General features: G+C 31.7%; 4 protein-coding genes across 13 annotated transcripts; 3 read left to right on the forward strand and 1 right to left on the reverse strand.

The window, feature by feature from the left end:
• Nucleotides 1-3,699: 3,699 nt before the first annotated feature.
• On the forward strand, nt 3,700-182,159 carry LOC134695031 (serine-rich adhesin for platelets-like). Of its 7 annotated transcripts, XM_063556169.1 has the most exons (16): nt 3,700-4,385; nt 4,492-4,610; nt 106,031-106,135; nt 116,768-116,905; nt 156,138-156,271; nt 162,022-162,112; nt 163,345-163,434; nt 165,274-165,444; nt 166,124-166,243; nt 166,604-166,708; nt 167,409-167,501; nt 168,445-171,432; nt 172,153-172,260; nt 172,654-173,640; nt 177,282-177,393; nt 178,126-182,159. In XM_063556169.1, the coding sequence occupies exons 2-16, from the start codon at nt 4,545-4,547 to the stop codon at nt 178,779-178,781; spliced, it is 5,964 nt and encodes a 1,987-aa protein (XP_063412239.1). In that variant the 5' UTR covers nt 3,700-4,385; nt 4,492-4,544; the 3' UTR covers nt 178,782-182,159. The 7 variants fall into 7 exon arrangements, with proteins under 7 accessions (XP_063412239.1, XP_063412241.1, XP_063412242.1 ...); XM_063556170.1 differs by lacking the exons at nt 3,700-4,385; nt 4,492-4,610 and adding an exon at nt 98,264-98,332; XM_063556171.1 differs by lacking the exons at nt 3,700-4,385; nt 106,031-106,135 and having other exon boundaries at nt 4,429-4,610.
• On the reverse strand, nt 34,304-39,185 carry LOC134695391 (uncharacterized). Its single transcript, XM_063556629.1, has 4 exons — nt 39,102-39,185; nt 38,211-38,449; nt 37,079-37,121; nt 34,304-35,170 (listed from the first exon to the last, which is right to left on the reverse strand). The coding sequence occupies exons 1-4, from the start codon at nt 39,118-39,120 to the stop codon at nt 34,416-34,418; spliced, it is 1,056 nt and encodes a 351-aa protein (XP_063412699.1). The 5' UTR covers nt 39,121-39,185; the 3' UTR covers nt 34,304-34,415.
• A 15,954-nt stretch (nt 182,160-198,113) lies between the features above and the next one.
• Nucleotides 198,114-210,543, forward strand: LOC134694839 (uncharacterized). Of its 4 annotated transcripts, none has more exons than XM_063555914.1 (9): nt 198,114-198,236; nt 200,524-200,608; nt 201,912-202,250; nt 205,339-205,473; nt 206,700-206,715; nt 208,148-208,359; nt 209,164-209,247; nt 209,591-209,854; nt 210,322-210,543. In XM_063555914.1, the coding sequence occupies exons 2-9, from the start codon at nt 200,542-200,544 to the stop codon at nt 210,369-210,371; spliced, it is 1,167 nt and encodes a 388-aa protein (XP_063411984.1). In that variant the 5' UTR covers nt 198,114-198,236; nt 200,524-200,541; the 3' UTR covers nt 210,372-210,543. The 4 variants fall into 4 exon arrangements, with proteins under 4 accessions (XP_063411984.1, XP_063411983.1, XP_063411985.1 ...); XM_063555913.1 differs by lacking the exon at nt 198,114-198,236 and adding an exon at nt 198,254-198,367; XM_063555915.1 differs by lacking the exon at nt 198,114-198,236 and adding an exon at nt 198,254-198,367 and having other exon boundaries at nt 210,325-210,543.
• Nucleotides 210,544-219,332: 8,789 nt separating this feature from the next.
• LOC134694437 (uncharacterized) lies at nt 219,333-220,103 on the forward strand. Its single transcript, XM_063555448.1, has one exon. It carries the CDS (start codon nt 219,333-219,335, stop codon nt 220,101-220,103), a length of 771 nt encoding a protein of 256 aa, XP_063411518.1.
• Nucleotides 220,104-253,480: the final 33,377 nt, after the last annotated feature.

A 253,480-nucleotide genomic window follows, 5' to 3' on the forward strand; every position in this document is an offset into this window, starting at 1 on the left:
TCCACTGAAACTACTGGGCCAATTTAAACCAAACTAAGCCACAATCATCATTGGGGTATCTAGTTTAAAAAATGTGTGGCGTGACCCGGTCAACTAACCAAGATAGCCGCCACTGCTAAAAATAGAACATAGGGGTAAAATGCAGTTTTTGGCTTATAACTCAAAAACCAAAGCATTTAGAGCAAATCTGACAAGGGGTTAAATTGTTTATAAGGTGAAGATCTATCTGTCCTGAAATTTTCAGACGAATCGAACAACCTGTTGTTGGGTTGCTGCCCCTGAATTGGTAATTTTAAGGAAATTTTGATGTTTTTGGTTATTATCTTGAATATTATTATAGATAGAGATAAACTGTAAACAGCAATAATGTTCAACAAAGTAAGATTTACAAATAAGTCGACATGACCGAAATGGTCAGTTGCCTCCTTCAGGAGTTATTGCCCTTTATAGTCAATTTTTAACAATTTTTCGTAAATCTTAGTTATCTAAATTTACAAAATCTTCTCTATTCAAAATTATTCCTTATATTTACGTTTCATGGGTGAAAAAGGTTAAATCATAAAAGATATAAAATTCAAATACATATTGGAAAATAACTTTCCATTATTTTAATACCTTTATACAATTTTGAAAAAAAAGTTGAAAATTATTTTTTACATTTATACTGAGACTACTATTAGTAGTCTCAGATTTATACTTCCTTTATAAACTGTATTACTATATTTTATCATACTCTTAATTTCCTATAAGGTTGAGAGATGGTATGTTCAAAAAAAATTTAAAATTTCATTTGAGAAAAATAAATTCTAGTATTTGTTGCAAAAGTAAAGAACATAAGACTGTGTTACACAAAATTATAAAAATCTTTAAAAGTGCAATGAAAAAAATAATTAATAAGATTTAAAATGACTTAACCAAGTGAACATGCATTGATGTTCAGGTATCTTCCATATACATTATAAGAAATTAAGTACCATTAATACTGAAATCCAGCTCGAAAAAGTTCGTACGCCTTATGACCTGAGATTTGATTCTTCAATGCAGGTCATGACCTGCATTTTCATCGTCACAGGTTGACAGGTATGGAACCATGGAAATGTGTCTCCTGATTTGATATATATATATTAAATATTAAATATTGTATATAAGTATAGGTCATTCTTTCTTAAATATTTATATAACTATAGGTACTAAATTTCAGTGAATGTTATATTAAAATGGGTACCTTTTTTGAGACAAAAATGACACACCCCTACCAAAATATATCGAAGTTAACCCCCCCCCCCCCCCCCCCCCCGTGATTGAGACTTGAGACTAAAAATAGGATAAAGTGATAAAAATGTATATAAGGGGGTTAAAAGTTGGGACAATTGAGTGTCCATAAACATGGAGCTAATGTCTGCAAGGGAACATTTAACTTCTTTATTTTTCAGAAATTTGATGAGAAAAGAAACCAATTTTCCAGTTAACTTCCATGGATTATTAGTATTAACTATATGGTGGCAGTGTGTTTTTTTTTACTTTTGAATGGAAGAAGGAGCTAAAATTTTATCAGAAGATCTAATTTTGATGGTTTATGTTTTATGGTAAACGAGGTACTATTTAGAGCCAATTTAGGCCTTGAATGAAATCAAACATAATTTAAATTTTTTTCAGTGATGCTTTTTCACATCAATGATTTTATTCAGTGATATTGTTTGCCTTAAATTATTGGAGAATAAGGGCTTTTTCCCCTGTAGAAGAATCCCAATTTGAAAAAAAAAATTGCTTAAAATTATTCCCAAAAAGACAACTTTTTTCCCAAACAGTGCAGTCTCACTAGTAATTGTGCATGAATAGAAACTGAAAAACACTCATTTAAACATTTTTCCTGCCTAAAATGACTATATTTGCACATTTCAGGGTCTATTTATGTATCATCACTGACAAAATGGGGACTTATTTTAAAGCAGGGTTTGACTCTTGAAAATGGGTCTGTAAATAGAAGTTTCAGTCAAATTCATGGTTTATTTTAATTTTCCAAATTTTATGAAAATGACACATATTTTCCCAATAAAAAAGGGTAGAGGTAGTTTAAAAAAAGGCAACAATATCACTGATTATCAAATACTTATTGCAGGGGTATTATTAGTGAAAAAGATCACAATATTATAAACTAGTTTTAATGATGTCTATCAGTCAGGGGCGTTACTTAAACAAGTTATTTTTTTTAATTACTTACATAAGTAATTTTTTATTTTAAAAATAATAAAATTACTTAATAGAGTTATTTTAATTTTCAATAGAAACATATACTAAATGTAGTTTTCATGATTTTAAACACCATTTTATATGATAAAATAAAGAATTTATCAGATTTGAGAGGAGTATAGAGATAAAGGGTTACTTTGAAAATAATGACAAAAATATTACTTGAATAAGTTATTTTTAACATTTTTGAAAAAAAATAGCAATTACACTTACCTATCAAAGGCACATAATTGAATTAGGTTACAAATTATAAATAACTTCAGGTCTTAATTAATTCACAAGTATCAATCTATTTATATCAGTCTACCTTCAAGATTTTAGAGGAAAATGATAATTTAATAGTCCCAAGAGACCAATCTTTGACCCAGAAGCGTTGGTATGAAAGATAAGTGCATCGGAAAGTTAATTAGTGTTTCTGAAGAATTAGTTTTTATATATCAAGGGAAAAATAACCAGATAACTGTGAACATTATTTAAAGCTAGTAAAATCTGTATTCTTAAACACCTATAAAAAAAATATTTAGAAAAATAACGTGTATAAGTTATATTTGGATTAGCCTCGTTTTCAACATTACTTGTATAGGTAATTTTAATTGTTACTTGTTTAAGTAATGCCCCTGACGGTCTATATGTCTAGAGCTGAACAAATCTTTTATTTCGAAACCTCGATGTAATAAAAGTAGAAATCTTCCTGTTATTAGGTAAACCTTGAATACAAATGAAATTTAAAGTATAAAATCAGATACATGCTTTAATATTACATTTTATAGATTTCATACAAACTTAACCAAAGTTTTTCTTTCACGCTCTTCAAAAGTGTTTTTTATCAATATATCTTCGCCTTTGTTTCTATAAATGGAATCATCCAAGTATTGATAAATTGATCATTGATAGGGTCACCTCCATTCAAATATAAGGGTCACTGAAGTTGAATGACGACAGACAAAGGTGTAGATAGGTACCAGTATGGGATAATTTTCGGGCGGTGAAAATTTTTATTTGATAATTTAGAAAATTTATAAACAAAAAGAAGAAGAAAAAAGCAATATAAGAATATTTTAAATTAAAAATATTGAATTTTTATTTTTCTCAGTGTTTGCAGATTTTATGGCAGTTATATAAGAATTTACTATCAATTTTCAGTCATCAATCTAAACCCTAAGCAAATAAATCAGGAGAAAACAAACAAGAAATAAGGGTGTATAATTTATGTACCTAAATCCTCGTTACATAATCAGTAAATACATTTAAGATACAGTCATTAAAAATCTGAACCCACTTTTAAAATACTTTTACAATGACATTAATATGTAAAAGATACAGATTTCAAATGGTATCTATTTTATTAATATATAGTAGTCCCCTTTATTATCTAAATTGTAACCAAAGCATTCTTTCTTTTTGGTGAATAGGATGTTGGTTTGCATTTCAAACTTTTAGTCTACAAAAGCTCAGAGGATATTTTGGACACCCTTATTGCCCTGGGCTAGTACCCCATTTAATATACCCTCACAACCCTTTGCAAGGGCCCCATTTTTCAGACCTTTTCAGTAATGATTGAAAGATTAAATTTTGACTTTCTGTTGATAGGATTAAATCTTTATTCCTCCCTAATTCGTTCATTGCATTCAGACAATTGTGCATTTCACATACAGGATTTAAAAAGCGGACCTAATTCCATGTGCAGCTTTAGGCCTGGCTGCAATTATAATACCCCAGATTTAAAAGTTATAAAGATTTAAAGAATGAGTCTCGAGACTTTAAAGTTACAAATCTGCACCTAGTTGACGAAGTGGGATTTTAATACCATATCAGCATAGTGTTGAAACATTTAAATAATACTTTAAAAAATTACAAATCAGTACAAAGTTGTCAGACTGGGGGTTTGAAGGCTATCAAATAATTTAGCCATTGGAAGATTTAGATACCGGCTTTACGTAATAAATCTGATAAAGTTTGGACTCTGTTATATCTAGGTGAAATTTAAATTTCGTTCATTTAAATTCGAGAAAAGTTGAATGAAAGAAAAGAGGATTTAACCGTTTTTAGTGAATGGATTTGAACTTTCATTGATTCGATGGGAATATGAATGAGTAGAACGATCGTGTATTAAATCACCCCAGGCCGTCAGAACTGTTAGTATAACATTATTATATAGGTAACTAATAGAAGAGTGTCGAACAGGTGAAAATGTTTGTAAATAGAAAAATTTATAATGTCAGTGGATTTATTGTCTTTCAGATGTGGAATTAAAACTTTGTGGAATTATGGATAAAGGAATTGTATAATTCAAAATGAAAAAAGTGGAAAATCGCAGACAGGAGAAAGTTTTCGTGCCGGCTGCTACAAGTGATATTAAGGTAAGGCTAATCAGCTGATTTGTATTGTATATGAGCTAGGCTCTCTCATAGTATTGCTCTTTAACTTTTGAAAGTTTATGAATTTCTATATTTTTTTTATTGTTTTCTCAATATATTGTTTAATCAAGCACATTTGTAATTTTAAAGTATGAATAATATATTTGAAAATTTTATCAGCAAAAATTTGTAATATTAGTAAAGTTCAAATGATACATGAGTGATTTAATCAGCAGATATAGGTGGCAACATGAGGTTGCAAAATTTTACTTTAATTACGACAACTTTTAATTTTACCTGACATAAATATTAATCTACATGTTACAGATTTGCAGGTTGAAAATTTCTTTGTTTCTCGATTGTTTTACAAATAATTATCATACATGAAATTTTGATAAATATAACAAAATTTTGTGAAAACAGAATTTAAAGTATTGAAGAAAAATTATGTTATCAAACCTTACTTATATTGAAGGTTATTTGAGAAAAAATAAAATAACATGTGATCAGTAAGGTAACTGACCGTTTTTCACATCTGTTTCAATCAATGTTATACAAGTTATTTGAGCAATGTTTCAGTGACATTATTGAATATCTCCATGACATAGTTTTTATCAACTGCCCTTTTCACATAAATCCTAGGATAAAAATTGATTGTTATTACACTGAAAAATTTATCTCTATCAATTATCATTTTTTCTTAAGATTGTGAGTGTTAAACAAATACCTGAATCTCAGAATTTTTATTTTTTTTGCCGATTTTGCAATTTGTACAAGATTTATTCAAAATTTCTGCACAATATTGAAATCTATTTTTAGTGTGTAACAAATACCTGAATCTCCCATTAAATATTTTTGTTGTTGATTTTGCAATTTGTACAAAATTTTGCACGATATTGAATTCTAGGTGACTTATTGATCCCCATTCATAAGTTGAGTTATTGATTTACTTTGGCCCATATTTTCATGTTGTTATGTAAGTCAATACAAAAAAACTTGTGATAAATTGTTATAAAAGTTGAATGAATAACCAAGTTGATTATTCACAAATTAAGAAAGCTGTCATTAAATTTGATAAAATGTTTTATTAGAGAGTTACGTCTTTAATAACCAACCTACTAATAGTCCCTACCAGTTTATGGTTTCATTTATATAATTGGTCCAAATTGAAGGCTATAACATATTTATAAATGGGTTAGCTTATAGATCTTTTAATTTATTGTCTCTAATATAAAATCAACCTGCTTTTAGTCCCTGACTCTACAAGTGAGCCAGGTTGAAGTATGATTAATATGTAATTGGGCTAGCTTGTAGTCTATGATATATAAATGAGCTGAGCTTATAGATCTTTTAATTTATTTATTGTCTTTAATAAAAACAAACCTGCTTTTAGTCCCGAGACTATATAAGTGGGCCAGGTTATAGTCCTATTAATATATAATAAGGCCAGCTCATATTCTCTATAATATATAAATGGGTTAGCTTCTTGATCGTTGGATTTATAGTCTTTAATATAAAATCCAACCTGCTTCAAAGTCCCAATGCTATATTAGTGGGCCAAGTTATAAGTCCCATTAATATATAATTGGGCTATATAGCTTGTATTCTAAAATATGTAAATAGGCTAGCTTATATATTTCTTTTTATTTATCATCTCTAATATAAAACCAACCTGATTTTAGTTCCTCAGCCAGACTCTACAAGTGAGCCAGGTTGAAGTATGATTAATATGTAATTGGGCTAGCTTGTAGTCCATGATATATAAATGAGCTAAGCTTATAATATATCCTTTATTTATTGTCTTTAATAAAAACAAACCTGCTTTTAGTCACGAGACTATATAAGTGGGCCAGGTTATAGTCCTATTAATATATAATAAGGCCAGCTCATATTCTCTATAATATATAAATGGGTTAGCGTCTTGATCGTAGGACTTATAGTCTTTAATATAAAATCCAACCTGCTTCAAAGTCCCAATGCTATATAAGTGGACCAGGTTATAGTTACATGAATATATAGTGGACCAGCTGTTAGTTTCTAAAATACATCAATAGGCTTGCTTATATATAGACCTTTGAATTGAGCTTTGTTATTGTCAGCATTGTAATACAATTTGTAAAAGGTAATATGGAGCTACACTATAGACATCCAGTTACCATGAGCATTATATGTACATTAATATGTCTACCCCTCAAAATCTCTAATACTTTATACTTAATTAATTTGTTCCCAAAAAGATTTTTAATGAAATTTATCAAAGTTGTATAGGTCTAAGTTCTAGGGACTCAATTATCTGTGTAACTACTAAGATAATGGGACCTTAGTCGAAACAACAGAAACTGAAAATTTCATTTTAGTGTGGCAGGACTTCTGCATGTATATTACTTATCATTTACCATATATATATTGTATTTTCTTGTCATGTAATTTGTGTAGATTCCTTCAAGTTTTAGAATTGTTTAGAAGAGAATTGATTTTAAAAATTGACGGACTTTTTAATTTCAAATTTGAAGTAAGTGAAGTGTTCTTTATGTCGACTGGTACTAAACCTACTGCAGACATTATTTTGTTAAAAAGAAATTAAATATAGCGGGTAATTGAAAAGGTCGGGAAGTTCATTTAATATCAGATTTTATCCAAGGTCGTAGTGACAGTAGGCAAAATGTTATTGTAAACAAATTTGCGCGACTTTTCTGAGTTTTTGTCTGTTTGATTTAATTTTTATTTGATCAGAAACAATTTTTTAGCCTTTAAGAAAGTCATTTAAATAATAGCGGTAAAGCTAATATTGATGGTATTTTAACGCTTGAAAATTGATAATTTAATGGTCGACAGACATTGACTTGGGACAATTATTACTTGGTCATCTGAATATCCATATTCTTTGTGTAAACTCAGCACTTTTAAAATTGACTTAAAATAATAACGCAAATCTATCCGATTATATCCGTAATAAAAATTTCTTCTTTTCAAAAGTGATGAACCGATGAAAGAATAATACTGATTATATTTAAGTTTAAATGGTCATTTTGTACATTAAAAGATGATAAGATATTTGTGGTTTCCGTGACAGAGTTAAATCTGACGTATTGTGGTGTCGCTGGTTTGAAACTACGACCTCAATAAAGTGTCATGCTGATTTATTGGGATTTAAATTCACCGCGATAAAAAGGACTCTGCTCTCAAATAGCTGTCACATACAACTATTAAAATCTTAATACCGATATTAAAGGATTTCTGGTTTTGCCTTTTGCAAGAATGACAAGTTAAGATTTTTCATCTATTTTAGAGGCCGTTTGAACTTATAACATGTATAATGAGATTATAGAGGAAAAAGTAACGTTTTTTTTAATAAGTTCCATTATTTTTTGTTAACTTTTAAAATTATATGATTGAGTATTAATAAATTGGTCATTTTCAGCATTTAGAACTTTGACTACATGTAAATCTTTCTGTTTTTAATATGTGATTGTACTGGTACATTTTCTAAATTTAAGAGCCACAAGTACGAGTAGGTTAAACACACTGTTAAAACCAACATTCTCAATGTATGAGCCTGATCTGTCGCACATGGAACCATCTCTTGTCACTGCTCTTAAGTTTTGGAAAAAATATAAAAAAAGTTAGAAAGACCATTTAGCTTTTTCATACATATGGTACGTTGACCTATAGTTGTAAATGTCTGTGTCATTCGGTCTCTTGTGAAGAGTCAATGATACCATATCGCCTTTTTTATAGTGATAAAATTTTCATTGTTGAAGGCCATATACCATTGTCTATAATTGGTATATATATCTATTTCATTTGAAATTTGGTGGATAGTTGTTTCATTGGCAATCATACCACATTTCCTTACTCTTATACAGATAAAAGTCTGATCAATTGAATTCTTTCAAAATAGTTTTGAATAAAATACAAATAATAAAATGGCTGGTCACACTCACCGTGTAGCATTCATCTATTTGTTCTTTTTATCTTTGTTTATATTTTAAATAGTTCTCTCCTTTGATCTCTTGAAAGAAATATTCATTTTGTCAGGAAATCCAAGTTTGGTATTTATATGTGAAATTTTTTGATCAATAATGAAAGTTACAGTTGTGATTCTTGTGTTGATTTTGAACAAACTATTTTATTTACTGATATTTTCTAATTTTCACAGTGTATTTACTAAAGGAAATGATTACACGATTCAACAAATTCTTTAAAGAAATTTGTCAAACCTATTTTAAATGTATTACTTATATTATTAAGTTTACTTGAAAATATCTAACTAAAAAAAAAGGGAGGACATGTCTAAGCATTGTTTGTAAAGACTAATAGGAAATATGTGATTTAAGATGAACTTATACTTTTATATGATTTTCACACTATCAGTACTGATATTTTTATTTGGTATGATTTCAAATTTAGATGCTGATGATTTTAGAAGTCATTAAGCTTCATCTGAGTATTGAAAAGTGATATTTTTAGAAAAACATCTAAAGAATCTTTTAAAAATTTGTTTTTTTCTACTGATGTGTAGAATGTACCTTGAAAATATTATAAAATCTCACGAAAAATTCAAATTATCGCCTTATCACTTTTTCGTTGCTTCAACTAGTGTATATCGATTGAATACTTTTTGCTGAGTCAGAATATGTATATAGGCTTAACTACATGCAGTAGTACTTGAACTCTTGGCCAGTTTTTTTTAATAGAATATCAATTGACAAAAAATAGTCTCTGCCGAATTGTTGGCGCCTACAAATTTATCTATCATTCTTAAAGAAATGGATTCTAATTGAACGTAATATTTGTTTTTATTTTGAGTGTATTTGCTAAAACACTTAAACATTATTAGTTAACTCTACAACTATGAATGACCTGACACTCTATAAACGATATAAATATGATTGTTTGAATCCAAAGTACCGCTTAAAGTTAATCATCGTTTGTCATGATGGACTTTCTCCTTTTATTTATTTTGGGTCATAAGTCAGATCAAACTGATATTGTATTGTCTGTTGATGAATACGTCCAATGTTGACAAAAGTTATCATGGAAAATACTTTGTACTTTTGTAAGAGTGTAATTATTTAATGTTATTTCAGTGTAGTGTCGCGGTTGAAAATAACAAATAGGATTACTGACGAGAGCTTTTATCAGCTTTATGTCATGTGATAGTAAATAAATAAACGGTACTATTGGAAGAAGAGTCTATTTTGTTATAGTCATTCAGGAAAATATTTAATTTTAACAATTTTAAAGTAGAAATCGTATTTATTGAAGTAGTTGTAAAAGAATTGTTAAGAAAGAAAAAAAAAGGCATTGTTGAAAAATCAATGAAAATTCAAATAATGGATGTGGTTTTTTTTTCAATATTGAAAATCTGATCTTAAAATATGTTGGCCATTCATGAAGTTGTTTAATATTTACAAAAGTTATTGTAGAAATACAAATTACTGTATAAGTGCTTGATCCTTGCCTATGAATTGTGACCATTCAAGCAAAGGTTTGATATTGTTGACCTCTATTTTTACTGAGGTAGCTCTTATCAAAAGAAAACCCACAAATCTGAAAATAGATGTCATAGCTTTAGCATATTTAATTGAAAAGGGATGGGAGTCATAGCTATTGTTGTTGACCATACAGAAATTCAATTTATTATCAATTGCTTATATTATTGCAAAAATTGCTATGAATAAATTTTTCTCAATGATAAAATCTTTCATATTAGATTTTTATTGCATTATTTGTATATTAAATGTACTATTTTCTTAAATTTCAATAACTCACTCTCACATTTTTGTCCATTAATATATTGATAAATGCTTGTAAAAAATTCTAAATATACAATATTTAATAGATATATGATCTGCACAAAATGAGGACAGCATATATAAGGCATGTGAACGATAAAAGAAACTTGACAGAATTTGTTAATGAATTTTAAAGAATTTCATCTTTATGATTTATCTGAACATTAAAATTTTATATACTTCTAACTTTTTTGATTCGTCGTAAATTCTTTCAACTTTTTTTTAATTTGACACAAATTAGGTAATAAAATAAAAACCATCATGTATGCTGCTATTGATATAGGAATATTTAATTCAATTTTAAATGTGCAAAAATGCATTAAGTGTCATTTATCTGAGCATTAATGTTCTTGTAACTGTTTTGTGCAAGTAAGCATTACATGACATAACTGCATGAATGTTGAATTTTTTAACGTCTAGTCCGAGTGAAAAGTATTCGTTTAATGATGTAATTCTGATCGCTTTAATTGAAAAATACAATGTTAAATACATGTATAGATTACGTAACGTTATGTATAGATTATATAACACTGTATTTAATAAGTCAGGGAATTTTTTGTAACAACGAACGGAAAAGTAAAGAAATTGTGTCAAATCCTTATACAAGCTATCTTCATGTTCATGGAAAAAACATGTAGAGGGACAGCTTACTTCTGCGTCATTTTGTGTCTGGTGGAGATTTGTGTCATTGACAGCTATACCACATCTTCTTATTTTCTATAAAACTTTATTTGCAGTTTTTATCTCCATATCACAATCTCAGCTTTTTAACTTTTCTTCAATATTGTGAACCTTTGTCTTATTACGGCAAGTTTCAGGTGTAATGTTCAAAGACAGCAGCTATTTTCATCATTGATATAGAGTATCAGACAGTCTGCTTCTAAAACTTTTTTATCTACTAGTCCAGAAACTAAATATTAAAACTTGTCCCTTTACAACTATATAATATTTTGAATGAACATTTTCACTTGTCTGAATCAATATTTACTAGCCTGGGGCATCAGAGGTAATTATAAATGGCATATGAGTGAAATTGCTGTGCAGACTCGGGGTATACGGTACTGCAAGGTTTGATATGTCATGTCCTTTCAGAGGATTATAAGTCTTTATTGGTGAGTATGACCACTACCAGGAATAATATATAAAAAAAGAAGATGTGGTATGATTGCCAATGAGATAACTATCCACAAAAGACCAAAATGACACAGACATTAACAACTATAGGTCACCTTAGGCCTTCAACAATGAACAAAGCCCCTACTGCATAGTTAGCTATAATAGGCCCCAATAAGACAATGTAAAACAATTCAAAGGAGGAAACTAACGACCTTATTTATGTAAAAAAAATGAACGAAAAACAAATATGTAACACATAAACAAACGACAACCACTAAATTACAGGCTCCTGACTTGGGACAGGCATATACATAAATAATGTGGCGGGGTTAAACATGTTAGCGGGATCCCAACACTCCCCCTAACCTGGGACAGTGGTATAACAGCACAACATAAGAACGAACTATAAAAATCAGTTAAAAAGGTATAAGGCCACTTTTTTAAAAGTGTCCCATGAATGAAGGTTTAAAAAAAAAAAATCCAAAAAATTAGGTTTGGGCTGTAAGTTAAAAAAACTTGACTAAAGTAACATCCAAGTCTAAGTAATGTTTTAAAATGGAAAATATTTTAAATGGTCAGAATTTAAATCATATTTTTAACATCATGTGAAAGTTTGAGAGATGTAGAAAACATAAAATTAATGGAGCGTCTCAATTCATATTACTTTAAAGCAATTTAATTGAAATTTAAATATTGAATTAAATAGGTACTAATAGAAAAGCAATACACAACACCATCATTTTATGGATCAGTAAATCTGAAAGTAATTTTGTCTTTATCTGATGAAATAAAATGTTCTTTATGATGGCTATAAGATAAATCGTAGACAGTCAAAAGAAATTTTAAATAGATAAAATTTGTAAAATTAAAACTAGTTATTATTTATCCTGAAATCTTGAGAAGTAGATAAAGCTGCATACCACATGCTGTGAAGTTTGTTTGATATATTGTATACACTTGGGAATAGGTTAAGGAAGCTTTTCGATTTTGGTAAACTCAGTTGATATGCACACTTCACATTCTCAAAATCTGAAATTTTAACTAGCATAACTTAAGATAATAATTAATGTAACTGTGGTTGAAACTCTAACTAAGGTCATAATATTATGTAAATAGCATAAAATGTTTACTTTTATCAATTGTAGTTCATTTAAACTAATATTATATTGAAGTGTAATATTAAAAAAAAAAAAGTAAGGCCACAAAATAATACATGTGTTTCTGCTTACCATACTTACCCGAACTTTTAGTGCCTACCTTACAACTTTTTATGTCGTTTTGGAACTAGCACTGTTACAGTCCGACTGATTCCCTAGTAGTAAGTAACCAGCTAAAAAAGTTTGTTAAATAAAATGGTATTGCATACCTACCTACCCCTTTTTCGTTTCCACACGTTAGCAGAAACACATGTATTAATTGTTTTGCCTATTACATATATCAAAGGAAAACCATGTCGAAATTTGTAAATGCAGTTTATCAATAGTGGAAGTGTGCTGTTTAAAAGTTTTCTTTGAAAATGATAAAGTTGTTGTAATTTCATCCCTTCAATGAAGGAATTACACTCGACAAATTTTGACAAAAGAGAAGATAATATCGAGTGGATGATTAAATGATAACAATGTTGTTTCCGGTTTATCAATCCATCGGAAACGTTGATTTAATCCATACTTCAATACAGGTTATTGATAGACCAATGATCCTCTTTTGTTTGGCAGTTTGTAGTATGATAGTCTTTAATCCTTAATACAGACATAGTTGTCAGACTTGTTAGGAAAGCAAATGAAAAGCCTTATAATCATGACAGTTTCCAAAGGTTAAAGTTTAAGGTTTTTGCATAATAAGTTTGAAGAAGTGGAATGAGATAATTTTCAGGGATTCAGTTATAATTTTAGGACTTGTTTGGAAAGTAAATGAAAATCATACGGTACCGGTAATCATGATTGTTTCCCAAGGTTAATTTAGTTAAAGTTTTAATAATCATATAGTTTTGAGATTGTTTGGAAAGTATAATTTTCATGGCAGCTTTCCCTCAGTTAAATATCTCACCAGCAATGAATAAACACGAAAGGAAAACTGATGAGCCAACACTAACTTACACTTTTGTCAGCTGGAAGCAACAAAGAGGCATCATTCCATCATCATGGTCAGTTTGAAAATTAGAATTCTTCAATTTTTCTAAGGGTTATTTGGTATATAAAAAACAACACAGCACAATAAACAAGTGAAAAGTATTTTGAATATTGTTATCATGTGTCCAGATTGTAGATTAAGACCAGATTTGAAACCTGGTCAAATTACTTTTATCAATAGTCCAGTTATACGTACGGTATATAGGTCATTGGTTCATACGTACATACAAAGGACTTGATTGTTAAAAAGGTAGATTTAAAAAGAAAGGTAATCTTAGGAAATGCATCATATAGCTAATACTTGGGGTGGATTCAGCCATTTTTAAAAAGAGGGAGGGGTGTTCCCAATCCAGGATAAAGGAGGGTTCCAACCTATATGTCCCCATTCAAATGCATTGATCGTCATAAAAGGGGGGGGCTGAAAAGCCCCCCTTATGGATCCTGCACTGAATACTACAGTACAGGGTATTTGATTTTTTGCTCACTGTTGAAATGCATATATGGTTAGTTGCAATTGTTCACATCTTTGTCTTTGGGTCCTATGGAGTTAGGGTAAGAAAGATAATGGTAGAGCATTTAAAATACCTAAATAGACCTATATCTGTTGACAGATGTTCCATAAAAAGACATCTCAGTCATCCTTTTAGTTCTATTAAGTAAAATGACCTCTTGACCAAAAATGATTACATAATTCAAAACAAATGTTAAATAGAAAAGGTGACATATACACCATTGGATATTCAAGGTGAAGAAAAAACAAAAGTTAAGTAGTAGAGGTGACAAAAACACTGAACATTGGATATACAGTGTGGAAGGGATTATGAATTAATAGGCTAAGTACTGTAAGTCATATTAAACTTTGTGTTGTAATTCCCAGTAAGTAGCTTACGTTAGATTATCTATGTATCTACTTAAGTTCTCCAGGTGGACAATCTGTTGAATACATGAGTAGACAAAGTTCATAAGGTGTATGGCCAGATGTGGATCAACGTACAATTGTACTCATCAATTGAACTTGAACATTGTTTATTCACATAACTTTGTGTATGTTTGGCAGCTTTAAAAGTAGACATGCTGTTCTATGTACAAGGACATCTTGGTATATTGGTAATCAAATGTAAATTTGACAGTACCCTGACAACACCAGTTTGCCAAAATCAATATTTATAGTTATGGTCACTAAATCATAAAGTTAAATTTGACAAGGGGTGGGGTATGCAGATTAAATAAATATTTAGGTACCAGTTCTTTAAAAGAACTCATCTTTAACTGATATTCTTCAATTGGAAAAGTTTTAGAATTTTTTCTAAATTGTCCATTGTACAAAAAAGGGAATAAAATAATATAAAATAATTAAACATATGTTACTATCATAAAGAATTCTAAAAATGTATGAAAAAGAACGTTTATGTGTAACAGCTTAGATACGAAGGTTCTAAAGTACAATTAAGTAAATATTTATATATGTATACATAATGTGTAATAAGAAAAAGTTGGCCAGTTTGTGAGATCATTAACCCTGTCTATACTGGTTAAAAGACATAGGTTCAAATATTGATTGTATAGAAACTCGGATTTATACTGTTTGATGTGATAAAGATTTCTTTTAACAATTAAACTGATATTAGAATTATTTATTTTTTTCGGTGAAATTATTTTTTGGAAACATCATTTCTTGAAGTTCTTTTTTTAAGCAGAAAGTAATTGGAGTTTGAATATTTGCGATGTTCCTCCTGCAGGGTCTTTTCCATGTGACAGTAATAAAAATGTATCCTCAAATTTTTAATTGACACTCCTTATGATAGTTTTGGGGTTCAAATTATGTCTTTCAAACCCATGTATGTATATTTACTATTTTTGGGTTCTGGAATAATGAAGAACTTGAAATCTTTGTTACGTTTGTGACGTTTTTTTTTACAAGAGCAGTTAAATTTGTACTGAGCCTTTCATAGTGTATATCGAATCCTTATCTGAATATGAATTTTTTGTACATACTTGTACAAACTAGTAAGATACTTATATTAAAAGTAAAATAAATATCCCATCATTTTACAATATTACTGAATTTTATTTACCTACGCTTAAATCTACTAAGATTACATGTAAAATAAATCCTGTGTTATCTTGTCCTTACAATGTAATCATTTCACTCCTCCCTTCTACTCTCTCGATAAATATGTTAATATTTGATTTCGATAAAATTCTGTCAAACAAATTTCATTTCAATATTCGTTTATTGAAAATCAAACGGGTCATCGAGATAAAAGATAAATTGTTCAGACAGTCAATAAATCTGTGTTAGATAATGTTTCTGACTTAAAGCATAAAAATACAGGTAAGAATTCACACCTGATGCTACAGGTATAGATCAAAGGTTCAATGTCCTTTGATCTCCTGTAAGAAATAGGTAAATATAAAATAGGATGTAAGAGGAGGAGAACAGGGCAGGATATGTTTACACCTAGCTACACACCTACTGAGTGGTTCATAGTTCGGTTGGATATGTTTACACCTAGCTACACACCTACTGAGTGGTTCATAGTTGGGTTGGATATGTTTACACCTAGCTACACACCTACTGAGTGGGTCATAGTTGGGTTGGATATGTTTACACCTAGCTACATACATACTGAGTGGGTCATAGATTGCAGTAGCAGATCCATTTCTGGTGGTTGGAACCCCCTATGTTTTAATAATCAGTGCATTTGAATGGGGGACATCAATATAGTTGAAACACCCTTTTTATTCTAGGTGGTAAACCCCATCTTTTAAAAAATGGCTGGATCCTCCTCTTAACTGGATGGTTTGGATGGAATTTATTTACACCTAGCTACTCACCTTCTTAATGGCTCATGGTAGGGTGGGATATGGTTACACCTAGGTACACACCTACTGACTGGGTCATGGTAGGGTGGGATATGGTTACACCTAGGTACACACCTACTGACTGGGTCATGGTAGGGTGGGATATGGTTACACCTAGGTACACACCTACTGACTGGGTCATGGTAGGGTGGGATATGGTTACACCTAGATACACACCTACTGACTGGGTCATGGTAGGGTGGGATATGGTTACACCTAGGTACACACCTACTGACTGGGTCATGGTAGGGTGGGATATGGTTACACCTAGGTACACACCTACTGACTGGGTCATGGTAGGGTGGGATATGGTTACACCTAGGTACACACCTACTGACTGGCTCATGGTAGGGTGGGATATGGTTACACCTAGGTACACACCTACTGACTGGCTCATGGTAGGGTGGGATATGGTTACACCTAGGTACACACCTACTGACTGGGTCATGGTAGGGTGGGATATGGTTACACCTAGGTACACACCTACTGACTGGGTCATGGTAGGGTGGGATATGGTTACACCTAGGTACACACCTACTGACTGGGTCATGGTAGGGTGGGATATGGTTACACCTAGCTACACACCTACTGTTAGTCACACACTGGCTTCTTTCACCAATATTAGCATTCTGCCACAATACAACCAAGAGTGCTTGCATTATTCTGGTGTTTAAACATCATTTTAAACCAATCAATGAATCTATCAGTTGTAGTCTGTACAACAAACCCCAAATCCTCAGACTCCAAGCCTGTGACTTAGTATGAATTAGTAAGGGCTTGTGTAAATTAATATAAGATTGGTCAGATGCATGTAAGTATTTTCTTAAAATGAGTGTCAAACTTCATGCATAAAATTGAGAATGGAAATGGGGAATGTGTCAAAGAGAGAATAGCCCAACCAAAGAGACAGAAAACAGCCTGAGGTCTATCATGGGTCTTCCACACAGTGAAAAAATTCTGAATCCAGATGCGGGGCAAGTAATCAAAAACTACATTAGTTCACAAAAATGAATGCCCACACATGATCGCACAAATCTCCAGATTAAAGAGGGTCCTCCCACTGAATATTGATGTTTGATCATTAATATTGACAGTATAGATAAAAGAAATGTGTAAAGTGACAGCAATGAAATGTGTAAGATATTTAACACCCTAACGTCTGAAACATCCGTGCTGAGTGGGTCATAAGGTCAATGATATGATGACAACACATTGATTTCCTTTTAATCTGTCATCATTCCTCGGTTACTGAAATCGACCTGTCTGTCCGAAAGATGAAATCTCTTTTTCTCTTTATGTTTAGTTTGATACAAGAAGAAAGAAAGGGAAAGCTTGATTTCAACCCATGTCTTAATTACAATGCTTGTTAAATTCTTTTGCTTCGTGGATGACCTGGGTTTGTCCCGTCAAGGGCTTTTATGATTCCTCAAATGGTGCAAAGAAAAAGATGGCATAAGGTTTTAATCTTCAATCTAGATTTCGTCCTGTCATTATATTGAACATATAGCTTTGGATTGTTGAAATGTTTTTGGTAAGTTATACTTAGATGAAGGGCTTGAAACTTTAAAATTAATGTAAGCATAATTTAAAAATTAATCGCATTAGAAAAAGTTATGAACATGTTAAACAATAAGATATGACTGCATAGAAAATGCTTATCAATTTTATTTAAGATATATCTATATTAGATGTTTGAATGGTTTTACACTAGCCATTTTTGGGAACCTTTATAGCTTACTGTTTGATGTGAAGCTCTGTGTTGAAGACAGTACTGTGTGACCTATAATAGTTAATTTTATAAAGTGTGACTTGGATTAAGAGTTGTCTCTGACATTGGCACTCATACTACATCTTCTTATGTGTAAAGATATATATCTTGAATAAGAAAAAAGAATAAAATGCTACAATCATGATAGTGTGTACAACAATGCAAAGAAAAACAAACACACACTTTGATACAACAGGTTATTCTATGGTAATGTAGCATAAAAATGTTGGTAAAAGCCTTGTTAATGTACTGTTATGTATCTGTATGTTATGGTCGTATGTGCTTTGTAGTTAAGTCGTGAGAGTTGTGTTCCTTTGTATGATCGATCATGATGATGCAAATTTGTCATGTGATGTTATCTGGCTCTTTGAAATAAATGTGCTATGGAAATGGATGTATTTTTATTGCTCTTGAGCAAAAATAACTTTAGCGGCATGGGGAGGCAAGTATATGTCCCCCCCCCCCCCCATGTACGTAATAGTACACACATTTAATTGTAAGGTGCTTCTGTCTTTTCACATAAAAAGTGCTTCGGTTATGGCTTTTTCACTTTTAAAATATCAAAAAATTTTAGCTTGTGTATGTTAATATTAGATGAATTATCAAATGGATACTTGTACAGACACAAATTGTCATACTGTCTTATCTTGTTACCAACATGAATATTAAAATTTTATTATTTTATTTTCTATCTTGGTATAAAATTTGATCCATTTAATTAAAGATGTTAAAGCTAATATTACACAGGGTGATATTTGATAAGTTATCGACTGGTCATCTGAAAGACAAACAGATATTACATTTAATCTTGTCCAATATCTGTTAACACAGGTGATATATTACCTTCAAAAGGGAGATAATTCAATCAATATAATATTAATATTTGATACAGATCACAATCTCTCAATTTTAATTATAAAAACTTGTTATAGAATAATTATTAATGCTATATTTGCTTGTTAGTATTTAATAATTAATTAAAACTTATGTATTGACCTATATATTTGAGATAGTATATATATGAGGTATGTTTTGATTTATTTGTAGCAGATCTAAAAATTGACCTTAAGTTGATGTTTTACCTATGCATTGCATATCGTGATAAAACCTTATACATGTCTGTAATTCTGAAAATTCCTAAGTGTGTACCCTTTACTGTCTAAATTTGATAAGCTTGATTCAGATTAAAGATCCCATTATATTTAATCTGTCATTAAGGAAAATAATTAATTGATAATCATTATAATTTATACACGTGCTAATAACTTGTTCATGAACTTTATCTGAGACAATAAAAATTTTAGGAAATTTTATCTTTTATTTAGCATGGAATTTCCTGTTTGACAAACAATGTATGACACCCTCTGAGCATGTATGTTTCCAAACAAAATGTTCGATGAACTAATACACATTTTTAGTTAGGGGCAAGCTGAGACCCACCTCCAAGTGCAGGATTTTCTGGCAGTGTTGAAGAACCATTGTTGTCTGTTCTTTAGTTGGGTTGTTGTCTCTTTGATATATTCCCCATTTTCATTCTCAATTTTGATGCCTATATAATGAATTTCAATTGATTCTACATGTAACTTAAATTATTATTAGGTCACCTTGACCAAGAAGTAGCCAGATACCAAATCAATGAATCCATTTTATGACCTCCTAAAATCTGGATATTAATTGACCAAATATTGGACAAGTTTTAACAGGACCTACCTCTGTTTTGACACCTGAGTTCAGCCTGTATCCTTTATAACCTAAATACTCAGGATTAAAGTTGTCATGTATAAATCACAGACAGACACTTCACTTTGTTTACAAATGTATCACTTTAAATGGAATTATAAAGAGCTCTATGACACTTGGCAATAGTTTTGATAAATTGGATTTCTTATGGACACTGGTCAAGGAGGTCGTTATGACAGCAAAAATGACCACTCCAGATTTTATGAATATAATGTAGTCCTTCTGAACACCTAGTAGCTTACATGTTGTTGGCACGGACATGCATGAACAAAGTATAAAATGCTGTGTTATGTCTATTTTATGGTCCATATCACTTGAATATGAGCATTAATTTAGCTTTCATTTCCTAAAAACCAGGTTGATTGTTCAGATCTGTTTTGATTATTGAAATTATTTTTTTGTCGATCTTTCAACTTTTGTCGCAGAAAGCTCGACATAGGGATAGTGCTTTATATTTTAGAAGGTGGAAGACCTGGATGCTTTATACTTTGTATATATGTATGCCTCAGGTTACCAAGTTTCCGTCAGTCATATGTCTAATGTCCTTGACCTCATTTTCATGCTTTCATTTCATTGACTACTTGAAAAAAAAGTTAAGATTTTTTGTAATTAATGTTAAATTCTCTCTTATTAAAAGTAATAGGATAACTATAATTGGTATGTGTGTACCTTGCAAGGTCCTCATGCCCATCAGACGGTTTTCACTTTACCTCAACATCATTTCATGGATCAGTGAACAAGGTTAAGTTTTGGTGGTTACGTCCATATCTCAGGTACCATAAACAATGGGTCTAGTATATTCAGTGTATGGAAGGACTGAAAGATGAACATGTTCAACTGACAGGTGTTGTCTGACCTTGACCTCATTTTCAATGGTTCATGCAGTGGTTATAGTTGTGTTTTTGTGTTCTGTTCTGTTTTTCTTATACTGTATGCAATAGGTTTACTATATTTGGTGTGTGGAATGATTGTAAGATATGTACATGTCTAGCTGGCAGGTGTCATCTGACCTTGACCTCATTTTCATGGTTCAGTGGTCAAAGTTAAGTTTTTGAGTTATGTTCTTTTTTTCTTATATTAACTATATTTGGTGTATGGAAATATTTTAAGATCTATATGTCAGTCTAGCAGGTTTTATTTGACCTTGACCTCATTTTCACAGTTCATTGCTCAGTGCTAAGTTTTTTAAGCTCACCTGGCCCGAAGGGCCAAGTGAGATTTTCTCACCACTTGGCGTGTGTCATCGTCGTCGTCGTTAACTTTTTACATTTTGAACTTCTTCTAGAGAACCACTGAATGGAATGAAACCAAACATGGCATGAATGTTCCTAATGTGGTGCCGACCAAGTGTTGTTACTTTGTAGCCGATCCATTATCCAATGTGGCCGCCAGCGGGGGACTTAGTTTAACATAGGACCGAATAGGAAATGCATACAAATGACTTCTTTTAGAGAACCACTGAATGGAATGAAACCAAACATAGCATGAATGTTCCTTATGAGGTGCTGACCAAGTGTTGTTACTTTGTAGCCGATCCATCATCCAAGATGGCCGCCAGCAGGGGACTTAGTTTAACATAGGACCCTACGGGAAATGCATACAAATGACTTCTTTTAGAGAACCACTGAATGGAATAAAACCAAACATGGCAAGAATGTTCCTTATGAGGTGCTGACCAAGTGTTGTGACTTTGTAGCCGATCCATCATCCAAGATGGCCGCCAGTGGGGGACTTTTGAATGAAATTAAACATAGCCTGAATGTTCCTTTCCTTATGAGGTTGTGTTGTCACTTTTAGCCAAATTTTATATTTTTTTATATGATTTCAAAAACCCAAGTAGAATCAGGTGAGCGATACAGGCTCTTGAGAGCCTCTAGTTATGTTTTGGGCTCTTTTTCTTAAACTATAAGCAATAGATCAACTATATGTGTTGTATGGATGAATTGTTAGCTGTACATGCCTGCTTGGCATGGTTCATCTGACCTTGACCTCATTTTCATGGTTCATTGGGTAATGTTTAGTTTTCTTGGTTGATGTTAAGTTTATGTGACAGTTGTAATAAAGCTTTATATTTAGGACTATCAACAGAATATCAATGGTTAGTAAAGAAGGCGAGACGTTTCAGCTTGTGCACTCTTGTTTTAGTCTGTCAGTTTGTTTTATGCCAATTTTTGCTTATCTGTCATTGCATTTTCTTTAGTATTACTAGAACACACCCATGATATCGTGGGTCCGTGACTGAATTAAAGTATATAACTATACATAAACATTATCTTAGTATTTGAATTGTCAACTGATAAAGTCATGCTGATTATAAGATGCACAGTTTTCTCTGCTTTTGAAATCTTTCTGTTTGAACCCGTCGACCTGGAACTTATCAATTATTAGTAATATTAGGTATTTGGAAAACAAAAGGTCCTGGAATGGAGTATTTTTTAATCAACAGTATAATAATTTGGTTATAAATAAAGTTGAATTCTTTGATTCACTGTTTTATGTCATGCCCGCTAACAAATTGAAAACTGTACCTATATAATGCCTTATTTAAAGTCCAGATTTTTAGTATTCGTATTGTCATCTTAGAAAGTCTTACTGCTTAAAATACAACAATAGGGAACAATTTGACAATGATTGAATTTAGTAGTGTCAACCCTGTGATTATGACCGGTTTATATAGCAAAATCCGAAATACACCGTTTGGTGGTACACCAGTCAGATGAGAAACGTACAGATAAGGTAATAGGTAACAGGTGAATATACTATTGGTTTTGGTATCGGATTCAACCCGGAACTTGTTAATTTTTGGCAATATTAATAATGTGGAAAACAAAAGGGTCCGGAATGGTGTAATTTCTAATCAACACCATTGTCCTATATTAGATATATATAAAATTAAATTCTTTGATTTGTCGTGTTTGCCTGATGACGTCTGACAAATTGGACATCATTATTTTAGTATTATAGATATTGTTGATTACTTTTAGCAGAATATGATTAAAAAAAAACGAAAAAAAAGTCTAATATAACTTTTAATAGAAAATGATTTACCCTGGAAGTTCTTTGAAGTTAGTATGTGTGGTTAAAAAAATGATTTTAAAGTGTACATGTCCATCTGATCTTGACCTCCCTTGCATCGCCATGTGAAAGATATTGATTAAAGGCAAAAACGCAATTCTACGACGCTATAAGAATTGAGGTAAAATATTTCTTTTTGATATAAAGACCCCTTTACCTCAATTTTAATATGATAATCTGGGATATTTTACACCCTGCTGGAAGTCTTCTTCCATATTAGGATGAGGAAGTCTATTGAATTTCTGACATCTATCATTTTTATTTTCAGTAAATAGTTTGTATGATATTTTCATCATACCTGTTACTTTGTGATCATCATTTCAAGACTGGAAAAGCAGGCAAGACATATATTATATATGTTTACAGTTTAATTAGAATATTTTGACTGTTTATAATTTATTTATATGCATTCAACATACTTACATATTTATTATTTTTAATAATCACCATTTTGATCGAGTGAAAAATTATACCACAACAATTACTTTCATTTTAATTTGATCAAGTTAATTTTTGAATCAGTATCTTTTCCAAGTAGTGTTTGTCACTTCTAAAGCTACCAATCATTCAGTATGATGGAAAATTATCAGTTGTCAGTTTGAAAAATAAATTGTTCAGTTGTTTCTTTAACTGATTAAAGCAGATTTTTTTTTCTCATCTCTTGCTCAGTTTGAAGTGGCATATTTGGATAATTCACTGAATTTTCAAGATATTGTAAGATTTCCTTGTCGTCTCTTTCTCTTCGATGCCTCCAAGGTCTTGCAGTAGCTAATCCTGCAGCATTAAAAAAATAGTCCCAGTTTTTATCGTTAAAGTTATAAAGCATTATACCACTTTTCAAGAGATTTTTCAAACCTTCTATGTTTTGCTCACCGGTAGTATATTCTTTTGAATGTTTATAGAAGTTTGAAAATGTGATTTTAAAATCATTTTTTTTTTCATATTCAATCTTTGATGCTTGGCTTAAACCAGTAACAGGCTTCAGAAGAGTGGTAGATCCTTCATTTGTTGTCTTAATTAGGTTTATTTTTTCATCCAGTTTTTGTTTTAACCCACATAACATTTTTGAACAATCTGCACATGGTGAGTAGCTTGAAATGACTTCTACACTGAGTATAGCTTTATAACTTCTTTCATAGTCATCTGGTTGAATTATTAGGTAATCCTGAATTTTCTCTAGATCTTCTATCATTATCTCTTCAGCATCTCTTCCATCTCTGCCTGGTTCATTGTCTATTCTTTTCCAAGTGTTTTCTGGAATGTCCCGATATTTATAAGTTGCATTTGAGCTGTATTTATACAGTAGAATAGTTTCATGAGACCATTTTGGACCATTTGTGCCATAGGCATAAGGAATTGCAAAGTATTTGCGAAATTCTTTTTCTGATACAAGTGGTTTTTTGTTTTCACCTGAAGTAAAAATTATGCATTACTGCATTACAATATTTCAAGTATTAAAATTTTTGTGTTGTACTTTAATGATTGAGAAATATGTCTAGAATATAAGTCTTTTTTAAAGAAAATTTATATTTAAAATTGATAATGGAAATGTGGAACATGTCAAAGAGACAACAACCAGACTGAAGAGCAGATAACAGCAGAAGGGACCCCCCAATCAATGGGTATTCAACACAGCATCCTGAGGCAGCTTCATCTGGCCCATCAATAGAAATGTGTAAACTAAACACTAAACACTAAACTTCAAAACATATAAATGAACTAAAATTCAAAAAGCACATAGAACAGGCTATTATTTGAACTTGGAATTATTTTTAATTATGGAATTTGCATCTTTCTCGTGGTTGAAAGGGATATCATCATGATTATCTTGTTGATTGTTATGGAATAACTGTGACTCAGATGAACAGACACATTCTACTAGTAATTAAATTACAGTTCTCTACTGAGGGTGGTAAAGGGTTATTTTTGTGCAACGTTTTCGGCATTTTTATTTCCCGTATTTTCGTGTTTTGATGTTTTATTTCTCGTTTTCTCGTGTTTGGTTCGATTTGCGTGCTTCATGTTTCCCCTTATTTATTTCCCGTGTTTCGTGTCTGTGTTCTTTATTTCTTGTGCATATCCCGCAAGTCCTGCATTTGATTAAAAAGTCAGTATGTTATAATACCTTTTGAAATTTGTGTTATCTAGTACTACTTGATGTATGTTGTTACCATTCTACTTTTACAATATGTATGGTATCAATGAAGTCCATCAAATTACTATGAATATTTTTTTTCTTTCAAATAAGATGCAAGTAGCGGACGATAAAAAGTGACCGCAAGGTTTCCATGTCCATTTAATATACTTCAGTTTTTTTGATATGCTGAATCTAAACATGTATTTAGATTTTGATTGTAGGCCCAGTTTTCAAGTTGGTCCAAATCGGGGTCCAAAATTAAACTTTGTTTGATTTCAACAAAAATTGAATATATTGGGTTCTTTGATATATGCTGAATCTAACTATGTATCTAGATTTTTGATATTTGGGCCCGGTTATCAAATTGGTCCACATTAAGGTCTAAAGGGTCCAAAAATGAACTTTATTTGATTTCATAAAAAATTGAATTGTTGGGTTTTTTTGATATGCTGAATCTAACCATGTATTTAGATTTTGAATATCCAGGACCATAATAGGTAAATGTCCAACTTAAAAATTTTAAGTTTTTAAGTTCTTAGACCACATTCATGTCAGAAGCCTATGTTGTGTCAACTATTTAATCACAATCCAAATTCAGAGCTGTGATTCAAGATTGAATGTTGTGTCCATACTTGCCCCAACTGTTCAGAGTTCCAACTCTGCAGTCGTATAAAGCTGAGTCCTGCGGAACATCTGGTTGCAATTCTCCAGATAGAAGTCTCTAAAACATATCAGACATGTAACAATATAAAAAAGTCATGATCTTTTTCCTTGTATTTATACTAGGGTCAAAAATAAAGGATATTGTGAAAAAATTCACATGAAAAGAAATGTTTGGTTACCATAATCAAGTAAAAAAAAAAGTATGATAAAACTTTAATCACTATCTTTCATCAATTGGACTATTGAGTGTTCCTGATTTACAGATGTGCATCAGGTGGCAAACACAACAATTTAAATCAGCTTATTTAACTTTTAATTTCACCAATGAATTATATTCACTTCCAGTCTACATTTAAATAATGGATAAAAAGGATATCAGGAATTATTAAGAATAGTTGACAATATAACAGACCACACAAGTCATTAAATTGTCTCTAAAAAAAGTACATGCACAAGCATAGACAAACAATATTGAGAAAATCAGGTTCTAGAGAGCCTGGGTTGGTACAATAACAAAATGTGTTGAATGATTTTATTAGCTCACCTGGCCCGAAGGGCCAAGTGAGCTTTTCCCATCACTTGGCGTCCGGCGTCCAGCGTCGTCGTTGTCGTCCGGCGTCCGTCGTCGTTAGCTTTTACAAAAATCTTCTCCTCTGAAACCATTGGCCCAAATTAAACCACACTTGGCCACAATCATCATTGGGGTATCTAGTTTAAAAAATGTGTGGGGTGACCCGGTCAACCAACCAAGATGGCCGCCACGGCTAAAAATAGAACATAGGGGTAAAATTCAGTTTTTGGCTTATAACTCAAAAACCAAAGCATTTAGAGCAAATCTGACAAGGGGTATTATTGTTTATCAGGTCAAGATCTATCTGCCATGAAATTTTCAGATGAATCGGACAACCCGTTGTTGGGTTGCTGCCCCTGAATTGGTAATTTTAAGGAAATTTTGCTGTTTTTGGTTATTATCTTGAATATTATTATAGATAGAGATAAACTGTAAACAGCAATAATGTTCAGCAAAGTAAGATTTACAAACAAGTCAACATGACCGAAATGGTCTGTTGACCCCTTTAGGAGTTATTGCCCTTTATAGTCAATTTTTAACCATTTTTCGTAAATTTTAGTTATCTTTTACAAAAATCTTCTCCTCTGAAACTACTGGACCAAATTAATCCAAACTAAGCAACAATCATCTTTGGGGTATCTAGTTTAAAAAATGTGTGGGGTGACCCGGTCAACCAACCAAGATGGCCACCACGGCTAAAAATAGAACATAGGGATAAAATGCAGTTTTTAGCTTATAACTCAAAAACCAAAGCATTTAGAGCAAATCTGACAAGGGGTATAAATGTTTATTAGGTTAAGATTTATCTGCCCTGAAATTTTCAGATGAATCCGACAACCTGTTGTTGGGTTGCTGCACCTGTAATTGGTAATTTTAAGGAAATTTTGCTGTTTTTGGTTATTATCTTGAATATTATTATAGATAGAGATAAACTGTAAACAGCAATAATGTTCAGCAAAGTAAGATTTACAAATAAGTCAACATGACCGAAATGGTCAATTGACCCCCTAAGGAGTTATTGTCCTTTATAGTCAATTTTTAACAATTTTCATAAATAATTAACATTTCCACTGATACTTCTGGGCCAAGTTCATTATAGATAAAGATAATTGTAAGCAGCAAGACTGTTTAGTAAAGTAAGATTTACAAACACATCACCATCACCAAAACACAATTTTGTCATGAATCCATCTGCTTCCTTTGTTAAATATTCACATATACCAAGGTGAGCGACACAGGCTCTTTAGAGCCTCTAGTTTTTGTCTTGATTGATAATTTTTACATTTACTGTGCAACCACTCCTTTATTGGCCCATTATTTGAAATTTTACAATACTCATTGTAAAAGGATTTTTTTTTTATTAACGGTTCCCTGTCTCTAATGGAAAGAAATTATCAGTTATGCTCTAGTATACATGTAACATGATTCAAAGGCAGCCCGCTAATTATAAGCTGGTCCAGATTTGATGATTACCCTTGAGACAACTCTCCACAAGACACCAAATAACAACTATAGGTCACCTTATGGCATTCAACCATAAAGGTGCATTCACATGATATGATTTTCCATTGGATTTTCCATTCGACTTGACACCGTCGCACAGGTAAATCATACAGCGTTCTGTTCACACGATACGATTTTCCATTCCATTTTCATCAGATTTGAACAAGTGCTTTTTTATATTTCTAAACGCAGCAACTTCCGAAATTATCTTTATACGCAAGTATTATTAAAGTTTAAACAAATATTATTGAGTTATTTATTGAATGGTGATTTGATAATGAGATTCCAAAGACTATTCCTAAATTCTTCAAAATATTTCTTTAGTCTAGTCTTTTTTTTTATGTATATTTACTACTTTATCAGATATTTTATATATCTTTAATATTATTATCTTTAATACATATTGCACTACCATCTTAATTGAGACTACCATAGTGATCGTACTGGCCGTAATAAATGTTTCTTCGCAAACCTGTAATTTCCTTTTAGACTAATCAGAGATAATGGACCCAAGCTTGGCGAAATATTTAGCACAATAAAGAGTGTACATGTAGTATGAGTTATAAAGTTACCTTGAATAATTTTTGTTTATATCAATTATGGTCATTTTAAATTTTTTTAAAATACTCTAAATTATATGATTTCAGTCTTGAAACATTGGTGAAAAAATGCAGAAATTTGTTCGGCATGTAATCTCTGTTTTCTAAATAAACACAGTTTTGAAAATAGATTCTACACCCAACATATTGATATCGGTGTACAATTTAATTCTAATACAACTTCTCTCTTCAAATACACGTATAATGTTTTATAATAAAAAGACGGAATACTCGAAATGTTATATCCGTGGAAAGTAATATCCGTTGAAGTTTTGGTGAAGAGTGCCAAAATGATATTTAAAAATTTATTGCGGATCATGGCGAATATATAAATTACAGAACAATAACATACATTGTAATTCAGACAACATATAGAGACACCATGTGACACTCTTAATTTTTCGATTATATTAGTGTAACAGAGTTGATTTTCTTCTGAGATCTAGAAAAAAAAGCTTGATTTTTTTAATCAACTGATAAATTTAGTCGATTTTTCGTTCACACGGTCCGATTCCAGTTAAAACTTCGAATGAAAATAGCGTATGTTTCCATTTCAAAACAACGTTTCAACTTGACATTCGACTTCAGATTTTAGTGTTCACACAATACGATTTTAGTCGAAAGCAGATGCACAGGTAAAAATCAAATGAAAATCGAAAGGAAAATCGTATCGTGTGAATGCACCTTAAGCGAGGCCCATACCTCATAGTCAACTATATCAAAAGGCCTGAAATTGCATATGTAAAACAATTCAGAGGAAAAAACTAATAACTAAAATATGTACAAAATAATGAAACAAAACCAAAACTTAATTAATCAGCAAGAAACCAACCGACAACAACCTTTTGATTTCAAACTTTCACATTTTGATGTAATTAAGGTAGATCATAAGTATATATTTTTGAGACAGAATTTTCTTATAATTTACCAAAAAGAAGATTTTTCTATGGTTTTTGTTGAGCCTGCAACTTTTGTTGCAGAAAGCTCGACATAGGGATAATGATCCAGCGGCGGCGGCGTTAGCTAACTTTTTAAAAGCTTTATATTTTAGAAGGTGGAAGACCTGGATGCTTCATATTTTGTATATAGATGCCTCATGTTACGAAGTTTCCGTCAGTCACATGTCCAATGTCCTTGACCTCATTTTCATGGTTCAGTGACCACTTGAAAAAAAGTTCAGATTTTTTGTAATGTTGAATTCTCTCTTATTATAAGTAATAGGATAATCATATTTGGTATGTGCGTACCTTGCAAGGTCATCATGTCTGTCAGACAGTTATCACTTGACCTCAACCTCATTTCATGGATCAGTGAACAAGGTTAAGTTTTGTTGGTCAAGTCCATATCTCAGATACTATAAGCAATAGGGCTAGTATATTCGGTGTATGGAAGGACTGTAAGGTGTAGATGTCCAACTGGCAGGTGTCATCTGACCCTGACCTCATTTTCATGGTTCAGTGGTTATAGTTAAGTTTTTGTGTTTTGGTCTGTTTTTCTCATACTTTATGCAATAGATCTATTATATTTGTTGTACATGTTGTATGGAATGATTGTAAGGTGTACATATCTAGCAGGCAGATATCGTCTGACATTCAATGACCTCAAAGTTCAGTTTTTTTGTTATAGTCTTTTTATCTAGTAGTATATGCCATAGGTCAACTATATTTGGTGTATGGAAATATTTTATAATCTATATGTCAGTCACGCAGGTTTTATTTGACCTCAACCTCATTTTCAGGGTTCATTGCTCAGTGTTAAGTTTTTGTTTTTTGGTCTATTTTTCTTCCTATAAGTAATAGGTCAACTATATTTGTTGTATGGAAGCATTGTTAGCTGTACATCTCTACCTGGCATGGTTCATCTGACCTTGACCTCATTTTCATGGTTCATTGGTCTTTGTTTAGTTATCTTGGTTAATGTGACAGTTTTTAATAAACATGATAAAGCTTTATACTTAGGACTATCACTTACTTTAAAAGTTTACAATTTTTATTCTTTTTGTATAAGTTAAATCATTATATTTCAGTATACTGGTCAGAGTTATCTTGTTATAGCAGTTAAGAAGTAGTTTACCTCATAGTGTTTATCTAAAATACCAGCTGCTTCATTGTACCATTTAATTTGTCCATTACCATATACATTCAAAGTGCCAGGTCGTGAATCATGAAGAGAAATGAAAACATCCTCCTCTCTGAATTTGAATTGATACTCTATTTCTCCAACTTCAAGTGAATTCAAATTAACAAATGGATGTCTGGCATAGTTGTGAGATATTATGTATTTAAAGATAGGGTATTTTTCATCCCCACGAAAATCAATCTGAATTGAACTGGGAGTTCCATCTTGATATGTGTTTTGTCTGTCCTGATAGTACTTTAGGCCTAAAAAGTATGATAACTATTGAAGTTGTAAAAAAGAATAATTAACTCAACATTTTCAGAATTAAAATAAGTTCCAATAAATCATGTTGGTATTATGTTCAAATAACATAGAAATACAGGTACATGCATATATCTGCTTGAACAGTGTCAGTTGAAGTGAAGGGTGTGCCACACTCGAATTTACTGGATCCAATTGTTTAATTATTTAATGGCTTGTCTCTATTAGCTTGTCTGGTTAAATTTGCTATATGTATTATCATCTTCATTTGGCTTCTGTTGCTGTCATAAACATTTCAAAAGCTTTCTTTTTTTACAGATAACAGACTTATAAAATTGTACCACTTTGTAACCTCTGGACCTAATTCAATTTTTCATTCTTAGTATACTGTGAAAGTACTATAATGTGGCTATCATCTTTCATGGTTTGAGCAATATTTACATGTTCGTGGTTTTTTGAATTCGTGGATTTTAGTTTAAAAAAAAATGAAAAATTAAAGCCTTTAGAAACGAAGGTTACAAGTAGTCTGGATTGAGGAAATTTCAAAGTAAACATTGACCCGTGTAACACTAATTAACCCATGATAAAGTGATCAACAGATTAAAGACCATCAAAGGTGATAATTAGGCCATAACATATCATCTAAAGAAAGCAGTAACATAAACAAATGCTATAAACATATCTAGTCAGATAATTCTCATCAAAATAAAGCCCAGCATGAAATTATAATTTCCCATATTTATGAGAACTATGAGTATATAAAATGAACACTTTATACATACAGCATATCAATACCGGAAATCTGACTTTCATTGATCAAAAACATTTTAAAGAGAATGAAAAGATCAAAAGTTGTACAGTTAAGGTTATTGAAGATTAAATGGGTATGACCTGCATGATTGCGGTTGTAGTTCTGTGACTGCCATTAAAGTATTCTCAGATTTGGCGATATTCAATATATTCTCTAGATCATATCAGTAGTCAGCCTGATCTTTCTGTGTCAATGGTTGTTTTATTTTGTTGAACACTTGAATTCGATGATAAAGTCATCCACGAAAACCATGAAAATTGGTACCCCACGAATAAAAGTTTCACAGTATTGATTGTGTTTTCTCTTGCCAATAAAGGACATGGTTAACATGCAAGGTTACAAATAACATAGAAGTGTAAAGCACATTTATTATCTAATATTTTGAAAACCTAACTTAAAAGAGAAAATCTGACAATTTAATATATATATAAGTCATGACTTTGGAATTTGATATTACTATTGATAAGAATATAAAAAATACTGTATTCAAAACTATCAGTGAATATAGGAGTCTAAACCTAAGACTATGACTGTACTCCATGATTACACTGAAAAAATTATTTGACATGAAGTGCTATGCCAAAATACTGTGGTGGTACTGCTGAAGTGTGATGGATTATATAAACTATATTATCAATCTTTTTTGGCTATTCCACTAAGTCAGGAATATGACAGTTGTTGTTTGATATGTTTCTGCCTTTGATTTTGCCATTTGATCAGGGACTTTTCTTTTTGAATTTTCCTCTGTATTCAGTATACTATTTTTGTGATTTTACCTTTTGGATCTGCCTATGTTAAATATCCAACTGAGGTCATACATAATATGAATGTATTTCAAAAGTCTCAGAAGGAGATGTACATTAAAGGTAAAGATGATACGTAACAAATTAGCATAACTACAGACTTACCTACTGACTTGTCCATCTAGTAATTGTTACAAGTAAGGAGTATAAATGAGCAATTTATATATATAGTTTATTTTCAATAACCTTGTGACAAAAACTTATGTTTTCATATGGCAAACTTTGAGCTTTCAACAGTTGATAACAAGCAGAAGGATTTTCTGGAAACAATTAGTTGTTTTGATTTAGGTGTCTATGCAATATAGATGTACTCTCATTTTCAGCACTATTATTTTTATAAATTTTGAGATTTTCTTATCCCAGGAATAGATTACCTCTTAGCTGTATTTGACACAACTATTTGGAATTTTGGGTCCTCAATGCTCTTCCACTTTTTACTTATGAGGCTTTATAACTATTTTGATCTGAGCGTCACTGATGAGTCTTATGTAGAATAATGTAACTGATAATAATCCTGGTACCTTAAGTAATAAGAACAAAAAATATGTTCATGTTAGTTCGGGGAAAAAAATGAAAATGGTGAAAAAATATTCTTTTTCGCGAAAGTGGAGGTGAAAATAATATTGACCAAGCCAGAAACCCTGAGGATGTCTAATATTTTCACTCATGATACCATAAACTATTGATATTGTCAGTAAGCTGTTGACTGGGGTACATATTAGATAAGTTGTATTGTAGTATTGCTGTCTTCAGGACTTACTACTCTACTTCTGCTTTCATTCAAATAAGGTTCACCTGATTCTGACCTCCTTTTGTGGATTAGAATCAAGGTTTTGTTTTCTAGCCAATTCTAGGTCTGATGGAGTTCTTGATTTCAGATGATTTATGAAATAGTTGGAATGAGAACATGTCTGTCTAGCATTTTTTCATCTAACCCAATGACACCAGTTTTATGGTTTATAGGTTGAAGGTTTTTGGTTGAGTTGTTCACAGATATGTATAAGCAATAGGATGACTAGATTTAGTTTATGGAATGATTGTAAGGCCTACTGGCTTATCTGACACCTGAGTTTATCTTTCCTTTATCCAATTTTGCATGGATCATTGGTGGATACACCACTAATTCATGGTCCCATTACTTTCTATGTTAAATTCCTCCATTTCAACCAGGCACACCTCTTTCATTTTAAGTACAAATAAAGTGGCAATCATTGCATTTCAAAGCAACACTTTATGGTGTCTTCTACTGAAAAAATCAATATACCCTTAATGGCATATAAGAAACAACTGGTTTCCCGAACTTCGAATGTACCAAAAAAGGTACTTCAGATCTGACAAACAGACAAAATGTACCCTCTTTTTAAAATTTGGTGCAGTTTTTTAATATTTAAAATTAAAAGTCCAAAAGTGTTCTACAATGATCACCAGTTCTTCAGCTTTCATTTGATGCCAAAAATGCCTAAATATCCTACATATTTTGAGTTATGAGTTTGACTGTCCCTTTGGTATCTTTCGTCCCTCTTTTATGGGGGACAGAGAAAATAAAATCAAAGGCAAACAGTAATAAGGTTATATATGGAGGGTAATGTCATAGATGGATTGTTTTTTTCTGTTTTCTGTTTTGTTTTAAAGCAAGCATTGAATAAGACCATGTATTTATAGTTACAGTTTTATTATAGCCACAAGTTTATTTTTGCAGTTTTTGCAGTTTTTACAGTATAATTATTTGTTTTCTTTAATTTAAATCAATATATGTATACTTTAACAGTTAATTGCCATTAAAGTGATCAAGTAAATTAATACACACTTATTACTTTCAATAATAATTCAATTCAGTGTCATTAGAACTCATTAAAGCAGTTTTTGATTTTTCATGTCTAGTTTGGTTGTGTCAAGAGCTTCTTGCATCCTATCAAAAGCCACCAAATCTTCAAGATATTGTAAAATTTTCTTGTCATCCTTTTCTCTTCTTCTTCTCCTTGGTCTCTCAGTAACTAACCCAGCAGCAGTGAAGAAATAGTCCCAGTTGTCACGGGTAAAGACATCAAGCTTTATATCACTTTTCAAGAGATCTTTTAAACCTTTCATGTGTTCATTTTGATAGAGTTCTAAATGTTTATAGAAGTTTGAAAAGGTGATTTTGAATTTATTTTTTTCTACTTCTTCAATCTCTGTGTTAGTGCCTTTATTTCTTGTCTTACTTTGCTCTCCTTTTTCATTACGTTGCTTTACTTTTTCATCCATTTTTTCCTTTAACTGACATAATGCCTGTGCACATTTGTCACATGGTGAGTAGCTTAGAATGACTTCTACGCTGAGTATAACTTTATAACCTCCTTCATAGTCATCTGGCTGAATTGTTAGGTAGTCTTGAATATTCAACAGATCTTCCTTCATTATAAGTTCAGCATGTTTATCTCCTAAATTGAATATTTTTTTCCAAGTGTGCTCAGGAATGTCCCAATACTTAGTGGTTGCATTTGAGCTGTATTTATACAGTAGAGTGGTTTCATTACGCCAACTTGAAGGATTTGTGCCATAAGCGTGAGGATGTGCAAAGCAGTCATGAAATTCTTCTTTTGATACCAGTGGTTTCTTTTTTTCACCTGAAGTAAAAACTATGCAGTTAAACTCATATTTCAAGGATTTAAATTTTTATGTTGTACTTTAGGGATTGAGAAAGCATAAGTGATTGATTAAAAAAATGTCTAGAATAAGTCTTTTTTATAGAAAATTTATATTTGTATATTATGATCAGTTTTGATAATAGATTATTTTGTAACCTGTATTAGTATTTGCATTAGGTGTAGATATGTCTTTTATTGAAGACTTTATGTTGACCTCAAGGTGCACGTGCCCCCCCCCCCAGTTCAGGTCACCAAAAAAAATTTCTAACATGATTTTATTACTACTGAAACTTCTTATCTAGTGCAGAAATTGTCACAGCTTGATTATACTTCTTAAACTGGCCGTTAATTAATACCAGCGTCCACATGCGTGATTTATGACAACTTATCGGCGGGTGTGTAAATATCGACACCCGTGTGTAATGTCTCTATGCAAAAGCTTTTATGTAAAATACATTTACATGTTGATTGGAATAGTACACATTTGAATTGGTTTATAATTAAATACAATACCGATTAAGATCGATGATAAGGTGAAACTTCTGATCTGTGTTTTGGAGAATAGGTATAAATAATAATTGTATTTTTAATGTCGATAAAGCTGGTATTCTTCATTCCAAAATACAGTATTCAAAATAACATTTCCCGTGCATATACGTTTTTTTTTCTTTCAAAACTGTCTTTTTGTGAATTTATTCAGCAACTCAATTAAACTATTTTTTTTGGGACAACTTTCAAGATATGTTTTTTAATTGGAATGTCATCATACCCCTCTTATTTTCAAGGAAAATCAACAATTTGCTCCCCTTTTCCCCGGTCCAGGAAAAATGAATTGACATTTCCTAATGAATAATTATTGATAACCTGAATGCTATTTGATTTTCGTTAAAATTTACATTGTAACAGAATTTCTCTAAAAGCCTAAGCATGCAGTTGTTTTTACTTTTCTTGTTTCAATTACCATGTATTGTACATGTATGAGGCTATGCAAAAGGTCACCATCTATAAGGATATAAAGGTGTTTTACAGATATTAGAATAATGTGCAAAAAAGTAAGTATGGAAGCGAGGCAAAAAAAATTAATAGAAATAGAGGTGATGAAATAAAAAGAAAACATTCACATTGTTTATGCAGTGTGCCTGTCCCAAGTCAGGAGCCTGTAATTCAGTGGTTGTCGTTTGTTTATGTGTTACATATCTGTTTTTTTCTTTCATTTTTTTACATAAATAAGGCCGAAAGTTTTTCTCGTTTGAATTGTTTTACATTGTCTTATCAGGGCCTTTTATAGCCGACTATGTGGTATGGACTTTGCTCATTGTTGAAGGCTGTACAGTGACCTGTAGTTGTTAATGTCTGTGTCATTTTGGTCTTTTGTGGATAGATGTCTCATTGGCAATCATACCACATCTTCTTTTTAATATTGATTGTTGCATGGTTGTTAAACGTCCAGTAACAAATATTTGATGCATGTTTAGGTTATATAATAAAGATCAATTGACAGGAATATAAAGTGAAAAATAAAATAAACATGTAGAAATATAAAAACGATGATCTGAACACCCCCCTTGAGACTTGTCTATTATATTGAAAACTGTATGTTGACCAATCTATCTACATCAATTTTATGCCTTTTTTTATACCAATTATTCTAGATTGTGTTTTGTATCATGATTTCCTTGATAGAGGGTTATTGTTTATAACTATTGCAGTCAAGAGTTACCAGTTGAGTTGAAATGTTGCAATTATCCCTTTGAAATTTTAGGATTTAATAAGCTAACATGATGGTCATCCACCTGCATCAGTGAGCTATATACAACATAGGTAAGGTAATATGGAATAGAGAACTGATGTGTCAACAAGGACATATAAAGTACATTATACACTAACCTGTCTCAGCACCCGGTAATTTCAATTTTCTAGATTGAAGTCTCTAAAATATATTAGACATGCAACAATATAAACAAGAGGCTGACATTTAGACTAAGAGCCTGAATCACCTATAGTTGTTTGTTCAAATCTTTGACCAATGACTGTTTTACATTTTCAAGATATATATATTAATACATGTATAGCAAAGTAAGATTTACAAATAAGTTTCATTTGACCAAAATTGTTAATTGACCTCTAAACGAATTATTGTCCTATATTTAAGACAGGTTTTTACAACTTTTTAAAATCTTCTCCTTAATGAAACTGCTGAATCAATCTTTAATATATTTTTGATTTTTTTGTGCCTCTGGTATCTTTCTTCCCTCTTTTTTTCAGCCAAACTTTAGCTAAATGAGTTTCAGATTATGTAGTATAAATTTTGTATTTTATTTTCTAGTTTGTCAAGAAACATAGCCACCATGGCTAAAATGGAGCATAAGGGTGATATGCATTTATTTGCTTTTGAAGAAAATATGACAGATTATAAAGAACATTTAAATGGCATTTTTAAGCCACTCATGATATGATTAACATTGAAAATACAAAAATTGTCCTTGAATTTGATGTGACTGTGATACAAGTGAGAGGTTTAGCCACTGTAAAACCAGGTGTAACCCACCTTTTATTACATTAGAAAATGTCTGTACCAAGTCAGGATCGTCAGTTGTTATCCATTCCTTTGATGCGTTGGAGCTTTTGATTTTGCCATTTGATGAGGGACTTTCTTTTTGAATTTTCCTGTGATTGTTGCTGGTGTCAAATTTTGAGAAGGAATTGTTGCAGTCGATAATTTTGCTTATATCCAAAGTGTTTTCAGCTTTTGACTAATTATTGGTTGTGAACTTATAAAATAATAATTTATTTTATTATTGTGTCACATATTGATTGACATACATATCATACAACAATATTATATATTAGTCACTTATTGTTAATTGTTAATAATTTGATTTACTATGATCCAGATTAATATGGTCATTATAGAAGGTGCTCTTTACAGATTATTATATAATTGATGTAGATGTAATGAAAGTTTTTTTTTTTAAATATTGATTGGTCAGAGTTAATTTGTTTTATAGAAATAGTTTACCTCACATTGTTTATCTAAAATACTATGAGCTTCATTCCACCATGTGTCTCCTCCCTTCCCATCAACTTGCAAACTGCCATATGGGGCGTCAGGAGACAGAGTAAGGTCAACATCTTCCCCTCTGAACTTGAAACTATAGACTATTTCATTGTCAATTTCCTTCTTCTGAACAAATTGATTTGGATCATAATTTAGAGACATTATGTCTTCAAATTTTGTATGTACTTTGAATTTCTTCCCTGTAAAATTGATAACAGTAACTGAACTTCCCATCAGTAGTTGCGATATAGTACTAAATGAAGCCTATAAAGAATTATAATGTATTATGAACTGAACATGGGCTGAATTTAGATAAATTCTAATGAATCATAATGGTACAATGTTCATTAAAATATGTATCACATAATGACCATGAGTATAGATAAAATCAATGCAGATATGAGTTAGCATCTTATTTTTATGCCCTATCTTTGATCGCCTACGATAGTAAAGAGGCATTATGTTTTCTGGTCTTTGCATCCTTTCATTCATCAGTTCATTCATTCATTCGTTTGTTTGTATAGACCTTCCAACTGTCCTGCTTCAGGTTAGTTTTTGGTCAAGATAGTTTTTGATGATTCGTTGAAGGCCAATTAAGTTGAAACTTAGTATACATGTTTCCTATGATATGATCTCTCTGCTTTTACTGCCAAAAAAAGTTTATACACTAATTTCATGGTCTACTGAACATCGAAAATGATAGTGTGAGTGTGGCATCTGTGTACTATGGACACATTCTTGTTTTATGATTGTAAAATCTAATGCAAACTGATGGCTAGTTTGAGATTAAATCAATGTATCTGGTATATTTAAAATTTCAATGAATACTCATATTTGTTAGTAACTAAATACCTTGGTGCTGTAAAGCCATTGCATGAAAGTGGTTGTATAGTACTGAGTCCTAGAAAAATATATGCCTGCTGCTGCTGTATCTCTGACAATTGTATATAAAAAAAAATGTACATGAGTTAAGCATTTTCAACTGATTTTTATGCCCCATATCTTATGTCCTATTTATGGGCATTATGTTTTCTGGTCTGCGTTCATTTATTTGTTCGTCCATCTGTCCCACTTCCAGTTAAAGTTTTTGATCATGGTAGTTTTTGATGTAGTTAAAGTTCAATCAACATGAAATTTAGTTCACATGTTCCATATGATATTATCCTTCTAATTTTAAAGAGTTTTTACCTTAATTTCACAGTCCAATGAACATAGAAAATGATTGTATGATTGGCGCATCCATAAACTATGGACACATTCTTGTTATATTTTGTTCTTATGTTGTGCTGAAACACTACTATCCTAGGTTAGGAGAGAGTTGAGTCCTCACAAACATGTTACACCCACTACATACTTTATGTGCCCGAAGCTTGTAGTTCAGTGGTTGTTGTGGGTTCATGTTTTTAATGTTTATTTTTCACATACTGTTTAATGTCATAAATCAGGCTGTTTGTTTTCTCAATTAAAATATTTATTTATTTTCATTTTTAGGCACTTTATAGACGACCATAAGGTATTGGTTTTGCTCATTGTTGAAGGGGTGGATAGTTGTCTCATTGGCAATCATATCACATCTACATGTTTTTATACATGATGACACTTTTGACTTTTCATTAATTGGCTCAGAGCATTTTTTATGATAAAATATGCAGAGATATGAATCCAACAGAAGGAAACTAGTTCACTGAGTTTGATTTCAAATATAGAACTCACTCACAGTCTTTATTCGTGTATTTTTTGGTAACTGACATGCTGCTGAGGAGTCATTGGTACTGATTGCTGTAATGGTATAGGAATAGATAGTGTCAAATGATGTCCATATGCCCCAAATTAGTTTTTGTTCTCTAATTTAAGTCTGCTGCAACTAATTTTTATGAATCTTATTCACAATGGTTGTTACCTCATTATACAGATGGAATTTGAAATTGGGTGGTTTAACTTTAACTGTTCTTGAGTTATGTCCCCTTATGAACATACAAATTGCTGATTTTTTATTTCTTTTCTGTAACTTTAGTGATTCTCAATCGTATGTTATAAAACTTTATACACAATTCTTAAAAACACATAACTAAGATCAAGTACACATTTGGGAAGTGTCACTTTTAACGTTAGTTATGTCCCTTGATAACTTTATATGATATGCAAGCAGGCGCATCCCATGGACAAAATCCTGATTTATTTAAATTGGATTTCGTTCAGAAGCTACTGATAGCTAGAAAATGTATAATGTTATAATTACTGTTTGGCACTTTAAGTGGTCTTTATAACGTCATACTGTTTATGTGTAAAGGACAGCTTTACAATGTTTAGCAGAATATTCCTTTTTGTCAGCTAAGATACTTGAACATTTCGTGAGAATTTAATTTATACATATATGTATATAATGTTTTATATATATACTAATATGTGATAACTGTTGTTTCTTATTTGTGTTTGTAACTTGTGTTGTTTATTATATTTGTAAAAGAATATTATATTACAATGATATTATATTATGCTCCTTGTGAGCCCATTTTATGGAAATAAAGCATCTTCTTCTTCTTCTTCTATATAAAACATCTAAGGAATTATTTGAATCTAGAATAATTTTGAATTCTGAAAAATTGATGGGAAATTTATGATGCATGCGTGCATGGCTAAGGGGGGTTAGTGTATAAGTTCAAACTAAAATGATAGTGAAAGTAAAATTAACCTGACCCATGCACACATGGCTATCCCTATTTAGTTAGGTTAGTTTTCATCATACATTAATTTCTAATCAATTTTTCAGAATTCAAATAATTCCATGTAGAATTTCCACAGTTAAGTATTTGATCTATTACCATGACAACAGACTTACCTTGTTTTATTCAGGACAGACTTATGATCTGTTTTGTAGTTTGTCAAAAATCTTATGACAGACTGTTTTAGTTACACTCTTGACAACACCACTGATTTCAAACAAAGGAGAATGGAAATGAAAGTTAAAACATAATTTGATTGAAAAATTTGATTGTACATGTATAAAAATGATTTGAATTTATTAAAATTAAAAGTAATTACAGGATTCTTTCTATACTGATCATGAAATAAGTAAAACTTATAAAATTATATATTCATTAATGCGTGGTTTGCAATTTGAAATATAGATCAGAACCCACAATATTTAAAATGTACAAAAGATTTCATGCTTTTAGTTTAAAAAAAAGAATTGTCATTTAAATTTACAATGACAAACTTAGGTAAAGCTTGCAAAAACATGTTTCATTCATAAATAAATAAATTTTGTGTATTTACTGTCTTCTGATTGGTTAAAATAATTAGTTTTATTTTCAATGTTGTCAATTTTTATGGCGACACGCCCACTCTGACATTGTGTATTAATACACCAACATGTGTGTACGTTGTTATTGTCAAGATAAATAATATAAAAAGTTCTTTGAGCCTTATTTTTGATTGAAATTTATTTATAATGAATGGCAATAATTTATTTTGATTTTATTGAACCAAAACTAATTTTTGACTTCACATTTTACATAATCTGCTTCATGGATTATTCAATGTGAACCCAAGAGAAAATAAATCTGGAATTCCACTGGAATCCCTGCTGGAATTTTGATGGGATTCCAAGTGGGATCCCACCTAATTCCACCGGGATAAAATTTTGTGAATCCCGCCAAAAGTCCGGGAATTCTGATGTAAATCCTGGTTGAAATATACTGGGATCCCACTGGGATATTGTGGGAATTCAATTGGGATCCCACTGGGATAAAATTTCGGGATTCCCGCTAAATAAGCGGGATCCCAATGTAAATGTACTGGGATAAAATTTCGGGATTCCCGTAAAAGAAGCGGGATCCCGATGTAAATCCCAGTGGAAATATACTGGGATTCCCAGAAAAAAAAGCGGGATCCCAAAAATAAATACCAGCAGGATATACATGCAGCAATTCAAATTGCACTGCCACTGGGATTCCTGGGTTATTTATGCAAAAGGATACATGTCATGTTTTCCTTTCTGTTAATTAATTTGCTGTCTCTGTACTTTCAACTAGAATTGCTGAGTGAATTATGGTAACTGGAATATCTGCATGCAACCTGTTTCGTTGGCAGCTCCATTTAAAAAGATCAGTATATCCCCTATAAAAAGTATCAAAAAAACCCACAAAGAATCATTTGTTCAATACGTTTTGAAGCACATTCAATAGAATTATTATTGCATGTTAATGTTTATAGAATACAGTAGATTGGAAGCTAGTCCAAATAATTATGAAGTCTTGGAAGGTTATTTTAATTTTTTGGCAAATTAATTACCTTCCCCCTTTTTTATCCCCCGACGATAAATAACTAGCGACTTATTATTTTCACCAAATAAACATACACACAACTGAATTAAATTTTGACATACCTACTATTTATGCCTGTTATGTGACAAGTTAACAAGTTTATTCATTGTATATGTTAAAAATTAATATATAATGTCTAAAAATAGCAACAATCAACATTCAATCTAATTAAGCGTGGATCAGTTTGTGAAAATAAACTGATACAGTTACTGAATTAAAATCATATAAATGTCTAAGAATATAACTTAAACACACTAATTGATACATTAAAAAGTTCTATTAGATGTTAAATAGAAATACGCAATATTTTGCTAAACAAATTAGCTTCATCAGGCATGTGCATCTTTCAAGGTGAAATCGGATGCATGACAAAAAAATATTTTTGTAGCTTAATCTATACAAGATTTGAGGGACGGGTGTAACATATTAATTCCGTCATAAAATATGTTTGTAGCTACAACTACATGAAGTTGGAATAAAAGTTTAACACATTTAGGCCAGACTTTTTTTATTATCTGTTTAACGAGAAAATTTGTAAAAAAATAGGGTCGAGGGGACGAAAAAAAAAAAAAAATAAAAGTGCAAAATTGGTCCAGTCGACACTAAAAATAAAAATAAAACCAATCTAAGTGACCTTTTTTTTTTTTTTTTTTTTTTTAAGAATTTATCAAAATACAAGAACAATGGAAGAAAACAGACCTCTAGATTGGGAGCTGGGCTACTAAAATTTTGAAAAAATTTAGTTCAAAATACAAACATCATTTAGGAATAATTTGGTCTGGGCTACGAGCTTTAGTTTCCTAAGTTTTATTCCGGTGTAGGGTGCAAACGTGTACTGTAGGACGGGGAGGACAGGGGTAAGGGAGACAGGGAGAAAGGGGGTAGGAGAAAGGAGAAAGAGGGTGAGAGAATGGAGAGGAAGGCTGGGAGAAAGGAGAAAAAATAAAATATCTCCTTTTAAAAAATGATCTATTTCAAGAAAAAATATCAAAAGGAGATGTTTTATTCTAATGGGAGAAAGGAGAACGGGGTAGGAGAAAGGAGAAATGGGGTGGGAGAAGGGAGAAGGGCACCCCCCTGTCCTCCCCCTCCTGTAGGGTGCGAAAGTGAAAGGGGGTGAACGTGAATAAAAAAAGTGGTTTTTCAAATGATTTGGTCCCATCCATACACAAAATTCAAAAAGCATTATTGATTTTAATTGATATCTTTGATAATATTTTAATATGCATACTACGATACTACTTCAAAGGAAAAATATAAACCCAAACTCTTCCAAAACGTTGACCGGCATGTCAGGTTCAACATCTGCCTCGTTGGTTATAATGCGGCTGATTCCAACATCTTCCGGTAACTCATTGGACAACATGACCCCGATTGCCTCATCTCTATTACACTTAACAAATTTGAGTGAACATGAACTTCTCTCTAGTGATCGGACTTAAAGTTTAATGTAAAAAAACCGTCCCTTCCCGGAAGTCGCCGTTTTGTTTGACCATGCGACAAGAGATAAATTAATAATCGCAGACCCGAACTCGTACTTTTTTTTTTTTTTTTGAGGATTTCGTTACAGTCGGCGGAAAAAATAAAAATAAAAGTAGGAAGCACTACTTTTATTTTTATTCTGAAATCGGACAATGTGGAGTCGGCGGATCTCGTTAAACAGATAATACAAGTTGCTTTCTTTAAAAAAAAGAAATGCAATCGTAAACCCAAATGCGTGTTTGGCATTATGTATATATTAGTGCGGTGACAGAAGTGTAAAAAGTCGTCTAGATCGCGAGTTTAATCGCCCCAAATAACACACGGCTAAAAATGGTCTTAACTTAAAGACTAATATGTCTTCTTTAGTTTTTGCCCTGTCGTCAGAATTTCGTACGGTCACATTTTTCTAAAAAGTAGTTTTAATGACTAGTAGTATATTGGAGAGTTTCGAGCCCCCTTTTTGAAAAGGAAAAATTGTGTATGTTTGCTTACATTTAACTGAAAAAGTTTTTCCTGAAGCTATGTTTATATGTCAAAATATTCTATTCAGTATTTCATTTTCTTATAATGTATAAAATTCGCAAAGTTTAGACTGTTCAAAATTGAGGTAATTTTATTTGCAAATTCAGACACAAACTTTAGTTTTTTCTTCATAGTAGTGATAACAATTATCCCATAATATTTTAAGCATATAGTATTTCATAAAATTAATCAGTTATAAAAATTTCGGAACCAAAATATGAAAAAAACCTTAAGAAATCAATGGAAAAAGAATGGAATAAAAACCTTCAATTTCAACACGGAACTTAATCACTTGCCTTCCGTCACACTTTGTGTATTAGTCAATAATTTGCTCTCAACTGATATATGATATTACTACATTTTCGCTATTATATAAACATATTTCCAATTAAAGTGCACTGATATATGATGCAAACTGTATTCGTATGTGTTTATACTTTATGTTTTTCGTATAAAACATCAAATATACTTTGTCAGAAAAGTCTTATTGTAAAATCAAAATAATTGACGGATAGTTTCAGTAAATATTCCGTGATATGTCAAGTCCGTTGCAACTGGCTCTATTTAGTCCAAAGAAAAGACAAAAGTTATTAAATTGTATTCAGTGCTTTATCTGTCAAGAAAAGAAAAGAAAAAATCGACTGAAATTTTTAGTCAGTTTATCCGTATAGGGAAGTCGATTTTTGTATCTGCATTGAATAAAAGATTAGATGAGGTGAACATTAAGATGTTTCATGCGATAGCTGTTAATTTACAGAAGTCCGTGCAGGCAGTTTAATTATCATCTTTCGTGCTACAAAAGTTATACAAGTAAACATATTTGTTTCCCCTTTTAGAACGAGGAAGCTTCCAATTTGATAATGACGACATACCGGACTTATCGGACTGTTGTCCCTCAGTTTCTGGTATGTGTACACGTTATAGAATGCAGTCGTTCAACTGGAGCGCTTGTATATTTTGTTGCAACAAAACATTTTAGAAAGATCAAAAACTATTCAAGTTTGAATCAGATGAGCGTATTAAGAATGTTTTAACCGTGTCAGATAAAGTTAAAGTTGTAATAGATTCCCGTCCATCTTTTAAACTTCAAGCTCTCTGTCATTTTGTTTGCGATACAAACTATTTGCCAAAAACGAAAACAAAAATCAAAACCCGTGGAAGCAGATATCTTAGTTCACGATACTGCTTTTACTAATTTTATTTTGGCTATTGACAACGATTTAGTGGTCATTCCTCATGACACCTTTACTAGATAAATATAGATCTTTTCTTCCAGCTGATTCTAATTTAAAATATTCTACTTGTAAAATGCAGTCTAAATTCATTGATTTCTATAGAAATTAAGTTGTCAAACAACTTCAACAAGTTCAAGGCAAATATAACAATATTTTGTAGCAAAATAACTATTTGAGATGCCATATCAGCTGCTAGTCAATTGAAAACTGGCCTCAAAATCTTAATGTTAAATGTAATAGACAAAAATAACGGACAGATATTTCATTTCGCTGCAAGTATACAATAGAAAAGACTTCTCTACAAACTCTACAGAAGTATACCCAACTTCGGAAGAGTTGTCTCTTTCTTCTCCAATTCAGTCAATGCCTTCGTCTTTATTGTAATTCATGTCCATTCTAAAGCCAGGAACATGTAGTACAGTGATTCATGTCGGTCAAGTTTTTTTCGTAAACTATTTTGTTATCAATAAGGCTGTTTAGTTTTGTTTGATTTTTGTTTTTAAATCTTAATGGTCGGGGCATTTAATAGCCGACTAAATAGTGTTTTTTTTTTCATTTTTGGAGGCCGCTCTGTGGCCTTTGAAGACTTACTACCACGTCATTGTAACTCTGGTTGGTACTTGTATCATTAGTGTTGGACCATAGTCGATCCTATGCACCTTTGAGGCAGGCGGGATATTTTTGTAGATCTTGTACAGCTCAAACTAATGGGACTCGAGTAGTTCCTGTACTTCTATGCCTATGTGCCCTTAACGTGTCTCAAACTTATCTGTAGCGTTTTCAACGCTCGTGTAGATATTGAGGGGGGAAAGGACCTTTATCGGGACTCCGGGATCGGGTGTTTTTAAGCTCGGGATTTCGGGATTGACCCTAGTCGGGATCCGGGAATTCTTTTTTTCCAATTTTGGAACTCGGGATTTCATGTTTTTAAGCCCGGGATTTCGGGATTTCGTGTTTTTAAGCCCGGGATTTTGGGATTAGAATCCCTCCAATTCCCCCTCTATATTATGTGCGTGCAGTTTACAGGTATACGCTTGACAAACGCTTGAACTGAATGAAATTTGTTATGTTCCATTAACATTTTCCTGAAATAAAAGCGTTCACCAAGCGTATACACCTTTGCATTTCGACGTACTTCAAACTTATGGAACGCGGGTTTAAACGCTTGCGTAGCGTTCCAACGCGGGTTTAAACGCTTGCGTAGCGTTCCTCTGGTGAGCAACTAAGTTACGCATATGATGATACGGACTTTGTTAATTTTCTTTTTTGACTGATTAATTTACATTGTCATTTCGGGGCCTTTTATAGCCGACTATGCGGTACGTGCTTTGCCTGTTGTTGAAGGCCGTAGGGTGACCCATAGTTTGTATTTCTGTGTTATTTTGGTTTCTTGTAGTTAGTTGTCTCATTGACACCAAACCATATCTTCTTTTTTATATTCGATATCTTATCACCGACCTGGTTAAGTCTGCTAAAAATGCATGCATGGTTCATTTTTAGGTTATCAGTCGTAATTAAAGTGGCACATTTAATTCGTTGTTTCATTGCTTGAAGTTTCATTTCTTACATCTGCATGGTCAAATGTGTATTTTTTTAAAATAAATTTTAGATTTAGATTTCAGTCACAGTTATCCCCCCCTCTTCATATTGAATATCTATACTTATCGGTCGCATTTTAATGACGAAAAGGATTCAGAGGTTATTATGTGACCTCCTTGTTTTTATAAAAAGTAAATAATGTTGCAATATTCATATTCAATATCCATTTAATTTTATTTTTAATAACTGTTTTTTTTTTTATTAAAGTTGCAATATTTAACCAAAAAAAATAACTGTAATTTAATCATATGCAAGAAAGACTTCCCTTTAATTTCAGTATAAAAAATAAATATCTTGCTTTTTACAACATGTACATCTTCACTTAACGTAAAATCTAAAATAAAATGCAACTAAAACTCTTTCAAAAGATTTTATTTTTGATTATTCTCGTTCAGAATATAAAGCGCATTGTTTACATGAAATCTTATCTCATATCTAAACATAGCTGGTTTAATACATTGTTTGACTTATTAAAATACTACGCATGTATGTTAATATTAGCAGCTTGTAATCGCGTGCAAGAAAATATTATATCATAATAAATTTCAGATCATACGTAAAATATCTCTATAGCAACTTAAGATGCTAATGCATATTCAACAGATTCAGATTCAGATTCAATATTTTATTAAAGTCTCACTACTTGCAATACATAAATATATAGTACATACCGAGTATATACACAATATAAAACTGACAATACACAAATATAAATTACAAGTACCATTCTATTAAGAATTAGGAGAGACTATAAAACCATTTCTAAAAAAAAAAAAAACTAGTTAAAATACATACGATTATTAAAATCATTTCATTTTAAGAATATAAAAAGGTATTTCTTCTACTTAAAATATCAAAGCAGGTTTTGGCAACCATATCATAACAATTAATGTTTTTAAATAAATAAACAAATTTATCATCATCAGACAAATCATTAAAATCTACATTATATTTCATAGCTTCGCTATATAAACAAAAGCGCAAATCTGCATATAAAGGACATGATAGTATTACATGTTTTTCGTAGATTAGTAAGCTATTGCGCATGCATTTGAAAGGTGGTCATAGCTATTGCGCTTGAAAGTTGGTCATAGAAAGAACAGAAGTGTTCCGAATAACATCTGGTGTTCCGAAAGACTACATCACTCGTCCAATATATACTGTGAGGGTTTACGCAAAAAAAAGTCTGGCCTTATAGATGTTCGATTAATTGTATGAATTTTTATAAATTAATTTGTATGATTTCAAGATAACTATGGTTTTGATATACTGGTTTATGCTTTCAGACTTTCTGATGTTGATTTGCTCAGATAAAAACCATACAAATCATAGTTCCTCAATAAATTATTTTTATAATCATTATATGCACATATACACATGTTAAATTAAATTATTAATGCACTTATCTGAAAACATCTTCATCTTCGTCCTGTCCATAATTCAGAGTAAACAAATTTTGATGACGTTTTTACCAGTACACAAACGTCGACGTGACAATCTCGCCCCAAATTATATCGGCCAAGTTGATCTGTCTCCGTAATGGTATTATATGAATAAATTAAGGGTATCGCATAAAAGTATTAATTACTGGCCAGTTTTTACTAAATATAAGAAAAGAATACTTTAGTAATCGACACCTGGTGCATGCGGATAAGATAGTGGCCGCATTATTTAGGACAGTATTTGCTTGGGTCGAACTGTTCAGTACAATTGAAAACAAAGCACGTGGTCATCATTTTTTTTACATTTTACATAAGTTGAGAAACCAACGTTTTACGATGTCAGTCATTATCTTATCATTGATGCCGGACGACAACTAATAGAAACGCACTTATGAGAACTTGGGGAACATTAGAAACACCCAAGCTTGTCTGGCAAAACACCCGTTGACATTTCCTCGCGAAAATCTCGGCATTTTTCTGACTTATAAATATATGTCAAACTGAATATTAAGTGACACTTAAATGTGATTGGCTTCACCTGACAGCTTTGGTGTCATACACATTGTTAATTAATACCAATAACCTATACTTGATGTTATTAGAGACATAGGTATACACAAACAAAACACTTGCATATTTTCAACAACATGAATTAATTATGGTTCATACAATTTCCTGTTTTAACTAGACTGGGATCCCAGCATCAGACAGTTTTCCCGATTGGGATCCCGGCTTTAAACAGTTCTGATTGGGATCCCAGTGTCCGATATTTATCCCGTTTCATATAGACTGGAATCCTGGCTTCAGACAGTTATCCCGAATGGGATCCCAGTTTCAGATATTTATCCTGAATGGGATCCTGCCTCCAGATGCTTATCCTGGCTTATCCCGACAATTTCACCGGGATTGCATTGGGATCCCGATCGATCCTGTTTTCGTTTTCTCTTGGGAAGAGTAAAAAAATAGTTTATGGTTCAATAAATTCAAAATAAATAATAGCCATTCATTAAATGAATTGATGTATCATATATAGACATAAGAAAATGAGTGCAAAAACTGTAAACAGCAAAAATCATCATTAATAAAATTGAGAATGGAATTCTCAAGACAATTTCTACATATAAGTAACATAGTTAAGGTAGATGGGGTGTCTAAATTATAATCCATAGAATTTTTTAATTTTTTAATTAATTTGCCAAATGTAGTTTATATCCTGCTTGTTTAAAAACATTAATAAAAAGAATGGGTCACCAGACTTATTTTCACACTACAGGTTGTGCAAAATTGTCCGATTTTGTATAGATTATGCATGGAAAACCCAATTTTGTGTCATAAAACGAAAACTACACCATAGAATTTTGAGATCAAATATGAGAAGATAGCTCCAATATCATGCTTTCAGATAAGAAAAAGAAAAAATGGGGTCACCGGACTCGTTTTCTTGCTATACATATTAAAATTGGTAAATTCCTAACACATTCTATTGTAAAAGTAACACTATCTGAATTATCTGCCCTTGCATTTGAGTTGTCTCCCCTTATTTGGCAAAGTTGGAAAAATTTTAATCAAACAAAAGTTCGGCTTTTGGAAAAATACAACCATACATATAATAAAACATGGCATTTTTTATATCATTATGAAAATTCTAACACATGAATTACCTTCTAATCTCAAAATTTGCACATTTGATTAAAGTTCTAGACCTTGTTTTCTGGTATTTCAAAATCCAAGATCTACCTTAAATAGAAAATGTTTTTTTTAATTTTTTTTCATTTAGCTGTGTCACAATGTGTAAAATGATCTACAAAACGACAAAGATTTATTACAGGGGATGTTCAGTCAAATTATGGCAAATTTATTTACACAGCAACCCACCAGTATAGAAAAAACAAAAACACATTTATAGCTGACATGAATAAATATTATTATTGCTTGAATTTAAGAAATTTCCCTTTGATCTTGCTGACTGAAGAAATTGACAACATCGTCATAGGGAAAATAGTGATAAACAGATAGTTTGTGGCTAAGTAAAAATTTCAAATTATTTTTTCAAGCAAATAAAATACATATAAACTACTTAACTATGTTATAGAGTTATAACAGCTAGATTTTTTTAAATCCAAGGGCTATAGTTGGAAGTCAATAATATATGCATGTTAGGTGGGTCAAAATAGTATCTTTTCAAACAAGTCAAATAAATACAAACTTCTTATTGTAGTATAATTTCTATGTAAAGGAGTTACAGTACCTAGAATTTTTGAAATTAAAGACCTATAGTAAGGATTGTAACATTATTTCAATTATGAGCATGATCATCTGCAGCTATTGAAAAGTTCTCACAAAATATTAATCCATGCGCCAAGACGTCTCTCTCTAGAATATTCTTACAATCACATAATTTAGTTGAACAACAATGAGAGTCTTCATTACATGGAGAGTAGCTTAGAATGACATCTATGGTATGGATATATAACTAAAAAGCTCTAACACTGTCATCATCTAACAAATTGAAAGCCAGACCCTATTCTAGACACTTATAATAAGTATTAAGTCAACTTTATTTAATATAAAGAACCTTCCATTTCAATGTGATATTCTGGGATATTTTACCCACTGCTGGAAGTCTTTTCTCATGCAATATGATCATGATTAAAGCAGGTTTTTTCTTTGCAAATCTAGTTTTGTTTTGTTTTGAAATTCTGCCATCTTTTCAACATATTCTTTGGTTGTGTTTTCAGCTTCTATCATCCTTTCAAGATCCACTGATCCTTTAAGATATTGTAAAATTTTCTTGTCATCCCTTTCTCTTCTTTGTCTCTCATGACCAGTTTCTAATTCTATCCCAGCAGCATGAAAAAAATAGTCCCAGTTGTCATCACTGAAGACATCAAGTTTTATATCACTTCGTAAGAGATTTTTCAAACCTTCTATGTTCTGTTTTCCATTAATAAATGCTTTTTCCAAATGTTTATAGAAGTTTGAAAATGTGATTTTAAACTTAACTTTTTCTTCGTCTTCAACCTCTTTTGTCAGGCTTAAAGCATTAAAATTCTGCAAAAAGGTATCATTGTCCTTAAATTTCTTTTCTTTATTTCCTTTACTTTTTTATCCATTGTTTCTTTTAAGAGACATAAACTATGTGAACATTTTTCACATGGTGAGTAGCTTAGAATGACTTCTACACTGAGAATAGCTTTATAACTTCCATCATAGTCATCTGGCTGAATTGTTAGATAGTCTTGAATTTTCTCCAGATCTTCTTTCATTATAAGTTCAGCATCTCGCCCACCTCCTTTTTCATTGTCTACTCTTTTCCAAGTGTTTTCAGGAATTTCATAATACTTATAAATGGTTGCATTTGAGCTGTACTTATACAGTAGAATGGTTTCATGAGACCATTTTGAACCATTTGTGCCATAAGCATAAGGAATTGCAAAGCATTTATGAAATTTTTTTTCTGATACAAGAGGTTTCTTGTTTTCACCTGTAGTAAAAAAAAATGCATTTCAGTTCATATTTCAAGTATAAGAATTTTTATGTTGTACTATCATTCATGTTGATAAAAAATTATATGTATTTTGATTAAAAAAAATCTGTAGAATATATGTTTCTTTTTTAAGAAAAAAATACATATTTGTATTGTTTAGGCCAAAAAAAAAATACATGTCTGTTTCCCGCTGCAAAGGCCAATAAATCAGGGTCGGTAGGTCGGGATTTTTTTTTCTTCTTTTTATTTTTTTTTATTTTTGCACTCCCTGTCAGATTTGCAGTCGGTCAAATGTCATGTTTGGTTAGGGTCTTGTACCTCAAAATGATTTAATCTCTTAAAAGAAGCTTTAATTGAATAATCCTACCAGTGCAGACATTTTTTAAAACCTTGATTGTAGCACATTTGTGCTGGGAGCAGCCATTTTATTGTTTAGGCATAGTAAGATACGGATCTGGTTCGGACCGGAAACGAATTTTTCCGGATTTAAATAAAAAGATCTAGGGTCGGGGGGTTTGAGTCAGTGTCGGTCGGGAAACAGGAAACAGACATATATTTTGTTTGGCCTTATTGGAAGCTGTGAGTGAGTTTTGATAATATGTTTTGGTAACCGAGCTGTATAATATACAAATTTAATGTAGACTTGTACATTTAAGACTGTATGTTGACCAATCTACCTACATGTTTATGCCTTTTTTATACCAATTATTCTAGATTGTGTTTTGTATCGTGATTTCGTTGATAGAGGTTATTGCACATAACTATTGCAGTGAGTTGAAAATTTGCAATTATCCCTTTGAAATTTTAGGATTTACTAAGCTAACATCCACCTGCATGGTAGCCATATACAACATAGGTAAGGTAATATGGAATAGAGAACTGATGTGTCAACAAGGACATATAAAGTACATTATACACTAACCTGTCTCAGCACCCGGTAATTTTAATTCTCCAGATTGAAGTCTCTAAAATATATTAGACATGCAACAATTTAAACAAGAGGCACTCAAGATCCTTAATCTTTTACCTGTATCATTTTCAATACATATTAAAAAAGCAAAGTAAGATCTACAAATAAGTTATATATGACCAAAATTGTTAATTGACCCTTCAAGAAGTTATTGTCCTAAAAGACTGTTTTCACAATTTGTTCATCAATTTTGCTAACATTTAAGATAAATATTTAAAATACAAAAAAAATATCATTGAATTTGATAGGACTGTGATACAAGTGAGAGGTTTGGCTAGCTTTAAAACCAGGTTTAACCCATCATTTTCTACATAAGAAAATGTCTGTACCAAGTCAGGAAATATGCCAGTTGTTATCCATATCCATTTGTTTGATGTGTTTGAGCTATTGATAATTTGCCATTTGATTGCAGGGACTTTCCTTTTTGAATTTTCCTCATGATCGTTGCTGGTGTCACCTGTGGAGAAGGAAATGTTGCAGTCAATATTTTGCTTATATTCAAAGGGTTTCCAGCTGTTGACTAATTATTGGTTGTGAACTTATATTAGTTTATATTGATAATATTAATTTGATTTACTGTGATCCAGATTATGGTCATTATAGCAGGTGCTCTTTACAGATTATAGTCTTATTGATGTAGATGTAATGAAAGTTTTGAAAATATTGATTGGTTAGAGTTATCTTGTTTTATAAAAGTTTACCTCACATTGTTTATCTAAAAAACTAGAAGCTTTATCCCACCATGTTTGTCCTCCATTCCCACCAACACACAAACTGGTATATTGAGTACCATGAATCAGAGTAATGCAAACGTCTTCCCCTCTGAACTTGAACCTATATATATAGTCTATTCTATTGTTAGGATATTCATTCTTCTGAAATAAATGATTTCTTCCATAATTTAGAAACATTATGTCTTTATAGCTTCTATCTACTTCCTTCCCTGTAAAATTGATAAGAATTTATTAACTTCCCATCAATACTTGCAATTTAGTACTTTATGACTAAAAAGAATGATATTTGTATTATGAACTCAATATGGACTGCATTTAAACCAGTTCTAATGAATCTTGTTGGTACATTATGTTCATTAACATGTCAGAGTGATGGCATAACTGGACACTTGAATTTACCTGATCAATGTTTGATTTTGAAATGCCTTACCCCTTTTGTCAAGTCTGTGACATAAATGTTGTGAAGTGTACAAAGCAGAAAGGTAGGTTACATGTTCAGTTTCATAGAAAGTAGGATGAGAGGAGAGTGAGTGGCTTTCTTTCCCACAGAGGTCCACTTCAGTTCACCTTACATGTATGTTCTTTTAAACTAATAGTCATGGGTGCAAATCTTGAGACTTTTATAAGTTTTATGCAAAATTAAAACTACAATGATTATAGATTATTGTTGGTTATCTCAACCAGATTGATTTTCTGGCTTGAGCTGGTACAGTGAAAGTGATAAAAGAAATTGAGTTTAGATGACCAATGATAGATAATCTGTTTATCACTATTTTACCTATGAAGACTTTGTTAATTTCAACAGCACATGTTCCCTTAGTTTCTAGTGATAATTTTCATATCACTCGACTCCGCTAAGAACTGAATTATTAGTGGGCAAGATCAAATGAAAAATTCGTAAAATAGTGATAACAAGATATTGGCCATGCAACAGTTAAGTGAAGTCCAGAATTTTTTTTCATGACCGTTTCATTGGCATAAGATATATCATATGATAATTTTACTCATCAATGATAAAATCTTAAATTGAAGTATTTGAAGCCATTATATATATAGTTATGTCACTTTAACTAATCTATAGTTCTTGATGAATAGAAATTAGCAGAGATGTAATCCAATAGAAAAAAAGCTGTATATCAAATCTAGAATATCGATTATTTTGTTCTATTATTTCAAAGTAACTAACCTGGTTGCTGTGGAGCCATGACACATGATTGCTGTAATGACATAGGACTGGGCCCTGGTTGATAATATGGCTGCTGCTGCATCTGTGTCTATTGTATGTGAAAAAATGTAACATGAGTTTACTTTTTTTTTAACTGATTTATAATTGTTCTTGTGTTGTACTGATACACCTTGGTCCTAGGTTAGTGGAGAGCTTAGCCCTCACAAACATTGTTTGACCCTGCCACATTCTTTATGTGCCTGTCCCAAGTCTGGAGCTTGTAGTTCAGTGGTTTTCACGGGTTCTTGTTTGTCATATTTGTTTTTTAGTTAACTGTTTTGTCATAAATTATATACTGTATTTAAAGAAGATTTTTTCTTTTCTTTGGTGGTGGACCAAATACTGGTTGAAATACTAAGGCTTTTCTACCTCAGGAATAGATAATACCCTAGCTATATTTGGCAAAACTTTTAGGAATTTTGGTCCTTAATACTCTCCCAACTTCGTACTTTATTTGGCCTTTTTAACTTTTTTTGGATTCAAGTGTCACTGATGAGTCTTTTGTAGACAAAAGGAGTACGCTGGCATAACATAAAATTTAATCCTGGTTACCTATGATAGGTTACCTGTTTCAACTATCAGAGCTTTATGTAAGCAGAGTCTAAAAGTTTGTAATATGAAAGTAGTCTTCTAAACCTCTTAATTAATTTAAAACTTTAATTATATGAAAACCATTAAGCTAACTTACAATTCATGATTCAATTATGCAGAATTTCCACAGTAAAGCTTGTTACCATGACAACAGACTTACCTTGTTTTTTTAAGGACAGACTTATGATCTGTTTTGTAGTTTGTCAAAAATCTTATGACATAGTCTGTTGTAGTTACACTCTTGACAACACAACTGAATAACAAAGAATGACAAGAATATTACTTAATTGATTAAAAAATTAGATTGCATAAAAATGATTTAAATTTGTTAAAGATAATGATAAAGGAAATTAAAGGGTTCTTACTTAAAGATCATGAAATATTAGTAAAATTTATAAAATTATTCGTTGAATATTTGATGGTAGATTTGCAATTTGAAATATAAAAAAAATCACATATTTAATTGATTATTTAAATCGACAAAAGATTTCATGCTTTTAGTTAATATAGAATTGTGTCATTTAAATTAACTATAACAAACTAAGATGAAGCTTACAAAAACGTGTTTATTCACAGTAGTAAAAAATGTATATAATACCATGGATTCATTTATTTTCGTGGGCACCAATTTTTGTGGATGAAGGAAAACTTGCATATTCGTTGACATTTAATTTTGTGGTTTTTACCAAAGTCTTTACAAAATTTGTCATTCGTTGAACATTTAATTTCGTGGTTGACCTTTACCCATGAAACCCACGAAAATTGGTATCCAACGAATAATAATGATTCCACAGTAGTGTAATAACATCAATCAATGTATTCTTGCACATTCTCCGTCTTTTTATGTCAGTTGACAATATATCAGCAGAAACAGCATCTGTAGTGTTACTTTTATCATGCTTCCTCACTACTCAGGATGGCCTTAAAAGTCTCAAGACTAGCATTTAAAGCACATGATTTAATGGATCAATAATGCATATCTTCACTATAAAAGCCGATGCAATTCATGATTTTGACCCAATTGTAATTTGTTTAATCAAATCAAACATCTTAACTTATAATTTATTTTAACTTACTCACTACAGCAGAAGAACCTCTAAGTCAAGTGCTGGTAATCAAAGTGCAATATGATAAAATAAACCACAGAAATTAACTTATAATGCTGATTAAATAATCCTGAATTCCATTTCATATATATATAAAAGAATTGCTGAAGATTTCTACACATTTTTAAAGGCAGTGCTTTAAGGCCTGACTTTTAAGTCATGAGGTTCATCTTTTCATACGCAATCTTTGCAGGGGGTCTTTTGGCCAGAAATAGATCCGGAAATGTTCGAATTTCTGCTCTTCTTTTTATGGTATAATATGGTTCTTGTTTCTTTCATTTACATTGGGGACTAAAGAAACGATCAGTGTGTATTGTTCGTTTTTTAGAACTTGTTATTAGTGTGTTTTTTGCATTATAAGCAGTCAACCTGACTACAAACTATCATTATGTGTATTCCGTGTGGAAAGAGGTCGGGTCAATTTCGAGTGTTATCTGACATCTAAAGATTCTTTAATTAGTTCAGACGTTGATATAACAATGAAAAGTCGACTGAACATGATTAATATTGCATCTTCTATAATTCAAAGCGGAATTCGGTTTATGAACGAGAAACCGTAAACGTTTTCAATTTCGGTTCTAGTTATGTATGTTGTCCACATATTATCCTGGTTCCAGGTACTATGTTCCGGGTATTAGCTATTTGATATATGTGATGTGTAACATTACGATCGGGTACCAGCCAATCTACATGTGTATGTGTACATGATTTCCCGCCAAAATGACCGATTTACAGCTATGGAAAATAGTCCATAAACGTTCCGTATAATGATATGCAAATTCATAATTAATCGTAACTTTTTTTATCTTTGTATAATAAATATAACAAAATGGATTCCACAAAATTGAAAATAGCATTATTTTACGAGGATTTCTCATATTTTTCTCACTTCCGGGCGCAGTAATACGTATGTTTTGAAGAAGCTTGAAGAATTTGACAAAGTGAATTGAGAAGGAAACGGATAGATATACATCCTTGCTATCAGGTAAAACAATTTAAATGTACAGAACGAACACATTTACTTCACACAAATAGTACAGGCTTAAGCTTTTTATTGTCTTACACGACTGTAGTCTAGTGTTTAAACGACGGTGGTGACCTACAAGGTACGGGTCATACTGGGTCAAGTCTAAATATGTAAACATATCCACGTGCTATTAGGTAGAAAGCATCGTAATGCAATATCTACAAATTTTCTTCCTTTATGCATCGTTTAACCAGATATATTTCTCCTTTATACATCATTTAACCAGATATATTTCTCTTTCAAATACACTTAAACACGGGTTGTATGTACGTATCTTTTCTAGTGTTTTCTTGTCCTTAATAAAGTTCATTTGTTGATGTTTAAATATTTTTGAACGACTGAACACAGGAGTGAATGAATGCAACCATTATATATATACTGAAGACTTGGGCTGTACAATGATAGTGTACGTATATCATACTGATAATTATTCTAGCAGTAATTATGTTAATTTAGGATGTAATGACAGGAATTCATGAGTTATGCCTCAGTCTTTTTGAAAAAATATTAATGACAATGTAAACAGGAACAAAACATTGACACGAATGATGCTCTCTTCTATGTTATAGTTATTTGGGTATGTGTGTTGCACAAGTTTCAAAAAAACTTTTTTTTCAGGGCACAAACCCACTTTAAAGAGACTTGTCTACTGCAATACCCATCCTATTTTCATGCACCATTTGCAAGCAAGAGACTGAATGGTTTGCAAAATTAAAAATCAGGACGGTGTCTAATTAAAACAAAAGAACTAAACTGGAATATTGTAGGAGAAATCTAGAGGAAAGTTTTGATTTGTGAAATTGGTTTTCCGGAAAAGTCATTCATCCTAGCCTACAGAAAGGAACTATATATTTAACTGTCCACCACCAACTGACGAGCTAATGTTGAGCTTCACATATGGAATTACTCAAATACCAATGTATGTTTTCAGCACAGATTTCACAAGTTATGACACAGCTGTGCTTTTTTTATACTTGTTAAAGAGTTGTATACTAAATTTTATTTTTTTATCAATAAATATATATTGTGTCATTTAAGAACTTGTATTTTGCCAAAAGATGCATACTAGTGAATGAAAGTGGTGCAGTTCATTTTGCTTTGGTATATAGAATTGAATTACAATTGTTCATGTTATTGGAATGCTTATAAAAATAAGGAAATGTGGTACAATATATTTGATATTTAGTGAGTTTATCAAGCAAAAGTGAATAAGAAATAGGTATAAGCAGTTACAGGTACTGCTGTACAATCTCAAACAATGAGAAAAACTCATACCGTAAAGAGAATTTCATATTTACAAGCAAGTTTTGTTTTTGCGTTAAATAATTTTCTTCTATTGTTTTAATTGCAAATATGGGAAGTGGTTAAAATGCTAATGAGACAGCTGTTATGGCCACATAGCCTTAATTGAAATTTTCTTTTTCATTCATACCGGTCGATTTTGCCTGGAGTTAGAAACATATCTGCCAACTTTTCAAAATGCACATGGGGGTTTTATGTGAAAGATGGTCCATATAGTCATACAAAACCTTCAAGGGGGCCTTCAAATGGAAGCAGGACAAGTTGCCCCACTGGCTAATCACCCCACTTTTTAAAAAACCGCCACAAACTGATTTATCAAATCGCCCCACATGTGAAATTGGTTAAATCATGTTTAATATTACTCCTGCCAACTCACCCTACTTATAAAAAAACGGTAATATTTAGATTAATATATATACAATTAAAAATCAAAACTCGCACCACTTTAATGAAAACTAATCTACACAGAATACAAACAAACCGAAAATTAATTTAATTACTATTATTGATATATACTGAGATTATAATTCTATAAAAAAACTGATTGTTGAAGAATAACTAAGTTTTGAAGCTTAGTTATTTGCATAACAATTGAAAAGAAACCAGTTAAATGTATCAAAATGCAATATAAGGAATTTAACTTATATTCAATGGAATAACATCTTTTTCCATAAGTGGGGCGAGTTGGCATTACTAAATTCATCCTGGTTAATAATATATGTATCTAGATTTCACCCATTTCCATTAGATGGGACCAGTTGGCAGGAGTAATATTAAAGGGATTTAACACAGTTCACAAGTGGGGTGATTTGGTAATCCAGGTTGGGGCAGTTTTTTTTTCGAGTCTGCGACTTTTGTCGCAGAAAGCTCGACAGGGATAGTGATACGGCTGCGGCGATGTTAGCTCAGTTCTTAAAAGCTTTATATTTTAGAAGGTGGGAGACCTGGATGCTTCATACTTTGTATATGGTTGCCTCATGTTACGAAGATTCCGTCAGTCACATGTCCAATGTCCTTGACCTCATTTTCATGGTTCAGTGACTACTTGAAAAAAAAGTTAAAATTTTTTGTAATGTTAAATTCTCTCTTATTATACATGTAAGTAATTGGATAACTATATTTGGTATGTGCGTACCTTGCAAGGTCCTCTTGCCAGTCAGACAGTTTTCACTTGACCTCGACCTCATTTCATGGATCAGCGAACAAGGTTAAGTTTTGGTGGTCAAGTCCATATCTGAGATACTATAAGCAATAGGTCTAGTATTTACGGCGTATGGAAGCACTGTAAGGTGTACATGTCCAACTGGCAGGTGTCATCTGACCTTGACCTCATTTTTATGGTTTAGTGGTTATAGTTAAGTTTTGTGTTTTGGTCTGTTTTTCTTATACTGTTTGCAATAGGTCTTCTATATTTTGTGTATGGCATGGTTGTAAGGTGTACAGGTCTACCTGGTAGGTGTCATATGACCTTGACCTCATTTTCATGGTTCAGTGGTTAAAGTTAAGTTTTTGAGTTTTGGCCTTTTTTTCTAATACTATATGCAATAGGTCAACTATATTTGGTGTATGGAAATGTTTCATGATCTACATGTCAGTCGCACAGGTTTTATTTGACCTTGATCTCATTTTTTACGGTTCATTGCTCAGTGTTAAGCTTTTGTGTTTTGGTCTGTTTTTCTTAAACTATAAGCAATAAGTCAATTTTATTTGTTGTATGGAAGAATTGTAAGCTGTACATGCCTACCTGGCATGGTTTATCTGACCTTGACCTCATTTTCATGGTTCAAAGGTCAATGTTTAGTTTTCTTGGTTTATGTTAAGATTATGTGACAGTTGTAATAACGCTTTATTATTAGGACTATCAACAGAATATCAATGATTAGTAAAGAAGGCGAGACATTTCAGTGTGTGCACTCTTGTTTTTAAAGTGAGGCGAGTTAGTGAAAAAGTGGGGCGATTTGTCATGGATTCCCTTCAAATATATTCTAATGTGGTTTTTGGCTTCTTCGTGCATTAACAAGCTCATAGCCATTGTTGATTTAATTGTTTTCCTTAAAATAGTCAACAAAATTGCTCTCACAAAATTTCCATTTGGGAGCCTTGAGCTTGATGGGGGAAATACTCTGCAAATACTGACAGTTGACAGGTATGGTCATCAAAAAAGTTGACATGTTACTATGTACATTTACCATTATGTTACTTGATGTCCTTGCTATACACACAGTACAGAGACTAGTCAATCTTTGTGAACTATTTTTATGGGAGTCATAAAATATGTGTATACAATCAATAATTAAAAATAGTCTATTTATATTGAAAAGGAAAAGTTCTTATATGTCTAAAGAAGAGGGACGAAAGACACCAAAGGGACAGTCAAACTCATAAATTTAAAGCAAACTGACAAGGCCATGGCTAAAAATGCATTTCATGGGAGGCACAGAAAATATACTGTAAACAGTAGACTAGATATAGGTGAACTAGGTACAAAAGAACTCTAAATCTTAAATTCTACAAACCACCTCTGTTCTATGGAAGATAATGATATAACTGGACTAGAAATACACACAACCTGTAATTAACTGCCTTTACAGCGCTTTCGCGCTTTGATTTTAATAAGTCGTTTAAAGGTTAACCTTTGGATTATTATAGAAATGTCAAACTCCAGTTTATGAATTAATTCTTTAAACAGTTTTTTTTGGTGAGCCTGCAACTCTTGTTGCAGAAAGCTCAACAGAGGGATAGTGATCTGGCAGTCAGGCAGCTGTGTTAAAACTTAAATTTCTTAAAAGTTTGATTTTTCAGAAGGTAGACGACCTGAATCCTTCATACTTTGTATATATATACCTTATGTTACCAAGTTTCTGTCTGTCATATGTCCATTATATTGTCCTTTACCTCATTTTCATGGTTCAGTGACTACTTAGTAAAAAAGTTAATTTTAGTATTCTTAACTTCTCTCTTGGATAACTATATTTAGTATGTGCATTATGTAACCTTGCAAGGTCCTCATGCCCTTCAGACAGCTTTTAATTACCTCCACTTCATTTCATGGATCAGTGAACAAGGTTAAGTACATATATCAGATACTATAAGTAAAAAGGTCTACTATGTTTGTTGTATGGCATGTAATGTGTACATCTGACCTTGACCTCAATTATGGTTCACTGGTTATAGTTGAGATTTTGTGTTTTTCTAATACTTTAAGCAAAAGGTCTACTTTATTTGGTGTACAGAATGTAAGGTGTACATGTTTATCTATCAGGTGTTATCTGACCTTGATCTCATTCTCATGGTTCAGTGGTTCAAGTTAAGTTTTTGTGTTTTGGTCTTATACTGGATGCAATAGGTCAACTATATTTGGTGCATGCAAATATTTATGATATTTATGTCAATCTGACATGTTATATTTTACCTTGACCTCATTTGTGTTTGTTGGTCTTTTTTGATACTTCAGGCAAAGGTTAAGATTATTGTAACCTTTATGTATTTTTTACTAACTTATAATTACATGCTTTAATCCAAACTGCTTTCTATTTCTTAAAAAGAAATTTGTTTATATTGGTAAAGAAAAATTTGCACTACCTTGTAGAATCATCTCTAAGCCACCAGTAGAAAAAGAAACAGACATTTTTTTGTTGTGCTTTTACACTTAACTGACCTAACATTCTCTCAGACCAATATCTGTTTTCTTAACATTTAAATTGTTTCACATTTCAAATTTATACACAACAAGGAAAGAAGGGTATATCGGGCATCCTACTGCCTGTATCCACTCTTTTCAGCTCTTAATAGAATTGCATATATATCACAGCTTTGTGACATCAAATATCTTGACCCAGACATTTCAGGGACATCATTGATAAGTTAAACCCAAACTTATCAATTCATCTTCTGTTTTGCTGGTGAAATAAAGAATTCACTTGTTTTTATCATGCACAATATGCCAGAACAACCCAATTATCTGGTTGTATCCATACTTATCTTGCAAAATATCAACTACTCAAATCAATTTGAAGCCATTTTGAACTCTACAAAAAGCTTTGAATTGTGACCTGAAGCTTATATTTTGCAATATTTACAACCAGGTTATTGGTACAGAATCAACCCATTTATGGTTAAAAAAATCAGTCATTTATGTTTGCCACCTAGATTAGTACTATTACCAAGTAAAAGGTTTAAACAGTAGGTTTTTGAAAACAATTTGTTTTATTTTACTTTGAAAAAGGGACAAATATATGATGTAAAGATAACGTCATTGTAAAACTAGTTTTTTAAATTTTGAAATATGGCTTCATCTTGTTTTTCTCTCTCTTCTCGTCCTTCAGGTAACTCAAATCCAAGAATGGCCATGTAAAAGTATTTCCATTTTTCGCCTGTCAGGATATCAAGTTTTATATTGTTTCTGGCAAGGTTTATTAAACCTTCCCTGTTTTTCTCATCATGGTGCAGATAAAAGTTTGAAAAAATAATTCGAAAATTTATATCTGTCACTCTTAAGCCAGCGAATTGTTTATCAAGTTGGGAAATAGCATCTCCTGTTTCATCAGTGTCTTCGTCAGGAGCCCTGATGTCTTGTTCCAGGCTGTTCTTCAAATCACATAGTTCAGTGGAACAATTACTACATGGTGAATAGCTTAGTATGACTTCCACAGTATGTATACCTTTATAAGGCCTTCCAGAGTTATCTGGCTGTTGTTTAAGATATCTCTGAATTGCCTCCAAATCACTTATCATAATAGATTCGGCATGTTTTCCTGATTTAGGTTCATTCTTAACTCTCCTCCAAATATTCTCCGGTATGTTCACATCCTTAGTGGCTGCATTTGAGCTGTATTTATACAATAGAATTGTTGTTTTTGGCCACAGTTCTCGGTTCCTATTATAAGAATATGGATGTGCAAAGATTGCTTGAAATTCATCTGGGGATACAATTAACTTGAAGTTTTTATCTGAAATAAATAATAGCATGTATTGATTTAAATAATTATAAGCTATATTTAATTACAAATTTACTTGTAACAGACTGTCCTTGCATTGGTTGTACATTGTATTTCTGTCTTTTAATTTATGCTTTTCTTTGCTAACTCAGTATGATTTGCATTATTATGTATTAAGTATTATTTTTTTTTATTTACTGAAGTCAAAACCTGTCTAATTTCCATTTTTATTGATAAATTCAACAAAACTTACTACTTTCTTGATGATCTTTTTTCCTTAACCCTTTCGTCAATGGATTTTTTTTTTTGCAAACTTGATTTGCACAGGATTTTTCAATAAAATGTTGAAAATATGCTTAAAAGTATTATATTGCATTGCGATAGACAAATATTTCATAAAATAAATTTAAGTCAGATATCCTTATGTATATCTTTTCATATTGGATACAAATTTAATTAAGTCTGATGCACACATTTCATGATATTAGTCAAAGAGTTTCAACTGAGGTACTGCAAAGGCGTCAAAAGGCATCATTATAGAGTAAAGGGGTGGCATCAAAAGGGGTCATTTATTGATGGAGGAAAGGGTTAAATATTGAAGAATTCTGCCAATATGTATTCAAGGGAACTTACTTGAAATAAATAAAATATAAACAGCAATACAAACTGTCCAAACTTTATCCCAAACATGTTCGCTATGCCCATGTCTGTAGAAACGCCTTTGATTTCATTCAACATAATCTATATGTGTTACTGGTATTACTGGTAAGTTATTAGGTCAGGTACTTAGTAAGTTTGTTACTACAATCTGCCAATACCTATACTTTGGAGTCATTAATTTTCGTGGGTACCAATTTTCATTCATTGCGAAAACCTTCCATTTTTTTTACTCTTTCCAGGATTTCTAACCACTGAAAGGGTAACCTGACGAATAATTTTATAATCTGGAGATAAAAAAGTTGTAATAATTGAAAACATTATATTTAGCCTGATTATTTTGTCTCACCTAGCTGTGATGTAACAGTACTAGTTGATGGCTGCTTTGAAATGTGTTGCCCCTGTTCCTCTTGTTGACTTGGCACACCTTTGGATGGTTGTTGTCCAGTATTTGACTGCGGCAATTTTGGTTCTACAATCTGTTCAGGGGTATTTTGGCTGTTGTGGTCTTTGACTTTGATTATACTGTGAATTTTTAATTATACAGATTTAATTTGTATCTTAAAGGTGAATTGAAAGTCATCCCTTTGAAAAGTTTACAAAATATGACTTCCGCTTCAATTTTAAGATGGCTGACCATCAGAAATGAATCTTATTCAAATATTATGGGTATCACCTTTTTGTTGTTATTCCAATTTATTGTCGCCCAGATTTAAATTCCCTCATTTTTATATGGAGATTAATTATGAAATGTGCTTTTTACAATTATTATATTACATTATTGTGTATGGGTGTTAAAATTATAATCAAAAACTAGGGGTGATCTCAGGTGCTCAGGAAGGATAAGAACATCTTGCGCCACATGTGGCACCATATATATATTCTTGCTCATGTTAGTACGAACTTGATTATAAGTATAATTTATAATTGGTACGTCACATTCACACAAAAGGGATGGGATAATGTAGTTACGCATTTTGAACATATTAACTATCATCCTTGTGAAACAGTTGTTCCAAAATGGCAACTAAACTGTGATGGCGTCTGTAAAATTAAGAAAGGGATGATGTTAACTTTAGCACTTGGAAGTCTTGGTTTAATATCTTCCTTGTGAGCAGAAACCCTCTGTTTATGAAATCATGATAGAAAATACAAGCCCTAGAAAATGTATCAACAGGGAAATATATACTCCAATATACAGTTGCTGTTATGTTGCTACATAGAAATTGGAAGTTCACAATTGGGAAGCTGAAATCAGAGAGGTCTCTTATGTCGTAAAGTTTTGTTTTCAGCTGACCCTTATTGATGTAAGTCAAGATATGAGGCAGACTTAACTGTATCTGGTGTATCCTTTATCCATGACGGGTGCCACATGTGTAGCAGGATCTGCTTACCCTTCCTGAGCACCTGAAATCACCCCCCATTTTTGATGGGATTCATGTTGCTGTTGTACCAATATTTTGTGACATTTTTAACTATCGTGTCTGTTTGTTTTGTTCACACATTGTTGTCAATATTATAGAATTTGAAGTGACTGTCGTACAAGTGAGAGGCTTAGCGCTACAAAACCATGTTTAATTCACCATTTTCTACAGAAGAAAATGCCTGTAGCAAGTCAGGAAAATTGATAGTTATTATCCATTCGTTTGATGAATTTGAGCTTTTGATTTTGCCATTGGATTAGGGACTTTCCCTTTTGAATTTTCATAGAAGTTCAGTATTTTTGTGATTTTACTTTTTATCTTAAATTCAATGGGATAGACGTGTACAATGTAGTCAGTAAATTTTAGCTTAGTAAGAGAACCTCATTTATTTATATATAACGGAAAATATAAAAATTATACTGCTAAATTCTTTTCTTTCTTCCGAAGAAGTTTCTGTATCATGAGTCATGACCTTATATGAATAAAGGAACAAGTCGGCAAGAAGAGATTAACAGTTGGTTCTCATGGGAATGCTGATTGTTTGTTCAAAAAAAAATAATTCCGCCATATGTTACAAATATGTTACCCCATTATTGGTTGTAATGACAATTCAGTTCCCCGTAGACATCTGGCCTTGTAATCATAAACATTTTGAGTTTGATTATTGTACTCAAACTCAGAAAGCAACCCACTTGATTTGGTGTTTCCTTCAAACATTTCGTATTTGGTATACTTGGTTCAGTTTTATAACCCAATGGCCCCTTACTACTTTTTTTTTGTATCATAAAGCTTGGAAATATTAGTTTACCGACTGCAGTTGTTTCCCAAGTTCACCAGATTCTTCATCCAACCATTTCTTACATCCTTTTCCTTGTATAACTAATGTTATAGTTGACTTAGAGAGAGTAATACACACTTTTTCCCCATTTTTAGCTCACCTGGCCCGAAGGGCCAAGTGAGCTTTTCTCATCACTTTGCGTCCGGCGTCTGTCGTCGTCCGTCGTCGTCGTCGTCCGTCGTCGTCCTGCGTCCGGCGTTAACTTTTACAAAAATCTTCTCCTCTGAAACTACTGGGCCAAATTTAACCAAACTTGGCCACAATCATCATTAATGTATCTAGTTTAAAATTTGTGTTTTTTTACCCGGCCAACCAACCAAGATGGCCGCCATGGCTATAAATAGAACATAGGGGTAAAATGCAGTTTTTGGCTTATAACTCAAAAACCAAAGCATTTAGAGCAAATCTGACATGGGGTAAAATTGTTTATCAGGTGAAGATCTATCTGCCGTGAAATTTTCAGATGAATCAGACAACCCGTTGTTGGGTTGCTGCCCCTGAATTGGTAATTTTAAGGAAATTTTACTGTTTTTGGTCATTATCTCGAATATTATTATAGATGGAGATAAACTGTAAACAGCAATAATGTTCAGCAAAGTAAGATTTACAAATAAGTCAACATGACCAAATTGGTCAGTTGACCCCTTTAGGAGTTATTCGGCCAACCAACCAAGATGGCCGCCATGGCTAAAAATAGAACATAGGGGTAAAATGCAGTTTTTGGCTTATAACTCAAAAACCAAAGCATTTAGAGCAAATCTGACAAGGGGCAAAATTGTTTATCTGGTCAAAATCTATCTGCCCTGAAATTTTAAGATGAATGGGTCAACTGGTTGTAAGGTTGCTGCCCCTAAATTGGTAATTTTAAGGAAATTTTGCTGTTTTGGGTTATTATCTTGAATATTATTATAGATAGAGATAAACTGTAAACAGCAATAATATACAGCAATTTAAGACTAAAAAATAGGTCAAAATGACCAAAATGGTCAATTGACCCCCTATGAAGTTATCGTCCTTTATAATCAATTTTTAACAATTTTCATAAAATTTGTGAATTTTTACTAACATTTTCCACTGAAACTACACGGACAAGTTCATTATAGATAGAGATGATTGTAAGCAGCAAGAATGTTTAGTAAAGTAAGATGTACAAACACACCAAAATCACCTAAACACAATTTTGTCATGAACTGTCTGCTTCCTTTGTTTAATTCACATATACCAAGGTGAGCGACACAGGCTCTTTAGAGCCTCTAGTTATTATAAAAGCTGTACCAAATTTGATTAAGATGGTTTTCTTTCAGCCTTTTGAAAAGCTTTCCAGGATATTGCTTGAAAATTATACATTCAAATTTTGAGTATATTTCATGAAATCTGAATGTAATGGTAATTGATGAGCACTGTGTTGATCTCTTTATAGTATATAGATTGTTGTCTTTTAAATAGTTTCCATCTGTGTTAGGTTCAGAATATCCACCTGAAATGGATAGTTCAAAAATGATAAGTTGAACTCAATATTGTCTTTAGATAAATACATTCTAAAAGAGGGACAAAAGATACCAGAGGGACAGTCAAACTCATAGACTCAATAGAAAATAAACTGACAACACATGGCTAAAAATGAAAAAGACCAACAGACAAATAATAGTACACCAGACACAACATAGAGAAATAAAGACTAAACAACAGGAACACCAACAAAAACAGGGGGTGATCTCAGGTGCTCTAGAAGGGTAAGCAGATCCTGCTAATTTTTGTATAAGAGATAGTCACATATATATATATATATAAAAAATTATAGGCCATAGGGATGAATTACCGATTCCAAATCATTACTAATTAATTTATATTGTAAATTTTCTTATTGTTGTGTCCTGATTTGAAAAGATATCCATGATTTATATATAATCACTCATTATGAAACCTATAAATATCAGCTAGAAGTCACAATATGCAGCTGAATTGTCTCTTTAATTGATGCAATTTGGTGATGGAAGAAAATATCCATCCTTTGGTCCTTTGGTGTCTGGTTGTCTCATTGTGGCAATCCTACCACATCTCCTTATCTTTATAATGATTTTAATTAATAAAATTATGTAAACTATAACACATTTACCTTCTGCCATAATGGTGAAATATTATCTGTTATTTCAGATTAATAGGATTGCTTTTGTTAGGTACAATATAACACTCTCTGGCTCCAAAACTAAATTGAAACACATGAAAATAAAAGTAAATTAATCTCAATTACTGTTAAATATGAAAAAGAAAATGTGGTATGATTGCCAATGAGACAACTCTCCACAATAGACCAACTGACACAGAAATTAACAATTATATGTTACATAGGTTACTGTACAGATTTCAACAATGAGCAAAGTTTATTTGACATCAATTTAAAAGGTTACTCGATCATTTCAGGTTTTTTTTTCTTACAGATCATAAAACATTATCTCAATTGAAAATTGAAAACAAGACCTTTGAACTCCTCTTCTATGTTGAAACAAAATTTGATTACTAATAATTCATAAATGATTGCATATCTACAAATTCTTGAATTGGATTGGTCCATTAGAAGTTTTCCCTTGGTTAAACACATTGATATATTAACCATGTTGCGGAAACTTCATTTAGGGAGCTACCATTTGATTTTTATGGGGGGGCTAGGATGAACAATTTTGTCCTGCATTTTTTTTTAGCTGTAATCTCTGTCCTGCCTTTTTATTTTTCACTCTGTTCGGTCCTGCCTTTTTTTTTTTTAGTTTATCCTGACTTTTTTTTACCTAAATTGTCGTCCCGACCTTTTTTTTTGCAAGTGTCTCATCCTGCCTTTTTTTTTACTCAAAACTCCTGTCCTGCCTATTTTTTTCAAATTTCATCCTAGCCCCCCCCATAAAAATCAAATGGTAGCTCCCTTACTTTGATCTATTCATGTGCTATACACATGCATGTGATCCAGGGGTATGACTTAGCAAATTGAGATTGAAAAACAAATTACATAATTTGTTTAAGCATAGAAAAAAGAAATAATGCATTTAAGCTTGGAAAAAGTATGAAATTTTAATACAATAAAATTGCTGTGAAAGTGAGGAAAAATTCTTAGAGATGGGATATGGCTATGTTAGAACTTTCATAGCTTGAAAGCTAGTTGGAAAAATAAGTGCTTCTGTCTTCATTAAGGATCAGAATTTCAGTTCAACAAAAAACAATTGTTTTTTACCATGACTAATTGAAGTGTTTTATCTGAAATATGCCTAAAATTTAAAACACATTTGACCTGGTTTGTTACGTTTGTTCATTGTTTTTAAGTTTTATATCTATCGAAATCTATCTAAACTTTTAAACACATGAAATTGACCTTTATCTCAAAATATCTTTTTGAACTTTTGTTAAATGCAGATGCGGTTATATGAAACATATGTAAAACAGAGTTACCATATATTACAGCTAATAATATGTGAGGTGTTTGAAACATTTGTAAAATGTTACAGAATGCATGGAATAAATGCCTTTAGGCCATGGATGGAAACATAAATGGTGTTTGCCCTAAAATGTGAACATTGTGAAGGTCAAGCAAGCAGAAAAAACATTCTATTTTATTTATTTTTTTATGAAAAATCTGCTGCAGGTACTCTACTGAGAATCTGGTAGTAATCCAAAGTAAATTCTTGTTTTCCATTCTATATTGTGGTATTAGCCATGTGAAACTTAAGGAATAATTGAGCAATGTGACACACACTTTATAATAACCCTTTTCTCCATTGAAATTTTTTTTTTGCATACTTGATTTGCATAGGATTTTTTTGATAAAATGCTGAACTTATGATTTGAAGTATTAAAGCATTGTGAAAAACAACTATTTCATCAAATAAATTTAAGTCAGATATTCCTATGATATTCCTTTTATAATATTGGATACAAACTTTATTAAGTCAACTGCAGACACTTTGTAGTCGAAGTGTTTCAACTGAGGTACTACACAGGCGTCAAAAGGCGTCATTATGGAGTAAAGGGGGTGGCGTCAAAAGGCGTCATTATGGAGGAAAGGGTTAAGAGGTTATTCAGAATAAAGTATATTTTTATATAATTAATGCAGTTTGAAAATAGACATGATTTGTTTTTATCATTATTTATTCCATTTTATGGTAAAGCAATACAATAACGTAATCAACAAAAAATTTCAGAACTAAATCTCACGATAACTTTATATAATTCATTCATAAACTTGTTAATTCAAAGTCAATTTTATGAATGAAAAACAACTTGAAAACACTTGATGTGGTTTTAAGTTTGAATGTTTATTACCACTTTGCACCTTGTTTATTCTTGTAAAGTAGGGGTGAGGTGATTAAAGTGTTTCAAACCATTTACCATGCAAAATGCAGTTGACTAAATTATACATTAGGGATATTTGATCTTTTATTAAAGCAGACTTTGTAAGACTGATTGAACAGACATGCAATAAGCAGAAATCATTGTTATGTTCACATGCATGAGAAAAAAACAGTAAAAGGCATTTAGTTCCAGCAATATTTTAGATTGCTAATTTTTTCCACTTGTAATTTTCACCTTTAAATACTGATTGTAATCTAAGCTTTAAACACTGCATTGAGAGTGGACCCGACCTTGTTTGGCTTTGTTTTGAACTTTCATATAAACATTGGAATTTAAAGAATGTCTGATGCTTGTTGGAAAGAGAGTGCATAGTTATTTTATTCCAAATAATATAAGATGTCATAATTATTTGGACTTGTTTCTTACCTGATTCCAAATTTCCACTGCAAATTTGACTCAGTTCCAGTGTCAAAAACACTGATGACATCACATTTTAGGTACATAAAAGTCAAATTATGTTTTTGCAAAATTTTATGTAATAATTGTCATTGTAAGAATACATTGAAGATCTTGATGGCTCTATAAGTTAACATGATACCTGCTATGTCGACTTTTTAAAATTCAGCATAAAAAAGGGGGTGGGGTATTTTGGTAAACAATCATTTTCATCTTTAATGCTTGCAGTTACATTAACATTTTTTTGTCTTGTACACATTTGATCAATTCAGGAATTGATATTGCAGAATATTCATTTTGTTCCTGTCTTGTCAGTTCTTACAATATTGTACTCAAACCCCCCCCCAAAAAAAAAAAAAAAAAAACACAACCCAAAACAACAACATAAAAAAACATTTCCTTGATTAATGCCCATTAATAAGCAGCTGTGAATTTGATGTGTGTTACACCTATATTATAATACAGCCATATAATTTGAACCAAGGACAGATCAAGTAGATACATGTACATGTAAGAGCAATACTTGTTAATCAAAACATCAATATTTATAAGAATGTGTCAATGGATTTCAAAGGTTCTTAAAAAGGAATATTGTTGAAAGATGGATGTTTGTATAAGAAAGGTAAACTTTTATGCATTTTTAAAGACCTTTTTTTTGTAAGATCAAAGAATTTTTGTAGCTTGCAGAAATGTTTGATTTACGTTTATTAAGTGTTAGGTTACTTTGTAGTTGTAAGTTATAACTATAGACTTTTTCACAATGTGTGTGTGAATAGATTTTTATAATGTCAAATCTTTTAGGGCGATGATAGCTATCATAAAAGTAGACAAACCTCCAATGTTTTAAAAAAACAACATTTTTTTTTAAAAAACAATTGAAAAAATTAACAATACACATTGACAAATAAGGTAATGCATTGTCACAAAAGTGATACAATATCATACCTGATCAGACACATAGTATAAAACAGACTTTTTTTAGATTAAAAATTCTAATGATATGTCTAAAGAGCCAAATATTTTTACAAAGGTGCTATAATTTCAGTAATCCTGGGCTTAAAATAGTTTTATATGTCCAAAGACATTATTTTGTGTTTATAGCTGTATAAACAAAAATCTATTTTTAGAAAATATCAGTACCATATATATATATATATGACCAAGTGCATGGTCATACTGATCTCTGAGTGAAGTGCCTGGCAATTCTTAGGACTATGACTATACTTGATATTATCAGCTGATCAACACTCTTGGCTGCTGCCACATCTTGGGTAAAACATGAGTTTTGTCAGAGACCACATAATACACCAAAGGCATAAGAGCTGCATCAGATAGAAATCAACCTTATACAAGTGAACGTGAATTATATGTACATGAACAATGCTCTGATTTATTTTGGAGCATTCATTTAAGAAATACAATGAAATAAAAGATTACGTTTTGTCCGTATTGTAGCCTTCTATTAACAATTCAACAGGAATACAGTTCCGCTGCCTTTCCATTGCATTTGTTTTCCAAACCTAAATAGGTTAACCTATTCATTGTTAATTTGCATATTAGGTTGATTTCTATCCTTCGCAGCTCATATATTTGCTTACATTCTTATGATTAAGATTCTGATTTCTTATATAAAATAATAGCCTAGCTAATGCATAAAATGATATTTGACAGGTCAGTTACTTGACCAATGACGAGCGTACCTGAGAGTTCAATTGGTCTTTGTTTGATTTTTCTTCACACTAATCATTTAATATAATAATAGATATGTACAAATTTTTAACAAAAAATGTTTGCTTCTAAATAATATAACCACGTTTTATTTAGAAGTTCTTTAAAATAAATAAATTGGGAGCCTTTTAGACCACAATTATCCTTTCTTTGATTGTATTTTGTTTGCTATAAGCAGTGGCGGATCCAGGAATTTTCATAAGTGGGGGCCCCGGTGTCTGTCGACTGACCTAAGAGGGGGCCCGCTCCAGTCACCCTTCAGTGATTCCCTATATTAGCAACCAAATTTTTTCCTAAAAAGGGGGGGGGGGGCTTGGGCCCCCGGCCCCCCCCCCCCCCCTTAATCCCCCTCTGATAAGTATGAACAATTGTCTTACGATCTAACTGAAATATTTGAATACTAAGAAATGTCTGACTGGAATTATGTCAAAAACTCTTAATAAATATTTCTATAACAGCTAGATTATTAATATGAAGTGTGATTTTGATTTAGGTATGAGAGCTTCTCAAGTCACTTAATTACATAATATATAACTGTATTTTCATGTAATAAACAAGCTAACAATAATCTACTTATAATAAATATATTGCAAGTTCAATTATTACAGGTAATATTCCTTTGAAGTTAAAACAAGGTTTCAGGTGTAAACTAATTTGACCCGAAAATTTATGTTCTAATTAAAAGTTATAATAAACCATGTCAAATAAAAATAAAGGTATTTGGTAAAATGATGACTGCATTGATAAACTGGAATTACTTGTATTAAATATTTTCTTGGGTGATATTGTGTCTGGTTGATAATATTTGATGCATATTTCAATAATGTTAATTGCTTCTAGTGTTTGCATTTGTGAAAGGTTGACCTCATTTATGGAAGGTAACAATGACCTCATTTTTGGAATTTGACCTCATTTGTGGAAAGTTGACCTCATTTATGGAAGATTGACCATCTAATGAAGGTTGACCTAATGTGTAGAAGTGACCTCATTTGTGGAAAGTTGACCTTATGTGTGGAAATTTGACCTTATGTGTGTAAGGTTGACATCATTTATGGAAGGTTGACCTCATTTGTGAGATTCATATTTTTCATTCTTTGAATTAGATTTAAGGCATGTCCTTCGGCAAGACTTGACATGAATTTTATTTTTTAATATTTATGGTAATTGACTTCTGAGCGATATCATTAGTTCCATAAAATACTTTTTGAATTTGAAATCCCTAGGTCCATGATTATTATGAGTGTTGGGCTTCACTGTCTCTGTATATTGACAATTCATGACTTTTTTTTTAAAAGTTCTTAGATATATAACAAGTTTCAAAATAGAAACTTTTTGGTAATAGAAGTTACGTAAATTATATAATTTGTGTCAACACCTAGTGTGGTATTTTTGACACAAACACTATCATTTTCACATCAGCCTGTTTAAGATAAAAAAAAATCATGTTGACATGTATACAAAACTCAAGGTAACAACTTAAAAAGAAGGTAAATTGTACTGTTGTGGAATTTAAATTTAGTGTTAAATATATTATTTTGATGTCATCTAAGATAGAATTACCAAGGCTGAGGTGATTTATCCCATTTTAATTTGATACTTTTTGTCAGATTGATGTTGTGTTAAATAAGGCATACTCCATAAAGGCTTAATTATTGACAGAAGTCCATGTACTGTGTTTTTATTCATTATATGGACTGTCATTTTGAAATATTTACATGGCTAGTTGGTATGTCATCTTATAAAACAAAATAACCAGCTTCAAATTTCTTTCTTTTTATGCCCCACCTACGATAGTAGAGGGGCATTATGTTTTCTGGTCTGTGCGTCCGTTCCTCCGTCTGTCTGTCTGTCTGTCCCGCTTCAGGTTAAAGTTTTTGGTCCAGGTAGTTTTTGATGAAGTTGAAGTCCAATCGACTTCAAACTTGGTACACATGTTCCCTATGATATGATCTTTCCAATTTTAATGCCAAATTAGAGTTTTTACCCCAATTTCACGGTCCACAGAACATGGAAAATGATAGTGCGAGTGGGGCATTCGTGTACTGAGGACACATTCTTGTTTTTTAAAGTCTGGTGACTAAGTTCCTCTAGGCGAAGATTCAGAATTTTAGGTTAATATGAAGAATTTTGAGATGCTTCAATATAAAAATAAGAAGATGTACGTGTTACAACAACTATAGGTCACTCACTGTACAGCCTTCAACATGAGCATAACCCTTTACTGCTAATGTTTTTGGACCATTAAAAGTTGCTTGCTTGTATAGCTTCCCTGCTTTATCTATTTGGAATTTTTTGTATGTTAATAAACTTTTGTTGCCGACTCAATTAACACCATACAAATAGAAATATAACCGAATAAATTCACCACAGATATAGACATCTGTTTCTGTGAAGAAAACAAAAAGACTTATAAAACATTTTACGTTTTTGTAATGACCTTGATGGTAAATCAATTAGTTATAGTTATATTTGTTATTGCTTATAATAGAGCAATTTGAAAATTATCACAGAGTTCAGATTAAAATTTTAAAAAAAAGGAAGTATTTTATTACAGATATTTTACTTGGCCATGAACTTTAAGTTAGGTACATTCTTTGTTTATATTTTGGTTTATATTTTTAACTTCTGATAAATATCTTCCGTTTATTATTAACATGTGTACAAAAGGAAGGTATATAGACGATCCTGATAGATCCTGATAGATCCTGATAGTGTCATACCTCCGACTGGTACAAATCACAATGACACTTGTCACATCGGTAATCAAACACACCCTATATCTGTCTCTTAACTGGGTGGTCAGTATGGTATAACAGAATTCTGATATTTCTATTTCATGTGTATCTTTAAAAAGACCCAAAAGACTGGCCTTCGGCTGTTGTCTACTCTAAGGTCAGGTTGTTGTCTTTGACATATTCCCCATTTACATTCTGAATTTTATTCCTGACATTAAAAATTACCTTGATGTACAAGATATTTTAATTCACAACTTCAGTTGATTTTTTAGAGGATATTATAAGGGATAATGAAGGCTTATAATCCAGAGAGGCATGTTCAGAATGTGGCAGGCAGACTCTTTCTATGTCTCCAAACTAGAATATTGAAATTGATTATAAATGTGAAAATTTTCTGTAATTTTGAGAGAAAAACCAAATGTTGGGGGTATATGCAAATTATACAGCAACTCAACCACAGAAAAAAAAATCCTAATAGACATCTACATGTAGTAAGCAACAATTATACGACTGAGTTTTCTAAAATAGCAGTTTTTTAAAAGTTTGAATGATGGGTTTAGAAATAAGCCTAAATAACGTATCTATGCTTTGAATAAAGGAGTTCCAAATGATTTTTCAAATAGTTCAAATAATTGTTCAGTGTCAAGTTACCCTACTTTTCACCATTGAAACATGCAGTATGATTAGTCGAGTGATTTGACATAATTATCCAATTATCTAATTTTTATGTGAGCCCTATCAGATAAACAAGTGTATAATTTGTATTAAATGAAGCGATACTGTAAGTGCACAGTCTAACTGTAACCTGCTCATCCGAATAATTGACGAGCAAATGTATATACAAAATCCCGACATCATGACATCGCTCATGGACAAAAGGACGAATTTAAAAACTTGTCTTATGTCAAAACGTTATGAAAGACAGAATTCATATCTCGTTGTATCAGTAAAAGGATCAAGTTCTTCAATAATCAAAGTGTCAGGATGTTTAAAGGCAAGGACATGCTTGTATTATTGAAGATCCATTGATTGTTTAATATCTGTTAATATCTGTCTGGGGAGGAGTGTGATAGATTGAAATTAAATTCGTCTTTACAGGAAGGTTATAGGTTAAATGACGATTTGGTACTTCTTTACTGTCGAGGTTTATTACAATATTTTGGCCTGAATATTGTCAGTGTTATTAGATAATGTGCTGAAAAGAATAAAAAATCTGTGAGGGAAAAAAGTTTTACAATCTCAAGTTTTAGCTTCTGTCCAATTTGGCTATGCCAAATTGTGAGACAACTCCCTACAGAGTTAGTGCCCTTAAATTTTTTCTTAAATATTTTTTTTATTTTGTCAATATTTTTCTTGAAAAACTACAATTGCTTGAACAAAGTTATCACATTTTCACAACTGAAAAAATAATCTGAACACTTTTTACAAGATACAACACTGAAGATTGAAAAAGTCTGAATGCTATAATTTAAAACAATCACAGTTAGTTCCCTTTGTTTGGTGATTTCAGAAAATGAATATTTTTAATTGAAATGATATTAGCTGTGTGTCTATCTACTTGATGACTCAAACCATGACAAGTAGTTCTCAAGAGCTATATCTCCCTCTTTACTTTGATCTATCATTATAACGTAGTTTTTTTACCACCTCAGATCAACTGAGAAGTGCGGGTCCACTTGACAAAATAAAGTCCCAATTCCTTCCGTTTCCATATATAATATGACAACAGTACAGTCAAAGTGGTTCATGCAAACGTCACTGTAGTTGGTGTGGTCACTGATTCATTGTGGATCCAGGTGATTTGTGGGGATCCGCTAATAAAATTATAATCTGATTAATGACTGAGTGAAATATTTTAAGAGAATATGCATATAGATATTGTTAAAGAGGCACCACACCATCTAAATCATGAACACTGTGAAAAATCTCTAACAAGTATTACTGACAGCACCACCTTGAGTGTACTGTATATAGTTGATCATGTTATATCAGACTATTTTCAACTGAATTTTTTTATTCTTGATGGTGCATCTTCACTTAGTATTATGAAGGTATGTATTTTAAGTATGCCGTAACTTTATATTATTATTGTTGTGTATAACAGTATATCATGTAGGTGGTTATTTAGAATTCAACACCTTTGGAATACTCTCTGCCGGTGATTTTTATTGAATTCTTAATTGTAAAAATTTGTCAGAAGTTGTGTGTAATATGTATGCATAAATAATAAAGTTTAGTTATAAAATTGTGGTGAAACAAATTACAGTGAGTTTTGTTAGAGAGTCTAATGAAAAAACTTGATCTGCAAGCAATTAGGTGGGTAGTTAAGTTACATCTATGGTTTTACAGAACTCTGTATAAAGATTGCATATTAATGGAACACATAAGGAAGAATCTTTGTTTTAATTTTGGAAAGTTTACTAGATATATATCTGAAAGTGTATTTTGATAAGAAAAAAATTGGGTCACTTTTATAGTTTATAAATTTAGAAAAAAAATCCTAACATTTGATAGAAAAGATTCTAAGAATATATAGATTGTTTGTTATATTCACTAAATCACTATTGTAAAAGTTACATAACATATATAATATTGTAAGCTTTTGTTCTATTTCCTGGTTTGGATTGTTAAGACAAGGAAATAATTTTATGGAACCATTCATTATATTACAATAGAGATATACAGTTAAGCTAGCATTTCAATGTGGAAAACATGTCCAGGAAATATAAACAGAACATATCCAACTACAGCATGAATCACAATAATTTTACAAATACTATATTTGTAAATGGCTGTTACAATTCAGGACATTTTTCACTTTTACTTGAAAATTCAGTGTGAATGATTCTTAAGTAGTATAAATTTGTCTAAAAATAGATATATATATATATATAACTGCTTCCCTCTTTCACTTAAATGAATAAGTATATAGTTGATTACATCTATTAGTCCTTAGATTTTTTTTATGGATATATGTAGTTTTGTCATTGGCAATATAAATACCACACCTCCTTAATTTAATATGAGTAAAATATGACTTTTATGTGAAAAGGAACAAAGTCAAATTAGTTCATATGTTAATTATCAGATCTATGTAGTCATATGTGTAAAACAGTTAATGTTTTGGTATTTAGGTAGATTATTTTCTCATTCTTAGTCAAACAGTATGATTCCATCTCCTGTTTTTATATTTAGGAGATAACTATATTGTATTTTAAGCTCCAACGGCATCAATTGGGGATTTGATGGTCGCAAATTAAGTTTACTGGCGACGCGTTAGCGGAGACAGTAAACAGGTATTTGCGACCATCAAATCCCCAATTGATGCGTTGGAGCTTAAAATACAATATTGTTATCTCCATTCTAATGAACTTGACAGAATGTACGTCCCATAGCATCAATTGTCAATTGATGCCATGTAAATAAGTGACGTTATCCAATCAAAATGAACTTTACAAACGTTGTTGCATTAGAATTTTGATTTGACGTATATGGTCTCACTCACTGATTAGTCTTAATTAGGTGTTGTAGGAAGAACATATTATTATAACTCATGACATATGTAGTAAACAAACCATTGGTCCATAAATGACAACCATAATCATCTTCAAATGGAATTTTATAGTTGTAATTAGTAGGTGTCAAATAAACCCTGATGTTGTCCTTGACTCCAGATGACCCAAACCTTGGATAAGTAGAATAGTAATGACTAATTTCTTCGACTTAACTTGACATAAGGGTTTGAATGAACATTTTTTAACAGTGATATGTTGTTAATTTTGATTATATGTAATTTGTTTAGAAGTTATATATTAATTATCCTTTTATTTTAAAAGAACAAACAAATTTTTAGTCAACATAAGCTAGATTGCATGCATATCTTTTGAGTTTATTTATTCCCCTTAGGAAAAAAAATTAAATATTTTTATTTGATTAAAACTTTTTTGGGGATCATATTTATTGATAGTTCAAAATGTAAGTAAAATAGAACTCATCTTGCAGTTTCAACTTTTGTAACTTTTGTAGCAACAAATGAAAGCAAAGTTAAAATCTCGGATAATAAACGGGAAAATAAAAATTACATCATGTAATGTTCAGCTTTGATTTTATTGTTTATTTTATCACATGATGCTAACACATCAAATTAAGGTTAATGTTTCTAGTAAATAGACGGAATTCAAAATCACAGGAATAAATAAAACTGATGATATAATCAACAATAGTTCTTTTCAGGGTTGATAAACCATTAACATTGTCTGACGTTTATCATGTATCTATTTAGTGTATCTTTTTACGTAACAAATGAGGGTTAATGTTACAACGTGAACAGCCAGTTATAAAACTACAAAAAAATCACATTAAGTGAGACGTTGTGATGGATATAGGTTTTCAGGGTCATTACGTTGTAAACGATATTTATCATTCATCTTTTAACTTTGTAAATAAAGAATAGGAGTTGATGTAACATTGAGGAGAGAACAAATCTAAAGTTGATAGGACTAATTTATGTATCTTTACTTAACAGCAAATTAGGTTTCATGTTATAGAAATAGATACCCTGATCCTAATATGATGCTGGGGCGACTCTCAATAAAAAGTAATTGTTGTTAAACATAATACACTGTAATAAAAGTATGTAAACATTTATCATTTTAATGTGATGTGTATCTTGCAGAATAACCACTTTCAGATTCTGATTTCAATAAACTTTACTTCAGACAATTTGTTTCTTTCATTTTTATCACTTGATCATCTATAGATTAATCTTGTCAAGGGTATTATATTTTGTGTTTATTATTTTTTTTCACATCAAATAGTTTTCAATTTTCTAACAGATTTTATGATATTTTTTTTGGAGAATATTACTCATAATTGAGTTAGAGTTATTTCCCCTGGCACATGATTTATGATTTTGTGTTCAGGGTGAAGAAAAAATAAATTGAACTAAAATTACTATTATTTTTTTTTTATCATTTTGCACCTTTTTTCTGTAGAATAGAATGAAATCTTTATTAATCTGCAATAAAGCTTTTTCTAGTATCATTTGTAGATAACTATATGATTTACTTTAACATTGCCCCCAGAGAGTTATCAAAAATAACCTTTTTCAATATCAAGGAAATTTTCTACAAAGGAGAAAGCAATTATTGACTCATATTTCTCTTGTGAATGACTTAACATTAATGAAAAAGTTAAAAAAATCTTTTGAATGTAATTTTTCATTGAAAAATTGGATTGAAAAAAAATGAAAACAAATGGAATATAATCTTTCAGATTAGATTATGACTTTAATTTTTTTTTTTGAAAATATATGTTAATTCATTTTCTTATCTTGTTATAAATGGAATTATTATCATTGAATTGATTTGACAAGAAATACCAAAGCAATTGACAGGATGGATTGCAATCTCTGATAGGTTATCAATTTTTCATGACCCTTCAGAGGGGATGTTTTCAAAAGGAGTGCTGCCAGACATAACAATGGTAGTGAACTTTTAAAATTTTATATGAATATGAAAGTCATAATTATACAGTTGCAAAATAAAAGTTAGACATTTAGATATAAAAAAAAAACACCTGCAAATGTTATACATGTAGTCATTATTTTGGGGCTTTTTATATCTGACTTATGATGCAGTAAGGGCTTTGCTTATTGTTGAAGACTGTGCGCTGACTTATAGTTGTTCATTGCTGTGTCAGTTGGTCTCTAATGGAGAACAACACACATGGCAGGTGCACTTGACCCAAATCTTAATTGACCTCAATTGTCTTGTTTCTTGCAAAAATTCATGTTTCTCTCTGTGCACTCTTGCTTCCTTCACCTATAACAGTCTATTTTATTCGAACTTGGAATTATTTTTAATTATGGAATTTGGATAGTTTTTTGTGCTTGAAATTTTGAATAAATTCCATGTTTATTTTGCACTTTAATGTTCTGTGCTGTGCGTGCACAACACTTACTATTACAGAGAAGATAGTACATTTTATATGAATTTGGTTAAATATACTTACCATGAAATTACATTTATATTATATAGAATATGTTTGCTTTCACAACATGTTCTCATCGCAATTACCTAGGTGATTAAAAATTACATCCATGAGATGTACTCACCTACGTCATAGTTTACCTGTGTAACATACACTAGCTTTAGTTTTAATTTTTGCGTTCAAGAGAACGCATGTTTCTCGTCGGCAAGGATTTTTAACAGTTAACTGTTGAAAATCCTTATGTTTTATAAAGACATTATTTGTTTTTGGAATATCGGTATACGATTAATATTTCACTGCATTAGAGCAATGCTACGAAACGGGTCGAGTGTAAAGTTTGGATAAAGTCGATAACATCACTATATTAAAATCAGAATAGGAATTTTGACGAGATCTGATTGTTTTTCATGTGGAAAACGTCCGTATGGGAGCGTATACCACTATTGTCACTAGAACCTCAATTGGTTCAGTCGATTGTTTACAATTTGCAGTCTGTTACGTGTACGCCTGGTACACGAGACTGTGTAAACACATAACTATATTAAAATCAGAATAGGTATTTTGACCAGATCTGATTATTTTAATGTGGAAAACGTCCGTATGGGAGCGTATACCACTATTGTGACTAGAACCTCAATTGGTTCAATAAATTTCAATCAGAAAAGGGAATCTGCCCATTTCTGATTGTTTTATTTGGAAAACGTTCCATACAGGGAGCGTAGACCAACAGTGATACTGTTTTAACAGTTGATAAATACATCACAATCAGAATAGGGTTTTTGCCCACAACTGATGATGTTTATTTGGTTAACCTTCCATTCAGGGAACATGAACCATATTTATTGAAAATAAAACGTGCTCAATGGATCACTAGAATTTAAAAAAATAGAATAGGCATTTTGTCCAAGTCTTTTTGATTAATGTTGACATGTTTCATACAGGAAACATAGGAACTAGAACAACATGCATGATTTAGAATCTGTAAGTTTCATTCATTCTAATAAAATACAGATTTGATATCTTACATAAAATTAAATCATAACTATTTATTGATTGCACATTGATATTTATGGAGCATAGAATTGCACGTGGATGATTGTTGCAAATAAAATAAATTATAGTCAGACTAGTGGATTTAAGTCCAGGTCTATCTGACTTTTCTAGACATCCTTCCAACCAGGGAACATTATGTCTACTTTTATTATATTTTAAAACAACACAAGCATAGCTAATATTTGTTTTTTTGTGATGAACCAACAGTTTAGTCAATTAACGTATTTGCTCATATTGATAATATATTGAACAAGTACGTGTCTGGAAATAGTCAAGACAGATATTAAAGACACTAAAATAATACATTGTTATCTAGTACAATACAAATGTGATTGCAGTTCAAACTTTAAGCATACCAATACATACTTCTTTTAAATATGTCCAGTTTAAATCAGGACAGTAATTCTTAGAAGCCTGAAATATTTTCCAGAACAGCAAATTGCTGTAAATATTAATTATTTTTTTACTGATAAATAATTCTCCAATGCTCTAACAGACATGGAGACAGTTAGAATGGAGCACTGTTCTAAATACAGTTGATCGCTTGTGACAACTTTTTTACTAATATTAAATTTCATGGTCAGTTTACTTATGGCAAGAAGAACATGAATATTATAAGTATAAACTGCTATAACCAATTGTTTATTTTTGTCGGCAGTAAGGAAACAAAGGCTTTTATATGTTTTTATGTAAACATTAGAATGTCTATTGAATAAAGAGTTTAGTGGATGTCATGATGCATTTCACAGACTCATTCAAGGTAATGGCTTGTATATTGATTACATAATTCAGAGTGTACATTGTCAATGCATATAATATAATATGTACTAATTCTGTTTTGTTTTTGAGTACAAAAAAAAAAAAAGAGGTGATAACGTAAGACTTAAGAGACTATCTTGTAACCCTCACTATATGGGAATCACTGTCAAATTATACATATATCTTCCAAATACGAAAGCAAAAGGAGTTTGGATGCTCTTTTAAAGATAGAAAATTATGCCTTAATTTACATCTTAAGTTTTCTAAGCAATGCCAACAGATGGGCAAATTTCTGCTATAAGGATTCATTCATTGGGTCTGTTTTATTCTTAATGTGAGATTGGTAGAACCCAACAGTTTATGCAATGGCTACACATTGTTTTTCCTAGTGTTAAATATTGATTCAGAATTCTGAAGTATAGAGGACTCAAATATGCTGATTTATAGAAACAAGATTATCATTAATTTAGATCTTGTACAAAAATTAGTAAAATATTGGTAAATAAATAAATAAGATTTAAAGCATTGTGGATGCAGAATTTATTTAAAATGCTAGACATCATCAGGTCTAGGAAATTGAAGTAGTTCTCAAGATTTGAAACTATCTATTATACAGCTCTTTATATAAACCTTTATTTAGTCAGTCTTTACGAGATGCAGTAAAAAAGAAGAGTTTTTTTTTTGTTTGGAGTAACACATGATGTACCAATATAAACATATAATATATATACTTTTCAATTGGTTCTCAAATTTTAGCACCAGTGTAGAAGCAGTTAATCTAACAGCAAAATATAGGAAAAGCAATTTATTCAAAAGACTGATTAATAGTTAGCAAATAGCTTTCAATAGTCTAAGAATAGTACATGGAAGTAAAATATAGTATGATAATTCCATGATTATATCAAATCAAATGCGAGACATTTTCTTAATATTATACCTAAATATTAAAATGTCACTGTTTATTTTTATTTTTGCTCATTATAAGCATAGAGTTACAAAAATCTAGTCTGGTCAAAGTCAAGTTGTGTATTATCTACATGCAGGAAGGTTTTCCGAATGCATGTGATTTTAATCTCGGAATTGATGGTAATTATTCACTTTTCAATTTCCATATTACCAGCCAGAATAATATACATTGTAGATATATAGCATAGAGTTAGTATCTCATACAAGAATATGCTACACAAAATTGAAATGTGTTTATTTTAAACAATTACTTTGAATTTTGATTCAATATTGTTTTGAAAGATGTGATTATTTAAATCACATTAATTTTGTTTTTGCCAAATTTGGGGACAAATGCAAATTTCTTCTGAGTGACTAAGTTAACCAAATGATATACCAAAAGCTGTTTGGTTGATATATATCAAAATGTATAGGATTCAGATGAGGTGAACCAAGACAGAAATAAAATGAGCATTTTTGATAGTGAAACCATTTCTGAAATAACTAAGAACACTTAAGGATACTGCAAGTTAGTACAAGTGTTTTCCATATTGCCAAACAAGTGTTTTTCTTTAAATACAACTATAGAACTATATTTGACAAGTTGCATTTTAGTATTTATGATAGCGAAATAATTTCTAAAATTAATATAAACAATTGTCAAGAGCAACATACAAGAGTTGTTCATTATGTCAAATTTTTGTTTCCTTAAATTTGGAACTGTACATAGCAAGATATTCTAGAAAGTTAACCGTTGTGAAATGTTAATTAGAAATATCAAAACATTTTATTTTAGACAGATTTTTCATAGCTGGAGAAAATCATCTGTTAGCATTCATTTTGGATTTATAAGGACAGCAATCATGGCTTTAATTCAGCTCAACATCCAAATATTCTGTGGAAGTAGTATATCAATGGAAACATTTATACTGAAACTTTTCCACTGATTTGTCCATTTCTGTATTTTTACACTTGAGTAGTCCAATACAAAACTAAAATATTGTTCATGGTTGAAATGGTAGTCCGTAGACATTGTATTCAAAGGTTCTATCACTCATAGAAATTTTATCAGATTTTTAAAATTTAGTCAGTTTAGAGAATTGTCATTATACAATTTGACATATAGTACAAGACTTCTCTTGATGAAAATATTTTATTCTAAATCTATAAAATATTAAAAGTAGTATATCTAGCAGAGAAGCAAATTCTCAGGGACTATAACTTTATAAAAAAAGTTTAAAGATTAATCCAGATTTAGCATAATCATGAAACAACTTTGGTTTGAGTCTTTAATAAACTTTGATTGTATTAAGGACACCTATTTACAAAGTATATTTTAATTGATTATAATTCTTTAATTAAGTAGAAAAGAATTTATTTCGAAAGATGTGATATTGATCAGGTTATCAAAAGACGACAGCAATCATATATTATATGTTATTATATTAATATAGAGAAAACAATGGAAAGGTAATAATGTTTCCAAATAAACTTAAGTTTCAAAGTGGAATTAATGAAATTAAGGTTGGATTAGTTCTTGTCGATTTGTACAAGCAACAAGAACAACCTATTCAGAAATAAATGCTTATTTACTGTTGCATCAATATTACAACACATTTAGCTCATAATGAAAGAGCTTTAATATAATTATTTCTATACTGACCTGCAGATTATTTATCTATCAGATATAGAAAGATGGGGTATATATATACATGCGAGTGCCATTGAGACAACTCTACATCAAGTCTATTAATTTTGCATACTTGTATTTATACAATCTGCAAAGTTTGCCATTGATATACATATAGTTATGCAGCATAGCTTCATTGTATAATAAATTCAGTAATTTCGGTTTTTACTAATATCCGTATTTTACAAAATTTAATGGAGTTACTTTTTAAAAAAAATTCACATAATTTTTTATATGCTGAAATTGCATGTGTGTGAGAGAATTTATCCTCCACCAAATGAAATACTGCTTGTTAATCAGTAAATATTCTATATAATATAAATGTAATTTCATGGTAAGTATATTTAACCAAATTCATATAAAATGGTAATTTTTGAAATCTCAAGAAGAGATTTTATATGAATTTATAGGGTTAAATATACTTACCACAATCCACCACCACCCCTGGAATAAATTCAGTTTTTTGTTCACTTAATTGAAATTATTCAATTAAACGACAAATTAAAACTAAAGCTAGTGTATGTTACACAGGTAAACTATGACGTAGGTGAGTACATCTCATGGATGTAATTTTTAATCACCTAGGTAATTGCGATGAGAACATGTTGTGAAAGCAAACATATTCTATATAATATAAATGTAATTTCATGGTAAGTATATTTAACCCTATAAATTCATATAAAATCTCTTCTTGAGATTTCAAAAATTACCATTTTCAATAGAATGAACTGTGCCGCTCAAAACACTATCTATACAAAATACATTGTGTGGAAAGTATTATAAACTGACTAAAACATTATAATACCAAATGAACATGGAATTTATTAAAAATTTAATTCTAGCACAAGAAATAATGCAAATTCCATAATTAAAAGAATTCCAAGTTCATATAATAAGACTGTTCAAATTGTAAACTGACATCAACAAACTAAGCTGATATTGCTGAACGTGTCAAAAATAGTTAATCAATCTCAAATCCTCTCTATGATGACTTAATTAGATTAGGATGTAATTTGGAACAATATGTTAAATTAACAATTCGCTTATGATTTTTTTTTTCGAAATTGAATAATTCAGATATTCAAATATCATGAATATGAGAAACCTAGGTGTGAATATACTCAGGGTGTAAACATTCTAATATTTCACTTAGGTGTAAGCTAATGTTCCACATCAAAACCATTCCTTTTAATAGAGAACTTTAGACAGAGGACACTTTTAAATCTGATTGTTGTGCAGATATCAGTTTACAATGACAAGACAAAATGCATTGAAGGGGAAGTAACTCACAAAGACAGAAATAAGATTTATAGGTGACAACAATACACTATATAATTTTGATTATAATTGATATTGAAGGAAACTCCTAATAGAATAATAGGTTACTATATGAATGCATATTAAAGATCAGGAGATAATGCATTGGGATAAGAAAGGGGGAAGATAATATTATTCAATTAAAATAAGTGCACTGCATTGGAAGGTATATTATTCAATTAAATAGTCAAAATTAACAGGTGCGGTCTTAATTGACCAAAGGATTGTCAGTTTTCCTATCGAAGGTCTGTAGTTTTCTCCAGGCACTCCTGCTTCCTCCACTTTTAAAATGTGGCCGCTACAAAATAGACCAAATGTGATGCTTTAAAGTCAGGTGTTCAAACACCAACAATCAACCAATCAATCACATTAACAGTCTTGACTGGTCTCTGCAAATCTTCTAAGACATATAGTTCATACTACCATCGACAGATATTTCCAAAACTACAATAAATAAAGAATACTATTAACAAAACTTGTGTATGAAGTTTGTGAAAAATGTAAAGTTTGAATATGCATATGACTTAACCTTTGGTTCGAATCATTTTACTTTTAATCAGATAGATTTGACATAGACATGGAAAATTTACAATCAAAAAACTACTTTTGAATATTATGCATTTTATAAAGATAGAAGATACTGTTTTTATTTTTTTGTCAGTTAAATATATGTGTTATATGTCTCCTATTTGGTGTGATAAGTAATATTTGTTTAATGAGTTATATCCCCTTAATCATATAATATCATGTGTTAAATGTATTATGTCTCTTACATTTTATGCTATCAGATGTTTCATGAGTTATGGCCCCTACTTTGAATAATATCAGATGTTTCTTGAGTTATGGCCCTTAATTTATATAATATCAGATGTTCCATGAGTTATGGCCCTTAATTTATATAGTATCAGATGTTCCATGAGTTAAGGCCCTTAATTTAAATAATATCAGATGTTAAATGAGTTATGGCCACTACTTTATATAATCTATGTTTCAAATAAGCTATGTGTGTCTATTTTTGTTATATAATATCACTCAATCAGATGTTATAAATTGAGCTTTGTCATCTATTTCTATATAATATTAAATAGTCAATGAATTATTTCCCCTTTTTATGATGAAAATAAAGTGAAGTTTGTCATAGAGCCAATAAGATTGTTTTACTTGATATTAAATGGATAAATATAATTTAACATGTAATTAATGATAATGAAAGTTAAGTGGTATACTGCAATGAACTGAATGACTACAAATATTTGTTTCTGTTGTCTCTAGAAACAATTACTTCATTAAGATCGGCACTGTGTTTATTTAATACAAAGGAATCTACTTGTAGTATAACATACTAATATAACAAAGAAGTTCACCTAAGACAAAATACTGTACTTGAAAGATGAAATAGTCATTATAACAAAGTTCACCTAAGACAAAATGTTGTACTTGAAAGATGAAATAGTCATTATAGCAAAGTTCACCATAGACAAAATACTGTACTTGAAAGATGAAATAGTCATCATAACAAAGTTCACCTAAGACAAAATACTGTACTTGAAAGATGAAATAGTCATTATAAAAAAGTTCAACTAAGACAAAATACTGTACTTGAAAGATGAAATAGTCATTATAACAAAGTTCAACTAAGACAAAATACTGTACTTGAAAGATGAAATAGTCATTATAGCAAAGTTCACCATAGACAAAATACTGTACTTGAAAGATGAAATAGTCATTATAGCAAAGTTCACCTAAGACAAAATACTGTACTTGAAAGATGAAATAGTCATTATAGCAAAGTTCAACTAAGACAAAATACTGTACTTGAAAGATGAAACAGTCATTATAGCAAAGTTCAACTAAGACAAAATACTGTACTTGAAAGATGAAATAGTCATTATAACAAAGTTCACCTAAGACAAAATACTGTACTTGAAAGATGAAATAGTCATTATAGCAAAGTTCACCATAGACAAAATACTGTACTTGAAAGATGAAATAGTCATTATAGCAAAGTTCACCTAAGACAAAATACTGTACTTGAAAGATGAAATAGTCATTATAGCAAAGTTCAACTAAGACAAAATACTGTACTTGAAAGATGAAACAGTCATTATAGCAAAGTTCAACTAAGACAAAATACTGTACTTGAAAGATGAAATAGTCATTATAACAAAGTTCACCTAAGACAAAATACAGTGTACTTGAAAGATGAAATAGTCATTATAGCAAAGTTCAACTAAGACAAAATACTGTACTTGAAAGATGAAACAGTCATTATAGCAAAGTTCACCTAAGACAAAATACTGTACTTGAATGATGAAATAGTCATTATAACAAAGTTCAACTATGACAAAATACTGTACTTGAAAGATGAAATAGTCATTATAGCAAAGTTCACCATAGACAAAATACTGTACTTGAAAGATGAAATAGTCATTATAGCAAAGTTCAACTAAGACAAAATGTTGTACTTGAAAGATGAAATAGTCATCATAACAAAGTTCACCTAAGACAAAATGTTGTACTTGAAAGATGAAACAGTTATAACAAATTTCAACAAAGATAAAATGTTATACTCTTAAAGGATGATTAGAGTAATCCATTGTGTTTTTGAATTACTTTAATAATATAGTATTTTTTTCTGTATTTAGACAATGATGCCATGATAAACTAAAAGAAAATGCTGCATTAACTACCATGCTTTAAATTATCATGAAAGAAGGTTAAATTGCAGAACAAAAGCTACAAATTTTATTGAAAGCTATCAGATTATTAACAGGTACACTCAGCCATAATATTAAGTGTAAATTGGGTACATCCATTGGACATACACCCTCATGGATGTATCTTGTACCTTCCAGGGCACCTGAAGTCATACAGGGGGGGGGGGGGTTCACTGTTGCTTAAAATCTTTGGTTTGCCATGTTGTGACTTGTGTACTATTGTTTGCCTTTTTATTTCTTAACCATGGCGTAATTCTATGAGTTTAAATGTCCATCTGGTATCTTTCCCACTCTTTTATTAGCTTGCCTCATTAATTTTTGAGATGTTTCCAATGTTGATTTTCTTTGTTTGTGACCTGTTTTCTCAGATGCTTTATTTTCACTTTCCAATCGATCAGAACAGACATACCTCAGTCATTGTATAAATTCCTATGAGGTATGGTATCCTCATTAAATCTTCAGCATTGTTTAACACAGCACTCTACAAGGTCATGCACGATATGATGGATCTCTCCCATAGTAAAACACATGTACCTGGTGAACAATAGGGTAGATTCTAAAGCATTGATGCTACTTTGAATCTGGAGCACATTGGGATTGTGTGCATTAATAAATTACTAAGTAAATGAGGGTTTTCTACCATAGAGAAACAATTTAACATATGTACAACAATAAGGTATATTCTAAAGCATGGATGTTGCCTTAAATCTGGAGCACATTGGAACTGTATACATTAATAAATTACTAGATAAATGATGGCTCTCTAGCTATTTAGCTCCCATAAAGAAACTATAATACCAACCATAGTGCAGATTTTAAAGCATTGGACCCTATTTCAAGTCCAGAGCAGGTTGAAATGGTCTCTAAATTAAATCTTTGTCTTTGATTGACACAGCTCTCTACAAGGTCATACAAGCTTATATAGAGACTCTCCCATTAGGAAACATATGTATGAACAAGAGAGCAGATTCTGAAGCATGGACTCCACTTCAAGACTGGAGCAGGTTGGAATGATATGCTGACAGAACTTTGTTTTTAATCCAGATCTGTCTGTGTCTTGTCTATATTTTACATTGCCTCTTTTTATCAGCTACCTGGGGTAGAAGAAGAGGTTTATATGCTTTATGTTACTTTAAGCTAAGATATGTGTATCTCCCTTTGAATATATATCTCAGAGGTTTGTTCAAGTCTAAACTGTTGCTCTGTCTATGTTTTACAATATGCCTCTATCTTAATCAGCTACCTAGGGTAGAAGAAGAGAGATTAACATACAGTTACTTTCATACTTTATCTACTGGGTATAAGCCAAAATGTATTTAACTTTGAAAAATTTATCTCAGAAAGTTAATTATTCCAGTCTGAGTTCTTGTCTATGTTTTACAATATGCCTCTGTTAACAGCTATCTAGGATAGAAGAGGTTAGCTTTAGGTTACTTTCTTACTTCATCAATAAGTAAAGATGTATCTTACTTTAAGGTTTTATCTCAGAACAATGTTCAAGTCCAGTCTGTGTCACTGTCTATATTTTACAATATACCTTCTATACTTTACAATATGCCTCTATTAATCAGCTACCTGGGGTAAAAGAAGAGGTTACCATTAGGTTACTTCATACTTTGAAGTTTTATGTCAGAGGGTTGTTTAAGTCCAGTCTGTGTCCCTGTCTATATTTTACAGTATGCCTTTATTAACCAGCTACCTGGGGTAGAAGAAGAGCTGTTAACATTAGGTTACTTTCATACTTCATCAATAAATCTACTTTGAAGTTTTATGTCAGAGAATTGTTCAATTCCAAACTGTGTCCCTGTCTATATTTTACCACATGCCTCTATTTTATCAGCTACATGGGGTAGAAGAAGAGGTTATTTTCATACCTCATCAATAAGTAAAGATGTATCTGACTTTGAAGTTTGATGTCAAAGGAAGTGGTTATGATAAACTTTGACATGTAAGTCATATTTCTGGTTTTAAATTGTATTTAATAGTCTAAGGTATTAAGATAAATTGGTTATTGATTATTACTACATGTTAACATGGCCTTCACAGATAAACACCCCTCTTGTGAGGGGCAATATATTTCAGATTGATCTCATGTTTCCTGCTTTTAAAGGATTAATCATAAGTGATATTCAACAATCATAATAAAAGCAAGGATCATGTTCCAGAATGTTTTTAAAGGAAGTTTTGCAGTCTGCACGATTAGTCACTAGTCCTATGCCCCAGACTAGTAAAATTTCATTCAGACTAGTAAGTTTTTGTAAAATTTTGTTTGAACCAATAACAAAATGTCAGAATATATATCTCCCGACTAGTAGTTAAAAAAGTTTTTGGTGCAGACTGGTTTTGAACTAGTTTGATTGAGAAAAAAAAAGTAGCATTTGGACATCAAAGATCATCATATTAAGTATTATTTTTATTTATTGGCTAAAATTAGATCATATGATATATTTTATTGACTATAATAGTTTGGGTTTAAGTTAGGGTGAGTTTCTTTAAACAGGATAATCAATCTGGAATAATCAAGCTATTGTAAAATTGAATGTTTTGAGCTCTATAGATAATTAGCTCAAGGTCATGTGACATATTTTTCTTTATCTAGAACATATACCTAAAGTTTGCAATATTCTTTTTTTAAATTCAGTATTGAAAGTATGTTTATTCCAATTTGACAGAATATTTCCCAATATTATGATGTATTGTTTCTTATCATTATAGTCATTATTACAAGTCTTGTTTTTGAAACCTAAAATGTAGATCGGCAGCTTAGTGTACAATGATTCATAAAGAAGATTCGGTACTGATATTTGTGTTCCAACTTGCATGCACCATACAAACAGCGACAACATAATGCTTTGGTTTATAAGTTAATCATAAACTAATTAAATCAAGGTAGGTATGGGGCTTCCAACATACATCAAAGACATATTCTGGAAACACTTCCCAGTTAAATAGGACTAATTAGACCATTACGTAAGACCCAAACTGGCTGCATGCTATTTTTTCAGAGTACGTAAATTTCATTTAGATTATTTGAATGACTTGATTAACAAAAACGAGATGGAAATAATCTATTTGGTATCACATCAAATAACTATCTCATCTTAAAACATCTGTATCATAACTATAGTCTGTTTCTGGTAGTAAAATGTATTTTTAGCATACATGTAACAAGCAGTTTGTTTTTGAGTACTGGTTTGGAGAGCAGATCTAGGGGAAATAAATAAGGGGGTTGGGGTCGAGGAGCATGAATCTTTGTACATTTGATTAATTCCTGCCTGTTTTTGGTCATGGTTCAGGTTAAAGTTTTTGGTCAAGGTTCAGATTAAAGTTTTTGGTCAAGCTTCAGGTTAAAGTTTTTGATCAAGGAACTGTTTGATGAAGTTGAAGTCCAATCAACTTGAAAATTATGATATGGTATTTCTCATTATGATACCAAATTAGAGTTTTTAGCCCAATTTCTGGATCCACTGAACATAGAAAATGATAGTCTGTGTACTGAAGGATACGGTCTTGTTTTGTCATTTAAGTTTCATTTCTGATGAGATATGTCAAGCAGAAGAAATAATTGCCTGTATGTAGTTTGTCCATTATTTACTTTCTGATGATATGCATTCTCTGACAATTTTTGTGATGTATTATAAAAATTGCAAAGCAAATTGCTACAGACAGCCTGTATCAATGAACGACACATTCTCTGCTGTAACTTGTAAAATCTTACACATTTGTTACATAATTTTACAATGAGACATATAACAATCTGTTTCTACATATGTTATTATATTAACACATTTAGTTTTGCATTCTTCCATATTGTCAAGAACAATAGTTTCTCCATATGTTGTAAAGTTTTGCATTATTTCATATCGTCAAGAGTACAAGCTGATATTTCAAAAATAAAATCGTGCTTGTGAAAAAGCCAGACTGAGTAGCGTTCCGAATACTCAGCAATTTCAAAGATTTTTTACACTTAATTCCCTAAAGTACCAACCATTTATCTGTTATACATATCTTTTTGATCTATTCTATTCTTTTAACATTAATCTTTGCTTTTTTGCAATATGTTTTAAAAAAGAAATGAATTAATTCTATTACCTGAAAAATTAAAACTATTTAAGTTTATGTCTGTTATATATACCGTCACGTTCCATTGCTGGTTCAGAATTTTCAATGGAAATTGTGTTTTTTGCAATCTTCATCTACATTTATCTTGTAGGAATCGTTTATGTAAAATTAAATGTAAAAGAACCAACAAAAAAAATCAAAGATATGAGAGTTTATAATTGTCCGTTAACTGATAAATTTAAATGCATTAAAAAAAAATCAAATAATAATATATGGGAGTTATTGCCCTTTGACTGATAAACTTAATGAGTTAACAGGGGACATTACAAATCATACCACATTTTATTTTCTATGTATAAACTTGAATGAGTACTGATTGCTGCTGTTAAATAAGAGGAATGCACATTTGGTGTGAACATAAAATTAGGTTATTGCACAATAAAGCACAGACAATGAATTGTTTTCCACTTAAAAAGGGAGACAACTTTCAAATAAATTGCACATTAATTGTAAGGACCTTAACATTTACCATCAATGTAAGGGCTTCAGAATCTGAGCTATTGACTTTATGGTATAAGCACTTATATAAAACACTTAGAATTAATTGCAAATGAAAATCATGCTATATATGAAAACTTCAAATTAATTAGGGCCCCGCCGAAAAGGCGGGTCGCCCTATAGTGATCAGTCTGTCCGTCCGTCCGTCCGTCCGTCCGTCCGTCTGTCCGTCTGTCCGTCCGTCCGTAACACTTTCGTGTCCGCTCCATATCTAGAGAACCATAATGATTTCATACTTTATACTTTACATGTATATTAACCACCACCAGAGGGTGTGTCATGATGTATGTACAACTTCCTAGGTCAAAGGTCAAGGTCAAAAACTTTGGTTTCAGTTGACAACCCTGTGTTCTTTGGTGAAGATCGTGTCCGCTCCATATCTAGATAACCGTTATCATTTTATACTTAATACTTAACATGATTATTAACCAACACCCAAGGGTGTGTCATGATGTATGTACAACTTCCTAGGTCAAAGGTCAAGGTCAAAACCTTTGGTTTCAGTTGACAACCCCGTGTCCTGTGGTGAAGATTGTGTCCGCTCCATATCTAGATAACCGTTATGATTTCAAAGTTTATACTTGTCATCCATTTTAACCACCACCAGAGGGCGTGTCATGATGTATGTACAACTTCCTAGGTCAAAGGTCAACGTCAAAAAAACTTTGGTTTCAGTTGACAACCCTGTGTTCTGTTGTGAAGATTGTGTCCGCTCTATATCTTGAGAACCATTATGATTTCAAATATTATACTTGACATCCATTTTAACCAACACCAGAGGGTGTGTCATGATGTATGTACCACTTCCTAGGTCAAAGGTCTGTCTGTCTGTTGGTCTGTCCATCGCTAACAAATTTGATCCACACTATATTTTGAGAGGACAGCTGTTATTATTTCATACTTTATACCTGACAAACATTTTCAACTTAACATATATATTAAATGTGTCATAATGTATGCATCCTAGGTCAAAGGTCAGTCCGTTGGTCTGTCCATCTGTTCGTTGTTCTTAACAAATTGTGTCCGCTTTACCTCTCGAGAACCGTTAATATTTCATACTTTATACTTGGTGGGTCATAATATATTGAAGGCATAATTCTAAAAATATGTGACAAATATCAATTGGGCAGCATCTTTAAACATTGTTCAAACATCAATCCATATATCCAGAAGTCACCTTAGAGTAGTCAACAATGAGTTCACATCATGCAGTCATATCACTATTATACTATGAAAGTAAGTTGAGAATATTTATCAGTTTTAACTTAAAATCTTAGATTAAAATCACATGTGAGACTATGTAATAACTTCCAAATAATGCTTCATATCAGATTATCCATACAACTTATTTACCCCACATTATTGACAGCGGGGCCCAAAGAGATGGCTCCCATCTCAATGAAATCTAGTTTCAAACAAAAATCATGCCGTTTGCAAAATTTTTTATTACTGAAAAAACAAAAGTGAATACTGTGGATTCATTTATTTTCATGGGTACCAATTTTCGTGGATTAAGAAAAACTTGCATATTCGTGGATATTTAATTTTGTGGTTTTGCTGAAGTCTGCATACAAACCTATTGAAAAATTATCATTCGTTGAATATTTAATGTTGTGGTTTGATTGTGCCCACGAAATCCATGAAAATTGGTATCAAACGAATTAATGAATCCACAGTAACAGAAATAAAAAGGAATTTAGCATGGATTGAATGATTGATGTTGTTATTTACAAGTTGTCTCTTACACATATGAGACTTGAGTATTTTTTAGTAATAGGGACATCAAACAGTAAAGTATAAGTAACGCTGTATTAGATGCTTAAATATTAATTACCTTGCATAATGGTACCTTGGAAGAATCACATTATCATTAGCAACTTAAGTACATCACACATAAATGAGTCCTTGATATTTATATATATATATATATAGCATTAACATAATAGCATGCAAAAATTCCAACATGCAAAAACAAAAGAATAAAAATTGAATCACAAATGCAAGATCTTATTAATTGCCATATATATATATAATGACATTTTAAGAATAATCTGCAGTTGCTATAAATAATTTTAAAAAAATTAGCAGAAAATAAGTACTCTTACACAGAAAATGGGGTTTCAACTGAAACTGAATGTCCCCATTAAAAAGCTTTTGATAGTTAAAAAAAAAAGGGGGGGGTGTCTGCATGACCCCTGTGCCCCTCTCTGAATTTGCCGCTGATAAGAGAAACGTTCTTTACTCAATTTTGATGTTTGATAATAATCACGTGCAGGGTGACAATAGAAATAGGCTCTTCATCAGCTAACCTTCAATTCCAATTTGCATTTCATTCTAATGTCCATGAATATTCACAGAGAAATAATATTGATTCTCCAATTGTAATGAGAAATAGACTATAGATTCCATACCTGCCCAATGCCAATGCAATGGCCTTCTTCCATCTCTTGTCACTCTTGTGTTTGTATACCTTACTCACTCTTTTATATCTCCCTTTCATCTCACTTTGAACATCTGGAGAGAAAACTGTGCATCAGGCCAATAAGAAATAGACTATAGATCCCATACTGTCACAGAGCATGGTATAGATTTGTAGTACATCAGAGAATTTGTTCTATTGACAGTCGCATTCATCATTTTCTGTTGTACAGAATGTAGATTTATGTTTTGATCTAGTTGGAATGAAAGAAGAAATAAGTGTGTCGTCATGGTGAATGTTTGTGTTTTGACAATGTCATTATATAACATGTATAAGAAACTATAGTAGGGAAACTATACAGTGTTTTTTGGAGGATATAATTGTGTCTTTGCTTGGATGTTAATAAAAGTAACAGGTTAGTTTTCATTGATTATTAACAGCTTCCTCGAAAAAGTTTCCACGCAAAATATCATGCTTGATAAAAACTGCATACATAATATTGTAAAATGGACAAGCCTAAATTCATTCAGTTCCTAATTCCCATCCTTTAAAGTTTGGCAGCAAAGTAAAAAAAGTATTTCCTACAAAATGAACAAGCAATAATTTGAAGTTTTTATAACTTTCTGAACTCCAGACTGAGAGATAAATGACATTAATAATATATATAATAAGCATATTTCTGTAATTGAATTTTAACCCAGTTTTGTATTTACAATTATTATTCAGATTTAAAATTGAGCAAATCAATTATTAGAAATACTCTTTTCCTTTTCTTGTGGAAAAAAAATAATATGCAAGTGCTTTCTTTACTTGACTTACATAATCCCTGAGAAATCGTATTTGTGTGTATTTAGTCATATCTATGTTAACATATTTTGTGTGTACTTATATTTTCGTGTTCACCAGAGTCAGCTGTCTAAACATTCGTTCAAACCAATCTTTCTTATTGTATAACATACATTGTAACACTAAATATTGACAATCTATACATGATTGACTTATTTCCTTGTCTCTCAGAGATGCTTCTGAGAGTTTGATTCAGAGCTCCGGAAAAGTTTGCTGAAGTGCATTCTCATTGTTTGGATGAGAGTTCCTATGAAAAATAGCTTTGATGAATAATGTTTAGAAAATAAAAAGTTTCAAAAAAATCGGTATAAATCTTTATAATTCTCACCGTGACTGTTTTAAATACCAGTATCTTGCAGTGCCATGCTATTGTTGTATGACTTATGGAAGATCTTCAATACATTTTGAAGTATTGAATTTTTCTTACAAATTTATAGCAACACCTGGATTAGGATGTTCTTGCTGGTATGTACTTTAAGTATATAGATATCAATTCATTTCTCCATTGACTTCAACAAAGACATTTATACAGTTATATAATGATGTTTCACTTTGTGGTTATCTTTTATACCAGTATAATTGAAAAGTGGTTTTGATGTACAGATTTGTTTTTAATGATATTTTGCATACACTTTTGTTTTTTACTGATCAATGTTCATATAGAGAATAAAAAGTAGGGTCAAGGTTGAGATCTTAATCTGACACATTTTAATGTGTCTGTATCTTTGAAGTATGCATGAAACTTGTTGAGCAACATGACTGATGCCCCATCATCAGTGGAGCAGGATCTTCTAACATGATTCCTTACACTGAGCACCTTTAAGATCACCCCTAGTTTTTAGTGGGGGTTCATGTTGCTCAGTCTTTTAAGTTTTCTATTTTGTGTTTTGTGTTCTATTGTTTGTTCTTTTTCGTTTTTAGCATTGGTTTTGTCAGTTTATTTTAGATTTATGAGTTCCAATGTCGTTTTCTTTTTTAGCCATGCGGCTTTGTCATTTTATTTTAGACTTATGATTTTGAATGTCACTCTGGTATCTTTTGGATCTCTTTTGTCAGTCGTATTCGTTTGTGAAAACTTTAAAAGTTTTATTGTCATTCAGAGATTTTTGAAGAAATGTAGGGGGATATACTCCATTGAGTTTTTATACATGTGTTGGTGCTTTATAAGCATTTGATAATCAGGTATAAGTCAGCCAATCTGAGTGCATTTTTTAACCAAGCTTTAGAGAGGGGGTCTCATTGGGGGGTTCTTTGATCCTGCTTACTGTTTTGTCAGATTTCCGTATTCCACGTAACACTATGTATGTAAGCAATTCTCATTTTTTGGTCATTTCCTGGGTCCCACTAGATCTTATTTCCCGTTTTCACGACACAATAATTTGACTTTCACGTGTCACGCTTACAAAAAATCCGCAATCCCGCATCACGCTTAGACCCCAATGAGACCTGCTGGAGAACTTAACTCATCAAACATTTGTACTTTAGTTACTTTGATCCAGAGGTTAAGTTGTTACCACCAGTACTTTCTCATTTCCAACATGTTGCTAAAGATTGTATAGTTATTAAGGACATACTTAGTCAAAGTCATAGAAATGTTTGTTATTATTATTGAATTAATGATGTATAGAAGCTGTAAGGTGATGAAGGTGACTACAATTTAATTAGAGGTCATCAAGGGCAGACTTTAAGGATCTCTATGGGAAGTCTAAATATTGGAATAGTCACATGAATGTGTGTTCCCAACAGGCTGTTTATATGGCCTCATTTCCTCACTGGCTTTGTACAGCTTGTTTTGTAGATGACATACATTTTCCGAAAAATCTCAAGGGATCTCAATTTCTATAATAATTTGAACTGCAAATTGCTTAGAAAAGTGGCAGTGGTTTATTATTTGTTTTTTGGGTGCTAATTTTGGGAATTCTTTGTGTTCAGGTGAACTTCTAAATATAGAACAAGTTTCTTTTTGAAATTGACATTCAGAATGGTTGCAAACCATGAGAATAAAGAGGGGGGATTGGATCTTTATCAGGACTCCGGGATCGGTGTTTTTAATACTGGGATTTCGGGATTGACCCTTTCGGGATCCGGGAATTGTTCTTTCGAATTTCGGGATCTCAGGATCTGGTGTTTTAAAGCCCAGGATTTCGGGATCAGGACCCCTCCTACCCCCTCTCAATAAAGTATCCTCCAAAAAACATTTTGTGCCCCATTCCACCAAAGTTTATATACATGTACTAACAAAAATCATTAAATCCACTGACATGACTGTTGCTATTTCGCAGTTTCCTTATATTCTGTCAAGGACGTAATCATCTGTAACAATTGCATGTGACCTTCAAACTTATTGTTTATTAAACAAATGTTAATAAGTATTTATCTAGAAGGTTTCATAGTCTGAAGGTCACAGACATTACCTTTAGCATTCAAATACAATTGAAGGGAAAGCCCGCTAGCTTTCATCCTCTTTTTATAAGGTGACATTTGTCACAGTTATGAATACAGTTGAACTGAAAGCCCCTAGCTCCATCCTCCATCTTTATAAGGTGAAATGGCCATTGACTTTTCCTCATTATTGTTCCGTTTACAAGCTGTGTTATCCATCTATTGTTATGTTGAAATGACAGATTAAATTATAAATATCAGATATACATAAAGTGAATATATTAATGCATCAAAGTGGCAGATGAAAAGAAAAGTACATTTTCTTTATGTCTATACAAAACTCAACCTGGCTAAGAAAGTTCACAGTTAACGGTCAGAATGGCATGTACTAATCTGCTGTCTGTATTTCTGGACTGGAGTAATTTCAATTGTTTCCTTGACAGACTTATTATAACAATTTTCTAAAAGGCAAAGTACATTTTTTTATGTTCATGTAACAAAGACCTAGCTGGCCTAGAAAGTTCACAGTTAACAATCAGAATGACATGTACTAATCTGCTGTCTAGTAATTATGGACTGGACTGGACTGGAGTTAAAGTTCTATCATTTAATGACAGACTGAAAGTGAAAGTACATCTAAAACTGATGCACACATCTGACAATTTGGCAAGTAGCAAGTAATATAATAAGTCATTTAAATCTTTAAACTGGAATTGAAAAATCAAATTTACAAAAAAATATATGTATGAAAATATGAAAGTTCAGTTAGATGAGGATTTAATGTATTTTAATTTATATTAGCAAGTTAACTGGATTGGTTCAAATTGTTTACATACTGTAGAAACATACTGAATCAAATTGACTCAGTCATGAAACTTCTTCCAGAACTAGAGACCAGTCCAGGTTTTACAATATGACTTTGCATGACATACAAATAAGTACAATATATATCCTTCCTATATTTGAATAAGAAAGATTAAACAAGAAATTGTTTAGTTGTAATTTGTTTATGTAAAGTTGTACTATGTGACATGGTGAAGTAAGAAAAGGTTATTATGTGCTATATTGTGAAACTGTGACATGGTGAAGTAAGAAAAGGTTATTATGTGCTATATTGTGAAACATTGACATGGTGAAGTAAGAAAAGGTTAGTATGTGCTATATTGTGAAACATTGACATGGTGAAGTAAGAAAAGGTTAGTATGTGCTATATTGTGAAACATTGAGCATGCAATACTCAAGCCTCTAAAAATATCTGAAGCTTTAATATCATGAATATTCTCTATTTATATTCTTTATCTGTTTTTGTTTATCATATGTGGGCCTTTTTAGCCAAACTACAGATAATTGTTTTTGTATGATTATATTTAATTTCCTTCAAAATATTTATTTGATGCACTTTTAATACCTTGCATCAAGGATTTGTATAGTCTAACTATACAAATCCTTGCTTGCATTATTCTTTTAAGATATTTTCTCTATTATGATTATTCTGTTGAAAAGATAGCATGAATTTCTAAATTTTGGATTTATTATGTCAATTCTAAATGGAAACATAGACCTTTTCTTTCAGTTGTCTTAAATTTCATACTCTTATATACATACTAGTACCATTTGAGCTGCATCAGTCATATAGAAATCAACCCTATGCAACTGCTTGCAGTGGCAGATCCAAAGGGGGGTCCCAGGGGTTGGAACCTCTCCTTTTTTTTGGACGATCAATGCATTTAAATGGGAACATATAGTTAGAACCCCCCCCCTTTTATCCTGGGTTGGGAACCCCCCTTTTTAAAATGGCTGGATCTGCCACTGGGCCTTGTATACATGTAAATGTATAGATGACATTGATTGGTTTGAAAAATTCAAATTACAAAATATAAATCGTATTTTGTAGGCTTCTAAAAATATAGCAACCCAATTTTCTCAAACAATAACAGACTTTCTGTAAGCAGCTTCGGAGACTCACTCACTTGTTGTTTTACTCTTGTAGAGCATTAATCCGTGAGATTAATAAGATATTGGCTATAATACAGGTGGATTAATTGATATTTGTTTAGCGTATGCAGGTTAATTAGGAATGACATGTAATATACTTACCTTAATTAGAACAAGGTGACCTGGCTTGTATTTTCGTCAGCGTAAGTAAGATTTGTTATTATAACAGATATAACTCAAACAAGAAGTTTTTTTCTGCGGTATTTATTGTTTATATAATAATTGCCAGAGTTATAAGAGGATCAACATAGCATAACGAAAAATGTAAATATGAATATATTTTGAAAATATGGTGAGAACAGAGAGAGAATGAATGCAAGACAGTTTTACATCTAGTATAAAAATTCCATTGAAATATATGGCCACTTGTTCTCAAGGTTACATTAAAATAAAAATTTTGGTTTGCTGATAAAAGCAACACACTAAAAAATGGCACAGTGTATCTAAGAGTTGTTAGGGTAATATGTGCCCCTTTCTCTCTCTCCCCCCTAAAAAAAAAACCCAAAGAGTCCTGAATCCATTTACAGAGGGGCCTGGTACCAAAAAAAAGTGACTTTGGAAATTGAGATTGACAAATACTCAATTAAACATTTTAACCAAAATTTATGCTTTATGTCAATGAAAGTCTTTCTGGTTTATATATTATTTTAAGACATAATAGCCTTGAATCAGATTGACATCTTGATTGTCAAATTAAGAATTAATGATTAGCTTTATAAGTTGAAAACACTTCAGTTAAGATTGAAATAGCACTTTAAATGTAAGTTTAATTATGTGTGGGTGTTAATCAGGCAGAGATTATCAGATTAAAGAGATTATCAGATTTGATGATCAACCATCTAGATCTGGAACTGTAGACACCTTGGTTGATCATGTTGATATATCAAAACTTTCTTGGGCGTAACTAATAGCAGTTAGATAGTAACATCTTCAGAAGAAATCTCCCTGATGTGTATTGATTTAACTATTTATAGCTCTTAAGTCAGTTCCTCAGAGTCTCTATGATGGTAAAAATAAAGAGATTTGGATTAATGAGAAGGTTCCAACTCCCAGAGAGATTAAAGTTGACCTTAGAGAAATTGTTAGATGAATTTGGCTTTCTTTTTATGTCTTCGAGTGAGTGCAATTTGTTTCTTAGTAACATAGTATACAATCTTTACTTTCAAATATTTTGATTTAAGCATTCAGTATGTTTTATTTAAAAGCTTGAATTTTTTGTCAACAACTTTCTTAAGACTGCTGTATACAGTTGTACCTCAGCATGGTGATGTTGATGGTTTTCTGAAAAAACTGTGGCTTTGGTCAATTGTGTTTGTATTGTTGGATTGCTTTCTTTTATTTTGAAATATTTAGGTGGAAATAACCCTAGAAAAATAACCCTAGCAAATTGTGATAGTGAGGCTAAGATTAAGAGCATTGCTTAAATTGATAATAGAAAAAACAAAGAAGATGGGAATGTCAATCCATGACACAAAATCTGTATCACTGTGCACATAGAAATAAACACAAAAAGAAAAGGAACGGTGCTTTTATTGCTGCACTTCATCTTGAAGTCTCAGTGATTCTAGTCTTTAACCAATGGAGCAAAAAAACTTTCACCTCTAAAAATAACTTTTAAGATGGCCCCTTTACAGCACTGATTTGAGAGGAATTCTAATAATGTTTATTCTTCAAATTTTCATAAACTTTGAATAAGGGTGAACATAACAGACGCTGTCTGAGATCAATATAGATGAATCCAGAGGATTTCTTTAGATTTGTATTTAATCGTTAAAAACACAAATTAATCTGAAGTCCACCCCAATTTGAAACTCCCACAAACTTCTGATCACAATCACTAAGGTTGTTGAGTAGATTATGATAGTTCTGCATTAATTCAAACGTTTCTGGTACATCTGTCATTATCTAAAGTGTGATGTAAAAGCATTTCATATCTCTGTAAAGATTATCTAATACTAATCTAATTCACAACTCATCATAGCTGCTATTTCAATTATTGAAAAATATTCAAGATTCTATTTTTTGTTATCTGTGTGAAGAAAATGTTTTTCCATTATTGAAAGTTTTGTAGCTCATCATATCACAAGTATTTTGTAATTTTATCAGAATTCCACTCTGTAACTCTTACGATTGTTGATATCAAAACATACAAAAGTTTCTTTGATGTAATATTGAAAATACAAACCGTATTGAACCTTAGTAACAAAGTTTTTTTTAAACTCAGTGCTATTGATCTTCAATAACCTATATTTTCAGGGTTCTCTCTAAGGCGAGTCCATGAGTCCAGGACTCATCAAAATCTGTCTGGACTCACCATTTTCAAAACTGAGTGAGTCCACAAATGCATCAATCTTTTGTATAAAATCTGAACACAGTTAAACACAAATAGCATCATTTTAATAGCAAAAGTTTAAAAGTGATCTGAATTTAATGTTGTTTCATTGCTCTAATATAGACTAAAATATTACATTATATTACAATAAAATATTTTCTTCTTTCTGTTGGACTCATCATGGCCAAAAATGACCCTGGACTCGCCTTCAAATTTTTTTAGAAAGAACCCTGATTTTTAGAAGTAAGTTTATTTTAGTTGACAGTAATGATTTCTTGATTCTGTATACTATACCACCACAGAATCTTATCAAACAGAATTTCCTATTTGAGAAAATGACCTTTGAAAGTTCTTGGTGTATAATACTATATCTAATGTTGTCCTTATACTGTGACTTATATCATTTCAAAGGTTGTGAAATGCTCCAATCACAATATTGGGGATAATTAAGATTAGATGATGCATTTTCAATGGCATTTGTTTACTTATTGTGTGTAATCGTCACAAGGTTAATTTTCAAACAGCTGTTTTAAAAGTAACCAGTATTTTGTATTATAGGGTAAATTGAGAATGTCTAGAAAGAGACGAGAAGAAACATTAAAACGGGTCACATTTCCAAACTGTGACTCTGATTCGTCAACGGATTCCAGTATAGAATATGAGGTATACATGCATGATATCAAATTGTGCATGTGATTTTAAAAAAAATCCTGGCCTACCAAATTCATAAATTTAACATTGATTTGAAGTAACGGTTTATGCTGCATGCTTTATGATGCTGTTAAATGCTGAATGGAAGTTTAATTGAAAATTAAGAAGGTTTATTAAGTCTGTGTATTAATGTTTATAAAAATGAAAAGTCTACAATCAGAAAATTTGACAAAGATGCCAATAAAAAATAGATATAATGTTCTTGTGATGTTCTATTTGAATAAAAAAGGACATTTTCAAAGTACTGTTTTAAGATAAGACCAAAGTTCCTTCCATGAAATAGGAATAAAAAATGAATTGTTTCAAGCTTTTATTGCTATTTTTCATCTTGATATTTCTACAACTTCTTCTGTGATGAACTTGGAATGAATCTTTTGATTGCTCTCCGAGAACTAGAAAATACTGACCTTGACATTTATTTTAGTTTCTTAAATTTTAGATGACATAACTAAAATTTTACACTGGAATTTCTATTAATTTTACCACTATTAACAATTTGATATAAATAGAAAATTGTAAATCTTGCTTCATTTATTAAACATTAAAATATTCTTAAAATAATTCTAGCACTTAAAGTTACTTATGTAACCCTGGCATACTGATATTTTAATACCAATATTAAAGAACCTGATATTAAAGAACCCGTGTTATAATTTGCTATTTACTACATTATACTAATACATATAGTAGTAAATTTCTTCAGCCATATGTTGCACACAGGAATGTTGCGCGTATTAATGTATAAATATTGTCAATTACAAACCCTGTTAACTCTGGACAAAGATTTCAAGTTAGTATAATCTATCTTTCCCTGCATGTGGAAGGATTTCCATACTAAACTCAGACTTCTTGTCGCCAATCGTGTTGTTATTACAGTATGTTACATGCATGTCAAAATTGAATAACTTTTTTTATTGAATATTGTGTAATATTAGGTTAAATATGTAGAGTCTTCATGTTGGTTATTGCTCTTTATCATGTTTATTTGGAACATTCAGTGACTAACATATTGTCAAACCTGTATGTCAAGGTCAACCTTGAGACTAGAAAAAACTGACCTTATATTACAGACATGACCTTTGAACTTAAGAATTCAGGTTTGAAGTGCCATTATATAGAGTCTGAATGTTGGTTATTGCTCTTTATCATGTTTAGTTAAAAAAAATTAGTGACTAACATATTGTCAAACCTGTAGGTCAAGGTCAAGTTTGGAACCAGAGAGCTGACCTTCGAATTGAAGAATTCAGGTTCAGAGTGCATACATGTAGAGTCTTGATGTGGTTTATTGCTCTTTACATTGAGGATGATTCAGTGACTAACATCTAGTCGAATTTGTTTGTCAAGGTCAACCTTGAGACCAGAGAAAACTGACCTTATATAAGAGAGGTGACCTTTGAATTGAGGAACTCAGGTTCAGAGTGCATACATGTAGAGTCTTGATGTGGTTTATTGCTCTTTACATTGAGGATGATTCTCCTTAATGGGGATATTCAGTGACTAACATTTTAAATCAAAACTGTATGTCAAGGTCAACCTTGAGACAAGATAAAACTGACCTTATATCAGGTGACCTTGAATTGAGGAATTTTAGTTCAATAAGTGCAAATATGTTGCATGGTTGATGTTGGTTCAATGCTCCTTAATGGGGATTTCAGTGACTAACATCTTAAGTCAAAACTGTGTGTCAAGGTCAACCACGAGTCCAGAGCATTAAAACTGATCTTTAAGGAATTCTGGTTCAATTTGTGCAAATATGTAGAGTCTGGATGTTGGTTAATGCTCATCTAAACAGTTAATCCTATTTGATAATGTCTAGTGCTGAACCAGAAAAACTGGCCTTAATATAGAGAGTTGACCTTTGAACTGAGATGAAAAATGCATAGGTATTACTATAGTGGGACAGGACATGTGTGCATGACCTTTAATGTGACAGGGAAGGTTTTCACTTAAGAGATAATTTATTTATGAGATTAAAAAAGTAATTAAATTAGAAAAAAAAATATTTGAATTTAAAATGTATTAAAAGGATAAAAAATGGTTGAAGTAAATATATTGCATCTTTTTATTTTTATATTAAGTTCATATTGACCTGGATATTAAGCAGGTCTAGCATACAGATCATTGAGCTGGATTGCTACAAATTTATGTAACACTTGTGAACTTAGCTACTATAAGTTTGTGTTAGTCCATAACACATGTTGCAGGGAGGAATGTGTTAACATTTATATATAAATATTGTCAATTATAAACTTGGTTAACTCCTGACAAACATGTCCATTCACTTTAATCAGGATTTCACTGTACATGGAAAGATTTTAATTCAGTTAAATCAGGATTTTACTGTATATGGATAGTACTAGATTTTCGTAGTAAGATGAGACTTTATTATGTGTCCAGTAAGGTATGCTACACCATATTATATATAATTGTTATTTTCGGTATTAGGCACTGACCACTTATTTTGGAGGCTTTCCTCTTTAGACACATATTCCTTTTTCAAACTTAATCTTAGAAAAATATTTTTTTTAAATAAACTACAGGAAAAAGGATTCTGAAGACAATAAAATGTTTTTTTTTTTGTAATTGTAATTTATATTTTTCTTAGTTCTTGAGAAACATTATATATATATAAACTGATATTTTTAATATACATGGCTGCCGCGAGTGAATAGGCAAAAGCATTTCATATGTTAAAATTTTGAAAAGAGATTAAGAGAATTATAATATTCAATACTGTTCTTGCTTTTTTTTTTTTATATATACATATATTTGATTAATTTAACACCAACATTTTTTTTTTCTCACTTTTCTCCTGAAAACAAGTTGAATCCAAAAAACACACAGAATTAATAAAGGGTAATTTTCATCCATGTTAAAACACAAACAAATGCTAAGAATTTAATTTGCACAAATCTGATGCATGCTAAGATCATTTTAAGAAGGAGCTGATATAATATCAACATGCAGTTTAACATGGTATATAATGTTTCTATGTTTTGATCAAAGACTCATTAAGGAAAATAACCTTGAAGTTTCTATTGTCCTTGAAGGTCAAATTAAACTGTAAAGATTTATAGCAATTTTCAAATAACTAAAAATCAAAGTGATTGTTATCTTTATACCATTTAGTTTTTAACAAACCTTCCCTCTATTTTTTCTAAGTTTAAAAAAAATCAAAGATTCGTTTTCCTTTGACTAAATCCAGTGCAACTTTTTTCCATGTAAAAATCAAATTATCTCCTTTCTTTGACTAAAATCTAGGGCAACTTTTTCAAACCTCGCACTGTGATACATAGATCATGCTTTCCTTTAAGTATATCAAATTAGGTCACTGTTTAGTGTTATCTCGATTACTGATTATAGGTCACTGTTTCCTGGGTGTAGTAAGATAATTTATTTAGCATCATATAAAAATTAAATGTGTTTTTATTGATCATGTATTCAAAAGTATAACACCTGATGATTTCACTAAAGTAATTTTGCCTTTGATGTTTCCAAAGTAAAAATAAAGTTTTGCACTGGATCTTTTTCAAGGGGTGACTTTATAATGGTTTAGGAAAACCAAACATGTTTTCGTTAGTTTTAAGATATGAGACAACACTCTTACAATAAAAACAAAACAAAAAGTTGACAAGAAGCAACATCATAACTTACTTTGAAATGGACTGTGTCTGTCTTAACAAATTATATTCAATATGTAAAGGAAAGGGGGAGGGGGACATTTTAAGAATCATGCAAAACACCTAAAGTTAAAGGATTTTGCTTCATTCTAATTGCTAAATATCATAATAAAATGCTATTAATTTGACAATTTTGTTTAAATGACAAAATGTTCCTACACAGCACGACCTGCTCTATTTTAACAACACATCAATTATGTAATGTTTGGCCTAGTTTCATTACAAGTCACTATTGTTTGTTTTAGATTTAACCACAAGAAAAACCTCAAACTAACTTGTTATGTAACATCTATTGTTTTCATCAGGTGTATCACATTTCTTAACTTTGTTAAAGATACCAGTCTATCAACAATGAGGCATTAAACTTTGTTCATATTTAGGGGGGTCTGGAGGAGGATGCTTTTTTCAATCCTTTTTAAGTCCATATTACATGCTATGTTTCAGTTTTTTTTTCAAAATTTGGAGGAATTTCTCAGGTATTTAAGTTTTGAAATTATCTTTATATTTTTAAAGCTTTAACATGCAAAGTCTAATATACTACATTGATATTGCAAATTGCAATACTTTTTAAAAATTCTATGTTTTCTCTAGTATTATCAGACTTAATTGCATATATATAAAATAAGCGGTATGATTGGCAACTATAAACAAGGGACCAAATAACAGAAATTAACAACTATAGGTTATAGAATGGCCTTCAACAAGGAACATAGACCATACCTTATTGTTTGCTGTAAAGTATTATTTCTATGTGTAACCTTTGAAAAGGTATTTATTAAGTGTAGTTTCATGTGGAAAGCCATGCTTAAAATGATTTGCTGTCCATGCAACATGAAATGATATTTTTGTTTACATTCCTGCATGTACAAATCTTCCCTTTGTATCCCATTCTCTCTTTGTACTTAAATGGACTTTGAAGTTTGACAAAATTTGGATACTATTCAAAATATTAAACATGATATGATTTTGACAAAGGGAATATCTATAAGATAATATCATTTATGCATGAAGGTTATCTAATAATTAGTAGGGTTCAATCTTATTTACTATGTTGCATGTTGGTACATACTGTAAAACTAAAATTATCTGAACCAAATATTTAGAATTTGGTTTTATTGGAGTCATCTCCCTTTCTTAATTTTAAAAATTTGATTGAGTTATCTCTCTTGAATAATTGATTTGTGAAAATAGAGTTAGTTCCCTTTTACCAAATTGTTTTTTTCAAAGTAACTGTATCATAGAATAATAATTCATAGAAGAACTGAAGACATTCAATTTCAAATTTCTACTAGAAAATAAAAAGTTGGTACTGCCAATGTAAAATAGTCTTCTTTAGTTGAAGAAAGTCTCAAGTGCGAGAGTTTCTCGCTACATTAAAGACCTATTGGTGGCTTTTGGCTGTTGTCTGCTCTATTATAGTCGGGTTGTTGTTGCTTTGACACATTCCACATTTCCATTTTCAATTTTATTCATATGAATATATAAGTGAAAACATAGTATCCTTTAAGGCTTATACATATGAGATCCCCAGGTGCCTGACTCAAGACTTAATCTTAATTCCTTGTTGAAAATTTCAAAGGACAAAGTTTCCTGTACATCCACTCTGTTCTCAATGTTTATAATAGTCAAATGACAATTACCACCAGAAGAAATTAGGATTAAGTAATACAATTTAAACTTAAAGAATAAGTGTGAATTAAACTTCAATCTATAGTAATTACAGTTAGGACACTAATTCCCTATAATAATTATAATACTGTTAAATCTAAGTTAATTTTTGGCCTTATTCCTAACCACTATATTATGATGAGTAATTTTAAAGTGGCATCAGTGTGGGAGCCTCTTTGTAAATATTCATGGATTTTCAAATGACAATTTTGTTCGTTTCTGGTATGCTGTCTAGTACTTTTTTATTCAGCCACTCTTTGAAACGGCCATTTTATAATCTAACTTGGAGGCAAGTAGATGTTATAGTTAACATCATAATAAGGAAACATTGAGGACACAATTAAAAAAGTTTGTTATTTTGATTTATTTGAGGGTCAATTCTTTTTTTATGTTTTGAATTTAAAATTACTACAATGTTAAATACATAAACATTAATTAACATTAAAACATGCACAACATTTAAAAAGTCAGAAGAATTTTTTGCTTGATTTAAATTCAAACTTTTTAGTTTCAACTGTAATTAAAGATAAATTAGCCTAGTCACGTTGTTTGTTAAACTTTGATTTTCTAGTTTGATATTGTGTTTTTAGACTCGTCAGTGTCTGTATGTTTTTTAGTAAAGGATTTTAAATTAAGTTCAAACTGACAATTGGCTGTCATACATAAGAATATCTCAATTGTAATTAAATATTTTGACATTTCTTTTAAAATTAGGACTTAGTGGAGTCAATTTTATAATTTCTTAGAATAAATATTGACAATTACGGAAAAGGTTAAATCTGTGTATTGTGAATAGGAGACATTATAAGTTAAATTTCTTGACATCAATCTGTGGTTTTACTGTGTCAAATGTGAGATACAATGTTGAGTTTCACTGTTGGATAATGTGATTTTTTTTACTTAAACTGTGAGTATATTGATAATAAACAGTAGGGAAACATATTTAATATGGTTCAGGGGTTCAAATTGGTCTGGGTCCAGTGTATCTTCCAGGGGACTTTTTATTCAAATTACTGTAAAAGTCAAGGACCTCACATGCTTTACATTACAGACTAATTGTACAGGACCTTAAAAGTTTCCATTATAAATGATTATTCTGCATTTGCTCTTATTTCACATATATGAATAATATTTTGGTATGAATGCTTTTGCTCAAGTTTTGACTTGTATGCTTTAAGTTACTGTCTCAAATATTAAGTCTGTGGACTAGATGCTTTAAGCAAGGTGGGTGGGTGTAAAATTATCATGGTATATAGATTAGATTATTGAAATGATAGCAATATAATATCACAAAAAAAAAGGTTTGGGCAACAATACAAAGGAGTTATTTTATTGAGAGCAATTTTCTGTATAGTCAATTCAGATTTGCTGAATAAGGGATAATTATAAAATGAATAGTTGTTCAAAGTGACATTGAGAGTATATATTTTAAACATTTTATGAATGGTCCTGACAATGTGCAGTGACAGGATGATTAATGGCTTTTATTTAAATTGCATAAATATTCTGTTTCTCATCTAATCCTTTATCAGTAATGTGACCACATAATATAATCCTCCCTCAAGAATATGCAGTACAGAAGTTGGGTCAGGTGAAATGCTATTGATAGATATTTAACAAAATGTATTGATTATAAATGCCCCTATGAAAAAAGTAAGACACTTATTGGTGTTTCACTTTTTGACAATCTTCATTGTAACAGACACAATAATGTGGCCTAATTGCGACTGTCTTATAATGTTCTAGCACAATTTTCATACTCAGACTAAGAAATCAACTAATCAAAATCCTGTAAATAATGTTTTGAGCACTAATTTTGTACACCTAGTACTATGTTCAGTTTTATGACTGAGGGCCCTGTGTTTCTATTACTACAAATCCAACCTCAGTTCCTGATGATTATTAGGCATTATTTCAGCTCCCTTTACAAAGAATTTTTAATCTGTTTGATTACAATATGACGAGTCGATCTGCATCATAGCAAAATTTGTATAACAATATACTGAATCTGAATTAAATTCCATGTATTTGTAGAAAGATGGCCCCCTTAAACTTTAGACATGGACATTTATGTATTTAGAATATTTTTTAGTTGATTTGATGATGACTAATAGTTGTATTATCTGTAAGTATTGTCACCTCCTGATTACAGGGTTATCTCCCCTTTTATCTTACTTACTGTCTAGTGCACCTGTCGGTTAAACTTAAAACAGAGGTACCTGTATGCTTATAAATGCTAAAGTGGTAGGTTCCAATGGTTTCCTATCTGACTTTTATTGTCTAACACACCTATATGTTACAATTGCTTACAATGTAACATTTAAAGTGTTTAATCTAATTGGTAATTTCTGCATATCTAGTAGCATCAAAATGTGCTACTGTAAATTCATAAAAATTTCAGCATACATTTGTTTATTGCTATTGTTTATTGTTGAAATAGTGAACAATAATTTAGGATCAATTATTGAAATTTAGGGAAATGGCCTGCATTCAAATAATGCTTTCAAATTGAAATGTGGAAGATAGATATCCTTCATTAGCAATTCTTAGAAACAACTTATGTTTAAGACATTCAATGAACAATAATTTGAGATCGATTATATATTGATACTTCAGGATACAAATTATGCTTTCAAAATATGGTGTTATTGTTTTGTGACACTTTGTATAGTTTACTGGTATATTTTTTAAGTCTTTAAAATGTCAGCTTCCAGCTGAAGATTATTATATAAGATTACCCCCCATTAGCAATTCTTCATAACAAGTTATGTTAGGCATTCGAAGAAGAAATATAAGCACAAGATTCAAATTTTCTTCATTGAAATAAAAGATGTAAAATATTCAAAAACCTACATTGGAATTCTGTATTTATTGTTGTAACTTGTCCAAATTCTGTCAGAAATAGAGCAAAAAGTGAATGCTTAACTTGACTTATCTGATAAAAAACAATGTTTCTAATCTTAAATCTGTCAGGTTTTTCTTTAAAAATCTTGTGTTTTTGCCTGTTTTGAATGGATGAGTGTTACTAATGTCAGTAGTGTGATCTCTCTGTTTGTTGATGTAAACATTCCATAATATATAATTACTGCTAATTCAATAAATTTTTTGTGCATTTATTTTTGTTGAATAATTTTTGACTATGTTATGTGAGTTTAAGGGTGATGGTGAAGTATAGTTGTTAATGTCGGTGTCATTTCGTCTCTTGTGGACAGTTTTCTCATTGACAATCATACCACATCTTCTTATTTTAAGACATACCCAATGGGAGATTTATAATTGCAATATCAGATGAAGGTGACTGCAAATGAACAATTCTGTTGAATATTTTGACATTCCCAATTTCTACAAATATACTGAACACTGGGGATATTGAATAGTACATTTCAACTCTTTCAACTTTTGGAGTTTTTTTTATTCAATATGCTCTATGTAAATTTACTATATATTTGTAGTCAGTATGAACTCTTGAAGCACTTTCTTTATAAATTTATTCATTCATATAGATGTCACATTTGGAAAAAAAAACATTTCAAAAGCATTCCATTCTAAAAGTTTTGACATATGGTTATTGAAAAAAAATGAAATTGAATAAATCATTGTGTTTTTTTTTGGCTATGTAAATTTAGTGGTGTATTATAAAAGTGTATGGTTTGTAAGAAAGTTTGTACATTCACATTAATAGCTTGAACTGTACTGTTATGGATTATCATCTCAGAAATGTCTGTTGGTAAGATAGAAATTTTGATGATAATGAATATGATCAGAGATAAAAACAAAAATGGTATCCATCGAGTCCAGAGGCAGAGATTTCTAATGTTTTAAAATATAGGAGGAAGATTGAGTAGGGAGGGTTGGTGGACTCCACACTGAGTTTTGTCTTGATATATTTATACCCCATACATTGAACTATTAAATAAGGTCACACTAGTCTAAGGGCTAACCCCCCCCCCCCCCAAAAAAAAAAAAAAAAAAAAAAAAAAAAAAAAAAAAACGTATGGGAAGTGGGAGAATGGGGGAGTTGGAGATTGCATTTGAATTATTTTTTTATGAGTGGGGGCACATGTTACATAGTTCAAATTGTATGATAATGTATGTAAAGTATAATGCAATTGTATTGATGTTGACAATGTAAGTTCTACTTTACATCTATAATGAGAAATAAAAATGAAAATTTAACCATCAAATTATTAAAAAAAAGAAAGATGATTTTAATGATTTATTGATACCATATGAAAATTTGATGGAATCACCAAAGCAAAATAATTTTAGTAATCATTTTAAATCATATTATGTAGCCTTTTTTTACAGACATCCAATCCTGCTTGATGATAATATGAAAAGTTATTAATCTAATAAAAGAGTTTAATAATGATAATATAATGGTACCTTTCACACTTCTTAGACTTAATAAAAGTTTTATTTCTGGTAATTAGCTAGGTTATTATTCCTCTCTTAGTTGTTTCTAGTATTATATGTTTTTCCTTTGATTCTGTCACTTTTTATGATCGTAGAATATATGGAATTTGATTAAAAGGGGAATCTACAATGATTTGTGAAACAAGTACGTTTGCAGAGGAGATTTGATTTAAATAATTAAAACCTCTATGATTTAGCTAATTATTTGCCCACTCATTCAGAGGAGGTTTTTATAATTAAACACAGACTAGTATATATATATGCAAAATGTTTTTTAAAGGCTTGGAATGATTTTGAGAAGATCATTAAAAAAAATGCATTTTAAAATATTTTCTCTTTTGAGGTGATACATGGATATATACTGAAAAAAATAAAAAGTAATTTTATATATCCATCCATTGATTGAATTAGGGTCTAAGTACAAGTCATACAAAAGAGAAAACTTCGCGTCCTTGTTTCATTATATTGGGGGATAAGAAAACTGATAATATTTATTATATAACCTTGTAATTTTATGACCAATAAAAAACATGTGTTTGTCTACCCTATGGAAAAAGACAAGGTGATGCACATTTAATTACCTCCCCTTGTTTTATGATGATCTGTATCAAACATTGAAGTGACCCAGACAGGTGTATATTAAGATCTTTTCCCCCTGGAGGCTTTCATCAAATTTTGTAATTTAATTAAAGATAATTTGTATTCCCAGGAGGTACAAAAAAGGTGTAAAGATTTCTTATGATGCACAAAGATCGGCCATAAAAAATATGTTTGACATAAGTCACATTTTGTAACCATAGCGAATATTTTTGTTTTGTAGGATGTGTTGGAAAGAAAGATTGAAGAACTCAGTCGACATTTGGCAGAGGAAAAACAAGTTTCAAGAAGAGAAAAGATTCATGTTGCCAGGTTACATAGGGAACTAGCAAGATTTAAAGGGGACAAAGAAGTAAAAGAGGTTAGTAAAGGGAAGTAACCTATTTTAAAGGGAGATTTTATTTGCTGGTTTGTTTGTGTTTAATGCCATTTTCAGAGCTTTTTGCAATATCATACAAGATTTTACTTGTGGAGGAAGCTACAGTGCTGGAACAGAACAAACAACCTGCTGAACAAGATATTTATTTTGCTATCAACAAAATACAAACTATGATTGATAATGAAACATAACTATCCATGATCATGATGGCATCAGAGGTCCATTAATGAGGTTGATTAAATAGCAAGTATAGGTTACTGTACTCAGCCTTCAGTAATGATCAAAACCCTCTCACTGCAGCATACTGCAAGCTAAAAAACATTAGATCATACCAAAATGTAAAAAAATTAAAGAAAACCAAGTGACTGATATATCTTAAACAACAACAAACAAACAAAACTTGAAATACAGTAACAACCTTCAAAGAATTACAGTAAAACTTTTTATGCATAAGTCAATATTTGATGCATAAAATTGTATGCATTAGGGATTTAAGTCAAGAAATTTGAAGGTTAAAATCATTTGATTTTGATATTGCAAAAGTTATATTTGATGTAATAAAATAGGTTTAAAAACTCCAGACATTATTTGATTTGAATAAAAGGTGTAAGTTCATGACTGTACAAGTAATTTTAAAGTTTTATTGGTCGGTTTTCATAATTTGACATAAATTTCAAACCAAAAATGGCAATTAAATTATACTTACTTGAAATTTTATGAATTTAAAATTTTAATCATAAAATTTTTCTTTCCATTTTCATTTTTATATATTTGATATATGGTTAATAAAATTGAATGGTTTAATGCTTAATATCAGAGGTAGAGTTTCATACACAGCACTTGCCTGGCAAAGGCCTGGATTGCAAAATATGCATTCATCCCATATTTAATTATATATATAGTTGAAATTATTAAAAAAATTGGAAACCCAGTTAAAATTGAAAATTATCATCATATTGAAACGATTGTACAGTGACCTTTATCAAGGACATATAACTGGGTTATAATCACCATCTTTTGAATTGTTCCACATTATGTCATCTCAGGGTCTTTCATAGCTACTGTATGCCAGGGTTTGCTGGAAATGTTGAAGATCTGCTGAGAGCTGTTTACATTGTTAATATTTGCATGGTCTTTAGTGGATATTTTTTTTTTGTCAATCATACTGCATCTCCTTATTTTTATTTTTAGTAAATGCTTTTGTGTAGAATTAAAGAACAGATGTTTCAGACACTTTGAACCAGTAAATTTACAATTAATTTATCAATGCCGATTTTCTGTTTGAATAAAATCAGAATTAGAATGTGCAAACAAATAAAGGAAATCTAGTTAAATATTTGAACGAAGTTCCCATAAATAGTGTATTTTATGTGAGGTTTATGATTGGGTTATATCATGTCTATTGTTGTCATATTGAATGAAATGACTCGGAATATTAACACGTTAACCATTAGTTTTCACCTCCGAGTCCATATTTCAATGAGTTTTAAAAGTCCCGTCTATATTAAAAGACGATTCATTAAATTGTATCCCCAGTTTTATTTCCGTCTTGGCGGGATACAAATAATTCCGTACCAACAGATGGTATTATGGCGGTATAATTCTAGACCATTATGGATGGCTGTGTTGATTCATGTGTAAAATCATCTTTTGTGTAAACTTCTCTGTTCTGTAACATAGTCACACTTCCTTTTATCTGAATTGGATTTAATGAGGTCATGCGTGAGTGAGTTGATGAAAAAGCGCCAGGCTCATGTAAGGTAATGAATTTGAATTATTTTTTTTTCATTTTCAAAAATGATGATAAAAGATTGCATTGAATTTTACAAATGTGTTTGGGTAATTGAATTGAAATTTCTATTTTTTTTGTGTGCATTTTGAATTGAACAAATTTGTATGTCACTGGGATTAAGTTTTGCATAGATAATTTTAGAATGAATATTTATTCTGCAAAAAGAACAAGAATATGAAAAAAAAGATTGATTTCATGACAAATCTAAAATCACTCATTTGACAATGCCATGCAAAATGAAAGTAGAGAATTAACTGAACACATGGCAATGACAGACTGGACATAGGTCATAAATCATCTTATGGAAAGTGAGAGTTTTCTGGACATGATGACCCTTAGTAATTTGTAGTAATGTGTAAAATTAATTACAATGTTGGATTGGACATTTGACAAAGTGACAGATCTCATGTTATAATGTCTTTGTCTGCTACAACATGTCTGTAAGTGTAATGGATTAGAGATTCCTGTAATCAAGGATTAAAAAACAAAATGGTGATTTTGGAATATATTGAAACTTTACAAGCTGAGGTAAGAATTTTGTGATTTTATAAATGTTTATTTAGTTGTTGAGATGTCAAAGGAAGGGGCACTTCCTGCAATTTTCAAAGGAAAGGGGATGGTCCAAACCCAGGATATTTTAAGGGGTGGTGTTCCAACTTTATGTCTCTTTAAATGCATTGATCATCATATCGTCAAAAATAATGGGGTTCCAACCGATCTGGGTCCACTGAGTACTGAAAGGTTACACTCTTAAATTATGATTCTAATTTCAAGAATGGAATATGAAGAGAAGAACAAAGATATGGGGTGGAGGCAATACAATTTTATAAAAATGTGTTGTTGTTTTTTGCAATGAGCCATTTTTAACTTCTTATAGTGAGTGAAAATTAAAGAGTAAAAATTAAGTGTTCTATATGATATCCGTAAACATCAAATTTGAGTCATTTTGTCAAAATATAAAATGAATCAGTATGATTTCAAGTAAGATCTTTATAATATATAAAAGAGCAGTACTTGCAATTGGGTGAAAATATTTTTTTCTTAATTATACTTAAGCTATGTCAAAGAGCTAGGGCTTTTCTTGGCAATTTTTGATACGGTCAGCCAGGCCTATAATATGGACTGACAACTGTCTGCTAGATATGGAAAGTGAAATATTTTTTCTCTTAAAATATCTGTTGACCACTGAATTTTGTAGTGTGTCTGTCAAAAGGTTTAAAACAGTGAAGAATAACTGGAGACTAACTTAGAATGGTGCATGTTGTGTCCATTAAAGTGTTTGACCATGATGATTCAAACTGTCTTTATGAATCAGCACTTAGTTATCTTGGACATGCATTCCTCTCAGTTGGGAGTTCTTTGAAATATTGTTCTCCCAGTGAGAGTTCTTTGACTTGGTGCTGGAATTAAATGATCCATTTCTGTTCTTTCTCTCCATTTTCTTTGCCTCAGACAGCTATAATTAAGATGCCCTGAGTTAATTGGTTAATGACATGTTTATTTCCCAACAGGGAGTTGTTTTATAATCTCTGTAGAAATATTTCCTTTGTCTTGCTGTTTATATCTTCAATATTAAAGCATATTTCAAAGCACTACCCCAACACTCATTGAGGGATTGCATTTTCCTTGTCTTTAATTGCTGGCTGTTATTATCTTCAATATTTAAGCATGTTTAAGCACTACTGCAACACTCATTGATGATAATGCACTTCCAGAATTTGGATACAAATCAGATTGAATTGATTGGATTATCAATAGAACATGGAACAAAAAATTAATAAGACATGTCTGGAATTGGACTAAAACTCTGGAGTTGATTGCTGCAGAAAAAAAAATACTATTTAAAGATTGGTCATAAGTCCTGAACAATTCATTATACTTACAATCAATCTCAGTCTTAAGGTCTTTTTGTGAAATCGACTCCAGAGTGTTTTGACAATTGTTGAAATGATTCTCTAATGGGATGCTTTATTGTACAATGTATAGGCTTTATTTAAATTGTTACAAATTATGAGAGTCAGAATGGGGTGGAGTGTGGCGGAAGGGGAAAAAGGGGGTTGGGTGACAGACCTTCATTAAGAATGAAGTTTGAACCCCAGAATGAAAAAAGATGAAGATAATAAGCATTTTAATACAGTACATAATTTTCAATGGAATTTGTTTAGATACACATTTATTTATAGACACATGTAATTGTGTCTATTTTGATTTTCATTAATAAAGCTTGTTAAAATGACATTTACTTAATGGACCATTTGTCATGTTTGTATCTGTCAACTATTATGATGGAAGTATTTTGTAGTAATTAACATAAGGCTAGGCAGTTTGTCATAATTTGTTTATAAAAAATTGCCCTTGGACTGCTTCTGTGTATTAATGGTTTTGTAACAGCTATTGGACATTAATCATACTAGTTTGTTTTGGGTGTTTGTTTTTTTTTTTTTGGGGGGGGGGGGGTTATAGATAAGAACAAAAGGACAAACTTCAAGATGGACTTGAATTAGAAAAAAAAATTCTCTTTAAAAAATATAGTACACAATTATTTTGAGATGAGCATGAATTCAATTCTGGAGCTTGGAGACTCTTACAATAGGTGTCTCTCAGTCTCCCGTTGAGTAAAAGCCAGAATTGGTATCTTCAACGTATACATACAGATACACAATAAGTGAAGCCTTTGAAGTGCAAGATAATGCTTATATTAAACAATGAAATAAGGATGGATTTGAAGGACTGTATTATACCTCACAAAAGAACACAAAGCAAAAGCAATATGCTCCATAATGCTCTCTTATATACCCGATATAAGGAGTGATATCTACATGCATCCTTTGAGAGTGACTTCTACATGCATCTTTGAATTTAACATTAAGGACCCAGAGGAGGATCTAATAACCTTGATATATTGAACCCCACTTAAGTGATGACTTTCTTATCCTTAACAGTAAACTCCCAGATGAAAAAATGTTATAAAATTTTTCAGATAAAAACTGACATTTTTATATCTTTATGGATATTTGTAACATAAAAACAACTGTTTTAACTCATACAGCTGATGTTTTTTTTTCATATAACAGTACCCCAAGGGATAGTTTTTACCAAAGAGAACTCCTCGTTAGTTTTTATAACCCTGCAACATGTCTGTTATGTTGGACTGTTACCCTGGAACGAATATTAAAGTATTAGGACGAAGTCAAAAATGTCAATTTAAGTTTTTGTTGATTGAACTAATTGAGTGAGACATTGAAATGTCACTCAGACAGCAACCCAAGACCATGAGCAAGTATTAAAGACAATATCCATGCCTGTTGAATACAGAGTTTGTTACAGAATGGAAATTAAGGTGCAGTAAAACGAAAAGTGCGGTAAGAAAATAATTTTTGATTGCTGATTGAGGCATCTTTTAGAAGTGTCCAACATTTGCATGAAAACTTGAGTTTTGATATGCGTTACATTTTTGCCAATAAATGGTATTAGATTTGCACAAATGTTGTAATTTTACATTAAATGCAAAACTTAATTTGGGTTGGGGTAGGTGAAAAGGGATCATGCAATCATAGGACCGGTAAGGACCCTTAAATTGTTATTTAGGAATTACTTTTTTGCATGGAATTATAGATTTTTTTGTGAATTTGGTTTAGTGGGGATTTTTATCTGGAAAAAAAAATCATGCTTAGAATCTAGGTCTTATATATATTTAGAATTATTTTATTCAGTTAGCAACAATCAAAGATTGACGTCAGAACAATTTTTCTATTATTTTTTTTATATTGGCAAACAAAAATATGTATTATTTTGATAGAAAATAAAAAGTAATTTGTTAATAAGCAGGACTGGTGCCAGGTCGAGAGTTGATTACTGTGAGGTACCAGCATCATCTATCAAAAAGAGATTAATATTAGTTATAGTGGTATTATGTTTCCTCTGATTGATAACTGTTTAGTATGTCAGGAATGCTGTATGCTGGATAAATGGAGGATCTTAAATGGTCAGTTGCTGAGGGAGGGACTCATGAGGGAAAAAATCTGACCTAAAATAAATCTTTTTGAGTTAAAAGCCTCAAAAATCAGTCATAAAATGTCTTTGAATAGAAATATATGTTTCATTGTCCAGTTTTAAATGAAAATTTGACTTGCTCAGCAATTTTTGTTTTGACCTTGACAGTAGGACTTGTGTCTGCAATTGTGGAGACTTAATTCTAGAGGAATATATAATATTTTGATTGCACTGTCACAGGGTTGAACTAATGTTGTATATTAAGGAATAATGGTGTGATTTTGAAAAATGTAGCAATAAGTTCTCAAATTGTTTATTGAATGCATCGGGCAAAAATGCATCTTGAATGTCATAATGCCAATAAGTAAGCAACCAAAAATATGAAATTGGTGAAGGGAGGGAACTTGATTGTACCACCCCTATAATCCACTGCTTTTCTTTCTTCTTTTTTTGGCAAGCGAAGCACAAAATGAACTATAGTTAGCAGTTAAATTATTGTTTTAATTGATATTCAAATGGGTTAGTTTTGACATTAATGTGTTTTTCTTATAGATTTTGATATACATTGAAAAACGAACGGAAGTGATTTTGATTAAAGTATGATTTTATAACTTTTCTATCCATTAAAGAGGGAATACATGATACTTAAGTTTGTATATGCAAGGATTTAAATTTGACACCATTTAAAAACACGCTGACATTGAGCCCATTCGATTATGTTAAAATTTAGTCTCCCACACTTAACAAATTTCTTTTCAAATGTTAAGAAGTTCATGAAAAACAATTTTAATGGCTTGGCGGAATTAAAAACCCAAATTATATAATTTATTTGCATTTTTAGATTTCCTTTTTGCATTAAAATACAATGTAGGCGATACAAAAACATGAGTCTTTGACAGCTCGCTTGATTAAACAAATTCATAATTTCTCACATTATGATAAAAACTAGCAGTGCTTGTAAACGTTTTTTCCGTCAACTTTGGAGACACTTTGAAACTTATTCATCTATTATAACACTTAGTGAACTTATTGTTTACGGGACTAAAATTATATTTTCCTATCGGTTATCGGCACTATAATACTTAGTGAACTAATTGTTTACTGGACGAAAATTATGTTTTTCTCTGTCCGTTATCGTAATCGGCACTGATTGATCTAACTCGACAATAGAATCGGGATTTAATATAAATGACTTTTTTCAATGTGAATTAAAGATATAGAGAGACTTGAGTGTGATTTGCATTTAAATGCCACACTATTAAAAGCAAATTTAATATGTTAGTGTGTTAAAGGATATCGGAAACATATCAACCACTCCATAATGAACATCTCTATGTAATGAAACGTATTCTAGTTTTTGTTTGACATCCTTAATCGTAAAGTAAGCATAATATTTCATGAATTGTGAATTGCGGTTTTGAAATTCGAAACCTCGTTGATTGATGGGTACAAACGGAAGGTGTTAATTATATGATATATGTCAACAAACATGGTACAGGTAGGATCGTCAGCTGTAGGTAAATGTAGGTAAAACCTGAGACAAATCAAATATAAAATTCTACCTGACAACTACAGGGTTGGACTGTTTGTGACTTGATTGAAAATTTGTATGGCAAATAATTTAATGTCAGAATTTGGAATAAAGGTGTGACAAACTTCAGTGACAAACTTACTGGTTAATTTATAATTCAAATCCAGATGTGGGAACAATATGGACATGTGCCCCTGTCAGTGTGCAGTTTGAACCATGGTTAGAACCATGGTTAACCATGGTCAACCATGGTTGTATGACCATGGTTGACCATGGTTTGACAAAATTGTTAATTGGCCGACCATGGTTAACCATGGTTTTAATGACCATGGTTGACCATTGTTAGAACCATGGTCAACCATGGTAAACCATGGTAGGAACCATGGTCAACCGTGGTTACAACCATGGTCAACCGTGGTCCCAACCATGGTCAACCGTGGTCCCAACCATGGTCAACCGTGGTTCCAACCATGGTCAACCATGGTCAACCATCTCCATTAAACCGTGGTTGGCCATTTTACATTCTTGTCAAATCAATCTTCAATTATCTTGAAACAGTTAGTCTACTTGTTATGGAGCCTGTATACTTCTCTTCCTTTTTGTGTCAGGACTACCAACAAATGCTAAATTGCATGAAACTCTTTAAAGCTACCCTTGCAGAAATGTTCATCCATAAAATGCAAAGCAGTTTCCACCTGCAAGAACATAAAATTTTCCACAAAGAAACAATTGTTCTTGATAATTTGTATACAATAACAGATTTTAAGGATCAAAAATGTTTTATCTTCTTTTGCAAATTTTCAATAATAAAAACACCCAACAAAATAAACATTATGAACATGTTTTTGTTCAAACAAATAATTGTAACCCCCCTTTTTTTGGTTTACCTTTCAAACAAAAGAATGATTGTGTAAATTATTTTACCATTGACAAAATTTTCATATTGTACAGTTTTATCAGTTACACCTGGAATTAAAAACAATTAAATATAAAATTTATGTTGATATGGATAACTGACACTGACAAAAATATTTAAAGACCCATTTCAGGTGGCATGTGTTCAATTAATGAAAGCCAAATCAAATACTGTAACAATTTTTACATCTTTTAAACAAAATATCAAACAGATTTCCTGTGAATGTACTTATCTGATAACAAATCTTCTTTACGTGACAACACTGGACATCAAATCCTTCACTTGAATTTTAAAGCGCGAAATAACTTTTGTTCCAAGTCATTTAAATGTTTCGCACTGAGTGAATCATGGTTAACATATAATATAAGTAAGGAAAAAACTAAAGTTATGATATGGAACTCATCTCTGAATTGCAACCTTTGGAATCAAATGGAAAAGTTCCACATTGGCTCAGAAACATTAGAAACTGTAGAAAATTATAAACATATTGGTATTGATAGAGACTCCCGTGAAGTAGAGGCAACAAGAACAATTATTGGAAATCGTTTAAAAACTGCAAGACAGACTTCATACGCACTTATGGGCTCAGGACTACATGGTTTAAATGGACTTAATCCAGAGGTGTCATGTAAACTTTGGTCAACGTATGTGGTTCCACGTTTGTTATTTGGACTTGAAATTGTAAATCTTAGTGCTAAAGACATTTCCCGCTTAGATATCTTTTGTAATAACTTTTTGAAACAAATTCAAAATTTACCTGCTAGAGCCTCCAACGCTGGAGCTTATCTACTTTTAGGTCAATTACCTATTATTGCACTTCTACACAAAAAGATTCTGATAACGTTTGGTACCATTGCCAGAAGTGACTCTGTCGAAAATGATCTTGCTAAGCGTCAACTGTCTACAAAAGGAAAAAACTCTAAGAGCTGGTTTATTAGGGCTGACAAGATTTTGAAACAATATAACTTACCGTGCGCCTCAGAAGTTTTACTTAAACCAGAGACAAAATACAAGTGGAAAATGAAAGTAAAAAAGTGTGTTGATAACTTTTGGTCCGAAAAACTGTTTACTGAAGCCAAATCAAAACCGTCATTACGGTACTTAAATATCAAAAACTGTAAAATTGGTGTTGTTAATTCTATATGGAAAAGTGCTGGTTCAGAACAAATGTGTATACGTAAAGCCTGTTATAAGATCAAAATGCTATTGGATACATATATTCTACAGTACCACCGTTCAAAATTTTCAAATGGTCAAAAAACTTCAATTTGTCCGCTATGTGAGGAAGGAACTGAACATTTAGAACATTTTCTTGTCGTATGCTCTGCCTTAACAAGTATTAGAGACATTTTTATCTCAAAGCTTTATACAGTTGTTGTACCAAAGATTGGAACCGTTGCATGGACTGACATTTGCGTTAGTAACTCGAAAATGATGCAATTAATCTTGGACTGTAGTCGTTTCGAGTGGTATCATATGTTAGAGAAAAATGACATAAATTTGGTGGAATCAATCACTAGAAGCCTGTGTTACTCGCTCCATGAAAAGCGTAGTGTGCTCCTTGAAAGTAAATAAACATTTAAAAAGTTGTAAGGTTTACCAAACTCATAGGCTGTAAATAGATAAAATTGTTTAAAGATAATGTATAGTGACTGGAAACAGATGTAAATATAAGGCAACAAAATTTTACTGGATGAACTCCAGGTTCTCCTGATAGAGGAGGGATTTACAGAAGGTAACAGGTAAGGTAACAGGTTGGTGATAATAATTGATCATGACGTCGCATGTGTTTCCGGTTGGGGAATAAACATAAACAATAAAGACTAAAGATATCACTCTGAAATGTTTTCAAGTTCTTAAAATATGCCGTATAATGATAAAGAAAGGCAGATTTATGAACTTGGAGAGAAAGTCAGAAATTACGTCTTTGGAAGAAAGAAATACATCGTTAAATGACAGCGTACAACTGTTAAAAAACAAGGAATACTGATCGAAAGTAAGTTCCAACTTCCAGTTTGTAAACGTTTGTAAGTCCCAAATTTGACCCGACTGTAACTAGCATTCTCTGTCACTATAGCTTTACTGCTCAGTTTATGTGTTTTTTAAAATGTATAGAGAATATATTGTTATTGAAATAATCATGAAAGGTCACAATTTACCTCTTGGGAAGAAAGAAATTAAAAATTGTCAATAACATTGTACCACTGAAAAAACGAGCACGATTTTTTAATATTGAAAGTCTCAAAGTAATTTACAATTTGTTATAAATTCCCATGGGTATAATCCAGATCAATATTTATTCACCATGGTCCAGGTTGTCAAGTTGACAAGTTGACCATGGTCAGGTGCAAGACCATGGTTGTCAAATTGACCATGGTTGATTAGACCATGGTTGTCAAATTGACCATGGTTGATTAGACCATGGTCAACCATGGTCAGATGTTTACCATGGTCACAAACGTGGAAAACCATGGTTAACCATGGTTAAATAGAGCATGGTCAACCATGGTCAGATGTTGACCATGGTCACAATCATGGTTAACCATGGTTAACCATGGTTTTCAGCACAGTCAACCATGCTTTGACCATGGTTATCAATGGTTAGCGATGGTAACCATGGTCAACCATGGTTGCATTTTGACAGGGGTAAGGATATATGACAGGAATTAATTTTAACAGTTTGAAACAGAAAATTAACTGTGAATGACTTTAATGGCCTTAATATCTTTCTGGACAGATGTGAATCCATCATTTGGAATTAAGTTCTAAAGGTGAGATAATTGCTTTATTTGATAAATTTGTTTTAATTAAAACTTTTAAAAAAACCACAATATGCATATTATCAGGTACAAATTCATGTGTACTAATTAGATTTATTTATAGTCACTCTGAGTTATTTAAAGCAAATTCTCGCTGCATAAAGACTCATTGGTCACGTCTATGGCTGTTCTCTGCTCTTTGATCTGTTTTTTTTCTTTGACACTTCCCCATTTCCATTCTCAATTTTATTTAAATATTTAGATGTAATTTTGAAATTATCAATGGCTAGAAGAAAGTTATTTCCCTTGAATTGTGTCTCCAAGTCCTTGTGCATAGACATTGCATGATATAACACCACCCATAAAATGGTCTAACTTATAGACATGTAATGCCTGGCCCAGTTGATTGAAGGTTATAAATAGAACTCTGATGTCTTATATTTTGATGAAGTACTTTACAGAATGGGCTGACTTAAAATAGAGAACATAATGACATGCATGCTTCAATAAATAAATAGTACAATGGTAAATTACCTTAAAGGTGTATTCATTTGTTTTTGTTGATCAACAAACTGATCAATTTTGTAAACAACATTTGCATAATTTGTTTTATATAGATATAAAAACAAACAATAACAATATAAATGATGAGTGTTTTTGTTTTTTATAATGTTTTTGTTGCAAACTCTTATTCTAAATATACATTCTTTATTCCTTTATTATTAATTCTTCAATTTGAACTTATATTTTGAAATCTTAAATTTGAATACTAAAATGTGATATAAATCCATATGTTTGGTACTTGGAGTTTTATAGTAAATTTAAGTTTTTGAAGTTTTATGAGAGGTGTGTATCTTAAAGAATTGATAGATGATATACATCTAATGATTACAGATAAAATGTTATGTAAAAGTAACAAAATCTTGATTAGTATTTAACTGACGGCTCTCAGGCTTATAAGATTTTTATTCTTTCAATTTTCTTTACTTATGAAGTGAATCAGGGATGGCCTCAGAGCACTTAAAAGTCTTTCAATTTAAAAAATATAATACACTGTGTGAATCTAAACATTCGATCTTGCTTATTATCATTTTGATGTGGGATATCAAATTTAGTGGATTTCGTCATTTGTATGAAAAAATTTATGGAGAAAATTGAGTCTGATATAAACTCATAAAGATTTTTAAATAAACTGATTTTGCTAGGATTTATTTTTCAATTTTTATGAGATGCCGTTTCATGATCAACTCGGTATTCAAAACCTGTCTGAATTATGTATTGACAAATTTATTGGTCATCACTTTTGATATTCATAAAAAGATAACTGGACATTTAGAAAATACAAATCAATTTAATAGTAATCTAAATCAACACGTATCTTCTAATATTAGATGATATTTTTTAACGATTATAATCTCTATATTAAATTAGTATTATATTTAACTCTTTGATATTAAGAATAACAATAAATCTAAATCTCATCTGGTGGCAAATTGTCTAGACCCAAATTATAACTTTCATTCATTGACAATTCAATTATAACTTAACAATTCAGATTATTGTCAATCCTCGATGAGAGTTACTCCCCTTTTCCCAGATATTGTATTCAAAAACATTGATTGTTGATGCTACAGTGCATCCATGTCAATATAATAAATTGTAATTGAAAGCCGCAGATTTCATTACATTTATTTTTATATTTACTCCATTTGCTACAAATATTCTTGGTTAATGAAATCGGTCAATTGTAAACTGATACTTGTGTGATTGTCTCCCCTTAGTTAAGTAATGAAATCCATCAAGTACAAACTCCCAATGCACTATTTCTGAGATTAACTCTTTCACACATATATGAACATGAATGATGTCTTTCAATATTCATCGGAAAGTGGTATATTACTAGTTAGAATTGTAACTAACAGTCTACTGGTATAAAAGATCAATTATAGAAAGCTATATTATACATTCTAGAGGGGGGATTGGATGTTTTTAAGCTCCGGATTTCGGGATTGACTCCATCGGGATCTGGTAATTATATTTTTTCAATTTTGGGACCCCAGGATTTCGTGTTTTTAAGCCCGGGATTTAGGGATCATTTGTTTTTTAGCCCGGAATTTCGGGATCTGAGGACCCCTCCTACCCCTCTCATTCTAATTTGTTTTTTTCTCATTTCTTTTTGATGTATGATATAAGCTAGTAATTGAAACATGCTTTTTGACATACTATAATTTAAGCTTTTTGTGACGCTGAAATTGATTGTATATTTTTACGATACATAATTGTACTGAGTTTTAGAGTAGGAATTCTACAACTTGTAATAATAGTCATTCAAACTGCTATAGACTTGCTAAAAATTTTCCTGAACTGACAAATGATATTTTAAAGACTATATTTAAATAGTTTCTTGATTTTGAATTCATCAGTAATCAATGAGTGTTTAAAAAAAGTGCTGAGTTGTCATTTAAAGATTTATATCACTGTGTCATAATGCTGAAAATATTAAAAGTAGTTAAACCTGTCTGGTGTCAAGGTCACCTCAATAAAAGTGAAAGTCTGTCTTGTCTGTAAGGTCACCTCTCTTACGAAGCCAGTTTTCATTGATCCCAAGGCTTTATATACAGGTTTATAAATGATCCTGTCAGAATAAGAAATTTATTATTTATATGCTGAAAAATTTAAACATTTTGAAACTCAATTTTAAGGTCATGTCTCCTTCAACTGCTACAAGGTCAGTTTTCTCTACTTCTTGGTGGTGTTTAACGCCTTGAACTACCCATGGGTTATTTTACCCAGCCTCCCATGGTCATCGAGGGTTAGATCTCAAGGTTAAGACCTTTTTATACAGGTTTGACTGTATGTTGAAAATGGTTCCAAGTAATCAGTTTATAGATTTATATGGTAAAAAAATCAAAAGTACATAAGGAAGAGGTGTCAACATGAATATTTAAATAGATACGGCATAAAAACTTTATATGGTCTAGAAGGTTAATGGCTGAGCATCAGGCATACACGGTAAAAAGACGATAAAGTATAATTATCAGGATGTATAATGTTTTATAAGGCTTTAAACTTACAATTTTGATGGCTCTTACAAGCAGCTTTAACACAGGCTATACTCTTAAAATAACATCCACATCTATTCATATTAACTTTCAAATAACATCAGGGTGATAAAAGTTCATTGTTTTTTTTATCTGAAGAAATTCTCTCCATATTTTATTTATTGTGTTGTTGTACTAAGTTCTTGTGTCTTTTAGTTAAGGCGTTCTTAAAGGACAGCAGTTTGAGAAATTATTTAATTGCACTATATTTGAATGGATGATTGAAAGCATTTAGTGCAAAGAGTTTTACTCTTAACACATGTGTTAATTGAAGAATGATTTTTAATACTGTAAATTCAGAAATTATGGTGTGCATTTATTGTTACGATTTTTGTGGTTTTATACAAAAAATCTGAAACTAATTTTAGACGTGATGTGGATATTGAAAAAAAAATCCTGTTTAATTCTTATAAGATATTTCAAAATGTGAGATAAAATTATTGCGATTATATAATAAACCCTGTCGCATTTTTCGCAATAATTAAAACATGCACAATAATTTCTGAATTTACAGTAATACCAACATGTTTATGTTTTGTATTAAGATATCAGAGTTCATTCCAAACAGTAATTTTATTTTCTTTAAGTGATATCAATATACAATTCTTATTAAAGGAGATAAATTGAATGCACAGTTAACTCTAAAATAACAACACAATCAAGAATCTGTTTAATACAAGAGAAATCTATTGGAAAACTGTATGATGATAGCTTTCTTTACTCTGTAATGGGATCAATCAGTTAGTCAAAAGTTTTCAAGAAGTTTGGTTATAAAAATGAAATGTAACTTAAAATGTTTGTGGCATTCGTAAAATTTCTAAGCATGGATTTAATTTTGTACTTTTACATTATTATATAATTCAATGGTGTGATATAAATGGATGCATGGATGAATTGTAAAAGTTGCAAAGTAATGAATAAGTTACAAAATGGATTAATTGAAATATCAAAGTATGAGGAAAAAAAAGAATGGATTTATAATAGAAACTATTACACTAGAAAAATTGTATTTCAAATGCTACCTTCAGATTTGAAATGTCAATGGATATACATTGTATGTTTACTTATTGATCATGATTGAGTGAATAAATAAGATAATGGATATTGAAGATCTAAAAATAGAAACAGACAGGTGGAATTAAATCATGTTGAAAAAAGTGTTTTGTAAGGTAAGTCTTATAGGTTAAGTGAAAAGGACCGGTATGTGTACCAGTATCATGGACTTTCTTAGGTCAGGAATCTGTACTGCCTGAGACTCTTGAGTTAAGGGAAAAGGGGAGGGCTGTCAGTAATATCTGGGAGCCTTTTTTGAACTCTTTTAGGATGAGACTGTCCTGGATATGGTTTTACTTAGATCAGGAATATGTACTACCTGGGCATTGTAAGGAAATGGGGGTCAGTTGCCTGTTTTATATCTGTGTCAGGTAAGAGGAATGGAGGGGGTTGGCTGTAATTTTTTTAGGGCCACAGAGAGGGCTGGCTAGGTATCAGTTTTTGTGAGAGCCTGTTTTTAATACCTATGTCAGGTGAGACGGTGGTCTATCAGTTGTCTGAGTGTCTTTCTATACATGTGTTAGGTAGTAGGTTATGGTTTTTCTGAGATCAGGAATCTGTTTTACCTGCTGTTTTTTTAAGTCAGGAGTATAATGCTACCTGGGCCAGGTGAGAAAACAGGCTGTCAGTTATCTAGGAGGCTGTTGGGTACCTGTGTCAGGTAAGAGGATTTGGTTTTCTTAAGTCAGGAGTATTGCTACCTGAGCCAGGTGAGTCAGTTCGGTTGTAATTAGCATCAGGTGAGAAGGCTGCTGTCAAATTTCATGTTAATTTCATATTGGAAATGGATTATTGACACTTTTGGATATTATAGAACTGGGGGAACAGCTGTTTTGATGATTACAGGTAAAATTTTACCTTTTTGTCCTATTATTAATTTTATGGTAATATCCAGGTTTTTTTTGTATTGAAGCTGCTAATTGTATGAATGAATAAAAAGTTTTTTCCGTATGATTTATACAAATTATAAGGTTCAGACCTTTGTCAAAAGGAAAAAAGTCTCATTTATCTGGTAGTCAGAAAAATATAAAGAAATCTCCATCTTTAATTAGAATGTGAAATTATCAGGTAGAAAAAGTTTCTTTTGTTCCTGACAAAAATGGGATAGCTAATATTATGCAAAACAGAATATTTAAAAATCAGGTTAGTCCTCAGAAGGTTGCAGGATTGTCAAAATAACAAAGAATTGCAAATCCTCCGCATAATTTTCAATCTGATGTTTTCATACTTAAATATTTAGGATTGACAATTTTATTTTAACCAAAACATTATTGTTGAAGGCAGTACAATGACCTAATATAGTTGTTAATTACTGTGTCATTTAATTGCTTGATGAGAGTTGTCTCATTAACAATCATATCTTTTTTTAATTTTTATACATGCATTGCATTAGATATCATAATTTTTATCAACCTATATAAGAACATTTGACATTCTTCACATTTTTTGATAAGCGTTGTACATGTTTTTATGGCATTTAAAAGGATTGTAAAATGACTTAGTACATATAGATATGTTTGATGTATATCATTATACAAATGTACACAGCTACTTCATAAGGAAAATGGTCCCCTTTTGAAATTTGATCCAGGTCTAACAGATAGTATAAGTCTTGTAATGTATGCCTGGTAGAATACATATTGACTTTTTGAACTATTTAGACTTTCAAGGAAAACTTTAATACGTGTTTTTGAGAAACCATCGAATCAAGTGAAATGTTAAGAGTTGATGAGTTTACCTTAACAGTTGAGGATTTGTTTTCCTTAATTTGGTTGGAATGTCAATATTTGCAGGCATCTAATATTGTCCACTGAACTCTGACTTGGGTTATTTCCCTTGATATTTTGTTATATTGTCTCTGAGTCTGTAATATATACACACAGTAGTATTCATGGTGATCAAAGTACTAGATAGATATAGAAAGATGTGGTATGACTCAAGACAGACAACTCTCCATCCAAGTCAAAATTTATAAAAGTAGTTCTTTATAAAAATCAACTTCTAAAACTATACAGTTTAATGAAACAAAATGAATTGTATAAATGGATTATTTCCAGAAAATTTGAGTAAATGTTGTGCTGTTTTTAAAATTTGTTATATATTTACATTCTCATTCCTAATTTGTTTATAATTTTCCAATTATTTTACCAATCATCACAATATTTAATATCCAAACACAAAGAGCAAACAAAACAAATTGATTGATTTCTGATATCAAATCAATATGATACAAATTATGCAAATCTAAGGCCCAGAAATTAGCATATCCTGCATCTCCCTATGGCTGAAATATGTCAACTTAATCATGCATGATTATTTAATTCACTTGTCGTTCTTGTCAACTGTGCTAACTCATGTGAAATGATTGGATTACTGTCGTGTGGCTGAGCATGCATGCTCGTGCTTTCAATACAATCATTAATGCACAGCTCTTGAGAGTTCCACGAGTACAGCTGAAGTGTTACAAGACAAATACAGCTATATTTGAATTACTGATATTGTCAACAAAGTGTCTAAATTTTATGGTTAACCAATCTTCATTTCAAATCATTTATATTTGCCTGGTCAAACATTCAATCTACTACATTCATTAATGCAGGCTCTTGCAGTCGTTTCAGGTTACCGTAGTTCAGGTATTTTCTAAAGAGTTGGGGATAAAAATTTGACACTTAATTCTTATAGTAACAGTGTTACATTACACAGAGATATTTCCAAACTATAACTCTGTAAAATTTGTTTGAATTTGTGATTAAAGAGACTATACATGATGATCTTGAACCAATTTAATGCTTATATCAAGCAAATAATATAAAAAGTTGTAATTATTCTTTAAATGGAAGCTAAGTTGTAAAAGTTGAAATGCAGGAAAAAACAGTGAAGATTTGGATTAGTATATTTTTAGTACCTGAACATTCAAAATTTATAAAAAAAAATTACTTAACCCATTGCTCTTGTATCTTGTTGTATCAGGTCTCAACCTTGAGTGACACTAATGGGTAGTCAAGGTCATATAAGTTATCCCTAGTAGTATTTGTAGTTTAGATAAGTGATCCTCTCAAAAATGCAACCATGGTTACCATTGCTGACCATTGATAACCCTGGTCATTATGGTAAATGGATGTGCTTTACAACATGTACAACTATGGTCAGCATGCCCGGTTCTCCACATTTGTGTCAACCATGGTCATACATCTTACCATGGTTGGATGTGCTTTACACCATGGTCAACTAAAGGGTTTTCCACCTTTGAGACCAAGGTTGACCCATAGATATGGTATTACATATATGGTTAACCATAGTCATACATCTGACCTTGGTTGGATGTGCTTAGTTAGGAATCTGATGTTCAGTAGTTGTTGTTTGTTGATTAGGTTCATAAGTGTTTTACGTTTCTCGTTTAATTTAAAAATTGGTTTTGGAGTTTTCCTGTTTTTTTGGGGCTCTTTATAGGTTGTTGTTCAGTGTGTGCTAAGGTTCTGTGTTGAGGACCATACTTTGACTCATAATGGTTTCCTTTTAAAAATTGTAACTTGGATGGTAGGTTGTCTCATTGGCACACATGCCACATCTTCTTATATCTTTTTACACCATATTTTAGAATTCAATTATTTTTGTGGTTTAAATAAAAATCAAATGTTAAGATCCTCATGCATTCTTCAATCTTTGGTTTTAAGACAAATTATGCATAAAAGCATAATATCTATGAATGCAACATGGTTGATGCATAATAAGAGAGTCCCCATAAAATCAAGGGAATTAATACCCTGAAAATAATAATAAAAAAACAAAAGAAATTTAAACAGTTTTATTTCTCACACTTAGATATCTGCTTTTATGTTTAACCAAAAAATCAAACTCATTTTGCAAAATTATAAATGCATGGTAATTTCAAATAGGCCCTTAACTTGTCTTTCATCTTACTGCATAAATTAGGAAGAACAATTTGTTTGAAAATCTCTACATCAAGAAAAACAAATTTCTACAAAAAATCACTTTTATAATTTATTATAAACGATTATCATTAACTACCATACATAGCTTCAAACTATAAAAAGACACATCCCTTTGTGTTTTTTGTTTAATTTGCATAATAATGTAACTTGTAATCAATTTATTCTCCCATAGGACTGAAGATTGCTTGATTGTGAAATTGTTATCAATTCAAAGCATATGTATTTCGCATTTCAAGTGACATGCCTTCTGGTCTATCATACTGTTTTTCAGTGTTTATAATATATATTACTTCAAGTTCCTTTATAAACTGCTAAAGTACTAAGCTTTTTTCAAAGTCTTGTAGAGACACCCAGGGCTCATCATTTGACTTCAAATGTAATTGAAACGTAAAAGACTGTGGTTGATATAAGAATGTAAAAGATTCCATAATAAAATCTAAACATGGGAAAATAAGATCTGCAACAAATTTAGAGGCACAGAAAACTCTGAAGCTGTAGATTAACTTACAACACCATTGCACAAAACAAATGGTGACTTCAAGAGACACTTCATGAAAAAACTTAAAGGACTCATTCAGTCCCATGTCAATGTTCAATTTCTAACCATAAGTTAAAAGTGTTCAGCCCTGGTCTCAGAACCTTATGTCTTTTATGCAGATAATCAGGTTAAAAGTAAATTATCACCAAAAACCTTGGGTGATCTCACTGGGTCTCTTGCAATCTACCAAAAAGCTTCTATAGAACTATTAGTACAAATAACAAACAAGAATTCCATGGTAGTACATATAGTGTAAGACATGTATTATTAGTACAAACCCATTAGACTGTTCTAGTTTTACTTTAATCATTTCTCCATACTTTAGTATAATTAACAGTTTTTAAGTGGAGAGACATAGTTTGGCACTCTACTGAACAGACATTAATTAATAAAGAATTATTAAACCCCCCATCAATAGACAATAAATCATAATAGTGTGTGTTGTTTCTTTGGTGGTCTTCTATACTTAGAGAAATGTATTTGTTGAGAATATATATGGATTAACTTCGTCTTTGCTGGTTTTTGCTTTCTTTGTTTAAAAAATGCAAGGACATTATACAGAGGGCCGGGAATAAAAAAGTCTGAAGTCAATAAAAGACTGTGTTAGCACTGTAAATGTTAAAAGGAGATAAAGACAAAAACAGTCCATAAAACATTTACACACAGTCATGCAAAAACAGAAGAGATTGAGCAACATGAACTCCACCAAAGTTTTGAGGTGAAATTAAGTGCTTTGAAAAGTTGAGCAGTTCATGCATCACTCAGGTGGCACATCCTGATGTTCACAGATAATTATTCATCACACTTAAAAAAATGTGTCACTAAACTTCAAATATCTCTGGCATAATTAAATTCATTTTATAAGATTTTATATGTTAATTACAGACAGTCCCAATACATAAACAAATACATCTTAACCTTAGATAAACATACAGATTTTGTATGTTATTTTAGTACTATTTTGAACAAAACATGAAATGTCATATGTTACATTTTTAAGGCTAATTTAATGATGGGAGATAATTGTCATTAATTTAAACCATGTGTTACAGTGATTTGTCATAATTTACATGGATTTGAAGGAAAACTTTATTGTTTTTATATCTCTCTTTAATTTTCTTCCACAGTAGTGAAAATAATCTGATGTCATCACCCTCACCTGGTTTTGTATACAAACATTTGAAGTAATTCAATTATACCCAGTATGAGCTCTGGTCCCCTGACAGCTTTATTAGCCTGGTTCCTTATGTAATGTTTTGTCAGTTTGTCATCATAATGATGTAACACAAACTTGTCAATCTGGGACATCCTGCTGATAAGTCATCTGAGCTTGAACTAAATGTCAGTTAAAATAAATAAATAGAGTTTAGAGTTCATGTTTAATATTGTCAAAAATAAATAAATTACTGAATAGATAGAGTAGAGAAGGGAAGGTTTGGTTGCAAAAGTAAGATTTGAACTTAACAAGAAACATCTGATGGTAGATAATTTTGAAAAACTAAATTTTAGTTATAGACAAATATAAAATGTGAAAAGGATAATATTTTAATTTGCAGGCAGAAAAGTTCTATTTTCATATTTTGTTTGGCCCAAAAATTATAAAGTTCAAAGGACGCCTCCGGGTGCGGGAATTTCTCGCTACATTGAAGACCTGTTGTTGACCTTCTGCTGTTGTTTTTTTTATTTGGTCGGGTTGTTGTCTCTTTGACACATTCCCCATTTCCATTCTCAATTTTATTAATCATATAAAGATTTGTCAGAGCAGACAATTTTTTTTGTGAAATTTATCCCTGATTGTGCCATAATCAAACATAAAGTCCAAGCCGTCTCAAACAACCCTCACTAAAAAGAAAAAATGGAAGACACTGCAGGTTCCTTTGATAATGTCCCAAATAAGATTGTTACATGACATAACAAAAAGTTTTAGCCGAGTGGGGGTGATATTTAAAGTGCTCCTATCAAATTTTATTTAAATCTGTTGAGCATTAGATAAACTGACTACTTGACGTATTATCAATGTCGTATTTACACACAGAATTATATAATGTTTGTATAACTTTGTCATCAGAAGTGTTACTGTGATGTACACCTAACTGTTGATTTACAAATATTTGTTTAGTGGAGAAGTCATATATATCATAATTGCATCAAGCTTGTCAGGTATGTTGAAACTCTTATTTTAATGTCTTCAAAAGTGTTACCATAACCGTTGATTTACAAATATTTGTTTAATGGTGAAGTCACATATATCATAATTGCATCAAGCTTGAGGTATGTCTAATCTCATATTTTAATAATTGAAATAACAAATCTGTTCATCTTTATTAAATCTATAAATGGTTTACTTAAAATACAAATGACTGTTAAGCAAAACATTTATTGTTTTGTACACAAATCTATCTTTACCAAAGTTTTTTAGACATGATTTCAGGGACCTTTTTGGGGTACTGTGATACTGGGTTCTTGCTCATTCTAAAAAGTGGTAAGGCAGAGACCATTGCAGATCCAGGGTGGTTCCGGGGTTGGACCCCCAATTTTTTTGGGTCAATCAATGCACTTGAATGGGGAAATATAGTTAGGAACTCCCCCCCCCCCAATTTTTTTTTAAAATAGATGGATCCTCCCCTGGAGAGTTATCTCATTGAGCGATTTAGCTTTATAATTTGAAGCTCCAAACCATTGAGATGAAATAACTAATAAATAGGCAAACAATTGTATTTTGTACTGCTGGTTGATATCTGTATTGTATAGATATAAGAAGATGTGGTATGAGTGCCATTTTATGAGACAACTCTCCATCCAAGTCACAATTTGTAAAAGTAAACCATTATTATGGTCAAAGTACTGTTTTCAACACAGAGCATTGGCTCACACCAAACAGCAAGATGATAAAGGACCCCAAAAATTGACTAGCATAAATATGTCTCTTTTTATCTACAAAGGTCAATCAGAAGACAGGATTTAAAGATTTAGTTTGAATTTTGAATTTAAAAACTGCTGACAATGCTAAAGTTATGGACTTGATGACAAGAAAATAAAATTTGCTGATTAAGCAAGTTTTTGTACATGGATAACACAGCTGTACTTAATGACAATTAATAATCAATTTTAAAGATAAATTATGGTTTGATTATATTTATAAAACCTTTTGATAGCTGATCAAAGACCAGACTTTGAATTCTAAATGGTTATTTGATGTAATGTATACATATAGGTATGAAAAACCTTTTCTGAGGTATCCTAATGTATTGAATCAGTAGATCCGAATTGGATAATTTATTCGTGTTTAATTATTATCTTGTCTATATAGAGGCATTTAGAGTTCCTTTGTTGCTTCATAATATGTATTCCTTGACATAGATAAAATTCAAGACATTCTTTAAAAGAATAATGGACACACTGTTTTTATCATGATTTATGTTTGCAGTTTTATTAGATTTAATTTGAATATAAATTGTGTCAGTACTTTATGTTTGCTCATATAGGTAACAAAGTTTATCAAAGCTCAGTATCAATTACCTGAGGACATACTGTAAGTTAGACCAGGGTATCACTGAGTACATTAAGTATTATGGGTTTGTGACGCCTAGATTTTCAACTCCAGAGAAAGTTGGCACAGTTAAATCATACTGTAGATTGAGTCTTATCGTAATACAGTGTTCCAAATGTAGGTCATCTTTAAAATAAGTAGGTCACTGATGCCTCACTTCTTCTTTAGTTTTCAAAAGGACCTATGATTTTGTAGGCCAATGGGATCCACTACCTCAGCAGTTAATCTTAAGTGCAGACCTTCAAATTAAAAATGTAGACCATAAAGGGTTCATTCTGCCACTGTACTTTTTCTGAAAAAGAACTACAATTTAATTTGGTCAGCATGTATATCCCCAGACGGCCAGAGAGATTCACAGCATTATTTACTGAAGGACTAAGTAGAAATTACTGTGTGCAGCTTGCAGGCCATAAATAGATACCAAATACAGTCAAACCTTCTGAAATATGTCGTCTCTATTTGAACGAAAACCTTAGTCTTCAACACACAAGATCACCAATTTTTGTCATGTTCTAGTAATCGTCTGCGGTATTTTGGACCTTTAAATTTATTAAGGTCATATGTCTTATAATGTTAGATTTTTTCTGGTCCAGAAGGTGACCTAAATACAGGTTTTACTATGCAGTAAAGGTGACATCTACTGTGACCTTGAACAATAGACAGCTCTCACATTTTCTCTTTGTTAAATTTCTATCAAATCAATTTCTGCACTTGTTTTAATTTCAATATGAGGACAAACAACTGTTTGTTTAAATTATTACATAAAGCATCGAATATCAATATCAACGATTTTTTTGTCCATTTTTATCCTGTTACGTGTTATAAAAATGTCTAATTCACACATGTCAATTGTACACCCTATTCCTATATCAAAAGAGAAACAATATAATTACGTATTGATGTTTTGTTACATGTCAAAATAAAATAAAGGTGATTCACTGTTTAATTACCATTGAAATCAATTAACATGTACATTTTTTCTGCAAGTGAAAGATATATTTTTAAATCAATTGTGCAAATTTGGTAGTTAAAATTTTAGATTGAAAATTGCAAACCGCCTTGATTTTGGACAAAGTCTATTAATTTTTAATGTAAATTTTCATATTGTAATTTTTTCGTAAATCGTATTGATCATGCAGTTATATACTCGACTCAGGTGAGTGAATGAGTCACCTGCTGTGTCGTGCAGTCAGGTTACCATAGCGATTTATATCATCAGGTAACATGCATGCATGTTCAGGTTTCAAGGAAATTTAATTATGCAACAAACAGATGAAAGAAAAATGGGTATGTGCAGATATTATCTTTAATTATTTTTGTTTAAATTTAATTTTGGGGGGGGACGCAGTTACTAAATGATTTTAATGACTCATAATTTTTTCTTTGTTCGGTGTGAAAACGATCTAATTTGTTAATTAGTTTAAATAATTCATATTCTGTTGAATAATGAGACATTTATATTAAAAATAATAATAATGTTTGAAGGTGTGTACTTTTCATGCATGAATCATCAAAGCTGATTTCTGTTAAAAATGGTGAAATCAGCATTACTTAAAGGCACTCAGTAATTAAGGTACTGGTTTGGAAGGTGGCTTTGATGTAAATCTGTCTTTCAGGTGACATGGATTTAATTGAGAAGGAACTATTTGGTTAGTCTTTTTCTGTTAGTTAGGTTGAGATTGAGTCTATGACAGCCATTTATAATTGAATAATTAGAAGCAGGTCCAAAACAGTCCATTGTCAACTGCTCTCTGATATTTATCATCAAACAAATTGTATCTTTCATTCAAAGATATTTGTGTAATAGATAGATTGGTTCTCATGTGGAATATAGACTATGAAAAATCTGCTATTACAAATTAATTAATTTAAGATGAAAGAGAATGAGGATGATTGGGGTTTTAAGCCAAAACTGTTTAATGTACAATTAATGTGAAAGGAATTTATAAAATGAATTAAGAAGCAGAAAGGTTACGACCTTGATCATATGGAATCTATAAAAGTACAGATTTAATATACAATATTTGATTGTTGTGTAGCATGATTAAGTCTAAGATATGGTGGGAAAAAGTTTAAATTTATATTGAAGTTGAGATACTTGTATTATAGATCCCTTTATAATTGAAGTTTAGAGACTTGATATTAAAGATACCTCATTTAATTTAAGAGACTTGATATAAAAGATCCATCATTTAAGTAGATAGACTTGATACAAGATACGCTATGTATATCTGACAGATCCCTCTTTGCAGCTGTCTTGTAACCCTAGCCAAAATGCAACCATGGTTGATTATGTTTTACATGGATACAAACCATGGTTGGATGTGCCTAACACCTTGGTCAAACCATGGTTGGATGTGCCTAACACCTTGGTCAAACCATGGTTGGATGTGCCCAACACCTTGGTCAAACCATGGTTCGATGTGCCTAACACCTTGGTCAAACCATGGTTGGATGTGCTTAACACCTTGGTCAAACCATGGTTGGATGTGCCTAACACCTTGGTCAAACCATGGTTGGATGTGCCCAACACCTTGGTCAAACCATGGTTGAATATGCCCAACACCTTGGTCAAACCATGGTTCGATGTGCCCAACACCTTGGTCAAACCATGGTTGGATGTGCTTAACACCTTGGTCAAACCATGGTTGGATGTGCCTAACACCTTGGTCAAACCATGGTTGGATGTGCTTAACACCTTGGTCAAACCATGGTTGGATGTGCCCAACACCTTGGTAAACCATGGTTGGATGTGCCTAACACCTTGGTCAAACCATGGTTGGATGTGCCCAACACCTTGGTCAAACCATGGTTGGATGTGCTTAACACCTTGGTCAAACCATGGTTGGATGTGACTAACACCTTGGTCAAACCATGGTTGGATGTGACTAACACCTTGGTCAAACCATTGTTGGATGTGCTTAACACCTTGGTCAAACCATGTTTGGATGTGACTAACACCTTGGTCAAACCATGGTTCGATGTGCTTAACACCTTGGTCAAACCATGGTTGGATGTTACTAACACCTTGGTAAACCATGGTTGGATGTGCCTAACACCTTGTGAAACCATAATGTTGGATGTGAGTAACACCTTGGTCAAACCATGGTTCTATGTGCTTTTAAACACCTTGGTCAACTATGGTCTTCCACTTTAGTTACCATGGTCATACATCTGACCATTGTTGAAGAAGCTCAAATTTCAAGTGGTTCAGTCAATTTGACAACCATGGTCAACCTGATAACCATGGTGAATTCAAAATGATCTGGATTAAACTATACTCAAATTTAAATACAACCATGGTCACCTAAAAAGTAATAGAGAATAACCAATAAGAATAGGAATACAGCAAATTCAAACTATGCCTCAGTCCATAAAGGCCATTTTGCATATTTGTAGATCTTTGAATATATCATTCAGATAAAAACAATGAAACAATTAGCAGTTAATAGCTTTCATTTTTAACAAATTTCGATGTGTTTTGATTTTTAGATGAAAGGAAAAAGTGAAACTTTCAATTTTGAGTGTGATATTACATATCCTCTTGTGGACTGTCCCTACATTATAATATCTTTTGTATTGCCAATCTGTACTGTTGTTCCCTCTCTGCAGAGAATTAATTAATCATTATTGTGTATCAAAAGAAATATTCCATTTAGCAAAGCACATTGCACATTTTATTTGATTGAATGATAATGAAACATTTTGTTGTGCACTGCTCTTTCATGTTTGAGTCAGAAAGTTAACATAGATTTGAATGAATAACATAAACGCATTAGCGCTGACAGTCATGGTTTTATAAAGACTGTATGGTAGTCTGTCCTGTGGTGTAAGGAATGCAGCTTTTTAATTCAGTGTAGTCATTAGGGGGATGAGATATTATGTACTCTTCAGTCATGTCTGTCTTCAGGGGAATTTTGAAAAGAATTTGAAATTTTTGTGATTTTTACAGAACTTATGTTATTTCAATACCAAAAGTTGAAAGTTAAGACAGTAAGACAGTGGCACAAACTATTTTTTATTAATCCTTTTTGGTTTCCTGTAACTTCAGAACTTTTTGCATGGATTTATTATTGTGAATCATCCTTTTAACATTATTGACAAAAATGCAAGATGAATCTATATGTGGCATAGAAAATAATGCTATCAAAACAGAAAATGCAAGTCTTTATTTTTGCATAATTTATCAAGCTGTATTATTTTGAATTAATAAAAACAGCACAAAAAATTCTGAATTTTCAGTAAATACTGTTTATAAGGGAAAATAAATTTGTTTTGCTTTGTTGAAATAGTTTCAGGCTTTAGATAATAAGATATTGACCAAATTCCACATTATAATCTTAAGCTTTGCATGCAAGCATACCCCTGTCGGTGTGCAGTTTGAACCATGGTTGTATGAGACATGAGAAAAAATAACATTGTACCACTGAAAAAACGAGCACGATTTTTTAATGTTGAAAGTCTCAAAGTAATTAACAGTTTGTTATAAATTCCCCTGGGTATAATCCAGATCAATATTTATTCACCATGGTCCAGGTTGTCAAGTTGACCATGGTCAGGTGCAAGACCATGGTTGTCAAATTGACCATGGTTGATTAGACCATGGTCAAACCATGGTTGGATGTGCTGAAAACCATGGTCAACCATGGTTAACCATGGTTAACCATGGTTATATAGAGCATGGTCAACCATGGTCAGATGTTGACCATGGTCACAATCATGGTTAACCATGGTTGACCATGGTTTTCAGCACATCCAACCATGGTTTGACCATGGTTATCAATGGTAAGCGATGGTAACCATGGTCAACCATGGTTGCATTTTGACAGGGGTAATGCCCAATGTTCTTTAAAATTTCAACATGTTTTTCAGACAATAAATTTGTTCAATGTCTGTTGACAAGTAAATGTCATTCCTCAACCAAGGACAATTATTTAGGAGAAAGAAATTAAGTATTGTTTTTAAAAGAGTAATTGAAATTATAAAACTGCTGACTTTTAGTTTTGCTTTGAAAACTTCTCTGTACTTTACACATAATTGAGTTCAAATCGCCAACTTCCTGTAGAGAATTTCATCATTGTAAAAAAAAACATTATAAACCAGATATAAATACATTCACACTTAACCTTTATTTGAAATAGACAATCTCCATTTCTTCAGAAAGTGAAATATCGATTGCTGTTTTTGTTTTTGTTGAAATAATGATCCATTTTATAAAATGTAACGAGGCGTAACAACATATAAGTAGCGTTTTGAGATCAGAGTCAAATGAAGCAGAAATACGAAATGGAAAATGGCTAAACAAAATAGATTTTTTCACTGATATGTAAAAAATGCCTTTAATGGTGTTTGTCGTCTAATAAAATCTCTTTAAAAATGTCTTTGGTTAGAAATAACATAATGTTTTTATGTGTTATATTTAAGATTACGATCGTTTTATAAATGTATTGTTTATATTCTGCATAATGAAGCATTGTGGGTAATGTAAGAAACAGCTGAGCAAGTTTTCAATAGATTTAAATGAATATAAATCTATTTTTTCCTTTGTAAAATTCAAAACTTTGTTATTGTTTTCAAGTTTTTTTCATCAGGTTGTTAAATGAATCTATATATATCAGTTTTTGTGCTTTCTGTAAAATCAGCAGTTTGCTGTTCACAGTTTTGCTGCCAATGTGTTTCAATCTTTTGTCAATACTTTTTTACACTGAAATCTTATTTCTTGTGATTTAAACTTTATATTCCTTGTTTCGAGTAGGGGATAGATTACTTTCCTTCCTCAATAAACAAGAGCATAATTCTGCAAAAAGGGCAGAATAAAGGCAAAACAATATGTCACTCAAGATTATAAGAGAAATATTTATAGGCCAAAAAATAAAGGATAAAAAAATCAAAGAATAGGAAAACCGGCACAAAAAAAAATCAAGAATATAATGGAATTTAGAACCCCCCTCGTCACATTCTCATGAACATTTCATCATGATTCTTTGGATTCCAATTGAACCACTTGTTATAAGAATGGTGAATGTTTAGACAAAATAAATATACCATACCTTGATTTAATTGATCTGTGAGAGAGATCAAGGTAATCTCTGCTGGTATTTGGTTGTATATTTTGTAAATGTTTGTTTGTTTTGTTTCAGGTTTTGGTTCATTAAGACATTGTGAATTGTTTATCCTTTCTTTAGATAATTAGAAATCTTAGCCAAAAAATGTATTATTGGAATGTGATAAAAGTACAGGTGGTTTAATTAGTATATACTCTTCAGCAGTACAAAGCCAGACTGGGCAATCTTTAACTTGCCTGGAATCTGAGTGATTTACTGCTGATGTAAGGAGTGTTTTGGTACCTTAAATTGGTTTTAGAATTCAAATTAAACCAGTAATGGATCAACGGGGAGGGTTCTATTTTTTGGACTATCAATTCAATTGAAATTGGGGGAATGGGGACATATAGTTGGAACCCAACCCCGCCCCCCTTTCTCCTAGTTTGGGACCCCCCCCCCCCCCTTTGAAACTGGCTGGATTTGCCCCTGTGAATGATCTACCAGATTTTTTTTTATTCCAACAGCGTAATATAAAATAGGGATATGTGGTATGTTTGCATGAGACAAGAGACTTAAATGTTACCTGGTATATCCCAGCAGTCTAAAATAGAAATTATGGAAATGAATATGGCTTATTACTTACTTAGAATGACATGTCATACTTCCTTTTTTATGTGAAGTTTTTTTTTAATCTTCTGAAATAGTCTAGTATACAATTTGTTATGTATTTAGATATAAACCATTTTTGTTGTGGACTTACCAAATAGCTTGCTTGACAATTATAGTACAAAATTAAAAGTTAATGCATCTGGTCATTGATAATGATAGTATTGATTGATTTCATAACAAATAGAAAAATATTATTACATCTTCTTTGAACTTTCCCTCATTGATTTATACCAGCTTTTCAATTTAGTAGACATGTGGTGAATTTTTAATAGAACAACACATTATTGAACTAGACATAATGACATTGAGCCTTATTTAGGACAGTTAATACTATTACTCAACATACTACTATGTATTACCTAGTATAGATACCTGAATATTCAAATAAGATTAGTACAGCTCCTGAATATTCAACAAAAAAGTAGTATACCTCCTGAATATTCAAATAAACTTCATAATTACATGTGAAATTAAACAATTACATTTATTTCTTTGTAAACATTAAACTGTGAACATTATGATATTAATGTCATTTAAGAATTACAAGTATTTACATAAAAAGAGATTTGGTATGATAACATTGTCTAATAAGCATTTACAATAATTACACTATGTCTACCTGAAACATTAAAATCCCCACTTAATATTACATTTCCTATAAACACATTAAAAACAATATTGTTTTTGACACAGAGTCCTTTATTGTGGTTTTCTCACCTCTAACAATTAATGGACAAATCAAATAAATTGAGTTTTTGTAATTGATAGGTCAGTGGTCACTATGTGGTCAATGTTGACATGAGGTGTGATTGTATTTACATAGGTGGTCAGTCTGAGTATTACCTGCTACAGATATTTATATAGGTGGTCAGAGCCTTTGGTCAGTATGTTTCTGGCCAACCTTTTCCTGTTTCTGACAAGTATTGATACATTTCCTGTTCATTTGTGGTCTGTTTGTGTGCATTATTCACTAGTCAGGAATTAGTAGTATTTTCTAACTGGAGTGTGAATTAGTATTGTACCTTGGATTATTAACACTTATATAGAACTGTTATAGCTATGAAAGTGACCAGACAGATGGTAAGTTACATCATAATGCTCAAGTAGAAATTTGGATTCTGCAATAATTTTCACAGAAAATTTTTACTAGAAAAAAAAAATCTTAATGTCATGAAAATTTCAGTATAACTGGAGAGATTTTTGTGATTGGAAAGAGCCCCAGCTGATCTTGAATTTAGAATTTCTTTCCTGATGTGAAAAACTGAGGCTGGACTGACACTGGAGGCTGGGCTCCTTTAATTTCAAAGTAAATGTATGTGCCAAAACTTTTATGTGCAGGATGTTTCTGTTTGGATTCTCATGTGTTTGGTAATATCTTTATAGGGTCATTAAAATCACAATATTTTATCTAAAAAAAGAGCTTTCATTAAAGGTTGACATAGATTTTTTTTTTTTTTATTATAAACAATACCAATCTAATTATGCATAATGCAGAACTTATTGACATTCTTGCCTCAAGGGTGTACTCTAATAGTTCATTAAGAACCAGTAGTATAAGTATGTATCTATCTGACATATCTTGTACATGTCAGGTATATAGTGAAATGGATTATGTCTCATCAACTTATATTTACATCTAAATCCTTCTTATCTTCTATAAAATAATTATCCCCATGAAAATCATTCCTATCACCTCACTAATCTTTAAGTGGTCAATTCTTTGTGGGGGGTTCCTGTCAAGTTTAAGATTCCTTTGGTTGTTTTAACATTGTAAGACAAGATAGTAATGAATAATGGAATTTATTGGGGTGAGTCAGTTATTTTTAGTTTCAAATAATTTTTAATGCCAAATTTTTTTGATACCAGTATGTATTGTTTTATATGTTAGGAAGAGGATTGCTCAGAACATTTTATGGAATGAAAATTCTTGAAAAAGAAGGAAAACAATGTAATGTAAAGTTTGAAATTTTTCAATTTAATGTATGAGTAAATAAATAAATATCTCTTCATTTATTTGTTTCTAAAAGAAGAACCTCATTATAATGGACAAGAAGTACACAAAAATAAAACCATGTGATCACTTTTCTTTATTTTATTATTTCTGGAAGTGTCAAGACGTGTCACTTTCTTTTTCTACATCTCGTGGTTTTTGATCAGCCAATAGTGGGCCTCTTGGGTATTTTTTTCACTTTTATTATTTTACTATATGTAGCAAAATAAGGATTAAAGGGTAACTATCAAACTCCCAACAAAAAGACATTTTTCCTCAGGTTTGATATGGTTTTTATTTTCTCACCAGTTTATATAACATGGAATAAGAAACTATTTATGGCCATTAAGCATGATTATTTTTCTCCTTAGAAAGATTTATTCTACAAATAACTACTTAATCAGACATTTCTGTCACTTAAGAAAATAACATGTTAGACATCTTACATTGATTCCTATAAATTATTGTTTTGATTTGATTTTTTTCAGGAAATGACACTTTTATGAGTTCAATAGGTTATGTTGAATGCCTTAAATATTTTTTTTATGAATTAAGCTGGTGAATATTTGTTGTATGAAGGTTTAGGCAAGTAAACTAAGATAGTTCACAACCTTTTTTGGCGAGTTGAAAATTTTCAAAAAAAAAGGGAGGTGAAATTGTCACTCTTTCATTTGTAAAAGGGACACATTTTTAACTACTTTTGAATTCAGTGGTATTTTAATATGGCCTAAAAATATTAACAGAAGTGACTAAGCCTGGGGGATGTTTCACATATTCTTAAACAAAATATTTCACCCCAAAATTGCAACACATTAAGAAACCTGAAATTTTGATTATAAGAGAATTAAAATGGCATCTTATAAATCTAACCTTTTGTAAGTAATAAAATATATCCAAACAGAGCTCATATCGAAAACATTTGAGAAAAAAACATACTTTTTAAAAAAAAACTGGTGGACCAGACGTGAGATGTGACTCTTGGTGTAAATTTTTGTGAAGAAGGGTTGATAATATACTTAATTGATTTAACCTGGTCTGCATGATGATACTTATTCTGCACTAATATCAAGTTTGCTTCCTGAGGCTTCTTTTATCATTATTTGTAAGCTGACATCATGGGAGGTTTAACACAAAGATAAATGTTTATTTGTCAAACAAAAGAAGATTAAATCAGAGTCTAAGTAACCCTTACAATGACATGATCTCCTCAATCAGGATGATAGAGGGATCTCAGAGACTGGGGGTCGGGAGGGGGAGGGGGAGTCTTAAGTAACCCTTACAATGACATGATCTTCTCAATCAGGATGATAGAGGGATCTCTGAGACTGGGGGTCAGGAGGGGGAGGGGGAGTCTAAGTAACCCTTACAGTTATGATATCCTCAATCAGGATGATAGAGGGATCTCAGAGACTGGGGGTCAGGAGGGGGAGGGGGAGTCTTAAGTAACCCTTACAATGACATGATCTCCTCAATCAGGATGATAGAGAGATCTCAGGAACTGGGGGTCAGCAGGGGGAGGGGGAGTCTATTAAAGTAACCCTTACAATGACATGATCTTCTCAATCAGGATGATAGAGGGATCTCAGAGACTGGGGTCAGGACGGGGAGGGAGCGTCTAAGTAACCCTTACAATGACATGATCTTCTCAATCAGGGTGATAGAGAAAATGGAGAGACTGATGGGCGGGAGGGCGAAGTCAAAGTAACCCTTTAGTAAAAATGCAGCCATGGTTTACTATAATGTTACCATGGCTGACCATTGATAACCATGGTTGGATGTGCTTTAAACCATGGTCAGCTTTCGTTTTAACTATATGACCATGTTTGACCATGGTCAATTTGACAACCATGGTTTTCTACCTCTATGACCATGGTCAACTTGTCAGACAACCATGGTGTAATCACTCAGAGTGATCAGAAAAACTAAGAGTCTTTACAAAATGTGCAAAAAAATAGAGGGTACCACAAGGAGGGAGTCACTCAGCAGGCTTCAAGGAAATTCTCTGACTGACAATTTTTATCCTTCTTGATCAGAATGATAGAGAAAAGGGGAGAGCTGGGCATAGTGGTAGAGTGTAGTTATTAATCTTATCATTGAATTGATGAGAGGAGTCTTACATAAGTAGTTTAAAAATAGCATTTATTGATTCAAAATATGACCTTAATTGAAAAGGGGCAAGTGTAGATATTTAAGTCTCATTTCAAGTTGATTTTATAGTGAATTTTACAGTATATTTAGAATAGAGGAAAAAAATATAAAGGGATAACTCTACTAGAATACCAACAAATCAATCAAATAACATTTTGTCAGAATAACCACTAAATGACCTTTAAAGCTAATTTCCTAATGCATGTAAAGCAAAACTTTGGTTGGCTTGCTTGCTTTGTTTGTATAATTGTTTATGCAAGCTTTGAAAATAAGATTGACATCTTCAAACAATATATATAGACATAGTTTAACCTGTATATATAATATTTGAATTTAATTCAGTGTTATCCTATAATGATTGTTCAATATAAAAACAAAACAAGCAAGCTAACTATTAGTCTTGCTCTACATGCTTTAGGAAATTAGCTGTAAATTTTATAAATATACTGGCCTTGATTATATAATTCTGATCTATTTTTAGAAACAATTAATTAAATCTTCATTTTAATCAAAGTTCATAACCAGATGTGATTTACAGGATTCTGTTCAATAATATCTTCTGGTCATCTAAGACAAGTAGTGGTCAAGTGGGTCATTTTAATCAGTAGTAATGACTTTAGACAATGTCTGACCACTTACAGGAAGCCTAGCTTTAGATTCCCGAGTGAGAATTATCTCAGTTTTCTCTAATCAATACCTAAATGGAACAATTTATCAGAATTCCGATTTCTCTTCTGTTTAGAACAAATTACTGCTGGTAGATAAATGTCAGATGATAGTTTGATAATCTTTGTATTATGTAACATTGAGGCTGAAATGGTCATATAGATCAGGGATATATAATGTTTAAGTTCTTTAAGGTAAGACCATTTACTATTTTGTAAATAGTTGCATGACCCAACTCCTGGAGGATGGAAAGGGGGGGGGGGGGGGGGTTTAATTCTAAACAATTTTGCTTTTAATGGGGTTATATTTTCAAAACTATAAGTGACAGGCTTTGATTCTGATTTGTCTGTAATATAGAACTTAAGTTATTTTTACTCACATTAATAGCAAAATTGCTGAATCAGCATAATTATTTTAATGTTGCTCACTCAAAATTGCAAAGTGCTGAATCAGCTTTTTTTGAAAATCAGATTTGGTTATTTATAAGAAATAAAGATCACCCAGTTGTTGATGGGGTTCATGTTTAACTTGTCTTATGTTTTCTATGTTGTATTTTGTATACTAACTTGTTTGTTGGTCTTTTTCTGTTTTAGCCATATTGGGTTGTTAGTTTATTTCTAAAACTTATGAGTTTAAATGTTCCTTTGGTATCTTTCATCTTTCATTTAAAATAGTGGGGTGGTTTTTTTTCAAAAAGAAAAATATTACTCATGTAAATGTATTCTATGTAATATACCAGTATATATGAAATATTTACCTTTACAAAAATTCATATAAGATGTTTTTTTTAATTTATATGAATACATAAAAGAGGGACGAAAGATACCAAAGGGACAGACAGTCAAACTCGTAAATCTAAAACAAACTGACAACGCCATGGCTTAAAATGAAAAAGACAAACAGAAAAACAATAGTACACATGACACAACATAGAAAACTAAAGAATAAACAACACGAACCCCACCAAAAACTAGGGGTGATCATACAGGACATGTAAGCATTGCTTTTATGACATTTAAGCACCAAAAAACAAAGCAAATAACCTTTTTATCTTTGAAAGTTACATTATTTGCATAATATCGTGTGTACTTTTGTCAAACAAAAGCCAAGATTATCTTTCTAATAATGTGTTTGAGTTGGTTGTTTTTGTCTCGATGTGAAAATGGCTAATTAGATTTTGTAGTAATATAGGACTTACGGGACATTTAATAAAAAATCTATAGCTGCTGAAAATGTTATTTGGGACAAAGTTTCGCAACAATAAATCTCCGCTGAAGGATACTTATTGGTATTATTACGTTGTCACTTAATAGAGTAGAGAAATTATTTTTTTCTAAGGAAATGCAATCTTAGAAAAGCCATCACGTAAAAAAAGTACACATATGTTACCAAAGTTAAAGAAGAATAGTGAAAGAAAACATTCTTTGTTATAATGAACGATCGGTGAAAAGATTCCAATGTAGTAATCATCCAATCAGAGAGAAATTAGAACACAATCAATTGTGCAATCAACAACGCTGACAAGTTAAATGACAAACGAGAAATGTACATTTTCTAGAGCAGATTGAATAATAGTGATGAAAACGTGTTGCCGTCCCTTATGATGGGGTTTATAATCAAAATGAGACGCATTAAAAGAAGTAAAATCTATTTTTGATGGGATAAATATAGGTGAACGATTTTCTTCCAGACCATTTATTTTGTGGATAAAAGGATGTTTTATTATTGCATGAACATTTAGGTGAATAGATTTTCTGATTGAATATTAATATTTAAATTAAAAAAAGCTATAATTTCTCTTGTGTAACAGATTTAATTGACAATTGTTTCATAAAAAGATTGTTTTGCTATATCCTTTACAATGTAGTGACTTTTAGATGATTTTTATGCCCTTTTTTCCGGTCTGTGCATCTGTTTGTGCATCTGTTCCTCCATCCGTTCATCCGTTCGTCTGTCTGTCTGTTGATTTCATGATTTTACAAAAGTTTGCTTTGACAAAATTAAGCCTATTGAAAAAGGGTACTTCTTTTAAATTTGTAGTTGACAAAAAATGCAAGCTGTCTTAGTATCAACGAAATCCATGAAAATTGCAATCCCACAAATGATATTGAAAATTAGATTTAAGTTCAAGTTGTTCTATCAAATTGGACAGCCTCTGAGTATATATATGAATATGACTTGAAAAGAATTTCAGATATTTAGATTAAAAGCAATGTTTGTCTCTCTCTATCATAAGCGTATTTACTGGTATATCTATTATTTCAATTTGCTGATGAGGTAAATGATTATTTTTATTTGCAATAATAATTCTTATCTTAATTATGATAACTCTAAAATTCCAATATACAAAAATGTTTTTGAAGTTGTATTTTGAACAATTATCCTTTTCTTTTTCTTTGCCAAAGAATTTGATTGAATCGATGTAATACAATTGTATCAGCAGTAGGGTTAATTTAGTGGAGAAAGAAATAGAATGTTTCTGGATTAAAGATAAAATATCTTATTAATTGAAATATTAACATAAAAATTGTAGCTTTGATAAAGCTTATTATGTAAATGTTATTAATCTAAAGAAAGAATTCTATTAGAATGATTAGAATTGAGATGCAAGTTATCGGTAACTGTATTGTTCAGTCAAATATCTTAATTATATTTTCTCTATAATGAGAAATGATGACCTTGACATTTCGAGTCGAGCATCAGAAACTTTTTTGTTCAGATTCAGACCCAACCATGCAGCATTTTCAATAAATAGTATTGAGTTATTAAAAGAAAACTGCTAAAAAAAGGAATGAAGTATTCCATCATATGCATGTTTACTGTATCCTGATCTGAAATCCTTGATACAGTAAGCATTGTTGCGTGCAATTTCTCATTTCTGATTTTTCCATACCTGTTTCTTAGTTTCTTTTGTTTCATTATTGTATTTGAGTAAATTTGACCTCATTTTAGTTGGTTGATTTTAAGTTCTAAAAGCTCTTATAACGCTTTTTATGCAAATTGATTCATTTACATATTTGTTGTTGTAGTAAAGGAGGTTATTATAATATTTGGTATTATTGTTTAATATCCTGATTTGTTAAACTAATGTAGTTTACATGTAGATTAGGGATTTAAGTTCTCTGAACTGCCAATTGGATTAGTTCTGTTACACAACTATCAGAATATATTATATTATAGAGGTTTAAAACATGTTTCAAAACAAATCAGAAAATGCTTTTTTGTACCATGATTATTTAAATTTAAGATGCATCATGTGCATTAACGAATTTTCAGTTCAGAAATATTGAGTCTTAAGATTTTTGTCTTTTTTAGATCCTACAAAAATTGATACTTTTCACATCATATAAAATGTGTTCATGTGTGAGACAAAATTCTTGCAACATTTCAAACCAATTTAAATTTCAACAACAATTATTTAAACAATTGCTTGAAATTAAGCTTGAATGTGACAACTTTACCTTGAAATTATGTAAAAACCTAGCAGTTAAATTTCAGTTTTCAACACTTGTCAATTTGCATAAGGAACTGATTTATAATTGTTTACTTTAATGTTTTGAAAGTTCTAAATGTTAAAGTTGTGATCGAATTATGTTTTTAAAATTAAAAGGAAAATTCACATTTTGGTTTTGAAAGATTTTGTATGTTTAAATAATGATTGAAGCATTTCCTGATTTTGCAATATTTTATCTCCCATTTTTGTCCACTATGCTCCACAACAGCAATTAAAGAAGTCACAACACACAGATTTTTTAAGTTTAAGTCTGTATTTGAACAGTTGATTTAAGGAATTTCGGTATTGTAATATTGATATGTATAAGGTCATTATAATAAGAATAAGAAGATGTAGACTATTACAAACATATTGCCAATGAGGCAATGACTCAGACTCCACCACTCTGAGAACAGAGGAAAAAAAATACTATTATAGGTCATCATCAGTTTTCTTTCCTTTGAACATTTAAATTCGATATAAATGGACATATTATGGCTATCCTGTATAGGTGTGACAAGTTGTATCACTGAGTGTCACAATAGGTAATGTTGTTGTTAAATTGAGAAATCTTGTACTGGGGCATGGTCCTAACAATAGTTGGTCTTGTAACCCCATGTTTGTGTTTGTTTTAGGTGTCATAATGTCTAGTAAGTCAGGAAACAGATAAACAGGGAAACATTTCCTTTTTGTGTCCATTGAAACATTACATTAATGATACTTAGATAAAGTGAAATATCCTGTATGATTTCTTTTATTTGACGATTTCCAACCTACATGTATAGATAATGCGTGTTTTGACCTAGAACGAATTACTGTAAATTCAGAAATTTTGTCAATGTTCTTGTTATTCAATAAATTGTTGAAATATTGCAATATAATAATGAGTGTGCAATAAAATCTGAATTTACAGTAGTATCCTGTTCCTAAACTGTTTCTAAAGTTTCTTAACTCATTGCTACATAGTCATGGGTTTATATGTCTCTTATATTAAGTGTCTTTTATCTTTATTTTGTAGAAGGACAACATTCTGAAAGATTTGGAGAGAGAAAGAATGCTGAGAGCTGATGCTGAAAAAAAGCTACGAGAGCTCACCATAGAAACAGACCAATCTCATTCCAGGTTGCGTCACATCCAAACAGAATTTCAAAAGTAAGAAAAAGTGAAAATATTAACCATTGTATAAGTTCTAATGTTTTATCTTGGATTTGGTGTCATACCCCAAATTTTATGAACATTTATAATTTATCTGCAAGTAAAAATAAATCCAGCTTCTATAACAATGGCACTTTTCTCTCATCTAGGGAGTGAATAATTCTTTAAACTTGCACTGCACAATAAACTGAAGTTTTAAGTTCAATCTAAACAGATACAGGTCAAAACAATCGGTAAAAGCGTAAACAAAGCAGAGAAGTTTTAGCACCCACTTGTTTTAGAGATTAACAATCTCACAAAATCGTACTCTATAAACAAAATAGATATATATTTAGAACCAATTTGTATATTTATCATAAAATATATGCTCTTTATTAAATTGGATTTCCCAGATGTTTCGTGTTAATCTTGGTACAAAAATGTGAAAAAAATATTTGACCAATCAGAAACCATAAAAAAATAATGAATGACCACTGTGTCATTGATTAATGCTCCGCTGGCTCCAGAAAGACTGACGTTAAATAAAGGGAGATAATTACATGATCAATATAAAGTGTAAAGATGACGATTTATAGTAGAAATTTATGTGATATCGTAATTGTTTTTTCTGTAAAATATGTCCACCAACAACTTCTGCTTTGTCTATAGTGTCAGAAACTTATTGATATATTTATAGAAATCATTTCTCATTAATATGATGTTTTTTTTTCTATTTTTTTGTTTTGTTTATTATGCATCTGAAGTGTTGGAAATTTATTGATATATTTCTAGAAATCATTTCTCATTAATTTGATGTTTTTTTTCTAAATTTTGTTTTGTTTATTATGCATCTGAAGTGTTGGAAAATTTATTGATATATTTATAGAAATCTTTTCTCATCAAATTTGATATTTTTTTCTAAGTTTTGTTTTGTTTATTATGCATCTGAAGTGTTGGAAATTTATTGATATTTTTATAGTATATCACTTTTGATTAACTAAATGATTGGAAATATTTTTCTAGAATAAAATTATTGAACTGTCAAAGAAATTTGTGAAAACTTTGAATAAAAATATCGAGATATAAAACAAATTAGCATTGCTTAAATTAGAGCATGATATTTGTAATTTGTTTCTATTGCAAATTCAACAGATGAATTGTAATTTTGCATGATTAAATTAGATTTCTAAAGAGACGTACATATAAGTATTATAGCGTATAAAGCTGTTTTGAACTGATCTCATAAAACTTTGTTGTATTCGATTTTATTTTATAAGAATCTTTATAAATTTGAAATTCCATATACAATTATACAAAAACATCAGATCCAAATTATGATTACAATGTTTAGGAAATTCCTAATTTAGTAGGACTAAAAGTACAGATAAAAACAATGAAATGACATTACTGTTTGAAGAGTTGATCCCAATTATTAGATAACTTTACTAATTGGAACTTTGATATCTGATAGCAAATCCTTGGAGACTGAATAAAGTACTTTTGTAAACTTTTTAGGAAAAATGTCCTCCAAAAAAAGGAATTCCGCTTTATATAATCAATAAGTTTGCCAACAACAACAAAAAAAAAAACAATCAAAAGGCATCCAGAGATTGACATGTATTGAGTCATTTAAGACACCAGACTAATATCTATACACTACCAGTACCCCTTGCTTTTCGTAATTGCCCCCTAAAAGAAATACCCTTTTTATACGACCGCAAATTTTGAAAAAATTTTCGTCGTATATTGCTATCACGTTGGCGTCGTCGTCGTCGTCGTCGTCGTCGTCGTCGTCGTCCGAATACTTTTAGTTTTCGCACTCTAACTTTAGTAAAAGTGAATAGAAATCTATGAAATTTTAACACAAGGTTTATGACCATAAAAGGAAGGCTGGTATTGATTTTGGGAGTTTTGGTCCCAACATTTTAGGAATTAGGGGCCAAAAAGGGCCCAAATAAGCATTTTCTTGGTTTTCGCACTATAACTTTAGTTTAAGTTAATAGAAATCTATGAAATTTTGACACAAGGTTTATGACCACAAAAGAAAGGTTGGGATTGATTTTGGGAGTTTTGGTTTCAACAGTTTAGGAATTAGGGGCCAAAAAAGGGCCCAAATAAGCATTATTCTTGGTTTTCGCACAATAACTTAAGTTAAAGTAAATAGAAATCAATGAAATTTAAACACAATGTTTATGACCACAAAAGGAAGGTTGGTATTGATTTTGGGAGTTTCGGTCCCAACAGTATAGGAATTAGGGGCCAAAAAGGGACCCAAATAAGCATTTTTCTTGGTTTTCCCACCATAGCGTTAGTATAAGTAAATAGAAATCTATGAAATTTAAACACAAGGTTTATGACTATAAAAGGAAGGTTGGTATTGATTTTGGGAGTTTTGGTCCCAACAGTTAAGGAAAAAGGGGCCCAAAGGGTCCAAAATTAAACTTTGTTTGATTTCATCAAAATTGAATAATTGGGGTTCTTTAATATGCCGAATCTAACTGTGTATGTAGATTCTTAATTTTTGGTCCCGTTTTCAAATTGGTCTACATAAAGGTCCAAAGGGTCCAAAATTAAACTTAGTTTGATTTTAACAAAAATTGAAACCTTGGGGTTCTTTAATATGCTGAATCTAAAAATGTACTTAGATTTTTGATTATTGGCCCAGTTTTCAAGTTGGCCCAAATCGAGGTCCAAAATTAAACATTGTTTGATTTTATCAAAAATTGAATAATTGGGGTTCTTTGATATGCCAAATCTAACTGTGTATGTAGATTCTTAATTTTTGGTCCAGTTTTAAAATTGGTCTAAATTAAAGTGCAAAGGGTCCAAAATTAAACTAAGTTTGATTTTAACAAAAATTAAATTCTTGGGCCTCTTTGATATGCTGAATCTAAACATGTACTTAGATTTTTGATTATGCGCCCAGTTTTCAAGTTGGTCCAAATCAGGATCTAAAATTATTATATTAAGTATTGTTCAATAGCAAGTCTTTTCAATTGCACAGTATTGTGCAATGGCAAGAAATATCTAATTTCACAATATTGTGAAATAGCAAATTTTTTTTTAATTAAGAGTTATCTTTCTTTGTCCAGTATAGTAAGCAAGAAATATCTGCAAGAATTTTTTTTAATTGGAGTTATCTTTCTTTGTCCAGAATCAACTTGAATCTTTGTTATATACAATATACAATGTATATTCACTTTTTACTACCAACTGATAAATTTAAATAATCTTTACCATTCAGTGATAACAAGCAGTTTTTTTACATCTTAATATTTTATGATGTATTTAAATGAGTAGTAATTGTTGCAAACTCCATTAGAATATTTTAATTGAAATTAGTTTTGGAATAAGGGAAAGGGGGATGTGATTAAAAAATTGGGTTCAATTTTTCTCATTTGAAATTTCATAAATAAAAAGAAAATTTCTTCAAACATTTTTTTGAGAGGATTAATATTCAACAGCATAGTGAATTGCTCTAAGAGAAAACAAACATTTTAAGTTCATTTGAATACATTCATTCTGTGTCAGAAACCTATGCTGTGTCAACTATTTAATCACAATCCAAATTTAGAGCTGAATCCAGCTTGAATGTTGTGTCCATACTTGCCCCAACCGTTCAGGGTTCAACCTCTGCGGTCGTATAAAGCTACGCCCTGCGGAGCATCTGGTTAATGCAAGTGTTTGTATAATATAAAAAAGAAGATGTGGTATGATTGCCAATGAGACAACTATCCACAAAAGACCAAAATGACACAAACATTAACAACTATAGGTCACTGTACGGCCTTCAACAATGAGCAAAGCCCATACCGCTTAGTCAGCTATTCATGTTCAGATATAAGACTTTGATTTAAAATAAGAACATTAATTTTCGAATAAGTTCCAGAAGCCCTTTTCACAAAAATCTTAAGTGTAAAATAAATCTTATGATAAAAATATTTAGTTGAACAGTTAAGGAATATTTTAGACTTAAGATAAATTTTACTCTTAAAACTTGTGGAAAGGACGTAACAGACTTTATAATCTGTGGAGTTTTTCTCAACCCAAAATAAGTGTATGAATTCTATCTAGAAATGTTAAGGCAGACTAAGAATTTTTCTGATGTACTAATAATTTACTAAACTTGATCTTTGTACATTGTATGACTTTGCTATATACATAATATAGATATTAGAATTGAAAATAACCAAAACAATTGAATTCCAACACAAAAATTAATGTATAGAGTATCTGAATTACCATCAAACATTTTTAGAAATTCAAAATCATTTAAAAGTTAAAACCTTTTTAATAACAATTAAACATGCTGGTTAAGGCTAATTAAGATTCAATGAAGCATTTTTGGAGCCAACATTTTGCAGTACTAGATACTGCTTTTCACCAAATCTGGGTTTATTTGACTTAAAATTGACGTTGATTTAGAATTTGTAAAATGATTTATTATTGTGATGCTATAAAGGAGATGAGTATCTCCACTCACTACTTTATTTAAAAGGCTTTCCCGATATTTCAATCTTGTCTAAATACCATATAATTTATACTTTTACGTAAATGTTTACTTTTCTTGATGGAAGAATTGATAGATTTTATATCAGAGAAATTAAACGTAAGATTCCATTTTGTCAAACCCTATTACGAATATTACTCTGAACAGATTGGTTGATAGAAACTGCTGATTTCCCCGTTAATAGAAGCATACATCTATGAAGAATTGGTTTTCTGAAATGTCGCTACAGGAAGTTTCCTGTTTTGTCATGCTCCCTTCTCATTAAAAATCTCGTTTGTATTGATAAATGACTGAAAAAATTGCTATTTACTTTGACTTCCGATATTGAAAGCTGATATGTATTTAAACTCATGGGTGATGAACTATCTCATTACAAAACTTAGAATGTGTCCTTTTTATAGCAGTTTTTATTTTCCTCCTTTTATATACTTTGACTGTAAAATCTTCATGTTGACATGCGATACAGTAATTATAGGGTAATTTTATAGTCGTCACTTCTTGTGACATGGCTTCTCCTTTGAAACTGCTGAAGCAAAACTTAGGCTGAATGAGTTCAGAGTATCTAGTATAAAATCTGTATTTTATTTCTGGTATGTAAAAAGATTGAAGATGATAGAAGAAGTCGGATGTGATTCTAGGCTACATGGAGTTAATAAATCTTAAAGAAATTGTACCTAGCAGTGAGTGTCCAAATTTAAAGTCAGTCTAAATTCTAGGATACCTGCCGGAGTTAATAAATCTGAAAGAAATTGTACCAGTGTCCAAATTTAAAGTCAGTCTAAATTCTAGGATACCAGTGTATAAATGGAAAATAAATCTAAGGTAGTGTCTAAATTTAAATGTAAATCTAGTTACCAGTGTTTAAATTCAAAGTACATCAAAGTTACTTTGTATAAATTTAAAGTAGATATAGGGTATCCATGTCCAAATTTAAAGTAATTCTAGGGTCCCAGTGAATAAATTTGAAGTAAGTATAGGGTACCTGATTCTCTGAATTTAAGTACATCTAGGTAAATACCAACCAGTGTGTAAATTTTAAAGTATTAGTGTATGAAAATTGAAGTAAATCTCAGTTACTAGTGTCTATATATAGAATATGAAAGAGAAATTCAGCTTGAACAGAATTGATAATGCATGAAAGCTTCGATATCCCTTAATATGGTTGTAATGTTTGATTGACTCTTTGTCTACAACATGGAGCAAGCAGTTTCCCAGATATAGATGTACATGTATTTATTATATTCTCTTTTGTCCACAGCATGGAGCAAGCCGTTTCCCAGATGATGCAGTTTAAATCGAAGATAGATCAGTTAAAACATGAAAAGTCCAGCCTCTCTATGCAGTATGAGGTAGGTTTACAACATACATTGGAAAAAAATCTTTATATGCCCACTGTAGCAGAGGGGGCATCAAGTTTTACCCTTGTCCTTCTGTCTGTATGTATGTACGTCCAGAAATTGGTTTTCGTTCTCTAACAATTTGCCACAACCAAATTTTATGAAACTTATAAACAAGTTTAAATTTAACTGTTCAATAGTTATGCACTTTTTTTTTTATCTAAGAAGCAGCTTCATTACTTTTATGACAATGAATATATATTTATGTCTGCAACATACCATTTCTTAGCATCACCAATACATCTTTCATGCATTTGATGTGCACCTTCCAATGCAAAATAAGAACAAAAAATTATAATATTGAATCTAAGTCATGACATAAAAGGCAAGCTGAGAAACACATTTCCATCTTTTCAGTAATGAATTTAAAAATTTTTTAGTAAATCTTTCAAAACAAAATTGTAAACTCTTCAATTGAATAGAAGAATCTTCCTTACAAGTTGAACAACTTACAGTTTTCAAACAATTCAATGGATTTCAGAAAGAAATTTTAGAAGTTAGAACCTTGAAACTAACTAATTAGTTTAAATTGGACTTCTATATAATAATATTTTTTTGTATCATTCATTGATTTCATTCATTTTGAGCTTATTAAGCTAAATGAATTGTGAATCCTCATCCATCATTTTTTTAAGCCCAGAAGGAAAGCGTAGAGGATTGTTTAGAGAACTCTGATGATATAATTGATAGCCAGGTTCCTGGCATTGTAATATAATTGGGTTTTGTTTAATTTGAAAATTCTGATCTAGATAAAGAATAGCTCAAATCGCTCATCAGCCATTAGGAAATCTTTTTTGATATTGATAGGAAATAATGTTTGTGTAAACAAGTGCAGAATTTGGAACTGGTTCACTGTTTGCTGTTCTGTGTATGCCAGATAAATTGATAACTGCTGAATTTGAAATGTATGAAAGGCATCCAAAATATGTACCATACCATGAAAGAAAAGTTGAGAATATTTCATGCATATTCATAATCTTATAGTCTGAATTTAGCTCATTTCAAGAAAATTGCACTTCCAAATTTTTATGAACTATTTTTTTGCAAATTTTTTTGAGCCCAAACAAATTGGTATGAGTCACAAGCTGAGGACAATTGATTTTTGGCGCATGCTGGTTATTTTAGGTCCATTTTTTAGAAGAATTATAATATAGGTTAATACATTACATTCTGTCTATTTATAGAATAATCTTCAGAAGTATAACAGTCACATCAGCAGTTTGGAGAGAGAAAACATCATGTTACTCAACGATGTCAAAAAGTTTGAACAACAGGTAGGACATAGAACATTTGAGAAATTTGCATTTAGATTCTATATATCTGAATACATAAGTAAATGTTTGAATTACAAAAGTCATTAGGCAATGTTGAACTGTTAGAAGGGGAACTCGTAAAACGTCTATGCATTACCATATAAGTGGGGGGATAGGACCTTTATCAGGACTCCGGGATTGGGTGTTTTTAAGCTCAGGATTTAGGGATTGGCCCTTTCGGGATCTGGGAATTCTTGTTTTTGAATTTCGGGACTCGGGATTTTTGTGTTTTTAAGCCCGGGATGTCGGGATTCCATGTTTTTAAGCCTGTGAAATCGGGATCAGGACCCATCCTACCCTCCCTCATATAATGTAGCTCCATGAAGCCCCGTCTATTCTTTCTTTCTTTACTGCAATACCTTGACTATATGTTTGATAATGTGGTAACAGTTTAAGTGATTTTGGCCATTACCTTTGATTTAAATGAAATTAACAGACTAAATCACTTAAGAAAACTACTTATTTTTATATCTTTGCTTGAATTTGGTCTCGTACAAGAAGGACAATAGCCTTCTAAATACGGTCAGAGCTAGAGGGCCGGTCTACTAAATTAAGTTTATTGCCAAAGGGCCAGAATAAAAAATTAACCTTACAAATTGTTAAAAGTGTAAATAACTCCTATATTTAAATTTTAACTGTGATAAAGATCTGTCCTAAAGCCAAACCATCAAAAGTTGATAATTTAAAAAAAAAAAACTACTACAAAAGTTTATTAAGCTTACACCTGGCTAATATATAGATTGTCCATTGTGAAAAAAATGAAATTGGATAAAATTGGCCAATAATAAGCCTGACGTGGGAACAGGAATACAATATCATTTCTGTATAATTTGCTTTTATTGATTACCTTGATTGTTTACCTTTTCAAACAAATTTTAACAGCTTGAGGTTAAGATCAAGCAATTTGACCCTGATTTGTTACTTTTCAAAGCAATTTTATACACTTCTTATGAAGAATAAGGTATGAAAAAACGTTTTGTTGACTTTGTAACTACAGCGTCAGTTTTCTGTAACTTTTGTGAGGTAAGGATATATATAAAATAAAATTTGTGGATTTGGATTAAACTTGTCATTAAAGGTAATATTTCTAACATATTTAAAGATAAGTTATAAGAATTGTCAATTAAGCTTGATATTTGTGATCATTTTTAAATTATAAGATGTGATAACTTTTTTCTTGGGTATAATACTCTGCTAAATTTGTGTGCTTATATTAATATTTTTTTTTAAATTGAGAAAATACATTAATAAAACCACTTCATTTAAGATAAGAATAAGAAGATGTGGTATGATAGCCAATGAGAAAACTCTCACCAAAAGACCAAATGACACAATAGTCAACAACTGTAGGTCGCTGTAAAGCTTTCAATAATGTGTAAAGTCCATCACATACAGTCAGTTACATGCCCATAACCTAATTGTTCTGAAAAGTTGGATGAGAACCTTTGAATTTTGCATAACCCATAGTTACAAGATAGAATGATTATTATAAAAAGAATTTGCTGGTTTTGGTAATTGAACTAAAGAAAAAGACAGTTGATTTTTACATACAAAATGAAAATCAAATAATCGTGCATACCTATTTTAGCTGTTAAGATGGGTTTTTTTTCTAGAAATCATTCGACTCGGAGGTAAAAAAGCCACAAACATATTTCAACACAAAAATGTATTTATGTAGATAAAAAAAAAGTAGATGTGATATAATTGCCAATAACTGAATAAGACAACTTATATATGTTATAAATTAATTTAGGAGATTCAGAAAAATTCTTTATTTCATTGAAAATGTTTATGTTGTAGATGAGTAATGGCACAGACCAAGAGAGGACTAAGTTACTGTTAGAACGATTGAAGATGTTAGAGGCAGAAAACTCATCACTGGTACTAGAAAATGAACAACAACGACAACAGTATGAAAAATGTCTGGATGAGATCGCTAATCAGGTGGTACAGGCATTACTCGCTCAAAAGGTACGATTCAAAATGTTCAGCTATGGTAGAATAATATAATTGGGTCATACAGGCAGTGCTTTCTCAAATGTATAATTCAAAATGTTAACTGAGGTTATAAAATATAACCTGGCTGTAGCAGCGTTACTCGCTAAAGGGGTATGATTCAAAATGTAAACTGAGGATATAAAATAAAACCTGTTTGTACAGGCATTACTCGCTAAAAAGGTACAATTGAAAGTGATCAGCGATGGCAATAGAATATACAATGTGAGGATGGGAATAAATTATGGAACTACAAAATTAAGTACCCTGAAAATCACATTTTTTCAAGCCAAACAAATTTCTCCAACCACAACTAATTTAATAATTTGGAGAAAGATAGGAAAAAGACAAAAACAAAAAAACTAAATATCATACATAATTGATGTGTAAAAAAAAGAAAAAATAGAAATAGGGAAAACAATACCCACATAATTATAACCTGTGTATAACAAAAATTGGAAAAATATATTAAAACTTTTTTATTTTTTTCTACTAAAATTGCAAATGAAATAATAACAGCTCTATAAACAAAGCAATGTTCAACAAGAAAACTAGACCATTTTTTTTTGTGCATCAAGAAATCTGCTATCATAGCTGTATACTAGAAATACAGTCCAAGGGGAGATAATTCAAATGTTTTTTTGACTATTTACAGGCTCTCAGGGAAGAATGTGTGAAGTTACAGACCAGAGTTCAAGATTTAGAATTTCAGAACAAAGAACTGAATTGTCTATTCCAACAGAAAGTGAAATACTCATCAGATACTGTTCTGCAAGTAAGTTTTATAATACGAAGTAATTTCAATGTTTCAGAAAACCAATTTACGGTAAATACAATTTTTACATTCATTTTTTTTTCACACAGTTTCATTATTAATTATTGTTCAACTATGTTGAGTTTGATGTTAACATGGTTGATTTTTTGTAATTGAAGAAATGTCCCCAATAGTCAGCTTGCATTGTTAATTATTATGGGTTCATTAAATTTCTACAGATACCAATTTTCTGGAAAGAGGAAACAATAAATTTTATTACTAGTTTATTTGTTAAGTGTTGATTGCAAGTCTTTAAAAGTCTTTCATATAATTTATACAATGTATATCTGAAGAATGAAAATATCCTAATTTGTTTTGTAGTCTCTACCACCCAGTCAGACAGTATCTACCAGTACATTATGTGAGAGTACAGGGTATTACAATAGTGTTTGTAGTCTTCCACCATCATCATCTGTAGAAACTATGGTATGTATGCTACATTTCCCTCCTATTCAGACAAATTTGTCCTCAACTTCTCAGCATTCATGAGTTGGACATAGCTCACCATATTGTTTTAACAACACAGAACAACAATTCATTATTTAACTCACAATAAATTAATATCACCTTGACTAATTGGATTCCTGGTTTAATTGCACAAATGCCCTTAGCATTACACACTTACACATATACCAATACATGTACCATTGACTACACACTTTCACTTCTATGTTTTGTATGTATGTTACATTTACCTCCTATTTAGAAAACTTTGTCCTCAACTACTCATCATTCACAAGTTTAACAAATCTCACCATGAATATTGTTTTTACAACACAGAACAACATTACATTATTTAATTCAAAGTATTTGCTTATTTATATCACCACAGCTAAATGAATTCCTTGTTTAATTGCACATATGCCCTTAACACTACATACTTACAAATATGTCCTAAGCACTAAATACTTGTACACACCTCCTGAGCATTATTCTTACAAATATGTCCTGAGCATGACATATTTGCACATATGTCCTAAGCATTACACACTTGCACATATGTCCTAACATTATATACTTACACATATGTCCTTAGCATTACACACACATATGTCCTTAGCTTTACATGCTAACACATGTTCAAACCTTTGAATACACACTCTCACTTCTATGTTTTGTATTTCAGCACATCACGTCCACTTCACATAGTATTGTACAGTCCACTGCACTTATGCATCACCCTTCCACAAGCACAGACTCTCTACCCAGTTCAGACAATGTATGTTATTATAATTTGGTTTAGCATACTTTATTTAATTATTAATTCTAGTTACTGTAATTTCAGAAATTGTTAAGTGCATTTATTATTGCAATTTTTGAGAAATAAACAATAATTCAAGATTAATGAATTGCAATTTCGGGGAAATCTGGACCATATATATTTATTAGATATCAGAATCTGAGTTTTTATTATTGTGATACACACCCAGTTGCATTATTTGCATTTATAAAAACCTCACAATAATTTCTGAATTTACAGAAGTAAGTTGGCTTTTAAGATTATTTTTGTGGGTGATTGAGGTTGCTACTTCAGCTCAAAGTATTACATATTATTGTATAGCAATATAATATTTCCCACAGAATGTAACCAAAAGTTAGCGTGCAATAAATTCTAATATTGCACTAGTGCAATAAGTCTTCAATATTCATGACGTCATCAACGACAAAATCTTATCTAAAACCATTTTTTACTTTCAAATATTATATTGCTATACAATAAAAGGGTTTCTGCATGAATATTGGGGAATATTGTCCCTCGTAGAACATATATTGCACTCGCAAGCTCGTGCAATATAAAATTCTACTCGGGACAATATTCCCCAATATTCATGCAATAACCCTATAAGACAAAAAGTTTCAAAAGCAAAGTATATAAAGAGCAGAATACAGAACAGCCAGAGCCATTAAAGAGACGAAAATTTTAAATTAAATCACAGATATGACTGAGATTGAGGTCACCAAATATTAATGGAAGAAAGAAAAATAAAATGAAAAAAATAGAAAATTTACATCATACTTGTACTTCCTGTGTTGTTCAATGACCTTGACCTCTCATGAAAGTATTGCACAGACTACATCATACAGCTAACTTTAAGTTTCGTTTCTTTTTTACATTGATGAGAGTTGTTTTTTATCTAATTTGTTTTTTTCTATTTTTTCAGGCATTTGAAGACTGTAATACCCTAACCAATACCAAATGTAATTCACCAAACTGTGGAACTAATTGTGACAATAGAAAGTGTAGGACAAAAATAGAAACAGAATTTCCTGCAACGAATTCTAGTCCGAAAATGAAGCATGTTAGTGTCGTAGAGCGTGCAAGTGAAAAAGCCAAACAACGAAGCTCTTCCACGTCATCGTTAAATACAGGAAGTAAAATCAGGACGTATAGATCTAATTCAACAAATGCATCATTAGGGAAAAGTAAAATTGTCCCTCCTGGTAAAATTTCTCAGAGTTCATCAAATGTATCAGCCAGTCAGATAGAAACTACTGTACAAATAAACCAATCAGATTCAAGTGTTAAACGAAGAAGCCTGTCTCAACCAGATCATATCAATAAAACTGTAACAAATGTAAACCAGTCAAAAACTGGTACAAAGCCTACAAGAACTGAATTGAGTAAATCGTCAAGTAAGTTAAATTCAAAATTACAAAAGTCTTCAAGTTCGTCAAGTATACCAACGAAAAAGACGAGTAAATCTCAATCATCACTACCTCAATCCACGGGATCACAAAGTCGACTTCCGCAGAAAAAGACAGAACAAGACTCAGGCAGAAAAAACTCAGGACAATTAACTCATGGAAATTCTAACTCAAGAGTGCCTAAAACTGTACCTTCTACTAAAACTCAGGGATCATCTGTATCGAAACTCAATCAAACTAGTACTCAGTCTGATATAAATACAAAACTAAGGGAAGTAACTCCTACAAATAATCAGCCAGCTAGAGTACCATCATTTCCAAACGGCCAGTATTTTTATGATTATAGTGACGAAGATAGTGATATTAATCGTCCAATCTCAGGATGTAGTAACGGATCAACGATTTCAATTAACGAAATTTTAGATGATGATGATGATACGGATACATTATTAGATGCAGACTTTACTGCAGAAAAATTTGCTTTTTTTGAAACTCCACAATTTATGCAAGCTGAAGAAAAGAAAAAGGAAAAAGCTAGAAAAAAGAAGGAGAAATCTATATTTTCTAGTTTACGTGGCAAACCTGATATTGTTAAGGATACAGAATATAGTGAACAAAAGAATAAAATTAAAAGTCCACGTTCACATAGACGTAGGAGCTCATTACCACATTCTAATAAAACAAAACAACCGAATCGACCTTCGTCACTTGTGTTGAATTCAAAAGACAAAAATAACATGAAACACGGATATAGTTCTTCAAGCTTGAGTAGTAGTGAGAGTGATGAAAACTGGTCCCCACAATTTGCAAGACAGTACCAGTTAAAACTGTACAAAGCTCGCAATAAATCAGGAAGTAGTGAAAGTGGAAGTATGTCTGGTTCCTTGTCGGAAAAGACCCAGTTGAAATCGTCACAGGAACTAACACCTACCGTGAGTGAAAAATCATTCGGTTCTCAAACTGATGCTAGGGACAAGGATATTTATAGAGAGGTGATTGTTGTAAAAAATATTGATAATTCAAATGTTAACTCTCTGAATAGGAAAAGAGGACCTCCGCCTCCTATTCCTAAAAAACCTCCAATAGCTGGCCGCCGCTCACCTGGAATTATAATGGGAATACAATCCCCTGGATTACGTAACAAAACCCTCTCAACTCACCAAGAATTGAGCTTATTGAGACCTCATGAATTCAAAACTGGTGTGTTTGATAATGTTGATGCTATTCATTCAGTTAGTGTTATTGCTGAACAAACAGTTAATCAGACTCATAAATACATGTCGTCTGATTCTAGTTTCGAAAGCGTGAAAAATGAAAAAGTGGAAAGATCCGGAAGTAAAGATGATGGATATTCAACTATGTCTAGTGATATTCAACCAGAGATGTTAGAAAAGTTTAGTGATTCTTCATTAAAAAGAGATGCTATATTTCGAAACGATTTTCAGGTTAGAAACGATATGACTGTGATGCATGTTACAGATTCTAGTCACAAATTTGTTAATTGTGGGACTTCTCCATTGGACACATCTGCTGTGAATTCAAATTCTCCAAAACGTTCCTCACCCAACATGCAAGATAAAAGTGGAGGGTATAATTCATTAGGAAGAGTTAAAGCTATGAAACAAATGTTTGAAGCAGAATGTCAAAAACAAAATGATACTTGTAAAAGATTTCCTCTTCGAAAATCATTTTCTGTTGATAGTAAATTAGGGCACAATGAAAAAACTTTAAACCGCAGATCTCTTGGTGATGATGTTCAACTTAATGTTACTGAAATTGACGAGACTGAATCTAGAAATCGGTCATCGTCGTGGGAAAACAAATCTGATCATGTGACCAATTCTCTGCATCATAATGATACTGCAGATGTCTTGGACAAGGACAATAAATATTCACAAAAAAAACAACAAATTGAGGAAAGAACAAATGCAAAGGAACAAGATCATTATGTCTCAAAACTTGATCATGTGACTTTGACTTCTGATCATGTGACATCATCTTCCAGAAGTCACATGACATCAGACAGGAATTCTATTTATCACATGTTAAATGATAGTGAGGAGAACTTTCTTTCTGACATTCCAGAAGAAAAAGAAGATTACGGAGAAATGTCAGGAGCTTCTAATGAAAAATTATTAGATTTTCCTGTGAGAAAAACAATTTCGAAAAAAGACCAAATATCAAATTTACAACTTTTCGAAACTTCCACAACTAAGCATTACTGGTCATCCACTTTGGGGTTGTGCCGATTTTTGTCAGATTCTGATCTTGAGAAAATATCAAAGAGGCAGTCTGTTGATGATTTTAAGGACATTGGCAATATAAGTTCTGGAAAAGCATTGGAGAGATCTGTGTCTCTTTCAGGTCTCAATACAAAAACTGAGATATTGGCAAACATGAAGCTAGCACCAACATTGCGTAGAAGTTGTCGTCAATCATTGATAAATGAGATTAACGTCAACGACAGAGTGCAAGATATCGTCAAGGAGCATATTCTAAAACAGGTAGGTTGATCAAATATTTGTATGGCCATCAAAAATATATGTGTGTAATTAGCCCACCAACCATCTCTTATTTTTTTTATGTCTGTTTTGTCAACCCCAACACTTTTGGTGCAGGATTTTCATTGGAAAAACAACCTTCTGTAAAAAATCAAATGGAAGCAGCATTATTTGCCTGCATTTATCTTCAACTTCTTTGTCCATACACTTCTGTTTTCCTGATTTCCATAAGCTATATCATTTTTTCCTCTATGTTCTAACAGCTTCAGTTGTTCAATATATTACCAAACAATACAACTGATCTGGTAGAGTGATTATAAAAATAAGGAGTGCGGGAATTTCTTGCTACATTGAAGACCTGTTGTTGGTGACCTTCTGCTGTTGGTTTTTTTTTTTTTTTTTTTTTTTTATTTGGTCGGATTGTTGTCTCTTTGACACATTCCCCATTTCCATTCTCAATTTTAAGGATAGTTGGTATGGTTGCCAATGAGACTTTTATCCATAAAAGTTCAAAGTTGCAGACTTCCAAATGAACACTTGTTTTTATTTTCTTTAATTCTCACAATTGTGACAGGACTTTACAACAAATATTTCCATTTTTTGCAAAATAAAATCTACAACATCTATAAAAATGTGATTAAAATAACCTCAAGTTCAGAATATTAAAAATTGACTACATTATATAATGATATATGTGACCCAAGAACAACTTTTGTTTTACAGCTTGCCAACTCAGTTGATAGTGAGTCAGATGATGATCTCCAAAATTACAGCTTTGATCAACTTCTGGCAAAGAAACAGAGACAAAACTATCTGGCACAGTCTTTTGAGGTAGGTTGAAAAATATTCAAAAAACTTCCTGATACAGTTTTGGAGGTAGGTTTCAAGAAATAGAGACAACACTACCATGACTACATGTGGTATATATGTTTTAAGATGAATCATACACAACTAAATATTAGGTTATTTTTTTGTTACACCTAAGAAACAACCTTTAAAATCTCATTTCAGCACTCTAAAAAAAACCATTCTTCTTTAATAAAAATGAAATTTACTAAACAAAAATATTATTATTTATTTAACCAATAGTAAGGATTGCATAGATTTTTTTTTTAGTAATGTAAATGATAACCCTCCTGTTACAACAACAAAAAAGTAATGAAAAAAACCCTTATGGTATAATAATATTGAATGATAATAATCATTGTATTTATTTCTTTTCAGTCTAAGTTCAACCAACCAGCCCCGTTCAAAAACCAATGTGATTTCCCTGAAGATTCTTTCTCTTCAAATTACCATGAAAATGAGGCTACTTTTTCGTCCAATGAAGAGAGAGAAGAAAAGGGTAGACAATCCAGTAAAGAATCTAGTCCAATGGGGGAAAAGCCTTCCAAGTTTAGAAGTGATTACTACAGTCTTTGCATGGTAGGATCAAATCGTAGTTTATTTTCGGGAAGTAATGAAGGCGAATCTGACCAAATTTTAATTGATGAACCACAGTGTGTTAACTGCAAAGATCCTTCAAATTGTAGACAATGTACAAAAGCTAAAAATACTGAAGAATTTGATGAAATTTCTAGACAACTTCAAAGTCTTTCGAAAACCGTGAATGCCTTACAGCAGAGCTTGACTGGTGTTGATAGCTGTGATTCTGATGCTGAATCTAACGAAGATCATTCCCACATGTTTATATCACCAAATTCTGATTTCCATGGTGACGGTTATCAATGGGTTGAGGATGATGAATTTTATCTGACACCATGCGGAGGTGAACTCATTATGGGTGCCTCTCCGTTTTCTGATACAGGTGCTTGTGCCGAGTGGATTAACGAATATGCAGACGACACTTCCTGTAATGATGAATTTGAATTTTACGGAAACTTTGCTGATGAAAAAATTGATGTTCGTCAATTCCAAGCTCCAATTAAAGAGGAGGAAGAAATTCACAAATATGAAGAATCAAGAACAGTAACTCCACCTGAAAGTAAATCTCCAATTCAGAGAGGTAAAAATGGTCCTCAGCCATGCGACAGTTACAGTAAACAGAAAGCACTGAAAAAGCTAAGAGGTGAAGGTCATGTGAGACACCATAGTGATGGACATCTTTCTAAAATCAATCATGAGAGCAAGGCAAATGGAACCGAGGAAAGGATTGGTTCTATTTATAGATCAAGGGAGACAACCGAAGATAACAAGATGTCTGATCCACAGGTAAATATATCAATTAAAAGACGAATTTACACTTGTGTGCAGATTTGTCTGCCATTTTGTAACATTTGACATCACAATTTAAAAAATTTGATGTAACAATTAAAAGTGATTGTTATTTGACATCAGAATGTTATTCAAAGCAGATCTTAGGTCATTTGGAAATAAAATTCAGCTAAATACCAAAAATGCAAACACATTTATTTATCATCATAAATTACTGTGGGTTCATTATTATTTGTTGTATACCAATTTTCAGGGATTTTATAAGTAGAGATGAACAGTGAAATTAAATGTTCAACGAATAACAAATTTTCAATAGGAATGAGTGCAGACGTCTGCTAAACCACAAAACTAAATATCCACAAACATGCAAGTTTTCCTTAATCCACACAGATTGAAACCCTTGAAAATAAATTAATCCATAGTAATGTAAGTGCAGTTTATGTATAATCAACCTGTTTTCTGAAATTGGTTATATCTTTGATGATATAAAGCTATCAAACTTATAAATGCTAAAAAATAATTTTTATTTTTGTGAAACCAAAAACACCACAAAGGATTTCTGATTTTCTAAAATTCATTTCATCACTAAAACATAAATGACATAAAACCAACAGAATACAAATTGTAATTATATAATAAGTTGCAGCAACAATTTTTTTTCATTATTACCAATTTTTGATGATGTGTTATTAAATTCTCATCGACGTGTAACTCTGTTATTATTTAAGTGAACTAAAACTTAATGGATGCTTTTTTAATTTGTGGTTTTGAGAGTCTTCAAGAAACAAATTACTTAATTATGTCTTTACAAGTGTGTTACATTAAACATCCTGGTTTACCAGGAAATCTATGAAAAAGGTGATGCCCTATTAATAGCTTTATGTTATTTGGTTTCGTAAATACATGTACTTGTAATTCTTGTACACTAGTTACGAAATCTTCACCTTTTACATTTAACATGTCTTAAATATCTCATATAAAAAAATGTAAAATATGAAAGATCTAATAATGCCCCATTTTTAGCCAAATGTTATTTGATTTCATAGGTCATTCTTGTACCGTAAGTTATAAAATCATAAAATCTGCACATTTCATTTTTCACACGTCTAAAATATCTCAAATAAAAAAAACACTCAGGAAAAATGTCTTTTGCAGCAAAAAGTAACTATGATAAATCTCATACAAATGTAAAATTTAAATTTCAGATGTCTGAAATATCTGGAAAAAAAGTCCATGAAAAAATTCAGACTCCATCTTTAGCACAATGTTATTTGATTTCGTAGACAATTATTCTACAAAAGCTGCACACTTTTAATTTTGCATTTCTAAAATATATCAAGTAAAAGATCATCCCTGAAAAATGTAAGGCCCTTTTATAGCAGAATGGTTGATAATTCTCCTATACATGTTACAATTTGGTAATTTTATACATGTATTTCACATGTCTGAAATATCTCAAGTGAAAAACCTTGGACTTCTTGAAAGATGACAGGCTTATAAAGTTTTCTCATGTCTAAAATATTACAAATAAAAAACCCTGGTACTTCCCAATATTTGAATGATTTACAGGCTTATGAAATAGCATTTTTGGCAAGTCTGATTTTTAATCTGAAATGTTAAAAGGGAGGGACTTTCGTCTTTTTTTTTAATAGTATACACTTAAATGCATGTACAATGCAGGTGTTGCACAATTGAAGCCTTAAGCCAATTGATAATATAATTTTCATATATATCAATTTATCATAAGATAACTTTCACACAAACAAATATTGTTCTTTAAAAGGTTACAAAACTTGACAATTGATTTGAATTCAGAATACAAATACAGATGAAAATTTTATCTCTTAACATTGGAAAACACTTAGCATATATATACATGTAATGCATTTATGCAATTTTCACCACAATTTTATCCTTAGGCCCAAATAGAAAATTGAAAATAATTTCAATACTAATTTATTCACACTCCGAGGAGTTAGTTACATGTGTGTTTATAAATGTATATTTCAAAAAGTTAAAAAGTCAAATTGCATGTCAGTCAGATGACTCAGATCTGTATTTAGTCAGTTCCTGTTGCTAAGAAGGGATTTTACAAATGTCATCTACAATGGTCTATAATCATATAAAGATTTATATTTGATTCGGTACAATTAGGGTAAGCTCTCTTTATTTGACTTTTTGATTTATTTATGTATCTGGTTATTTAGTTAAACAATAATAGTTCATTTAATTTTAAAACCTGTAGCTATAATTTTTAAAATACACTTTTTCTTTTCCATTTTCTTGGGTAATTTATTGTATTCTGATAAAAGCTTGAAATAGTATTTAAATTTTTTAAAGACTTTTTGGAATAAAAATAAAATACGAAGTAAATAAATAGTATACTGTAAATTCAGAAATTATTGTGGCATTTATTATTGCGATTTTGTCATTTAAGACTTAAATGCGATTTTAATTTTTCATATCAAATATTTCAAAATATGATTGGGAGTTTAAATTATTGCGTTTACAACTCAGTCGCATTTTTTGCAATAATAAAAACCTCGCATTAATTTCTGAATTTACAGAACTTAAATAAGCTTGAAATTGTTATTGAAAATATGACCATGGTTTTAGGTTTTTTTTTATTTATAAACATTGTTTTGTTGATGTTAATTATTATTGATTATGAAGGATGACATACTATTATTGTCTTTTGATGTGGTAAATATGTGGTTTTATTGACTCTTAGAAGAAGAAAAAATCTTGGGCCAAATGAATTCAATTAAACCACATATTTGACAAAACAAAAGAAGATAATGATTTTTTTGACAATATTTGCCAAAAACAATTGTGCTTCAAACATTTTACCATATTTAACTATACTTATAAAAACATGTGGCTTTTATTGATGTGAATATCACTGTTCTTCAGGGTAAATATGCTGTTTTATTTAAATTCATTTTTTTTTTTAAATTCTTCTTAAACATGTTAGAAAATATGCGAACAAGAGAAGAAAAAATAATGTTAACTGATGTCCTGTACACGTCAATGAAACAACGGAAAAAATGATTGTAAGAAGATGTCTTGTATACGTCAATGAAACAATGATCAAACGTCACAAACAAGCAAAAGACATCTAGAGGTCAACATTTAACAATGGAGAGGTACCTCTATGTACAAATTATGTAACATCCTTAACAAGAGTTTCTCTTTCAGAGTCTTAGGAAATAGACGTATTTACACTTGTATGCAAATTTGTCCGCCATTACGTAAAATCACACAGGTTCCTGTAAACTTTGACATCATAATTTAAAAATATTTGACGTCACAATTTAAAAATGATTGTTGCTTGACGTCTAAAGGTGATTCAGATTTGATCTAAGGTCTTTCGGAGGCAAGATACAGCTAAATACCAAAAGTGATTTATTTTATTTATTTATTTTTTTGAGGGGGAGGGGTAGCTTTCCTAATGATAGGGATTCAGAAGCAACAAATTTATAGTGTTATTTTTATTAATCAATATTTCCTTGGATGTTTTGTTTGTAGATGTATATTGTAAGTGTCAAAACTTAAACAATCACCAATAAAAACATGACATGTCTGAAACAAATGTTAAACTTACTTTTGAGTACAAATACATTTCTTTTTGGTTTTAGGTGAGAGCAGCTATGTTGGACGCCATGGTACATTTAAGTGGAGCTAGCATGGACAGCTTAGATGATAACATTGGTGTAGATCATGTGATGTGCTCTAGACTCCTAGGTGGAGGTCAGTAATTATAATATACCCCTGGTATACTGTTTTACCTCTGTCTGTCTGTCCATCCATCAGTCCCTCCTTGGTCCCATGAATATTTTTCATCACATTTTTTCTGAAACTACAATTAAGTATTTCTGAAATTTGGTTTCAGGATTTGTATAAGTCATCTAAACGGTATGATACATTTTCAGATTCATCACTCAACAACTTCCTGTTTATTGAACACGTGTATCATTTTACACATCCAGTCATATTTTTTCGCATAAAAATCTCGCAATAATATCTTAAAATATACAGTAAAATCCAAAGTATTAGTTATATTAAAAAGAAGATGTGGTGGGATTGCCAATGGGACAACTATTCATTTCATTTCATGTGTGAAAACATTTCACAATGTAACCCCCGATGCATTAGACTGAAAGAGCTAATTCATGTTACAAATAAAAGAACAAATATTGAAAATAAAAGTCTTCTCATTAAGATGAGGCATAGCCTATGCAGTACAGTAATTAGAATTCGATTGCATGAGCAACAGGATATAAAAAAAAAACATTTTGTTTGGTTTTATCATTAATGAAAGTGAAAAAGTAAAATGATAATTTGATTTTAGCAGCCAATTTTGTTCAATTTTGTCAAGAAAAGATTAGAAACTTTGCTGAAGAATTATTCACTTGCAAGAAAAAAATATTATTGTTAGTGTAATTAGCTTCAAATTGTAATAATTTATGTATTTTTTTCCAGATAAAGGACCAGTCCGATCCACAGGTACCAGATCAGCTGTAGACCTGTCTCAGTTTTTTGTTCGATATGGGGAACCAGAAGAAGAAGCAGTAGCAGCCTTTGATTTCCTAGATGAGATTCCTGCTGATCCTCTCCAGCAGCAGATGACAGGTTTAACAATCAGCCAATCAAATACAGTGTCTCAGTGTCCACAAACAGAACTGACCAATAAGGGACCAGAAGACAATTCACCTCCTGTTCAAGAACCAAAACAATTGGAATCTGAAAATTCTCAAACTAAAAAGGAAAAGTGTGAAGATGTTAAAGGGAATACAGATAATAAAAGTAAACTTCAAAAACCGGAAAAAAAGTTTTTCAATTTCACAAGGAGTAAATCAACTAAATCTACAGATAATTCTAAAGAAAGGGATAGTAAGCTTCCAAAGAAGGTCAAAAGTAAAGAGATAAAGGAAAAAGACAAAGAGACTCCAAAGGAGAAATCTAAAATTCCAAAGTTCAGAAGTTCAAGCAGTGAACGAAAAGTTTCTAAGCAGTTCAGTGTCAAAACAATGCCAGAAAACTCTATAAAATCTACAGGTTTAAAACATTTCAATTCAGGATCTCAGGAACATGTTTTGTCTTTAAAAACAAACAATAGAATTGTCGATAAATTGTAACTACTAATTAAACAGAGTTTGGTATTGTAAAAAGGGGAGATAATTTTTGAAGTTATAATATAATATTGTTAGAAAACAGTGGACTAGGTGTACCCTTCAGTCTCAGGAAATTTATGGCAATTTTTTGTGAATAGAATAATGGTAAAAATAATAAAATTTCCCTATTTAATGCCAAAAATCACCAATGAATTCCACAAGACAAATGAGGATGCAATTTTTAAGACTCATTTAATGCCTACAGCAAAAATGGGTCAACTCATGTTTGTTGATAAAGGCTAATTATACCCTCTCATATAAGTGCTATGGTTTTCTAATCCAGAAAAAGTACAAGTCACAAATAGTTTTAGTAATTTGTCAAAATTAATAAATTCATTCTTAAAGTATTTTTAAGTCATTAATTCCGTTTGATTTCATGTTTTGTACATTTTGTTCATAGTATAAATACGAACTCTAAAAGTGGTGGGGAACATATTTCATTTAAAAAAAAAAGATTTTTTAAGCCAAAAAAAAAGATACCAAAGGTTTTCAAAGATAAAAAAAACATTATTTTGTGCCATAGGACATATCTCATGAATATTCATATGTTCGTTTATAGTTTATCTGTACATTATTGTACAATATATATAGAAGATTTTTATGCAATAAATGAACTATTGCAGTTTGTTAGAATAAGTTTAAAGACTTTGTTTTTTTAAAGGTCAAGAAATTTTTCCTAATGCAAGTTTTATACAATGGAAATTGACTGCAAGTATAATTTAGATTCAAGGCCATGTAAATTAGATTTTAATTTGTACAATGATCCATTACATTTTTAAACTTAGGCCAAATAAAACTATATGTGTGGTTCCAGTTAAACCTTTAAAAAAAAAGGTTGATAGGTCAGCAATTTTTATTTTTCAATTTCATTTTGGATTGTCAAAATCCAGAAAAAAATCATGTAAACACTGAGTCATATTTTTTGTATGATAAACGTCTTTACCAGTAGTTTGCCATTTTCCATGTGTTTGGTTGTAAAATGAATAGATATGTTAATTTTGTTGCATTCTGTTAAGTATTTGTTGCATTTTAGTCATAGTGGATGCTTTTGATAAAAATTCAGGTTAGGTCAGGTAACTGGAGCCACACAGCCTTAAGAACAAACAATTTTTTATCATTTTGTAGAGCCAAGATTAATTTGACCTTTGACATTTTGTATTTTTTTCATCAGTTTGAAAAGCTTTTTTGTATACACACATTTTATATAGGATTTTTACACTGGTTTTTGATATAATTTTTTATTACATCAGTTTGTTACAAGTCTAAGTGTAATATGTATATTAAATTTCATTTATTTAAAATGTTTTTTAACACCAACAGGCCAATAAATATTATATGAAATAAGCATCAGGTCAATGAAAATAGTGTTATGTTTTCATAGACCCAGAACATTTTTTTTGATTAGGATCTATACCTTCAGAATATTGTAACAGTAGTTAAATATGTTTGAAGTATAACAGAAAAAAAATGTGTATATGTAAGATTATTGGTCTTCCAGTGTTAAGATAGTGTTTTGTAGATTTTAATACTCAGCATACATGCAATGTTAAGTTCACATTTTAATTTCAATAATTTCTGGCAAGTTTTGAAACCATATATTGAATTTATCAAAGGGAAATATTTTTTTTTTTTTTTTTTAAGATGGGAGATAACTCAGGATGCAGCAAATAGAAAAAAAAATATGTGCAGATTATTTATCTTTATATATATTTGTATGTTCATATAGATCAGATAGATTGGGAAATTTATTTATTTGAAATATGTATGTGAAGATATAAAATAAAAAAAACAAGATAAAAACTAATAAAAATTTAAGAATAAAAGATTCTATGTATTGTAAATTCTGAAATTTTTGTGATACAATTTTTTATTTGAGATTGTTGAAGAATGGAGAAAATGAGAGATTAAATCTAACTTTATCAAAAATTGATACATACAAATAATACTGTCAAAAAATGAAAAGGTAAAGCGTTTTCGCTAAGCCTAACCAGTTAAAATTTTTGCAATTATAAATTCATTGCAAAAATTTCAGATTTTTCAGTATTTGAATTGAGGTCAGAATGTAGGACAAATCTCTTTCAGATTTTATATATATTGATAAAAATAACCTGTTAAGTCAATTTTTCCTATACAGGAAATGAAATACATTAAATAGAACATAAATGATGGAAACCTGCATTTTGATTTAAACTAATGCTCTGCAAACAACTTCTGAAAACTCTGAAAGAGCTCAATTGAATCTGTAACTAAAAAGCGATGCTTGAGCACTCTGATCAATTGGAATTAAAAATTTGACTGAAATACTGAATTTATCAAAGTTTAAATGTCTAAACATGACATAAAATTAACAATTCAGTCCTTTTTAAGTGGGAGCTGGCTGTCTCAGTTCAGAATATGTTTACTAGTGATCAACAGTGGCCGATCCAGAAATTTTCATAAGTGGGGGCCCACTGACTGACCTAAGAGGGGGCCCGCTCCAGTCATGCTTCAGTGATTCCCTATATAAGCAACCATTTTTTTTCCTAAAAGGGGGGCCCGGGCCCCCCGCTAAATCCGCCTCTGATCAACATGTACTGTTATTAGGTCTTTCATAGTTTGAAAAATTTCTAACGTCATATAAATATGTAAGGAATTATTTCTAATTTTTAGTTTGAATGAATTATAAATAAACAGTAAGAAAGGCCCTATGTGATTAATTTTGTGAAAAAGTTATTTTACAAGTAGGGAACATATACTCACTATAGGGGTTAGCCAAAAAATACATAAACATTAGAAAAAAATATATTCCTACAATTAAAAATAAAAATAAAAAAATCATCAAAAGGTAGACAATTAATACGTGAAAATTATTGTGCATACATAATGCATAACGTTAAGGTATGACATTTTTATTGATGCACATGTTCTGGATGTCTTTGGGTTATTCTTTAAAAAAAATTGTTGAAACATCTAAAAATAGAATATATTCTATGTAGTCTAAAGTATGGTCAAACTATTTTATCTAAAAGAATAAATATGGGGAGTTTGACCTCCTTGGCTTTCCGAAAACGACAAAAAGATATTCTTGAATAATGAAGTACAATGTAGGCTTCAAGACACATATTCCTTTTTTTCATTGGTTCATACCAGATTTTGCCATAAATATCAAATATGTTAATGAATTTATTATCAATAGGATTATTTAGTATAAGATTAATGTTAAGAAGATAATCATGATTAGGAGATAGTAATCATGTTTATGATTAAGTTTGTCTTAAAATGTTTGTTGGACCTAGTCTCTGCATTAAATTATTAAAACTTGTCAACGACATGCCATGAAAAAATAAATTATTCAAAAATAAATGTTTGTTTTTTATATTACTGATTATTATTTTACTATATGTCATTTTTCGTTGGATACAAATTTTCATACTTTTTCTGGGTACAGGAATAAGAATAAGAATAAGAATTTTTTTAGTTTGAAATCCAAACAATAGGATTGTTACTAAAATACACAACAAAAACAAACAAACAGACAGGCATATTAAAATTACAGAACGATAGTCATTGATCACTACAAACATGTAGCATGGAAAGAAAAACAAAAACATAGATTAATAGTATTAATTATAATACTATTTTTGACAGCATGCCTCCTCTTTAAATTAAAGTTATCAATTAAAATATTACGTTTATGTATCAAAAAATATGTTATAATATACATTGCACAGTTCATATATTGACATTATAATTGTTTCTCTCATACATTTCACAGGTGAAACACAATTTTAAATGTTCAACAAATTACAAATTTTCTATCAGGTTGTTTGCAGATTTTGGCAAAACTAAAAAATTACATATCCATGAAACGTCAAGTCTTCCACAATCTATGAAAATTGCTACCCACAGCTATAGTGCTTTAAAACATGTGATAAAGCCTTTGTTGTCATGTCAACCTGGAGTTCACATACAGTACAAGAGGTCATGGGTTTCAAACCTAGGTCTAGTCAACTGATAGACTTTAAAATTGGTGTTTGTTTCTCTGCTAAGCATGCAACATGAAGGACTAAATTGAACACCCAAAAAATTCAAATGAGTTAAAAGGGTGTTTAATAGATATAAAAAGATGTGGTACGAGTGCCAATGAGACAACCTTCCATCCAAGTCACAATTTGTAAAAGTAAACCATTATAGGTCAAAATATGGTCTTCAATCACATACAAATGTACGTACAAAAAGAAGATTAAGAATGGAAAAGGGTTTTGTGTCAATAAGACAACAATCTGACCAAAGATAAAACAAACAAAAAAACAAGTCCATAAATGGGTTTTTAACAAAGGCGTGCTTCAGCTGGTTCCTTAACAAAAATGTGCACTAGTTCAGTGAAAATAGAGGCCATACTAACTCCAAACATATAAATGAACTAAATTGACTAACAAATGCAAGAGGCTCCTGACTTGGGACAGGTGCATGTACTTATTCAAATAATATAATAGTAGATTAAAACACTTATATGATATGACAATATAAGTGAATCAATGACCATTTTGAAAAGTTAACAGGTATGGATATTACAAGACTTTTTTGTTAATAAAATGTCACTTTATTTTATTGTGATGACTGTTTTCAGTTGGTGGAGGAAGTTGGAGTACCTGGAAAGAATCACAGACCTTTGGTAGGAAAACTAACAATTCTAGTCAATTAAGATTTGAGTTGAATGCACCAGTATAACATGCAAGTTTGAACTTGCAACTTTAGTGTTGACATTCTTGATAAGTTGTTTATGATTTTAACGAAGTTGTGAGGATCGAAAGCAACAATGTTTGCAATCAGTAAAGAGAAAACGAATCCTTGTCAGGTCAGTCTAGCTGCGGAACAGTAGCTCTTAGGTCCTTATGTTAGCTACGGTTCCGCAGCTAGGTCAGTTCATGAATCAAAAATGATCTAATCATAGACTACAGCTAGTTGGTATTTCCACATAAGTGCAGCCTACTCATGTCTACTGAGTGTTAGAGGTTGTTGGTTCAATCCAAAGCAAGACCAAACTAGTTGAAGGCGGCACGGTTACCTATAGTTGTTAATGTCTGTGTCATTTTGGTCTTTTGTGTATAGTTGTCTAATTGGCAATCATACCACATCTTTTTTATATAGTCTTCCATTTCTGATGCTGCTTCTCCAGTGAGCATGTGACTTGAAAAAGTAAAAGTAAAGACATATCATCTTCTATTCAGAATATTCTGTCCAGGTAGAGTGTACATCATAATCGGATTAAATTATAAGAGTTTGTTGGCCCAATATAAAGCAGGATTCATATTCAATCACATACATCGGTTCTTGTCCTGATATGTATGTAGTACTTGTCACTGAACATCAAATCCATCAATACACTTTAACATGTTCTTGTCTTGATATGCTTGTAATACTTGCCACTGGAAATTATAGATTTCATTAAATACCCATTAACATGTTCTTGCCTTGATATGCTTGTAATACTTGCCACTGGAAATTATAGATCTCATTAAATACCCATTAACATGTTCTTGCCTGGATATGCTTGTAATACTTGCCACTGGAAATTATAGATCTCATTAAATACCCATTAACATGTTCTTGCCTTGAATTTATCCCAAAAGTAGTACAACACACTGTAAAAAATTTCATTGAGAAAGCGCAGGTGGGATTTTTTTTAATTTTCATTTATGTTCTAAAAGAAATGCACTACACATTAATTGTGGTCTCGGACCTACATGCATATATTACTTAATGCAATGCATTATCAATATATTAACGTGTAAGTCTTTTGATAAAACAAATCATGGTAGTCAGATTTGGGGATGTGGATTTGTGAAAAAGGAAATTTAACCATAGAAGTATACGAATGAATTTAGAAAGAATATTTCTTCATACATAAGCTTACAATGGAATGTGCCTGCCTATCCTTTAACTAAGCTGCTGGGCCACTCAAATATGTTTTACAATAACTTATTAAAAAGTGAACGAAACAATTTATTTTTGTCATAATTGCAAATCAAAACTTTTGAAATAGGACACTGCACGATAAATTATACTTGAATGTAATTTGCAACTAGTATGTACAATATTTTAGCCAGGAGCAGGACAAGAGAAAATTACTGATTTTAAATTGCCAATTTTAAGAATTCATATGCCATTTATATTCAAAATAAACCTATTGTATTAAAATGTTGCACGTGTGGCTTTAATTTTAATGTTGAAAATACATCTAAAGGGTGTTTATTTGTAATTTTGTGTTGAATTAAAATACTTTTCAATAAAAGCCACTTTCAAACCATGATCGTTGGACAGAATCTACTGGTTCAAGTTCCAAAATAAAACTGAGAAGGGAAATAGGGAATATTTCAAAGCGACAACAACCCTACCAAAGAGTAGAAAACAGTCGAAGGCCAACAATGGGTTTCACCGCAACGAGAAAGTCCCTACTATGTTAGCCCCTGAAAGAAAAATGTGTAATAGTTCAGAAGGCATTCAAGGAGGCGGGCTATGCATGAAATTGTAAGCTGTATCAATTATCAATTTGAACAATTATTTGTAAACACGCAATCAGTTTCCATTCAAATCATTTGTCTTTCCTATTTATTGATATACGTTTTGTATTTCAAAAAGACCCCGACAAGAAAAAAGAAAAAAAATCATTCAACGAAAAAACTCCATGATAAAATTAAGATAGAATATAGCCCAGCGTCCATGGCAGATCCCATGTTATCCTGAAAGTCCATACTCTGCACCTAAAACGGGCACTTTTAAAGAAATAGTTGCTTCTTTTTGTAAATTTATTGTGGTGTAATTAGCGTTGACCGAAGTACATTTGGTATCATTCTAAAATTGTGCGCACGGCCAACGCTTTTACATCCATATAAAATTACTAAAACAAATCCAGTTCAGTATTGAAATCTAGATATATTAATTGTACGTCATTTATAGGTAATTTCACCGGTCAGTTCTCGTAGTTAAGACTTCAATTGGTATATATGTTATAAAACAACCTATAAAACAATTAAGTTCTTTTTTTTTAGAATTAAAAAGAATGTTCGTATTTGTTTTATAAGTTTTCCCAACAACTTTTTTTTTCTCTCGAATTGATCCAAAGTTAATGTTGATCAACAAGGCTAGCTGAGGTCAAGTGACTTTGTGAGTTGTTTTAGTGCTGAAGGTGTGTCTTGTTTTTTTGGCTTTTATTGATTTGGTGTTTTGTGATCCCAGGTTTTTTAACCATTTTTCGAAGATGTCAGACATATGTCAAAGAAGCAAGATATTCGATGTTAGATTTGAAACTTCTCGAAAATCCACATATATATAAGGTATAATATAATGAATAATGTATCTATTAGTATTGAGTTAAAACTTATATTGCGTTATTTTTAATTTCACTAAATTTGCAACACATATGTACTGAAAAATATAAAAATATTTTATACACATTTACTTCTCTACTTTTTTTTAATTAAATGAAAATGTTAGGATGGTCTTATAGATTGGTCTATGACAATCGTAACGGCAGTTTGGACTGTTCTAAGATAGCATTGTTCAAATTTTATGAGATGTCGCAGACACGACCTAAAGATGACAGTAAAGAAATGTGGCAGGATAACCAAATGAGATAAAAATCCACAAAATTCAAATAAAGTGGGAGTAAGCAATCATAGGCATCCATATGGCCTTCAACAGTATAAAAGGGCCTAAAAACGTCTAACACAAAACACACAGTCCGAGCGTGGCAGGGAATCAATACATTCCTCAAAACAAGACATAAATATAAAAAAGAAGATTTGGTATAATTGCCAATGAGACAACTCTCAACAAGAGACCAAAATGACACAGAAAACAACTATAGGTCATCGTACGGCCTCCGATAATGACCATACTTCATAGTCAGCTATAAAAGGCCCCGAAACGACAAATGTATTATAACAATTCAAACGAGCAAACTAACGGCCTAATTTATGTAAAAATAAAAAATGAACGAAAAACGAATACTCAACACATCAACAAACGACAACCACTGAACTACAGGTTCCTGACTTGGGACAGACACATACATACATAATGTGACGGGTTTAAACATGTTATCGGGATCCCAACCCTCCCCTAACATGGTACAGTGGTGTAACATTACAACATAAGAATGAACTATAAAAATCAGTAGAAAAAGGCTTATCTCATTAGATCGATACAAATAGAAATACTACACAGAGTGGACGTGCCCTGGTATTTGTATATCCCAACAACATTTTTTTAGCCCTCCCCTTTGTTTCGAAAATTCGCCTTTTTTTGGTTTGTCTATTAATTTCAAATATTTTCGTATATTTCTGTATAAACATACTAGAAATAACCTGCTTCATTTTAACCTTCCTGTGTATGCATTTTTCCCATTTGAACGGAATTGACGATTGAATTTTAAAGTTTGCAATTCACAAATAATACGTTGTGCATCGATAGAAACATCTTGTAGGACTACTTTTCATATTCGTCTTTATGTTTTTTAGCTGTTGATCATAAACAAGTAAAATAGCATTCAAGAAACTCAGAAAAAGACGAACAATTTTAAAAATGAAAGGTTAGAAAATGTAATATACTTATACTTAAAAAAGTACTTAAATCATTATTGTCATAAAGACAAAACTAGTGTGTAAGTGAGCAACCATTTAACTTCAAAGGGGGTGAACATTTCATTTAGTTTTTCGACGCTATCAACCAAATCTTTTCCCCAAAATTGAACGAACGAACGAACGAACAAACGAACGAACGACACGATAGACCAGAACAAATAATGTCAATAAATGGGGCAGAAAAACCATATCCACCCCTTAGGCAGCAACCAGTTGATTTTTTTTTTTTGGGGGGGGGGGGGGCTATGGATTATATTCTGGACAAACTTTTAGCATTATATATAGTGGCAGCTGAGGGTGAAACAAATTTTTCTCTCCAAAAACTGGAAACAAAAAAATCCATAGCCACCCCCCCCCCCCCCCAGAAAATCAAATGGTTACTGCCTTAACTTGAAGTTTAATGGTCGAAAGCAATGCTTTTTCTAAAACAAGTATATAAATAAAGATTTTCATATTGGTTAAAGCAAATACAAAAATTGTCAATCAATTGTACACTTTTTAGGGCGTGCTCGATTTAAGTAGCTTAGGTTTTCGGGATTGCAAAGACTGTTTAGGACTTTTTATAGACAATAAACCAGTACATAATGGATATAAAAGTAAGAAAACTGTGTCCTTTTTTAAACTCAAAGATACATGATGAATATTGTTGTTGGGGTGTTTTCGTCCTGTCGAAAACCCAAACGTAAGCCGTGACACCTGAAGCTAGAGATACAAAAATACCCCAATAAAGCTAATATCATTAAAATGTTATGATATTTCCGTATTTATATAAAAAAAAATATACTGGTCAAGCAGATGACATTTAAAAAAAGGCAGTACTAGAGTGTTTAGTGAAAAAAGGCAGGATGGGATACTTCGCAAAATAAAATGGCAGGATAAACTAATGAAAAAGACAGGATCGTATATATTGAAAAAAATAAAAGACAGGACAGAGATTACAACTAAAAACAGTACGCAATTTTTCATCCTAGCACTCCATGAAATTCAAGTGGCAGCTCCCTTTATACTTTCAAAACTAATAAGAGACAACACATATCGCTGTGTCAATTTACAGTTTTTTTGTGATATTTTAACTTATTTTCACTTATTTAAAATTTTTATGAAAACTCCTATCCATCCTATTATTAAAAGGATCATCATTCCTGGTAAATGAGAGTAGATGCCACCTAGTGTATCATCTCTAAACTATAATTGATTTAATATAGTATGGATTGGAGCAAACAACATTTGATAAGTGAAAAAGACCATTTGACTTCAAGGGGTTATTTTTTCCCAAAAAAATATTCTGATCTATAATACTCTAGACTTGAAGATGGAAAACAAATATTCTGAAAGCATATTTCCCCAAAACCGTATAGTGTTGATTTTTGAAAAAAATAATTTGATTGATACCGGTGAAAAACTAAATAAATTTGTTTGCGCTTTGCACGAAAAATATTTTTGACTCGAAAAAACCCCCCATACCCCTCCTTTTGAAATTAAATAGTTACTCCCTACATTATTGATATATTTTTACACAAAAAAAAACACAAAAAACAAACAAACACAAAAAACAGAAAAATAAAAATAAAGAGCACCTGAAACTTATGTTTTACATGATGGTCCAGTTTTATGATGATGATACTACTATTTGTAATTTCAGATCATAAAATTAAATTGTCAGATTTCCTTTCATCCTATTTTACCTCACTTTAAAATTTTGTGTGTCATTGAGAAACCGTTAAACAACCTGTATGATTACTGATTTTGAGTTTGAATTTGGCTCTTTATGATTTTTGTCACACCTGCAACATAAGTATACATACTTTATAATGTTTCGTCTGTCATATGTCCATTGTCCTTGACCTCATTACTTTGGTCAGTGTCTGCTTGAAAATAAATGGACAGGTTTTTTGTTTTGTAAATTACTTATTTTGAGTGAAAGCCCATTATTTGGTTTATGGGTTCCTTGCTAGGTCCATATGCCCGTCAGACGGATTTACATGACCTCTTCCACATTTCTTGGATAAAGTTTTTATAGTCAAGATCGTATCTCAAATACTATAAGCATTAGGTCAACTTTATTTGCTGGATGTACGGAATATTATAAGGTATACATGTTTGTCTGTCAGGTGTCATATGATCTTGACCTCAATATTGTAAGTTGTACACAGGGGCAGATCCAAAAGGGACATGGGACCGGACCTGCCTTATTGAGCTCCATATATGAAAGATACATAGATTATAACATTTTACTTGTAAGTATCATCGGTCCCAAACATTGGCATGCAAGCAACCAATGATTCAAGCATGATTTTAAACATCACACCAGCAATCAAACGTTTTAACGAATCCTGTTAAAACATTGAATGATACAGGCAATGGCTTTGTAAAGAATAACAATTGAATGGTAAAATGTCCTGACATCTATAAATGTTTTGTAATTTGTAGAAACTTGCAGTGCTGTTTTGAAAGGAATTTAAAAAAACAGAATGACTCATAATGACCAAAAACAACAAGCCATGCACAAGCAAAAGACATTTGGTTGTTGAATGGTAAGTTAATAAATATATATAGCAGTTAATCATTTTGTCGAGCCTTCGACTTTAATAGGAAAGCGAGACATAGCGATCCTACATTTTGTCGGCGGCGTCGTCGTCGTCGTCGTCGTCGTCAATTTTAATAATTTTCTTTAACTAAATTGGGTTTGTTCCAAACTTGGAAAGAAGCTTGTTTATGATCATAAAATAGTATCCAGAAGTAAATTGTGTAAAAATAAAATTCCTATTATAACATATTCCTAGTTCCATTCTTATAGCATATCACTAAGTACATTGTTATAGCATTCCACCAAGTACATTCTTATAGCATAGCACTAAGTGCAATATTATAACTAGAACAAGATCCATTCTTATGGCATAGCACTAAGTACATTATTATAGCAGGAACTAGGTCCATTCTTAAAGCAGAGAATGATGTCTATTCTTATAGCAAAGCACCAGCAACATTATTGTAACATATCCGTAGGTTCATTCTTATATCATAGGATTAAGTACAATATCATAGCAAAGAAATGACTTCATTATTAAAGCATTGAACTAGGTCTATTCTTATAGAGTTACAATTAGAACATTCATATAGTATTCCTCTAAAGACTCATTCACATGTTTGAGAAGCACTACCCTTTCTCAAAAAGATGTAAAAGAGACCGATCAGTCATATGTGTTAGCGAAGTTGCACCCTTACTCAATCACATGCATATTATACAAGCTTAGGTTCTCAATCAGATGCAAACTCATATCGGCCTATTTCCATTCTTATAGTAAAGCACTTAATGGCTAATACAACATAGTGCTAGGTTATTTCTTATAGCATAACACTAAGTACTTTATAATAGCATTCAACTAAGTAAGTTCTTAAAGCATTGCCCTTATTTCATCATTATAGCAAGATATAGGTCCATTCTTATAGCACGGCACTAGGTACACTTTTAAAGCAAAATGTTGGGTCTATTTCTATACCATTCAACAAAGTACAGTATAATAGCAAAGCACGGGGTGCATTTAAGTATCATCAAACATTTCCATCCTCATAGCATGGCATTAGAAAAACTGTTATAACATATTCCTAGTCCCATTCTTATAGCATATCACTAAGTACATAATTATAGCATTCCACTAAGTACATTATTATAGCATTCCACTAAGTACATCATAGCATTCCACTAAGTACATTATAATAACAAAGCATGCACTGGGCGCATTTTAATATAATAAAACTATTTCCAAACTTATAGCATGGCATTAGAAAAACTGTTATAACATATTCCTAGTTCTATTTTTATAGCATATCACTAAGTACATTATCATAGCATTCCACTAAGTACATTATAATAACAAAGCATGCACTGGGCGCATTTTAATATAATAAAACTATTTCCAAACTCATAGCATGGCATCAGAAACACTGTTATAACATATTCCTAGTTCCAATCTTATAGCATATTACTAAGTACATTATTATAACATTCCACTAAGTACATTCTTATAGCATAGCACTAAGTAAAGTATTATAACTAGAACACGATCCATTCTTATTGCATAGCACTAAGTACATTATAATGGCATTCCACTAGGTACATTCTTATAGCATAGCATTAAGTACATTATTATAGCATTCCTCTAGGTACATTCTTATAGCATAGCACTAAGTACATTATTATAGCATTCCTCTAGGTACATTCTTATAGCATAACACTAAGTACATTATTATAGCATTCCTCTAGGTACATTCTTATAGCATAACACTAAGTACATTATTTTAGCATTCCACTGAGTACATTCTTAAAGCATAGCACTAAGTAAAGTATTATAACTACAACAAGATCCATTCTTATAGCATAACACTAAGTACATTATTATAGCATTCCACTGAGTACATTCTTAAAGCATAGCACTAAGTACAGTATTATAACTACAACAAGATCCATTCTTATGGCATAGCACTAATTACATTATTATAGCAAGAACTTTGCTATAAAAGATTTGTATGATGTATGCCAGCATGTATCCTTCGTCTATCAGATGTAATATCAGCCTTTATTTTCAACATATCAGATATATATGCAAGTCTCATCCATAATATCAGATGTTTGTCAGCCTGTACCCTTAATGATCAAGACTTTAATTGAATATTTCTGCAGGAATTGGAAGTTGTATACTGTAGTGCCTCAGGTTAGTTAAAAATATCTTTTTGTATTGATTGATTGTTGGTTGCTTAAAGTTCAGTGGCAAATATTTCATGCATGTTCTGACAGTAACAGACTAATTTTTATATTCTTTTTCAGATGCACAGATTGTACACAAATTATTGGTTTAATGTTGCTTCGGGACCTGAGAATTCTCAAAGTTTTTGAAATTTTAATAACTTTCTTAAACTATACTGGATTTCTACCAAACTTGGACAGAAGCTTGTGTATGATCTTAAAATAGTATCCAGAAGAAAATTTTGTAAAAACAAAATTACATTTTTCTGTGTTTTACTTATAAATGGACTTAGTTTTTCTGCCGGGAAACATTACATTCACTCTGAGGTTAAAGTTTTTTTTAAAATTTTAATAACGTTTCTAAACTATACTTGGTTTGTACCAAACTTGGACAGAAGCTTAATTGTTTATGGTCATTTGATAGTAACCAAAAGTAAATTAAAAAAAAAACGTATTGTATTTTTGAATGGACTTGATTTTCTGCCAGGAAACAACACAATCACTTTGTGGTTAATGTTTTTAAAATCTTAATAACTTTCTTATTTTTGATTTGTACCAAACTTGAACAGAAGCTTGTTTATGATCAAAAACTAGTATCTAAAGAAGTAAATTTTGTTAAAATTTTGTACATGTGTATCTGTATTTAACTCATAAATGGACTTAGTTTTTCTTCCAATTAACATAACATACATTATTAGATTCATAAGCTATTCTAGACTTTTATCAAAAACTAGTACCTAAAGAAGTAAATTATGTTAAAATTTTCTACCTGTGTATCTGTATTTAACTCATAAATGGACTTAGTTTTTCTTCCAATCAACATAACATACAGTCTGCAGTTAAAGTTTTTAAAACATTTATTAGATTCATAAACTATTCTAGATTTTTATCAAACTTGGACAGACGCTTCTGTCAATCGAGAGAGACACTGGGTTCCGCGAAACGAATTTTTCAAATAGAGACATATGACTGGGATCAAAAGTTTTACCTTGAAGCAAGGAGTATCCAAAGGAATTTTATGTACTAAAAAAAGAAGCTTAATTTTATTTTCGCTATTGGAATTTCCTGAAATGTTTTTTTTTATATCTGGAAACAATTTTTAGTGAACAATATTAGTAATTTTTTTATGTTTTTGCTATTTAAAAAATAAACAATTTCTATTGTTATGAATAACATTGAACTGAGTTTTCGGGATATAGAAGCCTCAGAAACCCCGCTCGTCACACACTGTTGTCAAAATCCATTGTTATTTCTAAGAATAGATCTATTCAATTTACACTTGTTTCAGAAAAAAAAGAAACTAAAAGTATAACAATTGAACGGGGGTTTACGAAATAGAAACTATGAAGTATGACAAGATAACTGGGGTGTTATACTAGTGTTGTCAAAAATATTTTATCACGCAGCATTACATTATGCGCTGTCTCAAGATATGAACCAGGTAATTAGTTATCAAAGGTACCAGTATTATAACAGTTATTTTTTTTAATTTTTTTTTTTTTTTATAAATGTACATTTCAGAAAAAAATCTTAGATTTAATGTTTATAGATATTTTTTGTAGTGTACGTAGTTAAGTTTATTCTACAGCTATTTTCCTAATACATGTAATTCAGGAAATTGGTTGGTTTGCTTGCTTTGTTTGCTTTCGTTGTTTTCTCAATCACTGTATTAAGATTGACATCTGCAATCAATTGATAGAAAGGGCTTCAGCTGGTATAATGTTATTAGATGACTTACCTTTACACATACAAAGCAAGCAAACTAACCAAAACTTTAAACTACATGTATTAGGAAAAAAGCTGTAACTGTCTTGACTCGTGGCTTCTTACTATACGAGGTTTTATATAGATGATTTGCTTATTGTATGTTGTCCTCTATATGTCATTATATAAATGACACATAGCTGAGAGGGTGATAGACCAGATTGTTACCCCGAGAAAATATTGTCAACCGCGGCGAGGGGTACCAATCTGCTCTATCATCCTCTCAGCTATGTGTTAATTAATTTTATTATACTGAATGTTCTATTATTATAGTCTTTTACAGATTAATTTTATTTTACAAGTATTTTCTATGACGGCATGTACATAACAACGCTACAGGTATTAGAATTTTTTTTTTTTTTTTTATTTTGACTGTTAAATAATAAAATCTGAGCCCAAACTAAGAAATTTAGCTTTGTATTTAATTACTTGATGTAAATTCAATTTCATTGTCCTTTAAACTATCGATTTTTGATTGGTCCAGACGAGAGATTAACATTCAAAAAAAATTGTCACCCTCTCAGCCATGTGATAGAGTAAATTAACACCCTCGTATCAGCCAATCAACATAGGACATTTTAACGTGGAGCACAATAATTTGTAGTCAATGTGTTTATGTAACATAATATTGTTTATGATAAATTTTATTGAACAAACGTAATGTGCGACACATTCTAAAGCATTTTTCGAAACATAGTCTGACGAATATGTCTGCAATGCAGTCAATTAATCCTTTTTTTTTTATATATATATTTATAAATCTGATTAGTTATGATACAAAAAGCGGATACCCGGTTTTGGTGTTTATTTCTTAATTTTCAGCACCAGTGCCATGTGCATGTGTAACAAAAAAATTGTTCCGGCATGACATTTGATCCACCGGAACAAATTTCATAGCAAATATGTTCCACCGGAATTTATATCACAGAAAATATGTTCCAGCACTGTGAAATTTGTTCCGAAACTATTTTTTTTTTAACAAATGTGACATATATGTCGCATTAGAAACAAACCCCAAAAACGACATATATGTCGCTTTGGCACCCAACACTCAACGACATATATGTCTGTGGCATTAATTCATTTCACACTTAAAACATTACATATAACAAGATACATGCCATGATACCCCGCTCGTTATTCGTAACAATTGATCTACATGCATTCAATTTACACTTGTTTCAGAGATAGAAACTATGAAGTATAACAATATAAAGGTGGTGTAAGACATAGAAACTATGAAATATAACCAGAGAACGGAGGTGTCATACTAGTGTTGTCATAAATATTTTATAACTCAGCATCACATACTGTGCTGTCTAAAGATATCAACCAGGTAATAACAGATCTTTTTTTTCTTCATATAAATATACGTACATTTGAGAAAAATATCTTATATCGTTGTTTATAGATAATTTGAGTAGACTACGTACTTCAATTTATTTTACAGCTATTTTCCTTATGCATGTTATTCAAAAGTTTGGTTGGTTTGCTTGCTTTGTTGTGTAACTGTGTTCTCACTGATTGTATTTATATTGACAATTGCAATCAGTAGATAGGATGGGCTTCAGCTCATATAATGTTATGGGATGCTTAACCCTTACACAAACAAAGCAAGGAAGCTAACCAAACCTTAAAACTACATGCATTATGAAAATAGCTGTAACTGTCTTGACTCGTGACTACTTACTATATGAGGTTTTATATAGATGATTTGCCTATTGTTTGTTGTCCTCTAAATATCATTTTGTATTTAATTTGTTACGTAATCTGGTTTATGAACACAACTGTTTCAATGATAAATTATATTGAACAAATATAATGCGCGACAAGATTTAAAGCATTTTTCGATACACAGTCCGACTAGTATGTCGGCAATGCAGTCAATAGTTTTTTTTTGGTTTTTTATGTATATTTGATTAGTAACGATGCAAAAAGCAGATACCCGGTCTTATTGTTTATCTCTTGTAATATTCATCTGGGGCCGTATGACGATAAAAGAATGACAATTAAAATTTGGAACCAGCGTGTTCTTTGTATTCCACATAAATAATGATACAAAAAATAAATGGGGTTTACATAAATCATATCAGACTGATTTCAAAGGGAAGTAACTCAACGAACATAAATCAAAGTACGTAAAGTACTACATATGAATAATGTTACATCTCCCTTCTCAACACAAACAAAAGAAAATAACATGCACATTTTTACAAATACAGTAGACAAATCCAAATTAATGTTTCAATACAAAGTCAGTGTTCAATAATCGTCCTTGCATAATAAAGTTCATTGTATATAAGCATAAAAAGACTCAAAATGCACGTATACACAATATATGAATTAAAAAAAATGTATAAGCATATACAAGAAGTTACATTGATGCGATAATTTTAGGCTTTACTATACGTCCCGATCTTTTAATGTATAAACCATCAGAAGGTTTTTGTTGGGTTTCTGTAGTTTCTGTATCGCTCGTAATTTGGGGCGAGTTATTCATGTTCGAAGTAGGTTCGGCTAATTCAGGCGGAGTTAGGTTGCACTGTGGTTCGTTACAAACAGGGGGTACAATTGAGTAATTTTCGACAGTAGTAAGGGGTACTTCCTCTCTGGTTCCTATTATATGACGTCTATTGCGTCTATAAATACCACCATCTTGACTTTCTACAATGTAAGACCTACTAGCAGGGTGTTGACTAGAGATGATAGCAGGTTTCCATGCCAGAGACCCGGGATTATTGTTTTTCTCTAACGTTATAGCACCAGTGTCATGTAAATGCATGCAAATATGCATTCCAATGACCGATGGTGAACAATGGTATAGACCAATTATCATTTTGTATGTTATAGGTTGCATTGTTTTGATTTATATTGCAATATTGATAAAAGACACCTGCTTTAGCATTAAGAGAGTTAAAAATTCCTTTGAGACTTAAACATAATAAATGATTTACAATTTCTAAACGTCACAATCTTGCTACACTTTTAAAAAAGTGTACTTTTTTATCATCGTTGGTCATCTCCACGATTTTTATTTTCTCACTGGAGCCGAAGTGAATAATAACATTTATTTTGTCGTTGTTGTTCATTGAAAATCAGTCATCAACTGTTTTTATTAGATTTGATTAAACGTTGGAAAACCGTGAAAAAACCATAATGATGAACATGTTTTTCAGATGGGTGTGCTTTAAGGACATGATATATATGTTTTAGTACAGTTCATGAAAAATCTTTTGGTGATCCTATACAAGTTATATACATTAATGATATATCCTTTTTATCACAAATCATTCATGAAGTAATAATGGGATGCAATGAATTGCAAAATAGAATATAAGTTAATTTGTCATCCTAGCCTATAACATATGGACACGTTTGATAATTAATACAGTTTACAAACGTGTTGCCTTAAATGATTTGCGCTATATGAAAAAATAAAGATAAAAAGAAATGATAATTTAGTCCTATATCAACTGCTTTATGGTAATAATTTTAAATAATTTAATTTTGGATGTAACGCGTTTTCTGATTGGCTGACGTTATTTTGTTATCAGCCCATAGACATAATTTAGTCATGTGACCGTGGTGTCATCAAGGTTTTTTCATGGTTTTCTACGGTTTGGAATTAAGAATCAAATTATAAGAAATGACTGTAATATTTGTTCTGTCTATTCGAAATAACATAAAAAATGTGGTGCACACTGTTAAGTAACCCGCTACGCGCGTTATTCAGTGTGCACCAAATTTTTTATGTTATTTCTTCATAGACAGAAAAAATATTGGTCATTTCTTAAGTAAATTATTAAACCAATGCATGCATATACATTAAACTAAGTCATCTGTGCACGCGAATTTGAATCATTATATTATAGCACATCCAAATACAGAATCGAGTAATTTTTGCACGTGAACTTGTAGAAGTCACAAGGTCAAAATTTAACGCAAGTCCATTTCCTCTTATCAAACTATACATCATCAGTTGATGAACCCGTTCAAGAACAATGTAACACTATAAAACATTCATATTAGATAAACATTTCCGTATTTATTTACATATATAAAAAGAAAATATCCGGTTATACGTAGATAACCCAGACAAAGGAAATTGAATACATGTAAGGTTGGTTTGTTTATACTTTCCTTCAAACCGAGGCTCTACAATAGCTTTTATAAAACAATGTTTAAGATCTAGTGAGGAAGAATTGCCCCCTCCCCCTTTTTCATAAGAGGAAGGTAAAAAGAAGAACTAGTTTTGACGTTTCCCGGATATAATAGGTCAGCAACATTGTAAGTACATCGTGGGTGATTGACATGACTTTCACAAGAGCATTTAGAGCCTCTTTACTGACATGATAATTATTTACATATAATGACTTAATTGATCTATGATCAATAACTAATCTGATGTTTTAAACAAGGTAGGACTGTCTTGTCTTGATGTTAATATGAAAATTTCAATTTTTTTTTTAACTGTATATAAAATGTAAAATTATTCTAAATATTCATGATGCATTTATTTGTACGTTTTCTTTATTATTTAATTAAGAAAAAACGTATAAACAATGCACATAAATTATACTCAAAATAAAAAAAATAAAAATATATGTGTGTGATCAAACAGAAGTCGAGTCGACAATAATAATGATTAAAATACTGTTTTGCTATGATAAATTATAAGTATCTATTAAATGATCAAAATAACACCACAGAATTATTTGAATTGCAATCACCTCCTGCACTAGTTTTAGTCTATCTTCGACCATTGCGACTTACACAATGTGCAGAAGTAAGTCTTTAGTTTTCTATATGTTGGGTTTTGTGTATGTCTATGGTCGTTTTCTGTTTTTGCCATGCGTTGTCATTTTACTTTCGACTTGGAAGTTTGAATGTAGCTTTTGCATCTTTCGCCTCTCTTTTAATGTGATCACTATATTTTTTATAAAGTCTGAATTTACCACATGTGAATGATATTTTGTCAGTGTCTCCTCTAGTGTCGGTTGCCAGAGTTCTAACTTTTGTACATGTTTACGAGGGGTTACATTGATAGATCCAGGGAGTGTTTCGGGGGTATGACCCCCTTTTTCGTTTTTTCGTGTCATGGTGTTTCGAAGGTTGGAACTCCACTTTTCAAAATGGCTGGGTTATGATCTATTTCAGAAAGTTAAAGTAGGCGATTTCTCGCGAATTTATCTAATTGACGATGTTTTGCTCTTTTTTCTATTCGGTAAACCCCCACTTTATCCTTTAGATGTCACTTTATTACCATGTCATTAATGAAATTGAACTTTCAGTTGCATTGTTGTGAACACAAATTACATATTATACTCATAGATGACCTTGGTAGCCTTATTGTGAAAATGTAAAGGGTTAAGAGGATCCCTGCATGTATGTATTGAACAACAAAAACAAATATTAAAGGAACAACATTAGTTGTACCAATTTTCTGCACCTGATGTGCATTTCGACAATTTATGTCTCTTCAGTGATGCTCGGGGCCAAAAAATTACGGTTGAAAATGAAAATCATGACAACTCCAATACTAAAACAATCTACAGTATTTGTTCACTATAACATTTTGACACATGCGTGAAGATCCATGTCTCCCGAAAAAGCCTGCAGAGGGTTAAGTGGATTATTTTCAATAAAGGATTTATTACATTAGGGGCTAAAATTGTTACAAAATCAGAATTACAGTTGTGCATGATGTCTTTTGGTTACTGTTTTTCAGCCGTAATTTTCAACAAGTCGAATCTCCTGATTATAATGTTGTAATACAAGTTCTAGTAGAGGAGAACCTTTGGTGTCCTATATTTTTTTTAACGAACCGTTTGTTGTAGGTATTTTGAGATTTAAAAAAAGGATTAACAAAATACAAAAGATCTAAAAAGAAGTCTTAACAAATTCAAAAAGGGGGTGGAAAGGAGGGGGGGGGGGGTGTCCATAAAACTGGACAACAATCAAACGCTGGACTATATCACCCAACGGAACGATTTGATAAAAATGGGAGAATGAATGTTGGTATTATAGCTAGATAAACCTCTAACTTATTAACCAATTAACCAAAACAGAATTGATATAATTGAAGAAAGGACAGGGTATGTTAATTCATAACACATATAGTCAGTCATCATGACACACTTGACAAGAAAACAAGAGCAGAGGAACAATATTTGTATTGCTGTTTTTTTTTTTTTTTTTTTTTTATCTCAAAGTCACACTGAGGTCATCACAACTCTAGTATTTCTCACATTGCAATGTGCATAGAATAAAAATCAGTTAAATGTGTAGATACAATATAACGTGTCCTGGAGGAGGTGTTCAGTTATAATTTTTTTTCAATACAAATTCGTATATTCTTTCCAATTGAAAAATAAAATGATGTGGTATAATACGACTTCTTCAGACACTGAATGGCGTAGATTTCAGCAACTATAGCTCAACCTGTCTTAAGGGTGTGTTTCACTTGTTTTTTTCTAATTGACTAATAACCCTTTTATTCATAAGTTTAATATCTTCTTAAAAGCCTCTCATACTTTAAAACGACTTCAACACAAAAGTTAATCGTTTTTTATAGGTAAAAAAGAAGAATAAAATGATGCATCTAATCAGATTCATACTAATTGTAACAATGTTAGTTATGGTGGTCAGTTCTGAGACGGGTGAGTAAACTATTAATTATTTAATGTACCAAATGCATTCAGTGTGTACTTAATCAAGGCAACCGTAGTATACTGCTTTTCAATAGTCATAATTCGATTAAGCAAAAAACAAACCCGGATAACAAACTAAACCCTAAAGAATCACATCTATATTTTTTTTACTATAAAAGGAAAACAACAGAACAACAGAAACACTGAACTACATCAAAAGCATACACCAACATACATAGAAACGGATTGTAGATAACAAATGCCTTATTCCTTACTAGGTACATTACATTTTAAGAAAAATGGTGGGTTGAACCTGGTTTTATTCCAAACGAAAATATGTGTATGAATTTTTCCTAACAGCAATTTATCGCTTGTGTAGCATATGTGTTACAACCTCTAAGAACTATTTTCTGCAAAGACAAAGCGCATTGAAACAGACGTTTTTTTAGTTTTTTTTTACAGTGTATACTTTAAAAAGATACATTTTTTTCGGCTTATATGTACAAATGATGATTATATATTAAAGGAATTAAGATACCTTCACAGTAGCAACAACTATGTTTTCTTGTTTAGAAAATGATTGCACAGACGACCCAACACATTAAAATTACAATAATGCCTGGATAATTTAATGGCAACTAGTCAATAAAAAAGTCGTTTTTCTATATTTGTCGTTATTTGGACAATTTGGTGTAAATAAAATTGAAAATGGAAATGGGGAATGTGTCAAAGATACAACAACCCGACAGCACATATTTGTTTCTGTTATTTTTTTCAAACTTGTGTAGACTGTGATGGTGAATAGCTTGACATATTGAAGTGACACCTGATTGTATTTTGCCCTTTAGATATATATGTCTTTTTTCCTTGAGTTGCTGTGTTATTGACGTATACATACCAAGTGCATTAAATTTACACCAGGTTTGGTTCATTAGCTGTTCATTTGTTTTAAATGTTGGATTTTCGAATACCTTGTCCTCAAACACCGCATACGAGATATTCACTGTCGAAACGCTCTCCAGTGCAACCGGTAATAATGTTGTAAATTTGAAGTTTGTTGTTGTTGAAAAAAATCATACAGATTAGGTTTCATGAAAGTTGTTTTATGCCCTTTATCACATGAGGAAATGCTTATACCACGATAGGAATATGAAAGTTGTTATCCATTCGTTTGTTGTGTTTGAGCTTTTGATTTTGCCATTTGATTAGGTGCTTTCCGTTTTGAATTTACCTCTGAATATAGTATTTATGTGATTTTACTTTATACATGTAACGTTTCATTAATGTTTGTTTTATGCCCTTTATTTTGAAGAACCTGGCACTTGTGTCATTGAGAAAAGATCATGTTCTGCAGAAAAATGTGAACTACAGTTAACAGCATATTGTATGGAAAGAGTTGAAGCTGTACAGTGGTATCATGGTAGAAAACAAATCGAAACTGTTAAGGACACACAATACACGGGATCGTTGAATGAAACCATGGTCCGCTGTAGTTCTCAAATTCCATGTGTACGCACCATTATGAAGCTGATCATGACTCCGTTTTTACCACGTGATTATGGAATGTACAGATGTGTCTTGACGACACATAAGAAAGAAATTCGCTGTGAATCCAATTTTACACTAAAACTTTCAAATCCGATTTTAACAGGTAAGAATGTTACCCCTAATTAAGTTCTAAAGAATATATAAGATGGTAGCAATAAAAATCTAACTTAGAACAAGTACTGCAATTAGTACGTAATTATGTAAAGACAAGTAAACTAGAGCAAAGCAACCTTCTATGAACTAATTCATAGAAAACTGCATCTTAAGAAACACAAAGTTAACAAAATGTTAGTTGAACTCAGATGTTCCTTAATAGCAAACAGCTTCTGCTCTAAATAGATACATAACAATATATGGGTGAACCAAACCGATTAAATGGGAAAAAAGGTTCTGCTCTAACTAGATAATATAACAATCTGTAGGTGAACAAAGGCCTATTAGACGGGGAAAAGGTTCTGCTCCAACTAAATAATATAACAATCTTAGGGTGAACAAAGACTCATTAAATGAGAAACAGCTTCTGCTTTAACTACATAATATTACAATCTACGGGTGAACAAAGGCCCATTAAATGAGAAAAAGGTTCTGCTTCAACTCGATATTATAACATTCTATGGGTGAACAAAGGCACAACAAATAGGAAACAGATTCTGCTCCACTAGTCCGTGGGTAAACTCAGTGCTTCGAAATTGGAAACAGCTTCGGCTCTAACTAGATAAATGGCTGACCTGCCGGCTCTAACTAGATAAATGGCTGACCTGCGCTAAGAGAGCGCAATATTTCTTACATGTAAAAGACATCTTTGTAGATTTCGGTAAAGAGCAGGCTAATGGTGTACAAGGCAGCACTCGCACCCGCCAAGTGGAAAGGGATTGATATAAGTTGCAATAGTTATCAAAAGTACCAGGATTATAATTTAGTACGCCAGACGCGCGTTTCGTCTACATAAGACTCATCAGTGACGCTCATGTCAAAATATTTATAAAGCCAAACAAGAACAAAGTTGAAGAGCATTGTGGATCCCAAATTCCAAAAAGTTGTGCCAAATATGGCTAAGGTAATCTATGCCTGGGATAAGAAAATCCTTAGTGTTTCGAAAAAATCAATAATGTCAATAATGTGGTCATTTTTATAAATTTCCTGTTTACAAAACTTCTGATTAATTCATGTCAACACCGAAGTGTTGACTACTGGGCTGGTGATACCCTCGGGGACGAAACGTCCACCAGCAGTGGCATCGACCAATAACTTGTGTCTCAATTCACTATGGAATAAATATGTTTAAACTTATCTATTGGTGAACACTAGCCCATTTAATAAGAAGCAGATTTTGCTCCACTTGTCCGTGGGCTAACTCAAGTGCTTCGAATTAGAAATAGCTTTAGCTTCGCTTGTTACGTCTAAAATGTGTGTATGGTTCAGGACTATTCGTCAAAAAGAAAGTTTAATTGAATTGTAACAAAGACAAATAGAACACATCTGTGATAGTGATATTGACATTTCGCAAAGGTTAACCTATTGATGCTTGCGCCCGTTGAGTTTCCCAAATGATTACCAACGTTAATGAGTTACATTTTCAATTTGCGAGAACAAAGATTAACTTTGTCATTATTTAGATTTACATCTACATACTTATATACACTTGAAATCAATTAAGGTTATAACCAGTAAAACGGAAATCCGACAAACTGCATTTCCTGACTAATCACATTTATTTGTACCCTTCATGGACCTTCATGTCTGGGCTATATTTTCCCTGTTTTTGCGTTATTCAAGTCTTCTTACAGATTTTTCGTAATTCAGTTAAGCAAATTCCTTATTATGTAAATTGAATAGACTTGACCGCCATGTTTTAGAGTTAAGTTTAAGTTGATTGATTGAATGATTTAATTACTTTTTAGCTCACCTGGCCCAAAGGGCCAAGTGAGCTTTTCTCATCACTTTACGTCCGGCGTCTGTCGTCCGTCGTCGTCGTCCGTCGTCGTCGTCCTGCGTTAACTTTTACAAAAATCTTCTCCTCTGAAACTACTAGGCCAAATTAAACCAAACTTGGCCACAATCATCATTGGGGTATCTAGTTTAAAAATTGTGTCCGGTGACCCGGTCAACCAACCAAGATGGCCGCCATGGCTAAAAATAGAACATAGGGGTAAAATGCAGTTTTTGGCTTATAACTCAAAAACCAAAGCATTTATAGCAATTCTGACATGGGGTAAAATTGTTTATCAGGTCAAGATCTATCTGCCCTGAAAATTTCAGATGAATCGAACAACCTGTTGTTGGGTTGCTACCCCTAAATTGGTAATTTTAAGAAAATTTTGCTGTTTTTGGTTATTATCTTGAAAAATATTATAGATAGAGATAAACTGTAAACAGCAATAATGTTCAGCAAAATAAGATTTACAAATAAGTCAAATGACCGAAATGGTCAAATGACCCCTTTAGGAGTTATTGCCCTTTATAGTCAATTTTTAACCATTTTTCGTAAATCTTAGTTATCTTTTACAAAAATCTTCTCCTCTGAAACTACTGCGCCATATTAAACCAAACTTGGCCACAATCATCATTGGGGTATCTAGTTTAAAAATTGTGTCCGTTGACCTGGTCAACCTACCAAGATGGCTGCCATGGCTAAAAATAGAACATGGGATAAAATGCAGTTTTTGGCTTATAACTCAAAAACAAAAGCATTAAGAGCAAAACTGGCATGGGTTAAATTGTTAATCAGGTCAAGATCTATCTGCCCTGAAAATATCAGACGAATCGATAGTCAATTTTTAACAATTTTCATAAAATTTGTAAATTTTTACTAACACTTTCAACTGAAACTACTGGGCCAATCATTATAGATGGGGATAAATGTACGCAGCAAGAATGTTCAGTAAAGTTAGATCTACACACATATCACCATCACCAAAACACAATTTTGTCACGAATCCATCTGTGTCCTTTGTTGAATATTCACATATACAAATGTACCAAGGTGAGCGACACAGGCTCTTTAGAGCCTCTAGTTTGTTTACTTATTTATTCACCCATTTATTTACCCATTTATTTACACCTTTATTCGCCCATTTATTTACACATTTATTAACTCGTTTATGTTGGCACTGAATTATATATTAATTTGCTTTCCTGTTACATGTTTTTTTTTTTTTTTATTAAATTGACTTGATCTAACTGTATTTTAGGAAAAGGAGATTCTGGAAGTGTACAAATAAAAACCAACTATATATACATTGCCATAGGCGTTGTTGCAGGCTGCGGTTTGATGATAGTTATACTCCTTATTGCCGTGATTAAACTGGCACGAGGGAGACGACAAGGTAATCATACATTTATTAGGTTTATTTTTAAAAAGAGAGACAGAAGACAACGGTCAAGAATCATTAGTATAAGAGAAGCAGACAACGCTACGGCAGAAATGAGCAAAACGACGAAATAACAATCAAGTTTACAACAAATTAACGAAGTAAACTAACTACTGAGCAACACGAATATGTTGAGATTATCTCAGGTACCACGGAAGGGAAGAAAGATGAAGCTCCGTTATCAAAATATATGGATACATACATTCGCCGTGTTATAACATACTGAATGTTTAATACGCTAGGCCCTATTGTATTATCCTGTTGATCTGTCGGTTTGAATAAGATTCCAAGTTTCCCTTCAAAGGTTTTTGATTCATTTTATAACACGCCGGCTTTCATCACGAAGTGACGTTTTACACCAACAATTAATAGAATCAATTTAAAAGGGCGAGCGCATTATAAGTTTGGAACATGGATATTTGATGAATTTTTATTCAATAAGCATCGTGTGCATTGAAATAATTGTATACACATAAGATTGTGTCAAAACCGGTAAATACTTCAAACTTTTCAGATATTTGGGGTTCGTGTTGTTTATTGTTTGGTTTTCTATGTTGTGTCATGTGTACTATTGTTTGTCTGTTTGTCTTTTTCATTTTTAGCCATGGCGTTGTCAGTTTGTTTTAGATTTATGAATTTGACTGTCCCTTTGGTATCTTTCGTCCCTCTTTTTTTTTAACTAAGTAAAGCTAAGGTTAAAAAGCAAAATCTCAAAAATACTGAACTCCGATGAAAATTCAAAGAGAAAAGTCCCTAACAGTCGGCAAAATCAAAAGCTCAAACACATCAAACGAATGGATAACAACTGTCATATTCCTGACTTGGTACAGGGTTTTCCTCATGTAGACAATGGTTGAATGAACTTGATTTCATAACTGGATAAAACTCTCACTATCTAAGTGGCATATATGGTAGAATATCAATTCTCGTAAAGCCGTTATTGTTTAAATAATTATCTTGAAGTTTATTTTATTCTATTGTTTATCTTTTCATTCCTGTAGCAAGGAGTCAAAGTTTTGAAACTTCGAACGTTAGATTTATACGTTGTTGAAATCCCATTTCGAAACTTAACATAGCCAGTATTTATATTTATACTAAATAGAACAGTTGTAGAACATACAACATACACGATGTACTAGATATATTGAAAATAACTTATTGTTGATTTTTTTAAATTTTAGGAAGAGTTATGGAAAGGTGAGCTATTAAACAAATACTTTTTATTTTCAAAGCAAAGTTTATTTCTTTTCAACCAATGTGGCGGGGTTGAATAAGCGTGGAAGCGCCTATTTGTCTATTATTAAACACGAATGTTGAATTCATTCAGCTATTCATAGCATTTATGTGAGGACGTTTTACCACTAATCTTAAAAGACACAAATACAAGACTAATAAATCATTGAACAAGAAGCACCTCACAAAAACAGTTTGTAGTTTAAACATCATGTAATCATTGATATAATATTTCAGTTTCAAAAACATTGGTCTTGTCATTATATTGCTTCATATAGGTTTTATACCACCAACTCATAGTACATTTCCTTCAGTTGCATACGAAAAAGGGTAAAAAAAATATTCCCGTGAATTTGACAGTTGTAGATGTTAGTTCAAGCGGAATTACTGATTAAGAGCAAAATCCGGTTAACTTTTGGTGAGAATAATGCGCATTTGTAGGTTGCACTTTGTAAATACAGCTGTTTCCCAAACTACGCCTCTTTTAGAATATTCATAGAAAATTAATTTTGTTTACATACTGGTTCCCAGTTATGCTCTCTGTGTGTTTCATCTCATAGAGACATAACTTGGGAATGTTACAAGTAAATATACATGTGCATATTGTTTACATTGAAATCTGTGGTAACCCTTCATTCGAGGTAGAGGTAGGTGAGAAAATTAGCTTTAGTTTAAACTCTGAAAAGTTTAAGTCATATAAACGTTGAAAAGATGCCGCACAGCCCTATATTTTGACCTTTGAAAAACAATTGTAGTGCATATGAACTTTCAATTCTAGGATAAGATTTTATTCAAAACTTCATAGTAAAAGTGGTATAGTTTTAGCCGTAAAAGGAGTTCCTATGGGAAATTGCATTGTCAATATTTACAGAAATGCAACCTGTAGGGTGTTGTGCTATGTCTTTATGTGGACAGATGATGTGTGTGGCCTAGCACGTTTAAATCTGGTTCTTTAATTTGATTTAGTGCATGGTAGGGTTTCTATCATATCAAATTAATAAGTTATCGTCTTTAAATACATGTTTCTGTGATTCATTGATATTCTTTGGGTGCCAAATTTTGTGGATTCGTGGGTACAAGGGAACCCAAAGTTTAAATGTTCAACGAATAACAATTTTGTCTAAAGAAAGGCATGCAAATTTAACCACCACGAATTTAAATATCCACGAATATGTTTTCATCAATTCACGAAAACTGGTTTTCACAAAAATAAATAAACCCGAAATATAGTTGCCACTGGATGTTAAAACCAACTATATATACATTGCCATAGGTGTTGTCACAGGCTGTTGTCTTTTAAAAACCAATTCATAAACATCATCATAATTCACTACTAATAGTCAAATTTTAAATTTTGAAGTAATGTTTGACAGTTTTGTTTTATTTTTGTATCCAGCGAAATGAACGCCCAGAACAATAGAAAAGATAGTGCTGGCCAATCACATCATACCTACGCGTCAATTGGTTCTGATATCGCTCATTATGAGAGTCTGTCGGGTAGAAGAGGTACAAAGGAGGGCTATGATTTTCCAAAGCCAGCAGTTTCGATAAGGAAAGGTACAAAAGAGGGCTACGATTTTCCAAAGCCAGCAGTTTCTATAAAGAAAGGTACACCTTAATATTGGTTAAACTATTCCTAGACCAGTAGTTGGTCGACTGCTGTACCCAAATTTTGATATTTCCCCCTATTACGTCTGTTTGTTTTGCTCACTTATTTGTATCAATAGAATTGAAAAATATGCGACTATCATTCAAATGAGATGTGAAGCAAGCTAAAGAGATGCCTGTTCCAAGTTGGGAATATTGGAGTTGGTTTCCATTCGTTTGATGTGATTGATCTTTTGACTTTGCAATTCAATACGAGATTTCCGTTTTGATTTTTCGTTGTAGTTCTGTATTGTTGTTTTTTAAAAAATATTTTTCAGTATTAATCAACTGTGTTGTTACTTTGATGATAATATTTCATTATGACATTAAAACACCCTATATAATACAAATTCCCATTGTGGCCAACATGATCCAGAAACAAGCAACAAGTTTTGATTTCTTTACTATTTGTATAAAAGCTTCGTATACTGATTAACCCTCTGTGATAAGAATGATAATACAAGGCTGTTTCATGCTGTCTACGTTATGGTTTTATTGCCGTTGATTACTGATTTTATGTTATTCACAAAACACTCTGTTAATAAACTCATCATAGATACTAGGATACAAATTTTATATTAACACCATACGCGCGTTTGTCTCTAAAAGACTCATCAGTGACGCTTGAATGAAAAAAATGTTTATAGGCCAAATAAAGAACGAAGTTGAAGACGTAAAGGATAAAAAATTCCTAAAAGTTTTGCCAAAGTTTCTGTTATAACTTACTTGTTTCTTTTCAAAAATACATGTCTCCAATGCTTACAGATTCCGAAGGTTATTTGAAACCAGAAACTTCTGGTAGACTGTCAGAAAACGCAGAACCGGAAGTACCAGATGACGACTACAGTGGTAATAGTTAAAATTACATTTTGTTTCTATTATTAAGGCCACAAGTGACATATACATGTAAGGCTGGGAGCATCAATTCAAAAGAGAATGCAACTCTTTACAACACAGGGACTTCTTAAAACGTGTTTCCAAACATGTTTAGTGATTCATTCATAATATGATTTCGAGATTTTTTGGCACTGTAAGTTAGTAATTTTTAATGTAACTGTCAAGGTCAAAGAGACTTAATTTTATATTAAATCATTAAATGCCAATGATAAAAACATATCATCTGTATAAAGATAGTGATGCTACCAATTACATCCAGATATGATATTGACTTTTTAAGTTTTATATATTTCAGATTTCACTATGGATTCTGCTTTTTCATCGTCGACATTTTCATTTTCCCAAGATGACATCGAGGCTTATAGCAAACGAAAGTATTCGGCTTCAAATACTCAGGACATGGATCCAACCTATACAGTAGAAAATATCCGAAGAAAGTCAAGTAAAGCGTTGTCGAACCCAGAATACACAGCCGGTGTTTTCCAGAAATCTAAGTCGCAGAAAGCTGGGAGTCCAGTTAAAGGGTCAGAACGAGGTCAAGGGTCAGCGAGAAGAAAAGGTATTATATGGTTAATTTTTTATTTCAATAACGAAATACTAGTTATATTTTTCAATTTCAACAAAAATATACAGTTTTGATCGCGAAAATTTGTCATTATATTATACTCTGAATTAAAAATGTACAATGAAAAACGTATACTTAAAGAAGATGGACACACTTATAAAAATGTATTTTAAAATACATTACTTTAATGCATGTATTTAAATTCACATTCTTATGTTGAGGAAAGTTATTTTCCCTCTGCACGTAAAAGAACTAGTACAATACCTTTTTTTGAAAATGCCCTACTGTAATACAAACGTTTTGGGTTTGTCTTTTTTAAAGCTGTACGTCAAATATAGAACTCACACAAGTGATTCGTTTCAAATTTTTTATTGTCATTTGGTGTACGAACAAAGACATTACCCATAGTCCTTTAGATTCTGAAAAGGCGTATTATGTTTATAACTTGTTTTTTTCTTCAGAAGAATCTTGTGATTACCAAAATATCAAAAAGACAAGAAGACTTACATGAGGGAGAATTGTTATTAAGACACTTAATTAGACGTAAGGAACAGAGGAACTAATAATGTAGATTAAAATGTGGTTTTCTCTATCATGCAGGAACTATGGTTACTTAAAAACTGGAATTATAATTTATTAAACGAAAAATTGATAAAAAATAAAATGATTTTTTTTTAGTATCATCAATGTGTTGAAATCGATCATTGAATGTTGATTACTTAACGTTTAATGACAATATTTTATGACATATATATGCCTAGAACAGACTTTTAGTTCTGCAAATGGATAAAACTGTTTACAAAATTTTGAAATTTTTGAAATACTAAGGCTTTTCTACCTCAGGCATAGATTACCTTAGCTGTATTTGGCAACACTTTAAGGAATTTTGGTCCTCAGTGCTCTTCAACTTCGTACTTTATTTGGCCTTTTTAACTTTTTTGGATTTGAGCGTCACTAATGAGTCTTTTGTAGACGAAACGGGCAGCTGGCGTATATACAAAATTTAGTCCTGGTATCTATAATGAGTTTATTTGACTGCCACACGGTTGAAAACGATAAATATTGATATATACTGAAATGTTGCTTAAGGATAATCAATTTACCCGAGAGAGAGTTGATGGAAGGGTTCCTAACCTTACAAGAGAGTGGCACTAAAATTACACTAGACATCAACCTAAACGTCTCCATTCGGACTGGACGTCTCGCTTCGGTTATCCAATTTCATATTTACCCTATAAAATACCTCCACAGATCATACATTGTCTTTAACGAAGGATACGCCTGAAATCTATCATCACAAAACAAAATATACTAATGCTCACAACAGATCTACCCAGTCAGAACACTCTGCAGGTTCCCCATACAAGCCCAAGGTTTTATTAGCTATAAAATAATGCTTAATCCATCATTTTCTTCATAGAGAAATGCATGTACCAAGTCAGATATACCATAATTGTTTTCTATTCGTTTGATGTGTTTTAGCAAATGATTTCGTCATTTGATAAGGGACTTTCCGTTTAAAAAGTAAAATCATTAATAAAACGTGTCATATTCCTGATTTGGTACAGGAATTTTCGTCTGAAGTTAATGGTGTATTGAACCTTGTTTTGTAGCTAGTTAAACTCTCACTTACTAGTACATGACATCAAATTCCATAATAATTAATTTTGAGTTTGGAATTTCTGTTATTCTACTTTTTCTCACATGATACGAATAAATGGACATTTGATGGCGTAAACAATTTTATAACTTCGTCACCTCAAACTATCAGACAGAACGACAGTTGCTTTCGATTCGTTTTGTCTTTGTGTCACACCTGAAACACTCAGATGCACGTTGTTGCCTTCTGTTCTGTATTTTGCACAAGGAATTTCTATCCTGAAACTAGCACTGGACATGTATTTGTTTAAGCGACGTATTGATTCTATCTAGGATTGTAATCAGTTATTTTAACTGTCATTTTTAATGATACAAAAACCAATCTTAATTATCGGTCCGTTTTGACCCACGATGTCTCCGTCCCCTTAGTCATGGTCTATTGACTTATCATGTATTAGTTTGTGATTAGGTAAATTCAAAGGAAACCATTGGTGGTAGGCCAATGTTAATTGAGATTCAGATGTATAAGCATTGGCACATCTCATTTCCATGGAGAATATTTGACCTCACCCCTCAGTCACAGTCTAATGACTTTGAAACTTATCTTAGTTTACATGTATTAGTTTGTGATTAGATCATTTTAAGATGACCTGCTTATGTAAAGTCAATAATATTTGGTATGCAAATTTATTGGCATTTGCAAGAATCGTTTCCATGGAGATTATATAGCCCCACCTCCTCTTATTGACTTTGAAACATTTCTATAGTTTACTCATTAATGTTTGTATTTAGATTAGGGAACAACTTATGATAAATCAATGATCATGATGGTATTTGGTATGCAGTTGTATAAGCATTGGCACATGGAGATTGTTTAGCAATGTAACACAGTCATGGTTCATTGGCTTTGAGTATATTCATAACTTGTGTAAGTTAAAACATATTTATGTATAGTAGATTTGGAAACAAGTTTTGCAACTTATACTAATCCCTTTCAACTTTGCGGGTGCGAGAGCTGCCTCGTAGCGGCATTAGCCTACTCTTATTTTTTTGGAAATCTACAAGGGTGTCTTTAATGTGCAAAAGATATGGCTCTCTCTTAACACGGATCAGCAATTTATCGTCCCCTTCCGACGGACTATCATCGTTTCCTTAAGACCATACTCGCAAATAGTGTCAAGGGAGAGCCGTAAATTGAGTTCCTGAAATTTTCATTCCGAACTTGAATCGAACCAGGAACCTTTGTGTTTGTAGTCCGATGCACTGACCACTACACCACGGCGCTCTAACTTGTGTAAGATGTTAAAGTATTGCTATTTTGATTTCAACATTTGCATAATCAAAATTACAAAAAGGCGAGACATATCTCTGTAATAACAGTTTATGTTCTTTACTAATTCGTTATTACTTCTATTTCTCCTAGTACAACAGAAAAAAAGTACATTAAGGATCATATATCCTTGTTTTGATTCAGTGCTAAGTATATGGAAATGTTATAGAAAATCCTCAGCCTTTTCCCTTGTACTCCTATACTTGATAGATAAAGTATCATTGTATGCAGCGCTAGCAATGATTTCCTTAAAACAAATTCATAAATTTAGTTATTGGTTTAAACAAATATATATAGGACCAATTCAAGTTCACATTCTAAGGTGCGCTCGATTTATGTAAATCAGCACGAGGTGTTTCGGAATTTCAAGGTTGCTGAGAAATTTTTGTAAACACTAAACGCTAGCACATCATGGAAAAACAAGTGAGTGATCTGTGTTTAAAATTTTATCACTAAAAACTCTGTATTAAACTGGATTTTGTACAAAAATCTTGGTTTTATTTTCACCAAATTCTCTTGTTTTTGTAAAAGCAATGAAAAAATTAATGATAAAGCTCTGCACGAAGTTTCCTGTCGATATATGTACAAAATGGCCCATGTCTATTATTCATCATCTTTTCTGTAAGTGATATAAGCCGATAACAGTCCATTCTGTAAAATATTGGACAGGTCTGAGGCCGCAGGCCGAAGACCTGTTCAATATTTTACAGAATGGACTGTTAGAGGCTTATATCTTACTTAAAACATTGTTTAACACGTCGATAAAAGTTAAAATAAAAGAAAAAGCCAGCAAAGATTTATTTTCATCAAGTATGAACATTGTTTTGTGAATAAACTTTCTTTACATTAAAATATATCCTACATGTTGGCCCCTTTCAACAATAACTAAACTTAAAACAAATAGACAAAAAGAAAGTACAGCTTAAGGTAAACAACATGTATTGCTATATGAAGAATAAGACACAGTGTATCATGATTTTTACGTGCGTAAGGACTACTCACATTTTCTGCTCATAGTTTCCGTGAATACCATTACATACGGTTTGTGTTCAAAATGGATAAAGTGATGAAAGTATATTTTAAATGCAAAAACGAAGAAATAGATGTCGTTGCATGTATTAGTGATTGTGTTGTTTCAAACTTTGGATTAAAATCAAATGTGTAATTGGAATCTATTCAGATACAGTATTCAGTGTGGATTACAAAGAGGATATAGACAAAGCAGCTAATAATGGTTAGTTTTATATATATTATATTTCAAAATGTAGTCCTCCTCTATTAGTTTCTTGTTTCTTCTTGGGTTTTATTTTTACTAAGTGAATGAGAAAAGAAAAAGAATAGGATATGAAAACAGGTTCTTGTCGAACCATATCGAGTGCACCGCAGTATTCAGTGTGGATTACAAAGAGGATATAGACAAAGCAGCTAATAATGGTTAGTTTTATATATATTATATTTCAAAATGTAGTCCTCCTCTATTAGTTTCTTGTTTCTTCTTGGGTTTTATTTTTACTAAGTGAATGAGAAAAGAAAAAGAATAGGATATGAAAACAGGTTCTTGTCGAACCATATCGAGTGCACCGCAGTCGATTTTATTACAAATATATATTAATTAATATGAACAAATGAAGAAATAGCAACATACAATCAGTTATATTCTTTTATTGGAATTTCCAAGAGACTGTACCCAAACGGTACCACCTGAATACATCCCCACTTTTCTGTTTTTTTTTTCTTCCTGCAAGGTCGAGTCGCTCTTTTTTCGTTTATTTGTTTATTGAGTCCTTTGTGTTTTATAAATGTTACCGAAATATATTCTTGTCTCGATTTTATTTGAAAAAAAATCTCTCATAAAACGATCACTGCAAAAAAGTGCGAATCGGAAACACGATTGGTTTGTTTGACAGAAAATGCGGTGTTGTCTTCCTTTATTCTACTTTCCGTATTCATCGTGGTTCATAAGCGAAGTGTAGCATTATATTCATATTTAAGCAATAATATCAGACATAAAAAAACAATACTTCTAAATCAATTTAGAAACTTGAATATTATTTAAACTATTATAGCCCCCTAGTTCATGAAGGAAGTTCAAGATTCGCACTTTCTACACAGGATAAGGTTTAGTTTGTTCATGGCCCTTGTATTGTAGCATGATCTATCAAATTTAAAAAAAATACTGCATTGCTTTATTCATTTTTAATTGTAGTTGAAAATAATGTTAGGAAGAATAAGAGCAACACCAGAGGCCACTTTTGATCGCCTAAAGACGGATGAGGATAACTCTTTTGAAAAAAGAAATAAATTCATAAAATCCAAAGAACAAGACTTTCAACGAGCATAATCAAGTTATTGAATAAGTCTTCCAAAACACGAGAAAAAGGCTGTGATATCAGTATTGGATGTGTTAAAAGTCAATTTGAAAGTGATTTTTTCCTCAAGAAATCGGTTTGATGAGTGACAAAGTTATTGTATTGGAAAGTGACTTTAATAAAATGGTTTTTTTTAATTGTCATTTGTTCTTTGATTGTATTTAATGTTTACAAGATGAAAACAATTGGGTTAATTAATAGGTTTTTTATTTGAGTGATTTAACCATCATTTTCCTGTAAGAATCAGTTATGCTACTTTTAGCTGTCCAATATTTTTTAGAAAGAGGAGGGCTATTCTTAAAAATATTGGACAGCTAAAGGTGACATAATGGTTTCTTACAGGTATATGATAGTCCAATCACTGAAATAAAGAACAGGTTAAACAATAGAATGACGTCACAACAATGTTTTAACTTCGGATGCTATTGCAGTTTTCGTAATTCATAAGCCATAAAAGGGGTCATAAACCATAACAAAAATGCATGCTTCTTTCGAAGGTCGATTGTGAGGAGAAATAAACGGTGACCCCATTGTTTTTATTGTTTTCAACGTCAATTCACAAGATAACAGTTTTCCGGAAAAATGTTACCCTACCCATACCCACTTATAAATCAAAGTCTAGCAGTAATTGTTCTTTTTTGAAACAAAGAAAACGTTAAATTGATATTTTTTACCTGTTTGGGTTTCAACAAACGACATCCAGCTCTATAGGCGAACATACTCCCACAACACTACCCTATCATGCCGAAAAAGTTCACAGCTACTTTGACATCGACAACGTCTTGACAACACCTCTTGTTGTAGGAAGTCAGAGGAGTGAAATAACCGAGTTTATTTCACATGTGAATTTATCGGTTTTTAATTCACTGGGAAATCACGGTTATTCATTGCAAGTAATGTAATAAATACAATTATATAAAGATCTTCAAATAACTAAATGTGATATATCCGTCCTTATGTTTTCCATTGTTTTAAACTTTGAAAGATGATGTTGCCGAAACTTCTTTATCAACCTGTTCATGCGTTATCAAAAAACATGTCATTCTGAGTTTTTTTTAGACATTTGAAATATTGAAACAAAAAAACTACGAATCTTATCAATGTTCTTATGCATCACAAATGGAAATATTCCAAAAGAGCGTGGAAAAACAAATGCATTTGGAATGAAAATATTTATCAAAAGTTGCAAATGTTTGGGTTAAGAACTGAAAGGATTAAACACATTTATTATAGAGATTGTTTATGTGTATAATATCCTTCGCACTTTACCTTAATTATTTATTTAATTACCAAAATGTAGACATCAGTAATTCCAAAAAAGTGTGTTTAATCAAATAATAAAAAAGGAAGGTTTATATAACTAGAGAACTAATCTAAGATACGAGTATAGGGATTAAAAGGCAACGATAAAGCAGGGAAACGAGAGAACTAATTGTTTAAAAACATCCCATATATACTTTATTACAATCACAAACACACACACATACACCAACAAACACATGCACACGACAGGAAGTAAAATTCTGATATTTCGAGTAATAATCAATACTTTATATGTTTCAACTCGGATGTTTCTATAAATGAAGAAAATCATTTGTTTCGAGAAACAATTATTTAAAGGAATACTAGCTTCGAGATATATATAAATAAAATATGAATGTTTTTGTTCAATTATTAATGAAAGTAAAATAGTGAAATAATTATTCGCTATAAGCAGCCATTATGGTTGTCGGTGATTTAGAGACATTTTAACTTACGCGTCAAACGTTAACACTACCTTTAACGCCGTTTCCATTCACATTGTTAACGTCATCATTATCTTCTGTTAACATTGTGCTATTGTTATGTATCATGTTACTATATTGAGTTGAGATTATACGATCAAACGAACCAGACGTTGTTTTACTGCCTGTCTAGACTTTCAGTTAACCCATCCGTCACATTGGTGCTGTGACCAGAGGATATAATGACGAAAAAGAAAGCCATTAGAGTGGGCCATCGAGGAGCCGCAATGAGAATTGTTTCAAAGATTGAAGAGGAATTAGAGAAAGAAACAACACAACGCGACGAAATAGAAAGCCTATGTGAAACCTTGAAGAAAAAGAGGGATATTCTTTCGGAACTTGATAATGAAATATTAGAGGAGATTGCAGAGGAAAACATGGAAGCAGAGATAGAAGACTCAGATCGGTATGTTTTAGATATAGAACGAATTTTGACAAAAGTACGCAATTCATCAAGTTCAAAACAGAAAAAAAAATCAAATAAAAACTAGCTCTTATCAGAACTTAAATCCAAATGCAGCAGATTTTGTTTTTATCAACTCCACATCTATATGTAATACTCCACATCCCATGCAGAATAATGATATGCAATACAGATCGTCAATGAGCAAAACAAATTCTAGCATCTACCACAAAATACCAAAATTGAATTTACCATATTTTAATGGCAATTTGTTAAACTGGCAACCTTTCTGGGATGCGTATCAATCAACAAAACACGATAACCAAACATTTACAGTCGTGCAGAAATTTATATATTTGCAAAATCAAATTCAGGGAATAGCCGCGCAATGTATCGCCGGTTTACCACTCACAAGTGCAAATTACTATCAAGCCGTATCAATACTGAGAGAGAGATTTGGTCAGAACCACAAAATCACGAACGCATATATTCAAAATTTAATTGATTTACCCGCACCGAGGTCAAACGCAGACAGTTTGAGAAACTTTTCCGACAGAATTGAGTGTAGCATACGCGGATTAGAATCGTTAGGAACAAACGAGAGTACATTTGGAGCCATTCTTACGCCTATAATATACAATAAGTTGCCGTCCGATGTACGAAAAAACATAACCCGAGACCGCGGAAACGACGACTGGACATCGAATCATTGAGAACAGCAATAAAGAGGGAAGTATGCGTACAGGTCGCAGGACAATCTACAGGTTCAAGTAATGAAGATTTAGAAATTTTAACGACCGCTTCGTTTATTGCCGAAACATTTAAAGGAAAGAACGGAAAACAGTCACGTAAGAAATGTTTATTTTGTGAAGAATCCCATCATCCAAATACATGCAAAAACGTGAAAGATGTTGAGAAACGAATTGAAAGTGTGAAGCGAAAAAAGGTATGTTTTAACTGTTTCGGAAGTCATAGAGTAGCTGAATGTAAGTCTGAATTTAAATGCCGCCAGTGCGGAAAGAGACATCACACGAGTATACATGTACACGTACATAACACAGAACCAAAGAGCTTAACCGAAAACCAGTATAGTACACAAAAGACCGTAACACATACCGCCGTAGAGGAAACGCCACTGGAGCTAACCACATCCTTACATTCTACTGTCACTGCACATACAGATGTTTTACTGAAAACTGCCGAAACTCCAGTTTGGTCCGAAAATCGATCGATAATGACAAATATTTTACTTGACGAGGGAGCACAGAACTCATTCATAACTGAAGATTTAGCTAGAAAATTAGAAATTGAGTACACCGAAAAGATTGCACTGAAAATATTGGGATTTGGAGGAAACGAAGGACAAGTTCGTCATCTTGATAAAGCAAACATAGCTATTGAAACAGTTGATAATCAAAGAATAGAAATAGAAGTAATAATTGTACCGAAAATTGCCGCTCCTATTCAGACAAAATCACAAAAGGAAATCAAAGCACTGCCATACTTACGTGGTTTACGACTCGCACATCCGATATGCGCAGAAGACAAGTTTAACATATCTTTATTGATTGGTGCAGACTATTACTGGTCAACAGTTGAAGACGAAATAATAAGAGGAAATGGACCGACCGCAATAAAGTCGAGAATAGGTTATCTCTTGTCGGGACCCGTACTTACTAAAAACGGAAGTAGTTCAAAACAATCAGCAATGTTGAATATTTTGAATGACCACAGAGCCGTTGTTTGCGACTTAGAACAGTTTTGGAACTTAGAAGCGTTGGGGGTTTCAGGAAGCGATACCATTAAAAGTCAGTCGGAAGTTGTACGAGAATACGGAGAAAAGTCTATAATACTAGAAGATGGAAAGTACACAGCTAAGTTACCATGGAAACCAGATTTCCTTCCGCTACCACATAACATGGAATTGGTTAAACAGAGGACAAGTAGCGTTATTAGGCGTTGAGCAAACAAACCCGATTTATTAAAAATGTATGGAGATATCATAAAGGAGCAGGAGAGAAGACATTTTATTGAAAAGGTTGAGGAAACAAAACTTCCTACCGATCGACCCGTACACTATATCCCGCATCATCCTGTTTCCAAGGAATCATCTACTACGCCAATACGCATTGTTTATGATTGTAGCTGCAAAGATGGAAGAGATAATCCGAATCTAAATGAATGCTTAGAATCACACCCACCTGTTATGAATGACATTAAGGGAATACTTATGAGATTTCGCGCTAAGAAATGTGCTACAACTTCAGATTTAGAAAAGGCATTTCTACACATACAGCTCGACGAGAAAGACCGAGATGCAACGAGGTTCTTATGGCTTAGCGATCCTACAAACACATCAAGTCCGCTAATAACATATCGCTTTAAGTCCGTACTCTTCGGAGCTACATGTTCGCCATTCATTTTGAGCGCCACACTTCTCAAGCACTTTAAAGAAAATCCGGGGAAACTTTCAGATACACTTGAAAATGGGTTATATGTGGACAACATTTTAACTAGCTTTGATAACGAAAATGACGTAATAGATTATTACAGGAGATCGAGAGAATTACTTACGAAAGGCGGATTCAACCTACGCTCATGGAATTCAAACAGTCCAAAATTACAAGAAATCGCTAGCAAAGAACAAACCTTAGACAAAGATGAGCTTACTAAAATTCTTGGTATGCAATGGAACGCTAAATCGGACAAGCTGTTTTATCAAAGTAACACGTTCGAGATGGAAAAAAAGGAAAACTGACTAAACGATATATTTTACGGCAATCATCCAAGATTTTGGATCCGTTAGGACTATTAAGCCCAGTTACTGTAAAGGCGAAAATCTTTATGAAATCACTTTGGAAGCTAAATTTGGAATGGGACAAAATAATACATGCGCGTACATCATGTATGACAGAAAACCAACAATAGTAATGGCAAAGAATCGAGTTGCGCCTATCAAGACTATAACTTTACCCAAACTAGAGCTCATGGGGGCTGTTATTGGAGCAAGACTTGCTGATCATATCTGCAAAAACTTAGAAATTAAAAGCTTGTGTGGAGATAATGTATGGAGATACTGCCCTACAAAAGACAACCCCGCAGATCTGCTTACACGTGGTATAACATCTGAAGAACTGCAACAGAATGAAATGTGGTTTAGTGGACCTAAATGGTTAAACAGCAAAGAAGATTGGCCGACATGGAACGGAAACAATGTAACGTCTAGTGTATGTACAACAATGTCGGAGAACGATGACAAAATTGAAACTATGGAGAATAATCAAAATGTACGTATTTGTATAGGAGAAATCATAGATATCAAACGGTACAATTCTTATAGAAAACTAACCCGCATTACCGCATATGTAATGAGATTTGCAACAAACTGCAGAGCAACGGAAACCGAACGAAAGAAAGATTTGTTACGTAGTGATGAAATTGAAAATTCAAAATTCCTATGAATAAGATATACACAAGGTAAAAAATTTAGTGACGAAATAAATTGTATAGATAATTCTACAAAACGTAAAACACTTGTGCGATATTTAAAGCTTTTTCTAGACGAAAAACAATTATTACGATGTGGTGGCCGCCGAATAGACAATGCGACAGTAGGAGAAACAGTCAAGTTTCCATATCTGTTACCAGCAAAGGACCGTCTTACACATTTGATAGTGTTAGAAGCACATGAGAACACACTACTATCAGGTATAAATATCACTGTAGCATACATACAACAAACATTTTGGATTCCGAAATTAAGACAGTGCGTGAAATCTATATTGTCGAAATGTGTAACGTGCCGAAAAGTAATCGGAAAATCTTATCCCGCACCAGAAATTCCACCATTACCAAAGGAGAGAGTTCAAGATACTACACCCTTTAGCATAACCGGTGTAGACTTCACAGGTGCGCTAACGACAAGAAACAGACACAACGAAGAATCGAAGGTTTATATTTGCCTATTTACATGTGCTGTCACTCGAGCCGTACATTTGGAATTAGTTTACGATCTCAGCGAAGAATCTTTTTTATTGTGTTTCCGGAGATTTGTAAGTCGACGATAAGTGCCGAAAATAATGATGTCAGATAATGCGCTAACATTTAAAGCTGCTTAAAACGAAATTTCACGACTTTGCAATTCTAGAAAAGTTAAAGAAAATATTCAGAATTATGGCATTGAATGGAAGTTCATCCCAAATAGAGCTCCATGGTTCGGAGGCATGTGGGAAAGAATGATTGGCTTAACAAAAATATCACTTAAGAAAGTATTAGGACATGCACATGTCAACAATGAGACTCTAAGGACTGTTTTAACAGAGATCGAAGCCACACTCAACGAGCCGCTTACACCATCCAATCTTATACATGGACGAAGGATAACAACTTTACCGTATGGATCGTCAAAAAGTGCTATTGACAATCTTAATATTTGTGAATTAACACACACAAACTTGAACAATCAAGCGATACGACAGAGACAATTGATTGAGAACTTCTGGACAAGATGGAAAGGAGAATACCTTACTTCATTGCGAGAATATTACCAAAGAGCTGGAGTCGACGTTCGGAAGATCAAAGAAGGCGATGTCGTTCAGATACACGACGAATCAAAGCGCGTGCATTGGAAACTTGGAATTGTGCAAGACACTATTAAAGGCAAGGACGGCTTAGTACGCGTCGCTATGGTGCGTACCAAATCAGGAATTGCAAATCGACCCGTGACGAAACTCTACCCATTAGAAGTCAACAGCATGGACTGTTATCTGAGACGAAGTGAACGAAGAAACTAACGTGTGTGAACAGACTTGCTAATTTTTCTTATTTGTGAAAAGACTGTAAATTCAAAGAGTTTTTTCCGTAATTTCATAATTTAATCCTTTATTCATTATTTGTGAGATCAATCTATTTTTGTTCTTTCCGCATGCCACTACATATCACAGCTAATGGACATTGCATCTGGTGGCCCCGAGTATGTCGGTGATTTAGAGACAGTTTAACTTACGCGTCAAACGTTAACACTACTTTTAACGCCGTTTCCATTCACATTGTTAACGTCATCATTATCTTCTGTTAACATTGTTCTATTGTTATGTATCATGTTACTATATTGAGTTGAGATTATACGATCAAATGAACCAGACGTTGTTTTACTGCCTGTCTAGACTTTTAGTTAACCCATCCGTCACAATGGTTCAATGCTGTCCAATTAAGGTACGAATCACGAGTGATGAATTTATATTAGTTGCAATTGAACAATTTGACATCATTGAATCCGTATTCCTGTGATTTTCAATGTTAATCCTTAGCTAGAGATGATTTTCGAATGAAAAATATGAGTCCAGTTATCACAAGGAAAATAATGTCAACATAAAAATGAAACAAAGGGGCATCGTTTGATTGACAGATTCGATCCATGAAAACGGATTTTTTAAAGGTGAAAATGACATTGACTTATCCTTTTAAACCTATGACATGCAATTCAACAGACATACACAAGTCCAATTGCATGAGATCGCTATATATGTATGTTAATATTTATGTTTATATCTTGTTATTCGACAGTCGTGAGTTTTTGGAGGTCATCACGACAGTTAATTAGATGTTGACACACGAAATTTCTTATACGAAAAGTATAATATAGTATATGCATTATTTACTGTTAATTTCAGACTTTTTGTGATTTGGATATGTGATTTAGTGTTTTTTAAACCAAATATAAGAATTTGACTCAAATCGATAAATTAAGAGATAACTGTATTATATTTGAAGCTTTACGGACGTCCATCGGAAGTTTTACTGTCGCAAATTTAGTTGACCTGGCGACGCGTAGCGGAGACAGGTAAAAGGGTACTTGCGACAGTAAAACTACCGATGAACGTCCGAAAAGCTTCAAATACAATATAGTTATCTCTATTCTAATGCGAAACCAGTCTATAATTAAATTTCAATCATTATTTCAATGTAAAATCTTCAATAAAGAAAATCTTCTTTGGTCCCTACACTAGGTGACGTCATAGCTATGCTTCCTTCTTCTTTTGCTTCTGCCTAATAATGGCCACAATCAACAAGCTGATTATTATGCCATGACTTAGGTGCGCATACAGACCCCCATCCCCCCCAATTTGATAATTTAGTTCAGCTTTGTCAGTGATGCTTTAAAGACCTCGACTGACGGTGCTGATGCTACCCCAGGAGGGAGAGCATTCCAATCCCTGATTGTTCTCGGGAAAAATGAGTATTTCCTGTAACCACTTTTGCTTGTCGGTGGGAATTTTTGTCGTGCATGTTCCTCGAGAGTCGTCAAACATAAACACCGGGCGTATTCTATCTTCTTTGCCGCTTCAGAATGTAATAAAATTTGATAAAAAGAAGATTTTTAGGTGCAACATGTCAGTTTTCTTGGCTTATTATTGTAGAAATTACATGTTAATACATTCAGCAATTCAAAATGTCGGTGTCCTTAGGTACAGACAAGGAGATAGAGAATTTTACGCTTACTGTCATCCAATCAGAACCATTGATACAAAATAATTGCATTAGAATATAATTTTCACTGCTTGTGCCGCTTTAAAAGTGTTCCTATGACCATGATGAAAAAGATAGAAAAGAAATTACGGAGACAGGTGGAGACAAACGTTCCCTAAAATAAATTAATTTTAAAAAGCCTCAAATGAATCTATATCAATTGTTAACAATATAATATCTTGCACCTTAAAAATTCATAAGTGTTTGGTTTGGGTTTAAAAACAAAACAGATATGAATATGTTTCTTCTTTAAAAATGCATTAATAATGGCGGCAAAGTTTGACAAAAGAAATAGTCATAACCTATAGTTGTTAAGGATTGAGGAGAACACATTTAAAATCAGTTAATAGTAACCAATTTGGTATCATTTAAAATCAAAATAAATTAATGATATGTTTTCTGATTATCGATATTTGTTGATGACATAACCTTATAGTTATTAAAAGTACCAGGATTATAATTAAGTACACCAGACGCGCGTTTCGTCTACATAATACTCATCAGTGACGCTCATATCAAAATAGTTATCAAGCCAAACAAGTACAAAGTTGAAGAGCATTGAGGATCCAAAATTCCAAAACGTTGTGCCAAATACGGCTAATGTAATCTATTTCTGGGACTAAAAAATCCTTAGTTTTTCAAAACATTTTGTGAACAGGAAATTTATAAAAATGACTACATAATTGATATTCATGTCAAAACCGAAGTGCTGACTACTGGGCTGGTGATACCCTCGGGGAAACTCTTATAGAAGATGACAAGGGTCAAACACAATATTTCTTATGCAGCAACTGGCAAGAGCAATGTAAGTGATAACTCACAGATATATCACGTATGGTAAAAAAGTGATAAACCAAATAAATGTTTGTATGATATTCCTTAAGTAAGATTACGATTCGTCCATTGGTGTGTTTGTCAGAACTATTGTGAATAGTTGTTTTAGTTTAGTATACAACTTTATCTTTCGTAGCATTATCAGCAGTCTTTGTTTGATAGTTGTTTATCGAACATAATTTTCAAAGTAGATTTCCGTAAGCATAACATTTGTTTACTGCAAGAAGATCAGTTTTATTGCCAAATGAACATTACATTAGAAACGTTAACAGGCGTATACAACATGTACAAAAGACAACACAAAAAATAAAAACGAAAATTGGGAAAAGGAAATTGATTTTAACAATGGCATGCACGTATGTTTTCAATAACAGATGACACATCTTAACTAATCTGAATTATATCCAACCATAGAAAAATGAAAACAAACTTTTATGTTTATGTAACAAAAGTTATGGCAGAGGTTTTAACGAAAAAGACCGACATACTTAGTGTTTTATCTGGGAGAAAGGTTGAGAGGGGTATTGGGGGTAAAATTACATTGCAGAAGTTATAAACTAAAATAAATGTCAAACCTTCGAATAGTATTGAAAAATCTAATCTTGAAGTATTCTTTACACATTTGTAAAAAAGTTGTTAATATTTCAGCTTGAGATTTATTGATGTGTTCATTTAATAAGAAAAAAAAAATACTTACCTTTTTTACAGATGAATCGGCTTGAACTGTGACATGGGCGATCGTGCCATGCAAGCTGGGAATTATAAAATACAAGGGAAAGGCAATGCTCATCGATCATTTCGATTAGTTTTGTTCAAATTTTTAGACGATTTTGCTTCAGGAAAGTTTCACACTTTTTTTTGAAACAATGACAAATATTTCATTTACATGACAACTTTTGCGTTTCTGTTAAAACACTAGCATGTGCGACTATTATGGGAAAAAAAGAACAGTAGATCCTTGAGCAGACCAAAGTTTTTGGTGTGTTTTCTGAGGATTTTTTTTTCTTCATATCCAAGAAATTTATCCTCCACCTGCAAAGCACTGCTTGTTTATCAGTGAGTATTCTATATTTATAATAGTAACTGATGTTAAGTATATTTAATCAAATTCATATAAAATGGTAATTTTTGAAATCTGAAGAAGAGATTTTATATGAATTTATAGGGTGAAATATACTTACGAGGAACCACCACCACCCCATATAAATTTCTTTTTGGTGTATATTGGTTATCCAATTAAACGCCAAATAAAACTGAACTTTCATTGAATCAAGTGAGTAGATTTCATAACATAAACGGATGTTTAAAGATCTCGGTCTCCTCGATGTTTTTGTGTTTGGGAACATACTAAAACGCGGAACGTCCACCCAAACACTAGGAGTGATCTCAGGAGTTTCGAAATGGTATATAGATGCTACTCCGCGTGTGGCACACATCGTGTTGCTTATGTTTTTACATATCCGGTAAATAGTATGAAGGTACTCTTTACAACCAAGACAATAAACTGTGTGTTGCTGTAAATCATGTTTGTTTTTCGTTCATTATTTTTTTTATCAAGCCGTTAAACTTTTTGTTTGAATAGTTTTACATTAGTCAATTTGGATCCTAATTTATAACTTATCATACGGTATAAGCTTTCCTCATTGATAAAGGCCATGTGTCATTTGGTTTATTGTGTACACTTTTCTCATTAGCAATTTAACGACATCTTCTTATTTTAGCCCTTTTAGCAAGAAAAAGTATCAGATGATATACCAAATATTATTCATAACTTTATTAACAAATCCTATAAAACTATTATAAAACAGTTTGCTTATCGAACAAAAAACAGTTTGTTTATCTAACCAAAATAGAATACAACTAACTGTCATAGCAACGTCCGATAATATGAAATTTATGATGTGAAATAAATTACAAATAACCAAATTTTGCGTCCGTCCAGTTTTAAGTAAATTGCTGAAAAAGTAGCATTTGTTTTCGTTTCATTACCATTCGTATGGGCATGAATGTGAATCTGCAAATTCAATATTAAAGTATTAGCGTTTAGAAAGAGATATGCATTTGACTGAATGTAAATAAAAACAATTCTTTACAGTTTTCAATTGAATATCCAGAATACGATTCAGTAACACATATAATATACAAATTTGTTTTAGTTTGCATTTGTAATAGGGCATCTGTAAAGCAGAAGCTTGTCTTCTATAATACATCTGACGGAAACTCTTCATTGTAATGTGTAATAGACAAAAAGACAATACGAATCAAAACCTTATACAAAAAATGTGTTACACGACTTAACATATGTGTTAATGCTAAATCTTGTTCATAGCACAATTTAGTTAGAGTAAACTCTTCTCCCATGTGTAAATACAGATGACAAGATCCCAAAATGTGGCTTTTCTCCAATTTTGTAGTTTTTTTGCATTAAACAGACACAAAATTCAAACAAAACAACCTGATTGAAAAATCTCAATACGAATAGCTGACAGACTTTTAAAAACAATACATATTTGATTTTCGATTTCAACGGGCGAACGAGTGATTAAATATACCTTATTCCTGGTAGTAACTGTTCTGACAAAAAAAGAGATTATTACTCAGGGGCAAATACCGGGCTTGTTTCGCGGACTCAATTTGCTGTTTATTTGCAAACCTAATTTAAACAGTTAGAACTTTTTTCCCAGTTATGAATGAGCGTATCTAAAGATTTTGAATATTGAAATATTGTCATCTTTCGTCTCATGATAATTTTGTTTCTTAAATGTTGCTTTTGTTTTGCAACATGTCGACAACAAAATTTAAATATTTTGAATGGTTTACACTCGTCATTTTTAGGCCCCTTATAGCATGCATAGCTTGTTGCACGATGTGAGCCAAGGCTCCGTTTTGAAGATGGAGAGTTGTGTCATCGGCACTCATACCTAAGCTTTTCATATAATTTTGCATATAATATTGTTTACTTATTAACTTGGTATGAGTAGAATAGTAAAGTTATTGTCTCCCGAGATGCAACTTTTGCTTAGCCGAGGGCAAAAGTTGTATCTGAGGGGAAAATAAACTGACTATTTCACGAATATCCAGTCAGTAAGTGTCTATTACATCGGAAAATCAACAGACAATAAATGGCAGTGATAAATCAACTACAGCAAATTAGAAAGCAGAAACCCATCCATCATAACGTTTACTTCATAAATATTCTGAAATTCACTGACCTCAACCCTAGATATAATAAGCAAACGCGACGTCGTTACTCCCGGAGTATTTTCAAAATCCTCCAATCCCGTAGCTGCACTGATAATTCCGCGAAATATAATGACGCTTGGGGTTAAATAGTTTCATCCAGGTCCAATTGTTGAAAACTATTGACCGGTCCAATTGTTCAATGATTGACATTTAAAATGAATTAGTCAAACTATTGTGTACTTATTTCATATAGAAAATTATAACTGAGGTAAAAAAAATGACGTTTATTGCTCTCTCATGACTGACCCTTTGTAAATAATCACTTGTCCAAGTGGGATATATCTCTCAAATACATGTGAATTGTCTTTAATATTATTATTTCAAATTTTGCAACAAGGATTGTATAAAAGTATTTAACTCCTTACGAACCACTTAACTCAATATCCTTTTTTTTTATGAATTGTCGGAATACGAACATTATTCACTAAAGCAAAAAGGAGAAAACACAGGACAGTCACTTAGATACGAATATCAAACAAAAGGGTAGGTTTTATGAATTCTATCGAGTCGATGGATAAGTCTAAAATAATAACGTTACGATTTCACTCGGATAAAAATCGTTGTTGATTTGGAATCAATGAAAGCATAACATACTGAACATTTTTAAATGAAATCATCTCACAAACATGAATAATGGTAGAATAATCCCCAAAAAAACCTGAATAATACAAAAAAAATCAAGAATGTTTCCTTGAAAATCGGGTCAAGTTTGTCATAATAAACTGATATCATATGTCGCGTTTCTAGAATCAGATGCTTTGTAACATGAAAACGACTTTTGCGAAAAACGGCTGTAGGAACTTTAGTTAATAATTTTTTTAATTATAACTCTTTTTTTGAAAAGCAGAATTTGAAATCATTAGAAAATTTCAGCAACAATAGCCAAATTTGCAAATTGATATTTCTGTCCTATCATTGTTTTATTGCTCCACATTATCGCTTACATTCATGGTTTTCAAGTTAGACATCGAACACAAATCGGCCATCTTGGTTTGCAGGCAAGGTCATCGGACACATTTTCTAAACTAGATACCCTAATGATGATTGTGGACAAGTTTGGTTGAATTTGTCTAAGTAGTTTCAGAGGAGAAGATTTTTGTGCAAGATAACAAAAAATGACAAAAACAATTAAAAAAATTAACTATAAAGGGCAATAACTCCTTGAGGTGTCAACTGACCATTTTGGTCATGTGACTTTTTTGTAGATCTTACTTTGATGAACTTTATTGCTGTTTACAGTTTATCTCTATCTATAAATATATTTAAGATAATAACCAAAAAACGGCAAAATTTCCTTAAAATTACCAATTTAGGGCAGGCAACCCACCAACAAGTTTTCCGATTCATCTGAAAATATCAGAGCAGATAGATCTTGTTCTAATAAATAATTTTATCCCTTGTCAGATTTGCTCTATATGTTTTGATTTCAAAGATATAAGTAAAAATCTGCATTTTACCCCTATGTTCTATTTTTAGCCTTGGCGGCCATCTTGGTTGGTTGTCCTGGTCACCGGACACTTTTTTAAAACTATATACCCTATTGATGATTGTGGCCAACTTTGGTTTAATTTAAACGTTTAAACGACGGACGACAAACGCAAAGCGATGAGAAAAGATCACTTGGCCGTTCGGGCCAGGTGAGCTAAAAAAGATAATTATCTGTATAAAAAAACAGGTATAGATAGATCAAACTGATTTGTTTCCATGTTGTATACAGATGTGTGGAAATTGCGATTTAATTAATATGCACATATATATAAATATTGTAGAGAGCTATTGATATTATGTTTACAGGATTATACAACATAGCGCACATATTGATATTGTGGTACATTAAACACAAATTATTATATATGCATATATAACTATACTAGTTATTTCATATGAAAAAGAATGGAGTAGTTTCATGATCTATACATATTATATTGACAACAATCTATATATAATTTATTGTTCTATTTGTTTTGTGCAGATTAGATACAATCTAATGTTATTGTATCATACGTAAACACTGCCACAGATATTTTTAATTGTTTTTTTTTATAAATATATATATAAATAGGAGTTTATACAGATATGTGTACAGTAAACAGTAAAGTAAGTAAACTTTGCATCAGACCATACTGTCTACATATATAGTTGAAAGTGACAGTCTTGTTACATTCAGGCTCCACATGTTTTTATTTATCATATGTAAGCACAGATTTAATAAAAAAAAAAAAAGCATTTCTTCATCTCCCATATCATTTATATGCTTTTTACACTGACTTGACTGTTAGTTGTGCTCTCCACCAATTGCAATTCATTTAAAAATTTGACCAAATTGCAATTTGTTTTATTAACTCAAATTGTTTACTGGTCAGAAATTTGAACAAATTGTTCAGTCAAAATGTGAAAGTGCAAGGTGATGAAATAAAACATACTTACAATCCTATAAGACTTTAACTCCACTGACTGGATGTAATTACTAAATTAGTATATCAATCTGTATAGTTATATTATAGCCATTACCATACTAAAGGTGAACTGTTTTATTTTGAATTGCTATAAAAATGTCTACACTAAGCTTTTATATAGTTTTTCTTTCGAAAAGTATTCTATATTTATAAGAATCATATATCATTTAAAATAATGCATCATATATTCAGTAAAATATGTGTGAAATAACAACATGCTATTGATAAGTTTCTTTGGGGAGATAACCTAAAATACTATTCTTTTGAATAAAGACTTTTTGAAACCAAAAAAACGATTATCTCCCCCATGGAATCTTCCTACAAACATATTGCAATTTCAAACATATTTAACTGAATATGAAATGTTTTTATTCACATAATGTATGATTCTTATGAATATAAAATACTTTTCGAAAGAAAAACTTTATGATAGCTTAGTTTGGACATTTTTATAGCAATTCGAAATAAAACAGTTCACCTTTAGTATGGTAATAGCTATAATATAACTATTCAGATTGATAGACTGATTTAGTAACTACATGAACACAGTGGAGTTAAAGTCTTATAGGATTGTAAGTATGTTTTATTTCATCACCTTGCACTTTCACATTTTGACTGAACAATTTGTTCAAATTTCTGACCAGTTGAAAAATTTGATTTAATAAAACAAATTGCTATTTGGTTAAAATTTTGAATGAATTACAATTGGTGGGGAGCAACACTAACAGTCAAATCACTGTAATATGCAAATGTGGGGAACGGCCTAAATTGACAACCTGCTTTTTTAAAGCTTGACATTGCTAAAGACCATTTTATCCACATGTGTTATGCTATTTGAAACTTATATTTCCATTTAACGTACATTAATAGCATGTTACAGCTCTTTTGATAACTTAACAACTTCAGAAAATTGTGGTAAGTGAAAAATATTACATTTAATATAAGGCCTCACTTTATTTGAAAACCTCTATTTTTTGTCACAGGCTCATATAGAATTAACTTTTAGCAATTTTTCATAGTCTGATACATGAAGTATGCTTTCTGTTGCTTTTAATAGATGATACATTGTACATAAAGACATTCAACAGCGTAAGTGTTGATATCTTTTGGTTTTTAGAAGCTCAAATTTTATAGTTAAAATTGTTCTAATTCCACGCCACAATTCAGCACCCAAAGTTCAGATATAAAAAAATGCCACATTTTGTTTTTTTGGTATCATATGCCTTTAATACTTTGTGAACTGTTTCATTATATACTTAGCTTAAAGCAAGCCAAGTCTTATAAGAATTGGTCAAGTTTTATGCCCATAAGAGGTGCATTTCAGCAAATTTTGAATTTTTACGTTGACATCTTCTCTGAATGATCTATTAGTATTAATTTGTCAAACTACATGAGAAGAAATGATTTTCACTTTCATTTAATAGAAATTTTGAGAAAAATCACTTTTCAGGCTAAATACCCAAAATGTAGTTTTTTAACTTTTTTTTAGCACACCTGGCCTAAAGGGCCAAGTGATCTTTTCCCATCACTTGGTGTCCGTCGTCCGTCGTCGTTAACTTTTACAAAAATCTTCTCCTCTGAAACTACTAGGCCAAATTTATCCAAACTTGGCCACACTCATCACTGGGGTATCTAGTTTAAAAAGCATTTAGAGCAAATCTGACAAAGGGTTAAATCGTTTATCATGTTGAGATCTATCTGCCCTGACATTTTCAGACGAATCGGACAAAAGATTGTTGGGTTGCTGCCCCTAAATTGGCAATTTTATCGAAATTTTGCCGTTATATGGTTATTATCTTGAATATTGTTATAGATAGAGATAAACTGTAAACAGCAATAATGTTCAACAAAGTAAGATCTACAAATAAGTCAACATGTCTGAAATAGTCAGTTGACCACTTTAGGAGTTATTGCCCTTTATTGTCATTTTTTTAACCATTTTTCGTAAATCTTCGTAATCTTTTACAAAAATCTTCTCTTCTGAAACTACTGGGCCAAATTAATCCAAACTTGGCCACAATCCCCAGTGGGGTGTCTAATTTAAAAAAAAATGTGTCCGGTGACCCGGCCAACTAACCAAGATGGCCACCACAGCTAAAAATAGAACATAGGGGTAAAATGCAGTTTTTGGCTTATAACTCAAAATCTAAAGCATTTAGAGCAACTCTGACATGGAGTAAAACTGTTTATCAGGTCAAGATCGTTTTGTCCTGAAATATTCAGATCAATCGGACAAAATATTTAAGGAAATTTTGCTATTTTTGGTTATTATCTTGAACATTATTATAGATACATGTAGAGATAAATTGTAAACAGCAATAATGTTCAGCAAAGTAAGATTTACAAATATGTCAACATGACAGAAATGGTTAGTTGACCCATTAAGGAGTTATGTCCTTTATGGTAAATTATTAACCATTTTTTGTAAATCTTAGTAATCTTTTACAAAAATCTTCTCCTCTGAAACAACTAGGCCAAATTAATCCAAACTTGACCACAATCCTCTTTAGGGTATCTTGTTTAAAAAATGTGACCGGTGACTTGGCCTTCCAACCAAGATGGCGGCCATGGCTAAAAATAGAACAAAGTGGTAAAATGCAGTTTTTGGCTAATTACTCAAAAACCAAAGCATTTAGAGGAAATCTGACATTTTGTAAAATTGTTTATCAGGTCAAGATCTATCTGCCCTGACATTTACAGACCAATCGGACAATCCTTTGTTGGGTTGCTGCCCCTGAATTAGTAATTTTAAGGAAATTTTGCTGTTTTTGGTTATTATCTTGAATATTGGAGTAGATTTTAAAAAAACTGAAAACAGAAATAATGTACAGCAAAGTCAGGCCTAAAATGAGGTCAACATGACCAAAATGATCAATTGACCCCCTAAGGAGCTATTGCCCTTTATACAGTCATTTTTTTTTACAATTTTCACAAAATTGGTAAAATTTTACTAATATTTTCCACTTTAACTACTGGGCCAAGTTCATTATTTATAGAAATAATTGTAAGCAGCAAGAATGCTCAGTAAAATAAGATCTTCAAACACATCACCATCACCAAACCACAATTTTGTCTTAAATCCATCTGTGTCCTTTGATTGATATTCACATAGACCAAGGTGAGCGACACAGGCTCTTTAGAGCCTCTCGTTTAATATTTTTGCAAAACAGTATGCTTAACTTCTCTCTGACAGTTTTTTTCTGATATCTATTGTGTTTGTGGTATTTATTTCATTTGTTTTACTCATTTGTGAACTCTAAACACGAAAAAAAGTAGATAAAAACATAAAAAGAGTGCAACATGTGATGTTATACTAGTCTAACAGTCAGTATACGCAGCAGGTGAAATGTGAAGTTCTATGCACTTAAAAGTTGTATTCCTAAACAGATTGCACTGAATTTATATCAAAAACACTTATTACTGGCTGTTTAACCATTTCTGTTTCACAGACTTCCTTTATTTTCTTCTGTTGGATAACTACTGGTTAAAATAGTGGCCTTTTGAGGCTGAAATTTCATTCGGGTTTTAAACAGTAAAGTTAATAAATTTTGCATCAGACCATACTGTCTACATAATATATAGTTGAAAGTGACAGTCTTGTTACATCAATGCTCCATGTTTTATCATATTTAAGCAGATTTAATAAAAACAGAAGCATGATGTGAGACAGTGAAGTTTTGTAAAAAGTAGGGACCCTATTTTTTTTATTGTATTATTATAGTTACAATTTCAATTCAGTTGTTTAGGTGATTAACGGTATCATGTGTATCCTGCGAGATGCATCGGGTTTTATCATTATATTGCTGAAAAGCCGACATACCACATGTAAAATAAATATTAGGAAAATGTATTTATAATTCTTTATTCTTTCCCAGTTAAAGTCATAAGAAACCTCAAACAAAAAAAAATAATGCATATCATGTTTTTTATAACTTAATGGATAGTTTTCATTATAAAACTTATGTACTTATACTTTTTTGGAAGAAAATTCTTTAATTTATTCATATTTAGAAGACGTTTACTTTATTTTAATTGCTTCCTTCCAGCAAGCTATTCACCCGACATATTTTTCGTATGTAAAGTGACCTCAATGTGACCCATCTCGTAAAAATCCGGTGATCACAATACGCATGGATGTCCTTGAAATAAACTATTATCTGAATTTACATGTTAAACACGTGCTATCTTCCATGCCTTTTTGTTTATTTTTTGTTGACAAACAGGTGACCATCGTTTAACTTCGGCTTCAAAACACCAACTTTAATTACCTGTCATATTTTCACAACAACACTGACCGATTGAAACAAAATTTGACGATTAAACGAAATTTACACGAAAAAAATAATAAATTCGTGCACAGAAGACAAAGTTTATTATGTTTGTATGCATTAGTTCAAGAATTGTAAGAACAATATTTTTCACCGGTCACTCGTTTCTTATGACTTTAAGAAGCTTAATTTTATTATATTTTTCATTTTAAAGAAAGTTATAATTCCTTTTAAACTTTTTGGATGTTTTTGAATCTTTGGTTAATTTTAATTGATTAATTGATTAATTTAACTGGTTACATCTTTGTTTGTTTTTCTTAGGTCTTTCCACTTTTCTGTCGAAAGATCTATTGTTTTTCTTCTGATTATTTTTTTTTTCTTCCGCCTAATTTTGTTCTTGCGATAAATATCTGTTACGCAATATGTCGCTTAGATATTTGGAATATGATATCAAACAGTTTATGCGCTTTTGAAATTTAACCTGCGTAACTGAATACTTTTCTTTGTAGGAGATTTCTCCCTAAACACTGTTTTCCTTGTGTCCACTACTCCTTCGCAACCGAAAAAGATTACGACAAATTTATTTTATAAAATTGCTCGATATATCTTTCGCATGATTAGTCCAATTTTGACCGAAGCAATATGATATGAGAGTAATTTCCCCTTATGCATTTTATATAAATAATATGCATTTCTATCTTGTGAACCATAAGTGATAGAGACCTAGGATCTTTTGATTTGATGTCCTTGGTCCAAAAGATTAAAAATGAGGTCAAGGTCAAAGGTAAAGGTCATATTCTTATTTTGGAATTTTGATTATTTTCACTTATTCCAAAAACCAGTTTAAGATATCAACAAATTATATTTACTAAATTGCTAGTTGACATGTCTTAACAGGTAAATATTGATTGCCATGGTACATTGAACGTAAAAGGGAGTTTTCTCCCCTCTTGCATTTAAAAGTACGCGTATTGTTATATAACTCATTAACCAAATATATTTATGACCTTTAGTCTTTTGATTTGAGGTCCTTAGTTGATGACATTGAAATTGATCTCAAGGTCATAGCTTAATTTGATGTTCTAGATTTTGACCTTTGCTTTGACCTCATATGTATACATGATAAAGCTTTTGGTCTTTTGGTAAAAGGTATCAAACAATTTAACCTTGAAAAAAACAACCGGAAGTGACCCTGTGTAAACCGGAAGTAGCTATTTTTTGTACTTTATTAATATAAACGTACATACAACCAGATATTTTTGGAATTAATGTCAAGTTAATGTTCAAATATTACTGGAAGTAACATTTTTCAAACCTGAAGTAACAAATTATCTCCCTTATTTAAAAAAATATTGTAAAGAAACCATATATTCATTTGACGACTGAAATGACATTTTAAACTTAATATTACAACTTTCATATTAAAATACAATTGTTTTTGGTGGAAAGACCTGTAATTTGTTCTCTGAACAATTGGTTTTTAATTATTTTTAATAATTATCTTCACTATTAATATCAACATATATCTTTTAAAGCATTAAGTATTTACTGTGCACCAGTTTAAACTATTGGTAGAAAGTATTAAATTTGTTGATTATTGTATTATTGTTTATATCATGAAATGTATGGGAATGTACGAATAGCACGTGTCTTCAGAGAACAAAGAACGCCCCATATGAGAGTTATTTCCCCTTATGCATTTGATATAAATGATATGCATTTCTATCTTGTAAACCATAAGTGATAGAGACCTAGGATCTTTTGATTTGATGTCCTTGGTCCAAAAATAATAAAATTAGGTCAAGGTCAAAGGTCAAGGTCATATTCTGATGTTTGAATTTTGCCTATTTTCACTCATTCCCAAAACAGTATAAGATATCAACAAATTATATTTACTATATTGTTATTTGCGACATGTCGTAACAGGTAATGCATGATTTTTTTTACTATTAATTGGTTTTGGCTTTTAACTAGCTGTCAGTAACTGCGAGTACTCTCAAATCGTATTTTCTTGTTAATTCGACCTGTTGATACTGTTTATAATGCTTTTTTGTTGTTTTTTATTTATATGGATCTTGTCTGTACACCAGCTTTGATTATTTGTAATATCTTCAATTTTCCACTTATTCTTACAACATTTGTATAAACTTCAAGATTATAAAAAAACGTTTTTTTTTCTAAAGTGAACATTGATTGGTTAAATATTTCTCAGTGATGTCCTGTGTTTGAATTTGTTTGTTAGCTTTTTGGTCATGAATGTTTGTCTCTTATATTTAATTAACTGTGCATTTGTATTCAGATATCGCAGATCAAATGTATTCGTTCATTGTGTAATCATACGTTTTTTGATTGAGTTAAGTCTGCCAATTGATATTTTATCGTATGTTTTTCTATGTTTTGGTGTTATGCTATTGTTTCAGAAAAGGGAGAAGGTTTGAATCCATTAAAACGTTTAATCCCGCTGCAAATGTTTGCACCTGTCCTAAGTCAGGAATCTGATGTACAGTAGTTGTCGTTTGTTTATGTAATATATACGTGTTTCTCGTTTCTCGTTTTGTTTATATAGATTACACCGTTGATTTTTCCGTTTGAATGGTTTGTTTTATACTTGTAATTTTGGGGCCCTTTATAGCTTGTTGTTCAGTGTGAGCCAAGGCTCCGTGTTGAAGGCCGTACTTTAACCTAAAATGGTTTACTTTTTAAATTGTTATTTGGATGGAGAGTTGTCTCATTGGCACTCACACCACATCTTCCTATATCTAAGTATTGATTACCATGGTACGTTGAACGTAAAAGGGAGTTTTCTCCCTTCTTGCATTTACAAATACACGTATTGTTATATAACTCATTAACTAAATATATTTATGACATATGGTCTTTTGATTTGAGGTCCTTAGTTTATGACCTTGAAATTGATCTCCAGGTCATAGCTTCATTTGACGTTCTAGATTTTGACCTTTGCTTTTACCTCATATGTATACATGATAAAGCTGGAGGTCTTTTGGAATTTTTGGAATTAATGTCAAGTAAATGTTTAAATATTATCGGAAGTAACATTTTTCAAAACTGAAGTAACAAATTATCTACCTTATGTAAAAAAATTGTATAGAAAACATATATTCATTTTACGACTGAAATGACATCTTAAACTTAATATTACAACTTTCATATTAAAATACAATTGTTTTTGGTGGAAAGACCTGTAGTTTGTTCTCTGAACAATTGGTTTTTAATTATTTTTAATAATTAATTTCATTATTAATATCAACATATATCTTTTAAAGCATTAAGTATTTACTGTGCACCAGTTTCAAATATCGGTAGAAAGTATTAAATTTGTTGATTAGTGTATTATTGTTTATATCATGAAATGTATGGGAATGTACGAATAGCACGTATCTTCAGAGAACAAAGAAATTCACGTGATACCTCGATATAGAGCTTCGCTCTAGTAGAAAATACATTGAATGCTTTATTACATTTATATTAGTGTTATTGTATAAGTTTTTATATATTTTTATGTAGCCCTATACCCGTTAATTAGTTATCATATTGTATTATTTTCTTATCTCATTTTCCCCTTTTTGACCCTCAAGTTCACTACGAATTGGTATCAGTGAAGAGTTTCCAAGATAAAAATAGATTACCGTAAATGTTCTGATGAACGTTCTGAGAAATGAAAACATCTTTGATTTACGGAAATACATAATTATATTGTTTTGTGAAAGCAAAGATTAGTTAATTTAATAAATGTTATGACAAGTTATTTAAATTAATTAATGAAGTTCGTTAAATGCGTAAAAAGTATGTTGAAGGGGCACTAGCTATTAAATTCATGGTCACCGATTTGACTCAAATTCTCATATTTGATTTATAACAATGTAAATGTTTTATTCACACTATCAAAAGTAAAAAACAAACAGTTAACAGAGCATGGGGTAGATAAAATATAGGTTCGTTTCGTGTGTATTTTAGTCCAGATGCCATCTAGTTAACTATCGATTTGACCTCAGATGACCATAAAAGCGACGTAAACATGAATAAAGTTATGAATAGATTAAACCAACACGTGCAATTGGATTTGTATAGGTCTGTTTGATTTTATTTTATAGATTAAATATAGATGTTTCTCATTTCTTTTAACAGTATCAGAATGGTTTTATGTGCATCGAATTAGTAATCAAATGATTTACCGTAATTTTAATTTCATTGTTGACATTCTTTATCTTTAAATAACCAGTACGCGTACAATGCAAGTGCTGTCAATCTCTAGCTAGGGGTTAAATTGAAGTTCACATGAATGCGGATTGAAAGAGGTCGACCCATTCACTTGCAAGTGAAAACCTAATTATCAATGTTTCTTAGCGTAATTTGACAAAATTGAACTTTTTGGCTGCAAAAAGCGAATTGTTATTTCACTATTTCACTTTCATTATTGATTGAACCAAAAAAATCAAACTTTAGATTTTTTATATATCTCGTAGCTAGTCCCTCCTTAAGACCCTTTAAAGTGAACATTTAAGTTCAATTGACTCCCAGACATAACAGAGTTTAAGAAATGTATTAACTAAATTATTCATCAAGTACAATCATCTGGTTATTAATTATGTCAGATATTGTGTTATTTGTAAAACCTATGAACAGTATATTTATTCTTAATCATTATATTGCTGATAAGCCGACATACCACATGTAAAATAAATATTATGATAATGTATTTATAATTCTTTACCAACCAGACCCGGGTAACAATATCTTCATCTCCCATATCATTTATATCCTTTTCATATGCAAATGTGGGGAACAGCCTAAATTGACAACCTGTTTTTTTAGGCTTGACATTGCTAAAGACCTTTTTATCCACATGTGTTATGCTATTTGAAACTTATATTTCCATTTAAAGTACATTTATAACATGTTTAAGCTTTTTTGATAACTTAACAACTTCAGAAAATTATGGTTAGTGAAAACTATTACATTTGATATAAGGCCTCACGTCATTTGAAAACCTCTATTTTTTGGCACAGGCTCATATAAAATTAACTTTTAGCCATTTTTCATAATTCTGATACATGAAGTATGCTATCTGTTGCTTTAAATAGATGACAACTTATACATAGAGACATTAAAAAGTGTTAGTTTTGGTATCTTTTGGTTTTTAGAAGCTCAAATTTGATAGTTGAAATTGTTCTAATACAACGCCACAATTCAGCACCCAAAGTTCAGATATAAAATAATGCCACATTTTATTTTAGATTGGTATCATATGGCTTTGAAACTTTGTGAACTGTTTCATAATATACTAAGCTTTAATCATGCCAAGTTTTATCAAAATTGGTCAAGTCGTATGCCCCTTAAAGTCCCAAGACCACAATTAATGACCCCGTTTTTCGTTGTCCACGAATATAGTTCCTTTAAAATACAGTGTATATTTCTTAATCGTTTTTGCTTTCCCTTTCTCACTCATTTCTTAAATCCTTTTTAGTGGAAATGAAAGAAGAGAGGTGAAATAAACTTTTGGATGTTGTATTTAAACCGTTTTTTGATATGGAATGAGTGATTAGGCCAAGTGCAAAAAAGTCATATTAACAGTTTTTGAAACATCTCTTGACTTGTCAATAGGGTATGGATGTGTATTGGCTAAATTTGTAAAAGTGATTGGTTCAATCTTTCTGAATTTTGGATATATATTTGGACTAGGACTATACATTACACACACACAAAATTTGACAAAAGTGCATGGTGCAATGATACAAAACGTTATAAAGAACTGATAGAGGAATTAATTGTGGTGTTTGGCCTGAAGTGAGAGTTTTCGCGCTATCTATACGTCTAAAACCATCTAAATAAATGGTTCAAGGGATATCCGAACGTCGAATAAAATCTCTAAACAACAACAAAGGTCACATGAATCTTCCAATAAGTCACATGGCTGATTTTAACACATTTGTTGTGCCTTTTGCAGTTGTAGATGAAAAAAACTTTAATTAACAAAAAAGATCAGTAAGACAATAACTTGAGAATAAACGTAACGGCCGAAAATTGTTGAATATTATTATAAATTGTGGACTTTTTTTTCGTGTGTTTTTCGGTTTTATGAAATATTTACCAGATATATAATAAATATATATATGAAAATGATGAAAATGAAATTGACACAGTAATTTTTCCACCTTAACGAGTCTGATTGCCGTAGTTTTACGCTTGAATATGTGATTTATTGCATAAAAACAATGAAGATAGTTTTCTGTTCTACTGTACTCCACCTAGTTTGGCTGCAAACAATGTAACAAATGATGTAGACTACTTTATTATTATTGATTATTCAAACTAATGAATTCAAAGAGAAAGCTTAAGATGCGGAATGAAATTTTAAAATTTTCGTTTACAAATACAACATAGATAAAAATGAAATACCAAAACTGGAAAATTGTTTGTGACAATTATCAGTTAAGAACTAATGATTTTACATCACTATATATGCAACTGCTCTTTTGCTCCAGCGGCAAATATATCACGCATATTTATGACGAGGCGAAAGTGGGTCTGAATAATCGATTGATACAAGGCAGTTGCTATTTGTCCGGCTAGCCGGATGAATAGTACCAAGTCTATTTGTCCAGCCAATACAATGCGCATGTCACTATAATATTTGTGTGCGCGTGTAATATCATCATCAGCAGCACCAGGGGGTAGCACATGTTTGTGATCTTTAGTGTAAGGGCCTAATCTTGTTACTGGTAATTGAAATTGTTGTTTTCTTCATACTAGTATATAATCCAATATGGATAATGAATAATCAGAAATAAATTACATCTAGAAATTGACAATGAGGGTCGGTTGAAGACAAAACTTTACGACAAAAGAGATGATTTCAGCTTTCCAATTGCAATTGTGAACTTTCCATTTCTAAGTAGCAACATTCCAGCAGCACCTGCATACGGGGTATATATCTCCCGATTGATACGATATTCCCGTGCTTGCATTTCCTATCATGATTTTCTTGATAGAGGGTTACTGCTCACAAGGAAGCTATTAAACCAAGAGTTCCAAATGGTGAAGTTGAAAGCATCCCTTCGTAAATTTTACGGACGCCATCACGAGTTGGTTGACCGTTATGGAATAACCGTTTCACAAATGATATCGGATATGTTCCTTACGTCGTAACTACAATCCCCTTCCCTTTCATGAATTTGACCTACCGAATTAGACTTTTTACCGGATTTGTAATCACATAAGCAACACGACGGGTGCTGCATGTGGAGCAGGATCTGCTTACCCTTCCGGAGCACCTGAGATCACCCCTAGTTTTTGGTGGGGTTCGTGTTGTTTATTCTTTAGTTTTCTATGTTGTGTCATGTGTACTATTGTTTTTCTGTTTGTCTTTTTCATTTTTAGCCATGGCGTTGTCAGTTTGTTTTAGATTTACGAGTTTGACTGTCCCTTTGGTATCTTTCGTCCCTCTTTTTATACATATTCCATTTTTTTGTAAAAAAAAGAAAGAAGAAATAACAGTTGTAAAACAAACTTGGGTAGTGTTTGACACGTGCATTTTAAGTTGACGTAAAGGATTTTTTTGTCTTGCTGAAAAAGGTACAAAATTATCATGCCTGTAGCTATCACAAAGAATTATAGACCCCTTGACATTTCATCCATATTTTGGGTGAGAGGTGAGAGATTTTTCTATAATGCCCCCCCCCCCCCCCAAAAAAAAAACCCCCACATTAAACAACACTGTTTTTTTTATTTTATTGATACGTGAGGGGTCGGGGTGACACGGTGTGCTCCTTTCCCCAAATTCCTCTTTTCTTTTTTTCTCCTGATCCCATCTTTGTTGTCCCGTTCAATTTCATTATCCAAACTTTTTATAATCCTATTTCCAACATCCCCACTTCAAGGATGTAGCCTCAACCCCCCCTTTTTTTTTGGTACACAGCTGTAGCCAGTCAGACAATTTTGTAAAACTTGTTTTCCGATCAACTATCTTTTCTTTCTCATTTTCCTTGTGATTTCAATTTATTGGAGTCCCGTGTATAAGATAATATCATTCTTGGAAGTTCATAATATCATGTTCCATTGTCAAATTCCGCAAAATACAAAGTTTAACACAAATATTGATATCACCGTTTTCAGCCATAATCCTAAAATTGAAAATCAGTAATCAGATTATATGCTTGGTGCTACTGAATATAATGTTACACGCACTTCCGAAACCACATTATATGACATGCGTATTACAATGGCCGGACAAATAGCCCTGGCACTATTCGTCCGGCTTACCGGACAAATAGCCACTCCGTTGATACAATTTCAAGATAAAGAGTGTGTTAGCGGTAAAAAGTATGCCGTACTTGAATAAAATTGAATAATGATCAACATCTTGAGTTAAGCTATTAGCAACCACCCATACAATACCCGATTTTGATTTATGATATTTCGATGGCTGTTTTTGTTCATATCCTATTATAGACCCGCTGGTTTTCAGAGGGGGTTAGTGCATGTGATTAGTCAAGACCTACATGTATATAAAGACCATAACCGTTTTTTTGGTTAAATTATATTTATTCATGTTATTTCCTCATACATAGGTAAATACCAAAATCGTCAGATATTTTCTACTTGTATGTCAGTCTATGTATTACAATGTTTTCCTATTTCAATTTTGTTTTTATTGCAGGATCGTTTTTCATTTAAAGAGCTTATTTATATTAGCACTTCAACGCAAAGCTAGATGCTAGATGCAATGATACATGTTAGTTTATGTCGTATTTTATTTTTCTCAAGAGACCATTTTTTTTCTCGAACAAAATCTCTGAAAAGTTTGACAGATAATTAATTAGAATTTGTGTTGAATTCTAATGCAATAATAAATCATTACGCATTTGTTCTCTTGGTTCTCTACTGTATTGGAGATAATTTCAATAAAACAGAAACATAAGAGAGTATGGTCATAAACTGGTTATCCGGTTTTTAAAATAATTTTATGTTTGGAGCATCACTAAAGACGCACAAACAAGAAACATTACGTCCAGTGCCAAATATTTCATGCATTATTTGAACGAAATCATGTTAACAATAAATACTGTAGATAGGTTCCATCATCATAACTGGAATTTAGGATGGTGCCTTCATTTTTACGGTTAATCGGGATTAACACTAGTTGGGATTTTAATCTTAAAAATCTAAAAGCGAGTAAAGACCGATAAAATTATGACTTCAGGAAGAAACTGCTTCAATCTCCGTTATGCAACAGAGGCCCCCGTTCTAAAAACAAATGTTGCCTTCCAAAGTACAACTGATGGCATCAAAATTGCAAAAAAAAGTATTAACCAGAGAAAGGGTTATATTCCCTACACGAGGTATCTGTTTTAATTTCTACATTATGAACTGAACATGGCTGTTTATATCTATATCCAACAAAGCCTAAGGGACCCATCCACTCAGTTTATACTGTCGAATTATTAAAGACCTAAAGTATTTTATTATTTTCTATTATTTGATGAAATAGTAAAATAAGTTTACGTTAATGAAAAAGCAATAACCAAATGAACTACGTATTTATAATATGGACGCTAAGGATAGTTCCAGTAAAAGAAAAAAAGCTTGATATGGACACGTTTGGGCATTATTAAAAATGACAGGCTTTGGTGCATTTTTACAACTACACATGTTTTGCAGTTCAGTGACGTCATGTAGACACGTTTGGGGGGAATAAGACACGTTTGGGGGAAGGACACTTTTCTGAGTGTAACATGTACATATATACATAAAAGAAGATGTGGTATGATTGCCAATGAGGCAACTGTCCACAAGAGACCAAAATGACACAGACATTAAAAACTATAGGTCACCGTACGGCCTTCTACAATGAGCAAAGCCCATACCGCATAGTCAGCTATAAAAGACCCCGATATGACAATGTAAAACAATTCAATTGAGAAAACTAACTGCCATATTTGTATAAAAAAATGTACGAAAAACAAAAAAGTGCAAGTGTGTTCCTGAAACACCCAATTGACTTCAAAAAATTATAACTGCTCTCTTATGAAGATGTTTGATATATTCAATGATATGCGCTTATTAAATGGAAAATTATAATATTAAGGCAAAAACTTTTCAAACTTGAAATTGTCAGTTATACAAGTTCTACAATTATGCTGATTGAAGTTGTAATTTTTGCACAATTTTATGACCTTAAAATGATTTTCACTATTACTTTAAATCATACATCTTTCAAAAAGTAAAGTGATTATGCCTCATAATAACCTATTTTTATGTGACTTGCCATGATATTTCCAGATTTAATTATAGCGATAACAGTCATAATGCGAAAATATCGATGAAAAGTCACGTAATGTTACTGGGGCATCTATTATGGGATGTCCTTTTATATCATGCGAAGATTTTATTACATTTTGATTAATTCAAAAACATTGACCCCTTCCCTTTTCTAAAAAAGAAGAATTATAAGAAATGAACATACACGTAACAGTAATGATGGAAAACCAATGAAAATGATTTATATAATCTAAACTAGATATGTGTGATACATATACTACCCCCTTAAACTTAAAAAACATACGTGTGTTATACTACCCCTTTGACGTAAAGTATATATGGGTGTTATAATGGCTTTCAAACGTTTTTGATCTAAGCGTCACTGATTAGTCTGGTGTAGACGAAAATCGCGCCTGGCGTATTAAATGATAACCTGGTAATTTTTGAAAGCTATTATTTGTGTGTGGCTCTTTCCTATATGTTCTTTCATTTTTTCGTATTGTAGTCCTGTCATGAAGTGTTGGCATTTTAGTGTTATATTTGAAATTGAAATAAAAGCGGAAGGTTTGACAAAACCAGGTTCAACCCACCATTTTTCTTTCGTAAATTGTCCTGTATAAAGTCAGGAAAAAGGGAAAAAATCTGATACAGTTCATACAAAGTATGTGAAGTTAGCAGCCGGTTCGTTACTCGTTATTCGATATTCAATATCCAACCAGCTGCTAGCAGCCCGTTGGATATTCAAAATCTGGTGAAAAATAATACGAAAATTAAATACTTGATAACATAAAAAGCCTGATTTTCATACTTAAAAGGACTGATAAGATATGTAGAAAAATCGTTAAATGACCTTTTTAAGCTGTCGTAATTTCTCGTTGTCCTCGCATGTAAACCCTTTTCCATGTTATATATTTTGACTTTATGTAATATAGAGTTTTGTCAATAAAACGACTTCAAAGATGTACTTCTGTGTATAATGTTTCTAAAGACAAAAAGAAAAACCCATAACTCAAGAAATATTGATAACTATAAATAGAAATATATATGGAGAGCCAAAAAAAAAATTTTTCAGTCACAAGCTGTCAAAATTTTAGGACAAAGGGCACAGGATAATGGTGAGAGCCCCCTGAACTCTCAATCTTTCTAATATTTTACAGACATGTAGTCAATAGGTAGATACAAACGCGACTAAAAGAAATTTGGGTACACTTCATGTCTTCTATGTTTACGGTACGCCCAAAGTGCCAGTTGGATATTCAAATTTTATATCAAAAATCGACCCGAGACCGCTTAAATGAGGTTGAGACCCCCTGGTCTTTCAATGTCCATAAAATTCAATCAAATCATTGACTCTGTATATATAAAGGTTGTATAAGATGGATTTTTGAGAATAACGTCATCTTCAATATCAACGGAGTGCTTAGATTGTCACTTTTCAGTCAAAAAATGTCAAAATCTTAGGACTAAGGGCACAGGGTAATTGTGAGAGCCCCCTGATCTCTCAATCTTTCTAATATTTTACAGACATTTAGTCAATAGGTAGATACAAACGTGACTAAAAGGAATTTGGGTACACTTCATGTCTTCTATGTTTACGGTACGCCTAAAGTGCCAGTTGGATATTCAAATTTAATATAAAAAATCGACCCGAGACCGCTTAAATGAGGTTGACACCCCACCCCCTGGTCTTTCAATGTCCATAAAATTCAACCAAATCATTGACTCTGTATATATATAAAGGTTGTCTTAGATAGATTTTAGAGAATAACGTCATCTTCAATAGCAACGGAGTGCTTAGATTGTCACTTTTCAGTCAAAAAATGTCAAAATTTTAGGACAAAGGGCACAAGGTGATGGTTAGAACCCCCTGATTTCTCAATATTTCTAATATTTTACAGACATGTAGTCAATAGGTAGATACAAACGTGACTAAAAGGAATTTGGGTACACTTCATGTCTGCTATGTTTACGGTACGCCCAAAGTGCCAGTTGAATATTCAAATTTTATATCAAAAATCGACCCAGACTGCTTAAATGAGGTTGAGACCCGCTGGTTTTTCAATGTCCATAAAATTCAACCAAATCATTGACTCTGTATATATAAAGGTTGTATTAGATAGATTTTTGAGAATAACGTCATCTTCAATATCTACGGAAGGCTAAGATTGTCACTTTTCAGTAAAAAAAAATGTCAAAATTTTAGGACAAAGGGCACAGGGTAAATGTGAGAGCCCCCTGATCTCTTAATCTTTCTTATATTTTACAGACATTTAGTCAATAGGTAGATACAAACGTGACTAAAAAGAATTTGGGTACACTTCCTGTCTTCTATTTTTACGGTACGCCCAAAGTGCCAGTTGGATATTCAAATTTTATATAAAAAATCGACCCGAGACCGCTTAAATGAGGTTGAGACCCCCCTGGTCTTTCAATGTCCATAAAATTCAATCAAATCATTGACTCTGTATATATATAGGTTGTGTTAGATAGATTTTTGAGAATAACGTCATCTTCAATATCTATTGAGGGCTTATATTGTCACTTTTCAGTCAAAAAATGTCAAAATGTTACGACAAAGAGCACAGGGTAATGGTGAGAGCCCCCTGATATCTCAATCTTTCTAATATTTTACAGATATTTAGTCAATAGGTAGATACAAACGTGACTTTAAGGAATTTGGGTACACTTTCTTTCTTCTATGTGTACGGTGCGCCCAAAGTGCCTGTTGGAAATTCAAATTATATAGCGAAAACCTACCCGAAACCGCTTAAATGAGGTTGAGACCCACCTGGTTTTTCAATGTCCATTAAATTCAACCAAATCATAGATTCTATATATATAAATATTGTATCAAAAGGGGAATGCTGTTGAATGGACGGTTAGCTTCTAGGACCAAAGCAGAACCCTAGTAGAATCGAGGACCTTGTTTCAAGTACAAACAGGCACCATAGGTGTCGGGGAAGATTTACAGACCTTTACAACGCACCTTCACACAGCTCACTCAAGCACCCTTTTTGATGTTAGTTCCAGGTCCAAATGCATGATTGCTGACGGCTATTTCAACCAGGCAACTTTGGGCTTCAACACCTCATGCTGGCAGAATTGTGCTCGCCAACATAGGAAGGACTTGCATTGTCCTTCCCGCTTACACGGGTAGGAATCCACTTTCTTTTTGAATGTTTTTCTTCAATTGGGTAGTGCTTATTTCCATAGTTGTACCACTAGAAACGTTTCGAAGGAGCTTGGTGATCTTTTCAATCTGTTGCGGGGTAATCACATTTTGTGTTTACCTTGCAGGTTTGTGTGGGATAAACGAATGGTGACCGGGCAACCTTTTTTTAGCTGCTCCGTGTAATTTATTAGCTTGACCTTTTATCAAATTCAACCCATATTTTGATAGACTGTTTTCTAAAACCTCTCGAAGATGAAAGCGGATGGTGATATGTTTACTGCGGAGATTGATAGGATCACCGTCTTGGTCGGTTAGGTATGTCTGCATGCGATTGAAAAGCTGTAGATATTGGACTGTTGGGTGGAGTTTACGTAGCTTACATTGATGATGCCACTGTTCACCAAGATGCTGTTGATACTGCTGATGCTAACAATGTATTCAATCTCTTCGTAACCGTTTGTTGCCTGATCAAATGTGTAGAGATGTCGCTTAAATCCCAATACGGTGTTCGATTCCTTTAATTATAGGGGGTGAACTGGGTAAAATGCGGCTATTGTTTCCAGGGACAAGGATGGAAACCCCTTGCTTTTAGTCTGTGTGGTCGACGATTTACTGCAACAGTGTGGTGTCCATTTACTAGTATTCATTAAATACCGACGTTCATCTTCTGACCGTCCAATTCGAACTGGAGGACTCCTTCGGAGATTGGAAGTAAAAATGCTTCGGTGTTGTCGGGAACATTACGCTATAATTCCGCTCGAATCTGGAAGTCCACTCGGGCGAATGACTTACCTCGATTACAAACAGCGGCTATAGGTAAATAAAATCAGAGGGGTTGACACCACCGTTACTGAGAAGGTTTTCAATGTCGTAGAATTTCTTTCTGAAGTCTACAGCCTCCTTGAACACTCTGGCAACCTTGTTTTGTAAAAATCACACATTAAAGTCGACGGCTGAGTGGCGTTCAGCTTTGAGGGTGACATGGACACTTTGTGAGAGAGGACCCAAGAGATCTTATACAGGATTATTTTTGCCACGTTATTGACGGCGGCAGCCCTCGTAATGGCATTGGCATCTGAATAGCGAATGAGTGGAAGTTCTTGCCTGAACCCGTACACTATTTTATAGTAATAATCCCATAATATGTTTCAGGGGAATGGCAAACGAGTACGATCCTTTGTTGGTGCGCTTGGTGATAATGTATTCACGCCAGGCTGTAAATCCAGTGTTCTCAGTCTCGGCATCGGTAGAAGAATCCTTATACCACAGTCGGTTGAGACCCTGCGTTTTGAAGAAGTCGTCGAGGAAGGTTTACATTCCCAGCATAGCGGTGGCGATGCCGGGTCGTTAATGTGTTCAATCTGCTGACCGGAGAGTCGATATCATATAGTTTGAGAGATACATGATACCATTGTGAATGAGATCAACGTCTGCATATGCAGTGCTGTCGTGATTTTGAAGTCTTCCATCTACTAAGAAATAACGCTCGATTGGGTGAAGGAACAGGTCTTGCGTTTCGATGTTGATTCGGATCTCCGCTTCAGAGTTGGTAAGTAGGGCTCCGGCTTAAGGTACGAATTCGTGAACCTGGTATTAATATTTTTTTAAGAATTCCATCGTAGGTTAACCCTACTGTGATTGTAAGAATGTCAGACATTATGGATTTAGTGATAGCTTTGGACAAAATCATGGACGGTAGCGATGCCACGGGAGATGAGATTGTTTAACTGTGTTTGGTTGTGGGGCTTACTGCGTTTAATACTGAGCTGTTTATTGGGCTTGCTGCGCTAGACACTGGGTTTTCGAAGGCGGTTCACTTTTTCAACGACATGGTCGACGACTTTGGCCACCCCCTTTCAACTCCTATCATGGCTGCATATGTGTAAGCGCTCATAGTCTTACTTTCCAAGGCCTTGGCAGCAGAGGAGGTGAACATGCGACCAGCGATACCGGCGATAGTGTCAAACAAACTACCGCCGTATGCATACTTCCGAGCAAAACATTAAACATTTATTTGCAGGATACTACGATGGTAATGCTTATATTCCTTGGTGCTGATGTGTTCGCCTTTCTTCATGGCATCGAGGATCGCCACAATCTCGTTGCACACGCCATTATTTCAAGCACGGTCGGCAGCGTTACACAGATCCAGGTGATATATGAAGGAGCTAGTTAAAGTCATAGTGTAGAAAAACGGTTTGCAGTCCGCTACAATGCTTATCTTGCTTTAGATGTGCGACACAATATTCGTCCACTTGTAACTTTTTATCGCCTTCGGATTCTAGAGAGGGTCAATTGCCTTGTCGATTTATGGCACCGAAACTGTTCAGGATCTCTGCATAGTCGACAAGGTTTTAAAAGCTTCGGGCTCAAACGATTCTTGTTTCTTTTTCACCATGAGTTCCAAGAGGTCAAGGGTTCCTTTGTACCCCAGAGCATTCCCGAAATATCATCACCGTCAGACGTAACTGGTTAGCTTCCGATGAAGATACCATCGTTTTCAGATCGCGATCTAAAGGTGTGGCCGGCAGAAGGATTGTTACTGAGCTGCAAATACTGCTGTGCTCGAGGTCCGAGGATGTTGTCTGAAGCTGGTGCAATGGGTAGTGGGTAGGCAAACTTTGGTGGTGGAGGAGGAGGGAGGACTGTCACTGCTGCAGGAAGGTATACAATTGTTTTGGTATTGTTGAATCTGCCTCTCGCTTAGCCTTAACCACAGACTTAACACCTTTGAAAGGTCCCGGTTGAGTACAATCTTCTCGAGGCGATGCTGCATGTTAACGGCTTGAATCTTCCGCTTGATCTCTTGCAACTCCCTGGCGAGCGCCTCACACTGTTTAGTGTCTGTAATTTTTATAACGTCATTTATTTATAGCGTTGTCATGATCCCCCTAAGCGATGGTTCGAACACATCTAAGAGTTTGATTGAACACCCCTAAGCCTTGGTTTTCTGAAACCAAAGACATACATCTATCAAAAGGTAAAACAAAAATCACATGCATTTCTGCTTGTTTTTTTAATAAAATTGAATTGAAAAGATCGATCTTTTTTAGCTATTGGATCAATGTCTTTATCCTAACAATCCAAGATAAAATCAATTTAGGTCACCCAAAACCACTATTCCCAATTCAATGTTTTTAGACCCTGTTTTTGATCTTTCGGTCCTATCGTCAACAAATTTAAAATTCATGGTAATCATACCCGGTACGCCTGTTTTTTTCATCCAATAGCTCACAATTTGAAGAGCTCATTCGGTCCCTCTCTTTGCCAAATTGTTTGTCAGCGGCTTGTTTAATCTCTCAAAACCCCAAGTGGGGATAGTTGCCCCCTTCCAGAATAAGGTTTTAATTTTTGTCCACCTATTAACTAAATTTCTGCATAATATAAGAAAGATTGAGAGATTGGGGGATTATTACCATTGCCAAGTGTCCTTTGTCCTACATGTAAAAACTTGACAATATGTAGCTGAAAATTGACAATAAAAGGCCTCCATAAATATCGAATATCACAATATTCTGGGAATTCTTTCTAGTACAACCTTTATATACACAGCGTCTATGATTTAATTAAATTTAATAGACATTGAACAACCAGTGGGTCTCACGCTCATTTAAGCGGTCTCGGGTCGATTTTTGATATAAAATTTGAATATCCAACTGGCACTTTGGGCGTACCGTAAACATAGAAGACAGGAAGTGTACCCAAATTCCTTTTAGTCACGTTTGTTTCTACCTATTGACTAAATGTCCGTAAAATATTAAAAAGATTGAGAGATCAGGGGGCTCTCACCATAACCCTGTGCCCTTTGTTCTAAAAATTTGACATTTTTTTACTGAAAAGTGACAATCATAGCCCTCCGTAGATATTGAAGATGACGTTATTCTCAAAAATCCATCTAATACAACCTTCATATATACAGAGTCAATGATTTGGTTGACTTTTATAGTCATTTAAAGACCAGGGGGTCTCAACCTCATTTAAGCGGTCTCAGGTAGGTTTTCGCTATATATTTCTTTTTTGGGCGTTCTATAAATATTTCTATTTATATTTCTTAATGTTTTCTAGAGTAAGCGGTCTTCTTATTGTTTTAAGAATTATCATGTATAAAAGTAAATCTTTGCAGTTTTTTATTGACACCAATTTATATTATATAAAGACAAATTTGCAACTTAGAAAAGGGTTTATATTCGAGGACAACGAGAACTTACAACAGCTTGAAGAGGTCATTTTGTTCCCACGTATCTTATCAGTCATCTTAACCATGAAAATCATGCTTTTAATGTTATCAAGTATTTCTTTTTTTTTAATGATTTTCATCAAAATTTTGAATATCCAACCGACTGCTAGCAGCAGGTTGGATATTGAATATCGAATAACGAACCGGCTGCTAACTTCACATCCATTTCATACATTTGATAAATTTTGTCATTTCTTACAGATCGATTTAGATTTACGATTAGTGCTGTTAGCTTTATCATATCTATAATACTAAAATTACGAGGTCCAATTTGTCAGCAGTCATCACGTAAAAACGTTGAATCAAAGAATTCAACTTTATATTTAAACAATATAGTACAAAAGTGTAGATTAAAAATTACACCACTCCAGGCCCTTTTGTTTTCCGCGTAATTAATATTGCCATTAATTAAGAAGTTCCGGGTCGAGTCCGATACCGATACCAATAGTATATTCACCTGTTACCTATTACCTTATCTGTACGTTCCACATCTGACAGGCGCACCACCAAACGGTGTATTCAGGATTAATATGCTATATACACGGGTCATAATCACAGGGTTGACACTAATAAATTGTCAAATTGTTACCTATTGTAGTATTTTAATCAGTAAGTCTTTCTAAGATAACAAATCTGGACTAAAAATAAGGCGTATAGGTTCAGTTTTCAATTTGTTTGTAGGCATGCATGACATAAAACAGCGAATCAAAGAATTCAACTTTATTCATAACTAATATATTACAATGCTGTTGATTAAAAAATACTCCAGTCTAGGACCTTTTGTTTTCCAAATAATTAATATTACCAATAATTGACAAGTTTCAGTCCGACGGGTTCAAACAGAAAGATTTGAAAGCAGAGAAAATTGTGTATCTTATAATCGTCATGACTTTATCAGAATCTGATGACAATACTAATACTAAAATAAGGCTTGCGCATAGTTATAGTTTTCCAAATAATTAATATTACCAATAAATGATAAGTTCCAGTTCGACGGGTTCAAACAGAAAGATTTGAAAGCAGAGAAAACTGTGTATATCTTATAATCGGCATGACTTTATCCGATGACAAGTCTTGCGCATAGTTATATACCTTAATTCATTCACAGACCCGCGATAT

Source organism: Mytilus trossulus, chromosome 13, assembly GCF_036588685.1.
Source record: "Mytilus trossulus isolate FHL-02 chromosome 13, PNRI_Mtr1.1.1.hap1, whole genome shotgun sequence".
Taxonomy (NCBI): Eukaryota; Metazoa; Mollusca; class Bivalvia; order Mytilida; family Mytilidae; genus Mytilus; species Mytilus trossulus.

Excerpts from the sequence above, each read along its gene's own strand:
- LOC134695031 (XM_063556169.1), top strand. The coding sequence starts at position 4,545 with ATGAAAAAAGTGGAAAATCGCAGACAGGAGAAAGTTTTCGTGCCGGCT. Across the intron at positions 116,906-156,137 it reads GGGACAAAGAAGTAAAAGAG|AAGGACAACATTCTGAAAGA; the intron begins GTTAGTAAAGGG and ends TTTATTTTGTAG. Across the intron at positions 166,244-166,603 it reads CATCAGATACTGTTCTGCAA|TCTCTACCACCCAGTCAGAC; the intron begins GTAAGTTTTATA and ends TTTGTTTTGTAG.
- LOC134695391 (XM_063556629.1), bottom strand. Across the intron at positions 37,122-38,210 it reads TTTTAGATAAACAATGTGAG|AGACTTCAATCTAGAAAATT; the intron begins GTAAACTATTTC and ends AATATATTTTAG. Across the intron at positions 35,171-37,078 it reads ATTACCGGGTGCTGAGACAG|GTGAAAAAAAGAAACCACTG; the intron begins GTTAGTGTATAA and ends TTTTTACTTCAG.
- LOC134694839 (XM_063555914.1), top strand. The coding sequence starts at position 200,542 with ATGATGCATCTAATCAGATTCATACTAATTGTAACAATGTTAGTTATG. Across the intron at positions 200,609-201,911 it reads GGTGGTCAGTTCTGAGACGG|AACCTGGCACTTGTGTCATT; the intron begins GTGAGTAAACTA and ends TTTATTTTGAAG. Across the intron at positions 209,248-209,590 it reads ACCAGATGACGACTACAGTG|ATTTCACTATGGATTCTGCT; the intron begins GTAATAGTTAAA and ends TATATATTTCAG.
- LOC134694437 (XM_063555448.1), top strand. The coding sequence starts at position 219,333 with ATGTATGGAGATATCATAAAGGAGCAGGAGAGAAGACATTTTATTGAA.